General features: G+C 39.6%; 1 protein-coding gene and 73 non-coding genes across 76 annotated transcripts; 25 read left to right on the top strand and 49 right to left on the bottom strand.

The window, feature by feature from the left end:
* Window positions 1-3,725: 3,725 nt before the first annotated feature.
* On the bottom strand, window positions 3,726-3,797 carry TRNAP-CGG (transfer RNA proline (anticodon CGG)). Its single transcript has one exon. It is a non-coding gene; the product is annotated as a tRNA-Pro (tRNA).
* Window positions 3,798-54,160: 50,363 nt separating this feature from the next.
* Window positions 54,161-54,232, bottom strand: TRNAA-UGC (transfer RNA alanine (anticodon UGC)). Its single transcript has one exon. It is a non-coding gene; the product is annotated as a tRNA-Ala (tRNA).
* A 202-nt stretch (window positions 54,233-54,434) lies between these two features.
* On the top strand, window positions 54,435-54,507 carry TRNAK-CUU (transfer RNA lysine (anticodon CUU)). Its single transcript has one exon. It is a non-coding gene; the product is annotated as a tRNA-Lys (tRNA).
* A 10,528-nt stretch (window positions 54,508-65,035) lies between these two features.
* Window positions 65,036-65,108, top strand: TRNAK-CUU (transfer RNA lysine (anticodon CUU)). Its single transcript has one exon. It is a non-coding gene; the product is annotated as a tRNA-Lys (tRNA).
* A 1,977-nt stretch (window positions 65,109-67,085) lies between these two features.
* TRNAK-CUU (transfer RNA lysine (anticodon CUU)) lies at window positions 67,086-67,158 on the top strand. Its single transcript has one exon. It is a non-coding gene; the product is annotated as a tRNA-Lys (tRNA).
* A 15,365-nt stretch (window positions 67,159-82,523) lies between these two features.
* On the top strand, window positions 82,524-82,596 carry TRNAK-CUU (transfer RNA lysine (anticodon CUU)). The gene has a single exon. It is a non-coding gene; the product is annotated as a tRNA-Lys (tRNA).
* A 373-nt stretch (window positions 82,597-82,969) lies between these two features.
* On the bottom strand, window positions 82,970-83,041 carry TRNAA-UGC (transfer RNA alanine (anticodon UGC)). Its single transcript has one exon. It is a non-coding gene; the product is annotated as a tRNA-Ala (tRNA).
* Window positions 83,042-88,824: 5,783 nt separating this feature from the next.
* Window positions 88,825-88,897, top strand: TRNAK-CUU (transfer RNA lysine (anticodon CUU)). Its single transcript has one exon. It is a non-coding gene; the product is annotated as a tRNA-Lys (tRNA).
* A 373-nt stretch (window positions 88,898-89,270) lies between these two features.
* TRNAA-UGC (transfer RNA alanine (anticodon UGC)) lies at window positions 89,271-89,342 on the bottom strand. The gene has a single exon. It is a non-coding gene; the product is annotated as a tRNA-Ala (tRNA).
* Window positions 89,343-90,888: 1,546 nt separating this feature from the next.
* Window positions 90,889-90,961, top strand: TRNAK-CUU (transfer RNA lysine (anticodon CUU)). Its single transcript has one exon. It is a non-coding gene; the product is annotated as a tRNA-Lys (tRNA).
* Window positions 90,962-93,552: 2,591 nt separating this feature from the next.
* On the bottom strand, window positions 93,553-93,624 carry TRNAT-UGU (transfer RNA threonine (anticodon UGU)). Its single transcript has one exon. It is a non-coding gene; the product is annotated as a tRNA-Thr (tRNA).
* A 2,158-nt stretch (window positions 93,625-95,782) lies between these two features.
* TRNAT-UGU (transfer RNA threonine (anticodon UGU)) lies at window positions 95,783-95,854 on the bottom strand. Its single transcript has one exon. It is a non-coding gene; the product is annotated as a tRNA-Thr (tRNA).
* Window positions 95,855-97,400: 1,546 nt separating this feature from the next.
* On the top strand, window positions 97,401-97,473 carry TRNAK-CUU (transfer RNA lysine (anticodon CUU)). The gene has a single exon. It is a non-coding gene; the product is annotated as a tRNA-Lys (tRNA).
* Window positions 97,474-97,846: 373 nt separating this feature from the next.
* On the bottom strand, window positions 97,847-97,918 carry TRNAA-UGC (transfer RNA alanine (anticodon UGC)). Its single transcript has one exon. It is a non-coding gene; the product is annotated as a tRNA-Ala (tRNA).
* Window positions 97,919-99,463: 1,545 nt separating this feature from the next.
* Window positions 99,464-99,536, top strand: TRNAK-CUU (transfer RNA lysine (anticodon CUU)). The gene has a single exon. It is a non-coding gene; the product is annotated as a tRNA-Lys (tRNA).
* Window positions 99,537-99,909: 373 nt separating this feature from the next.
* Window positions 99,910-99,981, bottom strand: TRNAA-UGC (transfer RNA alanine (anticodon UGC)). The gene has a single exon. It is a non-coding gene; the product is annotated as a tRNA-Ala (tRNA).
* Window positions 99,982-101,526: 1,545 nt separating this feature from the next.
* On the top strand, window positions 101,527-101,599 carry TRNAK-CUU (transfer RNA lysine (anticodon CUU)). The gene has a single exon. It is a non-coding gene; the product is annotated as a tRNA-Lys (tRNA).
* Window positions 101,600-101,972: 373 nt separating this feature from the next.
* Window positions 101,973-102,044, bottom strand: TRNAA-UGC (transfer RNA alanine (anticodon UGC)). Its single transcript has one exon. It is a non-coding gene; the product is annotated as a tRNA-Ala (tRNA).
* Window positions 102,045-103,589: 1,545 nt separating this feature from the next.
* Window positions 103,590-103,662, top strand: TRNAK-CUU (transfer RNA lysine (anticodon CUU)). The gene has a single exon. It is a non-coding gene; the product is annotated as a tRNA-Lys (tRNA).
* Window positions 103,663-104,035: 373 nt separating this feature from the next.
* Window positions 104,036-104,107, bottom strand: TRNAA-UGC (transfer RNA alanine (anticodon UGC)). Its single transcript has one exon. It is a non-coding gene; the product is annotated as a tRNA-Ala (tRNA).
* Window positions 104,108-105,652: 1,545 nt separating this feature from the next.
* TRNAK-CUU (transfer RNA lysine (anticodon CUU)) lies at window positions 105,653-105,725 on the top strand. The gene has a single exon. It is a non-coding gene; the product is annotated as a tRNA-Lys (tRNA).
* A 373-nt stretch (window positions 105,726-106,098) lies between these two features.
* Window positions 106,099-106,170, bottom strand: TRNAA-UGC (transfer RNA alanine (anticodon UGC)). The gene has a single exon. It is a non-coding gene; the product is annotated as a tRNA-Ala (tRNA).
* Window positions 106,171-108,374: 2,204 nt separating this feature from the next.
* Window positions 108,375-108,446, bottom strand: TRNAA-UGC (transfer RNA alanine (anticodon UGC)). The gene has a single exon. It is a non-coding gene; the product is annotated as a tRNA-Ala (tRNA).
* Window positions 108,447-112,834: 4,388 nt separating this feature from the next.
* TRNAA-UGC (transfer RNA alanine (anticodon UGC)) lies at window positions 112,835-112,906 on the bottom strand. Its single transcript has one exon. It is a non-coding gene; the product is annotated as a tRNA-Ala (tRNA).
* Window positions 112,907-121,015: 8,109 nt separating this feature from the next.
* Window positions 121,016-121,087, bottom strand: TRNAA-UGC (transfer RNA alanine (anticodon UGC)). The gene has a single exon. It is a non-coding gene; the product is annotated as a tRNA-Ala (tRNA).
* A 1,544-nt stretch (window positions 121,088-122,631) lies between these two features.
* TRNAK-CUU (transfer RNA lysine (anticodon CUU)) lies at window positions 122,632-122,704 on the top strand. Its single transcript has one exon. It is a non-coding gene; the product is annotated as a tRNA-Lys (tRNA).
* Window positions 122,705-123,077: 373 nt separating this feature from the next.
* Window positions 123,078-123,149, bottom strand: TRNAA-UGC (transfer RNA alanine (anticodon UGC)). The gene has a single exon. It is a non-coding gene; the product is annotated as a tRNA-Ala (tRNA).
* A 1,544-nt stretch (window positions 123,150-124,693) lies between these two features.
* Window positions 124,694-124,766, top strand: TRNAK-CUU (transfer RNA lysine (anticodon CUU)). The gene has a single exon. It is a non-coding gene; the product is annotated as a tRNA-Lys (tRNA).
* A 373-nt stretch (window positions 124,767-125,139) lies between these two features.
* On the bottom strand, window positions 125,140-125,211 carry TRNAA-UGC (transfer RNA alanine (anticodon UGC)). The gene has a single exon. It is a non-coding gene; the product is annotated as a tRNA-Ala (tRNA).
* A 1,545-nt stretch (window positions 125,212-126,756) lies between these two features.
* TRNAK-CUU (transfer RNA lysine (anticodon CUU)) lies at window positions 126,757-126,829 on the top strand. Its single transcript has one exon. It is a non-coding gene; the product is annotated as a tRNA-Lys (tRNA).
* Window positions 126,830-127,202: 373 nt separating this feature from the next.
* Window positions 127,203-127,274, bottom strand: TRNAA-UGC (transfer RNA alanine (anticodon UGC)). The gene has a single exon. It is a non-coding gene; the product is annotated as a tRNA-Ala (tRNA).
* A 2,199-nt stretch (window positions 127,275-129,473) lies between these two features.
* Window positions 129,474-129,545, bottom strand: TRNAA-UGC (transfer RNA alanine (anticodon UGC)). Its single transcript has one exon. It is a non-coding gene; the product is annotated as a tRNA-Ala (tRNA).
* Window positions 129,546-131,751: 2,206 nt separating this feature from the next.
* TRNAA-UGC (transfer RNA alanine (anticodon UGC)) lies at window positions 131,752-131,823 on the bottom strand. The gene has a single exon. It is a non-coding gene; the product is annotated as a tRNA-Ala (tRNA).
* A 2,206-nt stretch (window positions 131,824-134,029) lies between these two features.
* Window positions 134,030-134,101, bottom strand: TRNAA-UGC (transfer RNA alanine (anticodon UGC)). The gene has a single exon. It is a non-coding gene; the product is annotated as a tRNA-Ala (tRNA).
* A 2,209-nt stretch (window positions 134,102-136,310) lies between these two features.
* TRNAA-UGC (transfer RNA alanine (anticodon UGC)) lies at window positions 136,311-136,382 on the bottom strand. Its single transcript has one exon. It is a non-coding gene; the product is annotated as a tRNA-Ala (tRNA).
* A 2,199-nt stretch (window positions 136,383-138,581) lies between these two features.
* TRNAA-UGC (transfer RNA alanine (anticodon UGC)) lies at window positions 138,582-138,653 on the bottom strand. The gene has a single exon. It is a non-coding gene; the product is annotated as a tRNA-Ala (tRNA).
* A 1,545-nt stretch (window positions 138,654-140,198) lies between these two features.
* Window positions 140,199-140,271, top strand: TRNAK-CUU (transfer RNA lysine (anticodon CUU)). The gene has a single exon. It is a non-coding gene; the product is annotated as a tRNA-Lys (tRNA).
* A 373-nt stretch (window positions 140,272-140,644) lies between these two features.
* TRNAA-UGC (transfer RNA alanine (anticodon UGC)) lies at window positions 140,645-140,716 on the bottom strand. Its single transcript has one exon. It is a non-coding gene; the product is annotated as a tRNA-Ala (tRNA).
* A 2,204-nt stretch (window positions 140,717-142,920) lies between these two features.
* On the bottom strand, window positions 142,921-142,992 carry TRNAA-UGC (transfer RNA alanine (anticodon UGC)). The gene has a single exon. It is a non-coding gene; the product is annotated as a tRNA-Ala (tRNA).
* A 2,205-nt stretch (window positions 142,993-145,197) lies between these two features.
* On the bottom strand, window positions 145,198-145,269 carry TRNAA-UGC (transfer RNA alanine (anticodon UGC)). Its single transcript has one exon. It is a non-coding gene; the product is annotated as a tRNA-Ala (tRNA).
* Window positions 145,270-147,481: 2,212 nt separating this feature from the next.
* On the bottom strand, window positions 147,482-147,553 carry TRNAA-UGC (transfer RNA alanine (anticodon UGC)). The gene has a single exon. It is a non-coding gene; the product is annotated as a tRNA-Ala (tRNA).
* A 2,203-nt stretch (window positions 147,554-149,756) lies between these two features.
* On the bottom strand, window positions 149,757-149,828 carry TRNAA-UGC (transfer RNA alanine (anticodon UGC)). The gene has a single exon. It is a non-coding gene; the product is annotated as a tRNA-Ala (tRNA).
* Window positions 149,829-152,034: 2,206 nt separating this feature from the next.
* On the bottom strand, window positions 152,035-152,106 carry TRNAA-UGC (transfer RNA alanine (anticodon UGC)). Its single transcript has one exon. It is a non-coding gene; the product is annotated as a tRNA-Ala (tRNA).
* Window positions 152,107-154,304: 2,198 nt separating this feature from the next.
* On the bottom strand, window positions 154,305-154,376 carry TRNAA-UGC (transfer RNA alanine (anticodon UGC)). The gene has a single exon. It is a non-coding gene; the product is annotated as a tRNA-Ala (tRNA).
* A 2,210-nt stretch (window positions 154,377-156,586) lies between these two features.
* Window positions 156,587-156,658, bottom strand: TRNAA-UGC (transfer RNA alanine (anticodon UGC)). The gene has a single exon. It is a non-coding gene; the product is annotated as a tRNA-Ala (tRNA).
* Window positions 156,659-158,203: 1,545 nt separating this feature from the next.
* Window positions 158,204-158,276, top strand: TRNAK-CUU (transfer RNA lysine (anticodon CUU)). The gene has a single exon. It is a non-coding gene; the product is annotated as a tRNA-Lys (tRNA).
* A 373-nt stretch (window positions 158,277-158,649) lies between these two features.
* Window positions 158,650-158,721, bottom strand: TRNAA-UGC (transfer RNA alanine (anticodon UGC)). The gene has a single exon. It is a non-coding gene; the product is annotated as a tRNA-Ala (tRNA).
* A 2,203-nt stretch (window positions 158,722-160,924) lies between these two features.
* TRNAA-UGC (transfer RNA alanine (anticodon UGC)) lies at window positions 160,925-160,996 on the bottom strand. The gene has a single exon. It is a non-coding gene; the product is annotated as a tRNA-Ala (tRNA).
* Window positions 160,997-163,191: 2,195 nt separating this feature from the next.
* Window positions 163,192-163,263, bottom strand: TRNAA-UGC (transfer RNA alanine (anticodon UGC)). The gene has a single exon. It is a non-coding gene; the product is annotated as a tRNA-Ala (tRNA).
* A 1,545-nt stretch (window positions 163,264-164,808) lies between these two features.
* On the top strand, window positions 164,809-164,881 carry TRNAK-CUU (transfer RNA lysine (anticodon CUU)). Its single transcript has one exon. It is a non-coding gene; the product is annotated as a tRNA-Lys (tRNA).
* Window positions 164,882-165,254: 373 nt separating this feature from the next.
* On the bottom strand, window positions 165,255-165,326 carry TRNAA-UGC (transfer RNA alanine (anticodon UGC)). The gene has a single exon. It is a non-coding gene; the product is annotated as a tRNA-Ala (tRNA).
* A 2,207-nt stretch (window positions 165,327-167,533) lies between these two features.
* Window positions 167,534-167,605, bottom strand: TRNAA-UGC (transfer RNA alanine (anticodon UGC)). The gene has a single exon. It is a non-coding gene; the product is annotated as a tRNA-Ala (tRNA).
* Window positions 167,606-171,431: 3,826 nt separating this feature from the next.
* On the top strand, window positions 171,432-171,504 carry TRNAK-CUU (transfer RNA lysine (anticodon CUU)). The gene has a single exon. It is a non-coding gene; the product is annotated as a tRNA-Lys (tRNA).
* A 373-nt stretch (window positions 171,505-171,877) lies between these two features.
* Window positions 171,878-171,949, bottom strand: TRNAA-UGC (transfer RNA alanine (anticodon UGC)). Its single transcript has one exon. It is a non-coding gene; the product is annotated as a tRNA-Ala (tRNA).
* A 4,051-nt stretch (window positions 171,950-176,000) lies between these two features.
* TRNAK-CUU (transfer RNA lysine (anticodon CUU)) lies at window positions 176,001-176,073 on the top strand. Its single transcript has one exon. It is a non-coding gene; the product is annotated as a tRNA-Lys (tRNA).
* A 373-nt stretch (window positions 176,074-176,446) lies between these two features.
* On the bottom strand, window positions 176,447-176,518 carry TRNAA-UGC (transfer RNA alanine (anticodon UGC)). Its single transcript has one exon. It is a non-coding gene; the product is annotated as a tRNA-Ala (tRNA).
* Window positions 176,519-178,725: 2,207 nt separating this feature from the next.
* Window positions 178,726-178,797, bottom strand: TRNAA-UGC (transfer RNA alanine (anticodon UGC)). Its single transcript has one exon. It is a non-coding gene; the product is annotated as a tRNA-Ala (tRNA).
* Window positions 178,798-180,342: 1,545 nt separating this feature from the next.
* Window positions 180,343-180,415, top strand: TRNAK-CUU (transfer RNA lysine (anticodon CUU)). The gene has a single exon. It is a non-coding gene; the product is annotated as a tRNA-Lys (tRNA).
* Window positions 180,416-180,788: 373 nt separating this feature from the next.
* On the bottom strand, window positions 180,789-180,860 carry TRNAA-UGC (transfer RNA alanine (anticodon UGC)). Its single transcript has one exon. It is a non-coding gene; the product is annotated as a tRNA-Ala (tRNA).
* Window positions 180,861-182,405: 1,545 nt separating this feature from the next.
* On the top strand, window positions 182,406-182,478 carry TRNAK-CUU (transfer RNA lysine (anticodon CUU)). The gene has a single exon. It is a non-coding gene; the product is annotated as a tRNA-Lys (tRNA).
* A 373-nt stretch (window positions 182,479-182,851) lies between these two features.
* On the bottom strand, window positions 182,852-182,923 carry TRNAA-UGC (transfer RNA alanine (anticodon UGC)). The gene has a single exon. It is a non-coding gene; the product is annotated as a tRNA-Ala (tRNA).
* Window positions 182,924-185,116: 2,193 nt separating this feature from the next.
* On the bottom strand, window positions 185,117-185,188 carry TRNAA-UGC (transfer RNA alanine (anticodon UGC)). Its single transcript has one exon. It is a non-coding gene; the product is annotated as a tRNA-Ala (tRNA).
* Window positions 185,189-186,733: 1,545 nt separating this feature from the next.
* TRNAK-CUU (transfer RNA lysine (anticodon CUU)) lies at window positions 186,734-186,806 on the top strand. Its single transcript has one exon. It is a non-coding gene; the product is annotated as a tRNA-Lys (tRNA).
* A 373-nt stretch (window positions 186,807-187,179) lies between these two features.
* On the bottom strand, window positions 187,180-187,251 carry TRNAA-UGC (transfer RNA alanine (anticodon UGC)). Its single transcript has one exon. It is a non-coding gene; the product is annotated as a tRNA-Ala (tRNA).
* A 1,545-nt stretch (window positions 187,252-188,796) lies between these two features.
* Window positions 188,797-188,869, top strand: TRNAK-CUU (transfer RNA lysine (anticodon CUU)). Its single transcript has one exon. It is a non-coding gene; the product is annotated as a tRNA-Lys (tRNA).
* A 373-nt stretch (window positions 188,870-189,242) lies between these two features.
* Window positions 189,243-189,314, bottom strand: TRNAA-UGC (transfer RNA alanine (anticodon UGC)). Its single transcript has one exon. It is a non-coding gene; the product is annotated as a tRNA-Ala (tRNA).
* A 2,203-nt stretch (window positions 189,315-191,517) lies between these two features.
* TRNAA-UGC (transfer RNA alanine (anticodon UGC)) lies at window positions 191,518-191,589 on the bottom strand. Its single transcript has one exon. It is a non-coding gene; the product is annotated as a tRNA-Ala (tRNA).
* Window positions 191,590-193,133: 1,544 nt separating this feature from the next.
* Window positions 193,134-193,206, top strand: TRNAK-CUU (transfer RNA lysine (anticodon CUU)). Its single transcript has one exon. It is a non-coding gene; the product is annotated as a tRNA-Lys (tRNA).
* Window positions 193,207-193,579: 373 nt separating this feature from the next.
* TRNAA-UGC (transfer RNA alanine (anticodon UGC)) lies at window positions 193,580-193,651 on the bottom strand. The gene has a single exon. It is a non-coding gene; the product is annotated as a tRNA-Ala (tRNA).
* Window positions 193,652-195,196: 1,545 nt separating this feature from the next.
* TRNAK-CUU (transfer RNA lysine (anticodon CUU)) lies at window positions 195,197-195,269 on the top strand. The gene has a single exon. It is a non-coding gene; the product is annotated as a tRNA-Lys (tRNA).
* Window positions 195,270-195,642: 373 nt separating this feature from the next.
* TRNAA-UGC (transfer RNA alanine (anticodon UGC)) lies at window positions 195,643-195,714 on the bottom strand. The gene has a single exon. It is a non-coding gene; the product is annotated as a tRNA-Ala (tRNA).
* A 2,193-nt stretch (window positions 195,715-197,907) lies between these two features.
* TRNAA-UGC (transfer RNA alanine (anticodon UGC)) lies at window positions 197,908-197,979 on the bottom strand. Its single transcript has one exon. It is a non-coding gene; the product is annotated as a tRNA-Ala (tRNA).
* A 2,214-nt stretch (window positions 197,980-200,193) lies between these two features.
* On the bottom strand, window positions 200,194-200,265 carry TRNAA-UGC (transfer RNA alanine (anticodon UGC)). The gene has a single exon. It is a non-coding gene; the product is annotated as a tRNA-Ala (tRNA).
* A 6,648-nt stretch (window positions 200,266-206,913) lies between these two features.
* Window positions 206,914-276,038, bottom strand: LOC145992614 (uncharacterized). Of its 3 annotated transcripts, none has more exons than XM_083128973.1 (9): window positions 275,873-276,038; window positions 267,575-267,763; window positions 260,647-260,788; window positions 259,932-260,140; window positions 252,172-252,318; window positions 231,725-231,960; window positions 216,504-216,695; window positions 215,126-215,288; window positions 206,914-207,104 (listed from the first exon to the last, which is right to left on the bottom strand). In XM_083128973.1, exons 2-9 carry the CDS (start codon window positions 267,749-267,751, stop codon window positions 207,042-207,044), a joined length of 1,329 nt encoding a protein of 442 aa, XP_082985099.1. In that variant the 5' UTR covers window positions 267,752-267,763; window positions 275,873-276,038; the 3' UTR covers window positions 206,914-207,041. The 3 variants fall into 3 exon arrangements, with proteins under 3 accessions (XP_082985099.1, XP_082985098.1, XP_082985100.1); XM_083128972.1 differs by having other exon boundaries at window positions 275,877-276,037; XM_083128974.1 differs by lacking the exon at window positions 206,914-207,104 and adding an exon at window positions 210,611-210,705 and having other exon boundaries at window positions 275,877-276,038.
* Window positions 276,039-288,358: the final 12,320 nt, after the last annotated feature.

The following is a 288,358-nucleotide window of genomic DNA, read 5'->3' as shown; positions in this document are numbered from 1 at the left end:
GAAACAGAATATAAAATATTTCTTGTAATAACTATTCTTCTCGATAAATGTGTGTGTATAAAATAGAGTACCATATTTACTAGCCATGAGGAAAAGTATGATATCACGTAAAGTAGGGAGTCAGTTATTAATAACAACTAGAAAAATAAAAGTACAGTCGCGTGGAATTTTTATGTATTCTTTACTAGATTCACAAGAATAAAGCACTTAAATTGTGAAAATTGCAAGTGACGTAAACAAGTGCTGTGCAAATTTTAAGGCTTTTTTGAGTTCCGATATCTTTTCTGTTGTTGACGATCGTCTTATTAAAATTCTTAGTTTCACAGCACTGATTACACTGATTAACAAAAAAAAAAATTCGGCAGATATCTTGGTATCCAACATGCGTTCTAAGACAATTGAAACATACTGATTCAAAATATGCAAACCATTTGTCTGTAACACCCACCATTCTTGAGATATACGACATCAACCATTTATATGTGTTTAACATTGTATCAAGGCAAACAACTCACAGACGTAGGTTTCACTAGAGCACTTATTGCTACATGGAGTACTAGTGAACATGGCTTTAGCTAAGAAAATAGTGCAAATGCATCACATGACACAAATTCTATATAGTAACATCTAGTTGTAGGTATAATACACATATAAAATACATAGATATAGAATATACTTCCTTAATTTGAGGTGTGTTTGGTTTGAATTTCTTGGCTGTAGAGTTGCGTTTGTGCTGAGCATTTGGCATGTCGCGCTGAAGCATCCAACAGTAATCCGCCAACATTGCTGCACTCCATCGACCCTGATAGCGTGACTCCATCACCAAGATGTCCTGATGAAAACGTTCACCATGTTTGTCGCTGACTGAACCTAGGTTCTCGGGGAAGAAGTCAAGATGTGAGTCAAGGAGATGTATTTTGAGGGACATGTTGCAAGCCAGCTGTCTGTACGCACTAGTGCACTTCTGCACAACATTCACATAGTCAGCAGATTTATAATTTCCAATGAAATTGGCTACGACTGACTTGAAGGCCACCCATGCGTCTCTTTCAGTGCCACTCAGTAAATCCTGGAAGTGGCTGTCAGCAATGATCTTCCTTATTTGTGGACCTATGAACACACCTTCTTTCACTTTCGCATAACTCAACTCCGGAAACTTGTTGCATAGGTACCGAAAAGCATTTGAGTCGTTGTCTAGTGCCTTCATAAAATTCTTCATGAGCCCCAGCTTCAAATGAAGCGGTGGCATGATAACTTTTCACGCTCAACCAACGGCACACGAAGGACGTTTTTACTTCATGACTGCATTCTATCTCTGATCGGCCAATTCTTGTTTATGTAGTGGTGCTTTCTATCTCTGCTATCCCACTTACAGATGAAGCAGCATCACTTCTTCGCCTTCCTTATCCAACCGCGCAAGTTGCATGCACATGCCAAACAGATGAACTGTGGTGACCACGACTTACCACTATCCACCTTCAAATCAAAGTATACGAGTTTCATATGCTTTCTTCAGAAACGGTGTAAAAAAACTTCCGATGGGATTTGTCTGTTAGATAGCCGCACACGTAGCAAAACAGATCTGGTGAATTTATGCAACCTTTGGATGCCATAATCCACTGTCACTCAAAATAAAAAAGAAACAAATGAAAGTATAGTAATGCGATCTTGTAAATATTTCGACGTATTACATTAAGTATAACTGTTTTCACAAACGACGAAAAAAAATTTCGGTGTTGCATGAAAAATAACGAAAAACGACGAAACATTTTTCGATGAACGGTATTCCATGAAAAATAAAATTTTGTCGATATCTCCAAAACCTGACGTGATAGAACAAAACAGTTTTTAGATTTGAAATCAGCATGAAAAACTGCATTAGAAAACATAAACATCATGTCAGATATCTACGGCTTGTTTATCAGTGTTATTTATCTATCATGTTCCGACATAATTTCTGAAGTTAAGATGAAATTAAACTTGCAATTTAATGTAATAGCAGCACGTTCAGCATCAAATTTCCCATGTATTTAAATGGGAGAACAATTGCCCATCAAAAGCGTAGGTACACAACAGGGGTGCTGCCAATAATTTACTTTACCAGGCCCTTAAAAAAGTTCCATTTGAAGGCCGGGGCTTGCACACGCAGCTTCAAAAGAAAAGGGAGCATTGGACAAGAAAGTTTCCCTTCGTAGTCTTTGAAGTCTTGAAACTGTTTTCAAATTCATCAAGCAGTATTTTTACTTTGGACGAGTATTGGCTTAAATTGGGTTCACAGACTGGTATTCCTGACAAACTGTGAAATTACTGATATTTTAACTTTAATTTATAAATTATATAGATTACCAAGTTGAATAAAGGAAGACCGTACCTTTGCAAAATGACCTCCATTTGCTTGGAAATTTCTTCTCCTGATGGGTGTCACGGAGAGGAATCATGTCAAGCAGTTTCTTTTGTCACACTGAGATATGAATCACATCCACGAATGAATACAGCCAACTGAGCAATCCCACAGTCCGTATTTTTATCAATTGCGAGCACAAATGCAACAACACCAGAAATTTTCAATTTCAGTTGTTCGATAATATGGCCTGCTAAGTTTTCAATCGTGTTCTCATCTGCATTTTTTGTTTTTGTCTTTGATTTTGTTTCGATTTTTTATATTTAGCATCGCTTTTCTTCCACTTCTGGCTAATGGCGACGATGAGGATGAATGATGTGCTAACCACTCCGTCACGGGCGCCTGTTAAAACACTGTTGGATATAATCAGTCTATTGAAATTAATTTATTTTCCCCAATATTATGATGAATTTATATGCTATTTATAAAAAGATATGAAAGCTATTATTTTTTTTGTCCATGCTTGCTAATCCAATAATATCAGACACAAGGCAAAGTCTTGCTATCACATATTTTCCCTCTCTAGGCATCCATACCTTACAAAAAATCATATGTGACTAATATTCCCGAGCCCGACCCTGTGGCCGAGTGGTTAGCACATCGCGCTGCGACGCCAAGGGTCCCGGGTTCGAATCCCGGTCGGGCTTGGTTGTTTGTGAATGTCCATTCATCAATTTCATCATTTCATCACTCATCCCCATCTTCGCAAATTAGCCAAGAGGCACAAAACGCGAAGTAAAATAAACTAAATCAAAAATCAATAATATTCCCGAGAGGTACAGATGACCTAAATTTGAGGTCCTGGCTTATGAGATACTCCCATTTCTTCACAGGCATACAATGCATTTTAAACAACCGGGGACAATGGGGAAACAACCTCTCTTGTTAAGCACTAATCATTGAAATGAAAAAATAATAATAATAATCCGTGGTGCAACAGCCCTTGAAGGGCCTTGCCCTATCTCCCGACTGCCAGTCTCCCTCCCACAATCCTACCTAGAGGTGTGGAGATCTTGGGGTGAAGTGGGGTCAGCATGTCGAACCCCCAGTCGTTATAGATTTTCGAGACCGGATTACGCTACTCACTCGTAGCTCCCCAATTTCCTCACGATGGTGGGTTGCCACCGGTCCTATACACAGGCCGAGAACCAAGAGACAGAACACAAGAGGACTCGAACCTATGACGTCCCGCAGTTGGAGCCCAGAGCACAACGCCTTAGATCGCACGGTTACGGAGGAGGACGAAATGAATAAATATACTATAAAAACGATGGATTTTCATTACGTTCTTGCCAAGTACACAGATGGAAAGATAAAAAGTGTTGGGCCTGTCCGGGATTTGAACCCGGGACTTCTCGCACCCGAAGCGAGAATCATACCCCTAGACCAACAGGCCACTAAACATGTCATAATTATGAAAGAAGCAGTATTACACGTAATAAGAAAACAATCTCTCTCTCTAAGTTTTCGTCAAGACTACTAGCAAAGTGAAATCATATAAATATTACACAATTAACATGTATGGTAACTAACTTTTACTTAGCAGCAAATCTGAATAGTTAAACATAGATGTCTGACCCTCTCAAATAATTCTAAATTCTATTCAGTCCTTAAATACGGGATCTGTCTCTTCGCCGCCGAAAGTCAGACTTGGGATTTCTTCTCAAAATCATGATTGATCAACTGTTCATTGATGAACTGACGTCTCCTTTTGTCCGGATGCCACGTACCAACAGCAGATGTCACAACGTGTTAAGATCTAAGACTGTCCTCAGAAAAGAGTTCATTTCTCTAGAATTAATTAAATGATCCTCTGGTTAACAACTTGTTATTACGATTGTGAAAAATTAGTTGCCTACATAATAAGTGATTTGATACAAGATTTTCAGCTGGTTTCAACATGAAAACGTGAACTTGTTGTTAAAGCTTGGACACGTGTAAGGAATAATTGTTTGAAATGATTTATGATTCCATGTATAATATGGCTGCATCAACTCTTTTTTGTTCTACTATTCATCAGCCATCACGGAAATGGGTTAAATAATTTGTGACCACCCTGTATTTTAAAGAAATTTTTTAAAAGGAAATAAGCATTGATATTATCCACCAGCTCCTTCGGTTCCGAGTTAGAGTAGGCAGTCTTTCGCCTTGCAAGAGCAGTCTTTGATAATACATTCTACACACAAGTGGAGAAGAGTTGTACTGATTGTAGCTATCTGTGCTCCTCCTATTTCTGAATGCCTGATTTCGCACGGCCTTATTTTTATTTCGGCAACAGAACGTGGCAAAGGAAACTCTTGAGGCACGTGGCAGCTATATGAGAGCTTTTAGAGGTTTGGAGCAGTGTTGCCAATCGTGAAAGAGGAATTTCCCTAGTGTGGAAATCCAATGTTATCACTTTCGATGCCTTCACTTATAACTAGACCCCGGATTCTTATGCAATATCAAAGTACAAAATATGTACTATCTGTCCAGAAAGAAAATGCTAGGTTGATGGTGGCGTTGAAAGCAAAACTTCAAATATGAAAAATATTAAGGTCAAATGTGTGACTGAACACACCATTCCCACTTCAAGTTTCTTGAAACTAACATATTCTCTCTTTTCTGGGAGTTACGTTTCAATAATGTATTCCATAAGGATCTCCGTGGGTGACAAAAGGTAAAAAAAAGTGAATCGGTCTGGAAAAACAACTACATCTGAAAGAAAATAAGCGAGAAGAAATTCGCGTCGCCAGTAGTGAAACAATTCGAAAACTTACACGATAAGTAAAAAAAAAAAACACGTATCAATAGAAAGTGTAGGTGACTGGTTAGTGTTACGGTTTTACGATCTGAAGGATGCGTGTTCGAGCCCGGTTACAGAATTGTTTTATTTTTTAGTTGCCAATGAGGCACCAAATTTTTCGAATCCGCAATTATACAGCGATTTTTTATTTATTTGTGTCCACAGAATCTCGAATACATGGGATAATGGGATGTGGGAAGTGCATACCACGTGCATTTTTAATCCATGATTTCACCTGCTAATTTCGAAAAACACCTTAGATTCTTCCTTCTTAAATAAATAAATAATAAATAACCCATAGCGCGAGATCCCTCGAAGGCCCTTGGCCTATCTCCCGACTGCCTGTCTCCCTCCCACAATCCTCCATAGAGGTGTGGAGAACTTCAACCGCTATTGGGGTGACATGGGGTCAGCACGTCGTACCCCCAGCCGTTGTAGAAGATTTTCGACACCTAGTTACGATAATCACTCGTAGCGCTGAAGTGGGCAAATGCAGGCAAATGCTGGACCCTGTGGCCGAGTGGTGGTCGAGCTCCGTGGCGGAGAGGTTAGCACAGCGCGCTACAACGCCAGGGGTTCCGGGTTCGAGTCCCGGGTAAGGCATGGGTATTTGTGTTTGTCCGAACGTGAAAAACTGAGAATACTGTAAAAATTGAAAAGTATAAAAGTTGAAAAAGTGTGAATGACGTGGAATATCACCGCGCAGGGGTATTCCTTTTAATTTTTTTTTAAAAAAAGAGAGAGGTTCGCAGAGCGCGCTACAACGCCAGGGGTTCCGGGTTCGAGTCCTGGGTAAGACATGGGTATTTATGTTTGTCCAGATGATAAGAAACTGAGAAACTGTAACAAAAGTGTAAAAGTGCGAATGGTGAGGGATACCTTTGTGTAGGGGGTATTTCCCTTATTTTTTTAAAAAATAAAAAGTGGTTAGCACAGCGCGCTGCAAAGCCAGGGGTTCCGGGTTCGAGTCGCGAATAAGGCATGGGTATTTATGTTTGTCCAAACGTGATAAACTGAGAATATTGTAAAAAGTTGAAAAGTGTGAATGACGGGGGATACCACCGCGTAGGGGTATTCCTTTTAAATAATTTAATAAGAATGTAATGGGTTTGAGAGTAACTACTCGATATTAAACATCTTACAGAATGTGTTCTTGCTTTGCAAATCACGCAAGATCAAGAACAAGTGGAACGTTAATGTGAAAATTCTTAGCAGCCACGTAAAAAATTCCAGCTTTTATTGAAAATATATATATATATATTCGTTGTATATGTTATTCAATATTAACCCCGTAACCTAGCGGGTTAAGGCGTTCACTCGTCTTGAGATCGTTCGCTGCGGGACGGCGTAGGTTCCAACCCGGCTCAGGTATATGTACGAATGTCTTCTTGTATACTGACTTGCACAAAAATACACATATTACAAATAAAAACCGCACTTAACAATATTCTATTCCAAAGCCGTTCGACTTTTTAAAATTCCTTGGGACGGGACGATATTAACACTCATTGTTATCAAGTTTGCATGTCTAGGAAAGCCTTAGCTATTTCCATATACGACGAACTTTGTAACATTCAACATTTCAACGATTATGATACTGTGGAAGAGTTTGTTCGGAATCACCTTGGGACGTGAACGAGCTTCTCGCAGCAACGACGCTGCTAATAGGTAAAGTGAAGAAAAATGAAGATCCCGGGGATCGAACCCGATCACATGCAAAGCGAACGCTCTACCACTGAGTTACATCCCCGATTACCATCAAACTACACCACACTCTTGACCTGATAGATCCGGTTGTGGAAGTAAAGTTGACAGGTTGTGATCTTCAAATCATACAATGATGTAACAAACTCATGTGACTGCCTTCAGGCAGCTATTGGGAAACTCTATTCCCATTGAAGAGAAAATGCTACTCGTGAAACAAAACATTCTATATGTGATGCTTTGAGAGGTTCTCTTTGTTTCCAATTGTACTCAGTAAGTATGGCGGGGCGTCAAGTTCTCGACTTTCTATATCACCACAAGCATTCTATTGCTAGGGTTCTCTGTGATTGCTTATTCATCCATTTCTTCCAACCACACACTTCACCGCGATTTAACAATTGTGGCAGGAAAAGCACGCTTCAAATCAAAATTACCATCATCTTCTTGCTTGTGAAGATGAATCCCCAATGACGAACTTGATATGCTAGAATTTGTGATTTCCAAACAAGGGTATGTATTGCTTAGAGCCATTTCCTCCAAAACCGTCTTCACCTATGTTCCCCTGAAAGATGTTAATCTTGAGTAGTGTGTGTCAAATAAAGCAATGCTCCTGTTACTGACGCTTGCTTTGATAACATCTTTTCATTTCAGTTCACGCAGGCTATGTAGAAGAAATAAGGCAGAATGACGTAAGCAGGCACACACAGATTACAGAGGCAAAATAAGTGCCTCTTTAGCGAACTGTGTCCTTCCATCTTCTTGTAATTGCCCACTCCACGACATGCTGTTGGAAGATATACTGGACGGATTCGATTGTGTGAAGAATGGTATACGCTTTCAGATTTTGTTACAAATGGAATGCAATGATATTCGTGACACTTCGAAAGTCGCAACGGAGCCCGGCTAGCTCAGTACAGGGGTCCCGGGTTCGATTCCCGGCTCGGCCATGGATGTTTGTGATTGTCTGTCCTGAAAAGTCTTGAAATTGAAATATGAATGAAATGATATGAGTGAATGAAGTGTGATGGGGGAAGCTTCCGCATAGGGGCTTTCCTTTTAAAAAAAAAAAAAAAAAATAAAAAAAAAAAAAAAAAAAAAAAAGTCGGTAGAGCATGAGACTCTTAATCTCAGGGTCGTGGGTTCGAGCCCCACGCTGGGCGTTACTTTTCAGCTTGAACACTTTCTACGTACGACAATTTCGTGTAAATACGAATGTCTTCTTCTATACTGGCTTGCACAAGAATACACATATTCAAAACAACAACAACCGCACTTAACAATGTTCTATTCGAAAGCCGTTCGACTTTTTAAAATTCCACGGGACGGGACGATATTAACACTCATTGCTATCAAGTTTGCATGTCTAGGAAAGCCTAGGCTATTTCCATCTACGACGAACTTTGTAACATTCAACATTTCAACGACTATGATGCAGCGTTGGTAACAATTTCTCAATGACCTCTTTCCAGTACAGTGGAAGAGTTTGTTCGGAATCACCTTGGGACCAGGGAGTCGTAACGTACCCAATTTGCGTTACACGGTACGTTCCATTTTGTAGGAGGAAGAGTATGGTTTCACTGCTGGTACCCATGTAACGTAACGAAATGCAATATGTTATAGATTGACGTTACAAGGAACGTAACAAAATGTATTGTGGTAGATATTAACGTTATAAAGGAACGGAACGAAATGAGCACATTGGAACATAACGTAATATGCAATATGGTATATACTACCGTTACAAGGAACGTAGTAACGAAATGCAATATGGTATATACTAGCGTTACAAAAAAACCTAACGAAATGCAACATGGTAGTAAATAACGGTACATAGGAACGTAATGAATGCAATCCTCCGTAACGGAACGAAGTGAAAGGCAATATGGTTAATTAACGTTACATAGGAATGTAACAAAATGTAAACCACTGTAGCGGAACGGAACAAAATGCAGTTGGGTACATACCATCTGCATAAGGAACGTAAATAAATTCAGTATGGTAGATGTTAACGTTACAAGGAAAGAACAATTCACAAATGTTAGCTGGTAACGTTATAGGCGCGTGACAAATATAATCTATTAAACATCAAGGAAGAAAAAGGAATAGCCCAAATCTCTTACCTTTCTTTTGAACATTGCGAAAAATAACTCAGTATATCGTATGGGATTAATGTGAAATAGCCGTTAAAAATATGGTTGTTTGTAAAAAAATGAATTTCAACCAGGGTTGTTAAAGGGTCAGGAATTTTAAATCAATTCAATTCCGGTTCAGCAGGGAATATTAGGAAGCATAAATGGATCTGGACCGTAAACAGCCTTTTTATGTTTAAAATATTTCAATTCGTTCCAGGAACATTTTCTCCGGATCAATTGAAATACGGCACAGGGACCTTCTTTCCTGATCAATTTAAAGACGGTATAAGTTCCATATTGAAATGAAAGAATACGCAACTTGGACCGAATTAAAACTGTGCGATAAAGAAGGTTCCGGTCTTGTTGCGGAACCCAATAGAACCCAATAGAATTTATGGGTTCGTGGACGTTTAACAACCCTGATTTGAAAATTACATTTTTGGCTCGAAATTGAATACAGCTTCCAACTAATGTAGAAATGAGTAGTCATAGACGTGCGCACGGGGTGCAAAGGGGAGGGGGGCACATGCCCCACCCCCTAATCATTGACGTCTGCCGATATTTTCGACGCAGGGACAAGCAAGGTATTTTTCCATGGGGCATATTAACCAGATAATAGTGTTGCCCCCTCAAGAAACACCACTTGAATTCGAAATTATTGCATTCCTGCATTCCCATTATAATAAATTAATGTACATTACTATGACTGGGATCAAATTATACGCGTGAAATATATACTTTTAGCTGACATTCGTTTTCTAAAGGGGAGATGTGGCCATCCTCGCCCCCTTTCAGATTTCCATACTCCTATATTATTATACTTTAATCCAGAAATTTAGGGTTGAGGAATCTTATCGCCGGTTATTAAACGATATTATGCTCTTGAAGAAAATGAAGTATTTCGAAGCCGATGAAAGTTCACAAAGCAACAACGGCGGAAGAAGGTGCAGTGGCACAACCACAGGGGGCAGGGGGCAGGGGAGATTAGCCCTCAAACTTGTACGGAAATCAATTCTAGGAGGTAAGGAATGCAAACATTGGACTATAGAAAGAAAGGTTGCAGAATCTAAGAGTAGCAAGACAAAGGGATACTGAAGATGGATTTAGTTTTCACGTCTGTCGTGCACTATTTCTTCCAGACGGTCAAGAGCACCTGGAATGAGGCACAGAGGGGCAATTGCCCCCTCTTGATTTCTATCTTTATACAAATATAAATAAAGTTATATAAACTTGGACAGTTGCTGCTGCTTACGGTGTACGTTTTGCCCGTGTAAGGTAATAAATAGATGTATTAGTAATTTTTGAAACCCCACCGTTCATTTATAAACACACTGTATATGAGTCATTGTGAATTCGAGTCAATTAAAACATTTTGCGTTGTTGGGAGATTATCTATTAGGATAAAATTTGGACATAATGAATCTAAGTAGAGAAAATGCAACTTGTATATCAAAATTGCCATGTCCAACTGATCTCCGAAAATAGTGTTTAGCACGTCACATTTCAAGTATATTGTAATAATCTTCAATTAAGCCAAACGTTAACGAACAAAACAACTTTTATTTAACTTATAACTTCATGTTATATAAACTACATGACATACATTTAACAAAGACAAAAGACAAAAGACAATCTCTCTCCAACTCGACTTGCTCACAGTATCTCTTCTAAAATTTTTATCTTTTATATTTTTCGTAACTTCTATCATATATGATTGATTAATTTGAGTCCACTTTATGCACAGTTAGGCTAATCGGGACTGGACCTACAGTTTAAATTGAAATCCCAATCACTTGTGTCTCCACCGGGTATCGAAGCCGGGACCCCTTCATTACAAGGCGACGACGCTACCACTGCGCCATCGGGGAGGCCATTTCAAGTATAGTCCATGATTGTATCTAGTAGTATATGAACGAGATGTGTCCCTCCATTCAAACAATACGTGGCTTGTCCCTACCGAACGAAGTGTGTCACTTATAAATTAAGTTTCCGAAAGCAGGCATTATGCATGAACAGAACAAAAAATACTCGTGAGAAATTACAAAAATTATAAGTAAGTTCGTGGCGGGAGTTATTGACGGTTTTCCCCACAACCTATCCGCTTTAGGTTCCGGGTTCGAGTCCTGGTCTGTAAATATCTTTTTTAGGTGTCTCTTAATTAATTTAATCTAATTATCATCCATCTTCATAGTTTCGATTAATTATAAAAGTGACATAAAAGCGAAGCAAAATAAGAACAAATAAAAATAATTGCAAAATGATTACAATGTCAGAACTACATTTGAAAAATAAAATGCGAACAGAAGATTCATTTTCAAACAGGTATTTGGGTAGAATTGTGTAGACAGACAGCATGCTCCCGAAAGTTGCCAATCCACGTGTAGCATGACCTTCGATACTGGGGTTGCGCTTTTTCAGGAAAGTTTGCTCGACGCTCCTCAAGCGTCTTATCAAGAATGCCTCGGTGTTTGCAGCATTACCAACTTATTTTCTGTCGGGAAAATCTTTTTTTTCCTATTTAATCTGCGGTTGACTCTACAATACATCATATTAATCAAGATACAACAACTGAATTACGGCGAAGTAGGTTAGAAACCCTGCGTGCTCAAGAGCAGCTTCGATAAGGCACCTGAATTGTTTCGAGCTGAACCAGGAAATGGGCGATGTTTATTCCCCAAGGCCATTCCGTAAAACTAATGCCACAAAAAGTTTTCTGTGTGGATTTGTGAGCATGAAATTGTAGGTTAATGATAGTGCTACAAGACGTCAAGTGGATTTATTTTTCTGTTTCGTTATTTTAGATAGCTTTCCTACCTATATAGTTTGAATAACTAATTAATCATTTGATGAGCAGACAAACACGAAAAACCGATCCCGTGGCAAATTGGTTAGCGTAATAAACTGCGAAGTCTAATGTCGGATTAGAGCCTGGACTAGAAAATATGTATGGGTTGGGTCATTGCCTTTATACCACTTCCATCACCTATCACATCCTTTATCATCGCGATTAACCGAAAGTGGTAGACGCGAAATAAAAATAGAACCTTTGCATGGAAGTCCGAAAGAGAGGCAAGGGAGGGGGGGGGGGGTGCACGACCCACCTGGAAAATGAAAGTCAACCAAAAACTATATATATATCACACAATTCCATTTCAGCTGCAATAATATATGTTAATTATTGCATGAACATAACTAGCTAACTAACTAACTCTCTAGCCTTCTTAAACCCGAAGGTTCATGGCTGCAGCAACACAGGCCTTCCATCTGTCCCTATCTTGAGCAAGTTCTATATACTCTTTTCCATCCCTACCGATTTCCTTTAGGTCTATCTCAACGTTGTCCCTCATCTTCGTCTTGGCCTTCCTAAAGTTCTCTTACCATCGGGTTTCCCAACAAGAATCCTGTAAACTCCTCTTTCCTCTCCCATTCGTGCCACATGGCCTGCCCACCTAAGTCTTCTTGATTTAATTATTCTAATTGTCTCCTCATCCCTTTTAGGTCCAAATATTTTCCTAAGGATCTTAACAGAAACAGAAGGCTTTCACGATTTGTCTGAATATTAAAGTGATCTCTTCTTTCACACCCAAACATAAATAACCATTTTCAGATTTGAAACCGTAACAGGGGTGTAAGAGGTGACCTTCCACGTAGTACACCCAATCGTCAACTTCATTCCACGTAGTACACCCTGAACTGCTCTTTGCAGACTAACGAGGCTCTGGCGACTGACCCTATAGCCAGTATAATTCTGTGTGTTCTGTTTTTTGTCATGTGTGCTGAGTGCCTCTTTACAGCCTCAGCTTTTAACCTAAGTCAGAATATTTTAATATTTCAGTTATTCGATATTACAGTTACGTTATTTGTTATGGTAAGGGGCTGGACCCCGTATAACGTGGCGGTTGCAAAATAGCCTAAGTGCTGACGCACCCAAAATTAAAAAAGAAAAATGTAACAGGGAATATAGCTTTAATAAATGCCTATAAATATTTCACTATCGTTTATATTTATGTACATGTTGTTAATTTTGAAATATTGTGAAGAAATGCAGCAAAATGCTACATATTCGATTACTAATGTGAGCCACTGTACATGTTATGTTTTTATTTCATGAACAATGCGACACCACAGGTCCCGAGTTCAGATCCCAGCCTGTGTATTGTTTTCATTATTTTCTTCGTGATGTCCTTTCATCAATTTTGTCATTGCATCACCCATCCTCGTCTTCGCGATTAGCCAAAAGTGGCAGAAAACCAAAGTTAAATATAACAAATCAAAATCAAACATTACTTTGCAAGACAAGAATGGATAGGTTATTTTGAAGCTGCTGTTATTAAAAGCAAATTGTATGTAGCTTTCCTAGACAGAAGTTTCAAACACAGAAACTGATTGATTGCATAAGGGCTGTGGATTCCTACTCGAGCAGAAAATATATATGTTTCAATTTATTACGTACAACAATAGCAGACTGATTTCCCGCTAAATCAAAGAAAACTTGCATTCACGGTTACAAATTGACGTGTTGAATGACCTTAACTACAGACTTCTCTCACTCCAATTCTGATTAATCGAACAGCACACCACAACGTGGGTCATTAAATATTTCCAACTTACTCTCGAGTTCCTCAACTAAAAATAAATTGACTGCGAGACAAAAACTCCTCTGCGATAACTATATACCACGTTATATGCAGAGTATATGTAAGTTGAAATTCCATCATAATAATTTGAATTCTTCAAGTAGTAGCTACAAATATAATTTTTCATGCATATTTTCTTAGCAAAATATGAAGTTTCTCACTTCACAAGGATAACATATATATAGTATTTCACAAGAGTTTTTAGTTCGAGCTAGTCGTAGGCCTAATATGAATATAAACGTCACTTCATTACTTAGTTTAAAAAAGTGCCAGGCAATCAAAATTCGAGGGTATGCCTGAAATTATTTGTAGTATCTCATGTATCAAGGGGGCTTTTTAAGTAGTAATAGTAGAAACGTAATTATACTGCATGTTGCAACTGAAACCCTAGCCTCGAAGACCGAAGTCGTTGGGTGGTCCACTCATACACTCGGTACCAAACATTTCAAGTTCGAGTAGACACCTGGGCATGGCTGTTTTTTTTTGTAAGCATCCCTTCATAGATTTAATATGATCATCATTCATCTTCATCGTCGCGATTATCTACAAGTGGGAGAAAAGCGATATAAAACAAGAATAATAGTATAACAAACAAAAGAGTTAATGATAGGAAGTTTTATAAAATTACTGTTTCTTGAAGAATCCTGTCCTTTGTTACGATTTTATTTCTCACTCACACGTTGCTCAATGTTCACGTCGACTGTCGTCCTTACGTACTTGAAAATTACTTTCATGTCTGCCTATGCTCTTCTTTCAAACGTGGTAGGTGGGCGCTCTGTCTGTTTCTACACCAAAAAGTTTAATGAACCTCCTGTCCAAGAAGACAAGAATTACTGAAAGTAATTTTCAAAATTGTAAGCGGATGAGGGCCCTTGTAAATGATAAAATATACTGTCCTTTTATTCGCTTAGTTTTGAGAATCACTTCCCATACAATTCTTGCCTTCTTGAGAGTCCAATGGCCCTGTCTAGCCACAAACCAGTTGCACAAACGCGGTTTCGTTTGTTTCGTACAACAATCCATCTAACGTTTCGTTTCTACGTAGTTTCTACTTGCTAAAAGTGCCTTTCATATCGCCCCAGGGCGTTCTCTACTCGGCTGCTTCGTGACCGAAGGTCACGTGTACAAAGTTTGAGGATTCACATTTTCCGATTTTGCGTGGTGCTGCTGCTACGAGCGAACACAAGGGAAAAAACCTTGGACGAAAAGTCCCAGCGCAGCTTCCCTTCTACTCTTCAGCTCGGCCCATAAGGAAGAACGGTCAACTCTCCCCCTCCCCTCCACGCGGTAGTACAGTGCACAGGAGTCGCGGGTCTGCACAGGTTTCTTTCCTTGTGATTCAGTTCGCCTTATCAAGGTCGTGCAGCAAGCAATTGTTTTTCGTCTTCCGATAGGAAAAAGCTTGCCTCTCGCTTACGTGGATGAACGCGTAGCACAGATGATTCTTTGGTTGGTCCTTTATGTTTCGTCCTTCAGCAACTTAATCTAAGCACGAATCATTCTCATCGCCAAACATACTGTATCTTTTTAATTGATGTAACACATGTAAACTGAAAAGAGAGAGAGAGAGAGAGAAAGAGAAAGATGTGACAGTCAGATTTACCGTCATTATTATTATCATTATTATTCATGTATGTAGCGGTAAAAAGACGTGTTGATTCAAAGTGTTGAGTGTTTTAATTTGTAAGATTACATACTTGATTTTTGCCAAGCCGACGGGAGGAACGAGACATTCGCTTGTGTTAAGGGTGAGCACCTGAAGGGTCACGCTATGCGTGTAAAGCTTAGGAAATTCGACCGTAATGACAAACATTTAAATATCTCGGTTTCCAACGGTCAGATTCGTGTGAAACTTATACCAGCGCAGCGGCATATGTGCAAGGACAGATGTGTGGAGTTTCGTCACGATCAAGCGACAATTACGGACGCCAGATCAAATCGGTTCTAATTGATCAGTTTGTGGACAGCGATTGCAATTGAGCTATGGGCGACAGCCAGGCGGAAGCTTAATCCGTCTGAGTAAACTTCGGACACGGTCTGTCCTAGTTTGGAGACAATAGAGCGTGGTGGAATAACCTCTGCGGAAGCGTCACTTCAACGAACGCCTAGCGTCTCTTTTCAAAATCTAAATAAAACGAAGGACATGGTTTTCCGATACACAGTCTTACCGCGATCCTTGTAGTGAGAGCAGCTCCGTGCTAACTCTCCATATACAGTTTTGCCGCGATTCTTGGAACGAGAGCACCTTCGCGCTACCTTTCGTGTACAGTGGACTTTGTTGTGTTGTGCGAACACCAGTGTGTGTGATAGGCAGTAAGTCTACACGAGTGCGCCTACCTCAACCGCTGGGGGAAGTTGAAGCGAAACCGTGTTTCCGTGATTACCTTACGCCATTTATAATTTTTGAGAAACGAGGAACACCGGAAACTATGGCGGGCTAGAAGAAGAGAGATGAGGGCGTTACGTCGATTCGCCAGATGTCAGAAGAAACTACGCCGATGATGCCTATCCGCCGCCATGGAGAGAGAGAGAACGTCGAACGCCGCCCTATTGATACGCCGATGACGCCTACCATCCGCCACGTTGACGCCCCGACGACGCCGACGACGCCTACCAGCCGCGACAGAGAGACGTAGAGAGAGATGTTGACGCCCCGACGACGCCTACCAGCCGCGACAGAGAGATGTTGACGCCCCGACGACGCCGACGACGCCTACAACGACCGCTCAGATGCGACGTCCGAACCGCGCCATACCACAGAGATCCACCGATCCCGAGAGGAAGAGCAGCCGGGGAACTAGGTGTTTGAACACGTTTCGCATCTCCATCGTCGCGACCAAGGAAACCTTCCGTGTGAATAATATGTGTTTTTCAATCGCCCATAACGACGCCAGGATGCACCTCGGAAGCTGAGAGTTGGTAATGTATTCATCTGTGTGATTGTCAGCACGTGACGGCCCGATTGATTTAGAGAACGCCCTTGAAATTCGTCGACATTTTGAAAACGCCCACTCAACTCGAAATTTTATATCAAACTCCCGTCGCGCTTGTCATTTGTAATCTATTCGTCTCAGGTCAATTTTTCTTATTCCTTGTGATATTTTTTTATGATCTTAAATTCATTGTTGTTTGTGCTCCTTTGTATTTGTTTAAAGTGCGTACTATTAGAGTAAAGCGCCGCCCGCTTAATTGCATAATCTACTTGAGGTTTGTTCATTTTTATGTGTCAATGCTAGCTATGTCAGGCCGCATGTGTGATCATTTAGTAAAAGTATTTGCCTGGTAATGTGAATTGCTCGTCGCGGCGAAGTGTTTAAGTCCCGCCTGCTAGAGAGTATATGTTTGCGTCGCTCAACGGAGGTTATTTGTTATGTATGGAACCACGTGAGGTCTTGTAAAAGGAAAGCGTCCGCCCACGTGAATGTAATTGCCGTTGAGACGCCTTTGTTTATACTGGTCAAGTAATGTATTGTCACCGCGCCGACTAGTTTCTTTTTAAAAACAAAAGGTGAACTTAAGTAAGGGCTGGCTAGGATTTAAGTAGCACTGGAGCAAAAAATCACAAATGACCTGATTAGACAAAAAGTAAGATAAAATTAATTGAGAATGCAATAATTAGGGCTTGTCGTGATAAAACCTGTACATGTCATGTATAATTTCTTGTGTCGATGACCCCATGAGGATTGAATCTGAGAGAGAATGTGAGAGTGCAAGTGTGGGGACCTGTAATGATTCCATTTTTGTTGGTTATGAATAGAATATACTTTTTATTTTCATGTTAATTTTGGGCTATATCATTTTCGTATGCATGTCGCTACCCGTGATTTTCAGGTATGCAGCTAGCCGCTTCCCGGCTACAGGTAAAGAGGTGGTTATTTGAAAGTACATATGTCTTTGTGTTTATTCGATATGGCTTATCACTATGCACTGTCGGTCACCGGTTCCTACACAGGAACTTCTCCTGGACCGTTACGCTATTTCGCTTGTCCGAGGGAGATTTTGCCGCCTCTATCTAGGTAGTGGTTGCATTTGTTTTCCCGGGCAAGGGAGGACGTAGCATACAAAGAGAGAGAGAGAGAAAGATATACATAAACGTTTTCTTACAACAAACGTTTGTTTTCCTATCGTATAAAGTGAACGCACATGTTAAAATTCATCTTGCATAGATAATCAAATTAGAACAAATCCACGTAAAGTGATTTAGTATGCAGAAAATAAATATATTTGTGATAAATACATAGTTAATCAGTAAATTCCAATAACCAGGACTTCTGTCACGCCGAATCTTGTTTACGGATGTTTTCAAACGTTTTGTTTTACAATTTCATTTTTTCACTGACATCCAAAACGAAAATACGTATTATAATTTAATGACTTTCAAAATGTCAAAATACTGTAATGTTACTATGCTGCCGATCACAATTATGAGGCTTCTTCGAACCAGGGTTTCGGAGCGGAGCGGATCAACGCTCCAGCTGTTGCCCACGCTCAGGAGCGAGGAGCGAGATTCTAAGAAATGGTTCGCTCCACTCCGGAGCGGAGCGATGTCTTAGCCCGCTCCGCTCCGGAGCGGAGCAGCGAGAATCGAAAAATTTCTCGCTCCGCTTCGGAGCGAGGAGCGAAATTTTAGAAAATGGTTCACTCCGCTCCGGAGCGGAGCGCTACCTTGACACGCTCCGCTCCGGATCGGAGCAGAGGAAGTTGGAAAATTTCTCGCTCCGCTCCGGAGCAAGGAGCGAAATTTTATAGAATGGTTCACTCCGCTCCGGAGCGATACCGTGTGACGCTTCGCTCCGGAGCGAGATTATAAGAACTTGCCCACTCCGCTCCGGAGCGCTCCAAGGTTGGATAATACGAGTGTATACAGAAAACTATCGATCAAGGGTTCCGAGTACATTAGTAATTTTGTTTGTGGAATTTGTACGGCATTTGAACATCGCCTGTTATTGTTGTTATAAAACTGATTATTACTAAAGCTAACGCCACGGAAACAGTCCAGTCAAGATCACGTCACTCACCTACAGTGTTGCCAATAAGCAAGGAATAATCCTTACACAATACACCAGGGAAGGCACAATCAACCGCATACGTACAACGCGCAATGTGTCAACTGTGAAGCGTAGAAGAAGTGTGGAAAACCTGGAGAACCAGGGGTGTGTAGGAGGCAAGGGGAAGCTTTGATCTTCACTGGACTGTTTTCGTGAAGAGAGCGATATTATTATTATTATTATTATTATTATTACTATTTTCATTATCACTTTTACTACTCTACTACTACTTCTGGGGACAATATATTTCAATAGCAGGTGTGCCACCTGTGGTTTTATAAGTTGAGAGAATGGAACTCTCATTTCCTGCCACCAGGGATCGCGACTAAAACTCATTTCCGTTCGACTTCTGGTTCGGGCTAAGCACTTCGGCATATCGGTCCGACGTTACAGTCCACACCGTGGGAGAAGTGAGTTATTCCGGAATATTGGTTCGAGTAACATTGGTCAAACTACTGCAGAGAATCCATTTGACCTTTCGAACGCCAGGAGCACGCAGAGGAAAGACGAAACAACGTGTACAGAGGAAGATGACAGGCAGACAGGTGTTCATGCAAAACAAAACACTCGCTGGTGCATGATTGCCATATCTAACTTTCTTTGCGCTGGTTATGATGATACTTTGAATGTAGCGAAAGATAAAAGTTTAAAGTAATTGGGAATTCAGGTTGCTAATTTTCACTGTATGTTTGTTCCGGCATAACTCTCGAACGCCTGGAACGATTTCAACCAAACTTGGAACACGTATCACTTGCAATCTCGAAAGAAATACTGTGTAAGACATCTCTGGCACCCCTAGGGGTGAGGGTGGGAAGGGTTGACATGTAAAACGACCGATATTAGTGTGGAATCCATAGTTTTCGGGGTCGCTAAGATGAATAGTGATACTCCCAATGCCGTTCAACTCCAAAACACCCCTGGCAACCCTAGGGGTGGGGTGAGAAGGGGGCGACATGTAAAAATAATAAAAAACGACCGATATTAGTGTGGAATCAATAGTTTTCGGGGTCGCTAAGATTAATAATGACACTCTCAATGCCGTTCAATTCCAAGACACTCCTGGCACCCCTGGGGTGGGAAGGGGGTGACATGTAAAACGAGCCCGACCCTGTGGCCGAGTGGTTAGCACATCGCGCTATGACGCCAGGGGTTCCGGGTTCGAATACCGGCTGGGCATGGATGTTTGTGAGTGTCCATTCATCAAGTTCATCATATCATCACTCATTCTCATCTTCGCAAATTAGCCAAAAGTGGCACAAGAAGCGAAGTAAAATAAAGCAAATCAATCAATTAATTAGTTAGTTCTACTATAGACCTTCAATGATTACCAAGGTTTCAGATGCATGGAACTAACGATTAAAGATTTTATTTGTCGTTGTTGTACATTGTTTGCAATAATTGTAGACAGCTTATAATTCCACTAACCGAGACTGTTTCGGAAGGATCCCTCCATCCGTGTTAAAAAAATATTTTAAATGCCCATAAATCAAAGTTCACAGGCACACATACTATGAACATACTTTTAGAAGAGAACACATATTTTAAAACGTCTCTTTAAGAAAGTAACAATACGCGTAAGCCAGAGTCGGTGTAGCACACTTTTAATACGATTGGCAACGCTGCATCTCCCTCGAAAAGGCAACGATCTGTCTGCCAAGTACGTACAACAGCAGAAGTCATGACGCAATGCACCTGCCAAGGAGCGAGCAAGACACTACGCGCCAGTTTCCTCCACCTTTCCTCTTGAAAGGGGAACAACAAGGCCAATCCGCTAGCCGGTAGCACTGACGTCAGTCACCTACACAAGAAGCGCAGAACACGAAAACAAACAGGGCTGTCGTGTGGGGGAGGTAGCATAAGCAAACGTACAATCCCGCAACACTGATTGCTTGAACGGGTTCATATCCAAATTAAGATAAGGATGAGATATGATGAAATTGAAGAAGGGTCAATCACAGAGAACTCCAATTCCCAGACTGGAGTCGTGAAGCGTTGAGATAACCATTGATGTGGGGGTAGGGCCCGACACATTCCCAATCTCGCTCGGCCATTTGGAGGTGATGTGATCAGCACCACGCTCCGGCCACCTTTACCCCCCCCCCCCCCCCGAGGGTTTCCCCTAGTTATCCATTTATTTGAGTCTGGGTTAGCCCAGGAGCCGCTATATGCTGGGACAAGGCCGGAATAATTTCGAAGTTAGATCATCCACCGCGGGATTCAAACCCTGGTCTCCAGCGTTGCAGTCAGACGCCCTACCGACTAGACCAGCAGTTGCGGTTACACCATTCATATATAAAAATAACTATCTCACCGGATATGAGCTTGCACTTCAAATGCTCCGATTGCGGATCAGAGCACTATTGTATCTCGCCCCGCTCCGGATCGGATCGTGCATGTAAAAATAAGTAACCACTCCGCTCCGGAGCGGAGTGCTGTAGTACCATGCTCCGCTCCGGAGCGAAGTGGTATCGCACCACGCTCCGCTCCGGATCGGAGCGTGCGTGTAAAAATTACTAACCACTCCGCTCCGGAGCGTGGAAGCAGAAACATCCAACCACTCCGCTCCGGAGCGGAGTGCTGTCGTCCTACGCTCCGCTCCGGAGCGAGGAGCGGAGTAGAACTGACGCTTCGAAATCGCTCCGGAGCGCTCCTTTAGTACGCTCCGCACTCCGCTTCGAAACCCTGCTTCGAACACGCCTTCGATAACGGTATTTGCTATTCGTAACGGATATGTGTATCACTTTTTCGAAACAGACTTTTGTGGAGGAAAAGAACTGTAACGTTACAAAAGTAACGAGCACAATTATACGAGAGACCTATGTTATTCTCTCCGGAACACGGCATCGGACACGGTATTGCACATCGGAACGTCTGTATGATACCAGCTATCAATAACGTTGTTGCTTTGAAGCAAGGAGTGTAACGTTTTTACAGTCGTGGCCTCAATTAAGTTACTGGTTAATTGTAACGTTACTACCACTTTCCATACACACTAAAGTTACTAGTCAATACGTGACAAACTTGTTTCTTACCCTGTAACGTTACTGGTTGCAATGGATGTAACGTTAAAGCGTCACCTAACGACCTACTGATTTACAGATCAGTTATGGTTCGGTACCGTTATGCACACCTGTAACATAATGTTCATATACCTGAGGTAACGTTTCTGTTCACGAAAAAAGTTATTCTGTTTCTGGTTGTAACGTAACGGAAACCATAATTGAAAATACCGTTCCATTTCGTTACGTTACGACTCCCTGGTAGAACCCCCCCCAGCCACATGGCAGCCAACGAGGAGACAGAATTTGGTCACGTTCTGCCGTTCTGCGTTCTGATTGCACGCCGCTTCTTATCGCGTCCGTACTAATAAACTATATAGAAATAACTAAACTGATTTTATCAAATAAATCATATTTGCCCTTGTACATAAAAAAATGATTAAATAAATATTTAGTTTATAAGGAAGACAAATTACTTCAATCTTGTACATTGTTGAACAAAAATCGATATTAAGAAGAAATGTATTTAACTTGTGCTTCAAAAACAATGAAAACGTTGCATATATTATTTGGGATCCTATAAATTTTGAACAAATGTTGCAAAAATACGCGAAAAAGAAAGTAAAAAAAAAAAAATACGTGAATAATATTATAAAATATAAAGAAACGTAATATATACATGAATTATAAAAACAATTAACTATAAATAATTTAATCCAAGTTCTAAACTTGAAAATATACGAATAAGATAAATGCCAATATACAACTGAAATCTGCCCGACATGGCGGTCGTTAGAAAGCATTGTTTCTTCAATGTATAGCGCGGCAATAGACCGCGACAGCCTCTTATTTGCCAGGAAATATCAACACGAGAACAGGGATAGGAATTCCTCTTATTTTAGATTTTCTCAAACTAATGGAGTGCATACATTGCTCTAAGCAGGATGCTCTCTACCTTATGATGGGAGCAATGTATGCGCTCGAAACATTGGACGCTAACGCCGATTTAAGCTGGCTCGCAAGCCGAGAACACTGTTCGAATCTCCACAGGAATATAATAAAAATGTATCATACCCAAATGACACATCTGGTGTAATACCTAACGTGCCAAATTTTGGAAAATAGGAGCTGGTAGCGCCACTTCCCCAGGATTATTATCCGTGGCCTGCAAGCAAGGTTCTTGTATGTGTGACTTTTCTGTTTCTCAGACTACGTGTGACTACCTACAAATTATGTGAAACAATAACAAACAACTTCCCGACCGATTTCCAAGGCTCGTTTCACCCTAGCTACAAACTACCACTTCGATCACTGCATCCACGAGTGAGTAGTGGTATTCGCGTGTCTTCCCTTTAATGCAAAACCACAATTTGCTCCACAGCATGCTAAGATTTTCGAAAGCAATACTTGTGTGTTAATTTAAATTTTGCCCTGTTCATTCATCTATACAGTATTTACTACTTCCAAATTTGTGTGCCTGTCTTGAGTTTGCATTCTCGTGGCTGCTGCCATATTGCGTAGATGAACGAAAAACACACTCAATATACCAAATTGCTTGTATGTAGACATCAGACGATAAAAGATGAAACAATTGCAGCCTACAATTTCCCTCAATCAACTACAATTGCCATCTGAGTATGAGAAACCACTTGCATTCTAACCGGGTTCGATTCCTGGTGGAGGCACAGTGGTTCATTTCCCACTTTAAACTGTAGGCCCACTCCCAATTAGCCTATCTGTGCATACAAGTGAACTTAAAACAAGACAAACTTTCATTCTAACCTCAGTCAATTGTGGGAGCTGCTTAGAAGTAGTAGTGTTGCTGGCATGGTGGACTTCGGTTCTTACTTTTGCTTTTAACAGATAGATACATTTTGAATAATAGTGAAATCAAAGTAATCGATTATTTTACCGAATGACAAAGTTATAATGGAATTGTGTTATCTCCATTACAGAACAACTACCTAATCTCATTCAATTCCAGTGTTCTATCTGGTAGATAGATATATCAACCTTTGCAATGATGTAAACTTTCAGTGCAATGGCGACAAAGGTCCAATAATTATAATGTAAAACTTTAAAGATTTCCTGACAAAATAAAAAATGGACAGATCATTTACATTCTCAATGGACATGTTGAAAAAAAGACATATTCATTTTTTTAAATTTCTTTTTTTAGCGTAGGTAAAAGGAAGTCACTTGAATAAAGTGGGAATATAATCAAAATGTCCATCAGGTATTCATTGATTTCAAAAAAGCATATGATTCGGTCAAAAGAGAAAAATTATATAATATATTAATCGAATTTGGAATACCTAAGAAGCTTGTTAATATGATAAAAGTATGCACCAGTGAAACAGAAAGTAAAATTCGTGTGGGTATTTATGTGTCTGACAAATTTACAATTCATGATGGGTTGAAACAAGGAGATGCATCATTATCTCCATTGCTCTTTCATTTTGCCTTAGAATATGCTGTTAGGAAGGTAACAGAAACTAACGAAGGACTAAAATTAAATGGTGTGACTCAGTTGTTAGCATATGCAGATGATGTAGACTTATTAGGGGATGATATAAATACAATTAAGAATATTGCTAAAATATTTTTCCAAACTGCTAAAGAGATAGGTTTGGAAGTGAACTAAGAGAAAACTAAATATATGCTTACAGGCCGAAACCAAGTGTTAGGTAATAATCAAAATCTAATTATTGATAACAACTCGTTTGAACCAGTTTCCAAATTCAAATACTTAGGAGTATATTAACCAATGAAAATTATATTAAAGAGGAAATAAAAAGTAGGCTTAATTCAGGAAATGCATGTTACTTCTCTCTTCATAAACTTTTGTCTTCTAGTTTAATAACTAAGAAACTAAAAGTTAAAATATACAAAACAGTAATTTTGTATGTAGTACTCGTATTATATGGGTGTGAAACTTGGTTCGTTACATTGAAAGAGGAACATAAATTGAGAGTATTTGAAAATAAGGTTCTTAGGAAAATATTTGGAGGGATGAGGAGACAGGTGAGTGGAGAAGGTTACGTAATTTAGAACTACATAATTTGTATTCATGGCCAAATGTTATTAGACTAATTAAATCAAGAAGACTTAGGTGGGCAGGCCATATGGCACGAATGGGAGAGGAAAGAGGAGTTTATAGGATTCTTGTTGGGAAACCTGATGGTAAGAGACCTATAGGAAGACCAAGACCAAGATGGAGGGACAACTTTGAGATGGGCCTAAAGGAAATCGGTAGGGATGGAAAAGAGTATATAGATCTTGCTCAATATAGGGACAGATGGAAGGCCTGTGTTGCTGCAGCCATGAACCTTCGGGTTTAAGAAAGCTAGGGAGTTAGTTAGTTAGTTAGTTTAAAAGGAAGTAGCTAAAAATGAGTAAATAAAAATATTACGTGGCAGAGTAGTTAGCACAGCGCACTACGACGCCAGGGGTCCCGGTTTCGAATCCCGACCTGCACATGAGTGTTCTCTGTGTGTGTCCCTTCATCAGTTTCAGCATTCGTCGCTCATGCTCATCTTCGCTTTCTGAACCGCCAGGTGTACAGCACGTGGCGTAGCGTTTCGCGTCCGAATTCCAGGACCAGGCAACTTACGGTTACCTGACCAAGTAGCGTTTCGTCCGAGGGCTACCATCCTAATTGTGTTTAATGAAGCAAACTCTTGCTAACACTCTTAAATGCTCCATCCAAGAAAATATATTTTTGTTGTTTTAATATTTCTTTCCCTCTGGAAATTGCAAATCTCACCTTCATAGTTGTCAGATAGTAAGAAAGTGTTGCCATCTGACATGACTAAAATTTCTAGATCCAAGTTCACTTCCTCGACGATTTGTTTTGATTTGATTTGTTGTTTTAAGTCCACTTTATGCACATTAAGGCTAATAGGGATTGGACCTACAGTTTAAAGTGGGATCCGAACCACTTGTGCGTCCACCGGGTATCGAACCCGGACCTCTCTCTCGACAATTTCTCTGGAGTCTGCACTCCGCTGTCTATGCAATGTAGTTTTAAAAGTTGTAAACCGAGGTATACTAGTCACCAATTCCATCGCTGCCAGTGGTTAGTCAAGGTGTGACTCATCATCAGCCAGGCTAGAACGAAACGCAACTCATTAAACCGTCGCAGACGAACTGTAGTATTTTTCCAGAAATTTCGCTTTCCGACGAAACGCTACTGAACCGTACAGCAGTCCCAATGCCTGCTCCAAGTTGCCCAGCTGCTTTCGGAGCTCTTGGTTTGGAAAGGGGGTGGGGATGAGGAAAGGGTCTTGATTTTTTTATACTGAAGCTCGTTCATTTCGTTCTCCTATTTCTCTTGGTTGAATTTTCTGAGATACGGAATCTACCTCATTTTGCTTTTCATTATGTTTTATTGCATCACCCACGGTACGCTTACATGTACTACTTAACATTTTCAATTTCCCTGTACCCTTTGGTTAGGTACGGTAAACATAAATAGCTGCCATTCGTCAAATGTTGTATTTTTGTTTTTGTTACCCATTTTTCTCGTACTTCAGTCAGGGAGCAATGCAGCTACTGGTAACAAATGTAGTCAGGAAGTAGCATCAATTGTTTCTTCCCCGCACTGTAGTTGACCAGTAAAAAAAAAAACTATGTCAAGGCTCGTTTCTATTACCACAAATTTGCCGTGCAACATGACGCGCGGCATGCGACGCTGCATGTGCCAAGCATTTGTTGAAATGGAAACTGTCTGCAACATGCCGCGGCGCAAGTGCCGGGGACAAAATTGCCCCAACAATTAAGACGCACAACATGCGCCGCGGACAATGGAAACAGCCTGCAGCAAGTTCCTGGGGCATGCGCACTAGAGTAGAAACAGACGACGCGACTACAATCTGTGGTCCAACAAGATTTAATAACAATGCAAAATCACTTACAGTCATTCTTACAAAGTTTTCGTATCCACTTTGAAGACGTAAGTCTCTCATCAACGAGTTATATGCTCCTTCCGAATTTCTTTTCGCTAGAAAACTTCTAATCCACCATCTAGGTCGTTTTCGCCTCTTATTTTTACAAGTTCATGGTACGCGCCTGCCATAACCACAAAACCCGCCATAGTTGTATTGTTCATCTTTACACAAGTTAAATCACTACCAAATTATTACAATACAAGAGAAGAAACACTGACTACTCTAAAGCACAATGGAACAACGCTACACTCAAGTCCTGCACTCCGGTGCTGTTGCGGGCGTATTTTGCAGAAGTAGTTTTGAATTGGAAACAGTGCACTGAATGACGCGCAACATGCGCCGGCACATGTTGCGCGTCATGGGTCTGGAACTTGTCAGAATGGTAACGTAGCTTAACAGAAACAGAAGGCTTTCACGATTTGTCTGAATATTAAAGTGATCTCTTTTTTCACACCCAAACATAAATAACTATTTTCAGATTTGAAAACGTAACAGGGGTGTAAGGGGTGACCTTCCACGTATTACAAGGGTCGTTCAAGATTGACCGGGATTTTCGTACGTAAAAAATCGATGAATAGCCGGATCATGATGAAACGTGCGGGTGACGTAATGTATTCCTTCGCGAGTAACTAGCGCCCGGCATGACTTATTTCGCGCATGCGCAGCAGTTACAGCGAACATGGCGGCAAGCAGTGTGTCTGTGGCTGTGGAGCAACGGTGTGTAATCAAATTTCTTGTGAAGGAGAAAGTGAAACCAGCTGAGATTTTCAGACGATTGCAAGCACAGTATGGTGAACAAACGATGTCGCGGACAAGAGTGTACGAATGGTGTGAGCAGTTTCGCGAAGGATGGGAACTGGTGACAAATGAAGCGCATGGACACCTTCGCCCGACATGGTGCAGTCACACCAGTGAATATCGCACGTGTTGAGCAAATGATTCTTGAGAACCGGCGAGTAACAGTGCGGGATATTGCTGCCGAGGTGAATATCAGTGTCGGGAGTGTTAAGACAATCATTCACGACCACTTACGCCTTCCGCAAAATCTGTGCAAGCTGGGTTCCCCGCCAGCTGACATTCGATCAGAAGTGGACATGCAGGACGGTCTGTGAACAGCTTCTGAATCGGTTTCGAGCAGAAGGTGATGAATTGTTGCAATCCATCATCACGTGTGATGAAACATGGTTGCACAATTCAACCCCAGAGACCAAAAGACGCAGCATGGAGTGGCGGCATAAAGGTTCCCCGCCCCCCAAGAAAAGCAAAACGCAGCCGTCCGCTGGAAAGATCATGGCAAGTGTCTTCTGGGACATGAAGGGCGTTATCCATGTGGATTTTCTGGACAAATGGAGCACGATTAATGCTCAGTATTACTCCACATTGTTGAGTGGTGCTGTACGAAAGTCCATTCGCAAGAAAAGACCTGGGATGTTGTCTGGAAATGTCATTCTTCTCCATGACAATGCCCGCCCTCACACGGCCAATGTGACAACAACAACTCTGGCCGACATTCGCTGGGAAGTTCTGCCCCATCCCCCCTAGAGTCCGGATTTAGCCCCCAGTGATTATCATTTGTTTGCACCCCTTAAAGACCATCTGGGAGGGAAGAAATTCACGACAGACGAAGTACTGCGGAGCGATGTCCGCCAGTGGCTACGACAACAACCAAGTTCTTTCTACGCCAAAGGAATTCGGGAGCTGCCAGAACGATGGCAACGGTGCCTCGGCGCGCACGGAGAATACTTTGAAAAACTGACATAGTTTGGTGTTTCTTCTGCTACCTATTTCCTCTGCAGAAATAAAAGTCCCGGTCAACCTTGAACGACCCTTGTACATCCAATCCTCAACTTCATTCCACGTAGTACACCCTGGACTGCTCTTTGCAGACTAACGAGAGACTGGCGACTGGCCCTATGGCCAGTATAATTCTGTGTGTTCTCCTGCTTTCTGTCATATGCGCTGAGTGCCTCTTTACAGCCTCAGCTTTTAACCTGTCAGAATATTTTAATATTTCAGTTATGCGACATTACAGTTATGTTATTTGTTATGGTAAGGGGCTGCACCCCGTATAACGTGGCGGGTGCAAAATAGCCTAAGTGCTGACGCACCCAAAATTTTAAAAAAAAGTTACATATAACTTTAAGAAATGAGTATAAATATTTCACCACCGTTTATATTTATGTACATGTTGTTAATTTTCAAATATTGTGAAGAAATGCAGCAAGATGCTACGTATTTGATTACTAATGTGAGCCACTGTATATGTTATGTTTTTATTTCATGAACAATGTATGGTCAAACATTACTTTGAGCTCCGTGGCGGAGTGGTTAGCACAGTGCAATACGACGCCACAGGTTCCGAGTTCGGATCACAGCCTGTGCATTATTTTCTTTGTGATGTACTTTCATCAATTTTGTCATTTCATCACCCATCCTCGTCTTCGCGATTAGCCAAAAGTGGCATAAAACCAAAGTTAAATATAACAAATCAAAATCAAACATTACTTGGCATGACAAGAATGGATAGGTTATTTTGAAGCTGCTGTTATTAAAAGCAAATTGTATGTAGCTTTCCTAGACAGAAGTTTCAAACACAGAAACTGATTGATTGGATAACGGCTGCGGATTCCTACTCGAGCAGAATATATATATATTTCCATTTATTACTTACAACAATAGCAGACTGATTTCCTGCTAAATCAAAGAAAACTTCCATTCACAGTTACAAATTGACGTGTTGAATGAAGTTAACTACAGATTTCTCTCACTCCAATTCTGATTAATCGAACAGCACACCACAACGTGGGTCATTATATATTTCCAACTTACTCTCGAGTTCCTCAACTAAAAATATATTGACTGCGAGACAAAAACTCCTCTCCGATAACACATTATATGCAGAGTATACGTAAGTTGAAATTCCATCATAATAATAATTTGAATTCTTTAAGTAGTAGCTAAAAATATAATTTTTCATACATATTTTGTTAGCAAAATATGAAGTTCCTCACTTCACAAGGATAACATATACACAGTATTTCACAAGAGTTTTTAGTTCGAGCTAGTCGTAGGCCTAATATCAATATAAACGTCACTTCATTACTTAGTTAAAAAAAAAGTACCAGGCAATCAGAATTCGAGGGTATGCCTGAAATTATTTGTAGTATCTCATGTATCAAGGGGGCTTTTTAAGTAAAATGAAGGATACATACCACATGCTTTGGTCAATTCAGAGTAGTAGAAACGTAATTATACTGCATGTTGCAACTGAAACCGTAGCCTCGAAGGCCGAAGTCGTTTAGTGATCCACTCATACACTCGGTACCAAACATTTCAAGTTCGAGTAGACATCTGGGCATGGCTGTTTTTTTTTTTTTTGTTTTTTTTGTAAGCATCCCTTCATAGATTTAATATGATCACCATTCATCTTCATCCTCGCGATTATCTACAAGTGGCAGAAAAGCGATATAAAACATGAATAATACAAAAGTATAACAAACAAAAGAGGATAAAAGGATGAACTGAGTTTGAGTTAATGATAGGAAGTTTTATAAAATTACTGTTTCTTGAATAATCTTGTCCTTTGTTCCGATTGTATTTCTCAGTCACACGTTGCTCAATGTCCATGTCGACTGCCGTTCTTGCGTTCTTGAAAATTACTTTCTTGTCTGTCTATGCCCTTCTTTCAAACGTGGTAGGTAGGCGGGCGTTCTGTCTGTTTCTACACCAAAAAGTTTAATGCACCTCCTGTCCAAGAAGACAAGAATTACTGAAAGTAATTTTCAAAATTGTAAGCGGATGAGGGCCCTTGTAAATGATAAATATACTGTCCTTTTATTCGCTTAGTTTTGAGAATCACTTTCCATACAATTCTTGCCTTCTTGAGAGTCCAATGGCCCTGTCTAGCTACAGACCAGTTGCACAAACGCGGTTTCGTTTGTTTCGTACAACAATTACATCTAACATTTCGTTTCTACGCATTTTCTACTTGCCAAAAGTGCCTTTCATATCGCCCCAAGGCGTTGTCTACTCGGATGCTTCGTGATCGAAGGTCACGTGTACAAAGTTTCAGGATTCAGATTTTCCGATTTTGCGTGGTGCTGCTGCTATCAGTTCTGTTCGCCTTCTCAAGGTCGCACAGCAAGCAATTATTTTTCGTCTTCCGATAGGAGAAAGCTTGCCTCTCGCTTAGGTGGACGAACGCGTGGCACGGTTGATTTTTTGGCTCGACCATGGTTGGTCCTTTATGTTTCGTCCTTCAGCAACTTAATCTAAGCACGAATCATTCTCATCGCCAAACAAATGTATTTTTTTTATAAAAAAAATATGTAATACATGTAAACAGAGAGAGAGAGAGAGAGATAGATAGATAGATAGATAGATAGATAGATAGATAGATAGATAGATATAAACTTTTTCCCTCAACAAACGTTTGCTTTGCTATCGTATAAAGTGAACGTACATGTTAAAATTCATCTAGCATAAATAATCAAATTAGAACAAATTCACATAAAGCGATTAAGTATGCAGAAAAGAAATATATTTGTGATAAATACATAGTTAATAAGTAAATTCCAATAACCAGAACTTTAGTCACGCCGAATCTTGTTTACTGATGTTTTCAAACGTTTTGTTTTACAATTTAATTTTTTCACTGACATCCAAAACGAAAATACGTATTATAACTTAGTGACTTTCAAGGGGTCAAAGTACTGTAATGTTAGTATGCTGCCGATCATAATTATGAAGCTTCTTCGAAAACGCCTTCGATAACGGTATTTGCTATTCGTAACGGATATGTGTATCACTTTTTCGAAACAGACTTTTGTGGAGGAAAAGAACTGTAACGTTACAAAAGTAACGAGCACAATTATACGAGAGACCTATGTTATTCTCTCCGGAACACGGCATCGGACACGGTATTGCACATCGGAACGTCTGTATCATACCAGCTATAAATAACGTTGTTGCTTTGAAAAAAGGAGTGTAACGTTTTTACAGCCGTGACCTCAATTAAGTTACTGGTTAATTGTAACGTTACTATCACTTTGCACACACACAAAAGTTACTAGTCAATACGTGACGAACCTCTTTCTTACCCTGTAACGTTACTGGTTGCCGGCAATGGATGTAACGTTAAAGTGTCACGTGAAGACCTACTCCTTTAGAGATCAGTTATGGTTCGGTACCGTTATGCACACCTGTAACGTAATGTTCATATACCTGAGGTAACGTTTCTGTTCACGAAAAAAGTTATTCTGTTTCTGGTTGTAACGTAACGGAAACCGTAATTGAAAATACCGTTCCATTTCGTTACGTTACGACTCCCTGATCGTAAGTGACAAAATTATTTCTGAAAGAAAAAAAATAGGTTTTCTAGTATGTCATCGCTGATGAGTCTACAGAAAGGAAAAGAAGAAAGAGGAAACCAAAGGCGACAAAGGAGAAGAGAGAAGGAGGAAGCGAAAGGAAAAGAGGAAACATTGAGGAGAGAATAATTAGAGGATATACGAGGAGAGGAGAAAGATAAAGCGAAAGGAAAAGAGGAAAAATAGAGGAGAGAATAGATAGAGGATAGACGAGGAGAGGGGAAAGAGAAAGCGAAAGGACAAGAGGAAAAGTAGAGGATAGGAAATAGAGGATAGACGAGGAGAGGAGAAAGAGAAAGCGAGAGGAGAAGAGGAAAAGGACAGGAGAAAATAATAGAGGATAGACGAGGAGAGGAGAAAGAGAAAGCGAAAGGAAAATAGGAAAAATAGAGGAGAATAAATAGAGGATAGACGAGGAGAGGGGAAAGATAAAGCGAAAGGACAAGAGGAAAAGTAAAGGATAAAAAATAGAGGATAGACGAGGAGAGGAGAAAGCGAAGGGAGAAGAGGAAAAGTAGAGAAGAAAAGAAAGGATAGACGATGAGAGGAGATAGATAAAGCGAAAGAAAAAGAGGAAAAGTACAGGAGAGAATAAATAGAGGATAGACGAGGAGAGGGGAAAGAGAAAGCGAAAGGACAAGAGGAAAAATAGAGGATAGGAAATAGAGGATAGACGAGGAGAGGAGAAAGCGAAAGGAGAAGAGGAAAAGTAGAGAAGAGAAGAAAGGATAGACGAGAAGAGGAGAAAGAGAAAGCGAAAGAAGAATAAAAATATAGAGAAGAGATGAAGGAGAGAATAGACGAGGAGAGGAGAAAGAGAAAGCGAAAGGAGAAGAGGGTACAGGAGAGAATAAATAGAGAATAGGCGAGGAGAAGAGAAAGAGAAAGCGAAAGGAAAAGAGGAAAAATAGAGAAGAGAATAAATAGAGGATAGACGAGGAGAGGGGAAAGAGAAAGCGAAAGGACAAGAGGAAAAGTAGAGGATAGGAAATAGAGGATAGACGAGGAGAGGAGAAAGAGAAAGGAGAAGAGGAAAAGTAGAGAAGAGAAGAAAGGATAGACGAGGAGAGGAGAAAGATAAAGCGAGAGGAGAAGAGGAAAAGTACAGGAGAGAATAATAGAGGATAGACGAGGAGAGGAGAAAGAGAAAGCGAAAGGAAAATAGGAAAAATAGAGGAGAATAAATAGAGGATAGACCACGTGAGTCTGAGTCTGAGTTGAACGGACGTGTTTTCGCGCAGCTCCTGAGTGCAGTGAAGTGTAACGGGATGGGAAACAGTGTTGTGCAGTGGCGCCTGGCTATAGGCGCGTGGAACGGGAGGTGGAGGCCCCAATCGGGGCAAGCGAGAGGGCAGCTCCCCGCTAAAGAAGTGCGTTTGCTTTTTGTGGCCATGATTACTCTGATGTTATTAGTGTTGAGTGGCTTGGAAGAGAATCCTGGCCCCTTCACCATAGAGGATGTCATGGCAAAACCTGACTCCATGGACGAAAAACTTAACTCAGTGACCAAAGACACGGCCATGTTGAAGGGTGAAATATCCAAACTCACAAAGGAACTGAATGACACGAGACAAGAAAATGACAGGCTTAAGCAACAAGTGCTAATGAACGAGGACGCTATAGATAGATTGGAAAGTCAATCAAGAAGAAATAACCTCGTTTTCTACAACATAAGGGAGGAACGTGAGGAGACTTGGTAAGGGAGTTTTTATCAACGGAAATGGGAATCGATACTGATGATTTCGACATTGACAGAGCGCATCGTCTCGGCAGGCCAAACGGACGGACCCGGCCAATAATTGTAAAATTGGCATTTTATAAAAGGAGGGAGGAAATTTTAATGAACAGTTATAGAGCGGAGAATACACCAGTCTATATCCAAAAAGACTACACGCGCCGAACGCGGATGGTACGTTCAGAACTCAAACCGTACCTTATAGAAGCAAAGGCTCGCGGTCAACCAGCGGCGTATACTCTGGGTCACCTAGGTAATCGGAGATGACCCGACTATAATTTTTTTTAAAAATTGTTTTTTATTTCTTCGCAATATTCTTCCGAACCAATCTTTGATTCGCATATTTCTTTACTTCCAGCGCGCGAATGTTTTTCAAACGTAGTCCGAGAGGCTTTCAGCCACTTTCTCCAGCTGGTGGAATCTGGTGACGTCAGGGTGAGATTCCACCGGCTCCCTTTAAATCCCTTGACGGGAGGGGAAGGAAACACTGCTTCTCAGGCGCGGTTATTCCGTGGCAAGGGTAAGCTGCTTCTGGAGAGAGTCCATCGGTCGCACTCTCCACCCCAGAGCCTTTGCCGTTCCCTCGGCTGGCACTTCCACGGTGGCCTTTGTATCGTAGGAGCTGTGTTGTTTACGACAGGGAAATTTCTCAGGAAACAGAATTCTGGGTTCGCAAATTACGTACTGAAAAGGAAAGTACAGAAAATACATCTGAAAGTGCTCGAGAAACAGGGAAATGTGAACAACATTTGCGAACGAATTCTATGTTAATTCTCATTTTACATTTGCTTCTGTCTTCCTGATATCTGCTATTTCAACAGATATTGTCATAGGAAAAAAAAGCTTTAATATTGAAGATGACGGTAATTAAATAAATTAAAATTTTAACTAGAAATTCAAGAAATTACACCGACCTCTGTGGCGGAGTGCTTGCCACAGCTCCCTACGACGTCAGAGCTCCAGGGTTCGAATACCGGGCTGGGCATGGATGCTCTTTGTAAATGTCCCTTCATCAATTTCATATCATCACTCGTAGTGATTAGCCTAAAGTGGCAGAAAAGCGACGTCAAATAACAATTTAATAAATCGATTAATGACGTAAGTAAACTATTTATATGCTTACTTTTATTCATTTTTGTATTTTAAAATGCGTGATTACTTTCTTTGTAGCCTTCAAAACCAGTGAGAGTATTTCTTTCACAGAAATGAATAATTTTTAAAAGGGAAAGCTATCAGAAATAAATTATATATATACGTACACATATATTAGGTAATTTAAGTTGCTTCTCCCCCCTCTCTAGATTAATAATGATCATAATGATAAAAGATGTTTGAATGTAAAATATATAAACAAAAAATGCAATGATTGCAACTTATAGAACCTCGCGCGTCGCAGGGAATATGAAGTCTGTGTCAAGCAGTAAGGAACCACAATAGAAGATTGGAGCAGGGAATTGAATGCGTGTTGTACCGATTCGAGAATTTAATATTTGTTTAGCTGTTAGTGGTTTAGTATTCGTGCTAGTGCTGTGTTTAAAGTTAAAGGCAATGGATATAATATAATATTTTCGTGTGAAAATATTTGGAACGGGATCTTTTCCGGAGAAATTGCAAATAGTTAATGTAGGTAGGCCAGTAGAATCTCTTGTACCACAGGTCTTGAACTCAAACTTCCGTGTATTAAAACAAAAATCAGGAATGCACGAGTAACTGGGCACTGGGGTAACTTGAATTTTACACTTCAATTAATATTGAGGGTTTTTATTTCACTACCGAATTCCTTTCATATTCTTTGTTACAGGTTTTTTCTTATAGATTTATTATATTATCTTGTTTTATTGTTTGAAATTCTAAACGTAGATTAACTGCAAGTGCAATCACAACAATTATTCGGCAGTGGTCGCAACAATAAGGTAACATTTTTCACACATACATTCGTAAATCCTGTATGAATGTTGAGGTAAATTTGCAGGGAGACTTCAGGAGTGGGTGGATGAATCAAGTGTCTGAGATTACCCACTAGTTAAAACCAGCATACGCCACTGCGGTCAACATGCTAAATTGCAATATAACAAGCTACTCATAAATGGAAAACCATTTACTTTGGAAGAATTGAAATCCAACAACGTTCCGTCAAAACCACTTCCAGCAAGTTCCAGAGACGCACAAGTAAATTTGGCAAGAACTTCGAACAAAGGATCCGGATCGTCTCCAGGAAAGAAGGAAGTCGTCGACCTCGGAGGAAACAGCAGGACTCCCCCCACGCCTTCACACGGTGGACAATCGCCAGCGTCTGGAACTGCATCTCATAGAACGTGGACGTCCAAAACCCCCAGGCCATGAGTTTCGGAAGGTGCGTGTAGCTTCTATGGAGGGATGAAGACGAAGGCCGAATCTCGGAAGCAAGTTGGAAATCCCCACCCCCTCCCAAATCCCACCCCTCCCCCAAGTGACGTGGTAGCAGTGACAGCAACGGAGGAAGAATGTCAGCCCGGGGGCAACTCCCACAAACATAAACACGTAAGTTCTCAGACTAAAATATTTAGCATAGTGTACCAAAATGTTCGCGGGTTGCGTACCAAAATGCAAGTGTTCTCTCAGAACATATTATCTAACAATTACAGCATCGTAGCAATTACAGAGACTTGGCTTAATGAAAACCATCTAAGCACGGAACTTTTTGATGATCGCTATAACGTGTTCCGATCTGACATGAACGCGACTGACTCTGGGAAAAATCTGGGCGGGGGTGCTCTTCTGGCAATTCATAACAAATACGCAGCGACGCTCGTAGGCAAATTTAACGACGACCCTAACGTCGACTCATTGGTTGTGAAAATTGTAATTCATGGACTGCCTACCTTATACATCTGTATTGTTTACTTTACTCCATGCTGTAACGACAAGTCTTACAACTTATTTTATAATTTCTTGAAAGGCATTGTAGACCCATACATAACATTCTCCTCATAGGGGATTTCAACATCCCTTGCATAACAAGCAACGAATACAACCTCGTTAACGCCACTCCTGTATGTCGCGATTTATACAATCATATGTGCTTTTTTCAATTACGCAGCGTAAATAATATTCAAAATAGTAACGGCAAAACTCTCGATCTTGTCCTAAGTAACGTTTTTGGCATGCAGTTGACACGAGAAACTCAGCCACTCGTGCCTGAGGATAAGCATCATCCTTGTCTCGTAATCGAAATAAAGCACAGAAAAAGGACACAGAGTAACAATCCACCGAACAACCTCTCGTACAATTTCAAAAAAGCTGACTTTAACAAACTATACAACAAACTATCGGTCGTTAACTGGGATACACTAAAACTCTGTGATAACGTAAACGAAATGACAGATATGTTTTACAACATAATATACGAAGCATTTGACGCGTGCATCCCCTTAAGACGCATAACCCCTCCTAAATATCCATGCTGGTTTACCGCCAATATAATTAAAAAAATAAAAGCAAAGGCTCACCACCACCAAAAATGGAAGCAAAACGTAGGTAACCCAGTTCACCATGCCAACAAATTTAAAAAACTCAGAAAAGCAATCAAAAAAGAAATATCAGCCGCCCATAATAATTACTTGTTCGACATCGAAAGCAATATTCAAAGTGACCCGTCACTTTTCTGGTCGTACATAAATCGCAACAGGCAAAACAAACAGTTTCCAGTTTCTTCAAACAATGAACCCATATTAAACCTGAATACCGTCGTTGATGAATTTGCGAAATACTTTCAATCTGTGTACGCAAACAATACGGCAAAGTATAACCTCGAGATCATGGCGGGGCACACAGAGTGCAAAACGCTAGATTCACTCAACATTCAGATGATCAGTATGTCTGAAATTGAAGCAGCTGTAAAAAAATTAAAGCCAAAGAAGTCGGCGGGGCCAGACAAAATCCCACCCTACATCTTCAAAGGATGTGTAGACATTTTTAAAATTCCACTCTTTGTTATCTACAATGCGATATTATCTTCCACGCAGTTTCCCGAACGGTGGAAAGTTACTGCTGTATGTCCAGTACCGAAATCCTCGGAGAACAGAAACATACAAAACCATCGTCCTATAGCTCTTTTATCTGCCCCTGCTAAAATATTTGAGCAAATCTTATATTGCCACATATATAACCATGACAAAGAAAATTTATCTGAATTCCAGCATGGCTTTCTGCCCAACTGCTCAATAGAAACAAACATTGGCGAGAAACTGCATTATATAAGCACCGTGTTAGATGATGGGGGGCAGGTGGATGTAATATACACTGATTTTTCCAAAGCCTTTGACACCGTAAATCATGATGTACTACTAAGTAAATTGGGCACTTTTAACTTTTCCCTTCCCCTCAGGAAACTTATGGCGTCATATTTAATGAATAGAAAACAATATGTCTCGTATAAAGGCCACGCATCCAGCGAATTTCTAGTACGTTCCGGAGTACCTCAAGGGTCCAACATAGGACCTCTTCTCTTTCTTCTATTAATCAACGACTTACCGGAACATTTGATTAATTCTAAAAAACTGTTTATTTGCAGACGACCTGAAATTCTTTCAAAGAATAAAAAATATTGAAGACTGTGTGTGTCTACAACAAGACATAAATAGGTTGAGTGCGTGGTGCTTGCGCGACGGTCTTTCTCTTAATGCAGCAAAATGCTATTCCGTTACTTATTCTAAACAAAGAACGATCTTAAATTTTCAATATAAACTTAATAATACCAATCTAAAAAAATCTGAAACAGCAAAGGACCTAGGAATATATTTTGACTCTAAGCTAACTTTCACTCACCATATTAACAAAGTAATAGGCAACGCTTACAAAATTTTCGGGTTCATTATTAGAATGGGCAGAGACTTTCGAGACACCCAAACACTTAAGGTATTATATTACTCATTAGTGTGTTCAAAACTTGAATTCGGGTCTGTTGTATGGAACACTGACAGTATAGTACAAACTACAAAAATAGAGCGAGTACAATCAAAGATGTTACGTGCGCGACCTGCTGCTGCTCTGGAAAATATATAATGGAAAACTTCGCTCTCCTCATTGGATCTCACAATTTAAATTACGCGTTCCTAACAATAAGACGCGACCCAATCATCAAACCTTTTTTGTGAATAGAGCGCGAACAAACATTGTCAAGAAATCCCCTATCTGGAGAATGAGTATTCTCTACAATGCCTTAGAAAAGCGTAACAAAAAAAATTGATTTGTTCTCCATGCCATATATACAATTTAAAAACTGTGTAATGAATACAATATCAAATAACAGTCACTGAAGCATGTATGAAAACCTGTATCTCTGAACTCTCTAACTGGGCGCCAGCCTGTTGAGTTCATTATTGAAAAATAAATAAATAAATAAAGGAGAGGGGAAAGATAAAGCGAAAGGAGAAGAGGAAAAGTAAAGGATAGGAAATAGAGGATAGACGAGGAGAGGAGAAAGCGAAAGGAGAAGAGGAAAAGTAGAGAAGAGAAGAAAGGATAGACGAGAAGAGAAGAAAGAGAAAACGAAAGGAGAATAAAAATATAGAGAAGAGATGAAAGAGAGAATAGACGAGGAGAGGACAAAGAGAAAGCGAAAGGAGGAGAGGGTACAGGAGAGAATAAATAGAGGATATACGAGGAGAGGAGAAAGAGAAAGCGAAAGGAAAAGAGGAAATATAGAGAAGAGATGAAAGAGAGTATAGACGAGGAGAGGAGAAAGAGAAAGCGAAAGGAGGAGAGGAAAAATAAAGGAGAGAAGAAAGAGAGGTTAGACGAGGAAAGGAGACAGAGAAAGGGAAAGGAGAAGAGAAAAAATAGAATAGAGAAGAAAGACAGGATAGACGAGGAGAGGGGAAAGAGAAAGCGAAAGGAAAAGAGGAAAAATAGAGGAGAGAAGAAAGTGAGGAATGACGAGGAGAGGAGAAAGAGAAAGTGAAAGGAGAAGAGGAAAAGTAGAGAAGAGAAGAAAGGATAGACGAGGAGAGGAGAAGTAGTGAGAAGAAAGGAAAGAGATTCGAGGAGAAATGAGGAATATGGAGCAAAGAAGAGAAGAGAGGAGGAAAACAAGATGACAGGACGGGAGGAGACGAGAAGGGGGAGTGGGAAATAGAGTAAGAGATAGATAAAGGGAATAATGAAGAGAAGAGTGCAGTGGTCGGAAATCAAAGACAGGAAAAGTGATGAGGACTGGAGAAGAGTGGTATGAAGACAAGGGGCGAGAATAGGAGGGTAGGCGATATGAGATGGAAGCAGAGGAGAAAGAGGAGTGAGAATGAGAAGGAGAGGAGGAGAAAAGAAGAGACTAGAGACGAGAGGAGAGAAGAGGTAGTTGCAGAAAATATGGTCTCAGTGTCAAGAATTGATGCATTGATCAAATTATCCACATTAAGATTTTCGATTTTACCTGCGATTATACCATTAAAAACATGAATGTAATTTTCGTATTTATAAGAATTATCCAATTTTTCTCTACTTCTCAGTTCGTTGGAACAGAGATTTAGATTTGTTCTTTAATGTTTCATCGTTAACTCCAAACACAATCATTCCGTTTCACACGGCGTGGACAATGAACACAATGGGATATGTCTAAAACTTACGAAAATTTTCTGCCACCGTAGGGGATTGAACCTACGACTATCAGGTTAACAATCCTGAACGCTAACCAATACCCTACAAGCTATCGGTTCTATCTGTCATGCTTAAAAGGCATAGAAGGAACTGACCAATGTGAAGTGTAGATGCAACTCACCTTCTGCATGCATTAAGTAAAGAACGCACACATACTTGATTATCAGGAAGGAAACAAAGGTACTTGTAGTACGAATCGACGTAAACATTTAATGTAAATTTGCACATGATGAAAACTAATCTTTGATATATGTGCAAGTAGTCTTGCAGTTCACTCGAGTATCATGATAATTTCTGTCACCATGCGAAAACGTTCCAACATTTTCACTTAACTGAAATGAATGTTTTATACAGAAGTTATACTTGAATTATGCGATGTTTCATTTTGGTCTCTCTCTTTGCATCAACATGTTGTTTGTTATTTTAAAAGGGCTACTTACTCTATATGGTCACGTACTCTCCAAGTAATGAACATATGTAGTAAATCATATTTCACATGACTGTGGTTCAATTATTTATACCGTTTTCACTGAGATCATTAGAAGTTGAAAATAATCTCAAAACACACATTTCATCTTACTTTTTCGTTTGTTGCTAAAAAATATGAAGAAATATGAACGCATTGAAAAAAGATTTTGTTGGATGAAATTTGTAAATAAGTGATTTACAATATTTCAAAAAATTATTTTCTTAAACTGAAGGAGCACCATATTACACTTTAGATCTGAATCTTGTGACCGTTCTAGTGCAACATAATTATTGTAATATCAGTTAATAATATTAGTCTGTTTTTCCGATCCACTTTGAAAGCTAGGTTATTACTTTTTTTCAAAAGTTCGTTCCGTAGCAATATAATTACAATCACATAATGGGACTACAAATACACGTATGTCTTCTGACAGCCAATAGACATGACTTAGAAATTCAAACGAAATACGTACTGCACGAAGGACTGATTTCTAATGAATTTCAGATCATTTCCTTGCAAGTGCGCATATATACAGTAAATGGACAAAATGAGTAAACAAAATGCGAAATCAAGATCCTTTCCAACATATTTTACAAATAGGTTGATTCATTTTCAAACCTAGAATTGAAAGCACAACCAGAATGGAAACACACATGCACGCAACGTATCTTGAATCCTACGCATATTACGCCAACGAAACCCGCAAGCATGTGATTTGACATTTAAAAAAATATATATATGTGCACGACGCAGGACTCGAACTCGCGCCCTTGATTTCGTTGGAAACAAATCCACCGCTCAACACTCACAGCCAGAAAGACCGCATGCACCCAAAAGCTCTATTATTCTGGTTTGAAACATTTTCATCGCCAGAAACCAAAAAAATCGCACTAAACTAATGTTGTAACTTTGAATGGGGAGGGGTGAAGGAAAGCAATAGTTTTCGTGAAAAGTATTGTGCATAATTTACAATGATGTTACCAGATTTTAAAAAAAGGAATGTAAACGGCAAGAAACGTGCATTCTGGTTGGGGGTGTTGAGGGAGACATTTAATACCAAGGTATGCTGTTCGTATGCATGAATGATCTATTTCAAGTACCGTTTTATATATAATTATTACATATAAATTGTGATAAGCCGTACCGTATAATGTTAAAAAATTATGTTATTTGGTATTTTGGCATAAATAGTACGTATGAGTGTGGATGTTTTACATGTGATCATGATCTGTTTTCAAGTTAAAAAAAGCTGTTTCTGTTATTATAGAATAAAAATGCAGACGCAGGTCTCATGCTAGAAGGCCAGTATTGAAACGTCCAGTTCTTATCAGAGAACCCGTGGCCACAAGCAGCAGCGTTTTCAAAAGAACAAGCTTATTGGCATGTAAAGAGATACGAATAGGAATATACCACAAAGAAATATCATACATTTCAAGAAAAAGCTCCGAATGAAATATTAATTCCGTAACTACCGAGTTAAGCGAGAATGTCCAACTTTTTCTCAGAATGAGGTAAGGTATGCTGTAACGAGTGGTGCGGAGAGCCGTGGAGTACTGGTTCAAGTTGTTGGATTGAATACAAGAGGTCTTGTGTTCGAGCCCCTTTATCGGTTGTTTTTTCCTTCTTTATTGCAAATTGTATTGTAATATTGAGGTGAAAAGGCTAACGTTAAAATTTGAATTTTCATATCAAATCCTAAGTTATGTGATTGATGAGATTATCACACTAATTACATCTAATTAAAATAAAATGTTTACTAATAAAATGTATAACAAATTCAATTCACTTTTCAGCGTGAAACTTGAGTTTCGATTACAATCAGTGCTATAACACTGAAAAATAATGTCATTGTTTCGCTTGATTGTGTTTAGTTAATACTAAAGATTACATGAAAATGTCACTACTTGGTTCTGAACCAAAATAAGACAAAGAACATTTAACCAACTCGTACGCGTCTCGCTGCCAAACATTCAGGAATCCTGTATTTCGACTCCTGTATTTCATCGTTTCTTTCATCTAAAAATCATTCATTCTCATTGTCGCGATTAGCCTGAGCAAGTAGAAAAGCGACATTAAATAATCAACTATGGAAGCCAAACAAACCAACCATTGTGCATTTTCTTTGCATTTCCATTTGGGAAATATTGTAGTTCGAAATACAAAATACAGGGTGGCTCAAAAAGTCACTTAACACTCTCGGTACAAGACCACTGCAGCGCGCAACATGGAAATTGTGATGACCAATCGTTATGAGGCCAAGGGGGAACCGCATTGACGCCACCCGTGCGGTCGGCGGCCATCTTGATGTCCGCCATCTTGAATTCAACTTCAGAATTTTAAATGGGAGGGGGTGATATGATATATCAAATCAGGCTAGAATTTTAAGAGAAATGCAATGGCGAAGGTTTTTTCGACATATCTTTAACCAGTAAAAAGTTATGACTGAATTATTGTACCAATTTGCTCCTTTTCGAGGTGTTAGAAAAATGCCTTAAAATTTGTTTAGCGCATCGGTAATGCATCGAGATCAAAGTGATGTCTAGGGAGAGAAGTTCGCATGCCATTGCACACGATTTTAATCGGATACATCCACGAAGAGCTGTGCATTATGAATGGTTGTCGCGAACAATTTACAGTGTGACGCTTCCATTGAATTAAAAGTCCTTCACAGTGACAAGGCTAATGTTTATGTTCATAAGGAAGTTCATAAACAGAATATTCAATCCTTTTTATCTGATAACCCATTTTCGACAGATCAAAGCTGAATGGTTAGTGCTGGTAAGTTAATGGTGTGGCGTGCTGTGTGGAAGACGATTGGTTAGTCAATTTTTCATCAACGGAATCTTAAATGCTTAGGGATACTTAGATTTGTTAAATAAACAGGTTTTTCCATCCTTGCTTATGGAAGAAGGTACTTTTTACAGAGTTTTTTTTTCAATAGGGAGGAACACCAGAACACTATGGGAACGTTGTGAAGCAGTTTCTGTCCAAAGTTAGTTATTAGATGACAAGGGTCGCATATTCTGTTTATGAACTTCCTTATGAACATAAACATTAGCCTTGTCACTGTGAAGGACTTTTAATTCAATAGAAGCGTCACACTGTAAATTGTTCGCGACAACCATTCATAATGCACAGCTCTTCGTGGATGTATCCGATTAAAATCGTGTGCAATGGCATGCGAATTTCTCTCCCTAGACATCACTTTGATATCGATGCATTACCGATGCGCTAAACAAATTATAAGGCATTTTTCTAATACCTCGAAAAGGAGCAAATTGGTACAATAATTCAGTCATACCTTTTAACTGGTTAAGAATATGTCGAAAAAACCTTCACCATTGCATTTCTCGTGAAATTCTAGCCTGATTTGATATATCATATTACCCCCTTCCCATTTAAAATTCTGAAGTTGAATTCAAGATGGTGGTCATCAAGATGGCCGCCGACCGTGCGGGTGGCATCAATGTGGTTCCCCCTTGGTCTGGCAACGATTGGTCATCACCATTGCCACGTTGCGCGCTGCACTGGCCTTGTGCCGAGGGTGTTAAGTGACTTTTTGAGCCATCCTGTATATTTTTTCCGTCGTACCTAGTCTTGGATCTCGCCAGTTCGAGGTAAAAGAGAATATGGCACAAAACCGGTTAAAGTAACTTGCCAGATCCACATTAACTGATAAGGTTCGCCTGACTTTGCTCAATTGTAATGCGTGCAACGTGGCATCACGTGTCACGACACCAGATGTTACGTATGTAAATATGAGGTGGAATTGTTCTACTGATTAACGACTATGCATCTGTTTACTCGTTATTATTATAAATATGAGAGGTGCTTTTATTAGTCTTACTACACATAAGATTTTCTAGGAGAAAGATTTTAGTGAGCTGAAAGTAAAGAGCCTACCTTTCTGTTACTTTGTTTTGAAGTCCACGTGATGCACAAATAGGTTAATCTGGATTGCACCTACAATTTGAAATGGATTCGAACCACTGTGTGTATGTGTGTGTGTGTATTTTTCAATGCAGAAATATTTTTTCCTTTCAATAAAAAGTAACGTTGGATGATGACGAAAGTGACATACCTATCCTCATCACCAATATACCTCACGATTTATGTCAGACTTTGCTTCATAGATTGTGGTAATGCTGTATCCTTCAATATATTTTCTTACTATTTCTTGCATACCCGATCTCGGACAGAGCGACATGCACAGTGGAATATCATGACACTCGAGTGAAATGCAAGACTACTTGCACATATATCAAAGATTAGTTTTCATCATGTGCAAATTTACATTAAATGTTTACGTCGATTCGTACTACAAGTACCTTTGTTTCCTTCCTGATAATCAAGTATGTGTGCGTTCTTTACTTAATGCATGCAGAAGATGAGTTGCATCTACACTTCACATTGGTCAGTTCCTTCTATGCCTTTTAAGCATGACAGATAGAACCGATAGCTTGTAGGGTATTGGTTAGCGTTCAGGATTGTTAACCTGATAGTCGTAGGTTCAATCCCCTACGGTGGCAGAAAATTTTCGTAAGTTTTAGACATATCCGATTGTGTTCATTGTCCACGCCGTGTGAAACGGAATGATTGTGTTTGGAGTTAACGATGAAACATTAAAGAACAAATCTAAATCTCTGTTCCAACGAACTGAGAAGTAGAGAAAAATTGGATAATTCTTATATAAATACGAAAATTACATTCATGTTTTTAATGGTATAATCGCAGGTAAAATCGAAAATCTTAATGTGGATAATTTGATCAATGCATCAATTCTTGACATTGAGACCATATTTTCTGCAACTACCTCTTCTCCCCTTGTCTTCATACCACTCTTCTCCAGTCCTCATCACTTTTCCTGTCTTTGATTTCCGACCACTGCACTCTTCTCTTCATTATTCCCTTTATCTCTCTCTTACTCATTTCAACGACTATGATGCAGCGTCGGTAACAATTTCTCAATGACCTCTTTCCAGTACAGTGGAAGAGTTTGTTCTGAATAACCTTGGGACGTGAACGAGTATCTCGCAACAACCACGCTGCTAATAGGTAAAATGAAGAAAAATGGAGATGCCGGGGATCGAACCCGGGGCCTTTCACATGCAAAGCAAACGCTCTACCACTTTTTTTTTTTACAGAATAAAAAGGAAAGCCCCTAAGCGGAAGCTTTCCCCATCACACTTCATTCACTCATATCATTTACATTTCTATTTCAGGACTTTTCAGGACAGACAATCACAAATACCCATGCCTTACCCGGGACTCGAACCCGGAACCCCTGGCGTTGTAGCGCGCTCTGCTAACCACTTTTTTTTTTTTTTTTTTTGAGGAAATACCCCCTACACGGAGGTATCCACCAGCATTCACTCTTTTTCTCACTTTTACACTTTTCAATTCTTACATTTTCTTTGTTTCTTATCAACTGGACGAACACAAATACCCATGCCTTACCCGGGACTCGAACCCAGAACCCCTGGCGTTGTAGCGCGCTCTGCTAACCACTTCGCCACGTAGGTCGACACCACTGAGCTACATCCCCGATTACTTTCAAACTACACCTACAATATCACACTAAGCTTTTCATTTCCCGACAATACAAGTCACGAAAGCAGATTAACATTTCGTTGTCAAAGAAACCTTTATGCAACATTTCGTTGTCAAACAACTCCTTCTGCACCAATAACACAACTGGTTTCAGACCGTGGATTTTCATTCGACAGCAGCTGCTGTCTTGTACATGAATGCTTCCATATTCACGCATTACCTTTGAAAGTATAACCGTTACATCAACGGCATTTCACGTTTCTATTTTTTACAAAACCACCTTCCCCATTTCTTCCTACGTATGCGAACGTAGTGCACTTTTTGGTAGAGAGAAAATTGCTTACTTAAGCCATAAGGCTTGTTCTTCGGGACTCTCTCACTTCTAATCGGTGCGAATATTAGACGTCATTCCAAGTGTGACATCAACATTTCGTTGTCAAACAACTCCTTCTGTACCAATAACACAACTGATTTCAGACCGTGGATTTTCATTCGACAGCAGCTGCTCTCTTGTACATGAATGCTTCCATATTCACGCGTTACCTTTGAAAGTATAACCGTTACATCAACGGCATTTCACGTTTCTATTTTTTACAAAACCACCTTCCCCATTTCTTCCTACGTATGCCAACGTAGTGCACTTTTTGGTAGAGAGAAAATTACTTACTTAAGCCATAAGGCTTGTTCTTCGGGACTCTCTCACTTCTAATCGGTGCGAATATTAGACGTCATTCCAAGTGTGACTTCAATCAGTCCATTCTTCAAACACATTATCTCCCGCAGATCATCCGGATCGTAAGGATGAGACAACAAAACAGTACTTCGGAAGCAAAAATCTCTCGGGCGCATACTAATGAGCACTGATCTTCTCGTTAGAAATTCAGCCAACCAACATGATCAAATTAAACAATATATTATAATGAGGTGTCATTTTAAGCAATTTCTTTTGGTGATGATCAATCGCGGTTAATACGTACCTACTGGAATCGCTTTACCCGACTCTTTAATTTCCTGCCCTTCTTTACCTATAGTTGAAATGGGTAATAATTTCACCACACTCTTCACCTGATAGATCCGGTTGTGGAAGTAAAGTTGACAGGTTGTGATCTTCAAATCATACAATGATGTAACAAACTCATGTGACTGCCTTCAGGCTGCTATTGGGAAACTCTATTCCCATTGAAGAGAAAATGCTACTCGTGAAACAAAACATTCTATATGTGATTCTTTGAAAGGTTCTCTTTGTTTCCAATTGTACTCAGTAAGTATGGCGGGGCGTCAAGTTCTCGACTTTCTATATCACCACAAGCATTCTATTGCTAGGGTTCTCTGTGATTGCTTATTCATCCATTTCTTCCAACCACACACTTCGCCGCGATTTAACAATTGTGGCAGGAAAAGCACGCTTCAAATCAAAATTACCATCATCTTCTTGCTTGTGAAGATGAATCCCCAATGACGAACTTGATATGCTAGAATTTGTGATTTCCAAACAAGGGTATGTATTGCTTAGAGCCATTTCCTCCAAAACCGTCTTCACCTATGTTCCCCTGAAAGATGTTAATCTTGAGTAGTGTGTGTCAAATAAAGCAATGCTCCTGTTACTGACGCTTGCTTTGATAACATTTTTATTTCAGTTCACGCAGGCCATGTAGAAGAAATAAGGCAGAAGTCGCAACGGAGCCCGGCTAGCTCAGTCGGTAGTCTCGCATGGAACGCGTGAGTGAGCAGACGTCGTGCGCGCTGCTCCTGCATAAGCGGTTACTTTCCATTCGCGTGGCAACTTTTGTGTCCTGTTGAATAGAACCAGTGAGTAGAATGGTGCTTCGGCGAATTAATACCCTGAAATTAAACTTTCGAAATGTTGCAACTAGACCCTCGACCTTAGACTTACATCGTTGGATTAACGACACGTTGCAGCTAACGCCAGAACAAGTAGTGAGTATAGAAATTGATTTATATCATAAGTGTGTGTTCCTGAAATTAACTTCGCGAGTGCTTGGTGAACGTTTGATACAGAACTCAAATGGCTGTGTTAAATATCACGACGATAACGATGAATATAGTGTTGACATGACGTGGGCAGATATGGATTATGTGACGGTCCGGATGCACGTTGTACCCGAGGAACTCAAAGATGACGAAATACGTTCAGTTTTGAGCCAATATGGCAAAATTATCGACAAAATTTTGGACGAAGTGTACACAGGAGAACATATTTATAAAGTTCGAACGGGACGAAAAATCTTGAAAATGTCATTACGTCACCCGATTCCCTCATATGTTACAATATGTGGACAACGGTTCTGGGTGACGTATCTTGGTCAGGAACGCACTTGTGCTATCTGCGATTTGGGGGGACACGTGGCAGGGAAGTGCCCCCAACGACGTCCTGTTGGGCCCGTGAAGAATCCTACCCTGTATGCTAATGTCGCCAGATTTGGGCCCAATCAGATCGATGCCACCGAACCAGTGATGTCGGCAACATTTACGAACCTATCTGCGCAGCATACCGAGACCGACACCAATAACTTGGATCGCGCTTCGACTTCGAACTCCCCCCCAAAACAGACAGAACAGCTACCAGTTGAGCCCCTGAGTGAGACCGTCGACGCCAGTGAAATGGAGGTGATAACGGAGCAGTCAACAGACCAGAACCAGAATGCAGAAGACACCCCCATACTGGAACCAGTGAACGTGGATCTCGAGCAGCATGCCGACACGTCGGTCGATTCGTCCGACGGCACGCCGGAGCCAGATCCGGGGATATCCACCCCTGAGATGATGGATGCTACAATGAAGATGGAAGGTGCGAACAGTGAGATGCCTATGTCCATAGATGCCGGAACTTTGAAGTCCTCGCAGGCTAAGGAAGCGGAATGGCAACTTCAGCGCCGTCGCCAAGACACCTTTGAGCATCGCCAGAAGAAACGCAGTACGTCGAGATCGCCGACCGCGTCGAAGCGACCTCACCCCAAACGAAATAAGGCAAGGAAACCGGCAGTAAATACGACAGTGGACACAGGTACCGGTGATAGTAAGGAGAATAATAAGTAACTTTGACAAAGTATATAGATAGTAGTAATGGTAGTAGTGTCTGTTCTATGGTGTCTATTTCTAATATTTCTAACCAATAACATAAGTTCTGACAACTTAAGCGAGTGTTATAAAACATTAATGCAAAGCAAGCATACGGAACAGGAAATAATTTACCATGTGGCTACAATAAATATCAACAAACTTTCATCTGAACTTAAACGAAAAGCTCTCATAGACTATATACGTTCTTATAATTTAGATATTGTGTGTTTTCAAGAACTAGGTATAGGAAATCTTGATATTGGGTTTGATTATGTAGTATATAATAATAGTAATCATAACTCAACGTGAACGGCAATTTTAGTTAGAAATAGTATTACAGTATCAAATGTACTATACCATCCATCAGGTAGAATAATTTGTGTAAATGTGGGTGACGTGTGGATATGCAATATTTATGCTCCGTCTGGTAGTGACGCACGAAAAGAGAGAGAGGAATTTTTCAATACTCAAGTAGCTACAGCCCTCGGTGGAAATAGACAACATATATTGTGCACGGGAGACTTTAACTGTACGTTAAGGCGAGAGGATCAAACCCCTGGGTTTAACACCACCAAGTTTAAACATTTTAGTGTCTGGGTTTGACCTAATAGATGTGTGGCAAAGAAAACATCCTAGCGAAAAAGGATATACATACATTAGAACAAATACTGCTAGTAGACTCGATAGGTTTTATGTAACAAAAGAACTGTTCTCGCATTCCACAAAAATAGAGGTACTTCCAAACTGTTTCAGTGATCATTTAGGTGTCCATTTAGATATAGCTTTAAATATCCCACACGTTCGGAAAGGAAGAGGTTATTGGCGATTAAACCTTCAACTACTTCAAGATGAAGCCTTTCGTAAGGAATTTGAGGAACAATGGGGAAAATGGGAAGCCATGAGTCATAGACAGACAGACTTCATAAAATGGTGGGACTCCTATCTAAAACCCTCAATTAAATACTTTTGCATGCAATACAGTAAAGGAAAAATGGCGGATTTTTATAAGAAGTATAACTTTTACCATGCAGTTTTGAGAGAATTAGCAAACAAACTCAAAACAGATCAAACGGTTCTGAGTGAATATAAGAAAATACAAGCGGTCGTTCTGAGAATGTACAACCAAAAAATGCAAGGATATAATTATCGAAGCAAATTAGTAATGTTCGATCCCAAAGAACAACCTTCGCTGGCACAAGTCCTAGGAGAAAGACGCAGAGAACAACGAAAGTTGATAACAGAGATCGACGATGAAGGAGGAGTAAAACTTACAAATACGAAAGACATTCAAAGACATTTAGTAGATTACTTTTCCAATAAATTCAGTGACACAAGTGCTGACAAGGAACAAGATTTTTCCGTTATTGGAAACTATATACCAAGAGTAACAGAGGAAGAAAAGGAGTTCCTCCAACAGCCCTTTACAAGAGAGGAAGTGGAACTAGCTGTAATGGCCGGCAAACGCAATCGCGCTGGAGGCATCGATGGCTTACCTATTGAATTATTCCAAACATTTTGGCCAGTGGTACAGACCATGCTGACGCGATGGGTAAATGAAGTTTTCCGACAACAGCGCATGGGACAAACGAGCCTGTTAGGAGTGATGGTACTCGTGCCGAAACCAGGACGACTCATCTCGGCAAAGAATTTTCGCCCGATAACACTCTTGCGTGTGGACTATAAAATATACACACGACTAATCACAAAACGACTGCAACAATTGGCAGAGAAATTAATAGGACCACAACAATTTATCTTTCGAGCGCATGGTGCAATTTTTGAACTGTTAAATACATTAAGAGACGTTGTGGCACTTCAACAACAGAAAGTTGGATCAAAAGCAGCAATCCTGGCCTTGGATTTTGCAAACGCGTTCGACACAATCAAGCACGATTATTTCTTTACGTTGTTAAGAAAAGTAGGATTAGGAGAAAAAACTGTATCAGCTATTCAGTTGCTTTACACAAATGCAAGAGTACGCCTTAATGTTAACGGGACACTGTCAACGTCTTTCCCACTGAAGCGATCATTAAGACAAGGGTGTCCATTATCACTCTTTGCATTTGGCTTAGCAATTGCACCCATTGTACGGTGGATGCAAGAACAGGTGCGGGGAGTGGAAGTCTACAGAAAATCGTTTAGAACATTCGCGTATGCAGATGACGTAACTGTTCTGATAAATGATGACAACGACTTGCAGAAGTTACAGGCTATCTTAAAAATAACGCAAGAATTAACAGGGTTAAAAGTAAACGATAAAAAATCCAAAATTTTGCAGCTAGGAAAAAACCCAATAAACTGCTATCAAGATGCACCTTATGATATTGCGAATGAAGTGACAATCTTGGGGGTAGTGTTTTGTTCAACGATACAAGAAATGAAAAGTAGAACATATAATGGGGTGATATCAAGATTACGACATGCAGTGTTTTGTGATAAGCGAAGGAATATATCCATAATCTCTAGAGTGACTTATAGTAACGTGTTTCTTCTCTCAAAAGTATGGTATGTTGCTCAAGTATTACCACTACCACCAGCAAGTGCAGCAGAAATACGACGGCTGGTCACACAGTTCATATGGCAGTCCCATGTACTTAGAGTGGCCTATACCACTTTGTGTTTACCATTAAGAACAGGTGGACTAAATCTAATGAATATTGAAATACAAGCACAGGCTCTCCTCAATCATAGAAATATTCAACTAGCGCTAAAAGATACGCCGAACTTGACCGGATATATACTCCATGCCTACTTACGAGACATCGAACTTACAGCACCTGGATTACTGCCAAAATTTGACAGTGATACAAGTTATTTCCGATCAACGGTATTAGAATTTGTGTATCTTTTGATAACTAGTCCACAATTACAGACTGAAGCAATTACAGTCCAATTATTGTATCGTCAACAGTGCGACAGGCTCAAGGTCAAACCCAGAATAGTGAACCAGCAACCTAGTATTAACTGGTCGAATGTATGGCGCAACTTAACAGCAAAACATATTCCAGCCTCCGTGCGCTCGATATGGTACTTGGTGATTCATGATACAATATTAACTAAAGAAAGAGCATATCGGATTAATCTAGAGGCAGAACCTAATTGCATAAGTTGTGATCAAGTAGATACCCTTAGACATAGATTAACAACTTGTACTAAAATGACAGACAATTGGAAATTCCTCTGCCGCTGTCTCGGCAGTATATGTAGGAAACCTCCTACATATTTTACAGTGGAACATCTCCTCTTCCCAGATTTTATGCTTTTCCCGTTAAGAAAATTACAAGCAATACAGTGGCTATTAGCACACTACATCTATTATGCCTGTACACCAAAAGGCATCATGTGTCAACAAACATTGTGCGAATACTTTCAATCAGTTTACTTACAAATTGAGGCCGAAGCCCGTACATATTTATATGCAAACTATTTAAGAAGTGTATTATTTATAGGAATGTAAAACATGGAAAGTTAGGTAAAAATGTAAGCAAAAAATAGGTATTTATGCAAGATTGTTGACTGTAAACAAAAAATAGATGTAACTCTGTAATTGTTTGTGAAAAAAAAAAGTGGTTAAAAAAAAAAAAAAAAAAAAAGTCGGTAAAGCATGAGACTCTTAATCTCAGGGTCGTGGGTTCGAGCCCTACGCTGGGCGTTACTTTTCTGCTTGAACACTTCCTACGTACGACAATTTCGTGTAAATACGAATGTCTTCTTGTATACTGGCTTGCACAAAAATACATATATTCAAAACAGCAACAACGTACTTAACAATGTTCTATTCGAAAGCCGTTCGACTTTTTAAAATTCCACGGGACGGGACGATATTAACACTCATTGTTATCAAGTTTGCATGTCTAAAAGCCTTAGCTATTTCCATCTACGACGAACTTTGTAACATTCAACATTTCAACGACTATGATGCAGCGTTGGTAACAATTTCTCAATGACCTCTTTCCAATACAGTGGAAGAGTTTGTTCGGAATCACCTTGGGACGTGAAGGAGCTTCTCGCAACAACGACGCTGCTAATAGGTAAAATGAAGAAAAATGGGGCGGCCCCTGTGGCGGAGTGGTTAGCACATCGCGCTACGACGCCAGGGGTCCCGGGTTCGATTCCCGGCTCAGCCATGGATGTTTGTGATTGTCTGTCCTGAAAAGTCCTGAAATTGAAATATGAATGTAATGATATGAGTGAATGAAGTGTGAGGGGGGAAGCTTCCGCATAGGGGCTTTCCTTTAAAAAAAAAAAATAATAAATAAAAAAAAAAAAAATAAAAAAAAAAGTCTGTAGAGCATGAGACTCTTAATCTCAGGGTCGTGGGTTCGAGCCCCACGCTGGGCGTTACTTTTCTGCTTGAACACTTCCTACGTACGACAATTTCGTGTAAATACGAATGTCTTCTTGTATACTGGCTTGCACAAAAATACATATATTCAAAACAGCAACAACCGCACTTAACAATGTTCTATTCGAAAGCCGTTCCACTTTTTAAAATTCCACTGGACGGAACGATATTAACACTCATTGTCAACGACTAAGATGCAGCGTTGGTAACAATTTATCAATGACCTCTTTCCAATACAGTGGAAGAGTTTGTTCGGAATCACCTTGGGACGTGAACGAGCTTCTCGCAACAACGACACTGCTAATAGGTAAAATGAAGAAAAATGGAGATGCCGGGGATCGAACCCGGGGCCTTTCACATGCAAAGCGAACGCTCTACCACTGAGCTGCATCCCCGACTACTTTCAAATTACAGAGGCAAAAAAAGTGCCTCTTTACCGAACTGTGTCCTTCCATCTTCTTGTAATTGCCAACTCCACGACATGCTGTTGGAAGATATACTGGACAGATTCGATTGTGTGACGAATGGTATACGCTTTCAGATTTTGTTCCAAATGGAATGCAATGATATTCGTGACACTTCGAATGTCGCAACGGAGCCCGGCTAGCTCAGTCGGTAGAGCATGAGACTCTTAATCTCAGGGTCGTGGGTTCGAGCCCCACGCTGGGCGTTACTTTTCAGATTCAACACTTCCCATGTACACTTCTCAACTTCTTATTTGACCGCCCCGAAAGAATTCTAAGTCGGAAAATCGTAAACTTAGCAACATTGCACTTCAGCGCCAGCTGAGAGTAGCCAACTTTGAGTTCGTCATTCAACTAGACGAAAAACGCTGCGGTGAAAGGATTCCAATTTCGCACATTCCATGAACTTATAAACTATCAATCGCTAATATAATACACACTGAAACTGAAATAGTAAATTAGAATAAGAATGAGAATCGTGCGAAATTGTAACAATTCTGCGTGCTCGACTTGATATCACATAGGTTTGAAACACTGAACAGGGGTTTTCTCCACCTGGAGTAAATCGCCATCAAGTTTGAGTAGAAAGAGGCAAATTTCTGAGGAGTTTATGCGACATTTTATTTACAATGCCCTGCACAATATCGAACAGATCTAAAAGAAATCATTTATTTCACGACTTGTGGAGAAAACATGCTGGAACACAGGAAGATCGATTTTATCATAAACATCTACGTGTTTGTAAGGGAATGTTGTCATTAAGTTAACGTAGAGCAGTTGGTTAGACGCTGGTATCCATATTTTTCAACATACTTGAAAGGTCGCGGGTTTTTTTTTTTTGTGTGTGTGTGTGTGTGTGTGTGTGTGTGTGTGTGTGTGCTAAACAGAGACAATTGATATTTCAACACTGTAAAATATCCGATGCACACTTCAAGGGATGTCTCTTCTGCACATTTTCTCCCTAAGAAGGTTAATGCTTATTCAGTTGCTTGCCAGGATTTAAGGTTAAAACTTTTTGTATTTTAGCTATTCGTCATAAGCTGAGTTAACACACATTATGACTAATTTACATATAATATATATGCATTCAGGATGCTGTAGGTAATGGTATTTAATCCTGGGTTCGAATCCTGGTCAGGCATGGGTGTTCTTTGTAAGTGTTCCTTCATCAATTTCATCATCCCATCACCCATTCTCATCTTCGCGATGAACCAAAAACGTCACAAAGGCGAAGTAAATTAAACCAAATCATCAATCAAGTAATGGAATTTAAGATAAGTATTGTGTACGCTCTTCACTCCACAAATAAAATATTAATTATTTAAAAATACTAACACACAAACACACACAATTATAATAGGAAATAATCCACTACATTGATGTATTGAATTTTTGTAACGAACGGGAGAGTTTAATGTATTCAATTCGCTAAGATTGGTTATGTGATGTCGTTTATTTAGTAATGACTGTTCTTGTTCCCCTCACTTCGATCTTCCAATGCATCTAAATCTAATAATAAATCCCCAATAAACGTAAGTAAATACCTTTTGCGACCGAGGCCGATGCGATAAAAATCTACTAATAACTATTTATATATTACGTGACATCTAATAAATGCAAAACTTGAGAATGATCATTAATTCGGCACTGCTTTATATCCAAAATACTTGTCTAATTTCAACAAAATAATACTGTTATTTCAACAGAAAGTATATCTAACGAACTTTCCACCAAATTCGCAATATTCAAAACAGCCACCCTCAGACTTGCTTATACGTTACTTGATTCTGCCATTCCACGTGGCACGTGATTCAGTAATATAATTGAAATGGTTTCCGAAAATTCTAAACGCTTCATCATTACTGCCACCTCCTGATACACACAGAGAGATCATCCAAGAACAGTATATATATATTTTACGTCCGATGCCATACTCCTTCCGAAAATAAAATTCGGCAGCATGAGGAATCGCAGTTACGACCACGCTTGCCAGTAACAAGCACGTTATCCGTCATCCCTTCAATCCCTGAAGATAAAAGAGCTCTCGAAACCTCGGAAGCCTATCCGGAAATAACCTCGTTGATATCCCGGTAAATCCTCTTCATCAAAGTTCGCATGAGTTTAGGCAAAATTTGAGCTAAAATACACTGCAAAATACCGGGCATTTGTGTAGAGAGGAACTTATCCACAATCTGTGGCAAAGAAATGTTTGGAGCACTGGCAGGTGGTTGTTGCCGCAACCATGTTAGGAAACTTTTTGTCTATTTCCTTGTAGAACAGTTGGTAAGACGTGTATTTTTTTTTATCTAAAATGAAAGATCACAGGTTCAAATCCTAGCCGCTCAATTTCTTTTCTGTTGAAGTGAACACAGAAGTACGATATTTACTGAATACAAAAAAATTGAAATAATTAACCTTGAATATAACAGATTACTCTATGAAAAACAAATCGCATGATTACAACTCTAGAGTTTCAAGAGTATTCCTTACGCATACTTTCATTCGACTTCTTGTGTATATTTCTATAATAACATGAGGTTTTATATAAAGCAATGTGTCCCCAAAACTGTTTATTGTTCAATTTCCAACATGAACATTGAAACTTGAATGTTTCGGTGATGTTGCATTAAGACCCGAAGGAATCAATTTTATGAGTGGAATAGATTTATTATGTGAATAAATATGATGTTGCAATTATTGTTTTGGGGAGAAGATCGTTTAATTATTGTTTTTATTGTTTTTTTTGTGGACGAAAAAATTGTGACAAAAACTTTACTAAGTATTACATAAAAAAAAACGTGAAAGCTGAGCCGGGTTTGAACCAATACCTCAAAGAGAAAAGATGAACGTAAGAAGATGTATGCTTGTCTGAAACGTTACAACTACGCTACAGATGTTCCGAACGTGTGTGCGTGTTTAGTAATACCAAATACTTTTACACATGGATGTAAAGAGCACTCGTTGTAGCACATTTGTCATAATTATTCTTTATTTATTTGTTAAATGAAAGTAATGTAATTGTAAATAATGGTTAAATTTATTTTATTATTCTTGACATCCTTTTCTGGTATGAATTCGTACGAAACTTTTCATGGCTGAATGTAATTGGAAGTCGTCTTTGAACCAACTGCAGCATCACGTGATTAACTATACCAATAGAAGACCTTATTTCCTTTGAACTACGCTCTAAACAGAGGCATGCAACATTTCTTTCTTCAACCTCGCGAAGAATGGAGCACTACAACAAATCCACAAGAGAAAGAGTGATCGGTTTGATCGAGGGAGCTGGATTGTCACCTGGTTTAGCTGGCGAGCAGTATGGCGTTCCAGCACGGACAGCAAGGAGGTGGTGGGCTCGATACGAAGAAACTGGTGAGGCATCACGGAAAAGACGCGAGAGCTGGGGCCGTGTTTCGACACCAGTGCAAGACGATCGGCTGATAGCGGAGTGTGAAGCCAATCCATTCCAGTCAGCCACTCAACTCAAGGCAAGGGCCGATTTTCCTGGTTGCCCACAGACAGTTCGGCGGAGGCTGGCTGCTTCTGGTTTACGGGCACGAAGGGCAGCAAAGAAGGAGGTCTTGACGGATGCACACAGAACTGATAGGCTAGCATTTGCTGAAGAAAATATTGATAGGATTTGGGATAGAGTAATCTTCTCAGACGAGAAAGTATTTTCTACTGCAAATGATGGTCCGGTTCTGGTCTACCGGCGTCAAGGACAACGATTTGATCCCCATTTTTTTGCTAACTCACGTCGGCGTGGACGCGTGAGCGTGCCTGTCTGGGGTTGGATATCTCTCGGTGGCGGAGGTGACCTACACCGCATAGAAGGACGTCTCAACGGGATACAGTATGTGCACATTTTGGAGCATGTTATGGTTCCTGGCGTGCGAGCTTTGTATCCCGAGGGAAATATTGACTTCCAACAAGACCACTCCTCCATCCATGATTCAGCCATCGTTCAGCGTTGGTTTTCTGAACGAAACGACATACATCTAATTGACTGGCCACCCATGGGATGCGACATCAACCCAATTGAAAATATGTGGGCCGAGGTCGTTCAATGTTTGAAAGAAAGCTGGCCCGATCCACCACCTCGCAGAAGTGATGAACTATTTGACCACGTCAACAATGCCTGGAATGAAGTGTGCACTTCGCACAGGTATATTCGACATCTTGTGCAATCCGTTCCTCGACGCCTGAGACATGTCATAGATGCAGGTGGCTACTGGACAAGATATTAAATAAATGTTCAATTTTCCCAAACAGTCCTTTTCAGGACTAACAAATTAAAAAAAAATACACTCGTGTAAGAAATAATTTGGAACCTTTCATATATTATTGTCTTACAGGCCTCAATATAAATAAAAATATCCAGATGAAGTGAGGCTCGAACCCTAATCAAAGACACAAGTGGAACTGGAAATGGGTGCCTTTACCGGATGTGCCACAAAGCTACAACAGAATGAACTCCACAGCTAATACAATATCTTAATTTTTGTTTTCTATTCATGCATACACCTATTCTATCTGGAAAACGGTTTTCTTTTAAAGATTTAGATCACCTATTTTTAACCCTAAAGATCGTAAAGCATAACCATTCATTAGTTATTTCCTTGCTTTGTTGGGGATTTTCCTGTAACGAAGGCACTGATTTGCAGCTAAAATCGAGCTTCCCTTACCTGCTGATCTTACCGAATTTAACACATGTTCGTTTATCGTTTGTGCAACAATGGCCTTCTTAAATTATGTTACATTGCACCTCTGAGTGAGAGAGAGAGAGAGAGGAAGAAGAAGTTGTGTAGCTTGTGGAAAGCAGGCTAGAATTATATTCAACACTTCATAGAAAAATATATTGAGAAACTGGAAACTATGGAACGATGTTTTCGCGAAAGGAAAACTTATGTAAGAGGAAAGTGAACATGCAGATAGAGTAATTTTAATCACAATGCCGAGCTGGACACAGTAACGACGTTACAAGAAAACAACCTCTAGTTACCTTCAGTACAGAAACGTCTTGTCAATTTCTTAACTTATTATTATTGACTCATAATGTGTGTTAACACAACTTATGACGCACAGCTGAATGAATTTGATTGAATTTCTGACGAGTATTGACGAGCATATAGGGCCTTGGCCTATCTCCCGACTGCCAGTCTCCTTCCCACAATTCTACCTAGAGGTGTGAGTTCTTCAACTGGTATGAGGTGACGTGGGGTCAGCACGTCGAGCCCTCAGCCGTTATAGAAGATTTTTATGACCGGGTTACGCTACTCACTCGTAACTTCCAAGCAAAGAACATTCTATTTGTATCAGTGGTGTATGCTGGTTCTAACGAGTGGGTAATCTCCGACCTTTTCATCCTCAAACTCCAAAAGTTTCCGTGCAATTTATGTCAAGCTCCATATTGGATTTAGGAATATTGTGTCGGAATATTTGTCTTATTGCTACGATCACAATCAATTAATTCTCGTTATTGCAGTTTACTATACGTGTAGAATTTCAAATAATAAAACAAGACAGTATTATAAAGCTATAAAAAACAGCCTGTGAAATATAAAATGAAAGACGTGCACTAGTGAAATAAAAACCCGCAATATTAATTTAAGTGCAAAATTCAACTTACTCCAGGACCCGATCACTTGTGCCGTACCACATCCAAAGCACGCTGTTTGTCCAGTTCACGTCAATACGTGTCTTTGCGAAAGATTGCAGCTTAACAAAGGAAGTTATGTGACTTTTGGATTTTTCATGTTTGACACAAGTGTTGCAAAGATTACAGTATCAGCCACGCGTCCATACATTCTTTTCAGCCCCGAAAAGTAAGCACGGCTAACAAAAATGCAAAGCTTATTAACACTTATACTTCCTGTCAACCATGGTGTTTTGTCATAATTTGCTTGCGAATATGCCTCACATATTCCCGATTTTTGTCTTTGTGTGTAGAAATAAGTTCAAGCGATGACACTGGCCTACCTGTATTAACAATTTGCAACTTCTCCTGAAAAGATCTTGTTCCAAAAGGTTTCACCAGCAAATCTTGTATCACATCCATTACCCTTTAACACAGCACTATCACGACAAACACTAACACCTTAATAAATAATAAACACGAAGCCAACGACTACACGCATTCAGTTTCACGCGCCAAACTTCTGTTGTTGTGCTCCTGGCTCAGAAAGAAATTCCCTATGAATGATAAAAAAAAATCCCTTTCCGAGCTCGAAATGACAGGTTTTTAAAAGTTCGAATCATTGCAGGTCAGAGCCAGAATTTTATTTCGGGATGGGGATCATCCCTTATTAGCAGCCGCCACATAAAGTTGAAACAGTGGGGTTAGAAGTCCTGAAGATGAATCTCAGATTATTACAACGTATTATGCAAAGTGTTTAATCCTGCTAATGAAGTAAAATTAATTATCACTATACACTTTTTAAATTAGATATTTGTAGGATTTCGGGGAGGGGGGGTTTCAGCCCCCCCCGAGTCCTCCACCTGGTTACGTGCCTGATGTGTTTTTTTCGTTTATGTTTAATTCGTTCATCTTCATCACTATTAATCTAAACAGGCGGAATATAGCAACTTAAATTAACTAATATATATAATTTATTTTTCATATCTTTCCCTTTAAAAAATATTCAGTTCCGTGAAAGAAGTATTCTCGCTGCTTTTGAAGATTAGAGAGGAGAAACAATCACTATTTTTGTAAATACAAGGATTGGGGGGAGTCAGCAAATAGGTGCTTTAATTTCTTAAGCTTTGAATTTTAATTCAGTTTGCTTCATCTTCAATATTTAAGTTTTTCCCTTTTGATAAATTTATGTTCAAGTAACAGAAATCAGCAAGACAGAAGCAAATGTAAAGTGAAAATTAGCGTAGAATTGGTTTGCCCATGTTATTCAGTTTTCCTGTTCTTCGCACTCTACCGGGTATGTTTTCCCTATTCAGCGGAGGGAATGGAGAGGCTCTGAAGGTTGAGAGTGCGACCGGTGGACAGTGTTGCCAATCTCCGAATGCAGAATTTCCCTTTTACCAGTGTAAAATTTCCCTTTTTCGACCTAAATTTCCCTCGATTTTCAAAACACATCTGAAGCTGTATCTTTGTATTTCTATACCTGTTAATCAGGACCGTATATAAGGCGGTTTAGTGGTTTCAAACCGCCTATTGAATAAAATACTAGAAACTGATCATAATTTCATAATATAATTATCCTAAAATAAACATTTGAATTTTAAAATAAAACACTAATGTACTGAAAAAATCCCCAAACCAAAAAAAAAATTCGTCTGCGGCGCAATGATTGTCGGACTTTGAAACCCACCCATTGTCAAAGCTTAGCTAGGGGCCTGCTGTAAATATTTTTCTTTTGACGCCTGTTTTGCCTGAGAAACAAACTTTATTATTATTATTATTAAATATTTATGAAAATCATAAAAGTGTGAAGTAATGGGCAGCCACTCAATACGATTTTTTTCGCATGTTTCCCAGATATATTTTCATCCGCAGATAAATCCCCACGACGTTTTCTAACCTTTTTGGGAGTTGCATGTAGCTTCCTATCAGTCACCTCTTTCATTCTCCTTGCAACAACACAGGACACACAAAGTCACACACACAGCCACTAAGACACGTTCTGAAATGATGGATGGAACAAGGAAGGAAATTGAAAATCGCATCCCAAATTCTTTCCAGGTGCAGCGCTGCTCGTGCATTGAGGCCTTTCTAGGAAACGCGACAAATATAAGACTGACTAGTCAAGGTCATCTATAACAGGGAGAAAGAAAGCTTACTGAAAAGTGTCACTGTTGGTAACTATTCATTTGGAAAAAGTTCATGCTGAAAAAAATATTTTCGAACTTTTTAAAAGAATGAAACGAAAATGTGAGTTTCAATTTCCCTGTTTTTTTAGCTATTTTTCATTAAATTTCCTTTTTCCCTTTTCACCCTCAAATTTCCCTGTGCCGAGGGAAATTTCCCTGCTTTTGGCATCACTGCCGGTGGACTCTCACAAGAAGGAGCTTACCCTGGGCACGGAATCACCGCGCCTGAAAAGCAATGTTTCCTCCCCCTCTTTCCTTTCTCCTCCCTCCTCGCCAAGGGTTGCAAGGGAAGCGGGAGGAATGACGTCAGGGTGAGATTCCCTGTAGACATTCCACCGGCTGGAGAAAGGTTCCCGGACATTCGGCGGCAAACGATTGGAAGTATTCGCGCGCTGGAAGCAAGGAAATGTATGCATCGAAATTGGTTTGGAAGAAAATTGGGAAGAAATGTGTATATATATACATTTTTTTTTTTTAAAAAAAAAGAAATACAGCCGGGTCATCTGTTATTACCTAGATGACCCAGAGTATACGCCGCTGATTTGTATATGTTTCTCTATTGTTGTTTTAAGTCTACTTGCTGCACAGACAGACTATTCGGTACTGGATCTATATTTTAAACTAGAATCCGAAGCAACGTGCCTCCACCGGGTGTTGAGCCCGGGACCCCTTGATTACAACATCCTGTTTAAGAACAGATATTAATGACATATAAGTTCTTAAATACGCGTATGTGTTAACATAACTTATGACAGCTGAATGAAAGGATAAGTTTTTCCTACATCCTGCCAATCACTGAAAGTTTAAGAACATTAGTAGAAATATTACTTGAGGCATGCACAGTGGCAACGATTAGACGGGGGGGGGGGGTAGAGGAACAGTTGCCCTCCCACTATGCTAAACCTTATCTCCCAAGGGAAACCCCCAGTTTTGACACCTTGCCCCATCAGTTTTGGAACTCAATCGCCGCCACTGAGTATGCATCGCATAAATATTTACAGTAATATCATATAATCTTATATTACGTTATTACAACACTTCGTATTCGGTAAATAAAAAAGAAAACATAATCAGGAAGGGGTGGGATTTGAACCTACGATGTTTCGATCTTGACGAAAACAGTAAAAAATGAAAAGTGTTGTCATCTAACCAACTACTCCAGGAGATTTGTAACGAAAACCTCAGTAAAGCACGTTGATCTCAGTTGAAGAAACCTTGTGCCGGAGTTTCGAACCATTTTTCGCCAATAACCAAGGAAAAGACACACTTTGCAGAATCGTTTGGTGTTGTGCAAGGTATCTTTCATAAAAATTTCGTATAAAATCATCATGAATTTGCCTCCTTGCATTCAAATGTGACGGCAATTCTTTCCAAGTGGATGAGAACTTGTTCAGTGTTTCAAAATGCACATAAATTTACCTCTTTTCAAATTCAGAGCGAGGAATCTTGAAATATTTTCAACATTCGTATTTCTACTTAACATTTTTTTGTCTACTCATGTATTTTATTAGTGCTTTAGGGTATCTTTACTTTATGGAATGTGAAAGAATGAAAAAAAAATTCACGAGCGTTTTCATTCAGGAAGAAGAAATGTTGCAAAGTTGGCTACTCTTAGTTGGCTCTGAAGCGCTATGCTGCCAAATTTACGAATTCCGGACTTTGAAATTTTTCAGGGCGGTCAAATAACATGTTGCGAAGTGTACGACAATTTCGTGTAAATACGTTCACAAAAATACACATATTCAAAATAACAACCGCAGTTAACAATATTCTATTCCAAAGCCGTTCGACTTTTTAAAATTCCACGGGACGGGACGTTCGCTCCCACAGATCACCCGGATCGTAAGGATGAGACAACAAAACAGTATGTTTAGAAATCTTCGGAAGTAAAAATCTCTCGGGCGCATACTAATGAGCACTGAGCTTCTCGTTGGAAATTCAGCCAAACAACATGATCAAATTAAACACAACAGAACAAAATATTATAATGAAGTGTCATTTTAAGCAATTTCTTTTGGTGATGATCAATCGCGGTTAATACGTACCTACTGGAATCGCTTTACCCGACTCTTTAATTTCCTGCCCTTCTTTCCTATACTTGAAATGGGTAATAATTTCACCACACCCTTGACCTGATAGATCCGGTTGTCGAAGTAAAGTTGACAGGTTGTGATCTTCAAATCATACAATGATGTAAGAAACTCATGTGACTACCTTCAGGCTGCTATTGGGAAACTCTATTCCCATTGAAGAGAAAATGCTACTCGTGAAACGAAACATTCTATATGTGATTCTTTGAAAGGTTCTCTTTGTTTCGAATTGTACTCAGTAAGTATGGCGGGGCGTCAAGTTCTCTGTGATTGCCTATTCATCCATTTCTTCCAACCACACACTTCGCCGCGATTTAACAATTGTGGCAGGAAAAGCACGCTTCAAATCAAAATTACCATCATCTTCTTGCTTGTGAAGATGAATCCCCAATGACGAACTTGATATGCTAGAATTTGTGATTTCCAAACAAGGGTATGTATTGCTTAGAGCCATTTCCTCCAAAACCGTCTTCACCTATGTTCCCCTGAAAGATGTTAATCTTGAGTAGTGTGTGTCAAATAAAGCAATGCTCCTGTTACTGACGCTTGCTTTGTAAACATCTTTTTATTTCAGTTCACGCAGGCCATGTAGAAGAAATAAGGCAGAATGACGTAAGCAGGCACACCCAGATTACACAGGCAAAAAAAGTGCCTCTTTACCGAACTGTGTCCTTCCATCTTCTTGTAATTGCCCACTCCACGACATGCTGTTGGAAGATATACTGGACGGATTCGATTGTGTGAAGAATGGTATACGCTTTCAGATTTTGTTACAAATGGAATGCAATGATATTCGTGACACTTCGAAAGTCGCAACGGAGCCCGGCTAGCTCAGTCGGTAGAGCATGAGACTCTTAATCTCAGGGTCGTGGGTTCGAGCCCCACGCTGGGCGTTACTTTTCAGCTTCAACACTTCCCATGTACGACAATTTCGTGTAAATACGTGCACAAAAATACACATATTCAAAATAACAACCGCACTTAACAATATTCTATTCCAAAGCCGTTCGACTTTTTAAAATTCCACGGGACGGGACGATATTAACACTCATTGTTATCAAGTTTGCATGTCTAGGAAAGCCTTAGATATTTGAATCTACGACGAACTTTGTAACATTCAACATTTCAACGACTATGATGCAGCGTTGGTAACAATTTCTCAATGACCTCTTTCCAGTACAGTGGAAGAGTTTGTTCGGAATCACCTTGGGACGTGAACGAGCTTCTCGCAGCAACGACACTGCTAATAGGTAAAATGAAGAAAAATGGAGATGCCGGGGATCGAACCCGGGGCCTTTCACATGCAAAGCGAACGCTACATCCCCGATTACTATCAAACTACACCTACAATATCACACTAAGCTTTTCATTTCCCGACAATACAAGTCACGAAAGCAGATTAACATTTCGTTGTCAAAGAAACCTTTATGCAACATTTCGTTGTCAAACAACTCCTTCTGCACCAATAACACAACTGATTTCAGACCGTGGATTTTCATTCGACACCAGCTGCTGTCTTGTACGTGAATGCTTCCATATTCACGCGTTATCTTTGAAAGTATAACCGTTACATCAACGGCATTTCACGTTTCTATTTTTTACAAAACTACCTTCCCCATTTCTTCCTACGTATGCCAACGTAGTGCACTTTTTGGTAGAGAGAAAATTGCTTACTTAAGCCATAAGGCTTGTTCTCCGGGACTCTCTCACTTCGAATCGGTGCGAGTATTAGACGTCATTCCAAGTGTGACTTCAATCAGTCCATTCTTCAAACACATTCGCTCCCACAGATCACCCGGATCGTAAGGATGAGACAACAAAACAGTATGTTTTGAACTCTTCGGAAGTAAAAATCTCTCGGGCGCATACTAATGAGCACTGAGCTTCTCGTTGGAAATTCAGCCAAACAACATGATCAAATTAAACACAACAGAACAAAATATTATAATGAAGTGTCATTTTAAGCAATTTCTTTTGGTGATGATCAATCGCGGTTAATACGTACCTACTGGAATCGCTTTACCCGACTCTTTAATTTCCTGCCCTTCTTTCCTATACTTGAAATGGGTAATAATTTCACCACACCCTTGACCTGATAGATCCGGTTGTCGAAGTAAAGTTGACAGGTTGTGATCTTCAAATCATACAATGATGTAAGAAACTCATGTGACTACCTTCAGGCTGCTATTGGGAAACTCTATTCCCATTGAAGAGAAAATGCTACTCGTGAAACGAAACATTCTATATGTGATTCTTTGAAAGGTTCTCTTTGTTTCGAATTGTACTCAGTAAGTATGGCGGGGCGTCAAGTTCTCTGTGATTGCCTATTCATCCATTTCTTCCAACCACACACTTCGCCGCGATTTAACAATTGTGGCAGGAAAAGCACGCTTCAAATCAAAATTACCATCATCTTCTTGCTTGTGAAGATGAATCCCCAATGACGAACTTGATATGCTAGAATTTGTGATTTCCAAACAAGGGTATGTATTGCTTAGAGCCATTTCCTCCAAAACCGTCTTCACCTATGTTCCCCTGAAAGATGTTAATCTTGAGTAGTGTGTGTCAAATAAAGCAATGCTCCTGTTACTGACGCTTGCTTTGTAAACATCTTTTTATTTCAGTTCACGCAGGCCATGTAGAAGAAATAAGGCAGAATGACGTAAGCAGGCACACCCAGATTACACAGGCAAAAAAAGTGCCTCTTTACCGAACTGTGTCCTTCCATCTTCTTGTAATTGCCCACTCCACGACATGCTGTTGGAAGATATACTGGACGGATTCGATTGTGTGAAGAATGGTATACGCTTTCAGATTTTGTTACAAATGGAATGCAATGATATTCGTGACACTTCGAAAGTCGCAGCGGAGCCCGGCTAGCTCAGTCGGTAGAGCGTGAGACTCTTAATCTCAGGGTCGTGGGTTCGAGCCCCACGCTGGGCGTTACTTTTCAGCTTCAACACTTCCCATGTACGACAATTTCGTGTAAATACGTGCACAAAAATACACATATTCAAAATAACAACCGCACTTAACAATATTCTATTCCAAAGCCGTTCGACTTTTTAAAATTCCACGGGACGGGACGATATTAACACTCATTGTTATCAAGTTTGCATGTCTAGGAAAGCCTTAGATATTTGAATCTACGACGAACTTTGTAACATTCAACATTTCAACGACTATGATGCAGCGTTGGTAACAATTTCTCAATGACCTCTTTCCAGTACAGTGGAAGAGTTTGTTCGGAATCACCTTGGGACGTGAACGAGCTTCTCGCAGCAACGACACTGCTAATAGGTAAAATGAAGAAAAATGGAGATGCCGGGGATCGAACCCGGGGCCTTTCACATGCAAAGCGAACGCTACATCCCCGATTACTATCAAACTACACCTACAATATCACACTAAGCTTTTCATTTCCCGACAATACAAGTCACGAAAGCAGATTAACATTTCGTTGTCAAAGAAACCTTTATGCAACATTTCGTTGTCAAACAACTCCTTCTGCACCAATAACACAACTGATTTCAGACCGTGGATTTTCATTCGACACCAGCTGCTGTCTTGTACGTGAATGCTTCCATATTCACGCGTTATCTTTGAAAGTATAACCGTTACATCAACGGCATTTCACGTTTCTATTTTTTACAAAACCACCTTCCCCATTTCTTCCTACGTATGCCAACGTAGTGCACTTTTTGGTAGAGAGAAAATTGCTTACTTAAGCCATAAGGCTTGTTCTCCGGGACTCTCTCACTTCGAATCGGTGCGAATATTAGACGTCATTCCAAGTGTGACTTCAATCAGTCCATTCTTCAAACACATTCGCTCCCACAGATCACCCGGATCGTAAGGATGAGACAACAAAACAGTATGTTTTGAACTCTTCGGAAGTAAAAATCTCTCGGGCGCATACTAATGAGCACTGAGCTTCTCGTTGGAAATTCAGCCAAACAACATGATCAAATTAAACACAACAGAAGTAGTTGTATTTGTGCTATTACCAGCTCAGGAAAGTATGAACCCCCCCAAGCAGATTTGGCTACACTTAAAACAAGCTCAACATGCCTATATGAGTTTTTTGCTCAAGTGTGGAACTCTGTCTAATCCAAGATTTTTGTAAAAAAGCCCTCATGGACTCCATGAGAAAGTATGACCCTCCTCAGATTGATGAGGCTACACTTACAAAAGGTACTTCTGTGAGATTGTTGTCCATAAACTTGTCAAAAATATGCCCCTCTTGATATTTTTTTTGCCCACACCTAAAATTATGCCACGACACACACACACACACACATACATACACACACATACACACCTACATACACACACATAGTTACTTCTGGTTTAAGTTCAATTGGATACCAGCTTCAGTTTGTTTATCCAATATTAAAACAATGCAATTCTTCTAGAATTGCTCCGTGACTCTCTCATTTCTTACATCATAAACATATGATTTTTCTCCTATGAGAATAACACTACATATGGTGTCATCAGGTAATGCCTCATGGAATTCACAGATAATTTTAATATTTGTCCTGTCATTCACCACAACTTGTTTTCTTCTTGAAGCATTGATTACAAACATGGGTCTCTGTGCTTTGAATTCATCTGGTGTGTAATACATGTCAGTATTGCCAGTAGTGACACGTTTGAAAGCCGAAAATGCCTCATATAATTTGAGGAAATCATCCTTGGACATGTCTAAATTGTAATTTTCTCTAGGAAATACCTCATTTCTGCCATTTTTAAGATATATGTTCTTGATGTTGCAGTTATCAAATTTACTTGAATTTTTTTCCTGATTGTTGTGTCTTCCAGTCTGAAACAGTACCACTACAAAATCAGGCATGTCAAATTGAATGCTGGAGAATGAATTTGTAGCATCAAACTCATAATAGGTACCAGATGCGGGCTTCTGTACACATTGATATGTATAAAATTGCAGAGGAATCTGTGGATTTTTTATTATATCAGCTTTGTATTTAAGAGCATAACCGGCCTCATATTCAACAACAGGGATTCTTAACTCCATAGTCTGAATAATACACTTGCCTGCATCTGGTAGGGTATTAGGCAGAGCTTCTCCTGTAGGGTTTATTGAACTGTACCTCATCAAAGCATTATTATCATTTGCAGCTCTTCTAAATGTAATTCTTAACCCACCCTTCCACATAATATCTTTGTAATCTGAGAAGAATCCTGGCAATAGGCGCATAGGGAACAGTACAGTGTGGTTTTTAGATAATATCTTATCACCAGCCTCGAATCCTCCTATTTTGTAGTATGAAGCCTCGGTTTTGGATAATTTTAATGTGGCCAAAGCTGTGGAGGTAATGCCGGGATAATCCACTCTGTTTATAACAACACCATGCTTTCTGATCTCAATTTCAGAGAATAGATGGGGCACAAAATTGTCTACAAGTCTTATATTTGAATTTGCCGGATAATCTGTTCCATCGAGCTTTACAACATCAAATTTGATGTATAAATCTGCTCTGTGAGGGTGTATAAATCCATCCCCTACATCAAGATCAACCTCAATTTCTGTGTTGGGTTGATTTAAATTTGCAAATGTCCTCCTGTTTGGAGGGAATGATTGTAGCTCATAACTCTCAATATTTTCCATTTTTTTCTTGTATGTATTTTTATTTAAATATTAATCTCTATGATAGCAGTTGTTGTGGCTCCAGCAAAATCAACTAATTCTTCTTTTTCATTAGTGACCATCAATTCAATATAATCTATTCTATTATGGCACACAGGAAAATATAATGTTGGGGATGGATTGTAGATGATTGGCTCCATAAATTCAGAATTAGGCTTGAATGTTGCAATAATACCTGTTTGTTTGTGAGAGCCTATGCCATTTGATTTGGTGATCATACCTTCTGCCACATTACAGTGAATATTCAGAGTCTCTATGGCTAAGAATTTAGGTATATTCATAGCAGTGTGTTTGATGCCTGGTTCAAGTTTTGTGTTGTTCTCAAATCCCAACAGCTCTCCTATCGTACCCAGATCCACTGTTTCTGTAGCAGATACAATTTCTACTCTGTGAGTGACAGAATTTTGACTTAACACTATACCTCTGGGTAATTGAGCATTTAGAGTGGATAGATTATATTGCCCTGGAGTGATGACAATTTTTTCATCCCCTACTGCAATTGTATTGTTGTGGTGTGTAATATTGGGGATTAGGTACATGCCATAAAATGCTCTGAGAGCTATTGTTTTGGGATACACTATGTCATCATGCAATTTGAGTTTCAATATTGAATTTTGGCTGGTGAGATGGAATACCCCCATGATGTTTCAGATACCACAAGGCTTTTTGAAAATCTTCAATTGATGGTTTATTTATTTGAGACATATATCTAAGAACTGATAAACACAAATGTCCGCAATTAACATCTTTGAAATTTTGAACACGGGCATTATTGTAAGAAAGATTAGTTGAATTTAGATATTTTACTAAATTTTCAGGTGGAACACCTCCAAATGAATCAAACACAAATGCCTCATTTTTTAAATATTTAAGATAACAGATCCAGTGAGTGCCCTGATTTTTGTACTCATCCAAATTAACAATGCCACACTCTTTGTTGAGTGGTTGTTCTGGCAAAGAATCAGACATGTACACACCTCTAAAATGTTTGATGCCCAGTGGCTTGATTAAAGCTTCAATATCTTGGTTTGTAAGCGGCTCTTGTTTTTTTTAAACTTATTCATGGCTCTCTTAACACCTTTGCCTTGTTTCTCCATTGCCAGGTTATGGCGCTTCTGCTCATCTAATTCTGCCCTATTTTTCTTGGCATCTATTACTGTTTTTGCTATGGCAGCTGATCCCCCAGCCAAGCTCCCAACAGCCCCGAGAGCAGCTAAGATGGCAGGGATGGTAAATATGAATCCCCCCACATGTGATTTTTTTCTTGATTGCTGTAATTTTTTTAATTGGGGGGTACTAAGTAACAATTTCATACCATGCCCCTTTGCAATACAAGAATTTTTTTTCTTGCGCTGTTTTTTGGTCAAAAGACTGTCAATAGTTTTAAGAGATTTGAGACCTGCATAAGGTATTTGATACATAACACCCTTGGCCTTCATTGTAGGTTTATTATATACATATTCACAACCCCCACCCCAGTTTTTGTTTGGTGCTCATAGCTATGGTGGTTCCCAATGCTGCTATTTTTTCACTTAAAGAAGCATCTTTGCTTACAAATCTGCCAAATGCAGCCTCTTCTAATTTCTTGTCTGCAACATGTCTCTTGTCAAGATCAGAATGTGTGTTGTATGCAATATCATGGTCTCTACAAGCAGCATCTAAGGGATTAACACCAGGATCCCCTCTGTTTAATCTATGCTCCAATTTTGTACCTGGACCACAATACTGATAGCCTGGAATATGTAGTTCAAATGGCAGCTTGTTTATAATGTCATTAACCAAGCCCCGACCCTCAGAAATATTCCAAAATTTGGGGGGTAGAGTATTAATAATTTTTATAAGATATCCAATCCCCTTAGTGTCATTCACTATAAAATTAGACAATTTGGTGCTTATCATGTCCATAATTCCAACCTTTTCATTGTAAAAATTGTGGTTCCCAGCATTTTCCTCCCCAGCTATCACCAATAACCTATCTACAAGTTTCCTGACATCATCAACCCACACAAATTCTTTAGGCAGGGTGTTGTATTGTTTGATTCCACTGCCAGTCTTGATTTGTGACCATATGGGCTTGATTAAATTGTTGTATTTTGCCCCACTGCTAGACTTGACTCTTTTTTGTGTGGGATCATTGTTCTGGTATAGAGCATCTGATTTTATTAATATTTCTTTGTAATCCTCATAATCTTGATCTGTATAGCTGCCAGGCCTTTTCCTAGTCATCAGTTCCCACAATCCAGGTGTTCCGAGATACTTAACAAAAGCACCTTTTTCTCCAAGTCGAGATTCTGAATATACAATTATATCATCTCCCATAAATGTTACTCTGAAATTGCCAATTCTATGTATGATGCTGCCATCAAGCTCTGTGTCAGCATATAAGCCAAACACCTCATCTTTATTGTCTTTAGGTGTGGTTAAATATTTTTGAGCAAGAAGACCCAATTCAATAGGATCCTGACTAGCCTCAATTCTTCGAGGAGCAATAGGACTAGGTGTATGAATACTTGAAAGTGGGGTGAATGGATAATCTAATATGTTCCTAGCAGCTACAGGTACAAGCTCTGTGAGCAAATTTTGATTTTGCTCTGTAACAGTTTTGATATTCTTACCTAAATTATTAATAGCATCAATTACAGGCTGTTCTGTTTGTTTGTGTTTTTCATAAATTCCTCGGTTCTCTGATTTCCATCCCTTAAATCTTTTTACAAGATAATCTCTTAATTTAAGATCATCAATGATTGGCCTTTTCATGTTTATTTATATATGTTTCAATGTCTAGAAAATTGTTGATTTTATTTCTGTATTTGCCACTACTGGGTGTTCTTGTCATATCAATTGTGACAAACCCATAACTGTCCTGGTTCCAGCACTTGCTGCAAAACTTGGAAAAATCATTGTAGCTCAAGTCCCCACCTACATATTCATCATGTATGTGTTTGAGGTTGGTATGGTCTTGATGAAACACACATATAAAATTGCTGTTGTCTCGGATCAGTTGCTTGGGTATTTTTGAAAAAGTCTGTGCCAGGTAGAAGCAATCAATGTTTTTGTGGCGGCCCTGTGTAAAGAAATTTCTAACCTTGTTTTGATTATCCAATATAATATCATCAAACACAACAACAGAATTATCGAGACATTCATCAAGTGGCTTAACATCTGGTTCAAAAGTGGCAATATCCAATCCATCATATAGCTTCATCAGCTGCTGATATTTTAATTGTTCCAAGCTCTTAGAGAAGATATACAAGTGCCTGTTTTTCCAGTCTAACCAGTTGGGTGCCAATAAAAAATTATTAACCATTAGTGTAGTTTTACCACAAGCAGATGGCCCAACAATAAGACACCTAATATTATCAGGTAGCAATTTGCCATTTCTCTTATTCTGTTGTTCAGGTTCTGGCAGCCTTTTTATAACATCCCAGGTGCTCATATTATTATTTTGTTTGCATCGATCCAGCTGTTTTCCGGATGACCCAGCCATTTGACAAATAACTTGTTGCCTTTTCTGCGGATGATTTTTTCTATGAGATATGTGTCAGGCTGTTTAGTTTTGCTGAGCTCTTGTTCATAGAACCTGCCTTTGAGAATTTCTCCTCGGTGATCCTTTATTATATATGTGTTAAGGGTCCCGGGTTTAACTTGAACCACTGTAAATAATTCTGTGCTCCAGTTTCTTGTAAAGCCTCTCTTGAATAAGTGCTGATTCTTACTTGATCACCCACCCTGTATTTGGCCTTTCTTGTTGTTGGCTGGTATCTAGGATAATAAACAGTGCTGATCAATTTTTGCTCATCAGATGAAGTTACTTCAGAGGGTTTCATGTTGATTGTGGAATGGACCGAGTTGTTATATTTATGTAGAAGTTCTGGAAGAATATTAACCCATTTATAATTACCCTGCAGTGTAAATTGTTTATACATAAGATTTTTTAAGGTTCTGTTGAATCTCTCTACAATTGAGGCCTTGAGGTCACTGTAACTCGAGTAATGTTTTATTGCCTGGCTTTTAATAAATTGTTGAAACACTGAATTATAAAATTCTTTGCCATTATCTGTTTGCAAATAGCGCGGGGATCTTCCACTCTGATTGATAATTGTTCTAAAAGCTTCTGTAACACATGCCCCAGTCTTGGATTTGAGTGGCACAGCCCAGGCAAATTTTGAAAATGTGTCTATTACAGTGAGTAAATACTTGTAGCTCTTGTTGATTTTGTCTAAGTTTTTCAACTGCCCACTTGCCATTTCAATCAAGTCGCTTTGCCATAAATCATCTATGCTTTTTGTGACTACTGGGAGTCTCTTAAAATTATGTCTGGCCTGTCTGTGTAATTCATCAACAATAATTTGTCTAGACATAATATGTAAACAAGAATATTGCAACTATGGGGTGTTCAGCAGCTGATACTGCAGGATTTTCTAAATATAATTTGTCCCCTATCTGTATTTTAAATTCCAGAGAGCCATCATCTTCTACATAGGCTGTTTCTAATGTATTGGGGTCTGTAAAATCCTCCAATTCTACACTGGTGATTTTTACTTTGTTATCAGCATTTGTTATTGATAAGGTGGGGTAGTGGTGTGCCTGTGGTTGAAGCCAATATTTGATCTTGATTGGTCTCAATGTGCCCCCAACAAAAAACTGGTAATAAAATTGTGCAGGGGATAGCATATATATTTTGCCACCTGGTGTAAATGGAGAATCATATTCTTTGTTGGGGATGCTGTACAATTCAAGAATTACTGTATGTTTTGGATTCTCGATTATGCCAGTTATTTCTTTTTCTGCTGTGAGCAATCTGCTTGTTACAGATTCAAGGTGCTCATTGATAGTTCTAACAACATCATCATGGCCTGGCTTTATTTTTATGTCCACAGCAAGTCTCTTGTATTGTTGCACAATTTCTTGTAGCTGGGTGGCAAAAACAGACAGGGCATTTGCTTGATTGGATTCCATGGTCCCTAGCTGCTGCTTGATATTAGCAACAATTTGTTGCAAATTTTCAACAACTGCCAATTTTGAATTTTGAGCTGTAAGATCATGGACCTGTCTTCTGATATCCTCAAACAGGGCATGCAATTCATTAATATGTTGATTGGTTGGAAGAGTGGCCACTGTTTGTGTGAGATGTTTGATCTCTACCTGGATATTCTTGATATCTTCTGATTTCAATATCCTATTCACTGCTCTCTTAATATTTTTAAGTTCCTGTGATGTAGGAAGATTTGACACAGTATTTTGTAAAAATTCAAGTGCCAATTTTACATCATTTAATTCAGAAGCATGAGCCACATTTTGCATAGCATTTTGGAGCAGGGCTATATCTGCCTGAGAGGGTGTGGATTGTTGTAAAATTTCAAGTTTTGTTTGGATATCATCTATCAAGTGATGAAAATGAGACAGTTCAGATTCAGTGTTGAGATTTTCAAGCTTTGTGATTTGTTGCTGGACACTGACAAGAGTATCTACAATCCCAGGCAATCTGGATTCTAGTACATTTGCCAAATCACTTTGTACTGCTGCTATTGTACCTTCAAGATGGGTTATGGAACTTTGAATTTTTCCAAAATCTTCATATGTTTCAAGTTGCAGCTTAATATTTGCAACACTCCGAGTTATTGCATTTAAAGCATCAGAAGATGGCAAATTGTTCATAAAATTTTCAAGTGTCTCAATTTTTTCTTTAACCTCGGCTATGGCATTGTTCAGAGGGTCCAGATTAGGTATTTGGAGTGACTGAATCTGTTCTTTTAGAGTGGAAATCACTAGATCAAAATCTTCTTGTGATTTTATGCTTTTGACAATTGTTTGGAGCTGTGCCTGGACATTATTTATCTGCTCTTCCAATTGTTGTTTCAATTGCTCAGAGTTGTTAGCCTGGGTCTTAAATTTGGCTTGAAGAGCTGCAACAGCTTCTTCTAAACTTTGAAAATTATCCAATGTAGCCAGGTCAGTATATTTCTGAAGCAGCAATTTGAGTTCAGAATCAATTTTAAGAAGAGGGTCCATGCATTGTGATTGCAAATTTGTAATTTCTAATTGAAGACTGGCATTGAGTGTGGTTTGTAAAGCTTGTAAATCACTTCTTAATTTCTTGACTCTGACATCAAGCATCAAAATCTCATCACTGTGATCTTCATGTCTTGTATGGCCAAAAATATCATTAGGCATTTTGTTTAGTAGTTATTTATTATAGAGTATCTGATTCTTAATTCTATAAAAAAGGGTATAAGCTTATCATAAGATCCAGGGACTTCAATATATAAGCAGTCACCAGCAGAAACAGTATATACAGTGCCAGAAATCATGTTTGAGTGCTTAATTCTGTAAATATTTCTCCCTACTGAAATTTTAACATCACCCTCAGGAGTTGTAATAAATTGCAATTGCCCACCTACAGGTAATTCGTAATGATTTAAATTATTGTTAAATATGTACAATATTTTGCCTGTTTCATCATCAACATCTGTAAATATGCTATTCAGATGAATAATTAAGAAACCACTCAGTTTAGACAGCATATCAGAAGAGGGTTGTGGTGTCGCCAGGTCCATAATACCTTGTTTTTTAAACCCAAATAAGTTCATAGGCATGTTTATTTATTTCAAATCATGCTCTGTGATTGGGCATTGATTCCCATTTTTCAAATCACAATGCCCCCATGGTAGAGTATGTATGCCACATGACAAAATGCATCTCTTATCATCATGTGGGTCCAGAGCCACTTTTCTTACAATATTGCTTGTCAATAAGTGATCCACACTCTGAATTCTGGATTCTGATGTTCTGATTAAACTCTGGGATTTGAGGCAATTTTTATAATCTTTAAATTGGAGCTCTTTTTCCACAGCTACTTTGCCAATACCCTTGGCCTTTTTAGCAGCAACACCACTACATGTTTTAAAACTGTACATCTTGGCACTTAACCCAGCAAATTCCACAATAACATCACCAAGTGTCTCATCTTTTAACTTGCCGGGCACTTTTTTGTTGTGGGGTTGAATATTCAAATGGCTTGGCAATTCACTGGTATCAAAATATTGAAACAATTCAGGCTGTGACATATCTTGATAAACATCTTCTGTTTTAATATCAAGAATAAAACTATCCGTGTCCATGTACATCAATTTTATATTATCACCATAAAAAGGTTTCAACACATCATAATACAATGTTAACATATGTAATTTGGCCAATTCCAATATTGCAGCCCCTACATAAATAGGTTTATCAAACTTAATCTTTGTTTTTTTCATGTTGAAAAGTGCCATATTTTCATCATAAATTCTTCTATAATTGAAATTAGGCTTTGCAACCAATTTTTTGCTCAGGCTGGGGTCAGTAATTATTTTAACATCGGTATGTTTTCTGACATTTTCAATTGTTTTGCCATATACTGAATTAACCATTAATTTAAACAAGGCCTTATCAAATTGGCTCTTTGCAGATGTTCGAAGCTCCGTGTTTGTATCAATGTATGATTTCAACCATTCTGAGTGCCTGAACCTCAAAACTTTTCCAACTTTGGTCACTTGGACACCATGTTTCATCAGGAACTGGAGGTTCTTGTAATATATGACATAGCCTTGTTTTGGCTCCAGTGTCATCATGAGCTTCTTCTGTTTAGAGCCAGGTGAGCACTGAACCTCAGGAATTGGGGGCAGATCAGAAAATTTGTTGTGTAAATTATATGGAATTGTCAGATCAACCTCTAAGAAGAGGCCATAGTTACTGTCATCAAAGTCCTGAAGATCCTCAATATTAAAATCTTCAACCCACTCAAGCCCTGCATATGGCAGTTTATCCATCATAGCGTGACCATAGAGGCTATTTGCATCCACATACAATATATAATTTGATGGCAGTGCTGGATCATGATCAGGCATATATTTGTTATTTGCTCTGGCATATCTCTGAGAACATTGCACCATCCCCCCTCTTATACTTTTCTCCATAAACAGATACATATCTGGATCTTGGATCAAATCCAATGGCATTTTGGTGTTTAAAAACATTGCATCCCATGCTAGGCCCGGGGCACTGAAAAAATACACTGGGTCCAGTCCATAATTTTGCATAGAAGATTTTCTGAATGTCTGCATTATATCTGCTAAGATGGTCACATCAAGTTTCAAATATGCCATGTGATAATCACCAAATGTCTTGCATTTTAAATTGTTCCACACCAATTGGGCATGGTGATAATCTTCATCTGTGATTCCAGAACCTCTGATTTTGCTGTAAAACTCATGTTGTGGAGGCAGGGAACATTCATCAAATTTAGAAAAATCTGTAACATAGTCATATGGATATACACCCTTCCGCCTAATTAATTTCAGGTCCTGATTTGGAAACAATGCACGTGTGATTTTGAATTGATTATCAGGTAATTGAGTGGCCAGTGTATCCAGGCTAGCAGATAAAAATCTGTAAGAATCAAGAAATCTTATGTGAATAGGAACACCATTAACTTTAATTGTTTTGCTAATAGATATATATTTTTCATCATTTTCAGCTAAAATATTTAAATTCTGCTTCTCAAACCCCTCGTACCTGATTAGATGATGGAAATCATAATTGGATGCTCCATGGCAAAATATGGGGACAAATCTTGGTCTCTTGATCTTAATATTACAGCTATTACACAAGGCCATTAAGAATTTACCATCTGTATGAGAATGGTGATGCACTTTGATATTTGTATCTGAAAATTCAGAATCACATACCGGGCATTTTTCTGCATTGTTGAAATCTTCAATCTGTTTCTCTGTTAAAGGCAACATGGGTTTTGATTTTAATAAGATGTTAGATGCTATGTCACGGCACTCAATTTCTATTCTATGTGCAAATATTTTGATGGCATCTGGCCCCATGTATGAATATTCTTTGGTAACAACACCATCCTGTACAACCACATAATAAAAGCTGGAAGGTTCATGTAGCTGGTATGGTGTAATTGAAGATTCTTCAGGATCTGGATTGCAGAATGCAAGAGATTTGAGATTTGATTCAAAATCACAGACAATATATACTGGGTGTTCCAACAAGGCTTCAAACTTTTTGAATTTGGCATTTTCATTTGGATTGGGCATCACCATATGAACAGGTTTATGGTTCCCACAGTATTTCAGATGCTCAATTAATTTGTTCTTTGCAATTTCTGCATTCACTTCAGGAATCCTCTTCACCGTTTTTCTACCATCAAATACAGTTAAACATCTTCTGCACAACTTAAATATTCTATTAGATTTGTCTAGTTGTGTTCTGACTAAAGCTTCAAGATTATGTATCAGAGTGTAATGATTTGTGCCATCTTCTTCAATTAAGAGCAAATCAATTTTAATAGCAAAATCATCATCAATTGTACTGATTCTGAGAGGTTCTATCGGGCAATTGCCAGTGGAACAAATAAATACATTAATAGATAATTGTTTGCCATTCATATCCCTGGCTCTTTTTTCAAATTTATCAATATTCTGAAGAGACATTGGATATTCCAAACCCTCCATTGCATCGTCAAAATCATGTTCATGTTGTTTGTAATAACTTATTCTCTGAGAATTTCTTGAAACTGGATACAAAGCAGCTAAAATACACCACAAAAAGCATTTCTCATCATTATTTTCAATATTAACCACGGCTTGTTTGTTTTTAATATTATCAGGTAATGGCAGATATGAAGATCCTTGTAATGGGCTGAATTCAGAAATATTAACATATAACTTGTGTGGAGAGCCGCATAGGCTCCATCCAGACTCTTTTGCTGCAAATTCAGTGTGTTTAATGTTTAATTGTTCTATCAAACTGCTTATTATTGTGTCTGAATTTGCATTTGAATATACCGGTACAGTTTCTGTTATGTGGGGCTGTGTAAATTTTGTGCCATTTGGTTTCTTATATTGAGTATACAATTTGAGGGAGAGCTTATAAGAGCCATTTTGTGCATTTAGAATTGCCTGTACATCAGGATTTATACTGTTCAAAAAATTCTCAATGCCACATCTTGGCTCTGATACAAACCGATAATCCCTAAGTTGGGCATTAAAACTGCTATGGATAGGTGCAAAGCATGGCTGCTTTGCTACTCTGGCATTAAGAGGTACTTCATGCTTTCTTTTCAGACCAGATGTGGATGGTTGTAGGGGCAATGTTGATGACTGTGCAGAACAAGTATTTTTATGTGTATATGTGAAGTATTGCATGCTGTATTTTCTATGGCATTTGGGGCATATTTTTGTAGGAGTTCTGCATTTGTCTGGGTCACAAATCTATTGGTGCTTGGCCCAATTGGGGCTGGATATATTCTTATTGCATTGATTGCAATATTTTTGACTTGGCATTTTTGTTGTTGTTTATTATATACAATTTCCTGGGATTCAATTCAAAACTCTATACTGGATCAGTTGGGTTCAGCACTGTATTTTGTATACCTAGTGTGTATACCTAGTATATGTGTGTGTGTATGGCTATGGAATTTTTGTTGTTGTTTATTATATACAATTTCCTGGGCTTCAATTCAAAATTCTATACTGGATCAGTTGGGTTCAGCACAGTGCTGTGTGTGTGTGTGTGTGTGTGTGTGTGTGTGTGTGTGTGTGTGTGTGTGTGTTAATATTTTTGGCTTTGGTATTTATATAAAATTTCTTGGGGTTCAAATCAAATCTCTATGCTGGATCAGTTGGGTTCAGCAGTGTGATTTGTAATTCAATTTATACAAATCTGCAATTAAAAAATATAAGCAGCACTAGAACAATACAACCTTACTCTTCAACAGCTCTTACAATACTGGCTGATATGCAATGCAAAATCTCTTTATATACCCTAAGCACGGACCGCATTGAAACAATAAGCCAATCAGAATATAACACATCATCAAATTACGTCATAAGCAACCAATCAGAAAACAACACATCTGAAACAATAGGCCAATCAGAATATAACACATAATCACATTACGTCATAAGCAACCAATCAGAAAACAACACGTATCTAATAATTTATTGGCTGTTGCACAGCATGATGCAATATAAATAAACCAGAAATAGGCCACAAGTAGACCAGAAGTAAATATGTGTGGGTGGGTGTGGGTGTGTGTGGGTGTGTATGTAGGTGGGTGTGGGTGTATATGAGGGTGGGTGTGGGTGTGTATGAGGGTGGGTATGGGTGTGTATGTGGGTGTGTATGTGGGTGGTTGTGGTCAAGGTCAAGGTCGGGGTCAAGGTCAAGGTCGGGGTCAAGGTCAAGGTCGGGGTCAAGGTCAAGGTCAAGGTCGGGGTCAAGGTCAAGGTCAATGCGGGTGGGTGTGGGTGTGTGTGTATGTGGGTGGGTGTGTGTGTGTATGTGGGTGGGTGTGGGTGTGTATGTGGGTGGGTGTGTATGTGTGTGGGTGTGTCGTGGCATAATTTTAGGTGTGGGCAAAAAAAATATCAAGAGGGGCATATTTTTGACAAGTTTATGGACAACAATCTCACAGAAGTACCTTTTGTAAGTGTAGCCTCATCAATCTGAGGAGGGTCATACTTTCTCATGGAGTCCATGAGGGCTTTTTTACAAAAATCTTGGATTAGACAGAGTTCCACACTTGAGCAAAAAACTCATATAGGCATGTTGAGCTTGTTTTAAGTGTAGCCAAATCTGCTTGGGGGGGGGTTCATACTTTCCTGAGCTGGTAATAGCACAAATACAACTACTAACAGAACAAAATATTATAATGAAGTGTCATTTTAAGCAATTTCTTTTGGTGATGATCAATCGCGGTTAATACGTACCTACTGGAATCGCTTTACCCGACTCTTTAATTTCCTGCCCTTCTTTACCTATACTTGAAATGGGTAATAATTTCACCACACTCTTGACCTGATAGATCCGGTTGTCGAAGTAAAGTTGACAGGTTGTGATCTTCAAATCATACAATGATGTAAGAAACTCATGTGACTACCTTCAGGCTGCTATTGGGAAACTCTATTCCCATTGAAGAGAAAATGCTACTCGTGAAACGAAACATTCTATATGTGATTCTTTGAAAGGTTCTCTTTGTTTCGAATTGTACTCAGTAAGTATGGCGGGGCGTCAAGTTCTCTGTGATTGCCTATTCATCCATTTCTTCCAACCACACACTTCGCCGCGATTTAACAATTGTGGCAGGAAAAACACGCTTCAAATCAAAATTACCATCATCTTCTTGCTTGTGAAGATTAATCCCCAATGACGAACTTGATATGCTAGAATTTGTGATTTCCAAACAAGGGTATGTATTGCTTAGAGCCATTTCCTCCAAAACCGTCTTCACCTATGTTCCCCTGAAAGATGTTAATCTTGAGTAGTGTGTGTCAAATAAAGCAATGCTCCTGTTACTGACGCTTGATTTCATAACATCTTTTTATTTCAGTTCACGCAGGCCATGTAGAAGAAATAAGGCAGAATGACGTAAGCAGGCACACCCAGATTACAGAGGCAAAAAAAGTGCCTCTTTACCGAACTGTGTCCTTCCATCTTCTTGTAATTGCCCACTCCACGACATGCTGTTGGAAGATATACTGGACGGATTCGATTGTGTGAAGAATGGTATACGCTTTCAGATTTTGTTACAAATGGAATGCAATGATATTCGTGACACTTCGAAAGTCGCAACGGAGCCCGGCTAGCTCAGTCGGTAGAGCATGAGACTCTTAATCTCAGGGTCGTGGGTTCGAGCCCCACGCTGGGCGTTACTTTTCAGCTTCAACACTTCCCATGTACGACAATTTCGTGTAAATACGTGCACAAAAATACACATATTCAAAATAACAACCGCACTTAACAATATTCTATTCCAAAGCCGTTCGACTTTTTAAAATTCCACGGGACGATACGATATTAACACTCATTGTTATCAAGTTTGCATGTCTAGGAAAGCCTTAGATATTTGACTCTACGACGAACTTTGTAACATTCAACATTTCAACGACTATGATGCAGCGTTGGTAACAATTTCTCAATGACCTCTTTCCAGTACAGTGGAAGAGTTTGTTCGGAATCACCTTGGGACGTGAACGAGCTTCTCGCAGCAACGACACTGCTAATAGGTAAAATGAAGAAAAATGGAGATGCCGGGGATCGAACCCGGGGCCTTTCACATGCAAAACGAACGTTCTACCACTGAGCTACATCCCCGATTACTATCAAACTACACCTACAATATCACACTGAGCTTTTCATTTCCCGACAATACAAGTCACGAAAGCAGATTAACATTTCGTTGTCAAAGAAACCTTTATGCAACATTTCGTTGTCAAACAGCTCCTTCTGCACCAATAACACAACTGATTTCAGACCGTGGATTTTCATTCGACACCAGCTGCTGTCTTGTACGTGAATGCTTCCATATTCACGCGTTATCTTTGAAAGTATAACCGTTACATCAACGGCATTTCACGTTTCTATTTTTTACAAAACCACCTTCCCCATTTCTTCCTACGTATGCCAACGTAGTGCACTTTTTGGTAGAGAGAAAATTGCTTACTTAAGCCATAAGGCTTGTTCTCCGGGACTCTCTCACTTCCAATCGGTGCGAATATTAGACGTCATTCCAAGTGTGACTTCAATCAGTCCATTCTTCAAACACATTCGCTCCCACAGATCACCTGGATCGTAAGGATGAGACAACAAAACAGTATGTTTTGAACTCTTCGGAAGTAAAAATCTCTCGGGCGCATACTAATGAGCACTGAGCTTCTCGTTGGAAATTCAGCCAAACAACATGATCAAATTAAACACAACAGAACAAAATATTATAATGAAGTGTCATTTTAAGCAATTTCTTTTGGTGATGATCAATCGCGGTTAATACGTACCTACTGGAATCGCTTTACCCGACTCTTTAATTTCCTGCCCTTCTTTACCTATACTTGAAATGGGTAATAATTTCACCACACTCTTGACCTGATAGATCCGGTTGTCGAAGTAAAGTTGACAGGTTGTGATCTTCAAATCATACAATGATGTAAGAAACTCATGTGACTACCTTCAGGCTGCTATTGGGAAACTCTATTCCCATTGAAGAGAAAATGCTACTCGTGAAACGAAACATTCTATATGTGATTCTTTGAAAGGTTCTCTTTGTTTCGAATTGTACTCAGTAAGTATGGCGGGGCGTCAAGTTCTCTGCGATTGCCTATATTCATCCATTTCTTCCAACCACACACTTCGCCGCGATTTAACAATTGTAGCAGGAAAAGCACGCTTCAAATCAAAATTACCATCATCTTCTTGCTTGTGAAGATGAATCCCCAATGACGAACTTGATATGCTAGAATTTGTGATTTCCAAACAAGGGTATGTATTGCTTAGAGCCATTTCCTCCAAAACCGTCTTCACCTATGTTCCCCTGAAAGATGTTAATCTTGAGTAGTGTGTGTCAAATAAAGCAATGCTCCTGTTACTGACGCTTGCTTTCATCAGTGGCGCAGGAACGGGTGGGTACAGGGGAACATTGTACCCCCGCAAATTTTTGAAGGGGGGTACTGTACCCCCCTAAATCCGTAAATCGAGTTGTACCCCCTGTACCCCCCTTTGGTAATTTGACAGCAGACGGAAGGTGCTACTGTTAAAATTACCTATTATCAATTCGCCCAATTAAAAAAATGTATTATTGTTTATAAATTTCAAGCATTATAGTCCTTACCACAGAAATTCAAAACATTTAATTGTAAACTTATTATACTACATTGTGCTTGCTACTAGTTAGTTCATTGACCTAAGTTCTTGGAAACCTCTTTAAGGAGATGAAAATTGATTAAAATGTGTGTGGAACGATGGAATCAGATTGACTCTCAGACAATTACGCTGCAGACGATTGCTGCTTTGCGTAAGGGGGTACACATTTCTAAAGCAGTGGTCGCGTCGATTCGAAGATATGATACAAATCTTCATCAGAAGAGTATATGACTGACCCCATTTTCTTTTGAATATTTATAATGGAATTTTCCGAAACGGAACACTTACACGAACGAGACGAGACACGACAGACCAACTTGGGGGGGGGGTACAATACATTCCTGTACCTCACCTATATTTTTCATGAATTTGTAAGAGGGTGTTGGGAAAACTATACTTAAACCTATATATTAAGATATATATTTTTTTAAAAATAGAGTGCCGATTAGCCTATCTGAGAATGAGGTGGATTTGGAATAAGTTTTCATAACTTCAGACTGGAAACCGAAAGAAAAATAAGCACAAACAAGAACGAGAAGGACCTCACCACACAGGAGACGAGATGAGGCTGTGACAATTCTAGACTCATCGCATCGCGATATTATTCCTAGGCGAAATGAAATCTTTCCTAGACATTTAAACAGGGTGCAATTTTCGATTTTATCAAAGGGGGACTATTTTTTACCTATGTATTAGGTATACTTATAATTTGGACATTAATTGCTTAAAATCTAATTGTGATATCCAATGCAACACAAACACAACGCCATTTTATGTTAAACTCTAAAGTCAAATTGTAAGAAAATTACATTAGTCAGATGAATGCACGAGATAAATGAGACTCACTGCATGTTCTATTGGTAGATTTTGGATTGGATTTACAAGGTCTCTGGGAGTAAGATGTGAAAATTTGATTGATTGATTTGGTTTATTTTACTTCGCCTTTCTGCCACTTTTGGCTAATCGCGAAGATGAGGATGAGTGATGATGATATGATGAAATTGATGGACACTCAAAAATAACACCCATGGACAGACCTCAGGCGTCATAGCGCGCTATGCTAACCCCTCCGCCACGGAGTCCGGCGAGGTGGAAATGTGTTTTGGATTTTCTTTGTAGATGCGAAAATCTTTAACTGTGACGTACACATGCTTCTGCTTACATCAAAGTTTACCTTTTCACATAAAAGATGACATGTCTTCCTAAAACACACGCATGTATCTGCATTTAATACTACTACATACGAAAATAAGCCTTGGCCGGCTCTTCACATTGTCCACCAAAAATTGAAAAGAAAGAATAAACTTTTGAGCGTATGGCTTTCCTTGCTACTTCTGAGAGCTGAAGGATTTCGGTTTTGTAAATGTACCGAATGATATTACTTTCAGTACTTGAAGAGCGTCATTAGGTACAGCTAATTATATTACAAATAAATGACTTGTCAAATTGCTCACAAATATTTCAAAGTTAGACTTCTTACGAATTGATTGGGAACCATCTGAACTCATTTTTTTCTTTTTTAATACAACAGCCTATAGATGTCTGAGAAAATACCAAATACATGGCTTCTAAAAGGCATTGGATGTGGTACACATCTGCCATAAATTGTTTAAAGACATTTTATGCGTAGCTAAAAACTGATTTTAAAATCTGTTGTTTTTTTTTGTTTAAAAAAAACTTAAATTCTAACAAAAACAATGAAAAATATTTATGCATATTTTGCATTAAATAACAGGACATGCGTGTGTGTTGTTCTAAAAGAGAATATTTCTCATGGCTTCACATTATAACTAGGTATCAAGGACGTTTTGTGGGGTCCAGGGAGTCCGGACCCCTTCCCCCCGAAAGACTTACCAAGTAGTGAAAGTAATTTATCAAAATATAATTGTTTAGCATTTGTTATACTCAATTTCCATCAATGCCAATACCATGCTTGAACAGCGTAACAATTAAAAGTTAGGGTGCGGCAGAAATATTTCCCGGATTTCATTTGTGAATAACAAAGCAACGATAGATGTTATGCAAAACTTTATTGCACAGTTGGAAGGAACAGGGTTTACCATTATATTGCACATTTGCAAAGAACAAAATGTTCCAATTACTTTTTGTCAAAATTGCCACAAGTCACCATTTTGTGTGACATAGTTGACTTTTTAAAATGATATCGTCCAAATGACGATCTGCACAGTGTACGCATTTCTGAAGTCTCGCCCTGAAGATCTGCATTACCCTCCTAGTCATGTCTGGTCGGTATTGCCGCTCTTTCCTGTCTGATACCATCTTTCAGATCATTGGCTGTCCTCGGCCTTCCTTGGTAAACTTTAGCCTTCAGGTACTCCCACAGAAAGAAGTCGCAGGGTGCGAGCTCGGGGGAACGAGTTGGCCATGGAAGGTGACTTCGTAGTGAGATTAGACGCCCTGGAAACATTTCACGTAGCACGTTCATCGATACGCGTGCTGTGGCACCACCCTGTTGGAACCACACAGTCAATTTGCCACGTTCGTTCGATTGCGGCTGCAGGAAGTTGCGTAACATCCATACATAACGGTCAGACGTTACATTAACTGCGTGCCGTCTTCCTCAAAAAAGTAGGGGCGTTCATATAGTTGTCTCGGCACATATGGGAAACAAAATGGTAATCCTAGTTTTTTTCCAACTGTGAAATAAAATTTTGCATAACATCGATCGTTGCTTTGTTATTCACGAATGAAATCTGCTGCACCCTGTATACTCGATGGTTTTCTCCGCTGAACTTATTGGAAGGCAAGGAATTTGCCGCATACGGCTTTGAAGGATTCCAAAGATTTATGCACACTACTAATGATAATATCCATAAAATATTAATGAGGAACTTTACTTTTCGTTAATTGAATGTAACTCCTTTTTTTGTTATTCGAATACTTGCTGTTATATTTCTATTCTTTTACTATCTTTTACCTATTCATGTAATAATAACAATAGAATATTAATTAATTTACATATTTAATTAAATAATATATTAATTTAATTAAATATAATTATCCTAATTATTATTATTGCTACACTTGATTGGACACACATATATATATATATATATATATATATATATATATATATATATATCTATACGTGCGTGTGTGTGTGTGTCTGTGTGTGTGTGTGAGATAGAGAGAGAGAGAGAGGCTGAATTTTGTACCGCCAAATGAAAAACGTTCCTGCGCCACTGGCTTTCATAACATCTTTTTATTTCAGTTCACGCAGGCCATGTAGAAGAAATAAGGCAGAATGACGTAAGCAGGCACACCCAGATTACAGAGGCAAAAAAAGTGCCTCTTTACCGAACTGTGCACCCAGCAATTTCTTTTGGTGATGATCAATCGCGGTTAATACGTACCTACTGGAATCGCTTTACCGGACTCTTTAATTTCCTGCCCTTCTTTACCTATACTTGAAATGAGTAATAATTTCACCACACTCTTGACCTGATAGATCCGGTTGTCGAAGTAAAGTTGACAGGTTGTGATCTTCAAATCATACAATGATGTAAGAAACTCATGTGACTACCTTCAGGCTGCTATTGGGAAACTCTATTCCCATTGAAGAGAAAATGCTACTCGTGAAACGAAACATTCTATATGTGATTCTTTGAAAGGTTCTCTTTGTTTCGAATTGTACTCAGTAAGTATGGCGGGGCGTCAAGTTCTCTGTGATTGCCTATTCATCCATTTCTTCCAACCACACACTTCGCCGCGATTTAACAATTGTGGCAGGAAAAGCACGCTTCAAATCAAAATTACCATCATCTTCTTGCTTGTGAAGATGAATCCCCAATGACGAACTTGATATGCTAGAATTTGTGATTTCCAAACAAGGGTATGTATTGCTTAGAGCCATTTCCTCCAAAACCGTCTTCACCTATGTTCCCCTGAAAGATGTTAATCTTGAGTAGTGTGTGTCAAATAAAGCAATGCTCCTGTTACTGACGCTTGCTTTCATAACATCTTTTTATTTCAGTTCACGCAGGCCATGTAGAAGAAATAAGGCAGAATGACGTAAGCAGGCACACCCAGATTACAGAGGCAAAAAAAAGTGCCTCTTTACCGAACTGTGTCCTTCCATCTTCTTGTAATTGCCCACTCCACGACATGCTGTTGGAAGATATACTGGACGGATTCGATTGTGTGAAGAATGGTATACGCTTTCAGATTTTGTTACAAATGGAATGCAATGATATTCGTGACACTTCGAAAGTCGCAACGGAGCCCGGCTAGCTCAGTCGGTAGAGCATGAGACTCTTAATCTCAGGGTCGTGGGTTCGAGCCCCACGCTGGGCGTTACTTTTCAGCTTCAACACTTCCCATGTACGACAATTTCGTGTAAATACGTGCACAAAAATACACATATTCAAAATAACAACCGCACTTAACAATATTCTATTCCAAAGCCGTTCGACTTTTTAAAATTCCACGGGACGGGACGATATTAACACTCATTGTTATCAAGTTTGCATGTCTAGGAAAGCCTTAGATATTTGAATCTACGACGAACTTTGTAACATTCAACATTTCAACGACTATGATGCAGCGTTGGTAACAATTTCTCAATGACCTCTTTCCAGCACAGTGGAAGAGTTTGTTCGGAATCACCTTGGGACGTGAACGAGCTTCTCGCAGCAACGACACTGCTAATAGGTCAAATGAAGAGAAATGGAGATGCCGGGGATCGAACCCGGGGCCTTTCACATGCAAAGCGAACGCTCTACCACTGAGCTACATCCCCGATTACTATCAAACTACACCTACAATATCACACTAAGCTTTTCATTTCCCGACAATACAAGTCACGAAAGCAGATTAACATTTCGTTGTCAAAGAAAACTTTATGCAACATTTCGTTGTCAAACAACTCCTTCTGCACCAATAACACAACTGATTTCAGACCGTGGATTTTCATTCGACACCAGCTGCTGTCTTGTACGTGAATGCTTCCATTTTCACGCGTTATCTTTGAAAGTATAACCGTTACATCAACGGCATTTCACGTTTCTATTTTTTACAAAACCACCTTCCCCATTTCTTCCTACGTATGCCAACGTAGTGCACTTTTTGGTAGAGAGAAAATTGCTTACTTAAGCCATAAGGCTTGTTCTCCGGGACTCTCTCACTTCGAATCGGTGCGAATATTAGACGTCATTCCAAGTGTGACTTCAATCAGTCCATTCTTCAAACACATTCGCTCCCACAGATCACCCGGATCGTAAGGATGAGACAACAAAACAGTATGTTTTGAACTCTTCGGAAGTAAAAATCTCTCGGGCGCATACTAATGAGCACTGAGCTTCTCGTTGGAAATTCAGCCAAACAACATGATCAAATTAAACACAACAGAACAAAATATTATAATGAAGTGTCATTTTAAGCAATTTCTTTTGGTGATGATCAATCGCGGTTAATACGTACCTACTGAAATCGCTTTACCGGACTCTTTAATTTCCTGCCCTTCTTTACCTATACTTGAAATGGGGAATAATTTCACCACACTCTTGACCTGATAGATCCGGTTGTCGAAGTAAAGTTGACAGGTTGTGATCTTCAAATCATACAATGATGTAAGAAACTCATCTGACTACCTTCAGGCTGCTATTGGGAAACTCTATTCCCATTGAATAGAAAATGCTACTCGTGAAACGAAACATTCTATATGTGATTCTTTGAAAGGTTCTCTTTGTTTCGAATTGTACTCAGTAAGTATGGCGGGGCGTCAAGTTCTCTGTGATTGCCTATTCATCCATTTCTTCCAACCACACACTTCGCCGCGATTTAACAATTGTGGCAGGAAAAGCACGCTTCAAATCAAAATTACCATCATCTTCTTGCTTGTGAAGATGAATCCCCAATGACGAACTTGATATGCTAGAATTTGTGATTTCCAAACAAGGGTATGTATTGCTTAGAGCCATTTCCTCCAAAACCGTCTTCACCTATGTTCCCCTGAAAGATGTTAATCTTGAGTAGTGTGTGTCAAATAAAGCAATGCTCCTGTTACTGACGCTTGCTTTCATAACATCTTTTTATTTCAGTTCACGCAGGCCATGTAGAAGAAATAAGGCAGAATGACGTAAGCAGGCACACCCAGATTACAGAGGCAAAAAAAGTGCCTCTTTACCGAACTGTGTCCTTCCATCTTCTTGTAATTGCCCACTCCACGACATGCTGTTGGAAGATATACTGGACGGATTCGATTGTGTGAAGAATGGTATACGCTTTCAGATTTTGTTACAAATGGAATGCAATGATATTCGTGACACTTCGAAAGTCGCAACGGAGCCCGGCTAGCTCAGTCGGTAGAGCATGAGACTCTTAATCTCAGGGTCGTGGGTTCGAGCCCCACGCTGGGCGTTACTTTTCAGCTTCAACACTTCCCATGTACGACAATTTCGTGTAAATACGTGCACAAAAATACACATATTCAAAATAACAACCGCACTTAACAATATTCTATTCCAAAGCCGTTCGACTTTTTAAAATTCCACGGGACGGGACGATATTAACACTCATTGTTATCAAGTTTGCATGTCTAGGAAAGCCTTAGATATTTGAATCTACGACGAACTTTGTAACATTCAACATTTCAACGACTATGATGCAGCGTTGGTAACAATTTCTCAATGACCTCTTTCCAGTACAGTGGAAGAGTTTGTTCGGAATCACCTTGGGACGTGAACGAGCTTCTCGCAGCAACGACACTGCTAATAGGTAAAATGAAGAAAAATGGAGATGCCGGGGATCGAACCCGGGGCCTTTCACATGCAAAGCGAACGCTACATCCCCGATTACTATCAAACTACACCTACAATATCACACTAAGCTTTTCATTTCCCGACAATACAAGTCACGAAAGCAGATTAACATTTCGTTGTCAAAGAAACCTTTATGCAACATTTCGTTGTCAAACAACTCCTTCTGCACCAATAACACAACTGATTTCAGACCGTGGATTTTCATTCGACACCAGCTGCTGTCTTGTACGTGAATGCTTCCATATTCACGCGTTATCTTTGAAAGTATAACCGTTACATCAACGGCATTTCACGTTTCTATTTTTTACAAAACCACCTTCCCCATTTCTTCCTACGTATGCCAACGTAGTGCACTTTTTGGTAGAGAGAAAATTGCTTACTTAAGCCATAAGGCTTGTTCTCCGGGACTCTCTCACTTCGAATCGGTGCGAATATTAGACGTCATTCCAAGTGTGACTTCAATCAGTCCATTCTTCAAACACATTCGCTCCCACAGATCACCCGGATCGTAAGGATGAGACAACAAAACAGTATGTTTTGAACTCTTCGGAAGTAAAAATCTCTCGGGCGCATACTAATGAGCACTGAGCTTCTCGTTGGAAATTCAGCCAAACAACATGATCAAATTAAACACAACAGAACAAAATATTATAATGAAGTGTCATTTTAAGCAATTTCTTTTGGTGATGATCAATCGCGGTTAATACGTACCTACTGGAATCGCTTTACCCGACTCTTTAATTTCCTGCCCTTCTTTCCTATACTTGAAATGGGTAATAATTTCACCACACTCTTGACCTGATAGATCCGGTTGTCGAAGTAAAGTTGACAGGTTGTGATCTTCAAATCATACAATGATGTAAGAAACTCATGTGACTACCTTCAGGCTGCTATTGGGAAACTCTATTCCCATTGAAGAGAAAATGCTACTCGTGAAACGATACATTCTATATGTGATTCTTTGAAAGGTTCTCTTTGTTTCGAATTGTACTCAGTAAGTATGGCGGGGCGTCAAGTTCTCTGTGATTGCCTATTCATCCATTTCTTCCAACCACACACTTCGCCGCGATTTAACAATTGTGGCAGGAAGAGCACGCTTCAAATCAAAATTACCATCATCTTCTTGCTTGTGGAGATGAATCCCCAATGACGAACTTGATATGCTAGAATTTGTGATTTCCAAACAAGGGTATGTATTGCTTAGAGCCATTTCCTCCAAAACCGTCTTCACCTATGTTCCCCTGAAAGATGTTAATCTTGAGTAGTGTGTGTTAAATAAAGCAATGCTCCTGTTACTGACGCTTGCTTTCATAACATCTTTTTATTTCAGTTCACGCAGGCCATGTAGAAGAAATAAGGCAGAATGACGTAAGCAGGCACACCCAGATTACAGAGGCAAAAAAAAGTGCCTCTTTACCGAACTGTGTCCTTCCATCTTCTTGTAATTGCCCACTCCACGACATGCTGTTGGAAGATATACTGGACGGATTCGATTGTGTGAAGAATGGTATACGCTTTCAGATTTTGTAACAAATGGAATGCAATGATATTCGTGACACTTCGAAAGTCGCAACGGAGCCCGGCTAGCTCAGTACAGGGGTCCCGGGTTCGATTCCCGGCTCGGCCATGGATGTTTGTGATTGTCTGTCCTGAAAAGTCTTGAAATTGAAATATGAATGAAATGATATGAGTGAATGAAGTGTGATGGGGGAAGCTTCCGCATAGGGGCTTTCCTTTAAGAAAAAAAAAAAAAAAAAAGTCGGTAGAGCATGAGACTCTTAATCTCAGGGTCGTGGGTTCGAGCCCCACGCTGGGCGTTACTTTTCAGCTTCAACACTTCCCATGTACGACAATTTCGTGTAAATACGTGCACAAAAATACACATATTCAAAATAACAACCGCACTTAACAATATTCTCTTCCAAAGCCGTTCGACTTTTTAAAATTCCACGGGACGGGACGATATTAACACTCATTGTTATCAAGTTTGCATGTCTAGGAAAGCCTTAGATATTTGAATCTACGACGAACTTTGTAACATTCAACATTTCAACGACTATGATGCAGCGTTGGTAACAATTTCTCAATGACCTCTTTCCAGCACAGTGGAAGAGTTTGTTCGGAATCACCTTGGGACGTGAACGAGCTTCTCGCAGCAACGACACTGCTAATAGGTCAAATGAAGAGAAATGGAGATGCCGGGGATCGAACCCGGGGCCTTTCACATACAAAGCGAACGCTCTACCACTGAGCTACATCCCCGATTACTATCAAACTACACCTACAATATCACACTAAGCTTTTCATTTCCCGACAATACAAGTCACGAAAGCAGATTAACATTTCGTTGTCAAAGAAACCTTTATGCAACATTTCGTTGTCAAACAACTCCTTCTGCACCAATAACACAACTGATTTCAGACCGTGGATTTTCATTCGACACCAGCTGCTGTCTTGTACGTGAATGCTTCCATATTCACGCGTTATCTTTGAAAGTATAACCGTTACATCAACGGCATTTCACGTTTCTATTTTTTACAAAACCACCTTCCCCATTTCTTCCTACGTATGCCAACGTAGTGCACTTTTTGGTAGAGAGAAAATTGCTTACTTAAGCCATAAGGCTTGTTCTCCGGGACTCTCTCACTTCGAATCGGTGCGAATATTAGACGTCATTCCAAGTGTGACTTCAATCAGTCCATTCTTCAAACACATTCGCTCCCACAGATCACCCGGATCGTAAGGATGAGACAACAAAACAGTATGTTTTGAACTCTTCGGAAGTAAAAATCTCTCGGGCGCATACTAATGAGCACTGAGCTTCTCGTTGGAAATTCAGCCAAACAACATGATCAAATTAAACACAACAGAACAAAATATTATAATGAAGTGTCATTTTAAGCAATTTCTTTTGGTGATGATCAATCGCGGTTAATACGTACCTACTGGAATCGCTTTACCCGACTCTTTAATTTCCTGCCCTTCTTTCCTATACTTGAAATGGGTAATAATTTCACCACACTCTTGACCTGATAGATCCGGTTGTCGAAGTAAAGTTGACAGGTTGTGATCTTCAAATCATACAATGATGTAAGAAACTCATGTGACTACCTTCAGGCTGCTATTGGGAAACTCTATTCCCATTGAAGAGAAAATGCTACTCGTGAAACGATACATTCTATATGTGATTCTTTGAAAGGTTCTCTTTGTTTCGAATTGTACTCAGTAAGTATGGCGGGGCGTCAAGTTCTCTGTGATTGCCTATTCATCCATTTCTTCCAACCACACACTTCGCCGCGATTTAACAATTGTGGCAGGAAGAGCACGCTTCAAATCAAAATTACCATCATCTTCTTGCTTGTGGAGATGAATCCCCAATGACGAACTTGATATGCTAGAATTTGTGATTTCCAAACAAGGGTATGTATTGCTTAGAGCCATTTCCTCCAAAACCGTCTTCACCTATGTTCCCCTGAAAGATGTTAATCTTGAGTAGTGTGTGTTAAATAAAGCAATGCTCCTGTTACTGACGCTTGCTTTCATAACATCTTTTTATTTCAGTTCACGCAGGCCATGTAGAAGAAATAAGGCAGAATGACGTAAGCAGGCACACCCAGATTACAGAGGCAAAAAAAAGTGCCTCTTTACCGAACTGTGTCCTTCCATCTTCTTGTAATTGCCCACTCCACGACATGCTGTTGGAAGATATACTGGACGGATTCGATTGTGTGAAGAATGGTATACGCTTTCAGATTTTGTTACAAATGGAATGCAATGATATTCGTGACACTTCGAAAGTCGCAACGGAGCCCGGCTAGCTCAGTACAGGGGTCCCGGGTTCGATTCCCGGCTCGGCCATGGATGTTTGTGATTGTCTGTCCTGAAAAGTCTTGAAATTGAAATATGAATGAAATGATATGAGTGAATGAAGTGTGATGGGGGAAGCTTCCGCATAGGGGCTTTCCTTTAAGAAAAAAAAAAAAAAAAAGTCGGTAGAGCATGAGACTCTTAATCTCAGGGTCGTGGGTTCGAGCCCCACGCTGGGCGTTACTTTTCAGCTTCAACACTTCCCATGTACGACAATTTCGTGTAAATACGTGCACAAAAATACACATATTCAAAATAACAACCGCACTTAACAATATTCTATTCCAAAGCCGTTCGACTTTTTAAAATTCCACGGGACGGGACGATATTAACACTCATTGTTATCAAGTTTGCATGTCTAGGAAAGCCTTAGATATTTGAATCTACGACGAACTTTGTAACATTCAACATTTCAACGACTATGATGCAGCGTTGGTAACAATTTCTCAATGACCTCTTTCCAGCACAGTGGAAGAGTTTGTTCGGAATCACCTTGGGACGTGAACGAGCTTCTCGCAGCAACGACACTGCTAATAGGTCAAATGAAGAGAAATGGAGATGCCGGGGATCGAACCCGGGGCCTTTCACATACAAAGCGAACGCTCTACCACTGAGCTACATCCCCGATTACTATCAAACTACACCTACAATTTCACACTAAGCTTTTCATTTCCCGACAATACAAGTCACGAAAGCAGATTAACATTTCGTTGTCAAAGAAACCTTTATGCAACATTTCGTTGTCAAACAACTCCTTCTGCACCAATAACACAACTGATTTCAGACCGTGGATTTTCATTCGACACCAGCTGCTGTCTTGTACGTGAATGCTTCCATATTCACGCGTTATCTTTGAAAGTATAACCGTTACATCAACGGCATTTCACGTTTCTATTTTTTACAAAACCACCTTCCCCATTTCTTCCTGCGTATGCCAACGTAGTGCACTTTTTGGTAGAGAGAAAATTGCTTACTTAAGCCATAAGGCTTGTTCTCCGGGACTCTCTCATTTCGAATCGGTGCGAATATTAGACGTCATTCCAAGTGTGACTTCAATCAGTCCATTCTTCAAACACATTCGCTCCCACAGATCACCCGGATCGTAAGGATGAGACAACAAAACAGTATGTTTTGAACTCTTCGGAAGTAAAAATCTCTCGGGCGCATACTAATGAGCACTGAGCTTCTCGTTGGAAATTCAGCCAAACAACATGATCAAATTAAACACAACAGAACAAAATATTATAATGAAGTGTCATTTTAAGCAATTTCTTTTGGTGATGATCAATCGCGGTTAATACGTACCTACTGGAATCGCTTTACCCGACTCTTTAATTTCCTGCCCTTCTTTCCTATACTTGAAATGGGTAATAATTTCACCACACTCTTGACCTGATAGATCCGGTTGTCGAAATAAAGTTGACAGGTTGTGATCTTCAAATCATACAATGATGTAAGAAACTCATGTGACTACCTTCAGGCTGCTATTGGGAAACTCTATTCCCATTGAAGAGAAAATGCTACTCGTGAAACGAAACATTCTATATGTGATTCTTTGAAAGGTTCTCTTTGTTTCGAATTGTACTCAGTAAGTATGGCGGGGCGTCAGGTTCTCTGTGATTGCCTATTCAACCATTTCTTCCAACCACACACTTCGCCGCGATTTAACAATTGTGGCAGGAAAAGCACGCTTCAAATCAAAATTTACCATCATCTTCTTGCTTGTGAAGATGAATCCCCAATGACGAACTTGATATGCTAGAATTTGTGATTTCCAAACAAGGGTATGTATTGCTTAGAGCCATTTCCTCCAAAACCGTCTTCACCTATGTTCCCCTGAAAGATGTTAATCTTGAGTAGTGTGTGTCAAATAAAGCAATGCTCCTGTTACTGACGCTTGCTTTGTTAACATCTTTTTATTTCAGTTCACGCAGGCCATGTAGAAGAAATAAGGCAGAATGACGTAAGCAGGCACACCCAGATTACAGAGGCAAAAAAAGTGCCTCTTTACCGAACTGTGTCCTTCCATCTTCTTGTAATTGCCCACTCCACGACATGCTGTTGGAAGATATACTGGACGGATTCGATTGTGTGAAGAATGGTATACGCTTTCAGATTTTGTTACAAATGGAATGCAATGATATTCGTGACACTTCGAAAGTCGCAACGGAGCCCGGCTAGCTCAGTCGGTAGAGCATGAGACTCTTAATCTCAGGGTCGTGGGTTCGAGCCCCACGCTGGGCGTTACTTTTCAGCTTCAACACTTCCCATGTACGACAATTTCGTGTAAATACGTGCACAAAAATACACATATTCAAAATAACAACCGCACTTAACAATATTCTATTCCAAAGCCGTTCGACTTTTTAAAATTCCACGGGACGGGACGATATTAACACTCATTGTTATCAAGTTTGCATGTCTAGGAAAGCCTTAGATATTTGAATCTACGACGAACTTTGTAACATTCAACATTTCAACGACTATGATGCAGCGTTGGTAACAATTTCTCAATGACCTCTTTCCAGTACAGTGGAAGAGTTTGTTCGGAATCACCTTGGGACGTGAACGAGCTTCTCGCAGCAACGACACTGCTAATAGGTAAAATGAAGAAAAATGGAGATGCCGGGGATCGAACCCGGGGCCTTTCACATGCAAAGCGAACGTTCTACCACTGAGCTACATCCCCGATTACTATCAAACTACACCTACAATATCACACTAAGCTTTTCATTTCCCGACAATACAAGTCACGAAAGCAGATTAACATTTCGTTGTCAAAGAAACCTTTATGCAACATTTCGTTGTCAAACAACTCCTTCTGCACCAATAACACAACTGATTTCAGACCGTGGATTTTCATTCGACACCAGCTGCTGTCTTGTACGTGAATGCTTCCATATTCACGCGTTATCTTTGAAAGTATAACCGTTACATCAACGGCATTTCACGTTTCTATTTTTTACAAAACCACCTTCCCCATTTCTTCCTACGTATGCCAACGTAGTGCACTTTTTGGTAGAGAGAAAATTGCTTACTTAAGCCATAAGGCTTGTTCTCCGGGACTCTCTCACTTCCAATCGGTGCGAATATTAGACGTCATTCCAAGTGTGACTTCAATCAGTCCATTCTTCAAACACATTCGCTCCCACAGATCACCCGGATCGTAAGGATGAGACAACAAAACAGTATGTTTTGAACTCTTCGGAAGTAAAAATCTCTCGGGCGCATACTAATGAGCACTGAGCTTCTCGTTGGAAATTCAGCCAAACAACATGATCAAATTAAACACAACAGAACAAAATATTATAATGAAGTGTCATTTTAAGCAATTTCTTTTGGTGATGATCAATCGCGGTTAATACGTACCTACTGGAATCGCTTTACCCGACTCTTTAATTTCCTGCCCTTCTTTCCTATACTTGAAATGGGTAATAATTTCACCACACCCTTGACCTGATAGATCCGGTTGTCGAAGTAAAGTTGACAGGTTGTGATCTTCAAATCATACAATGATGTAAGAAACTCATGTGACTACCTTCAGGCTGCTATTGGGAAACTCTATTCCCATTGAAGAGAAAATGCTACTCGTGAAACGAAACATTCTATATGTGATTCTTTGAAAGGTTCTCTTTGTTTCGAATTGTACTCAGTAAGTATGGCGGGGCGTCAAGTTCTCTGTGATTGCCTATTCATCCATTTCTTCCAACCATACACTTCGCCGCGATTTAACAATTGTGGCAGGAAAAGCACGCTTCAAATCAAAATTACCATCATCTTCTTGCTTGTGAAGATGAATCCCCAATGACGAACTTGATATGCTAGAATTTGTGATTTCCAAACAAGGGTATGTATTGCTTAGAGCCATTTCCTCCAAAACCGTCTTCACCTATGTTCCCCTGAAAGATGTTAATCTTGAGTAGTGTGTGTCAAATAAAGCAATGCTCCTGTTACTGACGCTTGCTTTGTTAACATCTTTTTATTTCAGTTCACGCAGGCCATGTAGAAGAAATAAGGCAGAATGACGTAAGCAGGCACACCCAGATTACAGAGGCAAAAAAAGTGCCTCTTTACCGAACTGTGTCCTTCCATCTTCTTGTAATTGCCCACTCCACGACATGCTGTTGGAAGATATACTGGACGGATTCGATTGTGTGAAGAATGGTATACGCTTTCAGATTTTGTTACAAATGGAATGCAATGATATTCGTGACACTTCGAAAGTCGCAACGGAGCCCGGCTAGCTCAGTCGGTAGAGCATGAGACTCTTAATCTCAGGGTCGTGGGTTCGAGCCCCACGCTGGGCGTTACTTTTCAGCTTCAACACTTCCCATGTACGACAATTTCGTGTAAATACGTGCACAAAAATACACATATTCAAAATAACAACCGCACTTAACAATATTCTATTCCAAAGCCGTTCGACTTTTTAAAATTCCACGGGACGGGACGATATTAACACTCATTGTTATCAAGTTTGCATGTCTAGGAAAGCCTTAGATATTTGAATCTACGACGAACTTTGTAACATTCAACATTTCAACGACTATGATGCAGCGTTGGTAACAATTTCTCAATGACCTCTTTCCAGTACAGTGGAAGAGTTTGTTCGGAATCACCTTGGGACGTGAACGAGCTTCTCGCAGCAACGACACTGCTAATAGGTCAAATGAAGAAAAATGGAGATGCCGGGGATCGAACCCGGGGCCTTTCACATGCAAAGCGAACGCTCTACCACTGAGCTACATCCCCGATTACTATCAAACTACACCTACAATATCACACTAAGCTTTTCATTTCCCGACAATACAAGTCACGAAAGCAGATTAACATTTCGTTGTCAAAGAAACCTTTATGCAACATTTCGTTGTCAAACAACTCCTTCTGCACCAATAACACAACTGATTTCAGACCGTGGATTTTCATTCGACACCAGCTGCTGTCTTGTACGTGAATGCTTCCATATTCACGCGTTATCTTTGAAAGTATAACCGTTACATCAACGGCATTTCACGTTTCTATTTTTTACAAAACCACCTTCCCCATTTCTTCCTACGTATGCCAACGTAGTGCACTTTTTGGTAGAGAGAAAATTGCTTACTTAAGCCATAAGGCTTGTTCTCCGGGACTCTCTCACTTCGAATCGGTGCGAATATTAGACGTCATTCCAAGTGTGACTTCAATCAGTCCATTCTTCAAACACATTCGCTCCCACAGATCACCCGGATCGTAAGGATGAGACAACAAAACAGTATGTTTTGAACTCTTCGGAAGTAAAAATCTCTCGGGCGCATACTAATGAGCACTGAGCTTCTCGTTGGAAATTCAGCCAAACAACATGATCAAATTAAACACAACAGAACAAAATATTATAATGAAGTGTCATTTTAAGCAATTTCTTTTGGTGATGATCAATCGCGGTTAATACGTACCTACTGGAATCGCTTTACCCGACTCTTTAATTTCCTGCCCTTCTTTCCTATACTTGAAATGGGTAATAATTTCACCACACTCTTGACCTGATAGATCCGGTTGTCGAAGTAAAGTTGACAGGTTGTGATCTTCAAATCATACAATGATGTAAGAAACTCATGTGACTACCTTCAGGCTGCTATTGGGAAACTCTATTCCCATTGAAGAGAAAATGCTACTCGTGAAACGAAACATTCTATATGTGATTCTTTGAAAGGTTCTCTTTGTTTCGAATTGTACTCAGTAAGTATGGCGGGGCGTCAAGTTCTCTGTGATTGCCTATTCATCCATTTCTTCCGACCACACACTTCGCCGCGATTTAACAATTGTGGCAGGAAAAGCACGCTTCAAATCAAAATTACCATCATCTTCTTGCTTGTGAAGATGAATCCCCAATGACGAACTTGATATGCTAGAATTTGTGATTTCCAAACAAAGGTATGTATTGCTTAGAGCCATTTCCTCCAAAACCGTCTTCACCTATGTTCCCCTGAAAGATGTTAATCTTGAGTAGTGTGTGTCAAATAAAGCAATGCTCCTGTTACTGACGCTTGCTTTGTTAACATCTTTTTATTTCAGTTCACGCAGGCCATGTAGAAGAAATAAGGCAGAATGACGTAAGGAGGCACACCCAGATTACAGAGGCAAAAAAAGTGCCTCTTTACCGAACTGTGTCCTTCCATCTTCTTGTAATTGCCCACTCCACGACATGCTGTTGGAAGATATACTGGACGGATTCGATTGTGTGAAGAATGGTATACGCTTTCAGATTTTGTTACAAATGGAATGCAATGATATTCGTGACACTTCGAAAGTCGCAACGGAGCCCGGCTAGCTCAGTCGGTAGAGCATGAGACTCTTAATCTCAGGGTCGTGGGTTCGAGCCCCACGCTGGGCGTTACTTTTCAGCTTCAACACTTCCCATGTACGACAATTTCGTGTAAATACGTGCACAAAAATACACATATTCAAAATAACAACCGCACTTAACAATATTCTATTCCAAAGCCGTTCGACTTTTTAAAATTCCACGGGACGGGACGATATTAACACTCATTGTTATCAAGTTTGCATGTCTAGGAAAGCCTTAGATATTTGAATCTACGACGAACTTTGTAACATTCAACATTTCAACGACTATGATGCAGCGTTGGTAACAATTTCTCAATGACCTCTTTCCAGTACAGTGGAAGAGTTTGTTCGGAATCACCTTGGGACGTGAACGAGCTTCTCGCAGCAACGACACTGCTAATAGGTCAAATGAAGAAAAATGGAGATGCCGGGGATCGAACCCGGGGCCTTTCACATGCAAAGCGAACGCTCTACCACTGAGCTACATCCCCGATTACTATCAAACTACACCTACAATATCACACTAAGCTTTTCATTTCCCGACAATACAAGTCACGAAAGCAGATTAACATTTCGTTGTCAAAGAAACCTTTATGCAACATTTCGTTGTGAAACAACTTCGTCTGCACCAATAACACAACTGATTTCAGACCGTGGATTTTCATTCGACACCAGCTGCTGTCTTGTACGTGAATGCTTCCATATTCACGCGTTATCTTTGAAAGTATAACCGTTACATCAACGGCATTTCACGTTTCTATTTTTTACAAAACCACCTTCCCCATTTCTTCCTACGTATGCCAACGTAGTGCACTTTTTGGTAGAGAGAAAATTGCTTACTTAAGCCATAAGGCTTGTTCTCCGGGACTCTCTCACTTCGAATCGGTGCGAATATTAGACGTCATTCCAAGTGTGACTTCAATCAGTCCATTCTTCAAACACATTCGCTCCCACAGATCACCCGGATCGTAAGGATGAGACAACAAAACAGTATGTTTTGAACTCTTCGGAAGTAAAAATCTCTCGGGCGCATACTAATGAGCACTGAGCTTCTCGTTGGAAATTCAGCCAAACAACATGATCAAATTAAACACAACAGAACAAAATATTATAATGAAGTGTCATTTTAAGCAATTTCTTTTGGTGATGATCAATCGCGGTTAATACGTACCTACTGGAATCGCTTTACCCGACTCTTTAATTTCCTACCCTTCTTTCCTATACTTGAAATGGGTAATAATTTCACCACACTCTTGACCTGATAGATCCGGTTGTCGAAGTAAAGTTGACAGGTTGTGATCTTCAAATCATACAATGATGTAAGAAACTCATGTGACTACCTTCAGGCTGCTATTGGGAAACTCTATTCCCATTGAAGAGAAAATGCTACTCGTGAAACGAAACATTCTATATGTGATTCTTTGAAAGGTTCTCTTTGTTTCGAATTGTACTCAGTAAATATGGCGGGGCGTCAAGTTCTCTGTGATTGCCTATTCATCCATTTCTTCCAACCACACACTTCGCCGCGATTTAACAATTGTGGCAGGAAAAGCACGCTTCAAATCAAAATTACCATCATCTTCTTGCTTGTGAAGATGAATCCCCAATGACGAACTTGATATGCTAGAATTTGTGATTTCCAAACAAAGGTATGTATTGCTTAGAGCCATTTCCTCCAAAACCGTCTTCACCTATGTTCCCCTGAAAGATGTTAATCTTGAGTAGTGTGTGTCAAATAAAGCAATGCTCCTGTTACTGACGCTTGCTTTGTTAACATCTTTTTATTTCAGTTCACGCAGGCCATGTAGAAGAAATAAGGCAGAATGACGTAAGGAGGCACACCCAGATTACAGAGGCAAAAAAAGTGCCTCTTTACCGAACTGTGTCCTTCCATCTTCTTGTAATTGCCCACTCCACGACATGCTGTTGGAAGATATACTGGACGGATTCGATTGTGTGAAGAATGGTATACGCTTTCAGATTTTGTTACAAATGGAATGCAATGATATTCGTGACACTTCGAAAGTCGCAACGGAGCCCGGCTAGCTCAGTCGGTAGAGCATGAGACTCTTAATCTCAGGGTCGTGGGTTCGAGCCCCACGCTGGGCGTTACTTTTCAGCTTCAACACTTCCCATGTACGACAATTTCGTGTAAATACGTGCACAAAAATACACATATTCAAAATAACAACCGCACTTAACAATATTCTATTCCAAAGCCGTTCGACTTTTTAAAATTCCACGGGACGGGACGATATTAACACTCATTGTTATCAAGTTTGCATGTCTAGGAAAGCCTTAGATATTTGAATCTACGACGAACTTTGTAACATTCAACATTTCAACGACTATGATGCAGCGTTGGTAACAATTTCTCAATGACCTCTTTCCAGTACAGTGGAAGAGTTTGTTCGGAATCACCTTGGGACGTGAACGAGCTTCTCGCAGCAACGACACTGCTAATAGGTCAAATGAAGAAAAATGGAGATGCCGGGGATCGAACCCGGGGCCTTTCACATGCAAAGCGAACGCTCTACCACTGAGCTACATCCCCGATTACTATCAAACTACACCTACAATATCACACTAAGCTTTTCATTTCCCGACAATACAAGTCACGAAAGCAGATTAACATTTCGTTGTCAAAGAAACCTTTATGCAACATTTCGTTGTGAAACAACTTCGTCTGCACCAATAACACAACTGATTTCAGACCGTGGATTTTCATTCGACACCAGCTGCTGTCTTGTACGTGAATGCTTCCATATTCACGCGTTATCTTTGAAAGTATAACCGTTACATCAACGGCATTTCACGTTTCTATTTTTTACAAAACCACCTTCCCCATTTCTTCCTACGTATGCCAACGTAGTGCACTTTTTGGTAGAGAGAAAATTGCTTACTTAAGCCATAAGGCTTGTTCTCCGGGACTCTCTCACTTCGAATCGGTGCGAATATTAGACGTCATTCCAAGTGTGACTTCAATCAGTCCATTCTTCAAACACATTCGCTCCCACAGATCACCCGGATCGTAAGGATGAGACAACAAAACAGTATGTTTTGAACTCTTCGGAAGTAAAAATCTCTCGGGCGCATACTAATGAGCACTGAGCTTCTCGTTGGAAATTCAGCCAAACAACATGATCAAATTAAACACAACAGAACAAAATATTATAATGAAGTGTCATTTTAAGCAATTTCTTTTGGTGATGATCAATCGCGGTTAATACGTACCTACTGGAATCGCTTTACCCGACTCTTTAATTTCCTGCCCTTCTTTCCTATACTTGAAATGGGTAATAATTTCACCACACTCTTGACCTGATAGATCCGGTTGTCGAAGTAAAGTTGACAGGTTGTGATCTTCAAATCATACAATGATGTAAGAAACTCATGTGACTACCTTCAGGCTGCTATTGGGAAACTCTATTCCCATTGAAGAGAAAATGCTACTCGTGAAACGAAACATTCTATATGTGATTCTTTGAAAGGTTCTCTTTGTTTCGAATTGTACTCAGTAAGTATGGCGGGGCGTCAAGTTCTCTGTGATTGCCTATTCATCCATTTCTTCCAACCACACACTTCGCCGCGATTTAACAATTGTGGCAGGAAAAGCACGCTTCAAATCAAAATTACCATCATCTTCTTGCTTGTGAAGATGAATCCCCAATGACGAACTTGATATGCTAGAATTTGTGATTTCCAAACAAAGGTATGTATTGCTTAGAGCCATTTCCTCCAAAACCGTCTTCACCTATGTTCCCCTGAAAGATGTTAATCTTGAGTAGTGTGTGTCAAATAAAGCAATGCTCCTGTTACTGACGCTTGCTTTGTTAACATCTTTTTATTTCAGTTCACGCAGGCCATGTAGAAGAAATAAGGCAGAATGACGTAAGGAGGCACACCCAGATTACAGAGGCAAAAAAAGTGCCTCTTTACCGAACTGTGTCCTTCCATCTTCTTGTAATTGCCCACTCCACGACATGCTGTTGGAAGATATACTGGACGGATTCGATTGTGTGAAGAATGGTATACGCTTTCAGATTTTGTTACAAATGGAATGCAATGATATTCGTGACACTTCGAAAGTCGCAACGGAGCCCGGCTAGCTCAGTCGGTAGAGCATGAGACTCTTAATCTCAGGGTCGTGGGTTCGAGCCCCACGCTGGGCGTTACTTTTCAGCTTCAACACTTCCCATGTACGACAATTTCGTGTAAATACGTGCACAAAAATACACATATTCAAAATAACAACCGGACTTAACAATATTCTATTCCAAAGCCGTTCGACTTTTTAAAATTCCACGGGACGGGACGATATTAACACTCATTGTTATCAAGTTTGCATGTCTAGGAAAGCCTTAGATATTTGAATCTACGACGAACTTTGTAACATTCAACATTTCAACGACTATGATGCAGCGTTGGTAACAATTTCTCAATGACCTCTTTCCAGTACAGTGGAAGAGTTTGTTCGGAATCACCTTGGGACGTGAACGAGCTTCTCGCAGCAACGACACTGCTAATAGGTCAAATGAAGAAAAATGGAGATGCCGGGGATCGAACCCGGGGCCTTTCACATGCAAAGCGAACGCTCTACCACTGAGCTACATCCCCGATTACTATCAAACTACACCTACAATATCACACTAAGCTTTTCATTTCCCGACAATACAAGTCACGAAAGCAGATTAACATTTCGTTGTCAAAGAAACCTTTATGCAACATTTCGTTGTCAAACAACTTCGTCTGCACCAATAACACAACTGATTTCAGACCGTGGATTTTCATTCGACACCAGCTGCTGTCTTGTACGTGAATGCTTCCATATTCACGCGTTATCTTTGAAAGTATAACCGTTACATCAACGGCATTTCACGTTTCTATTTTTTACAAAACCACCTTCCCCATTTCTTCCTACGTATGCCAACGTAGTGCACTTTTTGGTAGAGAGAAAATTGCTTACTTAAGCCATAAGGCTTGTTCTCCGGGACTCTCTCACTTCGAATCGGTGCGAATATTAGACGTCATTCCAAGTGTGACTTCAATCAGTCCATTCTTCAAACACATTCGCTCCCACAGATCACCCGGATCGTAAGGATGAGACAACAAAACAGTATGTTTTGAACTCTTCGGAAGTAAAAATCTCTCGGGCGCATACTAATGAGCACTGAGCTTCTCGTTGGAAATTCAGCCAAACAACATGATCAAATTAAACACAACAGAACAAAATATTATAATGAAGTGTCATTTTAAGCAATTTCTTTTGGTGATGATCAATCGCGGTTAATACGTACCTACTGGAATCGCTTTACCCGACTCTTTAATTTCCTGCCCTTCTTTCCTATACTTGAAATGGGTAATAATTTCACCACACCCTTGACCTGATAGATCCGGTTGTCGAAGTAAAGTTGACAGGTTGTGATCTTCAAATCATACAATGATGTAAGAAACTCATGTGACTACCTTCAGGCTGCTATTGGGAAACTCTATTCCCATTGAAGAGAAAATGCTACTCGTGAAACGAAACATTCTATATGTGATTCTTTGAAAGGTTCTCTTTGTTTCGAATTGTACTCAGTAAGTATGGCGGGGCGTCAAGTTCTCTGTGATTGCCTATTCATCCATTTCTTCCAACCACACACTTCGCCGCGATTTAACAATTGTGGCAGGAAAAGCACGCTTCAAATCAAAATTACCATCATCTTCTTGCTTGTGAAGATGAATCCCCAATGACGAACTTGATATGCTAGAATTTGTGATTTCCAAACAAGGGTATGTATTGCTTAGAGCCATTTCCTCCAAAACCGTCTTCACCTATGTTCCCCTGAAAGATGTTAATCTTGAGTAGTGTGTGTCAAATAAAGCAATGCTCCTGTTACTGACGCTTGCTTTGTTAACATCTTTTTATTTCAGTTCACGCAGGCCATGTAGAAGAAATAAGGCAGAATGACGTAAGCAGGCACACCCAGATTACAGAGGCAAAAAAAGTGCCTCTTTACCGAACTGTGTCCTTCCATCTTCTTGTAATTGCCCACTCCACGACATGCTGTTGGAAGATATACTGGACGGATTCGATTGTGTGAAGAATGGTATACGCTTTCAGATTTTGTTACAAATGGAATGCAATGATATTCGTGACACTTCGAAAGTCGAAACGGAGCCCGGCTAGCTCAGTGGGCGGCCCCTGTGGCGGAGTGGTTAGCACATCGCGCTACGACGCCAGGGGTCCCGGGTTCGATTCCCGGCTCGGCCATGGATGTTTATGATTGTCTGTCCTGAAAAGTCTTGAAATTGAAATATGAATGAAATGATAGGAGTGAATGAAGTGTGATGGGGGAAGCTTCCGCATAGGGGCTTTCCTTTAAAAAAAAAAAAAAAAAAAAAAAGTCGGTAGAGAATGAGACTCTTAATCTCAGGGTCGTGGGTTCGAGCCCCACGCTGGGCGTTACTTTTCAGCTTCAACACTTCCCATGTACGACAATTTCGTGTAAATACGTGCACAAAAATACACATATTCAAAATAACAACCGCACTTAACAATATTCTATTCCAAAGCCGTTCGACTTTTTAAAATTCCACGGGACGGGACGATATTAACACTCATTGTTATCAAGTTTGCATGTCTAGGAAAGCCTTAGATATTTGAATCTACGACGAACTTTGTAACATTCAACATTTCAACGACTATGATGCAGCGTTGGTAACAATTTCTCAATGACCTCTTTCCAGTACAGTGGAAGAGTTTGTTCGGAATCACCTTGGGACGTGAACGAGCTTCTCGCAGCAACGACACTGCTAATAGGTCAAATGAAGAAAAATGGAGATGCCGGGGATCGAACCCGGGGCCTTTCACATGCAAAGCGAACGCTCTACCACTGAGCTACATCCCCGATTACTATCAAACTACACCTACAATATCACACTAAGCTTTTCATTTCCCGACAATACAAGTCACGAAAGCAGATTAACATTTCGTTGTCAAACAACTCCTTCTGCACCAATAACACAACTGATTTCAGACCGTGGATTTTCATTCGACACCAGCTGCTGTCTTGTACGTGAATGCTTCCATATTCACGCGTTATCTTTGAAAGTATAACCGTTACATCAACGGCATTTCACGTTTCTATTTTTTACAAAACCACCTTCCCCATTTCTTCCTACGTATGCCAACGTAGTGCACTTTTTGGTAGAGAGAAAATTGCTTACTTAAGACATAAGGCTTGTTCTACGGGACTCTCTCACTTCCAATCGGTGCGAATATTAGACGTCATTCCAAGTGTGACTTCAATCAGTCCATTCTTCAAACACATTCGCTCCCACAGATCACCCGGATCGTAAGGATGAGACAACAAAACAGTATGTTTTGAACTCTTCGGAAGTAAAAATCTCTCGGGCGCATACTAATGAGCACTGAGCTTCTCGTTGGAAATTCAGCCAAACAACATGATCAAATTAAACACAACAGAACAAAATATTATAATGAAGTGTCATTTTAAGCAATTTCTTTTGGTGATGATCAATCGCGGTTAATACGTACCTACTGGAATCGCTTTACCCGACTCTTTAATTTCCTGCCCTTCTTTCCTATACTTGAAATGGGTAATAATTTCACCACACTCTTGACCTGATAGATCCGGTTGTCGAAGTAAAGTTGACAGGTTGTGATCTTCAAATCATACAATGATGTAAGAAACTCATGTGACTACCTTCAGGCTGCTATTGGGAAACTCTATTCCCATTGAAGAGAAAATTCTTCTCGTGAAACGAAACATTCTATATGTGATTCTTTGAAAGGTTCTCTTAGTTTCGAATTGTACTCAGTAAGTATGGCGGGGCGTCAAGTTCTCTGTGATTGCCTATTCATCCATTTCTTCCAACCATACACTTCGCCGCGATTTAAAAATTGTGGCAGGAAAAGCACGCTTCAAATCAAAATTACCATCATCTTCTTGCTTGTGAAGATGAATCCCCAATGACGAACTTGATATGCTAGAATTTGTGATTTCCAAACAAGGGTATGTATTGCTTAGAGCCATTTCCTCCAAAACCGTCTTCACCTATGTTCCCCTGAAAGATGTTAATCTTGAGTAGTGTGTGTCAAATAAAGCAATGCTCCTGTTACTGACGCTTGCTTTCATAACATCTTTTTATTTCAGTTCACGCAGGCCATGTAGAAGAAATAAGGCAGAATGACGTAAGCAGGCACACCCAGATTACAGAGGCAAAAAAAAGTGCCTCTTTACCGAACTGTGTCCTTCCATCTTCTTGTAATTGCCCACTCCACGACATGCTGTTGGAAGATATACTGGACGGATTCGATTGTGTGAAGAATGGTATACGCTTTCAGATTTTGTTACAAATGGAATGCAATGATATTCGTGACACTTCGAAAGTCGCAACGGAGCCCGGCTAGCTCAGTACAGGGGTCCCGGGTTCGATTCCCGGCTCGGCCATGGATGTTTGTGATTGTCTGTCCTGAAAAGTCTTGAAATTGAAATATGAATGAAATGATATGAGTGAATGAAGTGTGATGGGGGAAGCTTCCGCATAGGGGCTTTCCTTTAAGAAAAAAAAAAAAAAAGTCGGTAGAGCATGAGACTCTTAATCTCAGGGTCGTGGGTTCGAGCCCCACGCTGGGCGTTACTTTTCAGCTTCAACACTTCCCATGTACGACATTTTCGTGTAAATACGTGCACAAAAATACACATATTCAAAATAACAACCGCACTTAACAATATTCTATTCCAAAGCCGTTCGACTTTTTAAAATTCCACGGGACGGGACGATATTAACACTCATTGTTATCAAGTTTGCATGTCTAGGAAAGCCTTAGATATTTGAATCTACGACGAACTTTGTAACATTCAACATTTCAACGACTATGATGCAGCGTTGGTAACAATTTCTCAATGACCTCTTTCCAGTACAGTGGAAGAGTTTGTTCGGAATCACCTTGGGACGTGAACGAGCTTCTCGCAGCAACGACACTGCTAATAGGTAAAATGAAGAAAAATGGAGATGCCGGGGATCGAACCCGGGGCCTTTCACATGCAAAGCGAACGCTACATCCCCGATTACTATCAAACTACACCTACAATATCACACTAAGCTTTTCATTTCCCGACAATACAAGTCACGAAACCAGATTAACATTTCGTTGTCAAAGAAACCTTTATGCAACATTTCGTTGTCAAACAACTCCTTCTGCACCAATAACACAACTGATTTCAGACCGTGGATTTTCATTCGACACCAGCTGCTGTCTTGTACGTGAATGCTTCCATATTCACGCGTTATCTTTGAAAGTATAACCGTTACATCAACGGCATTTCACGTTTCTATTTTTTACAAAACCACCTTCCCCATTTCTTCCTTAGTATGCCAACGTAGTGCACTTTTTGGTAGAGAGAAAATTGCTTACTTAAGCGATAAGGCTTGTTCTCCGGGACTCTCTCACTTCGAATCGGTGCGAATATTAGACGTCATTCCAAGTGTGACTTCAATCAGTCCATTCTTCAAACACATTCGCTCCCACAGATCACCCGGATCGTAAGGATGAGACAACAAAACAGTATGTTTTGAACTCTTCGGAAGTAAAAATCTCTCGGGCGCATACTAATGAGCACTGAGCTTCTCGTTGGAAATTCAGCCAAACAACATGATCAAATTAAACACAACAGAACAAAATATTATAATGAAGTGTCATTTTAAGCAATTTCTTTTGGTGATGATCAATCGCGGTTAATACGTACCTACTGGAATCGCTTTACCGGACTCTTTAATTTCCTGCCCTTCTTTACCTATACTTGAAATGGGTAATAATTTCACCACACTCTTGACCTGATAGATCCGGTTGTCGAAGTAAAGTTGACAGGTTGTGATCTTCAAATCATACAATGATGTAAGAAACTCATGTGACTACCTTCAGGCTGCTATTGGGAAACTCTATTCCCATTGAAGAGAAAATGCTACTCGTGAAACGAAACATTCTATATGTGATTCTTTGAAAGGTTCTCTTTGTTTCGAATTGTACTCAGTAAGTATGGCGGGGCGTCAAGTTCTCTGTGATTGCCTATTCATCCATTTCTTCCAACCACACACTTCGCCGCGATTTAACAATTGTGGCAGGAAAAGCACGCTTCAAATCAAAATTACCATCATCTTCTTGCTTGTGAAGATGAATCCCCAATGACGAACTTGATATGCTAGAATTTGTGATTTCCAAACAAGGGTATGTATTGCTTAGAGCCATTTCCTCCAAAACCGTCTTCACCTATGTTCCCCTGAAAGATGTTAATCTTGAGTAGTGTGTGTCAAATAAAGCAATGCTCCTGTTACTGACGCTTGCTTTGTTAACATCTTTTTATTTCAGTTCACGCAGGCCATGTAGAAGAAATAAGGCAGAATGACGTAAGCAGGCACACCCAGATTACAGAGGCAAAAAAAGTGCCTCTTTACCGAACTGTGTCCTTCCATCTTCTTGTAATTGCCCACTCCACGACATGCTGTTGGAAGATATACTGGCACGATTCGATTGTGTGAAGAATGGTATACGCTTTCAGATTTTGTTACAAATGGAATGCAATGATATTCGTGACACTTCGAAAGTCGCAACGGAGCCCGGCTAGCTCAGTGGGCGGCCCCTGTGGCGGAGTGGTTAGCACATCGCGGTACGACGCCAGGGGTCCCGGGTTCGATTCCCGGCTCGGCCATGGATGTTTGTGATTGTCTGTCCTGAAAAGTCTTGAAATTGAAATATGAATGAAATGATATGAGTGAATGAAGTGTGATGGGGGAAGCTTCCGCATAGGGGCTTTCCTTTAAAAAAAAAAAAAAAAAAAAAGTCGGTAGAGCATGAGACTCTTAATCTCAGGGTCGTGGGTTCGAGCCCCACGCTGGGCGTTACTTTTCAGCTTCAACACTTCCCATGTACGACAATTTCGTGTAAATACGTGCACAAAAATACACATATTCAAAATAACAACCGCACTTAACAATATTCTATTCCAAAGCCGTTCGACTTTTTAAAATTCCACGGGACGGGACGATATTAACACTCATTGTTATCAAGTTTGCATGTGTAGGAAAGCCTTAGATATTTGAATCTACGACGAACTTTGTAACATTCAACATTTCAACGACTATGATGCAGCGTTGGTAACAATTTCTCAATGACCTCTTTCCAGTACAGTGGAAGAGTTTGTTCGGAATCACCTTGGGACGTGAACGAGCTTCTCGCAGCAATGACACTGCTAATAGGTCAAATGAAGAAAAATGGAGATGCCGGGGATCGAACCCGGGGCCTTTCACATGCAAAGCGAACGCTCTACCACTGAGCTACATCCCCGATTACTATCAAACTACACCTACAATATCACACTAAGCTTTTCATTTCCCGACAATACAAGTCACGAAAGCAGATTAACATTTCGTTGTCAAAGAAACCTTTATGCAACATTTCGTTGTCAAACAACTTCGTCTGCACCAATAACACAACTGATTTCAGACCGTGGATTTTCATTCGACACCAGCTGCTGTCTTGTACGTGAATGCTTCCATATTCACGCGTTATCTTTGAAAGTATAACCGTTACATCAACGGCATTTCACGTTTCTATTTTTTACAAAACCACCTTCCCCATTTCTTCCTACGTATGCCAACGTAGTGCACTTTTTGGTAGAGAGAAAATTGCTTACTTAAGCCATAAGGCTTGTTCTCCGGGACTCTCTCACTTCGAATCGGTGCGAATATTAGACGTCATTCCAAGTGTGACTTCAATCAGTCCATTCTTCAAACACATTCGCTCCCACAGATCACCCGGATCGTAAGGATGAGACAACAAAACAGTATGTTTTGAACTCTTCGGAAGTAAAAATCTCTCGGGCGCATACTAATGAGCACTGAGCTTCTCGTTGGAAATTCAGCCAAACAACATGATCAAATTAAACACAACAGAACAAAATATTATAATGAAGTGTCATTTTAAGCAATTTCTTTTGGTGATGATCAATCGCGGTTAATACGTACCTACTGGAATCGCTTTACCCGACTCTTTAATTTCCTGCCCTTCTTTCCTATACTTGAAATGGGTAATAATTTCACCACACCCTGTGACCGATTACTTTGGGTCACGTAAAATAACGCACACGTAGGACGAAAGGGTGATTACGAGGAACAGGAATAGTGCGTAGGAAGAGTGTTGGATTACAGTGAGCGGGTTTTGCATAGTGGCGCAATAGAAGCTGTCGCTAGGCGGTTAAGAGCTTGAATGCTATTGGCATAACATTGCATAGTGTGATTATGCAAAGACCAATCACAGACTTAGAGTTGCAATGGGGTGAGTGGTGCGAAATGAACGAGAACAGTGCGGTTGGGAACAGAAAAGGAGTAACATTAACTTTCTCGGGCGGAAAGATTTCCTCGGTTAGGAGTAGTGCCGTCGGACTTCGCGTTGCGAGTTTCCCGCGATTGTTAAAACTTGATACGAGCGTCGCTAAAATATTTTTTTTAATCCCTCATCACATTCTCTGGCACAAGAACAACATTTGAAGAAAAGTTGATATCACGGTTTTGTAAAATGTAGTGACTATTGGATTTTAAGGTGTATTTTTTCCAATACAAGGTAAAATTAGATATCAGTGGTTTATTTCTTGTTTCACAAATTAGCTAACTTAAGACTTACGAGTGACTGGTCGGTCTGGTACCATAAACCCAGAGCTCGCAAGCCGAAGCAGGGTACTATATTCAAAGCAGAAGTAAAAAAGAAAACAAGTAAGTAACAAAAAAAAAAAAAAAAGAAAACGGTTGAAATTGGTGCCTTTTGAACCCGGGATAGTTAGTTTTAATCTCACTAAATTTCTAAATTCTAAATTATCCCAAATTTACTTCTAAATTTTCTAAAATCATCGGGGAAGAGCCTTACATTTCCTAGTGAGTTGGATAAACTGCGTTGTGTTTGAGAGGAGGCAAATAGTTTATATCTGTGTTGACCTTGTTGTGCTCAATCACAGCTGGAAGAAACGTGACGTTGTGCATCGACCAGCTAGGAGAGCGATATGTTTTTGTCCTGCGTGTTGTGGTGCTGTGTTTAAATTAAAAAGAAATGGCTAGAAGAAAGTCTGTTGCCCCTAAATTAAGAGACGACGCCCCTGAAGTTAACTGGGACATTACTTTAGAGTGTTGTGGCAAGATGCTGAGCGAAGATGGAAGCATAGAATGTAGCGAGTGTAAACTTTGGAAGCACAAATCATGTGAAAGTATGACTGATGTTGAGTTCGAGTCTTTTGTGAAAGAGAAGGAAAAAGTGTTTAGATGTGCAAAGTGCAGTGGTTCAGAGAAAAATGAATCCGTGGGGGAGGATGTAGTGTCGGAAGATCAGAAAAGGGATGATATGACTAATGCAAATGTGATGGAAATGCTCCGACGGTTGTTAGTGAACTCCGAGAAAATGGATGCGAAATTTGAAAAACAAAACGAGAAGTTAGAATGTATGGTGAAACAAAGTGAAGAAGATAAGAGTGAAATGATCGAGCGTTTTCAAGTGTTAGAAAGTAAAATAGTTAGTGTGGAAAGTGTTAGGGAAGAGTTGCGGTTGCATCGTGAATGGTGTAACGAGGCGCATGAAGAGATGAAGAAAGAAATTGGAATTGCAGTGGGAAAGTCAGAAGGAAAATTAGAGATACAAGTGGAAGAATTGAGTAATGTTAAGAATAAGTGTAAAATAAATCGAGGTGACCTTGAATTGAAATGTGATAATCTGAGAAGTGAAAATGAATTGTTGAAAGTGCAACAAAGAGAGATAGAGAAAGAGGTTCAGGTTATTGCAAGAAGAATACTTTTGTTAGAAAGGAATAACGAAGAAAGTGTTGAAGTGTTTGAAAGGAAATTGGAAGAAAGTAAGAGACAAATACATAACAGAATCGATGCTCTTAAGGAGGAAGTGAAGCGTTTTAAAGGGTTAGTTTTTGAGAGAAATGAAGAAATGACGGGTGAAAGTGTAGAGAAAGGTTTGAAATTTGCCGATGAAAGTAGTGAAAGTAGGGGTCGTAGAGATAGACGTAGTGTAGAAAAGTCTAGCGGAAGTGTTGTTAAACTACCAGTACGAAGGGTGATTAAGAAAGAAAGAGTGAGTGATAGTGACGAAGAAAGCGAGTCGTCTCGTAGTGATGAAAGTGATGAAGAAAGTTTGAAGAAAGGTGATAGGAGTAAGATACGTATTTCCACGAGTGCCAGCTCAGAAGACTCCGATTCCTATAATAAAACGTATCGAAGGAAGAAACAAAGAAATAGAAGAAAGGAAAAGAGAAAGCAAGAGAAAGTAAAGGAAAGCCCTATCAAATATAGTGATATAACAAAGTTGAAAAAGTTCTCAGGTGAAATGGACGACTTGCTACCGTCTGAATTCTTGCAAGATCTCGAAGAAAGTTTAACTTTAATGGGAGTGAAGGAATATCAGTATTTACATGTACTTCCTTTTGTGTTAACTAAGACAGCAAAGTTATGGTTCTTAGAAACTAAGTCTAAGTACAGTGATTATGAGCACTTCAAAAAGAAGTTCTTAAGGAAGTTTGAATCTGAAGATGTGAAATCTACAAAATTGACAGAGATATTAACGCAGAAATTTATACCTGGACGCGGAAAAGCAATGGAAGAATTCTACTGGGATAATGTGAGACAGTTGAAATTGCTACAATCTTCACTTTCAGAAGACAAGTGTGTTAGTTTGGTCGCTAATCAGTTACCTTTTAGACTAAGAGAAATGTTGCTGGCAGCAAAATGCAAAACTTTGAATTCGGCCGCAGACGTTATAAGAAGGCATGAAATTTTGTGGGCTGGACAGAAAAACTCAGGACAAAGAATGACAGAAGAAAGAAGAGGGGAAGTGAGAGGAGCCAGGCAGAATGAAGGGAGATATGCTGTGAGGAATGTAGAAGTCAAAAGAAACGCTAGAAATTTTTATGGGCAAAATAGAATAACTCCACTGGGAAATAATGCAAGTGTAACTTCTAACGTTGGAACAGCGCCATTTCCTTACCAAGGGCGATTTCCACAGCAAGCTCGTTTCTCGCCGACACCTCGAAGAAATGAATACTTTGAGAGAAGACAGGAAGATCAAACTAGAAATAGTTTAGCAAATAGGGAAGGAAATGAAATTACCAGAAATGTACCGGTTAATGGCCAAGGTTTTAATAACTCTACCGCAAACCGTACTAGTTCAAAAAACGAGTAATGGAAGAGTCACGTGATTTTTCTCGGATAGTGACTGATAAAATGAGAACCGAAAATAGAACTGATAACGGACAGACGATAGTAAATCGAAAGTGTCTTTACAGTGATGTAGTGAAAAATGGTAAAAATAACCCCGAGAAAGAAATAAATGACATATTAGTTGTGAACGCTGAAGTTCATGAGCCTCCATTGAGGGAGAAGTTAGTAACTAAAATAGGCGAGTTGAAATCATTTTTGGAGGAAGTTAACAAAAAGGAATTGTCTCCTAGTGATTTGTGTAGTGAATGTGTTCCTAATTTTGAGAAAGTCGGGAATAGTCTTCGTATTTTACTAAATAAACTGGAAAATGAAAGTAAAAGAAAAAGTTGTACTTCACCAACTATAGTTGACCTCGAATCAAAGAAATCAGTGGAAGATGAAACGGTGAATAAGTTTAAGAAAGAAGATAATAAAGTGGGTTTTAGTGCTAATCAGTGCAAGAATAGTATACAAAGAACATCAGTGGAGAAAGTTGAGAACAAATGTGTACTTGAAGATTATGAATTGATGGGAGACAGTCAGTTAGTGCGATTTGCGAACGTTGTGTTAAACAGATCAGTGAAATTTAACGGAGAAGGAAGAAGATATGTCGGTTTGTGTGAGAGTGGGTGTAAAGTTGATGACTTGTTACAAAAAATAAGGAAAATAGAACATAGCATGAAGTTCGATAAAGTGTTAGTTTTAATAGGTACAAATGATGTCTTAAAAAGAGGAAAAAAGGAAGATTTTAAGAAATCCTACATAGAGTTAGTAGACTTATTGGAGAATAAGAGTGAAGAGATTGTTTTGTGTACGGTTACTCCTGTGCCTGCAGTGGCGAATGAAAGCAGTTATGATCATTGGAAAAAACTTACATTCTTTAACAGAGTGATTAAAGAGTTGGGTAAAAGAGAAAAAGTTCAAGTGCTCAGCCTAGATAGTTTGTTTTTGAAGGATAACGGAGAAATTAACTTAGATAAATATGAGAAGACGATGGGAAATGGTAATAATTATCGACAAGACTTGGTGCATTGGAATGAACTAGCAATGAGAGAATTTGTAATGCTTTTTGAAAAGAGTTTATTACAAGTGTGTGAAATTGACGTGAGGTGGTATGAAGATTTAGTGGATGAAGATAGTGCATTTAATGAAGAAATTTTGAATAGTTCGGCTAACAGAAGAAAGATTAAACATTCAGTCTGCGTGAAAGCTGAGGTCAATAAACTTCAAGTGACATGCTTAGTAGACACCGGAAGTATGATTTCGATAATGTCCGAGAAGACATGGAAAAAGGTCACATCTGAGGTGACAAGACCTTCATTAACAAAAGTAGATAATTTAATTTTGATTGACTACACAGGAAAAAAGAAATCTAGGGTGCTAGGAAAAACAGTGACTATACTTAACCTGGAAGGAGCTGAATTATTGATGGAGTTTGTAGTGGTTAAAGATCTTAATCTACCAGTGATATTAGGAAGCGATTTTTTGTTTACGATAGAAGGGGTGTTAGACTTTCAAGAAAAGAAGATGTTTTTTAATACAGAAGTTGGAAGAAACGTTATTAAGTTTTTACCCACACAATATGATGAGAAAGGATGTGAGAAATTGGATAAATGACTGTGTTATTTGTGGTAAAACTAAACCAGATAAACACCCTGTTAAAGCCAAATTGGGTATGCATGTCATTAATTCCGTAAGGGAGCAAGTATTTGTAGATTTGCAAGGCCAGTTGCCTACTGGGCCTCGTAGAGAGAAATTTTTGTTAACAGTTTTGGATGGGTTTTCTAGGTATTTAGTTGCTTACGCTATACCAAACGCTACTACAGAAAAAGTTCTGGATAAGCTGGTTAATTGTTACTTTGTTCATTTGGGCATACCGAAAAGATTGATTTGCGATAGAGGGTCTTGTTTTATTAGTAAACAGTTCAAACAGAAAATGAAAGAGTTTGGTGTTGAGATATATTACTGTAGCAGTTATCATCCTAAAACCAATTTAGTAGAACGTGCTCACCAGGAGATTAACCGACTCATGAGAATATATTGTGAAGACATGCATAAAGATTGGCCGTTGTATGTTAGTAAAATTGTTAACTTATTGAATTATTCCATAAATGAAACTTTAGGAGAAGCTCCTGTCTCAGTACATTTAAATGAACAGATTGATGGAAATTTGAAAGCTACATTTGGAATCGAAAATGAAATTAATGTCAACTGGAGTAATAAACTAAAAATGGTGAAAGTTAAAACTTGTGAAAAAAGACAGAAATTTGTAGATAAACATGCGGAAAAAGAAGTAGGTAGAACTGAAATTGTAGAAGGTGATTTAGTATTTTTAAAGACTCATAAACATAGTTCATTAATTGATAAAAAGATTGCTAAATATTTTGACTTGTTTAGAGGGCCTTATTATTGTATGAAACAAACTAGAAACGGAGTTTTTGATCTATTAGATTGTGATACTGAGGAGTTGGTAAGTGACCAACATGTAGAAAACCTTAAGTTATGGAGATGTTCAAGGGAAAAGAAAATTGAGTACTGTAAAAAATTGAATGTTACAATGTAATAGGCTAGGTTTTGAAAACCGAAAAATACTTTTCATTTGGAATTTAGAACGTACTAAGTTTTAGAGCTTTCAATGAGAATTTGAAGAATATTTAGTAATTAGTTAATTAAAAAAGAAAAGTGTAGTGTAGTTTCTTGTATAAATGTCAATATGTTTTAAGGCTAATTTTTTAGGATAAGAATATGAAATGTTTTTTTAAGTGTAATAAAAGGAAGGGTGTTGTCGAGTTATTGTAAAAAAAAAAAAAAAAAAGATAATTTTATATTTAGATAAAAATTGGAATATAGGTTCCTATGTATTTGTTATATTATTGGTGTATTTAGAGAAATGTGTTATAAGAACTTGATATGTTATTATGTATTAATTCTTATTAGGTAAACAATGTACTACTTCAAAGGATAAAGGATGGTGGAAAATAAGGGATTTACCTAACATTGTATAATCATTGTATAATCTCTTGTATTTTTATATTATCTCTTGTACTTTTATATATTGTGCTTTATAAAATAAATGTCAAATTTAAATATAAATTTTGCCAACACAATGTGGTGATAGGGAATGATGATGCGTGTGTAGTGATTATACGAGGAGTGTTCAAAAAGTGAATGACCAACCGAGGAAGTCAAGTGACCAAAGTAAATAGAGCTGATCATTTAGGACCAACCTACAGAAATAAAAATTGCTCATTTGACTCGAAATTTTTATTTTTGCCCAGGGAGGGGCAGATTGTGACCGATTACTTTGGGTCACGTAAAATAACGCACACGTAGGACGAAAGGGTGATTACGAGGAACAGGAATAGTGCGTAGGAAGAGTGTTGGATTACAGTGAGCGGGTTTTGCATAGTGGCGCAATAGAAGCTGTCGCTAGGCGGTTAAGAGCTTGAATGCTATTGGCATAACATTGCATAGTGTGATTATGCAAAGACCAATCACAGACTTAGAGTTGCAATGGGGTGAGTGGTGCGAAATGAACGAGAACAGTGCGGTTGGGAACAGAAAAGGAGTAACATTAACTTTCTCGGGCGGAAAGATTTCCTCGGTTAGGAGTAGTGCCGTCGGACTTCGCGTTGCGAGTTTCCCGCGATTGTTAAAACTTGATACGAGCGTCGCTAAAATATTTTTTTTTAATCCCTCATCACATTCTCTGGCACAAGAACAACATTTGAAGAAAAGTTGATATCACGGTTTTGTAAAATGTAGTGACTATTGGATTTTAAGGTGTATTTTTTCCAATACAAGGTAAAATTAGATATCAGTGGTTTATTTCTTGTTTCACAAATTAGCTAACTTAAGACTTACGAGTGACTGGTCGGTCTGGTACCATAAACCCAGAGCTCGCAAGCCGAAGCAGGGTACTATATTCAAAGCAGAAGTAAAAAAGAAAACAAGTAAGTAACAAAAAAAAAAAAAAAGAAAACGGTTGTAGATCCGGTTGTCGAAGTAAAGTTGACAGGTTGTGATCTTCAAATCATACAATGATGTAAGAAACTCATGTGACTACCTTCAGGCTGCTATTGGGAAACTCTATTCCCATTGAAGAGAAAATGCTACTCGTGAAACGAAACATTCTATAAGTGATTCTTTGAAAGGTTCTCTTTGTTTCGAATTGTACTCAGTAAGTATGGCGGGGTAAAATGAAGAAAAATGGAGATGCCGGGGATCGAACCCGGGGCCTTTCACATGCAAAGCGAACGCTCTACCACTGAGCTACATCCCCGATTACTATCAAACTACACCTACAATATCACACTAAGCTTTTCATTTCCCGACAATACAAGTCACGAAAGCAGATTAACATTTCGTTGTCAAAGAAACCTTTATGCAACATTTCGTTGTCAAACAACTCCTTCTGCACCAATAACACAACTGATTTCAGACCGTGGATTTTCATTCGACACCAGCTGCTGTCTTGTACGTGAATGCTTCCATATTCACGCGTTATCTTTGAAAGTATAACCGTTACATCAACGGCATTTCACGTTTCTATTTTTTACAAAACCACCTTCCCCATTTCTTCCTGCGTATGCCAACGTAGTGCACTTTTTGGTAGAGAGAAAATTGCTTACTTAAGCCATAAGGCTTGTTCTCCGGGACTCTCTCACTTCGAATCGGTGCGAATATTAGACGTCATTCCAAGTGTGACTTCAATCAGTCCATTCTTCAAACACATTCGCTCCCACAGATCACCCGGATCGTAAGGATGAGACAACAAAACAGTATGTTTTGAACTCTTCGGAAGTAAAAATCTCTCGGGCGCATACTAATGAGCACTGAGCTTCTCGTTGGAAATTCAGCCAAACAACATGATCAAATTAAACACAACAGAACAAAATATTATAATGAAGTGTCATTTTAAGCAATTTCTTTTGGTGATGATCAATCGCGGTTAATACGTACCTACTGGAATCGCTTTACCCGACTCTTTAATTTCCTGCCCTTCTTTCCTATACTTGAAATGGGTAATAATTTCACCACACCCTTGACCTGATAGATCCGGTTGTCGAAGTAAAGTTGACAGGTTGTGATCTTCAAATCATACAATGATGTAAGAAACTCATGTGACTACCTTCAGGCTGCTATTGGGAAACTCTATTCCCATTGAAGAGAAAATGCTACTCGTGAAACGAAACATTCTATATGTGATTCTTTGAAAGGTTCTCTTTGTTTCGAATTGTACTCAGTAAGTATGGCGGGGCGTCAAGTTCTCTGTGATTGCCTATTCATCCATTTCTTCCAACCACACACTTCGCCGCGATTTAACAATTGTGGCAGGAAAAGCACGCTTCAAATCAAAATTACCATCATCTTCTTGCTTGTGAAGATGAATCCCCAATGACGAACTTGATATGCTAGAATTTGTGATTTCCAAACAAGGGTATGTATTGCTTAGAGCCATTTCCTCCAAAACCGTCTTCACCTATGTTCCCCTGAAAGATGTTAATCTTGAGTAGTGTGTGTCAAATAAAGCAATGCTCCTGTTACTGACGCTTGCTTTGTTAACATCTTTTTATTTCAGTTCACGCAGGCCATGTAGAAGAAATAAGGCAGAATGACGTAAGCAGGCACACCCAGATTACAGAGGCAAAAAAAGTGCCTCTTTACCGAACTGTGTCCTTCCATCTTCTTGTAATTGCCCACTCCACGACATGCTGTTGGAAGATATACTGGACGGATTCGATTGTGTGAAGAATGGTATACGCTTTCAGATTTTGTTACAAATGGAATGCAATGATATTCGTGACACTTCGAAAGTCGCAACGAGCCCGGCTAGCTCAGTCGGTAGAGCATGAGACTCTTAATCTCAGGGTCGTGGGTTCGAGCCCCACGCTGGGCGTTACTTTTCAGCTTCAACACTTCCCATGTACGACAATTTCGTGTAAATACGTGCACAAAAATACACATATTCAAAATAACAACCGCACTTAACAATATTCTATTCCAAAGCCGTTCGACTTTTTAAAATTCCACGGGACGGGACGATATTAACACTCATTGTTATCAAGTTTGCATGTCTAGGAAAGCCTTAGATATTTGAATCTACGACGAACTTTGTAACATTCAACATTTCAACGACTATGATGCAGCGTTGGTAACAATTTCTCAATGACCTCTTTCCAGTACAGTGGAAGAGTTTGTTCGGAATCACCTTGGGACGTGAACGAGCTTCTCGCAGCAACGACACTGCTAATAGGTAAAATGAAGAAAAATGGAGATGCCGGGGATCGAACCCGGGGCCTTTCACATGCAAAGCGAACGCTCTACCACTGAGCTACATCCCCGATTACTATCAAACTACACCTACAATATCACACTAAGCTTTTCATTTCCCGACAATACAAGTCACGAAAGCAGATTAACATTTCGTTGTCAAAGAAACCTTTATGCAACATTTCGTTGTCAAACAACTCCTTCTGCACCAATAACACAACTGATTTCAGACCGTGCATTTTCATTCGACACCAGCTGCTGTCTTGTACGTGAATGCTTCCATATTCACGCGTTATCTTTGAAAGTATAACCGTTACATCAACGGCATTTCACGTTTCTATTTTTTACAAAACCACCTTCCCCATTTCTTCCTGCGTATGCCAACGTAGTGCACTTTTTGGTAGAGAGAAAATTGCTTACTTAAGCCATAAGGCTTGTTCTCCGGGACTCTCTCACTTCGAATCGGTGCGAATATTAGACGTCATTCCAAGTGTGACTTCAATCAGTCCATTCTTCAAACACATTCGCTCCCACAGATCACCCGGATCGTAAGGATGAGACAACAAAACAGTATGTTTTGAACTCTTCGGAAGTAAAAATCTCTCGGGCGCATACTAATGAGCACTGAGCTTCTCGTTGGAAATTCAGCCAAACAACATGATCAAATTAAACACAACAGAACAAAATATTATAATGAAGTGTCATTTTAAGCAATTTCTTTTGGTGATGATCAATCGCGGTTAATACGTACCTACTGGAATCGCTTTACCCGACTCTTTAATTTCCTGCCCTTCTTTCCTATACTTGAAATGGGTAATAATTTCACCACACCCTTGACCTGATAGATCCGGTTGTCGAAGTAAAGTTGACAGGTTGTGATCTTCAAATCATACAATGATGTAAGAAACTCATGTGACTACCTTCAGGCTGCTATTGGGAAACTCTATTCCCATTGAAGAGAAAATGCTACTCGTGAAACGAAACATTCTATATGTGATTCTTTGAAAGGTTCTCTTTGTTTCGAATTGTACTCAGTAAGTATGGCGGGGCGTCAAGTTCTCTGTGATTGCCTATTCATCCATTTCTTCCAACCACACACTTCGCCGCGATTTAACAATTGTGGCAGGAAAAGCACGCTTCAAATCAAAATTACCATCATCTTCTTGCTTGTGAAGATGAATCCCCAATGACGAACTTGATATGCTAGAATTTGTGATTTCCAAACAAGGGTATGTATTGCTTAGAGCCATTTCCTCCAAAACCGTCTTCACCTATGTTCCCCTGAAAGATGTTAATCTTGAGTAGTGTGTGTCAAATAAAGCAATGCTCCTGTTACTGACGCTTGCTTTGTTAACATCTTTTTATTTCAGTTCACGCAGGCCATGTAGAAGAAATAAGGCAGAATGACGTAAGCAGGCACACCCAGATTACAGAGGCAAAAAAAGTGCCTCTTTACCGAACTGTGTCCTTCCATCTTCTTGTAATTGCCCACTCCACGACATGCTGTTGGAAGATATACTGGACGGATTCGATTGTGTGAAGAATGGTATACGCTTTCAGATTTTGTTACAAATGGAATGCAATGATATTCGTGACACTTCGAAAGTCGCAACGAGCCCGGCTAGCTCAGTCGGTAGAGCATGAGACTCTTAATCTCAGGGTCGTGGGTTCGAGCCCCACGCTGGGCGTTACTTTTCAGCTTCAACACTTCCCATGTACGACAATTTCGTGTAAATACGTGCACAAAAATACACATATTCAAAATAACAACCGCACTTAACAATATTCTATTCCAAAGCCGTTCGACTTTTTAAAATTCCACGGGACGGGACGATATTAACACTCATTGTTATCAAGTTTGCATGTCTAGGAAAGCCTTAGATATTTGAATCTACGACGAACTTTGTAACATTCAACATTTCAACGACTATGATGCAGCGTTGGTAACAATTTCTCAATGACCTCTTTCCAGTACAGTGGAAGAGTTTGTTCGGAATCACCTTGGGACGTGAACGAGCTTCTCGCAGCAACGACACTGCTAATAGGTCAAATGAAGAAAAATGGAGATGCCGGGGATCGAACCCGGGGCCTTTCACATGCAAAGCGAACGCTCTACCACTGAGCTACATCCCCGATTACTATCAAACTACACCTACAATATCACACTAAGCTTTTCATTTCCCGACAATACAAGTCACGAAAGCAGATTAACATTTCGTTGTCAAAGAAACCTTTATGCAACATTTCGTTGTCAAACAACTCCTTCTGCACCAATAACACAACTGATTTCAGACCGTGGATTTTCATTCGACACCAGCTGCTGTCTTGTACGTGAATGCTTCCATATTCACGCGTTATCTTTGAAAGTATAACCGTTACATCAACGGCATTTCACGTTTCTATTTTTTACAAAACCACCTTCCCCATTTCTTCCTACGTATGCCAACGTAGTGCACTTTTTGGTAGAGAGAAAATTGCTTACTTAAGCCATAAGGCTTGTTCTCCGGGACTCTCTCACTTCCAATCGGTGCGAATATTAGACGTCATTCCAAGTGTGACTTCAATCAGTCCATTCTTCAAACACATTCGCTCCCACAGATCACCCGGATCGTAAGGATGAGACAACAAAACAGTATGTTTTGAACTCTTCGGAAGTAAAAATCTCTCGGGCGCATACTAATGAGCACTGAGCTTCTCGTTGGAAATTCAGCCAAACAACATGATCAAATTAAACACAACAGAACAAAATATTATAATGAAGTGTCATTTTAAGCAATTTCTTTTGGTGATGATCAATCGCGGTTAATACGTACCTACTGGAATCGCTTTACCCGACTCTTTAATTTCCTGCCCTTCTTTCCTATACTTGAAATGGGTAATAATTTCACCACACTCTTGACCTGATAGATCCGGTTGTCGAAGTAAAGTTGACAGGTTGTGATCTTCAAATCATACAATGATGTAAGAAACTCATGTGACTACCTTCAGGCTGCTATTGGGAAACTCTATTCCCATTGAAGAGAAAATGCTACTCGTGAAACGAAACATTCTATCTGTGATTCTTTGAAAGGTTCTCTTTGTTTCGAATTGTACTCAGTAAGTATGGCGGGGCGTCAAGTTCTCTGTGATTGCCTATTCATCCATTTCTTCCAACCACACACTTCGCCGCGATTTAACAATTGTGGCAGGAAAAGCACGCTTCAAATCAAAATTACCATCATCTTCTTGCTTGTGAAGATGAATCCCCAATGACGAACTTGATATGCTAGAATTTGTGATTTCCAAACAAGGGTATGTATTGCTTAGAGCCATTTCCTCCAAAACCGTCTTCACCTATGTTCCCCTGAAAGATGTTAATCTTGAGTAGTGTGTGTCAAATAAAGCAATGCTCCTGTTACTGACGCTTGCTTTGTTAACATCTTTTTATTTCAGTTCACGCAGGCCATGTAGAAGAAATAAGGCAGAATGACGTAAGCAGGCACACCCAGATTACAGAGGCAAAAAAAGTGCCTCTTTACCGAACTGTGTCCTTCCATCTTCTTGTAATTGCCCACTCCACGACATGCTGTTGGAAGATATACTGGACGGATTCGATTGTGTGAAGAATGGTATACGCTTTCAGATTTTGTTACAAATGGAATGCAATGATATTCGTGACACTTCGAAAGTCGCAACGGAGCCCGGCTAGCTCAGTCGGTAGAGCATGAGACTCTTAATCTCAGGGTCGTGGGTTCGAGCCCCACGCTGGGCGTTACTTTTCAGCTTCAACACTTCCCATGTACGACAATTTCGTGTAAATACGTGCACAAAAATACACATATTCAAAATAACAACCGCACTTAACAATATTCTATTCCAAAGCCGTTCGACTTTTTAAAATTCCACGGGACGGGACGATATTAACACTCATTGTTATCAAGTTTGCATGTCTAGGAAAGCCTTAGATATTTGAATCTACGACGAACTTTGTAACATTCAACATTTCAACGACTATGATGCAGCGTTGGTAACAATTTCTCAATGACCTCTTTCCAGTACAGTGGAAGAGTTTGTTCGGAATCACCTTGGGACGTGAACGAGCTTCTCGCAGCAACGACACTGCTAATAGGTCAAATGAAGAAAAATGGAGATGCCGGGGATCGAACCCGGGGCCTTTCAAATGCAAAGCGAACGCTCTACCACTGAGCTACATCCCCGATTACTATCAAACTACACCTACAATATCACACTAAGCTTTTCATTTCCCGACAATACAAGTCACGAAAGCAGATTAACATTTCGTTGTCAAAGAAACCTTTATGCAACATTTCGTTGTCAAACAACTCCTTCTGCACCAATAACACAACTGATTTCAGACCGTGGATTTTCATTCGACACCAGCTGCTGTCTTGTACGTGAATGCTTCCATATTCACGCGTTATCTTTGAAAGTATAACCGTTACATCAACGGCATTTCACGTTTCTATTTTTTACAAAACCAACTTCCCCATTTCTTCCTACGTATGCCAACGTAGTGCACTTTTTGGTAGAGAGAAAATTGCTTACTTAAGCCATAAGGCTTGTTCTCCGGGACTCTCTCACTTCGAATCGGTGCGAATATTAGACGTCATTCCAAGTGTGACTTCAATCAGTCCATTCTTCAAACACATTCGCTCCCACAGATCACCCGGATCGTAAGGATGAGACAACAAAACAGTATGTTTTGAACTCTTCGGAAGTAAAAATCTCTCGGGCGCATACTAATGAGCACTGAGCTTCTCGTTGGAAATTCAGCCAAACAACATGATCAAATTAAACACAACAGAACAAAATATTATAATGAAGTGTCATTTTAAGCAATTTCTTTTGGTGATGATCAATCGCGGTTAATACGTACCTACTGGAATCGCTTTACCCGACTCTTTAATTTCCTGCCCTTCTTTCCTATACTTGAAATGGGTAATAATTTCACCACACCCTTGACCTGATAGATCCGGTTGTCGATGTAAAGTTGACAGGTTGTGATCTTCAAATCATACAATGATGTAAGAAACTCATGTGACTACCTTCAGGCTGCTATTGGGAAACTCTATTCCCATTGAAGAGAAAATGCTACTCGTGAAACGAAACATTCTATCTGTGATTCTTTGAAAGGTTCTCTTTGTTTCGAATTGTACTCAGTAAGTATGGCGGGGCGTCAAGTTCTCTGTGATTGCCTATTCATCCATTTCTTCCAACCACACACTTCGCCGCGATTTAACAATTGTGGCAGGAAAAGCACGCTTCAAATCAAAATTACCATCATCTTCTTGCTTGTGAAGATGAATCCCCAATGACGAACTTGATATGCTAGAATTTGTGATTTCCAAACAAGGGTATGTATTGCTTAGAGCCATTTCCTCCAAAACCGTCTTCACCTATGTTCCCCTGAAAGATGTTAATCTTGAGTAGTGTGTGTCAAATAAAGCAATGCTCCTGTTACTGACGCTTGCTTTGTTAACACCTTTTTATTTCAGTTCACGCAGGCCATGTAGAAGAAATAAGGCAGAATGACGTAAGGAGGCACACCCAGATTACAGAGGCAAAAAAAGTGCCTCTTTACCGAACTGTGTCCTTCCATCTTCTTGTAATTGCCCACTCCACGACATGCTGTTGGAAGATATACTGGACGGATTCGATTGTGTGAAGAATGGTATACGCTTTCAGATTTTGTTACAAATGGAATGCAATGATATTCGTGACACTTCGAAAGTCGCAACGGAGCCCGGCTAGCTCAGTGGGCGGCCCCTGTGGCGGAGTGGTTAGCACATCGCGGTACGACGCCAGGGGTCCCGGGTTCGATTCCCGGCTCGGCCATGGATGTTTGTGATTGTCTGTCCTGAAAAGTCTTGAAATTGAAATATGAATGAAATGATATGAGTGAATGAAGTGTGATGGGGGAAGCTTCCGCATAGGGGCTTTCCTTTAAAAAAAAAAAAAAAAAAGTCGGTAGAGCATGAGACTCTTAATCTCAGGGTCGTGGGTTCGAGCCCCACGCTGGGCGTTACTTTTCAGCTTCAACACTTCCCATGTACGACAATTTCGTGTAAATACGTGCACAAAAATACACATATTCAAAATAACAACCGCACTTAACAATATTCTATTCCAAAGCCGTTCGCCTTTTTAAAATTCCACGGGACGGGACGATATTAACACTCATTGTTATCAAGTTTGCATGTCTAGGAAAGCCTTAGATATTTGAATCTACGACGAACTTTGTAACATTCAACATTTCAACGACTATGATGCAGCGTTGGCAACAATTTCTCAATGACCTCTTTCCAGTACAGTGGAAGAGTTTGTTCGGAATCACCTTGGGACGTGAACGAGCTTCTCGCAGCAACGACACTGCTAATAGGTCAAATGAAGAAAAATGGAGATGCCGGGGATCGAACCCGGGGCCTTTCACATGCAAAGCGAACGCTCTACCACTGAGCTACATCCCCGATTACTATCAAACTACACCTACAATATCACACTAAGCTTTTCATTTCCCGACAATACAAGTCACGAAAGCAGATTAACATCTCGTTGTCAAAGAAACCTTTATGCAACATTTCGTTGTCAAACAACTCCTTCTGCACCAATAACACAACTGATTTCAGACCGTGGATTTTCATTCGACACCAGCTGCTGTCTTGTACGTGAATGCTTCCATATTCACGCGTTATCTTTGAAAGTATAACCGTTACATCAACGGCATTTCACGTTTCTATTTCTTACAAAACCACATTCCCCATTTCTTCCTGCGTATGCCAACGTAGTGCACTTTTTGGTAGAGAGAAAATTGCTTACTTAAGCCATAAGGCTTGTTCTCCGGGACTCTCTCACTTCGAATCGGTGCGAATATTAGACGTCATTCCAAGTGTGACTTCAATCAGTCCATTCTTCAAACACATTCGCTCCCACAGATCACCCGGATCGTAAGGATGAGACAACAAAACAGTATGTTTTGAACTCTTCGGAAGTAAAAATCTCTCGGGCGCATACTAATGAGCACTGAGCTTCTCGTTGGAAATTCAGCCAAACAACATGATCAAATTAAACACAACAGAACAAAATATTATAATGAAGTGTCATTTTAAGCAATTTCTTTTGGTGATGATCAATCGCGGTTAATACGTACCTACTGGAATCGCTTTACCCGACTCTTTAATTTCCTGCCCTTCTTTCCTATACTTGAAATGGGTAATAATTTCACCACACCCTTGACCTGATAGATCCGGTTGTCGAAGTAAAGTTTACAGGTTGTGATCTTCAAATCATACAATGATGTAAGAAACTCATGTGACTACCTTCAGGCTGCTATTGGGAAACTCTATTCCCATTGAAGAGAAAATGCTACTCGTGAAACGAAACATTCTATATGTGATTCTTTGAAAGGTTCTCTTTGTTTCGAATTGTACTCAGTAAGTATGGCGGGGCGTCAAGTTCTCTGTGATTGCCTATTCATCCATTTCTTCCAACCACACACTTCGCCGCGATTTAACAATTGTGGCAGGAAAAGCACGCTTCAAATCAAAATTACCATCATCTTCTTGCTTGTGAAGATGAATCCCCAATGACGAACTTGATATGCTAGAATTTGTGATTTCCAAACAAGGGTATGTATTGCTTAGAGCCATTTCCTCCAAAACCGTCTTCACCTATGTTCCCCTGAAAGATGTTAATCTTGAGTAGTGTGTGTCAAATAAAGCAATGCTCCTGTTACTGACGCTTGCTTTGTTAACATCTTTTTATTTCAGTTCACGCAGGCCATGTAGAAGAAATAAGGCAGAATGACGTAAGCAGGCACACCCAGATTACAGAGGCAAAAAAAGTGCCTCTTTACCGAACTGTGTCCTTCCATCTTCTTGTAATTGCCCACTCCACGACATGCTGTTGGAAGATATACTGGACGGATTCGATTGTGTGAAGAATGGTATACGCTTTCAGATTTTGTTACAAATGGAATGCAATGATATTCGTGACACTTCGAAAGTCGCAACGGAGCCCGGCTAGCTCAGTGGGCGGCCCCTGTGGCGGAGTGGTTAGCACATCGCGGTACGACGCCAGGGGTCCCGGGTTCGATTCCCGGCTCGGCCATGGATGTTTGTGATTGTCTGTCCTGAAAAGTCTTGAAATTGAAATATGAATGAAATGATATGAGTGAATGAAGTGTGATGGGGGAAGCTTCCGCATAGGGGCTTTCCTTTAAAAAAAAAAAAAAAAAAAAAAAAAGTAGGTAGAGCATGAGACTCTTAATCTCAGGGTCGTGGGTTCGAGCCCCACGCTGGGCGTTACTTTTCAGCTTCAACACTTCCCATGTACGACAATTTCGTGTAAATACGTGCACAAAAATACACATATTCAAAATAACAACCGCACTTAACAATATTCTATTCCAAAGCCGTTCGACTTTTTAAAATTCCACGGGACGGGACGATATTAACACTCATTGTTATCAAGTTTGCATGTCTAGGAAAGCCTTAGATATTTGAATCTACGACGAACTTTGTAACATTCAACATTTCAACGACTATGATGCAGCGTTGGCAACAATTTCTCAATGACCTCTTTCCAGTACAGTGGAAGAGTTTGTTCGGAATCACCTTGGGACGTGAACGAGCTTCTCGCAGCAACGACACTGCTAATAGGTCAAATGAAGAAAAATGGAGATGCCGGGGATCGAACCCGGGGCCTTTCACATGCAAAGCGAACGCTCTACCACTGAGCTACATCCCCGATTACTATCAAACTACACCTACAATATCACACTAAGCTTTTCATTTCCCGACAATACAAGTCACGAAAGCAGATTAACATTTCGTTGTCAAAGAAACCTTTATGCAACATTTCGTTGTCAAACAACTCCTTCTGCACCAATAACACAACTGATTTCAGACCGTGGATTTTCATTCGACACCAGCTGCTGTCTTGTACGTGAATGCTTCCATATTCACGCGTTATCTTTGAAAGTATAACCGTTACATCAACGGCATTTCACGTTTCTATTTCTTACAAAACCACATTCCCCATTTCTTCCTGCGTATGCCAACGTAGTGCACTTTTTGGTAGAGAGAAAATTGCTTACTTAAGCCATAAGGCTTGTTCTCCGGGACTCTCTCACTTCGAATCGGTGCGAATATTAGACGTCATTCCAAGTGTGACTTCAATCAGTCCATTCTTCAAACACATTCGCTCCCACAGATCACCCGGATCGTAAGGATGAGACAACAAAACAGTATGTTTTGAACTCTTCGGAAGTAAAAATCTCTCGGGCGCATACTAATGAGCACTGAGCTTCTCGTTGGAAATTCAGCCAAACAACATGATCAAATTAAACACAACAGAACAAAATATTATAATGAAGTGTCATTTTAAGCAATTTCTTTTGGTGATGATCAATCGCGGTTAATACGTACCTACTGGAATCGCTTTACCCGACTCTTTAATTTCCTGCCCTTCTTTCCTATACTTGAAATGGGTAATAATTTCACCACACCCTTGACCTGATAGATCCGGTTGTCGATGTAAAGTTGACAGGTTGTGATCTTCAAATCATACAATGATGTAAGAAACTCATGTGACTACCTTCAGGCTGCTATTGGGAAACTCTATTCCCATTGAAGAGAAAATGCTACTCGTGAAACGAAACATTCTATCTGTGATTCTTTGAAAGGTTCTCTTTGTTTCGAATTGTACTCAGTAAGTATGGCGGGGCGTCAAGTTCTCTGTGATTGCCTATTCATCCATTTCTTCCAACCACACACTTCGCCGCGATTTAACAATTGTGGCAGGAAAAGCACGCTTCAAATCAAAATTACCATCATCTTCTTGCTTGTGAAGATGAATCCCCAATGACGAACTTGATATGCTAGAATTTGTGATTTCCAAACAAGGGTATGTATTGCTTAGAGCCATTTCCTCCAAAACCGTCTTCACCTATGTTCCCCTGAAAGATGTTAATCTTGAGTAGTGTGTGTCAAATAAAGCAATGCTCCTGTTACTGACGCTTGCTTTGTTAACATCTTTTTATTTCAGTTCACGCAGGCCATGTAGAAGAAATAAGGCAGAATGACGTAAGGAGGCACACCCAGATTACAGAGGCAAAAAAAGTGCCTCTTTACCGAACTGTGTCCTTCCATCTTCTTGTAATTGCCCACTCCACGACATGCTGTTGGAAGATATACTGGACGGATTCGATTGTGTGAAGAATGGTATACGCTTTCAGATTTTGTTACAAATGGAATGCAATGATATTCGTGACACTTCGAAAGTCGCAACGGAGCCCGGCTAGCTCAGTGGGCGGCCCCTGTGGCGGAGTGGTTAGCACATCGCGGTACGACGCCAGGGGTCCCGGGTTCGATTCCCGGCTCGGCCATGGATGTTTGTGATTGTCTGTCCTGAAAAGTCTTGAAATTGAAATATGAATGAAATGATATGAGTGAATGAAGTGTGATGGGGGAAGCTTCCGCATAGGGGCTTTCCTTTAAAAAAAAAAAAAAAAAAAAAAAAAGTAGGTAGAGCATGAGACTCTTAATCTCAGGGTCGTGGGTTCGAGCCCCACGCTGGGCGTTACTTTTCAGCTTCAACACTTCCCATGTACGACAATTTCGTGTAAATACGTGCACAAAAATACACATATTCAAAATAACAACCGCACTTAACAATATTCTATTCCAAAGCCGTTCGACTTTTTAAAATTCCACGGGACGGGACGATATTAACACTCATTGTTATCAAGTTTGCATGTCTAGGAAAGCCTTAGATATTTGAATCTACGACGAACTTTGTAACATTCAACATTTCAACGACTATGATGCAGCGTTGGCAACAATTTCTCAATGACCTCTTTCCAGTACAGTGGAAGAGTTTGTTCGGAATCACCTTGGGACGTGAACGAGCTTCTCGCAGCAACGACACTGCTAATAGGTCAAATGAAGAAAAATGGAGATGCCGGGGATCGAACCCGGGGCCTTTCACATGCAAAGCGAACGCTCTACCACTGAGCTACATCCCCGATTACTATCAAACTACACCTACAATATCACACTAAGCTTTTCATTTCCCGACAATACAAGTCACGAAAGCAGATTAACATTTCGTTGTCAAAGAAACCTTTATGCAACATTTCGTTGTCAAACAACTCCTTCTGCACCAATAACACAACTGATTTCAGACCGTGGATTTTCATTCGACACCAGCTGCTGTCTTGTACGTGAATGCTTCCATATTCACGCGTTATCTTTGAAAGTATAACCGTTACATCAACGGCATTTCACGTTTCTATTTCTTACAAAACCACCTTCCCCATTTCTTCCTGCGTATGCCAACGTAGTGCACTTTTTGGTAGAGAGAAAATTGCTTACTTAAGCCATAAGGCTTGTTCTCCGGGACTCTCTCACTTCGAATCGGTGCGAATATTAGACGTCATTCCAAGTGTGACTTCAATCAGTCCATTCTTCAAACACATTCGCTCCCACAGATCACCCGGATCGTAAGGATGAGACAACAAAACAGTATGTTTTGAACTCTTCGGAAGTAAAAATCTCTCGGGCGCATACTAATGAGCACTGAGCTTCTCGTTGGAAATTCAGCCAAACAACATGATCAAATTAAACACAACAGAACAAAATATTATAATGAAGTGTCATTTTAAGCAATTTCTTTTGGTGATGATCAATCGCGGTTAATACGTACCTACTGGAATCGCTTTACCCGACTCTTTAATTTCCTGCCCTTCTTTCCTATACTTGAAATGGGTAATAATTTCACCACACCCTTGACCTGATAGATCCGGTTGTCGATGTAAAGTTGACAGGTTGTGATCTTCAAATCATACAATGATGTAAGAAACTCATGTGACTACCTTCAGGCTGCTATTGGGAAACTCTATTCCCATTGAAGAGAAAATGCTACTCGTGAAACGAAACATTCTATCTGTGATTCTTTGAAAGGTTCTCTTTGTTTCGAATTGTACTCAGTAAGTATGGCGGGGCGTCAAGTTCTCTGTGATTGCCTATTCATCCATTTCTTCCAACCACACACTTCGCCGCGATTTAACAATTGTGGCAGGAAAAGCACGCTTCAAATCAAAATTACCATCATCTTCTTGCTTGTGAAGATGAATCCCCAATGACGAACTTGATATGCTAGAATTTGTGATTTCCAAACAAGGGTATGTATTGCTTAGAGCCATTTCCTCCAAAACCGTCTTCACCTATGTTCCCCTGAAAGATGTTAATCTTGAGTAGTGTGTGTCAAATAAAGCAATGCTCCTGTTACTGACGCTTGCTTTGTTAACATCTTTTTATTTCATTTCACGCAGGCCATGTAGAAGAAATAAGGCAGAATGACGTAAGGAGGCACACCCAGATTACAGAGGCAAAAAAAGTGCCTCTTTACCGAACTGTGTCCTTCCATCTTCTTGTAATTGCCCACTCCACGACATGCTGTTGGAAGATATACTGGACGGATTCGATTGTGTGAAGAATGGTATACGCTTTCAGATTTTGTTACAAATGGAATGCAATGATATTCGTGACACTTCGAAAGTCGCAACGGAGCCCGGCTAGCTCAGTGGGCGGCCCCTGTGGCGGAGTGGTTAGCACATCGCGGTACGACGCCAGGGGTCCCGGGTTCGATTCCCGGCTCGGCCATGGATGTTTGTGATTGTCTGTCCTGAAAAGTCTTGAAATTGAAATATGAATGAAATGATATGAGTGAATGAAGTGTGATGGGGGAAGCTTCCGCATAGGGGCTTTCCTTTAAAAAAAAAAAAAAAAAAAAAAAAAAAAGTCGGTAGAGCATGAGACTCTTAATCTCAGGGTCGTGGGTTCGAGCCCCACGCTGGGCGTTACTTTTCAGCTTCAACACTTCCCATGTACGACAATTTCGTGTAAATACGTGCACAAAAATACACATATTCAAAATAACAACCGCACTTAACAATATTCTATTCCAAAGCCGTTCGACTTTTTAAAATTCCACGGGACGGGACGATATTAACACTCATTGTTATCAAGTTTGCATGTCTAGGAAAGCCTTAGATATTTGAATCTACGACGAACTTTGTAACATTCAACATTTCAACGACTATGATGCAGCGTTGGTAACAATTTCTCAATGACCTCTTTCCAGTACAGTGGAAGAGTTTGTTCGGAATCACCTTGGGACGTGAACGAGCTTCTCGCAGCAACGACACTGCTAATAGGTAAAATGAAGAAAAATGGAGATGCCGGGGATCGAACCCGGGGCCTTTCAAATGCAAAGCGAACGCTCTACCACTGAGCTACATCCCCGATTACTATCAAACTACACCTACAATATCACACTAAGCTTTTCATTTCCCGACAATACAAGTCACGAAAGCAGATTAACATTTCGTTGTCAAAGAAACCTTTATGCAACATTTCGTTGTCAAACAACTCCTTCTGCACCAATAACACAACTGATTTCAGACCGTGGATTTTCATTCGACACCAGCTGCTGTCTTGTACGTGAATGCTTCCATATTCACGCGTTATCTTTGAAAGTATAACCGTTACATCAACGGCATTTCACGTTTCTATTTTTTACAAAACCAACTTCCCCATTTCTTCCTACGTATGCCAACGTAGTGCACTTTTTGGTAGAGAGAAAATTGCTTACTTAAGCCATAAGGCTTGTTCTCCGGGACTCTCTCACTTCGAATCGGTGCGAATATTAGACGTCATTCCAAGTGTGACTTCAATCAGTCCATTCTTCAAACACATTCGCTCCCACAGATCACCCGGATCGTAAGGATGAGACAACAAAACAGTATGTTTTGAACTCTTCGGAAGTAAAAATCTCTCGGGCGCATACTAATGAGCACTGAGCTTCTCGTTGGAAATTCAGCCAAACAACATGATCAAATTAAACACAACAGAACAAAATATTATAATGAAGTGTCATTTTAAGCAATTTCTTTTGGTGATGATCAATCGCGGTTAATACGTACCTACTGGAATCGCTTTACCCGACTCTTTAATTTCCTGCCCTTCTTTCCTATACTTGAAATGGGTAATAATTTCACCACACCCTTGACCTGATAGATCCGGTTGTCGATGTAAAGTTGACAGGTTGTGATCTTCAAATCATACAATGATGTAAGAAACTCATGTGACTACCTTCAGGCTGCTATTGGGAAACTCTATTCCCATTGAAGAGAAAATGCTACTCGTGAAACGAAACATTCTATCTGTGATTCTTTGAAAGGTTCTCTTTGTTTCGAATTGTACTCAGTAAGTATGGCGGGGCGTCAAGTTCTCTGTGATTGCCTATTCATCCATTTCTTCCAACCACACACTTCGCCGCGATTTAACAATTGTGGCAGGAAAAGCACGCTTCAAATCAAAATTACCATCATCTTCTTGCTTGTGAAGATGAATCCCCAATGACGAACTTGATATGCTAGAATTTGTGATTTCCAAACAAGGGTATGTATTGCTTAGAGCCATTTCCTCCAAAACCGTCTTCACCTATGTTCCCCTGAAAGATGTTAATCTTGAGTAGTGTGTGTCAAATAAAGCAATGCTCCTGTTACTGACGCTTGCTTTGTTAACACCTTTTTATTTCAGTTCACGCAGGCCATGTAGAAGAAATAAGGCAGAATGACGTAAGGAGGCACACCCAGATTACAGAGGCAAAAAAAGTGCCTCTTTACCGAACTGTGTCCTTCCATCTTCTTGTAATTGCCCACTCCACGACATGCTGTTGGAAGATATACTGGACGGATTCGATTGTGTGAAGAATGGTATACGCTTTCAGATTTTGTTACAAATGGAATGCAATGATATTCGTGACACTTCGAAAGTCGCAACGGAGCCCGGCTAGCTCAGTGGGCGGCCCCTGTGGCGGAGTGGTTAGCACATCGCGGTACGACGCCAGGGGTCCCGGGTTCGATTCCCGGCTCGGCCATGGATGTTTGTGATTGTCTGTCCTGAAAAGTCTTGAAATTGAAATATGAATGAAATGATATGAGTGAATGAAGTGTGATGGGGGAAGCTTCCGCATAGGGGCTTTCCTTTAAAAAAAAAAAAAAAAAAGTCGGTAGAGCATGAGACTCTTAATCTCAGGGTCGTGGGTTCGAGCCCCACGCTGGGCGTTACTTTTCAGCTTCAACACTTCCCATGTACGACAATTTCGTGTAAATACGTGCACAAAAATACACATATTCAAAATAACAACCGCACTTAACAATATTCTATTCCAAAGCCGTTCGCCTTTTTAAAATTCCACGGGACGGGACGATATTAACACTCATTGTTATCAAGTTTGCATGTCTAGGAAAGCCTTAGATATTTGAATCTACGACGAACTTTGTAACATTCAACATTTCAACGACTATGATGCAGCGTTGGCAACAATTTCTCAATGACCTCTTTCCAGTACAGTGGAAGAGTTTGTTCGGAATCACCTTGGGACGTGAACGAGCTTCTCGCAGCAACGACACTGCTAATAGGTCAAATGAAGAAAAATGGAGATGCCGGGGATCGAACCCGGGGCCTTTCACATGCAAAGCGAACGCTCTACCACTGAGCTACATCCCCGATTACTATCAAACTACACCTACAATATCACACTAAGCTTTTCATTTCCCGACAATGCAAGTCACGAAAGCAGATTAACATCTCGTTGTCAAAGAAACCTTTATGCAACATTTCGTTGTCAAACAACTCCTTCTGCACCAATAACACAACTGATTTCAGACCGTGGATTTTCATTCGACACCAGCTGCTGTCTTGTACGTGAATGCTTCCATATTCACGCGTTATCTTTGAAAGTATAACCGTTACATCAACGGCATTTCACGTTTCTATTTCTTACAAAACCACATTCCCCATTTCTTCCTGCGTATGCCAACGTAGTGCACTTTTTGGTAGAGAGAAAATTGCTTACTTAAGCCATAAGGCTTGTTCTCCGGGACTCTCTCACTTCGAATCGGTGCGAATATTAGACGTCATTCCAAGTGTGACTTCAATCAGTCCATTCTTCAAACACATTCGCTCCCACAGATCACCCGGATCGTAAGGATGAGACAACAAAACAGTATGTTTTGAACTCTTCGGAAGTAAAAATCTCTCGGGCGCATACTAATGAGCACTGAGCTTCTCGTTGGAAATTCAGCCAAACAACATGATCAAATTAAACACAACAGAACAAAATATTATAATGAAGTGTCATTTTAAGCAATTTCTTTTGGTGATGATCAATCGCGGTTAATACGTACCTACTGGAATCGCTTTACCCGACTCTTTAATTTCCTGCCCTTCTTTCCTATACTTGAAATGGGTAATAATTTCACCACACCCTTGACCTGATAGATCCGGTTGTCGAAGTAAAGTTTACAGGTTGTGATCTTCAAATCATACAATGATGTAAGAAACTCATGTGACTACCTTCAGGCTGCTATTGGGAAACTCTATTCCCATTGAAGAGAAAATGCTACTCGTGAAACGAAACATTCTATATGTGATTCTTTGAAAGGTTCTCTTTGTTTCGAATTGTACTCAGTAAGTATGGCGGGGCGTCAAGTTCTCTGTGATTGCCTATTCATCCATTTCTTCCAACCACACACTTCGCCGCGATTTAACAATTGTGGCAGGAAAAGCACGCTTCAAATCAAAATTACCATCATCTTCTTGCTTGTGAAGATGAATCCCCAATGACGAACTTGATATGCTAGAATTTGTGATTTCCAAACAAGGGTATGTATTGCTTAGAGCCATTTCCTCCAAAACCGTCTTCACCTATGTTCCCCTGAAAGATGTTAATCTTGAGTAGTGTGTGTCAAATAAAGCAATGCTCCTGTTACTGACGCTTGCTTTGTTAACATCTTTTTATTTCAGTTCACGCAGGCCATGTAGAAGAAATAAGGCAGAATGACGTAAGCAGGCACACCCAGATTACAGAGGCAAAAAAAGTGCCTCTTTACCGAACTGTGTCCTTCCATCTTCTTGTAATTGCCCACTCCACGACATGCTGTTGGAAGATATACTGGACGGATTCGATTGTGTGAAGAATGGTATACGCTTTCAGATTTTGTTACAAATGGAATGCAATGATATTCGTGACACTTCGAAAGTCGCAACGGAGCCCGGCTAGCTCAGTCGGTAGAGCATGAGACTCTTAATCTCAGGGTCGTGGGTTCGAGCCCCACGCTGGGCGTTACTTTTCAGCTTCAACACTTCCCATGTACGACAATTTCGTGTAAATACGTGCACAAAAATACACATATTCAAAATAACAACCGCACTTAACAACATTCTATTCCAAAGCCGTTCGACTTTTTAAAATTCCACGGGACGGGACGATATTAACACTCATTGTTATCAAGTTTGCATGTCTAGGAAAGCCTTAGATATTTGAATCTACGACGAACTTTGTAACATTCAACATTTCAACGACTATGATGCAGCGTTGGTAACAATTTCTCAATGACCTCTTTCCAGTACAGTGGAAGAGTTTGTTCGGAATCACCTTGGGACGTGAACGAGCTTCTCGCAGCAACGACACTGCTAATAGGTCAAATGAAGAAAAATGGAGATGCCGGGGATCGAACCCGGGGCCTTTCACATGCAAAGCGAACGCTCTACCACTGAGCTACATCCCCGATTACTATCAAACTACACCTACAATATCACACTAAGCTTTTCATTTCCCGACAATACAAGTCACGAAAGCAGATTAACATTTCGTTGTCAAAGAAACCTTTATGCAACATTTCGTTGTCAAACAACTCCTTCTGCACCAATAACACAACTGATTTCAGACCGTGGATTTTCATTCGACACCAGCTGCTGTCTTGTACGTGAATGCTTCCATATTCACGCGTTATCTTTGAAAGTATAACCGTTACATCAACGGCATTTCACGTTTCTATTTTTTACAAAACCAACTTCCCCATTTCTTCCTGCGTATGCCAACGTAGTGCACTTTTTGGTAGAGAGAAAATTGCTTACTTAAGCCATAAGGCTTGTTCTCCGGGACTCTCTCACTTCGAATCGGTGCGAATATTAGACGTCATTCCAAGTGTGACTTCAATCAGTCCATTCTTCAAATACATTCGCTCCCACAGATCACCCGGATCGTAAGGATGAGACAACAAAACAGTATGTTTTGAACTCTTCGGAAGTAAAAATCTCTCGGGCGCATACTAATGAGCACTGAGCTTCTCGTTGGAAATTCAGCCAAACAACATGATCAAATTAAACACAACAGAACAAAATATTATAATGAAGTGTCATTTTAAGCAATTTCTTTTGGTGATGATCAATCGCGGTTAATACGTACCTACTGGAATCGCTTTACCCGACTCTTTAATTTCCTGCCCTTCTTTCCTATACTTGAAATGGGTAATAATTTCACCACACCCTTGACCTGATAGATCCGGTTGTCGAAGTAAAGTTGACAGGTTGTGATCTTCAAATCATACAATGATGTAAGAAACTCATGTGACTACCTTCAGGCTGCTATTGGGAAACTCTATTCCCATTGAAGAGAAAATGCTACTCGTGAAACGAAACATTCTATCTGTGATTCTTTGAAAGGTTCTCTTTGTTTCGAATTGTACTCAGTAAGTATGGCGGGGCGTCAAGTTCTCTGTGATTGCCTATTCATCCATTTCTTCCAACCACACACTTCGCCGCGATTTAACAATTGTGGCAGGAAAAGCACGCTTCAAATCAAAATTACCATCATCTTCTTGCTTGTGAAGATGAATCCCCAATGACGAACTTGATATGCTAGAATTTGTGATTTCCAAACAAGGGTATGTATTGCTTAGAGCCATTTCCTCCAAAACCGTCTTCACCTATGTTCCCCTGAAAGATGTTAATCTTGAGTAGTGTGTGTCAAATAAAGCAATGCTCCTGTTACTGACGCTTGCTTTGTTAACATCTTTTTATTTCAGTTCACGCAGGCCATGTAGAAGAAATAAGGCAGAATGACGTAAGGAGGCACACCCAGATTACAGAGGCAAAAAAAGTGCCTCTTTACCGAACTGTGTCCTTCCATCTTCTTGTAATTGCCCACTCCACGACATGCTGTTGGAAGATATACTGGACGGATTCGATTGTGTGAAGAATGGTATACGCTTTCAGATTTTGTTACAAATGGAATGCAATGATATTCGTGACACTTCGAAAGTCGCAACGGAGCCCGGCTAGCTCAGTGGGCGGCCCCTGTGGCGGAGTGGTTAGCACATCGCGGTACGACGCCAGGGGTCCCGGGTTCGATTCCCGGCTCGGCCATGGATGTTTGTGATTGTCTGTCCTGAAAAGTCTTGAAATTGAAATATGAATGAAATGATATGAGTGAATGAAGTGTGATGGGGGAAGCTTCCGCATAGGGGCTTTCCTTTAAAAAAAAAAAAAAAAAAAAAAAGTAGGTAGAGCATGAGACTCTTAATCTCAGGGTCGTGGGTTCGAGCCCCACGCTGGGCGTTACTTTTCAGCTTCAACACTTCCCATGTACGACAATTTCGTGTAAATACGTGCACAAAAATACACATATTCAAAATAACAACCGCACTTAACAATATTCTATTCCAAAGCCGTTCGACTTTTTAAAATTCCACGGGACGGGACGATATTAACACTCATTGTTATCAAGTTTGCATGTCTAGGAAAGCCTTAGATATTTGAATCTACGACGAACTTTGTAACATTCAACATTTCAACGACTATGATGCAGCGTTGGCAACAATTTCTCAATGACCTCTTTCCAGTACAGTGGAAGAGTTTGTTCGGAATCACCTTGGGACGTGAACGAGCTTCTCGCAGCAACGACACTGCTAATAGGTCAAATGAAGAAAAATGGAGATGCCGGGGATCGAACCCGGGGCCTTTCACATGCAAAGCGAACGCTCTACCACTGAGCTACATCCCCGATTACTATCAAACTACACCTACAATATCACACTAAGCTTTTCATTTCCCGACAATACAAGTCACGAAAGCAGATTAACATTTCGTTGTCAAAGAAACCTTTATGCAACATTTCGTTGTCAAACAACTCCTTCTGCACCAATAACACAACTGATTTCAGACCGTGGATTTTCATTCGACACCAGCTGCTGTCTTGTACGTGAATGCTTCCATATTCACGCGTTATCTTTGAAAGTATAACCGTTACATCAACGGCATTTCACGTTTCTATTTCTTACAAAACCACCTTCCCCATTTCTTCCTGCGTATGCCAACGTAGTGCACTTTTTGGTAGAGAGAAAATTGCTTACTTAAGCCATAAGGCTTGTTCTCCGGGACTCTCTCACTTCGAATCGGTGCGAATATTAGACGTCATTCCAAGTGTGACTTCAATCAGTCCATTCTTCAAACACATTCGCTCCCACAGATCACCCGGATCGTAAGGATGAGACAACAAAACAGTATGTTTTGAACTCTTCGGAAGTAAAAATCTCTCGGGCGCATACTAATGAGCACTGAGCTTCTCGTTGGAAATTCAGCCAAACAACATGATCAAATTAAACACAACAGAACAAAATATTATAATGAAGTGTCATTTTAAGCAATTTCTTTTGGTGATGATCAATCGCGGTTAATACGTACCTACTGGAATCGCTTTACCCGACTCTTTAATTTCCTGCCCTTCTTTCCTATACTTGAAATGGGTAATAATTTCACCACACCCTTGACCTGATAGATCCGGTTGTCGATGTAAAGTTGACAGGTTGTGATCTTCAAATCATACAATGATGTAAGAAACTCATGTGACTACCTTCAGGCTGCTATTGGGAAACTCTATTCCCATTGAAGAGAAAATGCTACTCGTGAAACGAAACATTCTATCTGTGATTCTTTGAAAGGTTCTCTTTGTTTCGAATTGTACTCAGTAAGTATGGCGGGGCGTCAAGTTCTCTGTGATTGCCTATTCATCCATTTCTTCCAACCACACACTTCGCCGCGATTTAACAATTGTGGCAGGAAAAGCACGCTTCAAATCAAAATTACCATCATCTTCTTGCTTGTGAAGATGAATCCCCAATGACGAACTTGATATGCTAGAATTTGTGATTTCCAAACAAGGGTATGTATTGCTTAGAGCCATTTCCTCCAAAACCGTCTTCACCTATGTTCCCCTGAAAGATGTTAATCTTGAGTAGTGTGTGTCAAATAAAGCAATGCTCCTGTTACTGACGCTTGCTTTGTTAACATCTTTTTATTTCAGTTCACGCAGGCCATGTAGAAGAAATAAGGCAGAATGACGTAAGGAGGCACACCCAGATTACAGAGGCAAAAAAAGTGCCTCTTTACCGAACTGTGTCCTTCCATCTTCTTGTAATTGCCCACTCCACGACATGCTGTTGGAAGATATACTGGACGGATTCGATTGTGTGAAGAATGGTATACGCTTTCAGATTTTGTTACAAATGGAATGCAATGATATTCGTGACACTTCGAAAGTCGCAACGGAGCCCGGCTAGCTCAGTGGGCGGCCCCTGTGGCGGAGTGGTTAGCACATCGCGGTACGACGCCAGGGGTCCCGGGTTCGATTCCCGGCTCGGCCATGGATGTTTGTGATTGTCTGTCCTGAAAAGTCTTGAAATTGAAATATGAATGAAATGATATGAGTGAATGAAGTGTGATGGGGGAAGCTTCCGCATAGGGGCTTTCCTTTAAAAAAAAAAAAAAAAAAAAAAAAGTAGGTAGAGCATGAGACTCTTAATCTCAGGGTCGTGGGTTCGAGCCCCACGCTGGGCGTTACTTTTCAGCTTCAACACTTCCCATGTACGACAATTTCGTGTAAATACGTGCACAAAAATACACATATTCAAAATAACAACCGCACTTAACAATATTCTATTCCAAAGCCGTTCGACTTTTTAAAATTCCACGGGACGGGACGATATTAACACTCATTGTTATCAAGTTTGCATGTCTAGGAAAGCCTTAGATATTTGAATCTACGACGAACTTTGTAACATTCAACATTTCAACGACTATGATGCAGCGTTGGCAACAATTTCTCAATGACCTCTTTCCAGTACAGTGGAAGAGTTTGTTCGGAATCACCTTGGGACGTGAACGAGCTTCTCGCAGCAACGACACTGCTAATAGGTCAAATGAAGAAAAATGGAGATGCCGGGGATCGAACCCGGGGCCTTTCACATGCAAAGCGAACGCTCTACCACTGAGCTACATCCCCGATTACTATCAAACTACACCTACAATATCACACTAAGCTTTTCATTTCCCGACAATACAAGTCACGAAAGCAGATTAACATTTCGTTGTCAAAGAAACCTTTATGCAACATTTCGTTGTCAAACAACTCCTTCTGCACCAATAACACAACTGATTTCAGACCGTGGATTTTCATTCGACACCAGCTGCTGTCTTGTACGTGAATGCTTCCATATTCACGCGTTATCTTTGAAAGTATAACCGTTACATCAACGGCATTTCACGTTTCTATTTCTTACAAAACCACCTTCCCCATTTCTTCCTGCGTATGCCAACGTAGTGCACTTTTTGGTAGAGAGAAAATTGCTTACTTAAGCCATAAGGCTTGTTCTCCGGGACTCTCTCACTTCGAATCGGTGCGAATATTAGACGTCATTCCAAGTGTGACTTCAATCAGTCCATTCTTCAAACACATTCGCTCCCACAGATCACCCGGATCGTAAGGATGAGACAACAAAACAGTATGTTTTGAACTCTTCGGAAGTAAAAATCTCTCGGGCGCATACTAATGAGCACTGAGCTTCTCGTTGGAAATTCAGCCAAACAACATGATCAAATTAAACACAACAGAACAAAATATTATAATGAAGTGTCATTTTAAGCAATTTCTTTTGGTGATGATCAATCGCGGTTAATACGTACCTACTGGAATCGCTTTACCCGACTCTTTAATTTCCTGCCCTTCTTTCCTATACTTGAAATGGGTAATAATTTCACCACACCCTTGACCTGATAGATCCGGTTGTCGATGTAAAGTTGACAGGTTGTGATCTTCAAATCATACAATGATGTAAGAAACTCATGTGACTACCTTCAGGCTGCTATTGGGAAACTCTATTCCCATTGAAGAGAAAATGCTACTCGTGAAACGAAACATTCTATCTGTGATTCTTTGAAAGGTTCTCTTTGTTTCGAATTGTACTCAGTAAGTATGGCGGGGCGTCAAGTTCTCTGTGATTGCCTATTCATCCATTTCTTCCAACCACACACTTCGCCGCGATTTAACAATTGTGGCAGGAAAAGCACGCTTCAAATCAAAATTACCATCATCTTCTTGCTTGTGAAGATGAATCCCCAATGACGAACTTGATATGCTAGAATTTGTGATTTCCAAACAAGGGTATGTATTGCTTAGAGCCATTTCCTCCAAAACCGTCTTCACCTATGTTCCCCTGAAAGATGTTAATCTTGAGTAGTGTGTGTCAAATAAAGCAATGCTCCTGTTACTGACGCTTGCTTTGTTAACATCTTTTTATTTCAGTTCACGCAGGCCATGTAGAAGAAATAAGGCAGAATGACGTAAGGAGGCACACCCAGATTACAGAGGCAAAAAAAGTGCCTCTTTACCGAACTGTGTCCTTCCATCTTCTTGTAATTGCCCACTCCACGACATGCTGTTGGAAGATATACTGGACGGATTCGATTGTGTGAAGAATGGTATACGCTTTCAGATTTTGTTACAAATGGAATGCAATGATATTCGTGACACTTCGAAAGTCGCAACGGAGCCCGGCTAGCTCAGTGGGCGGCCCCTGTGGCGGAGTGGTTAGCACATCGCGGTACGACGCCAGGGGTCCCGGGTTCGATTCCCGGCTCGGCCATGGATGTTTGTGATTGTCTGTCCTGAAAAGTCTTGAAATTGAAATATGAATGAAATGATATGAGTGAATGAAGTGTGATGGGGGAAGCTTCCGCATAGGGGCTTTCCTTTAAAAAAAAAAAAAAAAAAAAAAAAAAAAAAAGTCGGTAGAGCATGAGACTCTTAATCTCAGGGTCGTGGGTTCGAGCCCCACGCTGGGCGTTACTTTTCAGCTTCAACACTTCCCATGTACGACAATTTCGTGTAAATACGTGCACAAAAATACACATATTCAAAATAACAACCGCACTTAACAATATTCTATTCCAAAGCCGTTCGCCTTTTTAAAATTCCACGGGACGGGACGATATTAACACTCATTGTTATCAAGTTTGCATGTCTAGGAAAGCCTTAGATATTTGAATCTACGACGAACTTTGTAACATTCAACATTTCAACGACTATGATGCAGCGTTGGCAACAATTTCTCAATGACCTCTTTCCAGTACAGTGGAAGAGTTTGTTCGGAATCACCTTGGGACGTGAACGAGCTTCTCGCAGCAACGACACTGCTAATAGGTAAAATGAAGAAAAATGGAGATGCCGGGGATCGAACCCGGGGCCTTTCACATGCAAAGCGAACGCTCTACCACTGAGCTACATCCCCGATTACTATCAAACTACACCTACAATATCACACTAAGCTTTTCATTTCCCGACAATACAAGTCACGAAAGCAGATTAACATCTCGTTGTCAAAGAAACCTTTATGCAACATTTCGTTGTCAAACAACTCCTTCTGCACCAATAACACAACTGATTTCAGACCGTGGATTTTCATTCGACACCAGCTGCTGTCTTGTACGTGAATGCTTCCATATTCACGCGTTATCTTTGAAAGTATAACCGTTACATCAACGGCATTTCACGTTTCTATTTCTTACAAAACCACCTTCCCCATTTCTTCCTGCGTATGCCAACGTAGTGCACTTTTTGGTAGAGAGAAAATTGCTTACTTAAGCCATAAGGCTTGTTCTCCGGGACTCTCTCACTTCGAATCGGTGCGAATATTAGACGTCATTCCAAGTGTGACTTCAATCAGTCCATTCTTCAAACACATTCGCTCCCACAGATCACCCGGATCGTAAGGATGAGACAACAAAACAGTATGTTTTGAACTCTTCGGAAGTAAAAATCTCTCGGGCGCATACTAATGAGCACTGAGCTTCTCGTTGGAAATTCAGCCAAACAACATGATCAAATTAAACACAACAGAACAAAATATTATAATGAAGTGTCATTTTAAGCAATTTCTTTTGGTGATGATCAATCGCGGTTAATACGTACCTACTGGAATCGCTTTACCCGACTCTTTAATTTCCTGCCCTTCTTTCCTATACTTGAAATGGGTAATAATTTCACCACACCCTTGACCTGATAGATCCGGTTGTCGAAGTAAAGTTGACAGGTTGTGATCTTCAAATCATACAATGATGTAAGAAACTCATGTGACTACCTTCAGGCTGCTATTGGGAAACTCTATTCCCATTGAAGAGAAAATGCTACTCGTGAAACGAAACATTCTATCTGTGATTCTTTGAAAGGTTCTCTTTGTTTCGAATTGTACTCAGTAAGTATGGCGGGGCGTCAAGTTCTCTGTGATTGCCTATTCATCCATTTCTTCCAACCACACACTTCGCCGCGATTTAACAATTGTGGCAGGAAAATCACGCTTCAAATCAAAATTACCATCATCTTCTTGCTTGTGAAGATGAATCCCCAATGACGAACTTGATATGCTAGAATTTGTGATTTCCAAACAAGGGTATGTATTGCTTAGAGCCATTTCCTCCAAAACCGTCTTCACCTATGTTCCCCTGAAAGATGTTAATCTTGAGTAGTGTGTGTCAAATAAAGCAATGCTCCTGTTACTGACGCTTGCTTTGTTAACATCTTTTTATTTCAGTTCACGCAGGCCATGTAGAAGAAATAAGGCAGAATGACGTAAGGAGGCACACCCAGATTACAGAGGCAAAAAAAGTGCCTCTTTACCGAACTGTGTCCTTCCATCTTCTTGTAATTGCCCACTCCACGACATGCTGTTGGAAGATATACTGGACGGATTCGATTGTGTGAAGAATGGTATACGCTTTCAGATTTTGTTACAAATGGAATGCAATGATATTCGTGACACTTCGAAAGTCGCAACGGAGCCCGGCTAGCTCAGTGGGCGGCCCCTGTGGCGGAGTGGTTAGCACATCGCGGTACGACGCCAGGGGTCCCGGGTTCGATTCCCGGCTCGGCCATGGATGTTTGTGATTGTCTGTCCTGAAAAGTCTTGAAATTGAAATATGAATGAAATGATATGAGTGAATGAAGTGTGATGGGGGAAGCTTCCGCATAGGGGCTTTCCTTTAAAAAAAAAAAAAAAAAAAAAAAGTAGGTAGAGCATGAGACTCTTAATCTCAGGTCGTGGGTTCGAGCCCCACGCTGGGCGTTACTTTTCAGCTTCAACACTTCCCATGTACGACAATTTCGTGTAAATACGTGCACAAAAATACACATATTCAAAATAACAACCGCACTTAACAATATTCTATTCCAAAGCCGTTCGACTTTTTAAAATTCCACGGGACGGGACGATATTAACACTCATTGTTATCAAGTTTGCATGTCTAGGAAAGCCTTAGATATTTGAATCTACGACGAACTTTGTAACATTCAACATTTCAACGACTATGATGCAGCGTTGGCAACAATTTCTCAATGACCTCTTTCCAGTACAGTGGAAGAGTTTGTTCGGAATCACCTTGGGACGTGAACGAGCTTCTCGCAGCAACGACACTGCTAATAGGTCAAATGAAGAAAAATGGAGATGCCGGGGATCGAACCCGGGGCCTTTCACATGCAAAGCGAACGCTCTACCACTGAGCTACATCCCCGATTACTATCAAACTACACCTACAATATCACACTAAGCTTTTCATTTCCCGACAATACAAGTCACGAAAGCAGATTAACATTTCGTTGTCAAAGAAACCTTTATGCAACATTTCGTTGTCAAACAACTCCTTCTGCACCAATAACACAACTGATTTCAGACCGTGGATTTTCATTCGACACCAGCTGCTGTCTTGTACGTGAATGCTTCCATATTCACGCGTTATCTTTGAAAGTATAACCGTTACATCAACGGCATTTCACGTTTCTATTTCTTACAAAACCACCTTCCCCATTTCTTCCTGCGTATGCCAACGTAGTGCACTTTTTGGTAGAGAGAAAATTGCTTACTTAAGCCATAAGGCTTGTTCTCCGGGACTCTCTCACTTCGAATCGGTGCGAATATTAGACGTCATTCCAAGTGTGACTTCAATCAGTCCATTCTTCAAACACATTCGCTCCCACAGATCACCCGGATCGTAAGGATGAGACAACAAAACAGTATGTTTTGAACTCTTCGGAAGTAAAAATCTCTCGGGCGCATACTAATGAGCACTGAGCTTCTCGTTGGAAATTCAGCCAAACAACATGATCAAATTAAACACAACAGAACAAAATATTATAATGAAGTGTCATTTTAAGCAATTTCTTTTGGTGATGATCAATCGCGGTTAATACGTACCTACTGGAATCGCTTTACCCGACTCTTTAATTTCCTGCCCTTCTTTCCTATACTTGAAATGGGTAATAATTTCACCACACCCTTGACCTGATAGATCCGGTTGTCGAAGTAAAGTTGACAGGTTGTGATCTTCAAATCATACAATGATGTAAGAAACTCATGTGACTACCTTCAGGCTGCTATTGGGAAACTCTATTCCCATTGAAGAGAAAATGCTACTCGTGAAACGAAACATTCTATATGTGATTCTTTGAAAGGTTCTCTTTGTTTCGAATTGTACTCAGTAAGTATGGCGGGGCGTCAAGTTCTCTGTGATTGCCTATTCATCCATTTCTTCCAACCACACACTTCGCCGCGATTTAACAATTGTGGCAGGAAAAGCACGCTTCAAATCAAAATTACCATCATCTTCTTGCTTGTGAAGATGAATCCCCAATGACGAACTTGATATGCTAGAATTTGTGATTTCCAAACAAGGGTATGTATTGCTTAGAGCCATTTCCTCCAAAACCGTCTTCACCTATGTTCCCCTGAAAGATGTTAATCTTGAGTAGTGTGTGTCAAATAAAGCAATGCTCCTGTTACTGACGCTTGCTTTGTTAACATCTTTTTATTTCAGTTCACGCAGGCCATGTAGAAGAAATAAGGCAGAATGACGTAAGCAGGCACACCCAGATTACAGAGGCAAAAAAAGTGCCTCTTTACCGAACTGTGTCCTTCCATCTTCTTGTAATTGCCCACTCCACGACATGCTGTTGGAAGATATACTGGACGGATTCGATTGTGTGAAGAATGGTATACGCTTTCAGATTTTGTTACAAATGGAATGCAATGATATTCGTGACATTTCGAAAGTCGCAACGGAGCCCGGCTAGCTCAGTGGGCGGCCCCTGTGGCGGAGTGGTTGGCACATCGCGCTACGACGCCAGGGGTCCCGGGTTCGATTCCCGGCTCGGCCATGGATGTTTGTGATTGTCTGTCCTGAAAAGTCTTGAAATTGAAATATGAATGAAATGATATGAGTGAATGAAGTGTGATGGGGGAAGCTTCCGCATAGGGGCTTTCCTTTAAAAAAAAAAAAAAAAGAAAAAAAAGTCGGTTGAGAATGAGACTCTTAATCTCAGGGTCGTGGGTTCGAGCCCCACGCTGGGCGTTACTTTTCAGCTTCAACACTTCCCATGTACGACAATTTCGTGTAAATACGTGCACAAAAATACACATATTCAAAATAACAACCGCACTTAACAATATTCTATTCCAAAGCCGTTCGACTTTTTAAAATTCCACGGGACGGGACGATATTAACACTCATTGTTATCAAGTTTGCATGTCTAGGAAAGCCTTAGATATTTGAATCTACGACGAACTTTGTAACATTCAACATTTCAACGACTATGATGCAGCGTTGGTAACAATTTCTCAATGACCTCTTTCCAGTACAGTGGAAGAGTTTGTTCGGAATCACCTTGGGACGTGAACGAGCTTCTCGCAGCAACGACACTGCTAATAGGTCAAATGAAGAAAAATGGAGATGCCGGGGATCGAACCCGGGGCCTTTCACATGCAAAGCGAACGCTCTACCACTGAGCTACATCCCCGATTACTATCAAACTACACCTACAATATCACACTAAGCTTTTCATTTCCCGACAATACAAGTCACGAAAGCAGATTAACATTTCGTTGTCAAAGAAACCTTTATGCAACATTTCGTTGTCAAACAACTCCTTCTGCACCAATAACACAACTGATTTCAGACCGTGGATTTTCATTCGACACCAGCTGCTGTCTTGTACGTGAATGCTTCCATATTCACGCGTTATCTTTGAAAGTATAACCGTTACATCAACGGCATTTCACGTTTCTATTTTTTACAAAACCACCTTCCCCATTTCTTCCTACGTATGCCAACGTAGTGCACTTTTTGGTAGAGAGAAAATTGCTTACTTAAGCCATAAGGCTTGTTCTCCGGGACTCTCTCACTTCCAATCGGTGCGAATATTAGACGTCATTCCAAGTGTGACTTCAATCAGTCCATTCTTCAAACACATTCGCTCCCACAGATCACCCGGATCGTAAGGATGAGACAACAAAACAGTATGTTTTGAACTCTTCGGAAGTAAAAATCTCTCGGGCGCATACTAATGAGCACTGAGCTTCTCGTTGGAAATTCAGCCAAACAACATGATCAAATTAAACACAACAGAACAAAATATTATAATGAAGTGTCATTTTAAGCAATTTCTTTTGGTGATGATCAATCGCGGTTAATACGTACCTACTGGAATCGCTTTACCCGACTCTTTAATTTCCTGCCCTTCTTTCCTATACTTGAAATGGGTAATAATTTCACCACACCCTTGACCTGATAGATCCGGTTGTCGAAGTAAAGTTTACAGGTTGTGATCTTCAAATCATACAATGATGTAAGAAACTCATGTGACTACCTTCAGGCTGCTATTGGGAAACTCTATTCCCATTGAAGAGAAAATGCTACTCGTGAAACGAAACATTCTATATGTGATTCTTTGAAAGGTTCTCTTTGTTTCGAATTGTACTCAGTAAGTATGGCGGGGCGTCAAGTTCTCTGTGATTGCCTATTCATCCATTTCTTCCAACCACACACTTCGCCGCGATTTAACAATTGTGGCAGGAAAAGCACGCTTCAAATCAAAATTACCATCATCTTCTTGCTTGTGAAGATGAATCCCCAATGACGAACTTGATATGCTAGAATTTGTGATTTCCAAACAAGGGTATGTATTGCTTAGAGCCATTTCCTCCAAAACCGTCTTCACCTATGTTCCCCTGAAAGATGTTAATCTTGAGTAGTGTGTGTCAAATAAAGCAATGCTCCTGTTACTGACGCTTGCTTTGTTAACATCTTTTTATTTCAGTTCACGCAGGCCATGTAGAAGAAATAAGGCAGAATGACGTAAGCAGGCACACCCAGATTACAGAGGCAAAAAAAGTGCCTCTTTACCGAACTGTGTCCTTCCATCTTCTTGTAATTGCCCACTCCACGACATGCTGTTGGAAGATATACTGGACGGATTCGATTGTGTGAAGAATGGTATACGCTTTCAGATTTTGTTACAAATGGAATGCAATGATATTCGTGACACTTCGAAAGTCGCAACGGAGCCCGGCTAGCTCAGTGGGCGGCCCCTGTGGCGGAGTGGTTGGCACATCGCGCTACGACGCCAGGGGTCCCGGGTTCGATTCCCGGCTCGGCCATGGATGTTTGTGATTGTCTGTCCTGAAAAGTCTTGAAATTGAAATATGAATGAAATGATATGAGTGAATGAAGTGTGATGGGGGAAGCTTCCGCATAGGGGCTTTCCTTTAAGAAAAAAAAAAAAATGTCGGTAGAGCATGAGACTCTTAATCTCAGGGTCGTGGGTTCGAGCCCCACGCTGGGCGTTACTTTTCAGCTTCAACACTTCCCATGTACGACAATTTCGTGTAAATACGTGCACAAAAATACACATATTCAAAATAACAACCGCACTTAACAATATTCTATTCCAAAGCCGTTCGACTTTTTAAAATTCCACGGGACGGGACGATATTAACACTCATTGTTATCAAGTTTGCATGTCTAGGAAAGCCTTAGATATTTGAATCTACGACGAACTTTGTAACATTCAACATTTCAACGACTATGATGCAGCGTTGGTAACAATTTCTCAATGACCTCTTTCCAGTACAGTGGAAGAGTTTGTTCGGAATCACCTTGGGACGTGAACGAGATTCTCGCAGCAACGACACTGCTAATAGGTCAAATGAAGAAAAATGGAGATGCCGGGGATCGAACCCGGGGCCTTTCACATGCAAAGCGAACGCTCTACCACTGAGCTACATCCCCGATTACTATCAAACTACACCTACAATATCACACTAAGCTTTTCATTTCCCGACAATACAAGTCACGAAAGCAGATTAACATTTCGTTGTCAAAGAAATCTTTATGCAACATTTCGTTGTCAAACAACTCCTTCTGCACCAATAACACAACTGATTTCAGACCGTGGATTTTCATTCGACACCAGCTGCTGTCTTGTACGTGAATGCTTCCATATTCACGCGTTATCTTTGAAAGTATAACCGTTACATCAACGGCATTTCACGTTTCTATTTTTTACAAAACCACCTTCCCCATTTCTTCCTACGTATGCCAACGTAGTGCACTTTTTGGTAGAGAGAAAATTGCTTACTTAAGCCATAAGGCTTGTTCTCCGGGACTCTCTCACTTCGAATCGGTGCGAATATTATACGTCATTCCAAGTGTGACTTCAATCAGTCCATTCTTCAAACACATTCGCTCCCACAGATCACCCGGATCGTAAGGATGAGACAACAAAACAGTATGTTTTGAACTCTTCGGAAGTAAAAATCTCTCGGGCGCATACTAATGAGCACTGAGCTTCTCGTTGGAAATTCAGCCAAACAACATGATCAAATTAAACACAACAGAACAAAATATTATAATGAAGTGTCATTTTAAGCAATTTCTTTTGGTGATGATCAATCGCGGTTAATACGTACCTACTGGAATCGCTTTACCCGACTCTTTAATTTCCTGCCCTTCTTTCCTATACTTGAAATGGGTAATAATTTCACCACACCCTTGACCTGATAGATCCGGTTGTCGATGTAAAGTTGACAGGTTGTGATCTTCAAATCATACAATGATGTAAGAAACTCATGTGACTACCTTCAGGCTGCTATTGGGAAACTCTATTCCCATTGAAGAGAAAATGCTACTCGTGAAACGAAACATTCTATCTGTGATTCTTTGAAAGGTTCTCTTTGTTTCGAATTGTACTCAGTAAGTATGGCGGGGCGTCAAGTTCTCTGTGATTGCCTATTCATCCATTTCTTCCAACCACACACTTCGCCGCGATTTAACAATTGTGGCAGGAAAAGCACGCTTCAAATCAAAATTACCATCATCTTCTTGCTTGTGAAGATGAATCCCCAATGACGAACTTGATATGCTAGAATTTGTGATTTCCAAACAAGGGTATGTATTGCTTAGAGCCATTTCCTCCAAAACCGTCTTCACCTATGTTCCCCTGAAAGATGTTAATCTTGAGTAGTGTGTGTCAAATAAAGCAATGCTCCTGTTACTGACGCTTGCTTTGTTAACATCTTTTTATTTCAGTTCACGCAGGCCATGTAGAAGAAATAAGGCAGAATGACGTAAGGAGGCACACCCAGATTACAGAGGCAAAAAAAGTGCCTCTTTACCGAACTGTGTCCTTCCATCTTCTTGTAATTGCCCACTCCACGACATGCTGTTGGAAGATATACTGGACGGATTCGATTGTGTGAAGAATGGTATACGCTTTCAGATTTTGTTACAAATGGAATGCAATGATATTCGTGACACTTCGAAAGTCGCAACGGAGCCCGGCTAGCTCAGTGGGCGGCCCCTGTGGCGGAGTGGTTAGCACATCGCGGTACGACGCCAGGGGTCCCGGGTTCGATTCCCGGCTCGGCCATGGATGTTTGTGATTGTCTGTCCTGAAAAGTCTTGAAATTGAAATATGAATGAAATGATATGAGTGAATGAAGTGTGATGGGGGAAGCTTCCGCATAGGGGCTTTCCTTTAAAAAAAAAAAAAAAAAAAAAAAAAAAAAGTCGGTAGAGCATGAGACTCTTAATCTCAGGGTCGTGGGTTCGAGCCCCACGCTGGGCGTTACTTTTCAGCTTCAACACTTCCCATGTACGACAATTTCGTGTAAATACGTGCACAAAAATACACATATTCAAAATAACAACCGCACTTAACAATATTCTATTCCAAAGCCGTTCGCCTTTTTAAAATTCCACGGGACGGGACGATATTAACACTCATTGTTATCAAGTTTGCATGTCTAGGAAAGCCTTAGATATTTGAATCTACGACAATTTTTGTAACATTCAACATTTCAACGACTATGATGCAGCGTTGGCAACAATTTCTCAATGACCTCTTTCCAGTACAGTGGAAGAGTTTGTTCGGAATCACCTTGGGACGTGAACGAGCTTCTCGCAGCAACGACACTGCTAATAGGTCAAATGAAGAAAAATGGAGATGCCGGGGATCGAACCCGGGGCCTTTCACATGCAAAGCGAACGCTCTACCACTGAGCTACATCCCCGATTACTATCAAACTACACCTACAATATCACACTAAGCTTTTCATTTCCCGACAATACAAGTCACGAAAGCAGATTAACATTTCGTTGTCAAAGAAACCTTTATGCAACATTTCGTTGTCAAACAACTCCTTCTGCACCAATAACACAACTGATTTCAGACCGTGGATTTTCATTCGACACCAGCTGCTGTCTTGTACGTGAATGCTTCCATATTCACGCGTTATCTTTGAAAGTATAACCGTTACATCAACGGCATTTCACGTTTCTATTTCTTACAAAACCACCTTCCCCATTTCTTCCTGCGTATGCCAACGTAGTGCACTTTTTGGTAGAGAGAAAATTGCTTACTTAAGCCATAAGGCTTGTTCTCCGGGACTCTCTCACTTCGAATCGGTGCGAATATTAGACGTCATTCCAAGTGTGACTTCAATCAGTCCATTCTTCAAACACATTCGCTCCCACAGATCACCCGGATCGTAAGGATGAGACAACAAAACAGTATGTTTTGAACTCTTCGGAAGTAAAAATCTCTCGGGCGCATACTAATGAGCACTGAGCTTCTCGTTGGAAATTCAGCCAAACAACATGATCAAATTAAACACAACAGAACAAAATATTATAATGAAGTGTCATTTTAAGCAATTTCTTTTGGTGATGATCAATCGCGGTTAATACGTACCTACTGGAATCGCTTTACCCGACTCTTTAATTTCCTGCCCTTCTTTCCTATACTTGAAATGGGTAATAATTTCACCACACCCTTGACCTGATAGATCCGGTTGTCGAAGTAAAGTTGACAGGTTGTGTTCTTCAAATCATACAATGATGTAAGAAACTCATGTGACTACCTTCAGGCTGCTATTGGGAAACTCTATTCCCATTGAAGAGAAAATGCTACTCGTGAAACGAAACATTCTATATGTGATTCTTTGAAAGGTTCTCTTTGTTTCGAATTGTACTCAGTAAGTATGGCGGGGCGTCAAGTTCTCTGTGATTGCCTATTCATCCATTTCTTCCAACCACACACTTCGCCGCGATTTAACAATTGTGGCAGGAAAAGCACGCTTCAAATCAAAATTACCATCATCTTCTTGCTTGTGAAGATGAATCCCCAATGACGAACTTGATATGCTAGAATTTGTGATTTCCAAACAAGGGTATGTATTGCTTAGAGCCATTTCCTCCAAAACCGTCTTCACCTATGTTCCCCTGAAAGATGTTAATCTTGAGTAGTGTGTGTCAAATAAAGCAATGCTCCTGTTACTGACGCTTGCTTTGTTAACATCTTTTTATTTCAGTTCACGCAGGCCATGTAGAAGAAATAAGGCAGAATGACGTAAGCAGGCACACCCAGATTACAGAGGCAAAAAAAGTGCCTCTTTACCGAACTGTGTCCTTCCATCTTCTTGTAATTGCCCACTCCACGACATGCTGTTGGAAGATATACTGGACGGATTCGATTGTGTGAAGAATGGTATACGCTTTCAGATTTTGTTACAAATGGAATGCAATGATATTCGTGACACTTCGAAAGTCGCAACGGAGCCCGGCTAGCTCAGTCGGTAGAGCATGTGACTCTTAATCTCAGGGTCGTGGGTTCGAGCCCCACGCTGGGCGTTACTTTTCAGCTTCAACACTTCCCATGTACGACAATTTCGTGTAAATACGTGCACAAAAATACACATATTCAAAATAACAACCGCACTTAACAATATTCTATTCCAAAGCCGTTCGACTTTTTAAAATTCCACGGGACGGGACGATATTAACACTCATTGTTATCAAGTTTGCATGTCTAGGAAAGCCTTAGATATTTGAATCTACGACGAACTTTGTAACATTCAACATTTCAACGACTATGATGCAGCGTTGGTAACAATTTCTCAATGACCTCTTTCCAGTACAGTGGAAGAGTTTGTTCGGAATCACCTTGGGACGTGAACGAGCTTCTCGCAGCAACGACACTGCTAATAGGTAAAATGAAGAAAAAAGGAGATGTCGGGGATCGAACCCGGGGCCTTTCACATGCAAAGCGAACGCTCTACCACTGAGCTACATCCCCGATTACTATCAAACTACACCTACAATATCACACTAAGCTTTTCATTTCCCGACAATACAAGTCACGAAAGCAGATTAACATTTCGTTGTCAAAGAAACCTTTATGCAACATTTCGTTGTCAAACAACTCCTTCTGCACCAATAACACAACTGATTTCAGACCGTGGATTTTCATTCGACACCAGCTGCTGTCTTGTACGTGAATGCTTCCATATTCACGCGTTATCTTTGAAAGTATAACCGTTACATCAACGGCATTTCACGTTTCTATTTTTTACAAAACCAACTTCCCCATTTCTTCCTGCGTATGCCAACGTAGTGCACTTTTTGGTAGAGAGAAAATTGCTTACTTAAGCCATAAGGCTTGTTCTCCGGGACTCTCTCACTTCGAATCGGTGCGAATATTATACGTCATTCCAAGTGTGACTTCAATCAGTCCATTCTTCAAACACATTCGCTCCCACAGATCACCCGGATCGTAAGGATGAGACAACAAAACAGTATGTTTTGAACTCTTCGGAAGTAAAAATCTCTCGGGCGCATACTAATGAGCACTGAGCTTCTCGTTGGAAATTCAGCCAAACAACATGATCAAATTAAACACAACAGAACAAAATATTATAATGAAGTGTCATTTTAAGCAATTTCTTTTGGTGATGATCAATCGCGGTTAATACGTACCTACTGGAATCGCTTTACCCGACTCTTTAATTTCCTGCCCTTCTTTCCTATACTTGAAATGGGTAATAATTTCACCACACCCTTGACCTGATAGATCCGGTTGTCGATGTAAAGTTGACAGGTTGTGATCTTCAAATCATACAATGATGTAAGAAACTCATGTGACTACCTTCAGGCTGCTATTGGGAAACTCTATTCCCATTGAAGAGAAAATGCTACTCGTGAAACGAAACATTCTATCTGTGATTCTTTGAAAGGTTCTCTTTGTTTCGAATTGTACTCAGTAAGTATGGCGGGGCGTCAAGTTCTCTGTGATTGCCTATTCATCCATTTCTTCCAACCACACACTTCGCCGCGATTTAACAATTGTGGCAGGAAAAGCAAGCTTCAAATCAAAATTACCATCATCTTCTTGCTTGTGAAGATGAATCCCCAATGACGAACTTGATATGCTAGAATTTGTGATTTCCAAACAAGGGTATGTATTGCTTAGAGCCATTTCCTCCAAAACCGTCTTCACCTATGTTCCCCTGAAAGATGTTAATCTTGAGTAGTGTGTGTCAAATAAAGCAATGCTCCTGTTACTGACGCTTGCTTTGTTAACATCTTTTTATTTCAGTTCACGCAGGCCATGTAGAAGAAATAAGGCAGAATGACGTAAGCAGGCACACCCAGATTACAGAGGCAAAAAAAAAGTGCCTCTTTACCGAACTGTGTCCTTCCATCTTCTTGTAATTGCCCACTCCACGACATGCTGTTGGAAGATATACTGGACGGATTCGATCGTGTGAAGAATGGTATACGCTTTCAGATTTTGTTACAAATGGAATGCAATGATATTCGTGACACTTCGAAAGTCGCAACGGAGCCCGGCTAGCTCAGTGGGCGGCCCCTGTGGCGGAGTGGTTAGCACATCGCGGTACGACGCCAGGGGTCCCGGGTTCGATTCCCGGCTCGGCCATGGATGTTTGTGATTGTCTGTCCTGAAAAGTCTTGAAATTGAAATATGAATGAAATGATATGAGTGAATGAAGTGTGATGGGGGAAGCTTCCGCATAGGGGCTTTCCTTTAAGAAAAAAAAAAAAAAAAAGTCGGTAGAGCATGAGACTCTTAATCTCAGGGTCGTGGGTTCGAGCCCCACGCTGGGCGTTACTTTTCAGCTTCAACACTTCCCATGTACGACAATTTCGTGTAAATACGTGCACAAAAATACACATATTCAAAATAACAACCGCACTTAACAATATTCTATTCCAAAGCCGTTCGACTTTTTAAAATTCCACGGGACGGGACGATATTAACACTCATTGTTATCAAGTTTGCATGTCTAGGAAAGCCTTAGATATTTGAATCTACGACGAACTTTGTAACATTCAACATTTCAACGACTATGATGCAGCGTTGGTAACAATTTCTCAATGACCTCTTTCCAGTACAGTGGAAGAGTTTGTTCGGAATCACCTTGGGACGTGAACGAGCTTCTCGCAGCAACGACACTGCTAATAGGTCAAATGAAGAAAAATGGAGATGCCGGGGATCGAACCCGGGGCCTTTCACATGCAAAGCGAACACTCTACCACTGAGCTACATCCCCGATTACTATCAAACTACACCTACAATATCACACTAAGCTTTTCATTTCCCGACAATACAAGTCACGAAAGCAGATTAACATTTCGTTGTCAAAGAAACCTTTATGCAACATTTCGTTGTCAAACAACTCCTTCTGCACCAATAACACAACTGATTTCAGACCGTGGATTTTCATTCGACACCAGCTGCTGTCTTGTACGTGAATGCTTCCATATTCACGCGTTATCTTTGAAAGTATAACCGTTACATCAACGGCATTTCACGTTTCTATTTTTTACAAAACCACCTTCCCCATTTCTTCCTACGTATGCCAACGTAGTGCACTTTTTGGTAGAGAGAAAATTGCTTACTTAAGCCATAAGGCTTGTTCTCCGGGACTCTCTCACTTCCAATCGGTGCGAATATTAGACGTCATTCCAAGTGTGACTTCAATCAGTCCATTCTTCAAACACATTCGCTCCCACAGATCACCCGGATCGTAAGGATGAGACAACAAAACAGTATGTTTTGAACTCTTCGGAAGTAAAAATCTCTCGGGCGCATACTAATGAGCACTGAGCTTCTCGTTGGAAATTCAGCCAAACAACATCATCAAATTAAACACAACAGAACAAAATATTATAATGAAGTGTCATTTTAAGCAATTTCTTTTGGTGATGATCAATCGCGGTTAATACGTACCTACTGGAATCGCTTTACCCGACTCTTTAATTTCCTGCCCTTCTTTCCTATACTTCAAATGGGTAATAATTTCACCACACTCTTGACCTGATAGATCCGGTTGTCGAAGTAAAGTTGACAGGTTGTGATCTTCAAATCATACAATGATGTAAGAAACTCATGTGACTACCTTCAGGCTGCTATTGGGAAACTCTATTCCCATTGAAGAGAAAATGCTACTCGTGAAACGAAACATTCTATATGTGATTCTTTGAAAGGTTCTCTTTGTTTCGAGATGTACTCAGTAAGTATGGCGGGGCGTCAAGTTCTCTGTGATTGCCTATTCATCCATTTCTTCCAACCACACACTTCGCCGCGATTTAACAATTGTGGCAGGAAAAGCACGTTTCAAATCAAAATTACCATCATCTTCTTGCTTGTGAAGATGAATCCCCAATGACGAACTTGATATGCTAGAATTTGTGATTTCCAAACAAGGGTATGTATTGCTTAGAGCCATTTCCTCCAAAACCGTCTTCACCTATGTACCCCTGAAAGATGTTAATCTTGAGTAGTGTGTGTCAAGTAAAGCAATGCTCCTGTTACTGACGCTTGCTTTCATAACATCTTTTTATTTCAGTTCACGCAGGCCATGTAGAAGAAATAAGGCAGAATGACGTAAGCAGGCACACCCAGATTACAGAGGCAAAAAAAAGTGCCTCTTTACCGAACTGTGTCCTTCCATCTTCTTGTAATTGCCCACTCCACGATATGCTGTTGGAAGATATACTGGACGGATTCGATTGTGTGAAGAATGGTATACGCTTTCAGATTTTGTTACAAATGGAATGCAATGATATTCGTGACACTTCGAAAGTCGCAACGGAGCCCGGCTAGCTCAGTGGGCGGCCCCTGTGGCGGAGTGGTTAGCACATCGCGGTACGACGCCAAGGGTTCCGGGTTCGATTCCCGGCTCGGCCATGGATGTTTGTGATTGTCTGTCCTGAAAAGTCTTGAAATTGAAATATGAATGAAATGATATGAGTGAATGAAGTGTGATGGGGGAAGCTTCCGCATAGGGGCTTTCCTTTTAAAAAAAAAAAAGTCGGTAGAGCATGAGACTCTTAATCTCAGGGTCGTGGGTTCGAGCCCCACGCTGGGCGTTACTTTTCAGCTTCAACACTTCCCATGTACAACAATTTCGTGTACATACGTGCACAAAAATACACATATTCAAAATAACAACCGCACTTAACAATATTCTATTCCAAAGCCGTTCGACTTTTTAAAATTCCACGGGACGGGACGATATTAACACTCATTGTTATCAAGTTTGCATGTCTAGGAAAGCCTTAGATATTTGAATCTACGACGAACTTTGTAACATTCAACATTTCAACGACTATGATGCAGCGTTGGTAACAATTTCTCAATGACCTCTTTCCAGTACAGTGGAAGAGTTTGTTCGGAATCACCTTGGGACGTGAACGAGCTTCTCGCAGCAACGACACTGCTAATAGGTCAAATGAAGAAAAATGGAGATGCCGGGGATCGAACCCGGGGCCTTTCACATGCAAAGCGAACGCTCTACCACTGAGCTACATCCCCGATTACTATCAAACTACACCTACAATATCACACTAAGCTTTTCATTTCCCGACAATACAAGTCACGAAAGCAGATTAACATTTCGTTGTCAAAGAAACCTTTATGCAACATTTCGTTGTCAAACAACTCCTTCTGCACCAATAACACAACTGATTTCAGACCGTGGATTTTCATTCGACACCAGCTGCTGTCTTGTACGTGAATGCTTCCATATTCACGCGTTATCTTTGAAAGTATAACCGTTACATCAACGGCATTTCACGTTTCTATTTTTTACAAAACCAACTTCCCCATTTCTTCAGACGTATGCCAACGTAGTGCACTTTTTGGTAGAGAGAAAATTGCTTACTTAAGCCATAAGGCTTGTTCTCCGGGACTCTCTCACTTGGAATCGGTGCGAATATTAGACGTCATTCCAAGTGTGACTTCAATCAGTCCATTCTTCAAACACATTCGCTCCCACAGATCACCCGGATCGTAAGGATGAGACAACAAAACAGTATGTTTTGAACTCTTCGGAAGTAAAAATCTCTCGGGCGCATACTAATGAGCACTGAGCTTCTCGTTGGAAATTCAGCCAAACAACATGATCAAATTAAACACAACAGAACAAAATATTATAATGAAGTGTCATTTTAAGCAATTTCTTTTGGTGATGATCAATCGCGGTTAATACGTACCTACTGGAATCGCTTTACCCGACTCTTTAATTTCCTGCCCTTCTTTCCTATACTTGAAATGGGTAATAATTTCACCACACTCTTGACCTGATAGATCCGGTTGTCGAAGTAAAGTTGACAGGTTGTGATCTTCAAATCATACAATGATGTAAGAAACTCATGTGACTACCTTCAGGCTGCTATTGGGAAACTCTATTCCCATTGAAGAGAAAATGCTACTCGTGAAACGAAACATTCTATATGTGATTCTTTGAAAGGTTCTCTTTGTTTCGAATTGTACTCAGTAAGTATGGCGGGGCGTCAAGTTCTCTGTGATTGCCTATTCATCCATTTCTTCCAACCACACACTTCGCCGCGATTTAACAATTGTGGCAGGAAAAGCACGCTTCAAATCAAAATTACCATCATCTTCTTGCTTGTGAAGATGAATCCCCAATGACGAACTTGATATGCTAGAATTTGTGATTTCCAAACAAGGGTATGTATTGCTTAGAGCCATTTCCTCCAAAACCGTCTTCACCTATGTTCCCCTGAAAGATGTTAATCTTGAGTAGTGTGTGTCAAATAAAGCAATGCTCCTGTTACTGACGCTTGCTTTGTTAACATCTTTTTATTTCAGTTCACGCAGGCCATGTAGAAGAAATAAGGCAGAATGACGTAAGCAGGCACACCCAGATTACAGAGGCAAAAAAAGTGCCTCTTTACCGAACTGTGTCCTTCCATCTTCTTGTAATTGCCCACTCCACGACATGCTGTTGGAAGATATACTGGACGGATTCGATTGTGTGAAGAATGGTATACGCTTTCAGATTCTGTTACAAATGGAATGCAATGATATTCGTGACACTTCCAAAGTCGCAACGGAGCCCGGCTAGCTCAGTCGGTAGAGCATGAGACTCTTAATCTCAGGGTCGTGGGTTCGAGCCCCACGCTGGGCGTTACTTTTCAGCTTCAACACTTCCCATGTACGACAATTTCGTGTAAATACGTGCACAAAAATACACATATTCAAAATAACAACCGCACTTAACAATCTTCTATTCCAAAGCCGTTCGACTTTTTAAAATTCCACGGGACGGGACGATATTAACACTCATTGTTATCAAGTTTGCATGTCTAGGAAAGCCTTAGATATTTGAATCTACGACGAACTTTGTAACATTCAACATTTCAACGACTATGATGCAGCGTTGGTAACAATTTCTCAATGACCTCTTTCCAGTACAGTGGAAGAGTTTGTTCGGAATCACCTTGGGACGTGAACGAGCTTCTCGCAGCAACGACACTGCTAATAGGTCAAATGAAGAAAAATGGAGATGCCGGGGATCGAACCCGGGGCCTTTCACATGCAAAGCGAACGCTCTACCACTGAGCTACATCCCCGATTACTATCAAACTACACCTACAATATCACACTAAGCTTTTCATTTCCCGACAATACAAGTCACGAAAGCAGATTAACATTTCGTTGTCAAAGAAACCTTTATGCAACATTTCGTTGTCAAACAACTCCTTCTGCACCAATAACACAACTGATTTCAGACCGTGGATTTTCATTCGACACCAGCTGCTGTCTTGTACGTGAATGCTTCCATATTCACGCGTTATCTTTGAAAGTATAACCGTTACATCAACGGCATTTCACGTTTCTATTTTTTACAAAACCACCTTCCCCATTTCTTCCTACGTATGCCAACGTAGTGCACTTTTTGGTAGAGAGAAAATTGCTTACTTAAGCCATAAGGCTTGTTCTCCGGGACTCTCTCACTTCGAATCGGTGCGAATATTAGACGTCATTCCAAGTGTGACTTCAATCAGTCCATTCTTCAAACACATTCGCTCCCACAGATCACCCGGATCGTAAGGATGAGACAACAAAACAGTATGTTTTGAACTCTTCGGAAGTAAAAATCTCTCGGGCGCATACTAATGAGCACTGAGCTTCTCGTTGGAAATTCAGCCAAACAACATGATCAAATTAAACACAACAGAACAAAATATTATAATGAAGTGTCATTTTAAGCAATTTCTTTTGGTGATGATCAATCACGGTTAATACGTACCTACTGGAATCGCTTTACCCGACTCTTTAATTTCCTGCCCTTCTTTCCTATACTTGAAATGGGTAATAATTTCACCACACCCTTGACCTGATAGATCCGGTTGTCGAAGTAAAGTTGACAGGTTGTGATCTTCAAATCATACAATGATGTAAGAAACTCATGTGACTACCTTCAGGCTGCTATTGGGAAACTCTATTCCCATTGAAGAGAAAATGCTACTCGTGAAACGAAACATTCTATATGTGATTCTTTGAAAGGTTCTCTTTGTTTCGAATTGTACTCAGTAAGTATGGCGGGGCGTCAAGTTCTCTGTGATTGCCTATTCATCCATTTCTTCCAACCACACACTTCGCCGCGATTTAACAATTGTGGCAGGAAAAGCACGCTTCAAATCAAAATTACCATCATCTTCTTGCTTGTGAAGATGAATCCCCAATGACGAACTTGATATGTTAGAATTTGTGATTTCCAAACAAGGGTATGTATTGCTTAGAGCCATTTCTCCAAAACCGTCTTCACCTATGTTCCCCTGAAAGATGTTAATCTTGAGTAGTGTGTGTCAAATAAAGCAATGCTCCTGTTACTGACGCTTGCTTTGTTAACATCTTTTTATTTCAGTTCACGCAGGCCATGTAGAAGAAATAAGGCAGAATGACGTAAGCAGGCACACCCAGATTACAGAGGCAAAAAAAGTGCCTCTTTACCGAACTGTGTCCTTCCATCTTCTTGTAATTGCCCACTCCACGACATGCTGTTGGAAGATATACTGGACGGATTCGATTGTGTGAAGAATGGTATACGCTTTCAGATTTTGTTACAAATGGAATGCAATGATATTCGTGACACTTCGAAAGTCGCAACGGAGCCCGGCTAGCTCAGTGGGCGGCCCCTGTGGCGGAGTGGTTAGCACATCGCGCTACGAAGCCAGGGGTCCCGGGTTCGATTCCCGGCTCGGCCATGGATGTTTGTGATTGTCTGTCCTGAAAAGTCTTGAAATTGAAATATGAATGAAATGATATGAGTGAATGAAGTGTGATGGGGGAAGCTTCCGCATAGGGGCTTTCCTTTAAAAAAAAAAAAAAAAAAAAAAAAAAAGTCGGTAGAGAATGAGACTCTTAATCTCAGGGTCGTGGGTTCGAGCCCCACGCTGGGCGTTACTTTTCAGCTTCAACACTTCCCATGTACGACAATTTCGTGTAAATACGTGCACAAAAATACACATATTCAAAATAACAACCGCACTTAACAATATTCTATTCCAAAGCCGTTCGACTTTTTAAAATTCCACGGGACGGGACGATATTAACACTCATTGTTATCAAGTTTGCATGTCTAGGAAAGCCTTAGATATTTGAATCTACGACGAACTTTGTAACATTCAACATTTCAACGACTATGATGCAGCGTTGGTAACAATTTCTCAATGACCTCTTTCCAGTACAGTGGAAGAGTTTGTTCGGAATCACCTTGGGACGTGAACGAGCTTCTCGCAGCAACGACACTGCTAATAGGTCAAATGAAGAAAAATGGAGATGCCGGGGATCGAACCCGGGGCCTTTCACATGCAAAGCGAACGCTCTACCACTGAGCTACATCCCCGATTACTATCAAACTACACCTACAATATCACACTAAGCTTTTCATTTCCCGACAATACAAGTCACGAAAGCAGATTAACATTTCGTTGTCAAAGAAACCTTTATGCAACATTTCGTTGTCAAACAACTCCTTCTGCACCAATAACACAACTGATTTCAGACCGTGGATTTTCATTCGACACCAGCTGCTGTCTTGTACGTGAATGCTTCCATATTCACGCGTTATCTTTGAAAGTATAACCGTTACATCAACGGCATTTCACGTTTCTATTTTTTACAAAACCACCTTCCCCATTTCTTCCTACGTATGCCAACGTAGTGCACTTTTTGGTAGAGAGAAAATTGCTTACTTAAGCCATAAGGCTTGTTCTCCGGGACTCTCTCACTTCGAATCGGTGCGAATATTAGACGTCATTCCAAGTGTGACTTCAATCAGTCCATTCTTCAAACACATTCGCTCCCACAGATCACCCGGATCGTAAGGATGAGACAACAAAACAGTATGTTTTGAACTCTTCGGAAGTAAAAATCTCTCGGGCGCATACTAATGAGCACTGAGCTTCTCGTTGGAAATTCAGCCAAACAACATGATCAAATTAAACACAACAGAACAAAATATTATAATGAAGTGTCATTTTAAGCAATTTCTTTTGGTGATGATCAATCGCGGTTAATACGTACCTACTGGAATCGCTTTACCCGACTCTTTAATTTCCTGCCCTTCTTTCCTATACTTGAAATGGGTAATAATTTCACCACACCCTTGACCTGATAGATCCGGTTGTCGAAGTAAAGTTTACAGGTTGTGATCTTCAAATCATACAATGATGTAAGAAACTCATGTGACTACCTTCAGGCTGCTATTGGGAAACTCTATTCCCATTGAAGAGAAAATGCTACTCGTGAAACGAAACATTCTATATGTGATTCTTTGAAAGGTTCTCTTTGTTTCGAATTGTACTCAGTAAGTATGGCGGGGCGTCAAGTTCTCTGTGATTGCCTATTCATCCATTTCTTCCAACCACACACTTCGCCGCGATTTAACAATTGTGGCAGGAAAAGCACGCTTCAAATCAAAATTACCATCATCTTCTTGCTTGTGAAGATGAATCCCCAATGACGAACTTGATATGCTAGAATTTGTGATTTCCAAACAAGGGTATGTATTGCTTAGAGCCATTTCCTCCAAAACCGTCTTCACCTATGTTCCCCTGAAAGATGTTAATCTTGAGTAGTGTGTGTCAAATAAAGCAATGCTCCTGTTACTGACGCTTGCTTTGTTAACATCTTTTTATTTCAGTTCACGCAGGCCATGTAGAAGAAATAAGGCAGAATGACGTAAGCAGGCACACCCAGATTACAGAGGCAAAAAAAGTGCCTCTTTACCGAACTGTGTCCTTCCATCTTCTTGTAATTGCCCACTCCACGACATGCTGTTGGAAGATATACTGGACGGATTCGATTGTGTGAAGAATGGTATACGCTTTCAGATTTTGTTACAAATGGAATGCAATGATATTCGTGACACTTCGAAAGTCGCAACGGAGCCCGGCTAGCTCAGTGGGCGGCCCCTGTGGCGGAGTGGTTGGCACATGGCGCTACGACGCCAGGGGTCCCGGGTTCGATTCCCGGCTCGGCCATGGATGTTTGTGATTGTCTGTCCTGAAAAGTCTTGAAATTGAAATATGAATGAAATGATATGAGTGAATGAAGTGTGATGGGGGAAGCTTCCGCATAGGGGCTTTCCTTTAAAAAAAAAAAAAAAAAAAAAAGAAGTCGGTAGAGAATGAGACTCTTAATCTCAGGGTCGTGGGTTCGAGCCCCACGCTGGGCGTTACTTTTCAGCTTCAACACTTCCCATGTACGACAATTTCGTGTAAATACGTGCACAAAAATACACATATTCAAAATAACAACCGCACTTAACAATATTCTATTCCAAAGCCGTTCGACTTTTTAAAATTCCACGGGACGGGACGATATTAACACTCATTGTTATCAAGTTTGCATGTCTAGGAAAGCCTTAGATATTTGAATCTACGACGAACTTTGTAACATTCAACATTTCAACGACTATGATGCAGCGTTGGTAACAATTTCTCAATGACCTCTTTCCAGTACAGTGGAAGAGTTTGTTCGGAATCACCTTGGGACGTGAACGAGCTTCTCGCAGCAACGACACTGCTAATAGGTCAAATGGAGAAAAATGGAGATGCCGGGGATCGAACCCTGGGCCTTTCACATGCAAAGCGAACGCTCTACCACTGAGCTACATCCCAGATTACTATCAAACTACACCTACAATATCACACTAAGCTTTTCATTTCCCGACAATACAAGTCACGAAAGCAGATTAACATTTCGTTGTCAAAGAAACCTTTATGCAACATTTCGTTGTCAAACAACTCCTTCTGCACCAATAACACAACTGATTTCAGACCGTGGATTTTCATTCGACACCAGCTGCTGTCTTGTACGTGAATGCTTCCATATTCACGCGTTATCTTTGAAAGTATAACCGTTACATCAACGGCATTTCACGTTTCTATTTTTTACAAAACCACCTTCCCCATTTCTTCCTACGTATGCCAACGTAGTGCACTTTTTGGTAGAGAGAAAATTGCTTACTTAAGCCATAAGGCTTGTTCTCCGGGACTCTCTCACTTCGAATCGGTGCGAATATTATACGTCATTCCAAGTGTGACTTCAATCAGTCCATTCTTCAAACACATTCGCTCCCACAGATCACCCGGATCGTAAGGATGAGACAACAAAACAGTATGTTTTGAACTCTTCGGAAGTAAAAATCTCTCGGGCGCATACTAATGAGCACTGAGCTTCTCGTTGGAAATTCAGCCAAACAACATGATCAAATTAAACACAACAGAACAAAATATTATAATGAAGTGTCATTTTAAGCAATTTCTTTTGGTGATGATCAATCGCGGTTAATACGTACCTACTGGAATCGCTTTACCCGACTCTTTAATTTCCTGCCCTTCTTTACCTATACTTCAAATGGGTAATAATTTCACCACACTCTTGACCTGATAGATCCGGTTGTCGAAGTAAAGTTGACAGGTTGTGATCTTCAAATCATACAATGATGTAAGAAACTCATGTGACTACCTTCAGGCTGCTATTGGGAAACTCTATTCCCATTGAAGAGAAAATGCTACTCGTGAAACGAAACATTCTATATGTGATTCTTTGAAAGGTTCTCTTTGTTTCGAATTGTACTCAGTAAGTATGGCGGGGCGTCAAGTTCTCTGTGATTGCCTATTCATCCATTTCTTCCAACCACACACTTCGCCGCGATTTAACAATTGTGGCAGGAAAAGCACGCTTCAAATCAAAATTACCATCATCTTCTTGCTTGTGAAGATGAATCCCCAATGACGAACTTGATATGCTAGAATTTGTGATTTCCAAACAAGGGTAAGTATTGCTTAGAGCCATTTCCTCCAAAACCGTCTTCACCTATGTACCCCTGAAAGATGTTAATCTTGAGTAGTGTGTGTCAAGTAAAGCAATGCTCCTGTTACTGACGCTTGCTTTGTTAACATCTTTTTATTTCAGTTCACGCAGGCCATGTAGAAGAAATAAGGCAGAATGACGTAAGCAGGCACACCCAGATTACAGAGGCAAAAAAAAAGTGCCTCTTTACCGAACTGTGTCCTTCCATCTTCTTGTAATTGCCCACTCCACGACATGCTGTTGGAAGATATACTGGACGGATTCGATTGTGTGAAGAATGGTATACGCTTTCAGATTTTGTTACAAATGGAATGCAATGATATTCGTGACACTTCGAAAGTCGCAACGGAGCCCGGCTAGCTCAGTCGGTAGAGCATGAGACTCTTAATCTCAGGGTCGTGGGTTCGAGCCCCACGCTGGGCGTTACTTTTCAGCTTCAACACTTCCCATGTACGACAATTTCGTGTAAATACGTGCACAAAAATACACATATTCAAAATAACAACCGCACTTAACAATATTCTATTCCAAAGCCGTTCGACTTTTTAAAATTCCACGGGACGGGACGATATTAACACTCATTGTTATCAAGTTTGCATGTCTAGGAAAGCCTTAGATATTTGAATCTACGACGAACTTTGTAACATTCAACATTTCAACGACTATGATGCAGCGTTGGTAACAATTTCTCAATGACCTCTTTCCAGTACAGTGGAAGAGTTTGTTCGGAATCACCTTGGGACGTGAACGAGCTTCTCGCAGCAACGACACTGCTAATAGGTAAAATGAAGAAAAATGGAGATGCCGGGGATCGAACCCGGGGCCTTTCACATGCAAAGCGAACGCTCTACCACTGAGCTACATCCCCGATTACTATCAAACTACACCTACAATATCACACTAAGCTTTTCATTTCCCGACAATACAAGTCACGAAAGCAGATTAACATTTCGTTGTCAAAGAAACCTTTATGCAACATTTCGTTGTCAAACAACTCCTTCTGCACCAATAACACAACTGATTTCAGACCGTGGATTTTCATTCGACACCAGCTGCTGTCTTGTACGTGAATGCTTCCATATTCACGCGTTATCTTTGAAAGTATAACCGTTACATCAACGGCATTTCACGTTTCTATTTTTTACAAAACCACCTTCCCCATTTCTTCCTACGTATGCCAACGTAGTGCACTTTTTGGTAGAGAGAAAATTGCTTACTTAAGCCATAAGGCTTGTTCTCCGGGACTCTCTCACTTCGAATCGGTGCGAATATTAGACGTCATTCCAAGTGTGACTTCAATCAGTCCATTCTTCAAACACATTCGCTCCCACAGATCACCCGGATCGTAAGGATGAGACAACAAAACAGTATGTTTTGAACTCTTCGGAAGTAAAAATCTCTCGGGCGCATACTAATGAGCACTGAGCTTCTCGTTGGAAATTCAGCCAAACAACATGATCAAATTAAACACAACAGAACAAAATATTATAATGAAGTGTCATTTTAAGCAATTTCTTTTGGTGATGATCAATCGCGGTTAATACGTACCTACTGGAATCGCTTTACCCGACTCTTTAATTTCCTGCCCTTCTTTCCTATACTTGAAATGGGTAATAATTTCACCACACCCTTGACCTGATAGATCCGGTTGTCGAAGTAAAGTTGACAGGTTGTGATCTTCAAATCATACAATGATGTAAGAAACTCATGTGACTACCTTCAGGCTGCTATTGGGAAACTCTATTCCCATTGAAGAGAAAATGCTACTCGTGAAACGAAACATTCTATCTGTGATTCTTTGAAAGGTTCTCTTTGTTTCGAATTGTACTCAGTAAGTATGGCGGGGCGTCAAGTTCTCTGTGATTGCCTATTCATCCATTTCTTCCAACCACACACTTCGCCGCGATTTAACAATTGTGGCAGGAAAAGCACGCTTCAAATCAAAATTACCATCATCTTCTTGCTTGTGAAGATGAATCCCCAATGACGAACTTGATATGCTAGAATTTGTGATTTCCAAACAAGGGTATGTATTGCTTAGAGCCATTTCCTCCAAAACCGTCTTCACCTATGTTCCCCTGAAAGATGTTAATCTTGAGTAGTGTGTGTCAAATAAAGCAATGCTCCTGTTACTGACGCTTGCTTTCTTAACATCTTTTTATTTCAGTTCAAGCAGGCCATGTAGAAGAAATAAGGCAGAATGACGTAAGCAGGCACACCCAGATTACAGAGGCAAAAAAAGTGCCTCTTTACCGAACTGTGTCCTTCCATCTTCTTGTAATTGCCCACTCCACGACATGCTGTTGGAAGATATACTGGACGGATTCGATTGTGTGAAGAATGGTATACGCTTTCAGATTTTGTTACAAATGGAATGCAATGATATTCGTGACACTTCGAAAGTCGCAACGGAGCCCGGCTAGCTCAGTGGGCGGCCCCTGTGGCGGAGTGGTTGGCACATCGCGCTACGACGCCAGGGGTCCCGGGTTCGATTCCCGGCTCGGCCATGGATGTTTGTGATTGTCTGTCCTGAAAAGTCTTGAAATTGAAATATGAATGAAATGATATGAGTGAATGAAGTGTGATGGGGGAAGCTTCCGCATAGGGGCTTTCCTTTAAAAAAAAAAAAAAAAAAAAAAAAAAGAAGTCGGTAGAGAATGAGACTCTTAATCTCAGGGTCGTGGGTTCGAGCCCCACGCTGGGCGTTACTTTTCAGCTTCAACACTTCCCATGTACGACAATTTCGTGTAAATACGTGCACAAAAATACACATATTCAAAATAACAACCGCACTTAACAATATTCTATTCCAAAGCCGTTCGACTTTTTAAAATTCCACGGGACGGGACGATATTAACACTCATTGTTATCAAGTTTGCATGTCTAGGAAAGCCTTAGATATTTGAATCTACGACGAACTTTGTAACATTCAACATTTCAACGACTATGATGCAGCGTTGGTAACAATTTCTCAATGACCTCTTTCCAGTACAGTGGAAGAGTTTGTTCGGAATCAGCTTGGGACGTGAACGAGCTTCTCGCAGCAACGACACTGCTAATAGGTAAAATGAAGAAAAATGGAGATGCCGGGGATCGAACCCGGGGCCTTTCACATGCAAAGCGAACGCTCTACCACTTTTTTTTTTTTTTATTAAAAGGAAAGCCCCTATGCGGAAGCTTCCCCCATCACACTTCATTCACTCATATCATTTCATTCATATTTCAATTTCAAGACTTTTCAGGACAGACAATCACAAACATCCATGGCCGAGCCGGGAATCGAACCCGGGACCCCTGGCGTCGTAGCGCGATGTGCTAACCACTCCGCCACAGGGGCCGCCTCCACTGAGCTACATCCCCGATTACTATCAAACTACACCTACAATATCACACTAAGCTTTTCATTTCCCGACAATACAAGTCACGAAAGCAGATTAACATTTCGTTGTCAAAGAAACCTTTATGCAACATTTCGTTGTCAAACAACTCCTTCTGCACCAATAACACAACTGATTTCAGACCGTGGATTTTCATTCGACACCAGCTGCTGTCTTGTACGTGAATGCTTCCATATTCACGCGTTATCTTTGAAAGTATAACCGTTACATCAACGGCATTTCACGTTTCTATTTTTTACAAAACCACCTTCCCCATTTCTTCCTACGTATGCCAACGTAGTGCACTTTTTGGTAGAGAGAAAATTGCTTACTTAAGCCATAAGGCTTGTTCTCCGGGACTCTCTCACTTCGAATCGGTGCGAATATTATACGTCATTCCAAGTGTGACTTCAATCAGTCCATTCTTCAAACACATTCGCTCCCACAGATCACCCGGATCGTAAGGATGAGACAACAAAACAGTATGTTTTGAACTCTTCGGAAGTAAAAATCTCTCGGGCGCATACTAATGAGCACTGAGCTTCTCGTTGGAAATTCAGCCAAACAACATGATCAAATTAAACACAACAGAACAAAATATTATAATGAAGTGTCATTTTAAGCAATTTCTTTTGGTGATGATCAATCGCGGTTAATACGTACCTACTGGAATCGCTTTACCCGACTCTTTAATTTCCTGCCCTTCTTTCCTATACTTGAAATGGGTAATAATTTCACCACACTCTTGACCTGATAGATCCGGTTGTCGAAGTAAAGTTGACAGTAAAGTAAAGTAAAGTTGTGATCTTCAAATCATACAATGATGTAAGAAACTCATGTGACTACCTTCAGGCTGCTATTGGGAAACTCTATTCCCATTGAAGAGAAAATGCTACTCGTGAAACGAAACATTCTATATGTGATTCTTTGAAAGGTTCTCTTTGTTTCGAATTGTACTCAGTAAGTATGGCGGGGCGTCAAGTTCTCTGTGATTGCCTATTCATCCATTTCTTCCAACCACACACTTCGCCGCGATTTAACAATTGTGGCAGGAAAAGCACGCTTCAAATCAAAATTACCATCATCTTCTTGCTTGTGAAGATGAATCCCCAATGACGAACTTGATATGCTAGAATTTGTGATTTCCAAACAAGGGTATGTATTGCTTAGAGCCATTTCCTCCAAAACCGTCTTCACCTATGTTCCCCTGAAAGATGTTAATCTTGAGTAGTGTGTGTCAAATAAAGCAATGCTCCTGTTACTGACGCTTGCTTTGTTAACATCTTTTTATTTCAGTTCACGCAGGCCATGTAGAAGAAATAAGGCAGAATGACGTAAGCAGGCACACCCAGATTACAGAGGCAAAAAAAGTGCCTCTTTACCGAACTGTGTCCTTCCATCTTCTTGTAATTGCCCACTCCACGACATGCTGTTGGAAGATATACTGGACGGATTCGATTGTGTGAAGAATGGTATACGCTTTCAGATTCTGTTACAAATGGAATGCAATGATATTCGTGACACTTCCAAAGTCGCAACGGAGCCCGGCTAGCTCAGTCGGTAGAGCATGAGACTCTTAATCTCAGGGTCGTGGGTTCGAGCCCCACGCTGGGCGTTACTTTTCAGCTTCAACACTTCCCATGTACGACAATTTCGTGTAAACACGTGCACAAAAATACACATATTCAAAATAACAACCGCACTTAACAATATTCTATTCCAAAGCCGTTCGACTTTTTAAAATTCCACGGGACGGGACGATATTAACACTCATTGTTATCAAGTTTGCATGTCTAGGAAAGCCTTAGATATTTGAATCTACGACGAACTTTGTAACATTCAACATTTCAACGACTATGATGCAGCGTTGGTAACAATTTCTCAATGACCTCTTTCCAGTACAGTGGAAGAGTTTGTTCGGAATCACCTTGGGACGTGAACGAGCTTCTCGCAGCAACGACACTGCTAATAGGTCAAATGAAGAAAAATGGAGATGCCGGGGATCGAACCCGGGGCCTTTCACATGCAAAGCGAACGCTCTACCACTGAGCTACATCCCCGATTACTATCAAACTACACCTACAATATCACACTAAGCTTTTCATTTCCCGACAATACAAGTCACGAAAGCAGATTAACATCTCGTTGTCAAAGAAACCTTTATGCAACATTTCGTTGTCAAACAACTCCTTCTGCACCAATAACACAACTGATTTCAGACCGTGGATTTTCATTCGACACCAGCTGCTGTCTTGTACGTGAATGCTTCCATATTCACGCGTTATCTTTGAAAGTATAACCGTTACATCAACGGCATTTCACGTTTCTATTTTTTACAAAACCACCTTCCCCATTTCTTCCTACGTATGCCAACGTAGTGCACTTTTTGGTAGAGAGAAAATTGCTTACTTAAGCCATAAGGCTTGTTCTCCGGGACTCTCTCACTTCGAATCGGTGCGAATATTAGACGTCATTCCAAGTGTGACTTCAATCAGTCCATTCTTCAAACACATTCGCTCCCACAGATCACCCGGATCGTAAGGATGAGACAACAAAACAGTATGTTTTGAACTCTTCGGAAGTAAAAATCTCTCGGGCGCATACTAATGAGCACTGAGCTTCTCGTTGGAAATTCAGCCAAACAACATGATCAAATTAAACACAACAGAACAAAATATTATAATGAAGTGTCATTTTAAGCAATTTCTTTTGGTGATGATCAATCGCGGTTAATACGTACCTACTGGAATCGCTTTACCCGACTCTTTAATTTCCTGCCCTTCTTTCCTATACTTGAAATGGGTAATAATTTCACCACACTCTTGACCTGATAGATCCGGTTGTCGAAGTAAAGTTGACAGGTTGTGATCTTCAAATCATACAATGATGTAAGAAACTCATGTGACTACCTTCAGGCTGCTATTGGGAAACTCTATTCCCATTGAAGAGAAAATGCTACTCGTGAAACGAAACATTCTATATGTGATTCTTTGAAAGGTTCTCTTTGTTTCGAATTGTACTCAGTAAGTATGGCGGGGCGTCAAGTTCTCTGTGATTGCCTATTCATCCATTTCTTCCAACCACACACTTCGCCGCGATTTAACAATTGTGGCAGGAAAAGCACGCTTCAAATCAAAATTACCATCATCTTCTTGCTTGTGAAGATGAATCCCCAATGACGAACTTGATATGCTAGAATTTGTGATTTCCAAACAAGGGTATGTATTGCTTAGAGCCATTTCCTCCAAAACCGTCTTCACCTATGTTCCCCTGAAAGATGTTAATCTTGAGTAGTGTGTGTCAAATAAAGCAATGCTCCTGTTACTGACGCTTGCTTTGTTAACATCTTTTTATTTCAGTTCACGCAGGCCATGTAGAAGAAATAAGGCAGAATGACGTAAGCAGGCACACCCAGATTACAGAGGCAAAAAAAGTGCCTCTTTACCGAACTGTGTCCTTCCATCTTCTTGTAATTGCCCACTCCACGACATGCTGTTGGAAGATATACTGGACGGATTCGATTGTGTGAAGAATGGTATACGCTTTCAGATTTTGTTACAAATGGAATGCAATGATATTCGTGACACTTCGAAAGTCGCAACGGAGCCCGGCTAGCTCAGTCGGTGGGCGGCCCCTGTGGCGGAGTGGTTAGCACATCGCGCTACGACGCCAGGTGTCCCGGGTTCGATTCCCGGCTCGGCCATGGATGTTTGTGATTGTCTGTCCTGAAAAGTCTTGAAATTGAAATATGAATGAAATGATATGAGTGAATGAAGTGTGATGGGGGAAGCTTCCGCATAGGGGCTTTCCTTTTTTTTAAAAAAAAAAAAAAAAAGTCGGTAGAGCATGAGACTCTTAATCTCAGGGTCGTGGGTTCGAGCCCCACGCTGGGCGTTACTTTTCAGCTTCAACACTTCCCATGTACGACAATTTCGTGTAAATACGTGCACAAAAATACACATATTCAAAATAACAACCGCACTTAACAATATTCTATTCCAAAGCCGTTCGACTTTTTAAAATTCCACGGGACGGGACGATATTAACACTCATTGTTATCAAGTTTGCATGTCTAGGAAAGCCTTAGATATTTGAATCTACGACGAACTTTGTAACATTCAACATTTCAACGACTATGATGCAGCGTTGGTAACAATTTCTCAATGACCTCTTTCCAGTACAGTGGAAGAGTTTGTTCGGAATCACCTTGGGACGTGAACGAGCTTCTCGCAGCAACGACACTGCTAATAGGTCAAATGAAGAAAAATGGAGATGCCGGGGATCGAACCCGGGGCCTTTCACATGCAAAGCGAACGCTCTACCACTGAGCTACATCCCCGATTACTATCAAACTACACCTACAATATCACACTAAGCTTTTCATTTCCCGACAATACAAGTCACGAAAGCAGATTAACATCTCGTTGTCAAAGAAACCTTTATGCAACATTTCGTTGTCAAACAACTCCTTCTGCACCAATAACACAACTGATTTCAGACCGTGGATTTTCATTCGACACCAGCTGCTGTCTTGTACGTGAATGCTTCCATATTCACGCGTTATCTTTGAAAGTATAACCGTTACATCAACGGCATTTCACGTTTCTATTTTTTACAAAACCACCTTCCCCATTTCTTCCTACGTATGCCAACGTAGTGCACTTTTTGGTAGAGAGAAAATTGCTTACTTAAGCCATAAGGCTTGTTCTCCGGGACTCTCTCACTTCGAATCGGTGCGAATATTAGACGTCATTCCAAGTGTGACTTCAATCAGTCCATTCTTCAAACACATTCGCTCCCACAGATCACCCGGATCGTAAGGATGAGACAACAAAACAGTATGTTTTGAACTCTTCGGAAGTAAAAATCTCTCGGGCGCATACTAATGAGCACTGAGCTTCTCGTTGGAAATTCAGCCAAACAACATGATCAAATTAAACACAACAGAACAAAATATTATAATGAAGTGTCATTTTAAGCAATTTCTTTTGGTGATGATCAATCGCGGTTAATACGTACCTACTGGAATCGCTTTACCCGACTCTTTAATTTCCTGCCCTTCTTTCCTATACTTGAAATGGGTAATAATTTCACCACACTCTTGACCTGATAGATCCGGTTGTCGAAGTAAAGTTGACAGGTTGTGATCTTCAAATCATACAATGATGTAAGAAACTCATGTGACTACCTTCAGGCTGCTATTGGGAAACTCTATTCCCATTGAAGAGAAAATGCTACTCGTGAAACGAAACATTCTATATGTGATTCTTTGAAAGGTTCTCTTTGTTTCGAATTGTACTCAGTAAGTATGGCGGGGCGTCAAGTTCTCTGTGATTGCCTATTCATCCATTTCTTCCAACCACACACTTCGCCGCGATTTAACAATTGTGGCAGGAAAAGCACTCTTCAAATCAAAATTACCATCATCTTCTTGCTTGTGAAGATGAATCCCCAATGACGAACTTGATATGCTAGAATTTGTGATTTCCAAACAAGGGTATGTATTGCTTAGAGCCATTTCCTCCAAAACCGTCTTCACCTATGTTCCCCTGAAAGATGTTAATCTTGAGTAGTGTGTGTCAAATAAAGCAATGCTCCTGTTACTGACGCTTGCTTTGTTAACATCTTTTTATTTCAGTTCACGCAGGCCATGTAGAAGAAATAAGGCAGAATGACGTAAGCAGGCACACCCAGATTACAGAGGCAAAAAAAGTGCCTCTTTACCGAACTGTGTCCTTCCATCTTCTTGTAATTGCCCACTCCACGACATGCTGTTGGAAGATATACTGGACGGATTCGATTGTGTGAAGAATGGTATACGCTTTCAGATTCTGTTACAAATGGAATGCAATGATATTCGTGACACTTCCAAAGTCGCAACGGAGCCCGGCTAGCTCAGTCGGTAGAGCATGAGACTCTTAATCTCAGGGTCGTGGGTTCGAGCCCCACGCTGGGCGTTACTTTTCAGCTTCAACACTTCCCATGTACGACAATTTCGTGTAAATACGTGCACAAAAATACACATATTCAAAATAACAACCGCACTTAACAATATTCTATTCCAAAGCCGTTCGACTTTTTAAAATTCCACGGGACGGGACGATATTAACACTCATTGTTATCAAGTTTGCATGTCTAGGAAAGCCTTAGATATTTGAATCTACGACGAACTTTGTAACATTCAACATTTCAACGACTATGATGCAGCGTTGGTAACAATTTCTCAATGACCTCTTTCCAGTACAGTGGAAGAGTTTGTTCGGAATCACCTTGGGACGTGAACGAGCTTCTCGCAGCAACGACACTGCTAATAGGTCAAATGAAGAAAAATGGAGATGCCGGGGATCGAACCCGGGGCCTTTCACATGCAAAGCGAACGCTCTACCACTGAGCTACATCCCCGATTACTATCAAACTACACCTACAATATCACACTAAGCTTTTCATTTCCCGACAATACAAGTCACGAAAGCAGATTAACATCTCGTTGTCAAAGAAACCTTTATGCAACATTTCGTTGTCAAACAACTCCTTCTGCACCAATAACACAACTGATTTCAGACCGTGGATTTTCATTCGACACCAGCTGCTGTCTTGTACGTGAATGCTTCCATATTCACGCGTTATCTTTGAAAGTATAACCGTTACATCAACGGCATTTCACGTTTCTATTTTTTACAAAACCACCTTCCCCATTTCTTCCTACGTATGCCAACGTAGTGCACTTTTTGGTAGAGAGAAAATTGCTTACTTAAGCCATAAGGCTTGTTCTCCGGGACTCTCTCACTTCGAATCGGTGCGAATATTAGACGTCATTCCAAGTGTGACTTCAATCAGTCCATTCTTCAAACACATTCGCTCCCACAGATCACCCGGATCGTAAGGATGAGACAACAAAACAGTATGTTTTGAACTCTTCGGAAGTAAAAATCTCTCGGGCGCATACTAATGAGCACTGAGCTTCTCGTTGGAAATTCAGCCAAACAACATGATCAAATTAAACACAACAGAACAAAATATTATAATGAAGTGTCATTTTAAGCAATTTCTTTTGGTGATGATCAATCGCGGTTAATACGTACCTACTGGAATCGCTTTACCCGACTCTTTAATTTCCTGCCCTTCTTTCCTATACTTGAAATGGGTAATAATTTCACCACACTCTTGACCTGATAGATCCGGTTGTCGAAGTAAAGTTGACAGGTTGTGATCTTCAAATCATACAATGATGTAAGAAACTCATGTGACTACCTTCAGGCTGCTATTGGGAAACTCTATTCCCATTGAAGAGAAAATGCTACTCGTGAAACGAAACATTCTATATGTGATTCTTTGAAAGGTTCTCTTTGTTTCGAATTGTACTCAGTAAGTATGGCGGGGCGTCAAGTTCTCTGTGATTGCCTATTCATCCATTTCTTCCAACCACACACTTCGCCGCGATTTAACAATTGTGGCAGGAAAAGCACGCTTCAAATCAAAATTACCATCATCTTCTTGCTTGTGAAGATGAATCCCCAATGACGAACTTGATATGCTAGAATTTGTGATTTCCAAACAAGGGTATGTATTGCTTAGAGCCATTTCCTCCAAAACCGTCTTCACCTATGTTCCCCTGAAAGATGTTAATCTTGAGTAGTGTGTGTCAAATAAAGCAATGCTCCTGTTACTGACGCTTGCTTTGTTAACATCTTTTTATTTCAGTTCACGCAGGCCATGTAGAAGAAATAAGGCAGAATGACGTAAGCAGGCACACCCAGATTACACAGGCAAAAAAAGTGCCTCTTTACCGAACTGTGTCCTTCCATCTTCTTGTAATTGCCCACTCCACGACATGCTGTTGGAAGATATACTGGACGGATTCGATTGTGTGAAGAATGGTATACGCTTTCAGATTCTGTTACAAATGGAATGCAATGATATTCGTGACACTTCCAAAGTCGCAACGGAGCCCGGCTAGCTCAGTCGGTAGAGCATGAGACTCTTAATCTCAGGGTCGTGGGTTCGAGCCCCACGCTGGGCGTTACTTTTCAGCTTCAACACTTCCCATGTACGACAATTTCGTGTAAATACGTGCACAAAAATACACATATTCAAAATAACAACCGCACTTAACAATATTCTATTCCAAAGCCGTTCGACTTTTTAAAATTCCACGGGACGGGACGATATTAACACTCATTGTTATCAAGTTTGCATGTCTAGGAAAGCCTTAGATATTTGAATCTACGACGAACTTTGTAACATTCAACATTTCAACGACTATGATGCAGCGTTGGTAACAATTTCTCAATGACCTCTTTCCAGTACAGTGGAAGAGTTTGTTCGGAATCACCTTGGGACGTGAACGAGCTTCTCGCAGCAACGACACTGCTAATAGGTCAAATGAAGAAAAATGGAGATGCCGGGGATCGAACCCGGGGCCTTTCACATGCAAAGCGAACGCTCTACCACTGAGCTACATCCCCGATTACTATCAAACTACACCTACAATATCACACTAAGCTTTTCATTTCCCGACAATACAAGTCACGAAAGCAGATTAACATTTCGTTGTCAAAGAAACCTTTATGCAACATTTCGTTGTCAAACAACTCCTTCTGCACCAATAACACAACTGATTTCAGACCGTGGATTTTCATTCGACACCAGCTGCTGTCTTGTACGTGAATGCTTCCATATTCACGCGTTATCTTTGAAAGTATAACCGTTACATCAACGGCATTTCACGTTTCTATTTTTTACAAAACCACCTTCCCCATTTCTTCCTACGTATGCCAACGTAGTGCACTTTTTGGTAGAGAGAAAATTGCTTACTTAAGCCATAAGGCTTGTTCTCCGGGACTCTCTCACTTCGAATCGGTGCGAATATTAGACGTCATTCCAAGTGTGACTTCAATCAGTCCATTCTTCAAACACATTCGCTCCCACAGATCACCCGGATCGTAAGGATGAGACAACAAAACAGTATGTTTTGAACTCTTCGGAAGTAAAAATCTCTCGGGCGCATACTAATGAGCACTGAGCTTCTCGTTGGAAATTCAGCCAAACAACATGATCAAATTAAACACAACAGAACAAAATATTATAATGAAGTGTCATTTTAAGCAATTTCTTTTGGTGATGATCAATCACGGTTAATACGTACCTACCGGAATCGCTTTACCCGACTCTTTAATTTCCTGCCCTTCTTTCCTATACTTGAAATGGGTAATAATTTCACCACACCCTTGACCTGATAGATCCGGTTGTCGAAGTAAAGTTGACAGGTTGTGATCTTCAAATCATACAATGATGTAAGAAACTCATGTGACTACCTTCAGGCTGCTATTGGGAAACTCTATTCCCATTGAAGAGAAAATGCTACTCGTGAAACGAAACATTCTATATGTGATTCTTTGAAAGGTTCTCTTTGTTTCGAATTGTACTCAGTAAGTATGGCGGGGCGTCAAGTTCTCTGTGATTGCCTATTCATCCATTTCTTCCAACCACACACTTCGCCGCGATTTAACAATTGTGGCAGGAAAAGCACGCTTCAAATCAAAATTACCATCATCTTCTTGCTTGTGAAGATGAATCCCCAATGACGAACTTGATATGCTAGAATTTGTGATTTCCAAACAAGGGTATGTATTGCTTAGAGCCATTTCTCCAAAACCGTCTTCACCTATGTTCCCCTGAAAGATGTTAATCTTGAGTAGTGTGTGTCAAATAAAGCAATGCTCCTGTTACTGACGCTTGCTTTGTTAACATCTTTTTATTTCAGTTCACGCAGGCCATGTAGAAGAAATAAGGCAGAATGACGTAAGCAGGCACACCCAGATTACAGAGGCAAAAAAAGTGCCTCTTTACCGAACTGTGTCCTTCCATCTTCTTGTAATTGCCCACTCCACGACATGCTGTTGGAAGATATACTGGACGGATTCGATTGTGTGAAGAATGGTATACGCTTTCAGATTTTGTTACAAATGGAATGCAATGATATTCGTGACACTTCGAAAGTCGCAACGGAGCCCGGCTAGCTCAGTGGGCGGCCCCTGTGGCGGAGTGGTTAGCACATCGCGCTACGAAGCCAGGGGTCCCGGGTTCGATTCCCGGCTCGGCCATGGATGTTTGTGATTGTCTGTCCTGAAAAGTCTTGAAATTGAAATATGAATGAAATGATATGAGTGAATGAAGTGTGATGGGGGAAGCTTCCGCATAGGGGCTTTCCTTTTAAAAAAAAAAAAGTCGGTAGAGCATGAGACTCTTAATCTCAGGGTCGTGGGTTCGAGCCCCACGCTGGGCGTTACTTTTCAGCTTCAACACTTCCCATGTACGACAATTTCGTGTAAATACGTGCACAAAAATACACATATTCAAAATAACAACCGCACTTAACAATATTCTATTCCAAAGCCGTTCGACTTTTTAAAATTCCACGGGACGGGACGATATTAACACTCATTGTTATCAAGTTTGCATGTCTAGGAAAGCCTTAGATATTTGAATCTACGACGAACTTTGTAACATTCAACATTTCAACGACTATGATGCAGCGTTGGTAACAATTTCTCAATGACCTCTTTCCAGTACAGTGGAAGAGTTTGTTCGGAATCACCTTGGGACGTGAACGAGCTTCTCGCAGCAACGACACTGCTAATAGGTCAAATGAAGAAAAATGGAGATGCCGGGGATCGAACCCGGGGCCTTTCACATGCAAAGCGAACGCTCTACCACTGAGCTACATCCCCGATTACTATCAAACTACACCTACAATATCACACTAAGCTTTTCATTTCCCGACAATACAAGTCACGAAAGCAGATTAACATTTCGTTGTCAAAGAAACCTTTATGCAACATTTCGTTGTCAAACAACTCCTTCTGCACCAATAACACAACTGATTTCAGACCGTGGATTTTCATTCGACACCAGCTGCTGTCTTGTACGTGAATGCTTCCATATTCACGCGTTATCTTTGAAAGTATAACCGTTACATCAACGGCATTTCACGTTTCTATTTTTTACAAAACCACCTTCCCCATTTCTTCCTACGTATGCCAACGTAGTGCACTTTTTGGTAGAGAGAAAATTGCTTACTTAAGCCATAAGGCTTGTTCTCCGGGACTCTCTCACTTCGAATCGGTGCGAATATTAGACGTCATTCCAAGTGTGACTTCAATCAGTCCATTCTTCAAACACATTCGCTCCCACAGATCACCCGGATCGTAAGGATGAGACAACAAAACAGTATGTTTTGAACTCTTCGGAAGTAAAAATCTCTCGGGCGCATACTAATGAGCACTGAGCTTCTCGTTGGAAATTCAGCCAAACAACATGATCAAATTAAACACAACAGAACAAAATATTATAATGAAGTGTCATTTTAAGCAATTTCTTTTGGTGATGATCAATCGCGGTTAATACGTACCTACTGGAATCGCTTTACCCGACTCTTTAATTTCCTGCCCTTCTTTCCTATACTTGAAATGGGTAATAATTTCACCACACTCTTGACCTGATAGATCCGGTTGTCGAAGTAAAGTTGACAGGTTGTGATCTTCAAATCATACAATGATGTAAGAAACTCATGTGACTACCTTCAGGCTGCTATTGGGAAACTCTATTCCCATTGAAGAGAAAATGCTACTCGTGAAACGAAACATTCTATATGTGATTCTTTGAAAGGTTCTCTTTGTTTCGAATTGTACTCAGTAAGTATGGCGGGGCGTCAAGTTCTCTGTGATTGCCTATTCATCCATTTCTTCCAACCACACACTTCGCCGCGATTTAACAATTGTGGCAGGAAAAGCACGCTTCAAATCAAAATTACCATCATCTTCTTGCTTGTGAAGATGAATCCCCAATGACGAACTTGATATGCTAGAATTTGTGATTTCCAAACAAGGGTATGTATTGCTTAGAGCCATTTCCTCCAAAACCGTCTTCACCTATGTTCCCCTGAAAGATGTTAATCTTGAGTAGTGTGTGTCAAATAAAGCAATGCTCCTGTTACTGACGCTTGCTTTGTTAACATCTTTTTATTTCAGTTCACGCAGGCCATGTAGAAGAAATAAGGCAGAATGACGTAAGCAGGCACACCCAGATTACACAGGCAAAAAAAGTGCCTCTTTACCGAACTGTGTCCTTCCATCTTCTTGTAATTGCCCACTCCACGACATGCTGTTGGAAGATATACTGGACGGATTCGATTGTGTGAAGAATGGTATACGCTTTCAGATTCTGTTACAAATGGAATGCAATGATATTCGTGACACTTCCAAAGTCGCAACGGAGCCCGGCTAGCTCAGTCGGTAGAGCATGAGACTCTTAATCTCAGGGTCGTGGGTTCGAGCCCCACGCTGGGCGTTACTTTTCAGCTTCAACACTTCCCATGTACGACAATTTCGTGTAAATACGTGCACAAAAATACACATATTCAAAATAACAACCGCACTTAACAATATTCTATTCCAAAGCCGTTCGACTTTTTAAAATTCCACGGGACGGGACGATATTAACACTCATTGTTATCAAGTTTGCATGTCTAGGAAAGCCTTAGATATTTGAATCTACGACGAACTTTGTAACATTCAACATTTCAACGACTATGATGCAGCGTTGGTAACAATTTCTCAATGACCTCTTTCCAGTACAGTGGAAGAGTTTGTTCGGAATCACCTTGGGACGTGAACGAGCTTCTCGCAGCAACGACACTGCTAATAGGTCAAATGAAGAAAAATGGAGATGCCGGGGATCGAACCCGGGGCCTTTCACATGCAAAGCGAACGCTCTACCACTGAGCTACATCCCCGATTACTATCAAACTACACCTACAATATCACACTAAGCTTTTCATTTCCCGACAATACAAGTCACGAAAGCAGATTAACATTTCGTTGTCAAAGAAACCTTTATGCAACATTTCGTTGTCAAACAACTCCTTCTGCACCAATAACACAACTGATTTCAGACCGTGGATTTTCATTCGACACCAGCTGCTGTCTTGTACGTGAATGCTTCCATATTCACGCGTTATCTTTGAAAGTATAACCGTTACATCAACGGCATTTCACGTTTCTATTTTTTACAAAACCACCTTCCCCATTTCTTCCTACGTATGCCAACGTAGTGCACTTTTTGGTAGAGAGAAAATTGCTTACTTAAGCCATAAGGCTTGTTCTCCGGGACTCTCTCACTTCGAATCGGTGCGAATATTAGACGTCATTCCAAGTGTGACTTCAATCAGTCCATTCTTCAAACACATTCGCTCCCACAGATCACCCGGATCGTAAGGATGAGACAACAAAACAGTATGTTTTGAACTCTTCGGAAGTAAAAATCTCTCGGGCGCATACTAATGAGCACTGAGCTTCTCGTTGGAAATTCAGCCAAACAACATGATCAAATTAAACACAACAGAACAAAATATTATAATGAAGTGTCATTTTAAGCAATTTCTTTTGGTGATGATCAATCGCGGTTAATACGTACCTACTGGAATCGCTTTACCCGACTCTTTAATTTCCTGCCCTTCTTTCCTATACTTGAAATGGGTAATAATTTCACCACACTCTTGACCTGATAGATCCGGTTGTCGAAGTAAAGTTGACAGGTTGTGATCTTCAAATCATACAATGATGTAAGAAACTCATGTGACTACCTTCAGGCTGCTATTGGGAAACTCTATTCCCATTGAAGAGAAAATGCTACTCGTGAAACGAAACATTCTATATGTGATTCTTTGAAAGGTTCTCTTTGTTTCGAATTGTACTCAGTAAGTATGGCGGGGCGTCAAGTTCTCTGTGATTGCCTATTCATCCATTTCTTCCAACCACACACTTCGCCGCGATTTAACAATTGTGGCAGGAAAAGCACGCTTCAAATCAAAATTACCATCATCTTCTTGCTTGTGAAGATGAATCCCCAATGACGAACTTGATATGCTAGAATTTGTGATTTCCAAACAAGGGTATGTATTGCTTAGAGCCATTTCCTCCAAAACCGTCTTCACCTATGTTCCCCTGAAAGATGTTAATCTTGAGTAGTGTGTGTCAAATAAAGCAATGCTCCTGTTACTGACGCTTGCTTTGTTAACATCTTTTTATTTCAGTTCACGCAGGCCATGTAGAAGAAATAAGGCAGAATGACGTAAGCAGGCACACCCAGATTACAGAGGCAAAAAAAGTGCCTCTTTACCGAACTGTGTCCTTCCATCTTCTTGTAATTGCCCACTCCACGACATGCTGTTGGAAGATATACTGGACGGATTCGATTGTGTGAAGAATGGTATACGCTTTCAGATTCTGTTACAAATGGAATGCAATGATATTCGTGACACTTCCAAAGTCGCAACGGAGCCCGGCTAGCTCAGTCGGTAGAGCATGAGACTCTTAATCTCAGGGTCGTGGGTTCGAGCCCCACGCTGGGCGTTACTTTTCAGCTTCAACACTTCCCATGTACGACAATTTCGTGTAAATACGTGCACAAAAATACACATATTCAAAATAACAACCGCACTTAACAATATTCTATTCCAAAGCCGTTCGACTTTTTAAAATTCCACGGGACGGGACGATATTAACACTCATTGTTATCAAGTTTGCATGTCTAGGAAAGCCTTAGATATTTGAATCTACGACGAACTTTGTAACATTCAACATTTCAACGACTATGATGCAGCGTTGGTAACAATTTCTCAATGACCTCTTTCCAGTACAGTGGAAGAGTTTGTTCGGAATCACCTTGGGACGTGAACGAGCTTCTCGCAGCAACGACACTGCTAATAGGTCAAATGAAGAAAAATGGAGATGCCGGGGATCGAACCCGGGGCCTTTCACATGCAAAGCGAACGCTCTACCACTGAGCTACATCCCCGATTACTATCAAACTACACCTACAATATCACACTAAGCTTTTCATTTCCCGACAATACAAGTCACGAAAGCAGATTAACATCTCGTTGTCAAAGAAACCTTTATGCAACATTTCGTTGTCAAACAACTCCTTCTGCACCAATAACACAACTGATTTCAGACCGTGGATTTTCATTCGACACCAGCTGCTGTCTTGTACGTGAATGCTTCCATATTCACGCGTTATCTTTGAAAGTATAACCGTTACATCAACGGCATTTCACGTTTCTATTTTTTACAAAACCACCTTCCCCATTTCTTCCTACGTATGCCAACGTAGTGCACTTTTTGGTAGAGAGAAAATTGCTTACTTAAGCCATAAGGCTTGTTCTCCGGGACTCTCTCACTTCGAATCGGTGCGAATATTAGACGTCATTCCAAGTGTGACTTCAATCAGTCCATTCTTCAAACACATTCGCTCCCACAGATCACCCGGATCGTAAGGATGAGACAACAAAACAGTATGTTTTGAACTCTTCGGAAGTAAAAATCTCTCGGGCGCATACTAATGAGCACTGAGCTTCTCGTTGGAAATTCAGCCAAACAACATGATCAAATTAAACACAACAGAACAAAATATTATAATGAAGTGTCATTTTAAGCAATTTCTTTTGGTGATGATCAATCACGGTTAATACGTACCTACCGGAATCGCTTTACCCGACTCTTTAATTTCCTGCCCTTCTTTCCTATACTTGAAATGGGTAATAATTTCACCACACCCTTGACCTGATAGATCCGGTTGTCGAAGTAAAGTTGACAGGTTGTGATCTTCAAATCATACAATGATGTAAGAAACTCATGTGACTACCTTCAGGCTGCTATTGGGAAACTCTATTCCCATTGAAGAGAAAATGCTACTCGTGAAACGAAACATTCTATATGTGATTCTTTGAAAGGTTCTCTTTGTTTCGAATTGTACTCAGTAAGTATGGCGGGGCGTCAAGTTCTCTGTGATTGCCTATTCATCCATTTCTTCCAACCACACACTTCGCCGCGATTTAACAATTGTGGCAGGAAAAGCACGCTTCAAATCAAAATTACCATCATCTTCTTGCTTGTGAAGATGAATCCCCAATGACGAACTTGATATGCTAGAATTTGTGATTTCCAAACAAGGGTATGTATTGCTTAGAGCCATTTCTCCAAAACCGTCTTCACCTATGTTCCCCTGAAAGATGTTAATCTTGAGTAGTGTGTGTCAAATAAAGCAATGCTCCTGTTACTGACGCTTGCTTTGTTAACATCTTTTTATTTCAGTTCACGCAGGCCATGTAGAAGAAATAAGGCAGAATGACGTAAGCAGGCACACCCAGATTACAGAGGCAAAAAAAGTGCCTCTTTACCGAACTGTGTCCTTCCATCTTCTTGTAATTGCCCACTCCACGACATGCTGTTGGAAGATATACTGGACGGATTCGATTGTGTGAAGAATGGTATACGCTTTCAGATTTTGTTACAAATGGAATGCAATGATATTCGTGACACTTCGAAAGTCGCAACGGAGCCCGGCTAGCTCAGTGGGCGGCCCCTGTGGCGGAGTGGTTAGCACATCGCGCTACGAAGCCAGGGGTCCCGGGTTCGATTCCCGGCTCGGCCATGGATGTTTGTGATTGTCTGTCCTGAAAAGTCTTGAAATTGAAATATGAATGAAATGATATGAGTGAATGAAGTGTGATGGGGGAAGCTTCCGCATAGGGGCTTTCCTTTTAAAAAAAAAAAAAAAAAAAAAAGTCGGTAGAGCATGAGACTCTTAATCTCAGGGTCGTGGGTTCGAGCCCCACGCTGGGCGTTACTTTTCAGCTTCAACACTTCCCATGTACGACAATTTCGTGTAAATACGTGCACAAAAATACACATATTCAAAATAACAACCGCACTTAACAATATTCTATTCCAAAGCCGTTCGACTTTTTAAAATTCCACGGGACGGGACGATATTAACACTCATTGTTATCAAGTTTGCATGTCTAGGAAAGCCTTAGATATTTGAATCTACGACGAACTTTGTAACATTCAACATTTCAACGACTATGATGCAGCGTTGGTAACAATTTCTCAATGACCTCTTTCCAGTACAGTGGAAGAGTTTGTTCGGAATCACCTTGGGACGTGAACGAGCTTCTCGCAGCAACGACACTGCTAATAGGTCAAATGAAGAAAAATGGAGATGCCGGGGATCGAACCCGGGGCCTTTCACATGCAAAGCGAACGCTCTACCACTGAGCTACATCCTCGATTACTATCAAACTACACCTACAATATCACACTAAGCTTTTCATTTCCCGACAATACAAGTCACGAAAGCAGATTAACATTTCGTTGTCAAAGAAACCTTTATGCAACATTTCGTTGTCAAACAACTCCTTCTGCACCAATAACACAACTGATTTCAGACCGTGGATTTTCATTCGACACCAGCTGCTGTCTTGTACGTGAATGCTTCCATATTCACGCGTTATCTTTGAAAGTATAACCGTTACATCAACGGCATTTCACGTTTCTATTTTTTACAAATCAACTTCCCCATTTCTTCCTACGTATGCCAACGTAGTGCACTTTTTGGTAGAGAGAAAATTGCTTACTTAAGCCATAAGGCTTGTTCTCCGGGACTCTCTCACTTCCAATCGGTGCGAATATTAGACGTCATTCCAAGTGTGACTTCAATCAGTCCATTCTTCAAACACATTCGCTCCCACAGATCACCCGGATCGTAAGGATGAGACAACAAAACAGTATGTTTTGAACTCTTCGGAAGTAAAAATCTCTCGGGCGCATACTAATGAGCACTGAGCTTCTCGTTGGAAATTCAGCCAAACAACATGATCAAATTAAACACAACAGAACAAAATATTATAATGAAGTGTCATTTTAAGCAATTTCTTTTGGTGATGATCAATCGCGGTTAATACGTACCTACTGGAATCGCTTTACCCGACTCTTTAATTTCCTGCCCTTCTTTCCTATACTTGAAATGGGTAATAATTTCACCACACTCTTGACCTGATAGATCCGGTTGTCGAAGTAAAGTTGACAGGTTGTGATCTTCAAATCATACAATGATGTAAGAAACTCATGTGACTACCTTCAGGCTGCTATTGGGAAACTCTATTCCCATTGAAGAGAAAATGCTACTCGTGAAACGAAACATTCTATATGTGATTCTTTGAAAGGTTCTCTTTGTTTCGAATTGTACTCAGTAAGTATGGCGGGGCGTCAAGTTCTCTGTGATTGCCTATTCATCCATTTCTTCCAACCACACACTTCGCCGCGATTTAACAATTGTGGCAGGAAAAGCACGCTTCAAATCAAAATTACCATCATCTTCTTGCTTGTGAAGATGAATCCCCAATGACGAACTTGATATGCTAGAATTTGTGATTTCCAAACAAGGGTATGTATTGCTTAGAGCCATTTCCTCCAAAACCGTCTTCACCTATGTTCCCCTGAAAGATGTTAATCTTGAGTAGTGTGTGTCAAATAAAGCAATGCTCCTGTTACTGACGCTTGCTTTGTTAACATCTTTTTATTTCAGTTCACGCAGGCCATGTAGAAGAAATAAGGCAGAATGACGTAAGCAGGCACACCCAGATTACACAGGCAAAAAAAGTGCCTCTTTACCGAACTGTGTCCTTCCATCTTCTTGTAATTGCCCACTCCACGACATGCTGTTGGAAGATATACTGGACGGATTCGATTGTGTGAAGAATGGTATACGCTTTCAGATTTTGTTACAAATGGAATGCAATGATATTCGTGACACTTCGAAAGTCGCAACGGGGCCCGGCTAGCTCAGTCGGTAGAGCATGAGACTCTTAATCTCAGGGTCGTGGGTTCGAGCCCCACGCTGGGCGTTACTTTTCAGCTTCAACACTTCCCATGTACGACAATTTCGTGTAAATACGTGCACAAAAATACACATATTCAAAATAACAACCGCACTTAACAATATTCTATTCCAAAGCCGTTCGACTTTTTAAAATTCCACGGGACGGGACGATATTAACACTCATTGTTATCAAGTTTGCATGTCTAGGAAAGCCTTAGATATTTGAATCTACGACGAACTTTGTAACATTCAACATTTCAACGACTATGATGCAGCGTTGGTAACAATTTCTCAATGACCTCTTTCCAGTACAGTGGAAGAGTTTGTTCGGAATCACCTTGGGACGTGAACGAGCTTCTCGCAGCAACGACACTGCTAATAGGTCAAATGAAGAAAAATGGAGATGCCGGGGATCGAACCCGGGGCCTTTCACATGCAAAGCGAACGCTCTACCACTGAGCTACATCCCCGATTACTATCAAACTACACCTACAATATCACACTAAGCTTTTCATTTCCCGACAATACAAGTCACGAAAGCAGATTAACATTTCGTTGTCAAAGAAACCTTTATGCAACATTTCGTTGTCAAACAACTCCTTCTGCACCAATAACACAACTGATTTCAGACCGTGGATTTTCATTCGACACCAGCTGCTGTCTTGTACGTGAATGCTTCCATATTCACGCGTTATCTTTGAAAGTATAACCGTTACATCAACGGCATTTCACGTTTCTATTTTTTACAAAACCAACTTCCCCATTTCTTCCTACGTATGCCAACGTAGTGCACTTTTTGGTAGAGAGAAAATTGCTTACTTAAGCCATAAGGCTTGTTCTCCGGGACTCTCTCACTTCCAATCGGTGCGAATATTAGACGTCATTCCAAGTGTGACTTCAATCAGTCCATTCTTCAAACACATTCGCTCCCACAGATCACCCGGATCGTAAGGATGAGACAACAAAACAGTATGTTTTGAACTCTTCGGAAGTAAAAATCTCTCGGGCGCATACTAATGAGCACTGAGCTTCTCGTTGGAAATTCAGCCAAACAACATGATCAAATTAAACACAACAGAACAAAATATTATAATGAAGTGTCATTTTAAGCAATTTCTTTTGGTGATGATCAATCGCGGTTAATACGTACCTACTGGAATCGCTTTACCCGACTCTTTAATTTCCTGCCCTTCTTTCCTATACTTGAAATGGGTAATAATTTCACCACACTCTTGACCTGATAGATCCGGTTGTCGAAGTAAAGTTGACAGGTTGTGATCTTCAAATCATACAATGATGTAAGAAACTCATGTGACTACCTTCAGGCTGCTATTGGGAAACTCTATTCCCATTGAAGAGAAAATGCTACTCGTGAAACGAAACATTCTATATGTGATTCTTTGAAAGGTTCTCTTTGTTTCGAATTGTACTCAGTAAGTATGGCGGGGCGTCAAGTTCTCTGTGATTGCCTATTCATCCATTTCTTCCAACCACACACTTCGCCGCGATTTAACAATTGTGGCAGGAAAAGCACGCTTCAAATCAAAATTACCATCATCTTCTTGCTTGTGAAGATGAATCCCCAATGACGAACTTGATATGCTAGAATTTGTGATTTCCAAACAAGGGTATGTATTGCTTAGAGCCATTTCCTCCAAAACCGTCTTCACCTATGTTCCCCTGAAAGATGTTAATCTTGAGTAGTGTGTGTCAAATAAAGCAATGCTCCTGTTACTGACGCTTGCTTTGTTAACATCTTTTTATTTCAGTTCACGCAGGCCATGTAGAAGAAATAAGGCAGAATGACGTAAGCAGGCACACCCAGATTACACAGGCAAAAAAAGTGCCTCTTTACCGAACTGTGTCCTTCCATCTTCTTGTAATTGCCCACTCCACGACATGCTGTTGGAAGATATACTGGACGGATTCGATTGTGTGAAGAATGGTATACGCTTTCAGATTCTGTTACAAATGGAATGCAATGATATTCGTGACACTTCCAAAGTCGCAACGGAGCCCGGCTAGCTCAGTCGGTAGAGCATGAGACTCTTAATCTCAGGGTCGTGGGTTCGAGCCCCACGCTGGGCGTTACTTTTCAGCTTCAACACTTCCCATGTACGACAATTTCGTGTAAATACGTGCACAAAAATACACATATTCAAAATAACAACCGCACTTAACAATCTTCTATTCCAAAGCCGTTCGACTTTTTAAAATTCCACGGGACGGGACGATATTAACACTCATTGTTATCAAGTGTGCATGTCTAGGAAAGCCTTAGATATTTGAATCTACGACGAACTTTGTAACATTCAACATTTCAACGACTATGATGCAGCGTTGGTAACAATTTCTCAATGACCTCTTTCCAGTACAGTGGAAGAGTTTGTTCGGAATCACCTTGGGACGTGAACGAGCTTCTCGCAGCAACGACACTGCTAATAGGTCAAATGAAGAAAAATGGAGATGCCGGGGATCGAACCCGGGGCCTTTCACATGCAAAGCGAACGCTCTACCACTGAGCTACATCCCCGATTACTATCAAACTACACCTACAATATCACACTAAGCTTTTCATTTCCCGACAATACAAGTCACGAAAGCAGATTAACATCTCGTTGTCAAAGAAACCTTTATGCAACATTTCGTTGTCAAACAACTCCTTCTGCACCAATAACACAACTGATTTCAGACCGTGGATTTTCATTCGACACCAGCTGCTGTCTTGTACGTGAATGCTTCCATATTCACGCGTTATCTTTGAAAGTATAACCGTTACATCAACGGCATTTCACGTTTCTATTTTTTACAAAACCACCTTCCCCATTTCTTCCTACGTATGCCAACGTAGTGCACTTTTTGGTAGAGAGAAAATTGCTTACTTAAGCCATAAGGCTTGTTCTCCGGGACTCTCTCACTTCGAATCGGTGCGAATATTAGACGTCATTCCAAGTGTGACTTCAATCAGTCCATTCTTCAAACACATTCGCTCCCACAGATCACCCGGATCGTAAGGATGAGACAACAAAACAGTATGTTTTGAACTCTTCGGAAGTAAAAATCTCTCGGGCGCATACTAATGAGCACTGAGCTTCTCGTTGGAAATTCAGCCAAACAACATGATCAAATTAAACACAACAGAACAAAATATTATAATGAAGTGTCATTTTAAGCAATTTCTTTTGGTGATGATCAATCACGGTTAATACGTACCTACCGGAATCGCTTTACCCGACTCTTTAATTTCCTGCCCTTCTTTCCTATACTTGAAATGGGTAATAATTTCACCACACCCTTGACCTGATAGATCCGGTTGTCGAAGTAAAGTTGACAGGTTGTGATCTTCAAATCATACAATGATGTAAGAAACTCATGTGACTACCTTCAGGCTGCTATTGGGAAACTCTATTCCCATTGAAGAGAAAATGCTACTCGTGAAACGAAACATTCTATATGTGATTCTTTGAAAGGTTCTCTTTGTTTCGAATTGTACTCAGTAAGTATGGCGGGGCGTCAAGTTCTCTGTGATTGCCTATTCATCCATTTCTTCCAACCACACACTTCGCCGCGATTTAACAATTGTGGCAGGAAAAGCACGCTTCAAATCAAAATTACCATCATCTTCTTGCTTGTGAAGATGAATCCCCAATGACGAACTTGATATGCTAGAATTTGTGATTTCCAAACAAGGGTATGTATTGCTTAGAGCCATTTCTCCAAAACCGTCTTCACCTATGTTCCCCTGAAAGATGTTAATCTTGAGTAGTGTGTGTCAAATAAAGCAATGCTCCTGTTACTGACGCTTGCTTTGTTAACATCTTTTTATTTCAGTTCACGCAGGCCATGTAGAAGAAATAAGGCAGAATGACGTAAGCAGGCACACCCAGATTACAGAGGCAAAAAAAGTGCCTCTTTACCGAACTGTGTCCTTCCATCTTCTTGTAATTGCCCACTCCACGACATGCTGTTGGAAGATATACTGGACGGATTCGATTGTGTGAAGAATGGTATACGCTTTCAGATTTTGTTACAAATGGAATGCAATGATATTCGTGACACTTCGAAAGTCGCAACGGAGCCCGGCTAGCTCAGTGGGCGGCCCCTGTGGCGGAGTGGTTAGCACATCGCGCTACGAAGCCAGGGGTCCCGGGTTCGATTCCCGGCTCGGCCATGGATGTTTGTGATTGTCTGTCCTGAAAAGTCTTGAAATTGAAATATGAATGAAATGATATGAGTGAATGAAGTGTGATGGGGGAAGCTTCCGCATAGGGGCTTTCCTTTTAAAAAAAAAAAAGTCGGTAGAGCATGAGACTCTTAATCTCAGGGTCGTGGGTTCGAGCCACACGCTGGGCGTTACTTTTCAGCTTCAACACTTCCCATGTACGACAATTTCGTGTAAATACGTGCACAAAAATACACATATTCAAAATAACAACCGCACTTAACAATATTCTATTCCAAAGCCGTTCGACTTTTTAAAATTCCACGGGACGGGACGATATTAACACTCATTGTTATCAAGTTTGCATGTCTAGGAAAGCCTTAGATATTTGAATCTACGACGAACTTTGTAACATTCAACATTTCAACGACTATGATGCAGCGTTGGTAACAATTTCTCAATGACCTCTTTCCAGTACAGTGGAAGAGTTTGTTCGGAATCACCTTGGGACGTGAACGAGCTTCTCGCAGCAACGACACTGCTAATAGGTCAAATGAAGAAAAATGGAGATGCCGGGGATCGAACCCGGGGCCTTTCACATGCAAAGCGAACGCTCTACCACTGAGCTACATCCTCGATTACTATCAAACTACACCTACAATATCACACTAAGCTTTTCATTTCCCGACAATACAAGTCACGAAAGCAGATTAACATTTCGTTGTCAAAGAAACCTTTATGCAACATTTCGTTGTCAAACAACTCCTTCTGCACCAATAACACAACTGATTTCAGACCGTGGATTTTCATTCGACACCAGCTGCTGTCTTGTACGTGAATGCTTCCATATTCACGCGTTATCTTTGAAAGTATAACCGTTACATCAACGGCATTTCACGTTTCTATTTTTTACAAAACCAACTTCCCCATTTCTTCCTACGTATGCCAACGTAGTGCACTTTTTGGTAGAGAGAAAATTGCTTACTTAAGCCATAAGGCTTGTTCTCCGGGACTCTCTCACTTCCAATCGGTGCGAATATTAGACGTCATTCCAAGTGTGACTTCAATCAGTCCATTCTTCAAACACATTCGCTCCCACAGATCACCCGGATCGTAAGGATGAGACAACAAAACAGTATGTTTTGAACTCTTCGGAAGTAAAAATCTCTCGGGCGCATACTAATGAGCACTGAGCTTCTCGTTGGAAATTCAGCCAAACAACATGATCAAATTAAACACAACAGAACAAAATATTATAATGAAGTGTCATTTTAAGCAATTTCTTTTGGTGATGATCAATCGCGGTTAATACGTACCTACTGGAATCGCTTTACCCGACTCTTTAATTTCCTGCCCTTCTTTCCTATACTTGAAATGGGTAATAATTTCACCACACTCTTGACCTGATAGATCCGGTTGTCGAAGTAAAGTTGACAGGTTGTGATCTTCAAATCATACAATGATGTAAGAAACTCATGTGACTACCTTCAGGCTGCTATTGGGAAACTCTATTCCCATTGAAGAGAAAATGCTACTCGTGAAACGAAACATTCTATATGTGATTCTTTGAAAGGTTCTCTTTGTTTCGAATTGTACTCAGTAAGTATGGCGGGGCGTCAAGTTCTCTGTGATTGCCTATTCATCCATTTCTTCCAACCACACACTTCGCCGCGATTTAACAATTGTGGCAGGAAAAGCACGCTTCAAATCAAAATTACCATCATCTTCTTGCTTGTGAAGATGAATCCCCAATGACGAACTTGATATGCTAGAATTTGTGATTTCCAAACAAGGGTATGTATTGCTTAGAGCCATTTCCTCCAAAACCGTCTTCACCTATGTTCCCCTGAAAGATGTTAATCTTGAGTAGTGTGTGTCAAATAAAGCAATGCTCCTGTTACTGACGCTTGCTTTGTTAACATCTTTTTATTTCAGTTCACGCAGGCCATGTAGAAGAAATAAGGCAGAATGACGTAAGCAGGCACACCCAGATTACAGAGGCAAAAAAAGTGCCTCTTTACCGAACTGTGTCCTTCCATCTTCTTGTAATTGCCCACTCCACGACATGCTGTTGGAAGATATACTGGACGGATTCGATTGTGTGAAGAATGGTATACGCTTACAGATTTTGTTACAAATGGAATGCAATGATATTCGTGACACTTCGAAAGTCGCAACGGAGCCCGGCTAGCTCAGTCGGTGGGCGGCCCCTGTGGCGGAGTGGTTAGCACATCGCGCTACGACGCCAGGGGTCCCAGGTTCGATTCCCGGCTCGGCCATGGATGTTTGTGATTGTCTGTCCTGAAAAGTCTTGAAATTGAAATATGAATGAAATGATATGAGTGAATGAAGTGTGATGGGGGAAGCTTCCGCATAGGGGCTTTCCTTTTAAAAAAAAAAAAAAAAAAAAAAAAAAAAGTCGGTAGAGCATGAGACTCTTAATCTCAGGGTCGTGGGTTCGAGCCCCACGCTGGGCGTTACTTTTCAGCTTCAACACTTCCCATGTACGACAATTTCGTGTAAACACGTGCACAAAAATACACATATTCAAAATAACAACCGCACTTAACAATATTCTATTCCAAAGCCGTTCGACTTTTTAAAATTCCACGGGACGGGACGATATTAACACTCATTGTTATCAAGTTTGCATGTCTAGGAAAGCCTTAGATATTTGAATCTACGACGAACTTTGTAACATTCAACATTTCAACGACTATGATGCAGCGTTGGTAACAATTTCTCAATGACCTCTTTCCAGTACAGTGGAAGAATTTGTTCGGAATCACCTTGGGACGTGAACGAGCTTCTCGCAGCAACGACACTGCTAATAGGTCAAATGAAGAAAAATGGAGATGCCGGGGATCGAACCCGGGGCCTTTCACATGCAAAGCGAACGCTCTACCACTGAGCTACATCCCCGATTACTATCAAACTACACCTACAATATCACACTAAGCTTTTCATTTCCCGACAATACAAGTCACGAAAGCAGATTAACATTTCGTTGTCAAAGAAACCTTTATGCAACATTTCGTTGTCAAACAACTCCTTCTGCACCAATAACACAACTGATTTCAGACCGTGGATTTTCATTCGACACCAGCTGCTGTCTTGTACGTGAATGCTTCCATATTCACGCGTTATCTTTGAAAGTATAACCGTTACATCAACGGCATTTCACGTTTCTATTTTTTACAAAACCACCTTCCCCATTTCTTCCTACGTATGCCAACGTAGTGCACTTTTTGGTAGAGAGAAAATTGCTTACTTAAGCCATAAGGCTTGTTCTCCGGGACTCTCTCACTTCGAAAATTAGACGTCATTCCAAGTTTGACTTCAATCAGTCCATTCTTCAAACATATTCGCTCCCACAGATCATCTGGATCGTAAGGATGAGACAAACAAAACAGTATGTTTTGAACTCTTCTGAAATAAAAATCTCTCGGGCGCATACTAATAAGCACTGATCTTCTCGTTGGAAATTCAGCCAACCAACATGATCAAATTAAACACAACAGAACAAAATATTATAATGAAGTGTCATTTTAAGAAATTTCTTTTGGTGATGATCAATCGCGGTTAATACGTACCTACTGGAATCGCTTTACCCGACTCTTTAATTTCCTGCCCTTCTTTACCTATGCTTGAAATGGGTAATAATATCACCACACTCTTGACCAGATAGATCCGGTTGTGGAAGTAAAGTTGACAGGTTGTGATCTTCAAATCATACAATGATGTAAGAAACTCATGTGACTGCCTTCAGGCTGCTATTGGGAAACTCTATTCCCATTGAAGAGAAAATGCTACTCGTGAAACGAAACATTCTATATGTGATTCTTTGAAAGGTTCTCTTTGTTTCGAATTGTGCTCAGTAAGTATGGAGCGGCGTCAAGTGCTCGACTTTCTACATCACCACAAGCATTCTATTGCTAGGGTTCTCTGATTGCCTATTCACCCATTTCTTCCAACCACTCACTTCGCCGCGATTTAAAAATTGTGGCAGGAAAAGCACGCTTCAAATCAAAATTACCATCATCTTCTTGCTTGTGAAGATGAATCCCCAATGACGAACTTGATATGCTAGAATTTGTGATTTCCAAACAAGGGTATGTATTGCTTAGAGCCATTTCCTCCAAAACCGTTTTCACCTATGTTCCCCTGAAAAATGTTAATCTTGAGTAGCGTGTGTCAAATAAAGCAATGCTCCTGTTACTGACGCTTGCTTTGATAACATCTTTTTATTTCAGTTCACGCAGGCCATGTAGAAGAAATAAGGCAGAATGACGTAAGCAGGCACACCCAGATTACAGAGGCAAAAATATGCCTCTTTGCCGAACTGTGTCCTTCCATCTTCTTGTAATTGCCCACTCCACGACATGCTGTTGGAAGATATACTGGACGGATTCGATTGTGTGAAGAATGGTATACGCTTTCAGATTCTGTTTTAAATGCAATGCAATGGAATTCGTGTCATTTCAAGTCGAAAAGGAGCACGGCTAGCTGTGTGCCTTCCCGATGGCACAGTGGTAGCGTAGTCACCTTGTAATCAAGAGGTCCCAGGTTCGATACCTGTTGGAGGCACATGGTGGTTCTGATCCCAATTTAAAGTGTAGGTCGAGTCCCAATTAGCCTTACTGTGCATAAACTGGACTTAAAATACCAAATAAATCAAATCAAATCGAGAAGACATCCAAGACAAGTAATTTAAAAAAGTCGTGGCAGAGTAGTTAGCACATCGCAGTTACTAAAGGGTTCGTGGTTTGTTGGCATACACCTGTTATTTCACAAACCCTCATAAGAAGAAATCACAGGGTGTAAGATCATACTCCACCTGCCAAAGCCCACTCCACACATTCATTCTCAGTGGATGGATGTATTTCACGCTCCTGGATTACAGATGCCAAAATTGGTAAGAACAGGTCTGCCAACCTCGAAACAAAACAATAGCACTTGATTCAAATTTGGCGTCGTATACGGAACACCCTTTACAATCAATTATAATTCCTCGTCGATGCCACTTAGGATGTGCTTTTCATGTAGTTTCTCCAATACTAAATTACTTCTTACAGGAGGCATTAGGGTGGACAGATATATTGGAGTAAATCTTAACCCTCTAATTGTGGCCCACCCTGCGAGGTAAAATATGAGTCGATTGTTTTAAAAAAATATATAAAAATAAAAGCAGCCATGACAACCCATATACCCAGTGACATAGCAACATATCGCGAGGCCTGGGCGTGATTCGAATGAGAGGCCACCATCCATTTTTAAATTAGAAATCTCAGTGTGAATTCATACAAAATCTTCAGGCATACTTCAGCAAATTATCACATTTAAATAATAATAAATTACAGAAGAAAATCATATTTAATAATTTCACTCGCCCTAAAAATGTCTTTCTTTGTGCTTTATTGTTAACATATTAAAATCGGGAGTGCAAAGTCGAGAGAAAGAAGAAAAGACAAGACAAATTACTTTCTATTTGACAACAGAATGAATGAGTAAAAATATCCACACAAGTTATCATGAATTTTTGCGATCGATTGATTGATTTGGTGTTTTAAGTCTACTTTATGCACAGTAAGGCTAATCAGGACTAGACCTACAGCTTAAAGTGGGATCCGAACCACTAAGTGCCTCCACCGGGTATCGAACCAGAGACCCCTTGATTACAAGGTGACAACGCTACCACTGCACCATCGGGGAGGCCCACGAGTTTTTGCGAAAATGTTGCACATGAAAAAAATAACAATAATTTTTACTTTTTCCAGGTTCCCTTACACTTAGAGCCCGCTCGCCTGTGTGTTACGCCCCTGATCTGACGTATTATAACGTTTAACTAGAATTCAAAGCCAGGTAAAAACAGACTGCTTTAATTTTATTGCCTACAAAAATTGGCCTCAACCAACTTCCCCACCCCCTCACTTCTATTTAAGACATTTTTGTATGAACCCCAAGAGACACGAGGCCCTGGGAGGTCACCTACTTCATCCACCCCTTGATATGCCACTGCACATACCTCCTTTACAAATTCTTGGGCACCCCGCTGCAAAACAACGAAGGATGACATCATACTGCTGAGAAAACCTTCGTGTTCACAGTGTGAATTGTGGGATCGGACAGAGATCACGAAGCTTGCCAAACATAGAACTGCGGATGCTCAGCTCTCCTTAGGTAGACTGTTGAATTATACATGACAGGAGCCATTCTATCTGTGACCTAATTTTAAAGGTCCTCGTTTATAATATGTTGAGAGTTAACAAGAAAACATTATGTTTCGTAGTTTTCAGGAACACTAATTTAATTGTATTATACTTTTTATGAATAGCAGATAGAATAGTGCAATATGGTTTCAGCACATCGGTAGGAGCATTTAAGGTCCAGGAATTTTAAATATATTCAATTCTGGTCCAAGGGAGAAAATCAGCAAGCGCAAATGGGTTCTGAACTGTAAAGAACCTTTTTATTTGTAAAGTATTTCAATTCGGTCCAGGAACCTTTTTCCCCAGATCAATTTAAATACAATCCAGGAATATTTTTTCCAGGTCAATTTAAATACAATATGCAACTTGTTTCATTTCAATACGGAACCTAATAGAATGTAAGGGTTCATGGACCTTTAACAATCCCTGGGTTGTTAAATGTCCAGGAATTGTAAATAAATTCAATTCCTGTCCAGGAGAAAAAATCAGCAAGTGTAAATGGGTGCTACCTCCATTTGTGCAAAGGTACATAAATCTTAATTTTAAACCTCAGCTAGAATATCTACAGGGTAGGGTTCTTCGTAGACAACGAAACCAGACAGGGTGCCTTCCAATGGAGACGTTTAAACGTATATATTATTCGAACACAGGATATATGGAATCAGAATATTTACATGATAAGCTACATTCTTCTGTAATTTTCATTTCAATATGCTTTTTATTATTTCTTTTCTCGATTTGAATATTCTTCTCTCTGGACTTCTTTCATAAGGTACGATCTGGATCTGGACTTCCTTCTTAATGGACTTTCTGGACTTCCTTCTTAATGGATGGTCTGGGTCTGGACTTCCTTCTCAATGGACAGTCTGGATCTGAACTTCCTTCTCAATGGACAGTCTGGATCTGAACTTCCTTCTCAATGAACAGTCTGGATCTGAACTTCCTTCTCAATGGACAGTCTGGATCTGAACTTCCTTCTCAATGGACAGTCTGGATCTGAACTTCCTTCTCAATGGACAGTCTGGATCTGAACTTCCTTCTCAATGGACAGTCTGGATCTGAACTTCCTTCTCAATGGACAGTCTGGATCTGAACTTCCTTCTCAATGGACAGTCTGGATCTGAACTTCCTTCTCAATAAGGAGAATCTGGATCTGGACTTCTTTCTTAATGGATGTTCTGGATCTGGACTTCCTTCTTAATGGATGAGTTGGATCTGGACTTCCTTCTTAATGGAATATCTGGATCTGAACTTCCTTCTATTTCCACTTTTCTATGATTTGGGAATTCCTTTATCCTTCTTCCAGCTTTTTCCTTTAGGCTTTGGGAACTATACTCATTTCCTCCCTTGAGGCTGCGATTGAAACGTGCCAACATGAAATATGTCCAACATAGTGCGTACTTGGTGACAAATGACTTACACGTGCATCCAAGTAGGTGCCACGGCTGAAACGCGCAACCAGAAGTGCTGTGGGGCTTCGACTGGAACGCACCGCCACTGGTGTAAACAAAATTTCCGCTATTGGAAAGGTAAATCAAATTAGACAGATTCAAGATCTGTTCAAAGACAAAAATTTGTATCATTGCTTTTACTTCTTAAATTTTCGTATTAACTTACATATGATCTCTGATTTGATATATCGAATATATACATGAATTTATTTCTTTTATATTTATTCTTTATCTTCTTATAGTACATTCTATTGTTATTCATCTTTCCAATGTGCTTTCTTCTTATTTATAAAGTTATTCACATATATCATCTTAATTCTTAAGGCGAGGAGATACAATTACACACCAATTGTGCATTTATTTCAGTATCGCCCGAATGGGCACTGCTACTAAAAAAAACCTTGGGTGTATTCAAGAGTATGAATTTCTCTCCATGTTGCAAGTGCAAACATTTTGTTATGTTGATTATTAAGCTGGACACGATGTTTGAAAAATATGATGAATAAGAGTTGTTGGAATCCCATGTATTCCTTATGGGGAATCAACTTCAACATCAAGTTACGGCTAATCAAATGGAAGTTTCGACTTTTCCGCTGGTGAAATTCATCTTCAAACTGCCCTCTTCCCGTTGACATCTCTTTCTATTCCACCGGAAGATTTATATCCACAAGAGAATGAATCAAATCATACTCCCATATGATCAATGCTTTTTTCCTTGCCTCCTGGCAGTGTTGCCAAACCTGATGGGCATAAAATAACTAAATTTCACCTTAAATGGAGTTAAAACTTGACTCTCATGGAGCTAGATTTACGATGGCTGGATGAAGTGCCTTCTAGGGTAATGTTAGTTGTCAAAGGGGTGGGGCACTGCTATTATCGTTAACTCTAGTTTTCAACATCTAGATCCGGCGGCATCGCCCATCTCAATAATCCACTGATGGTGGTATGAAATCGAAAGTGAAGAATTCCCTGACGACAATATTATGTCAATTTCACGTCTAACATTGCGCTAAAAGAAGTAGCTGGGGAGATAAGAGAGAGTGGGGCGACACAGCCAATATAACAATATCACGTCACATGCAAAATGTATAATTATGACGAAAGGTGGTCTTTGTGGGTCGGAACCAGAGATGGCATCATAGTTGGGCACGGGGGGTGGGCGTCCCAGTTCACAGCTGAACAAGTGCACGAAAGATTGATTGATTTAGTTCATTTTACTTCGCGTTTTGTGCCTCTTGGCTAATTTGTGAAGATGGGGATGAGTGATGAAATTGATGAATGGACATTCGCAAACAACCAAGCCCGAGCGGGATTCGAACCCGGGACCCTTGGCGTCGCAGCGTGATGTGCTAACTACTCGCCACAGGGTCTGGCTAGAATGCACGAAAGAGCCAGATCTGGCTCCAAGAGAGCTAAGTTGGCACACTGCCATGGACGGAAGGGCTTGGGAAGACTCCCGTGGAAATTGTATCGCATGCCCTTAATCTTGCACTCCTAGTGCTGCCATCTCTATTCCTCCTTGGCAAACCGTTTACATGAGTTGGTCCCATTGGGTACGTAACATGGGTTCTAGACTGTAAAGAACCTTTTAATGCTTAATGTATTTTCATTCATTCCCAATAGAACCTTTAACAACCCTGGTTGTTAGTTTACAATTTTCTTTTAAATTGGTTGTTGCAGTTAGTTTTCTTTGGTCTGTATTTACAGTCTGGTTTCTGCAAAAGATTTCACAGGCTTATTAGTAACACACTGGTTATCTTTGTTACACCTGTGAAAAAACTGAACTTAAATCGTAGCTCTTTTCATTTTATGTTGATTGTGCACACTGCTGTAATCAATGAATGAATTCTATTACAAGCACTGCTTCAAAACTCATTAAGATGAATGTGAGAAGAAAACAACAGTTTTACTTTCAAAATATGAACTTTAATCTAAGACAATAATAAGGCAACTGTGAAACTTTTTTGACAGGTTATCATAATCAGTCTATGAACAATCATTATGATTGATAAAGTACAAAATCTTAAACTGAAATCAACTACTTTTCTCTCTCTCTCATCTCCTTCAAAGACTTCCGAGCTTCCTTGTTGGCATTCCTAACCTGAAAGTATAAAAATATCGTTAAGTATGTATGAATATTCACATTTGTTTTCTTGCTTTTTAAATTTAAAATGGGTATCAGCATTTGAGGTTATTTACACTCTCTTTACGAGATACGGAAAATCTCCTTACTTAAAAATTTTCTTGGTAAGGGACAAATATTAAACTCTGATTTTAATTATTGTAAAGCCTAGGCATAGTCTTGAAAGCTTTAAAATATCCTTAAGGAAATAAAACTATGGGCTGAAAAGCATACACAAGAAAATATTCAATGCATTTAAATGTACAGATGGATACATTCTGACATATTAATCATGAAAGGTGTTTCAATAAAACAGTAATTTTTGTCTGGTGTGGGAAATTTTCCCTCACAGCTTTGACAACACTTATCGATTTCATTAATTTAACAAAAGTATACACCATTTGCTGAAACTTGGATTGCAACATGCAGTTGCTGTTCCAGTATTTTACCAAAATAGTGATTCATTGGTGACTCTTAAGTCATGTGATTACTGACTGTTAGGCACTTGAAAAGCAAGGTATTTCCAAGTCAGCTGTACCCTACCCTGTAACACTACTGTGGTAAAGTAGGGCTGTCCAGTGTTTTGGACGATGACCCAGTGTTCCAAAAAGGTAAGAATAAATAAGGACCATCACCACAAACGGACAAAAGTGGGGTATGTGGTCAACTGGTTTTGAGGTGTATTCTGTATCAAAATTAGAATTAGCATGCACTTAACCGAGAGACCGCTCAAGTTGCACGGGGTTCCCAATACCACTCCCCACTTGTATGTTAGTCAATTCTAAAGGCAACTCTTTTGAGTGGGGACCTGAAGCTATACGATACGTTAAACTTCTGGCTCCTTTTTACTAAGGCTAAGGTTATTCATCTCCCAAACCAGAAACAATAATACTATGCAGTGGATCAAATTGTAACAATGGCATTAATGGCAAGAAAGTATGTGCATTTGAATACCGTAAGTGAAAACCATTGTGCAAATCCTCGGGTAACATCAAAACCTCTCCCCTTCATTACACAACATGAAATATACAAGGCATATATGTACCACACAACTCCAACACTCTGTACAAACAATTTAGGTTCTCTCAACTATCACATATTCTGTTTGAGTAATTGAACTTCTCCCCTGAACTTGCACGAAATGTACATTTATAGCACAAATCTTGAACCAAAAGGGGAGCCTGCCCCTGAATCATTAAGCATTAAGACGATTCTGTATTTCAATTATTCACACATTATTTGACTGGAAGGATCTTCATAGTTTTAAAGAATTATCCAATTTAAATACCGACACTTCTTGTTTGACAAATCCCCATTTACTCGTTGACAATGTCAGTTCCAAACTTTAAGTATTTTGCTCCCACATGGTTGTATGAGTGTACCACTGCTCCATGCCACATTTTTCATTCACTTTGGGGTCAAATCAACGATGTCCTCAACCTTACATATTTTGATTCATTTGAAATTTGGCATACTGAAGGGGCCAACTGGGGTAGGAAAATATGCAAAGATGCAGATTCATATCTCTTTTATTTCCAGAATTATAGGGATGCAAAATGTGTGATTTTGCATATTTTTCCAAACTCTTGTTAACTTTATAAATTGCAATATTTCAGGGCACCTTGCATTTTGTAGTTATTACGAAATAGTGTATGACATAATTTTTTAAAAAAATCAAAAGACCCATTTTTGAGAAAATGGCTACCAATACTTTCTATACACCATTTTCAATTATTTTCTTTACCATGACACAGCTGTGTAATATCTCACCTGAAAGAGCCCTTCAAGACCTTTCCAACGTGATCTGAATCACTTCTATAGGTGCCCTGATTTCAGAAATACTGTGATTTAAAGTTTACAAGATGAAAAGAATGGTCAACATCGCACATTCTGCTCCCCTGTGATTTGGGAAATGCAAAAGATATGGATCTGCAACTTTGCATATTGTTCTACCTCAGTTGGCCCTTTCAGTATGCCAAATTTCAAATTAATCAATAAATGTAAGGTTGAAAACTGCCTCTCCATTGGTTGATTTCAAATGGAATCATAGCCCTTTGGTCTATTGTGCATATGGCATGATTTTTTTTAAATTTTGATTTTCTTCTTCTTGCTTTAACTTCCATTATTGGGAGGTACAATTTATAAATTTCAACTCTGCTAAAAGCCCCGTCATTAAAAAAAATCATCCATTTGCGACACTTAGGTCTTGCTTTTGCTGCACATCAGGGTTATGGTGCTGTAGGCATCGGTTCTCGGTCTCGTCGTCTGCTTTCGTGGAATGGTATTTGTTCGTATGCTCAGGTTGGCTTTTTTGAGAACTCTTAAGGCCCATGCTTGATTTCTTGTCATGCAGGGAGGAGCAGGTTGGGTGGGTGTGCATATTGCAGATAGCGGGAAAGCCAGGTTTTATTGAGGGCCCCGGGGTTAGTGTTGAGGTCGACGGGAGTGGTCACTATTGCATAGGTATCTTTTGAGAACCTTTCCAAGGTGGATTTCGCTTGCAAGACTATTTTGGCAGAGTCTATGTTATGGTTTTCATCTATGAGATGGCAGGAAAGGCCTGTTCTCCTCCTCTCAAGTCGAAGGTCAGCATCATGCTCCTTGAGCCTATCATCAAGTCGGCGCTTTGTCATACCTACATACTTGTTTACACATGTGTAGGTAACCATGTAGAGGGTGGCATTCTAATGCTTCTTAGTCGCAGAATGCAAACACATTGTGCACCCACCATCTGTTTGCACATGCTGCGTAATGGTTTAACACCAGAACGTTTTGACCGTCCTAGGTCCATCATTACAAAAGCACATACAGAACTCCGCATAAACACACTACACACACACACACACAAACAAACAAACAAACTTCACGTCTTTCCACGTTTTGTTGCAAACACGCCGCCTCACGGCCAGAGCACTTCCAACATCTTAGTGTCAATATTATCCGGTTGGCAACATTGCTCTCTTTCCACACATGACACACACGCTTCAGAGAAGCAGCTCCCACAATTTACGACTGGACTCTGCTACTTTGGTGATGAGTAGACAACTCAAGAGCTCTCGGATCGCAGGTTAAACAGTATGTGCCTCCACCGGGTATCGAACCCGGGACCCCTTGATTACAAGGCATCGATGCTACCACTGCATGCACCATAGGGGAGGCCTCCTCTTCTGTGAATAGGGGGGATGAATCAATAGCTGTTTGCACATATGATCAAAAGCCATTCCATGAAAGTAGATGAGACCGAAAACCAATGCCTACAGCACCTACAACATGCGGCAAAAAAAGGATGCACTGCACCCACACCAGAAAGGCAGAAAGTGAAAGGAACATGTCAACTAGCGCTGCCACGAGCACAAGCAGAAGGAGGAACTACATCACCCGCAGCAAGAGAGTACACACCTGACGAAGCCACCAGATGGGTGGTGAAATCGATTGCGAAAAAAATTTGTGCAGAAAAATGAAAAGTAAGCTTATCAGAGTAAATTACCTATCTCCGCGTAACCACCAAACAGATATCTTTAGATACAATGTTTAACATCAGTTTCCTGGGTTTCAATTACCCTGTAACGTATGGAAAATCCTGAAACATTGATTAATTCTGTATGAATATCTATCAAATGGAAATTTTTACTTTGTACAGTAACTGGAAAATTTCAAAATTTCAGATTTTTGTCAGAATAATAGCATATATTATTTTACATACAGAATTTGAAACTGAAATTCAGTCCATTTCTATATCAGAATTCTGATGTCTGTCCCTAAGAGTAAGGTAGTGATTATTGTCCCACTACTATAATAGGCAAAAGGTAAAGTTCCCCATGCATATAACACCATGCCATGAAGACACATTCTTGATCTCGTCCATTTTGGAGGTGATCAGCACCATGCTCTGGCTGCCTTTACCACCCAGGTACCCATTGATTTGAGCCTGGGTGAGCCCCGGAGCCACTTTATGCGGGAACAAGCCTGGAAAAATTCTGACCTCAGATCACCCAACCGGTTCTCCCACATGGCAGACAGATGCCCTACCGAGTAGACCACCACGGCTCCCACATTACTACAGTGGAATTGCAATTATATGTTTCACGATAGTACGTTTTTTTCTGGCGGTCCCAGCCAATTCCCATAAAGCTGCGTACTATTATATTTCAGTTATACAATTTTCAGATATACGATTTTTAAAGTTATACGTTCAACGAGTTCAGTCCCAACGTTTTTAACTAGACTTGCTCGAAAGAATGCTGATCTTTGAGTTCAAGATTTCCATGATGATAACATCTGTCACCCATTCTCATACAAGTTTTCTTATCAGCTGCAACCATTGAACCAGACTCTCGACTTGGAATTCTATTTTTGTCGCTTGCATCCGAGAGAAAGGGGGCTATGCACCCTTGAACAAGATTGGCCTGTGCTAAATAATCCTAGTTTTGTTCTTTGCATTGCCTTTGGCAAGTCATATCTGGCTGAGATATCAGATTGGAGATTGATATATTTCCAGCTGTCAGACAAGTCATTGGCGCCACACTTCCCAGCCTGTCCTAAACATTATAAACAACCTGAAGAAAGGGAGGTGGAGTCAGTCAACAGCAGCCTGCAGGAAGGATGAGTTCCGTTGGGTCTTATTACCATCATATTTAAAGATAATACGGTTGTTGAAGACGGAGACATTGCAGTACTTTTTATTATGCAAAACGAAATCGCAGATAAATGAATTATTGAACACCGTGACTTATTTTTAATGTGTGAATGTTTTTGAAGTAAATCAGCAATCATACACTGTGTGCCTTTTTATTTCGCAAGCGTCATTTGAAATAAGCACTTTTTTCCTTTTGTTACTATGGGATAAATTGAAGATAAAAGGCTATAACTGCTCAACCACTGCATCTTTTTTAAAAAATTAAATTCTAAATGTAAGAATGAACAAGAAGCAACTTTTAAAGTAACTTCCAACAAGAGTCCAGGGGGGAAGCGGGCACAAAATACCCAAGTTCAAATTTTTCTGTAATTATGCAAAATTTCTGAACGCCATAATTTGCATCTTTTTTCAAAGTTGCAGCGGGGGGATTATATATGCACATAGAGTGGTTTTTTGTTGTCCTTCTCTCAAAATTTGGTCCATCCAGCGTCCATAGGGCTGACGCTAGAAGCGAAATTCTGTAATTACGTAAAATTTCCGAATACTGTGATTTCAGTTTGTTTTTAAAAAAAGTTGCGGCACGAGCATTACATATCCTGATAGAGTGGTTTTTTGTCGTGCTTCCCTCAAAATGTGGTCCATCCAACATCCATAGGGCTGACGCTAGAAGCGAAATTCCGTAATTACGTAAAATTTCCGAATACTGTGATTTCAGTTTGTTTTTAAAATAAAGTTGCGGCACGAGCATTACATATCCTGATAGAGTGGTTTTTTGTTGTGCTTCCCTCAAAATGTGGTCCATCCAACATCCATAGGGCTGACGCTAGAAGCGAAATTCCGTAATTAAGCAAAATTTCCGAACACAGTAATTTTTTTTTTACTCTTTTTTTCAAAGTTGCAGCATGAGCATTACATATCCTCATAGAGTGGTCTTTTGTCGTGCTTCCCTCGAAATTTGGTTAACCCAAATTATTGGGAGGCACAATGTATAAATTTTACCTCCGCTAAAAGTCATGTGTTTAAGAAGAAAACAAACCAATTTCCTTCTCTCTACGACAATTAGTTCTCGAGCTATGATTTTTTGTACTAGCGGCAAGTTTGAAAAGTCCATGCTTGCAAAGGTGCAGACTTCAATGGGAATACAGGCACGCGAGGATGTAACCCCCCCGAAAATCCTCGGCACGCCACTGACTCTAGTGTTCAAAAGTATTAATCTCGTGTTATCCACAAGATAAGAGTAACGGTTTTGTTTATCAGAAGGCAAGACAAGAACGAAAAATTGCATCCTTTATGTTCGATGAGTCATTGCTGTCAGAAGATTTATAGGCAAATGACTGCTTTGGAAGAGCTAGACATAACACTGGCGCCAGTCGTAGCCTCCCTCCAGACAGACTGGCACCAATGCATAGGTGGCGGAATAAAATGTTCTGCACGTTTTAAAAATAAATCAGTTGCTGAAGACAAGAAAAGCTGAATGATGTTTTTCTTTTAGTCAGCAGCTTGCTTATTCCTGAATCAAGTTACAGAAAGAAAGGGGGAAGGATTATTGTATTGTAAGGGCCACACGAGTAATGTTTCGTATGCAGAGCTGCATTAAACAGAAGGCTACTTCGTGAAATTATTGCATAGACCTGCACAGTGGTGTGCACAAAGGAGGGTTGGTGGGGATCATACCCCCTCCCCCTTGGCCCAGTAATCCTACAAAAAAGAACGTTGTAGGCAGGAAAAGATGGCAAAATTAGGGCTGACTACTTAAAAAAGTATACTCAAACAACTCCCTTTTAAAAATCCTGGGCATGCCACTTGCCCTGCACAGCAGTTGCAGATTAATTATCTCTTGTGAGAGGAGATTAGAGACTTTTTTCACTTGTTCCTACACCAATATTGGATAACCGGGATTGGCAAATTATTCTTACTCTTCTCTCGGCAAACAAGAAAGGAAGTTTTCCAAGCAAGTCCCCCCCACCTCTCCTTTCCCATTTTACTAGGAACGATTACGTAAATAAAGAAATGGGAATAGTGATTGAGCCATGTTATCAATTGTCCACATACATCTTTGTAGGGGGAGGCACAACAAAGACACCCGAGTCACACTTTTAGAATGTGTTAAAATGCTAGAGAAAGCAGAATTTAATGACTATCGTTTTAGCAATAGTTCGCTTGTTCCCCGATCATAAGAAAAGAGTTCAAGGTCGCTTGGTGAATGAATAGCCTGTACAAAAGTAAGGTAGAGGGGAGGGAGAGGTCCACTGGCATACGGGACAGGCTTTTGCCAAATTTTGTCATCGGTGGGGTTTGGAAAACGTATAAAGCTGGAAACTAGAGTTACAGTAAACATAAGATCAAGATAAACGTCCTAATGTTCAGCATGGATTTTTGCAGGGAATTGGCTGAATGGATTAACCAGGTAAACCTTACTTGTAACTGTTTCAACCCCCGGTGCCTTAAATGTCTCTTTCTTGCGAATTTATAACAATGATTTAGAACAGATTAGTGCAATACAGCAAGCTTTGGTGTATAAGTACAGGGTGGCTCAATAAGTTTCTTAAAACCCCCAGTACAAGGCCACTGCAGTGTGCAATGACCAATAGTTGCCAGAGCAAGGGGAAATCACACTGATGCCACCCGCGGGGTCAGCGGTTCAGAATTTTAAATGGAAAGGGAGTGATATGAGATATCAAATCAGGCTAGAATTTCACGAGAAATTAAATGATGAAGGTTTTTTCGACGTATCTTCAACCAGTAAAAAGTTATGACTGAATTCTTGTACTAATTTGCTCCTTTTCGAGGTGTCAGAAATTAACATTAAAATGTCTTTAGCGTGTTAGTAACGCATCGACATCAAAGTGACGTCTAGGGAGAGAAGTTCGCATGCCATTGCGAAGATATGTCGAAAAAACGTTCACCATTGAATTTCTTGTGAAATTCTAGCCTAATTTGATATATCATATCACCCCCTTCTCATTTAAAATTCAATATGTTGAATTCAAGATGGCCGCAGACCAGGGACTTATTGAGCCTTTTCCTTCTTTGTGTACGTAATTTTACCATTTTAATTATATTTCAATAATACGTTTTTCTCCTTCTGTCCCCCATAAAACGTATAACTGAGATTTCACTGTATTATAATTGTATTATTTATCAAAGTTTATTTTCCAAATCAACTTTATGCTAAGATAGGCTAATTGGGACTGGACATACAGTTTAAAATGTGATTGGAAGCACTATCTGCCCCAGCAGGCATTGAACTATGGAATCCTTGATTGCAAGGTGACAACATTACCAGCATACCATCGAGAAAAGCCTGTATTATTTATATCTACTTCAACAATAATATTGATGATAACCAATATTTTATACTTACTCGTTCAATAATTTTTGCATACAAATCCTGCATACCAATACAGTAATTTTCACGAAACTCCTTCTTTTCTGTTGTTTTCTTCTCATATTCATCTCCCATCTTCTTTTTCTCCTTGTACAGTCTCTCTGCCTCCTCTACTTTCATTGAAACTTTCTTGTAGTCACTAGATCGGAAGAAAAAAAAACTTTACTACCTTATTTGTTAAATTTAACTCATACGTATGCATTCATTTTTTTTTGGGTCCACTGTGAGCGAATAAGTGAGTTAAATTTTATGAGTTGGTCAGGGCTTAAGGCTATTTGCACCCTTCACATTACTGGGGGAAACCCTCTTAACTAGAACCCAGGCAAAAGGTTTAAAAAAGTGTGTTGTAAAAGGATGCCAATTGAAGCTTCCAGCAGGGACTGGGGAAGGTTAAAACACTTAACCAAAAATGTGCCATACTCTTAACTATCAGCTACTCATGTTCCTAACAACATCCAGAGAGGGGAAACATTAACCCCCCTTCCTCCACTTTTGAAAATGAATGTCAGTTTTAAAGAATATGTTTCACATACAGAATTTAATTTCAGTTACAGTATTTTTTGTTAATTATTAAAAGGATTTCTAATTACAAGCAAGGCTAGTTTAGATTGTTACAGAAACATGGTAACTTCAGAATCAAACAGCAATTTTTTGGGGGGAAGGAGGGATGACTTTCTTACCATTCTTCCTTCCTGGAAGAAAATTTCGTTGTTGCACCCCCTAGAAAAATCCTGTGTTCACCCTTGCCTCTAGTCCACCACTAGTTTGTTTTCTCTATTCACATAAAATATTCATATTTTCCCGTAAGTCATTTGTAAATGTTTACACAATTTTTTGCTAAAGGAGACAAACATTCCTCATTTCTGTAATTTTAATGACACAAAAACTGAAGAAGTGTTTTCATTAATTCTGCCATCTTGGAGGTGATGTGATCAGCACCATGCTCCAGCCAACATCAAACCTATGATATCCACTTGTGATTTACCTGCACTGTTATAGTTCGATCTCACCACCAGCTAAAAGAATTGTTTCAATCAACATAACCCTGGTGGATTGATATGGTCTAATTAATCTGTTCCACCTCTAATGTCATTATAACTACTGTAAACAACTTTAAATTGCAGCAATGTACAAGTATTCACATATGTTGGTGTCGTCGGCAATCAATTAAAAATAATTTTCAAGTAGTAGGAGCTGAGTTTCAATTTACTTCTGTTGTTAATGATCAAATTAATGGTTTCACAACTGTTGAGAGACTCTGTAAAATGGTAATTCAATATAAAGGGAAAAAATGAAGACACAGTAATATATAAAAAAAATACATACATACCAATATTCCATAAAATTTACTCACATTTCAAGCATCTCAAAATTTTCTGCAATAGTTCCAATTTTCTTTTCCCATTTGACCTTCAGAGCTGTCTTCTGCTCCATCGCTGCAGCATTCTTAATTTTCAGCCCCCGTACGTATTCCTCAGCCTCTTCTATCTTTTCATCCACAGACAACTTCTGCTTCTTTGTCAGCTCCACATCAGATTTTTCTTTTCTGGAAGAGAAAAGAAAGCTCTTTCATTGAATGGCACATTAATTATTGTGCAATTTTAAAAATTCAAAATTTACTTAGTAAATTAATTACATTGGACTTCAATATAAAAGATTAAAAAATATAAAAAAAATTATCTCAGCCAGAACTTGAACCAGAGTCACTGGCATTCAAAGCTAGTGTTCAGCTAGCAAACAGCTGAAAAAGCATAAGGATGATCCTGGCTCAAGTTTACAGATGTTTTTTTCACAGAAAAATGCTAGGTTAGTATCTTAGGAAGGCACATAGGTGGTTCTATGCATGTTTCTTTCCATTCTTCATGCCATATTTCCCTTCTCAAGTCAACCTTGCAATTATCTTCAGATGGTAAGTTGATTCAAAATTGTCCATCACAATATTTTTTTTACTTTGCTTTATACAGTGTGCCTGGCTTAAAAGTATAATTAAAGAAAAATTAATAACTTGTAACTTTATTAAGATATTTGCATACAGTTTTCTTCTATCTATAGAGTAACTCAAACAGTTTTTTTTACATACTTAATACACTTCGTTATGTGCACAATTTGTTGCGTGACAAGATGTCAAACCTATATTCAAGCTCCATGCATGTGTTGTAGAGCATTACTGGCGTCAAATTCCGGATTGCAGCATAAATGCAACGTCATACATCAGGAAGGCCGCACACTTTATGTTTGATATACTTAAGACTTTACAAAACCTCACAAAAAAATCAAGCAAAGTAATGTCCAGGGATCTAGAGGGCTAAACAATAGGAGCACCGTGCCATTACGAGCAAGAAGTGGGGGATTTCCTGGATGCTGGATTGGGAGAGGTGCTCCTATTGCTTAGCCTTTAGATCCCCAGACATTACTTTGCTTGCTTTTTTTGTGAGGTTTTGTAAAGACTTATATCAAACAAAAAGTTTGTGGCCTTCCTGATGTACGTCGCATTTATGCTGCAATCCAGAATGTGACGTCAGTAATGCTCTACAACACATGCACAGAGCTTGAATATAGGTTGGACATCTGTCACGCAACTAATTGTGCACACATCAAAGTGTATTAAGTATGTAAAAAACTGTTTGAGTTACTCTATAGGTAGAAGAAAACTAACTTTTCTTTCATTATACTTTTAAGCCGGACACACTATATTATACATCACTACAAAAATATATGCATTTTTGTCAAAAATATAGTGTGTAAAAGAAATAGCAGTTCTTACATTGCTAATGCAAAAAGGCAACATTCGAGAATCTGCCATGGGGAGTAATTCCTTGAAGTCTGAAGATGATGTGTTGAATGAAAATGTTGAAGGCAAAGAGTCAGGAGGAATGCAACAAAAGCAAGCACCAAATTGGTGGTTGTATTGATAGACTTCATTTCAAATAGTGGAAGGAGAATCAAGCTAAAAGCACAGGTGGTTATTTGTCTTCTTTGCACTGAAGTCTAGAAATCTGATGTTTTCAAAGACAAATAAGCTCATACTAAAACAGCATTCATTGCTGGCCTTGTGTCAAAAAGTTAAATGATGCAATATCAGATCACAGCAAGAGTATATTTCACATAATTTTGTACAAATTATTTTGGAAAGGGAGAAGGCAACAATTAAGTGTTCTCTAGCTAGGACTGTCTCTTTATGGGAAGAGAAAAATAAAGTAGATGTTGAAGATAAAGAGTTTTTATCAGAATGTCAACCAGGTAATTTCTGTATAGGTTTTCTAGCTTTTGAGACGTAACATCACTCTCATCTTCAGTGAATGAAATGTAGAGGTGTGTCAGATGTGAGATTATGTGTATTTGATGCGGGAGGTGTCAGGTGTAGGTGGCGGGCCAATCTGGTGCATTTCCAGTAAATGTTGATTTGACTGCTTAAAATTTCAGAACAGACTACTTGTTGTGTAAAAGAAACGAGCTTTTTACCTTATTCAAATGAATGGCTTATTGCAGAAAGGGACCTGAGTCACATTTTTGAGATATCGGAGTTAATGGTATTTTTGATTTTCCTAGTTACAGACACATCTTTTAGTGCAGAAAGGACGTCAGTCACACGAGGCTATAGCCAAGAAAATGCACAGTAAAAAGTGTACTTTAATGCAGAAAGGTACCTGAGTTACTGACTCGCGTCCTTTTCTGCAATAAACTTAGCCATATTTATACGTTGTAAGAACTGTGTACGCTAATCCGTAATGCAGCTCGGGGCGGTAAAAATACAGTCAAACTTATTGACACCAGTAACAGTATTGGTTTCACAACGTGATGGCCTCATGTATACAAAAAAATGTGGCATCTGTGGAAACTACCATGTGTTCCTACAAGAATAGGCAGTATTTTTCATATTTCCAAGTATCATTACTTTGAATACTGTGTTGAACATAAGGGTACTGTCAAAGTTTCCGAATTCATCAAAGGTTTGACGTCTCACACCTTCTATCTGTCCAAAGGTGCAAGAATTGTAATTCCTACGCCACGTACGTACGTTCCCAGTTGCACGTATGCTGATCAAGCTTACTAAATTGAAGGACATATGATCTGCCTTCTCGTATGTACCAGACGACGTTAAATGATTATGAAGATACTCTTCAGTGGCCAACTACACACGGCAATGAAACAGACTCAGATGTAGAATAGCACATGCATGTATGAGCTCGTACATTATTGTACTTCAAACACCGACAATAAAGTCCAGAAAGTGCACTACACTGTCATTCATTGATGAATCTATAATTTTCTGTGACATATATAACATAATCTAACCTAACCTAGCGTATGTGGCAACGACAAACGGGCGTTTGTAGGACATTTCTCGTCATTTCACACAGTCTCCACTTTTATTGCAGAAAGGTACCGGAGTCACAACTTTTTCATCTCCTCTGTCTCTAGCAGCATACTGCAGGAGGGCGCATTGAGGGTTGCAAAATTAACTATTCATTATGCTAAAAATTTGAGCCAACAACAGCACATTTCTTTCTTACACTCTCAATATTATACGATTTTTCTTGTTTTTCTCAGAATTGTGCAAAAGTGACTCAGGTCCCTTTCTGCAATAAGCCATTCAAATGTAATTTACAGAGGAGTAATGGTACTGTAATCGCATGTGATAATGGACCTCCATTTTTAGAAAGAAAGCTTAAAGAATTTTCCACTAAGTTAGGAATACGAATTATTCATTCACCACCATATCATCCACCTAGCAATGCTTGAGCCGAAAAGTGAGCCCAAAACGTAAAAAGTACTCTGAAGAAGAGATGGTTAGAAGATTGCCATCTAGGAAAAAGTTTCGATTTCAGAGAAGCGGTGGAAGGTGCGTTAAGAGTAGCCAGGTTTACACCTTGCCATACTACGGGGAAGACTCCTACAGAGTTGTTGTTGTCATATGAACCTCGTAATATCTATAATTGGTCCTGGTCGAAAATAATGGAGAAGGAAGTGGTGAGAAGTGAGATCAATAAGAACGAAGAATTACCATCAATTGGAAGTATAGTGTGGACAAGAAATTATACATCCAGATTTCCAAAATACGTACGAGCTACAGTTACGGGTCATTTAGGAAGATGCTTGTTATTGGTCAATGTCGGTGGAACAACGAGAAGGGTACACCTGCATCAAGTGAAGTTTAAATCAAACATGTCGGATGTGGACAGAGCAGAAGATAATTTTTGGATCTTCCATGCCATCACAAGACAGGGCTGGTGAGGATAGACCGCAGACTGAGCGAGAGGAAGCTGTTACCGCCTCAGCAGTGAACAGTCCATGACGATCTTTTAGAAGGAGGAAACCACCTGAAGGCTGCAGCTGTCATTTGGAAGAAGAGGAAAGTTGCAGTAGCTAGATTGTGAAACATCTATGATGTTGTTATATCTTTGAATATAGATGTTCAATTGTTTTGTTGATTTGGATTGTCAAACATGGAGTTAGCCATGTTGTATATTCTTACTTATGGATTAAATTATTATTTTGTATAAAATCGAACCCACATGTTTTATTATATCATATTACCGTGGTTGGTAATACAACCCACAGTAAGGCTAACCAGGACTAGACCTACAGTTTAAAGTGGGATCCGAACCACTATGTGAATCCAACAGGTATCGAACCTGGGACCCCTTGATTACAAGGCGACAACACTACCACAGCACATCGGGGAGGCCCCCCCCAAAGTTACTTATAAATGCACGTACTGTTGTTGGAAAATGGCTAGATTTTTGATTGAATGTTATACATGAAATTAATACATTAACATAATTTATTGGTCTATTCATAATGCATAAATTAATTAATACTGTATTCTTATTATGTGAATAGGTAAAAACAAGGTATAAGAAGAGAGATATAACTACATATTCATTATCTAGCTTATGTGTAGTTAAGACTACCAAAATTTGTATGAAACAACAGTACAGTTAAGAAATTTAATGTCAAGTAGACATAGAATTCAATATTTATTGAATAACAAAAAGGAATGTTAGGATCTAGTTGATGAAAAGCAAAGTTTCTCATTAATATTTTGTGTATAAATAGTAGCGTCCATAAATCTGATACTGTCCTTCAAAGCCATGTGATCTCAATATAATCATTGCCTTGCAATAAATTCAACAGAAGTGAATAACAAACTATACAACAAATGCTAAACAAGTATATTTTCATAAATACGGAGAAACTAGTACTCACTTTTATCCACAAAGCCACTTTTTCTTCTTTTTCAATTAATTTCAGTGGCCACTGCCACCATCCTCGTTGGAGGATAAAAGTGAGTACTAGTTTCTCCTTATTTATATACTACCACATCTCTCTTTTCCCAATTATGAAGTATATTTTCAATATTTCACTTTCGAATTTGGTAAGTCTTTCGGGGGTTGGTGGAGTCCATAGGTCCGAATTACGTCCTTGGAGGAGGGTGGAGATCCGAAAATGTGGAACAAAGAGAAGATCTAAAATTCTGTAGGGTTGATTGAATTAGGTTATTTTACATCATTTTCCTGCCAAGTCTAATCGTGATGATGAGGATGAGTGATGATATGATGAAATTGATGAAGAAACATACTAACAAACAACACCCAGGCCAGAATTCAAACCCGGGACCCCTCTGGTGTCGTAGCATACTTTGTTAACCACTCTGCCACAGCGGTCGGCAAAATGCTGTTGGAGTAGGTACTAGAGCTAAACATAAAATTGTATATTTGCAGTATTATGGTCCAAAGAAACGGAAAAAATATATACCCCCCACCCACCAATCTGCAACATATACTAGTCGCTTACTGGCAAAGGCTGTCACACGGTGTACAGCGTGGTGTTTATTATTTACATTCAATTCTCGGAAGTTTTCAGGTAGTACTGTGTTCCACAAATTAACAATGGTTTTAGGTTTCCTAAATTTTTTTATACCACTATCATTGAACAGCCATGATAATTCTTTGTTTAGAAAATAATACATATAAAAATTAAATTATACGTGTTAGCAGTTATTATTATTATAAAAAACATGTTTAAATGTGAGATAACCAAAAAATAAAGATATATTTTCTCATGACGACTGCTTTGAAAAAGCCAGAAAAGGGAAGAAAATGAATGGGCTGTCCCAACTAATAATATAATAACTTATAATAAAGTATAATCAGTATATTATACTTTATAATTCATATGTAATGTGTTCAAGATTTTACTTTGATTGGTTGATTTGGTGTTTTTAAGTCCACCTTATGCACATTAAGGCTAATCGGGACTGGACCTACAGTTTAAAGTGGGATCCGAACCACTATATGCCTCCACCGGGTATCGAACATGGGACCCCTTGATTACAAGGTGACGATGCTACCACTGCGTCATTGCGGAGGCACCAATATTTTACTTTGACTACTATATTTTATCTGTATGTCTTGTTATGTGTGGAGACTTAGTTTAGTTTTAGGATAGACAGGTACACTTCATGCCTAGTGATACATTTGAGACGAGTCGAAGGCTCATGCTATTTTTGTTTAGGTGAAGGATAGGTTGGAAATACTTTCATGCTAGGACTTAAAGAAAAGTTTGGAGTTTGATGCCGCAGACATGGCTACCAGACAAAACTAATGTTATATGAAACAATATAGGAAATACCTCAAGCTCCAATGCCAAGATGGCGAAATGGGAAGACATCTTCATTTCATTCAATGCTTGATCCTATGTCTTCTTGTATTTGAAGACGAGGGTAGGAAAATGTGATCAATGGTTGTGTCCAATTTATGAAGATGGTGTGGGTTCTTTGAAAAGTTAATAGATGATAAGATTGATAGATAAAATTATATATACAGGAAAACCTCATTAATACGAAGTTCAAGAGACTAAAAAATGTCAACTTCGTATTAAACGACTTCGAGTTATCCAAACTTTTCAAGATGGTGCCTGTTTTCAGGTGTAAATAAAGTAGAGTATAAATTACCACCACAAAGGATGTTTTATACTTGGTGGTAGCTCAGAAAATGAGCTTTATATGTACTATATAATAATATTGAACGTTTTAAAGAAAGTGTAAAAAATTTTACATAAAATGAGAACACTGAGCTTACGCGGACACAAAGATTCCAAGGAGACTGTTAACACCATTTACCCTGCCTAGTTAGACAACCGGTTATGCACGGGATGCATGTTGTGGCAAAAAGTATTTTAAAAAACTGTATTTTCTTTTAATTGTGCAAAGTCGGTGCTCTTCCACGAAATTCTTACAATTTTAGTTCATAAGAAACCCGTTTGCACGGAGACCTACGGAAAGGAAAACAATCTCGTTCATTGCAAGAAGTGAAACTCTGAAGAATCTTGACAGTAGTCACACTGGCGCGAGCAAGAGATGGGAGATAATCGGACAGAATGAATATTGGATTTTATGTGCGTTCACTAGAACATTGTCTGTTACAGGATTAACTGGTAAGAGAAGATTCTCTTGGGAGAGAACACAACCTTTCCCTGGCACAAAACAAAACATAAAAATCGTGGCTGTAAATTTTGTACCTGGTTCGGCTGTCTAAAACACACCGTAAAAAAAGTCACGTATTCCTTGCTTCAGTTAACTTCATATCCGCCCCCCCCCCCCTCCTCCTTTGCAGGGATCAGTTCAAACTCTTCCTCATCTTGCATTGTAATCCACTCTGAAAAAGTAAATACACAACTTGCAATCTGTTTGCACTGAATGTGTATCCTAGGACACATTAAACAGTGCCGCACTCGATAATCACTCTGGTTTGGATCCTACTTTAAACTGTATATTTAGTCCCGCTTTGCTCATCAGCATAAAATGAACTAAAAACAAGCTTTACGAAACTTGCGTATTTTCAGATTAATCGACAATTTATTGTAGGTTTCAGGAGTATTCTGGAGGTCAAACACTCGCTCCGCCAAAACTTTTCCTCTCGTACTTCTACATTGAGCATTGCGTTGTTTTTTTTTTGTTGTTGTTGTTTTTTAACAGCAGCACGCTAATGGTTCTGAAGAAAAGCGGGGATTATATGGCTTTGCAAGATTCAAAACAATGAGGCTTATTCCTTCCCACTAAATGAGTCATTGCAGTTATCGGCAAGCGAGAGCTTTCCAGACGTTAGACTAAACACTGGCGTCAGCTGCAGCGTAAACACAATGAGACCGGCTGGAAGTTAGAGCAGCAGGTGGCAGAAGGGAAATCATCGGCATTTTAAACATAACACAGTTGTCGAAGACTGAACTTTTACTAGCAGTGTGAAAAAAAAATGATCCTTGCATTTCGTTTTACCATGCAACAGACAATAATACGGGCAATATTTCCTATCCAGACAGCTGCATTCAAACAAGAAAGAGGGACCTGAATTCTGCGATTATCACATTACCATGCACACTAGTGGCGGATAATGAGCTGTTGTTGTAGGAGAAGGAAGGGGGTCACTTTTCTTTTACTTATCATGCAGTTTTTGTTCGTTTTGAAGAAGGTATTCAGAACTGTTTGCTTTTTCTTAGACGCCAAAGGAAAGGAGCCCATGTGCGCACACGAGCAAGAAAATCGTGGCCGAAACAATTAGCAATGGACAACCCCCCACCCCCCCCCACCCCCCATTTGCTGATAGATAAAGGGGAGAAGTCACTCAGACAACAAAACACTGTTTTGGCAAATTTTATAACCGGCACAGTTGGGAAACGTATGAAGTGGAAAACTGGAGTTGCAACATACATAAGATCGACGTCAACTTTTGCGGGAAACCTAGATGACAACGCATTAAGCAGGTTGACGATCTTTAGTTGGCCTATGCGGCTTTGATTATCTGTAATAGTTTCCCATTTTTTTTATAAAGTTCTACAGGGCACAAAGAACATGCTTTTAATGAAAGTGGTTACCGGAAGTTGTCGGCTACCAGGCCAAAAGTTCCTCGCTCACGGAAAATTGCTCTATCTCGAGCTCAGAGCTAGACAGATGGGTGAGACTTCCAGGCGCCACGTATCTTGTATTTTGGAACATTCATGCGATCTTATCTCGCATTTCTCATCTAGCACTGGTGAATATTTCCAAGGTGCCGCATTCAGCGGTTGACAAAGAATGTCAATGTCTAGCAGGAACTTCGGGCTGCTTCCCTCGAGTTGTCAGCAGCTCTTAGGACAAGGAAACATGTCAAGGTCAAGTTAAAATAACTTCCAAGCTCTCTCCACATTCGATCTTCTCTTGTCAACTTACACAGGTGTCTACTTCGAATTAAGCGAAACCAGTTTTGCGGAAGGGTCTTGTAAACAACTTCGTATTAAAAATTATCCGTATTTCGATTTATCCATACTGAAATACATTATAAATCCTATCTTATCGGCTTGGGAATGGGAAGAACTTCGGATTAAAGGGTACTTCGTATTAACCAATATCGTATTAACGAGGTTTTCCTGTACAGAGCTGTCCTGTCATGGCTCTATGAGCATCCCACAATCGGCAGAAGTGGGGTATGGTTGGTGGACTACTATATGATCCTCCCAGCTAGATCCGAGGGATCCGCTGACCAACGACACATGCGGTCCTCCATTCATATTGGGGGTTAGGCGTAGAGCTGACAACTCTGCACTGTAAAAAGACATGTCAAGAAACAGCAGTATGAGGCCATGGATATTCCCAAGGTAAAATATTCCGGAGGTAAAATATTCCCCCATTCGGATCTCCGGGTGGGGACTACTTTGGGAGGTCCCTGGACTAAGGATAAGATCTACGTTAGGAATAAGGATATTAAATTAGGCACCTGGAATGTTCTGAGCCTTTACCGGCCTGGGGCATTTCAGTGTACAGTTAATGAGATAGTTAAGTATAAATTAGATGTAGTTGCTGTCCAGGAAGTTAGGTGGCCAGGAGAAGGGAACTGTAAAACTAAAAATTATACTTTTTTCTATGGTGGTACTGAAAATCATAATTTTGGAACAGGCTTTTTCATAAATAATAGAATTATCTCGGCTCTTAAAATAGTAGAATTTATTAATGATAGGATATCATATGCAGTTTTACAGGGTAGGTGGTGTAAAATTATTTTAATAAACATACATGCACCAACGGAAGATAAAGATGATAATACTAAAGATGATTTTTATGCAGTGTTAGAACAGGTCTTTGATAAATTTTCTCAGTATGATATGTTAGGTGACTGTAATGCACAGATTGGCAAAGAAGAGACATTGAAACCCACGATTGGTAAAGAAAGTCTTCATGAATTAAGTAATGATAATGGTATAAGATTGATTACTTTTGCAACCTCAAAGAATTTAATTGTGAAAAGTACCACTTTTAAACATAAAGTTCTCCATAAATATACCTGGTCTTCTCCAGATGGTAAAACTCATAATCAGATAGATCATATTCTCATTGATAAGAGAAGGCATACTAGTATAATTGACGTTCGTACACATAGAGGTGCTGACTGTGCCAGTGACCATTATTTAGTAATTGCTAAATTAAGAGAAAGACTCTCAGTGATAAATCATAAGCAACAAAATCTAAAAGTTCTAAAATTTAATACAGGAAAATTTGCTGATGAAAGAATTAAGAAAGATTACCAAATTAAACTGTCAAATAGATTTGATGTTTTGCAGGATTTAAATGATGATGAAAATATAAATGAAACAGATGTAAATAAGAATTGGGAGCACATACGTAATGCAATAGAATCAGCAGCTATAGAAAGTATAGGATACCATAAACCAAGAAAAAAGTAAGCCAAGGTTTAAAATTAAATGTCATAATCTAATAAAAATAAGAAAACAGGCTAGAGTTAGGTAGTTAAATAACTCTGATGATACAAATCTAAGCAATTATAATAGAATAAAGCAAGAAGTTAACAGCACATTTAGAAGTAAAAAAAAAAAGATTACTTGAAAAGCAAAATTAACGAAATTGAAACAAACAGCAAAAACAAAAATATCAGAGATTTATATAAAGGTGTAAATGAATTTAGAAAGAGGTGGCAACCTAAAGTAAACTTGATAAAAGATAAAGAAGGTGATTTTCTAGCTGACCCAAGTGATATTCTAAATAGATGGAAGAACTACTTTAATGACCTTTTAAATGTTCATGTAGGAGATAAATCAGAAGTAAATGAAGTACACACAGCAGAACCTTTAGTTCCAGAACCTAACTTGACTGAAGTTAAAGATGCTATTAAAAGGCTAAAGAATAACAAAGCACCTGGCATTGATTTAATACCAGCTGAGTTAATTAAATATGATGGAAATTCATTAATATGTCAAATTCGTAAATTAATTTGTTTAATATGGAATAAAGAAGAAATCCCTCAACAGTGGAAAGACTCCATAATTGTTCCTGTGTTTAAAAAAGGTGATAAAATGAACTGCAATAATTACCGTGGAATTTCTCTACTCTCAACAACATATAAAATATTATCTAACATTCTTTTAACAAGACTTACCCCATATGCTAATGAAATTATAGGTGATTATCAATGTGGATTTAAACGTAACAGATCAACTACAGATCAAATTTTTCACATCAGACAGACACTTGAAAAAAAAGTGGGAATATAATCAAAATGTCCATCAGCTATTCATTGATTTCAAAAAAGCATATGATTCGGTCAAAAGAGAGAAATTATATAATATATTAGTAGAGTTTGGAATACCTAAGAAGCTTGTTAGTATGATAAAAATATGCACCAGTGAAACAGAAAGTAAAATTCGTGTGGGTATTAATATGTCTGACAAATTTACAATTCATGATGGGTTAAAACAAGGAGATGCATTATCTCCATTGCTCTTTAATTTTGCCTTAGAATATGCTGTTAGGAAGGTAAAAGAAACTAACCAAGGACTAAAATTAAATGGTATGACTCAGTTGTTAGCATATGCAGATGATGTAGACTTATTAGGGGATGATATAAATACAATTAAGAATAATGCTAAAATATTTTTCAAACCTGCTAAAGAGATAGGTTTGGAAGTTAACAAAGAAAAACCTAAATATATGCTTACAGACCGAAACCAAGTGTTAGGTAATAATCAAAATCTAATTATTGATAACAACTCGTTTGAACCAGTTTCCAAATTCAAATACTTAGGAGTAATATTAACAAATGAAAATTATATTAAAGAGGAAATAAAAAGTAGGCTTAATTCAGGAAACATGTTACTTCTCTCTTCATAAACTTTTGTCTTCTCGTTTAATATCTAAGAAACTAAAAGTTAAAATATACAAAACAGTAATTTTGCCTGTAGTATTATATGGGTGTGAAACTTGGTCCCTTACATTGAAAGTGGAACATAAATTGAGAGTATTTGAAAATAAGATCCTTAGGAAAATATTTGGACCTAAAATGGATGAGGAGACAGGTGAGTGGAGAAGGTTACATAATTTAGTACTACATAATTTGTATTCATGTCCAGATATTATTAGAATAATTAAATCAAGAAGACTTAGGTGGGCAGGCCATGTGGCACGAATGGGAGAGGAAAGAGGAGTTTACAGGATTCAGAGACCTGTAGGAAGGCCAAGACGAAGATGGAGGGACAACGTTGAGATGGATTTAAAGGAAATCGGTAGGGATGGAAAAGAGTATATAGATCTTGCTCAAGATAGGGACAGATGGAAGGCCTGTGTTGCTGCAGCCATGAACCTTCGGGTTTAAGAAGGCTAGAGAGTTAGTTAGTTAGTTAGTTAGTTAGTCCCAACTAATTTGGGACATCTGGTAGCCTTGCATATTAATAATAATAATAAATTCTTTATTTCTGTTGACCCATTTCCATGGGCATGGAAAACGTCAATCGATGGTTATAAAACTAAAACTACCAAAATTCCAGACTGCAGACTTCTAGAATGTGCCTCTTTACACAAGAAAACTAATCATGACAAAATTGAATTTTTTTACAAATGTGAAAAATCGTCGAAGTTATTTTTCTGGCTTTCTATAGGCTCATATTTAAATATTTCATAGATCGAGGAGGGGCATGGCCCCATGGTCCTTTCAGTAGATACAGGCTTGCTGGTGGCATAAAGTAATGTTATCACCTTGTATTCAAGGGTTTCCAGGTTCAATCCCCAATAAAGGCACAGTGATTCAGGTCCCATTTTAAGCTGTAGGTCCAATCCCAATTAACTTGTCTGAGCATAAAGTGGGATTAATTAAAGAAACAAAAAATTTTACTGGCAGAAAGCGAGATTATCTTTTTAAATTGCCATTTGTGGCCAATCTATTTCAGTTTCTGCCTCATTTTGGTACCACCATGCACTATTGCAATGCCTCTCAAGTACCAGGCTGTGGCCCTGTACTGGGGCCTGGCATATATACCAGGTCACAAGAGTTCATTAGATCAAATGATTGCCAACTGTTTTACACCCAATTTTATATTTGTCAACAAGCCTATGCACATACCATATTCCATTATTAACACTTAATTTCAAGGGTGCATATTAATGTATAAAGCTTAAAAATAATAGAAATTTGAATTTTTTGAGCAGGGCATTGGCTTTTATAAACTGAATTTACCATGCTGTGGTCTCAACAGTTGAGAATCTCTACACTAGGTGACCAAAATACACCATGACCTAGTTTAGTGGCCATTAAGCCAAATTATACGTTACACTCAAATGTCAGGTTACAAATATTTTATGCGAATACAAATGTCAAGGAGTTTGATATTAGATATTCATTCATAGTCAAAGTTCAAGAAGAAACTGTATCATCAAGGTAGCATTTGATTGTGTTAAAAGATGTAGCAAGATTTCTTCGTTTTCTTGTTTTGTATGTAAATTCAAACATTAAAAAGTGCCTAACCCATGGTGTAGTGATAATGTAGTGGCCTTGTAATTAAATAATTCAGAGTTCGATAACCGGTGGAGGCACATTGCACAGTGGTTTGGATCCCACTTTAAACTGTATGTCCAGTCCCAATGATCCTAACTATGCATAAAGTGGACTAAAAACAATTCAAACAAAAGAACCAAACATTGAAAATTGTACTATACTATTACATTCTATTTACAAAATATACGTGCAGCACTACTCAAGTTATGTGAGTTTGTGTATATACTACGTAGACATATTTTCAGACCCACTGAAATTTGAAGATTACATTTGGGAAGAACTATCCATTCAAAAAAGCCATCATTTTTGCAAACTGCTTTATCTAGCTATAAATTCCATATCAAAAGGTGGACTTTAAATTTAGATGTGGGCATCCTTTACAGTAGAGATATAAATGAAAGCTGTGAAACAAGAGAAATGCAGCCAAGTAAAGTATTTTCATTGATTTGAAACACATTGGGGAAAAAAGCCGAAAAAGCCACGAAAGAAAAACTGTTATCCCCCAAAAAAGCAGTTGTTTTTTTTCTCCGACCACTTCCAACTCTACATTCATATAATATCATATTAACTTTTTCATTACGGAAAGAATAAATTATGATGATCACCTCTTTTTCGTGATCTACGTGGGTTGGAGATTTAATAATGGCAACACTGTTGTATATTGGACATGTAACGGAACTGGTACTCTTGCTTATACCACATGTTAGTTTGACACCTAACCTACGTCCCAGTAAATAGACTCTTTCTTCAAACACTAGGTGCATGCACAGTGACAAGAGAAATAAGAGTATCATTGGAGTTGATGGTTTAAAGTTGCATAGTCACAACAATGTTTTTGAAGCAGGAACAGCAGAGTTGGATAAAGATTGAATGTGACCGCAGCCGTAGAGCACGATAGTGTCATCAAGGTATTCGTGACACATGTGGGGAATCTGCGTTACCTTCAACCTGCATTGCGAAAGAAGAGGCAACACTTTTTGCTGTATCCTCCCATCATTTTGCAGGATAATGCCCAGGCTCATGTAGCACACTGTGGCTGATTTGTTAGCTCGATGGCACTGGCAGGTGCTCTACCATCCCCTGTGACTTTGATTTGATCCCTAAGATGAAGCTTCCGAACTGTTCCAGAGATTCTTCAAGCAATAGACCATTCCATTCAAAGCATCAACATAAACAGGCGCTGCTACGGGTATACTACGACTTCCGCATCGCTGGCAACAGTTGTACACAATGCTAGTGACTACATCAAAGGGCTGTAAAAGATTCACAGAGGTATCTCTTTTGTATCATTTGTAAATAAATAAATAAATCTCCAACCCACGTATAAAGGGACCATCCAACATCTAGGTGACATCTCAATATAATAACATAAATCTTCAATGAAGTTAAAGGGTGACAGCCAAAATAAAAGACTACCCTCTCCTAAAAATGTATTGTGGCCATTGTTCATGTCTGCAAAGAAAATTCACCCAGAAAGCAATAATATTTTTTTGGGAATTCAAGGAATTCCTGGTTGAGATTTCTCCTAACGAAGCTAAAATTGTTAACTCTCCAACTTTATATGACATATTAAATCAGATCTTGCAATAACCGAAGATTGGCTTATTTTATATGAATGTTAATATGATGAAATTGATGCAAGGACATTCACAGAGGACAGCCATGTACAGGCTGGGATTTGAATGCAGGAACCCCTTGCATCGTATCATGCTGCAACATGGGAAGACAAATTAATAGACATAAAATATAACAGAGCACTTACTTCATTTCTTTGAGGAGTGCAATCACCTCCCTCTGGAGCTGCTTTGCCTCTTTAACTACTGGAATTATTTTACTCAATTTGTCCACAACCTGCTTCACATATTTAAGTCTCGCTGCACTTTCATTTCGCTCAACATCAACTTCTTTCTGCCGCACTTGGCTCTCCAAAAGATCTGCTTTGACTTTCTCCGGATCATCCACTATGTTCAGGCGTAACTTGTTTATTTCCACATCCAGCTGGAAGAAATAGTGTCATGTTTTCACCTCACAAAATTCCAACTCTATTCAACAGAAATTTTTTCCCACCCACTGCCTTTTTTAAGGTTCACACACTTTATACAGTGCGTTCATTTGGATCCTCAGCCGAGAGATCGGGAGAAGCGTGGCGGGCGGCGCTGGCGGAGATGCCGACATTTGCGGCCTGTAATGCCCGCTTATTTTTAGACATATGCAGACATTTATATAAATATTGCAAAACGAGCACTAACCTGGGTTATATCACGCAAAAGTTCTTCTGTAATTCATCCAAGTTCTGCTCTTATATACACAAATAAATACGCTATAGAAACGATGTTAAGAGCCACAGATAATAAAGGATTTTAATCATAGTTTTGACCAGTAACGTCCTGCTTAAGTTTATATCCTTGAAAGAGTTTTGTGGCCATGGGAATCGTTTGGAGGTTTCGAATGTGCAACACTGTATCAAGATTACGCTGCAGACAAAACCGTTAAAAGTGAATGGTTTTCGTGAGCTTCCTTGCAATCCGAAATATCCGAGCTCGAGTTTTTTTGTTCCTTCGCGACTAGATGAAGACAGAGTTGTGAATATAGTGGCGAGCAATGTAAACCAAGAGCGTGTTAATTTCGTACTGTGGGCAAGAGTGTTATTCTTGGTTACTTGCAGTTACTTGTTTGTGTTATAGCAGTGTGTATGTGTGTTGTGTCAGTGAGACGATTGGAATGCCAGCCGCAAGGTTCACGTTAGAACAAAGATTTTTTATGTATGACACGTACGTGAAAACAGACTCGTGTCGAGACGTGTGTAGGCAATTTGTACAGAAATTCCCAGGCGTTTCAACTCCACACAGAGATACGGTTAGACATCTTGTCCTTAAATTACGAGAAACTGGATCGTTAAATTTTAAAACACCTAAGCAAAAACGACTGATTCTAACCGAAGCAAAACTCGATGATATTGGTGCAGCGTTAGAACGTTCTCCAAACAAACCTCTACGCCATTTTTCACAAGAGGTGGGCATGTCAAAATCATCAGCACATACAGCCACTAAGCTACTAAAATTAAAACCGTACTCTTATAACACAGGTTAGTGCTCGATTTGCAATATTTATATAAATGTCTCCATATGTCCATAAAAATAAGCGGGCATTACAGGCTGCAAATGTCTGCATCTCCGTCAGCGCCGCCTGCCAAGCTTCTCTCGATCTCTCGGCTGAAGATCGAAATGGACGCACGATATTATTATATTTCAGGAGAACACAGATTACAGTTATAACAAGTAGAGAGATTTAAAAATTTAATACATCTTGAATGTTTGCAAAACCACTGTTTCACAAGAAGAAAATTTAAAAAATACTTTTTGTTCTGTTTCCGATGCACAATGGCCTCCCCCATGGCGCAGTGGTAGCGTCATTGCCTTGTAATCAAGGGGTCCCGGGTTCGATACCAGGTGGGGGCACAAGTGGTTCGGATTCCACTGTAAACTGTAGGTCCAGTCCCGATTAGCCTTACTGTGCATAAAGTGGACTTAAAACAGCAACTAAAACCAAAACCGATGCACAATGTCCCGATGCCCAGTCCCATTTCCTAAGCCATCGTCAGTCTTCTCAAGAAGTTTAAAACATTAAAAAAGGGGGAAAGGGGCTTAAAATATATAAAATAGAAAGGTGGAAGGCTAGCAGAAAACTGAGGGGGGGGGCAAGTGCTGGATGTTTATTTTACTACTTCATTTAATAGCAAAGCTACTATTTTTAATGATTCTCACCAATACCGAAACAGATGCTTAAAAATTGCTCAAAATATGCACTGATATTAATATGTAAGTATTTCACTGCAATTACATGCATCAACATACCAGAGATTCATTTTAAAAAATTCAAGAATTACAAGATTGCGGCAGCTGCCATGTAAAATCCAATATGAATGTTTTAAATGAAAAATTTCTATTTTGCATAATTCCCAGGATTTTTGTGGATTCCAAAAAAATCATTTATCTTGTATGTATGCATTGCTTGCATTGTAGAATTATTCCTCTTGTAGTCTACGGTTATTACAAGCATAAAAACACAGTTTTTCGTTGTGACGTGTGAAGGGAGCATGTGTTCTCCTGAAAACGTCACAACGAAAACTGTGTTTTTATGTTTGTAATAACCGTAGACTACAATAGAAATAAATAAAGAAATAGCCAAACTCCAGAAAAGTATCCACTAGTATTGGTGAATAAATTGCCACTTATACTTACCACTGGCATTGGTTCTGGCTGAACCCCACCTTTATTAAATAGGGTGGTACAGATTAATCAGTACTTTAATGTACAGGCCGATATTGGCTTAGTGGTAAAATTGCTAATAATCTTTCTGATATGATATTTATATAAGCAGTCTGTAATTGCAAAGTTCTGCTATTTTAGCATCATATGAATATAAAGGTATAATGCACATGTATACAATGTAAATGGGTCGTTCCACATAAGTTCAACTATTCTCCATGCAGCTTTAGAATGAAGTAGGCATGGCCTGTAAGTTACCGAAATTTGTATTAATGCGCGAGTTGGCCTCAATGTCAGATTTTTTTACAACGCGTCAATAAGAGAATGTGTTTGAATAAGAAATACGTATATAACATGACTTTTTAAACGTAACTATTTGTTTTAAAATAAATAATGTTGTAAATACGAAAAATAAAATAAAATAAAAGCAACAACTTACCAACGACGTCAGTTGTCTTCAATGGGTAATATACCATCTAAGGAGTCATCTTCCTCATCATACACATAATCAGATTTCGGAATCGTCGTCAAGGTTGATGATAAATCGTTCGACAGCTGCTTCTTGCAACCCGTCCATTTGCCACAGTGCTTTTTCTTCGTTTTCCACATGACGAATACAATCCTGTCATTTCTTGTGGGTGACATTCTCAAGTCCTTCCAACAACAAGAGCTTTACATCTAGAAGTTTGAAACTTGTATTGTGTGTTGCAACGCGTCCTCCTACTTGGCTCCAAATTAACTCTATTGGGTTCAGATTAGAGTGGTAAGGTGGTAAATGCAAAACAGTATATCCATGGTCCCTAGCAATTTCGTCGATTTCAAATTTGTCATAATTTGTTTTGACGGAAGTTATTTTTGCAAGCAGTTCAGCCTTTAACTGATTGAATTCATGTGGAACGTTTTTGTTTCTCAGTCACTCACAAATGTCATCCTTTCTCCATGCTGTTGTCGGAATCCTTTCACATTTTACACTATGGGAAGGAGCATTGTCCATTACAATAACAGACTGTGGTTCCAATTGCAGAACAATGTTTTGAAACAAATCCTTGAACACTTTGCCATCCATTTCTTCGTGGTAGTCTTTGGAGGACCGAGATACAAAAAACAGCAGTCCATTCTGTAGGAATCCATCATTGCTTCCAATATGAAGAATGGTGATTCTCTTTCCATTTCCGGTGGGATTCTTTAAGCCAACACTAAGACCGGATGAGAATGCATACTCCTAGTATGACCCTCATTAACCCAAGTTTTGTCCAGATAGTATATTTTCCTACCGCTCGATACGAAATTGACATATTGCACGAAGATAGAGTCTTCTCCAAAGTTCGTCGTCACGGTCAATAAGAGCGCTGTGATTCTTTTGGTGCACAAATTCAAAATTTAAATCACGTAGCATTTTGTGCAGCATCAAACAACTAATCTTGCACACGTCTGGATCATTATTAATTTCAAATAATAATTTATCTAAAGTAGGCAACTTTTTATCCAAGATATCCTTCTGATAGCGGCAAGTGCAAAATCGTCTAAAATGTGTGATCCGCATTTTTGTTTGGCTCTCATTCCTTTCGGAGTAACCACCTTACCACTCGCTTCGATTTCCTTGCGCGCCGCGTAAATACTTGTTTTCGAAACACCTGTGCATTCAGAAGTCAGCGATACCACTTGGTCCACACAACACTCTGGATTCTTCAGTGTAAGGTAATTGAACACGTTCAGCACAATTTTCTTCTCACCACTTGTCAAAGGTTTCCCACGAGGATGCTTGATAACACTTCCGGCTGCAGCAATTATATTAACAAACAATGACACAACTGATACAACATGACGTAAAATCTCGAGAACCACCACACGACAACCGAAACTATTCCTCCAAACTTTACTATTGAGTCATTGACTGCTATCGAACAGGTTTGCGAGGGTTTACAGCTCAGGAAGCTATAAATAACCGTTTGCTTGAAGGTGGAAGCAGCCTTTTCCAGGAAAGTAGTGTTTCCAAATATGATAGTTTTACTGTGTACCTTAGAAACAAGAAATTGCAAGAAATAGTATGGTCTTGTTACGCAAAGATGCATTGGAACATATTCAACTTTGTAGTCGCAAAGTTGGCTGTTCAGAAATTGGATAGGATATCAGCTTTGTGACAATACTGAACAGGAATGGTGCGTTCTCTTTTAAAGATCGGGTAGCAACACTGCAGTTGCCAAGTTCGCCCATTTGCAAGTGAAAAGCCTGTGACCCCTCCCTCTATGGATTCCTTCTTCGAAGCATTTGCCAGTGTATACAACTGGCACATTTCTTTTACATAATTTGGGAATGCAGATTTATGAATTTAGGCATGTTATGCGTGGGATTTAAGGAAAGGATAAATAGGCAAAACATTAAAAATACACATGTGTAATATTGGGATTCGCTTGGCAAATGCCAGTCACTGGCAGCCGAAATGGTGTTTTCTCTTCTGTCAAGTACAGAGTTTCAAGACTAAAGACAACTTAATTCTGACAATTAGCAACACTGCCCAATGCAGTGTGATGGACAAGTGGCTAAAACGTCCTTCATTCCAATGTGTAAATAACAACGTAAGTGCTATACTAATGGATGATTATGAATCCATAAGCAAGGATAAGGCTAGTAACTGCTTGGAAGAGCATACAACGCTATATATTTCTAGTTTTTTAGACTTTTCTAGATGCACTATCTATGAGGGTTCAAAATGTCCGAGGAGGAGCTGTTGCCAGAATCCACCAATAGGGCTGCACTGGTTTTCTCCAGAACACATGCTTTTGTTTATATCCACTTCGTAGTAAAAAAAATGGACTTTAGATCATTGTACCCATAATCACAGATTTTGATGTAACCTAGCACATTTAACCTTCCACACTGGTGAGAAACCACATTTTTTTGCGCATGGGCATGCGGGTATGTGTGCGTGGATGTGCACATGTGTGTGTGTTTGTGTGTGTGTGTCTCACTTCCTAGTTTCATCTTTATAGCCCCTCAAATATTAAGCAATTCCTCTTTTCTACCATTCGCAAAACCTCCAGCCTTGTAGAAAAAAATTCTATCTACGTTACACATAATTCACTTCTTTTTAAAATTTCACAACAATGTTAACCAAACAACAAGGATTTCAAAAAAATACAACCTTGGTGACAATGAAGTTCGACCAGAAAGGAATACGTGATTAAATGCACAGAGGCATAGGCGGTGGAATGGGTGACCCGCAGAAGTGACGCATGTGTGTAAGAGGAGGCGTGTGAGCAGGCAAGAATCGTGATCCCAGCATGTTGCACCCAAGGTCACGTAAAGAACGAAAACGGGGAACTATATGCGTGACATTGAACTTCGACCAGGCACCAGACCCATACGGAAAATTACAGATAGTGGCGCATTCGACGGAAGCATGACGTCACGGACACGATAAGGGAGTCCGCCGTATATAAGCACGTGCTGTGCACCGAGGAACCGCAGTGCATCATCACCATGGCCAGGGGCAAACCTATTGACAACACCGTGAGGAGAAGAGTGGTGGAGTTGCAACGGGATGGGCCCAGTGAACGGGAAATAGGGCGCCAACTGAACTTACCCAAGTCAACCGTCCACTGCATCATCAAACACCACCAAAATACGGGTACTACACAGCCAGGTAAGGCCCCCGGTCGAAAACGCCTGCTGAGAGTCCGTGACCTACGGATATTTAGGTGCTATATCCAGACCAACAATCATGTTTCTGTGGCCGAATTACGACTGTGGACTCGAGAACGCTTTCACATTGAAGTGTCAACCAGAACCATTCGCCGTTACCTACAGCGATGCGGTTACCGAGTGTACAAGGCGAAACGTAAACCCTTCCTTTCCATCTTGAACAAAGGCAATCGACTACGGTGGGCACGAATGTACCAGGGATGGACATTTCGGCAGTGGAACAGGGTTTTGTGGACGGATGAATCAATTTTCAATGTTGTGTACGGGAAAATACGGAAAACAGTCATTTGTCGGAAGGAGGAACAGAATGAAGCAAAATGTTATGCACGTCGGGTACAAAAACCTGCGTCAGTGATGGTATGGGGATGCATGACGGCATCTGGGGTTGGCCCACTACACGTCTGTGAGGGCATTGTGAATGCACACGCCTATACACGCATACTGGAGCGGCATCTTCCCACAGTGCGAAGGCACCTGTTCCACAGGCGGCGTCTCATCTTTCAACACGACAATGCCAGGCCTCATACAGCACGGCTGACAAGAGAATGGTTGACTCGCCATCACGTGCGAACTCTGCCATGGCCACCATCGAGTCCCGACCTCTCGCCCATTGAGAATGTGTGGCGTGTTCTTAAGCGACGTGTGCAACAGAGGGGACCCACGACAGTGGCTGCTCTTATCGCCTGCCTGCAGGAGGAATGCCACTGCATCGATGTGGAATACCTTGAACGACTCATCCGCAGCATGCCCCGATGCATTGCCACAGTTATTCGCCGACGGGGCGGCGTCACACCATGGTAAACAGGATCCCCTCTAACAGTGGTCGAACTTCAATGTCACGTGTAGATGGACGAAAATGTTTTATTTTGTGTGGACACCATACATTGCTGCGTTGCAGCGGAAATTTATGTTTTTCTTTGTTCCATGTAGCCTGCTGAATAAAATATGTTCAGCATATGCATGTGTTCTCCTTCTTTCACAACGCACTCCTATATTTGTGACTGGTCGAACTTCATTGTCACTAAGGTTGTAACATAACATTTCACATTCATATTTTAGTACACAAATAACTTAATAAAATATTATCTGATTTTTTTTTGTGTGTGTGTGAAAACATGGTTTACTGAAGTTTGAATTATCATTGAGGGAAAGGTGCACCACCAACACAAGCACTTTAAAAATGAACATGGCTACATGATCTAACTTATGCTGCAGATAAACTGTTTTCTTTTTATTCCTTCTGAAAATATGACAAACTACTTTCCAAATTTTCCATAAATGGCTTCTGGATTTTACATTTTTCAAATTAACTTAAAATCTAAGAACCTATTTTCAAAATATCATTGAAGCAAATTTTAGATTTTTATTTATATATCTGTGTGTGTGTGTTGCTGACCCCAGTTAAACACCATCCCAAAATAGACTCCTTCTGGTACACCGCCCATTCCATCGCCAGTGACCTTAACACTAAACACCTCCAAAAACTCTCCAATCTCTGCCGTCAAGCTTTTCAGACTGGCTGCACTCTCCCCCTTCCACTTCTGCCCAATTTCAGTCCCAAACCTAGATGTCCGCTAATACCTGACCCCCCTTTACCATTGCCCACCCCTCCCACACTACCACAGACCCCCCTGAAAACCAAATCTGCACCCCCACACATCGCACCTTGGGAAACAACCAGTCCAAGGACAAACCAACCCCCACCAGATCTACGACCACCAATGATCCTAACCCACTACAAAACAACCAGACTGTACTCAATTTATACAGCCATAAACTTAGCACTGATGAAATAGCTGTTTTATCCAAAGGCCTCACCTTCTTGCCCACAACTGCCCCCAACCAATTCTGCCTGCTTTTTGACATACACGCCTTTGCTCGTAACCTCTGATGGGAACATTTCAGGGCTAAAAACCCCCCACTCCAAACTACTAACAATGAAACCCACCCAAGCCTCCTTCAATTTAGCCCCCCTCCCCCCAAGATCCCTTACTAACCACCCCTTGGAAAGGCATATTACTGCCATCATTTCCACCCCCTCTGACAGCTCATTCTTAAATGACCTCCTGAACCAACCTAACCTAACCTGAACCCCTCCCAACAGGAAGCTCTCAGAGATCTCCGCAACAAACATAACATCAAAATCCTCCCAGCTGACAAGGGGTCCACCACGGTGGTCTTGAACTCTCAAGATTACCTGGCAGAAGCCACCCGCCAGCTGGCTGACCCCTCCACCTACAAATCCACCACAGCTGACCTATCCTCCGAACACCTCAACAAAATCCAGGACTTCATTCACACCCACGGCACCCCTGAAGGCCTGAGAGCCCCTACCACGGCCATATTAATTCCTGATAATCCCTGCACCCCCACCTTCTATCTACTGCCCAAAATACACAAACCTGGCAACCCTGGTAGACCCATTGTGTCCAGCTATAAGTCACCCACAGAAAGAATCTCAGCCTTTGTTGACTACCATCTCCAGCCTCTTGTGAAAGCTCTGCCCTCCTACCTCTGCGACACCAATCACTTCCACCATTGCCCCCAAACACCATCGACATCACTTCCCTCTACACCAACATACCCCACTCCCATGGCCTCTGCTCCATAGACTTCTAGCTCAATAGCAGACCCAAACCTTACAACGCAAGCACTAACTTCCTGACCCACCTAGCCGACCTTTTCCTCACATGTAACAATTTCACCTTTGAAAACAAACATTTCCTACAGATCCGAGGTACAGCCATGGGTACCAGAATGGCCCCATCCTATGCAAACCTCTTCATGGGCAAACTTGAGCAAGAGTTCTTGGATACCCAACCCCTCCTCTGGCTCCGCTTCATCGACGACATCTTCATGCTCTGGTCACATGGAGAACCATCCTTATCAGCTTTCCTGGACCAACTTAATCACTTCCGTTCTATAAAATTCACCTGGACGCACTCCCCTAACCAGATCACCTTCCTGGATGTGGACATGCACATCGAGGGAGGACACCTGACTATCTCTATCCACATAAAACGAACCAACCACATGCAATACCTACACTTCTCCAGCTCCAACCCATTCCACACCAAAAAAAACATTCCATTCTCAATGGCCCTCAGGGGACAGTGCCTGAACACTTCACCCACCTCCTGCCAGAATTATAACCTCTGCCTACACCAAGCCCTGGTCAACCGTGTATAACCCTCCATTCTGGTCACCAAACAAATAAGGGGAGCTGACTCACACACCACTATCACCAAGAAACCTGCTGCCACCAACCCACCTGCACTCATCACTAAAGCCCGGATTTCTATGTAATTACATATTTTTTCCTTTATATGTACAAGCGTGGAATTAAAATATATTGACGAATTACGTCAGTAGAGATGTCACAGTGAAGTTTTATATTACATATTTTACTAAATGTTACATATTCCTAAGATATGAAATATTTTTTACATAAAACAGTCCTTAAGAGGAAAATCCAATGAACTTTTGGCTTACTAGTTAAAAAAGTATCTTCTCACTTCCCTTCCCCATTTCCAGGTCTAAAAAATATAGTAACTTAAAAGTGCGATTTGCCTTCGTTGTACGTACATAGCAGTTCGTTGATTCGCCGCATCGTAACAATTACATCAAGATTCGACAGTTTCAGTTTCCAGTTTGTAACATGGAGCGGCAAGCAACACACAGCGAACGAAGAGAACCAACAATGGAAGGTGGCAAGTACAACGCTGAGAGGCACTTACCTTTCATCCGTACATTGTTGTGATCGTTTTGATTTTTGCAGCCGGCGGCGACAAATCTTGAATGAAGTATTGTTAACTCAACCGTAGAATTTCGTATATATATTTCGTCGCCTTTTCATTTTAACCATTGGAGTTTTAAGAAGAGCTTGCCTCAGTATTTAAACAGTGTTTTAGCTGTAGAAAGCTGGAATGGCTCCGCCTACCTCCTCGTTATCTCAAAAGTTGCGATCTTGGATAGCAGTCGATGATGCATTTACTACGGATGGTAAAGTTATTTTTTGTCGAGTTTGCGATAAAAAAGTTGGGTGCACTATGAAATCTCAATTAGATCAACATGTTCGAACTTCACTTAATGTGAAAAACAAACAACTACGGAGTGAAAAGAAGCAAGTTTTACTAACCCAGATGCAAGAGGATTCTTCATTCAGTGTGTTTTACAAGGAAATGTGCGAAGCAATGATTGCAGCAAACATCCCTTGGTATAAAATTCAAGTACCGAAGTTCCGGGATTTTCTGGATTTTCTGACGAGTCAACCCTTCGAAAGCGATATCTTCCACATTCCTACAAAGAAACTTTAGAATCAATTAGGGCAGAAGTAGGCAGTTCCTATGTGTGGACTTCCATCGACGAAACAACTGATGCTTTGGGACGGTATGTAAGTAATTTCATTGTTGGAACGCTAATTGCTGATTCTCCATCTACACCACATCTCATTGCATGCAAAGTTCTAGAGCGTACTAATCATTCCACCATAGCACGATTTGTGAATGACAGTCTTAAATTGTTGTATCCGGATGGCATACAAGAAGAGAGGGTTCTTCTCATGTTCACAGACAGTGCGTCATACATGTTAAAAGCTGCTACGGCACTTAAAGTGTTTTATCCTAACTTGATCCACTTTACTTGCTTGGCACATGCTCTCCAACGCATTGCTGAGGAGGTGAGAGGCAATTTCCCGGAAGTCAACCAACTTATTTCTTCCACGAAAAAGGTGTTTCTGAAGGCACCACAACGTGTGCAAGTTTACAAGGAACAATTGCCAGGTGTACCACTTCCTCCGGAACCTATTCTTACTAGATGGGGCACTTGGATCCGGGCAAGTAAGTTTTACAACGAACATTTTGAAGAAGTGAAATCTGTGCTTGACTCATTTTCGGCGGACTCAGCTGTATCGGTACGCACTGCTCAAAATCTCTTCAAGGACACCAAACTTGCTTGTGATATGGCATACATAAACAGCAATTTTGGTTGGATTGATACAAGCATAAAAAAACTTGAAACTGTTGGGCTTCCTCTCCTGGAAGCCATGGATATATATGAGGATGCAAGAAAGAACCTGTCTGCTGTTGGAGGAGATGTGGGAGAGAAAGCTCGAAGAAAATTTGACGCAGTGACTGAAAGAAACCCAGGTTACGTCAGCTTATTTACAGTGAGCCGCATTCTCAATGGTGAAACAGTTAACCTTCCCAATTATATTTCTCCCGACCACATTCACCTCCTGAAGTACGCTCCGGTTACTTCTTGTGACGTGGAGAGAACTTTCTCTGCGTACAAGAACATATTATCTGATCGGCGACAAACATTTACTTCTGAACATTTGGAAATGTACCTGGTAACATATTGTAAGTTAAATAATTAAATACAGTGCCTGCCCCAAGATCAAAGATAACCTGAATTTTTGTAAGTGCTTTTTGAGCGAAAAATTTGGGCAACGAAAATTTACTACTGAACATTTTGAATGGTACCTGGTGACATTGTATATTAAATATTGAATATATTCAAATTGTGGTTAATATTTTTGCTCTATAAGAACATAAAAAATACTTAATGTAAGCATTGTAATATTGTAACTTCAATTTTTGTAAGTCTTTTTGAAATAAACATATCCCGTTGTGAGGAAAAAATGTAACAAAAACAGGAAGTAACGTTTGGAATAAATATTTATAGTACATATTTCATTATGAATTTACATATTTCAGACATTTTTATTACATATTTATGTACATATTTTAGGGGTTGATATTACATAAAAATCCGGGCTTTAGGAGCAAATATCATCCCCACCTCAACAAAATCAGGCACAGACTACTCTCTCTTTTCCCAATTCTCCACAGTGATCCTGAAACCAAAAACATATATTCCGACAAGCCCAGAGTGGTTTTCAAATGCCCCCCCCCCCTTACAACCTCCAAAACATCCTGGCCCACAACACTCCTTCACCACACAACCAACACCCCCCCCCCCCCGCCCATAAATGCAACCACCCTAGATGCAAAACCTGCTCCATCCTCATCACCTGTCACACCCTCCAGGTGAAAATTTACCCTCCATCCCAAAGGGACCTGCCATGCCTCAAACCTGATCTACATCCTCACCTTCAACATCTGTGGTGATTTTTACCTGGGGGAAACATCAACTGCCCTCAACCTCCGCATCAATAACCAGAGCTCCTCCACCCACAACCTGGACTTCACTGTCGCCATCCACACCAACCACCACATCAGTTTCAACGACTGCTTCTGGGTAGCGATCATCCATCTCATACCCCAACCAGCCAACACCTCTGTTCACAAAAGATGGGAGAGGGGCTATATATATCAGCCATGAGTGCGACCATTCCACCTGGCCTGAACAAGGCCACCCAGTAACGTCCCCACCTCATCCCATCCCTCCCTCCCTCCCAACCCAACCCATCCACTCACAGTTTTCGACAAGCTTGGTGATGAAATAGTTTTTTTCGTTCTACGCACGGCTTCTTCTTTGATGGGGACCTGGCAACTCTGCAGGGCCCCAACTTCCAGTTCCGTCTCTTTCTTCTCACACCAAGGATACTACGACAAAGTTAGCGAAAATTTTGAATTTTTCCACTGTCCAGTGAGTGCTTTCTTTCTCCTTTGATTTTTATTTAGCCCTTTTGGCCCTCCTTGCTTTTATCCATTATATATATACACACAAATGAAGAAAGAGGCAGTAAACACTTACAACACAAAAAGAAAAGGTTTGATATTTCGTGACCCAGGTCGCATTTTCAACGAAGAAGAAACAGATCATGGTTACAAAGAGTAGAGGCACAGAATACTGATGGCAGCATTACTACTGTCAGTGTTGCCAGAAACAGTAGATAGAAAACAAAGTTAGTTTCACCAGTGTTTACTGCATGGTGGGTGGGTAGTTTCGGGAAGAGGGGAAAGGGTTATTAGTTGGCTAGGTTGATTCCGGGGGGTATAGTGGCATGCATGCCTGATATATAGGCAGGCCCTTTCCCATCACCTTCGAAAAGACATATCTGTGTGTGTGTGGGGGGGGGGGGGATAAAAGATGGATAATGGCAACACGGAAACAAATGTTGAAGGTGGTATTATGGCTGTTGGTGTGGATGGCAACTGTGAAATCAGAGTTTTGGGTGGATGAACAGTCACAGTCTTCATTAGAGTGTTATGTAAAATTTGATGCTCTAAAAATTTTCTTCCATGACATTTTGAATCAGATTCTTAGATTTTGAGTTAATTTGAAAAATACAAAATCAGGTAGGCATTTCATAAATAAGTTGTCATATTTTCAGAAGGAATGAAAAAAAACGTCAATTTTATTGCTGGATAAGATAGACCATTTATATAAGCTCATTTTAAAAGTACTTGTGTTGGTTTTTTGATCGATTGATTGAGTTGGTGTTTTAAGTCCACTTTGTGTACAGTAAGGCTAATCGGGACTGGACCTACAGTTTAAAGTGGACTCCGAACCACTATGTGCCTCCACCGGGTATCAAACCCGGGTACTTTGTGTTGGTGTTTTACTTTTCCCTCAAAATGATAATTCTTTGGTCAAAAAAATCAGATAATAATATCTTATTAATTTATTGTTGTACTAAAATATGAATGACAAATGTTGTCATATTATTTTCTGAAATCCTTGTTGTTTGGTTAACATTGATGAAATTTCAAAAATATTGGATAATTTGTAAGGGAAATTTATTTTTTTCTACAAGGCAGTACACCTCACACTGGAGGCTTTGTGAATGGAAGAAAAGAGGAATTACTGAATGTTTGAGTTGCTATGAAAAATCTAGAGGTGGCAAACAAAATGATGTGGTTTTTTGCCACAGCGGAAGGATTACCGTATTTACGCGTGTATAATGCACGTGCGTATATAATATGCACCCTCGTTTTTGATGGGGAAACGCAACAAAAAATATATCTCGTACATAATGCGCAGTACAATTCAGGTCCCAGAAATGGCTTTCTTGGTGTCGAATTAACATTTACGTATTTCATTTAAAATTAATCAGTAGATCATAAAAACGAGCTTTTCCTTGCTTTCGTAGCTGCTGCATTCACCACGCGACCTTGAACTTCCAGATGTTAGGCTTTTCATAGGAGAAGAGGGATCAAAGTTAACAACCGCCAGTTCAAGGTCGCAGGGTGTGATGTTTACAATAGATGGACAACATCAAGGCAGCATGAACTCTCACCAAGCGGGAGGGTGAAACGTGTGTCACTGCCGATTGTTTGTGAATGGGTTCGTGAGGCATGTAACTCCATCACCCTGGAAATGGTGATCGAAAGTTTTAAGGTAATGGGAATATCGAACAAGATGGATGGAAGTGAGGACATTTCAGACAGCTTGTATTAGTAACTAGGAGTGAATGACGAAATTAAGTGTAAACATTATTTATTTATTTATGTGAGTCAAGCTACAATAGTGCAGTAAACATACAGTAGTTATTTCTATTTGTTAAGTGTTGACGAAATTATTTTACCTTCATATTTGTTACAGTCAACTCTCGATACAACGACCTTTCACAGTTCCCCGGAAAAAGGTAGTTATTTTGAAGGGGTCGTTATTGGAATTTGCACCAATAATGATTATCGGGAGATAATCAGGCAGAATGAATGTTGAATTTAATACGGGTCTACTAGAGCATTGTCTGTTACAAGATGAACTGGTAAGATAAGATTTCTCGGAAGATCTTACCTTTCTAGGCACAAAAAAAAAAAAAAAATTGTGCTATAAATTTCATTCTGGTTCGGCTGTGTAAAATACATCGTAAAAAAGCCACGTTTTCCTTCCTTCAACCAACTTCTATTTCACCCCCTCCCCCATTCCAGGGAGCAGTCCATACTGTATGCCAGCCTGAAAAAGGAAACACGCAACTTGCGATCTGTTTGCACCCAATGCGTATTCTAAGACACATTGAACAGTGTCGCACTCGCATTTTGGTTTGGAATTGGATTTCACTACAGTGAAACTGTATATTTAGTCTCGATTAGCCCAAAAGCATAAAATGAACTCAAAACAAGCTTTATGAAACCTGCACATTTTCAGATATCAAAATGGGAGATCGTTATTTACTCGCACGTTAATCGAGGATAATTGTTGTCAGTTTATACATTGAGCACTTTTTTTAAAATCGTTCTCAGCTTACACATTGAGCATTGGTTCTGAAGATAAGCGGCGATTATATTGTGTGCATTTCCTTGCTCTGAGTGTTCAGGAAGTTTATCCTTGTGTCAGATGCAAAATAAAATGTACACTTTTATTTATCAGAAGGTGCAGAACATGAAGTTGTTTTAACTCTTGTTTTTCTTTCTGAAGATCAAATTTCTTTATCGTCAAATCAAAACAGCTTTGCGAGATTCAAAAAAATGACTTTTGCCTTCGCACTGGATGAGTCATTGCTGTTATCGGCAAGCAACAACTTCGCAGACGCTAGACGAAACACTGGCACCAGTTGCAGCATAAAAACAAGGCAACCGGCTGGAAGTTCGAGCAACAAGTGGTCGAAGGGAAAATCCTCCGTATTTCAAAGATAAGGCAAATGTCGAAGGTGGAACTTTTTTATAAGCTATGCGAAGAAGAAAGAAATGACCCTTTCTTTACATTTTACCTTGCAACAGACAATAATACGGGCAATATTTCAATAGCATTAAAAAAAGAAAAAAAAATAGGACCTGAATTCTGCAATTATTACATTGCCGTGCAGACCAGTGGTGGAGAATGAGCTGGGAAGTGGGGGCACTTCTTTCTTTTACTTGTCCTATGGTTTTTGTTCGTTTTCAAGAATACATCCAGAACTGGTTGCCCATTTTAGAAGTCAAAGGAAAGGAAAGCGGTCCACTTCCACCCTCGCTTGTAATCAGCCTGTGTGCACACACGAGCAAGAAAACAATCGGCATTCCTCCTCCCCTCCCTTAAACGTTTGCTGAGAAGAAAAGAGGGAGAAGTCACTCGGCCAACGGAATACTTTTGGCAAATATTAGGACATGGGCACAGTTATGAAAATGTATGAAGAGGTAAACGGGAGTTATGATACACGTAAGATCGAAGAGAACTTTCGCAGAAACCTGGATGAAAATGCATTAAGAGGGTTGATAATTTTTAGTTGGCCTATGTGACTGATTCTCTCTAACAGTTTCGCTTCTTTATGAAGTGTTACAGGGAACAAAGAACACGTTTTGAATGAAAGGGGTTACCGGAAGTTGTCTGATACAAGGTCAATTTAAAATAACATCCAAGCATATTCAATCTCTTCTCGCGTACCCAAGAGCAAACGAAATCACAATGGCAAAACAAGCCTGGCATGTTGGCTAGCGGCCGTCGGCTGCGGGGTAACATTGGTGCGCTTGGGGAAGGGGAGGGCAGAGGTCAAGTACTATTGGATATCACTGAAGCGTGGTGGTATTTATTTTTAGATCAGACCCACTTGCGAGCGGTAGAGTGCTTGTGAAGGGAATGAGTGCGAATAGAATGAGTGCAAAAAACGTGTATTTTTCGCCCAATCTCTGTTCACAACAGTTTCTAAGGGGAAAAAAAAAATTGTGGAAGTTATTTCTCCCGCGAAAAATACCGCTTGATACGCCTCCCGTGTGACGGGAGGCGCATGCTTCAATGCCGCCAGAACGGTGCTGCTTTTCTCGATGTCGCAAAACTTTTCAATACTAAGTGAAAACTCATGGAAAACGGCCATTTCGCTTTTAAAAGTTATTTTTTAAAATTATTATTGGTAAGGAAAGACAATCTGTAGATATATACATGTTATACGCAGTGACATAGTGAAAAAAAATGCGTGATTTCATTTTGGCTGTCTGAATTATTCCGTGCATAATACGCACCACAGTTTTGGGGGGCAAAAATTTTGGAAAAAAGTGCACATTATACATGCGTAAATACGGTAAACGTGCCAGGTTTAACATTTATGGGTCAGAACCTTGAGCGTGCTGTATTCTAGTGGATTCAGGAGCCTTTTCAAGCACTTGCTTTTCAAACTTGATGTGAAGTACAAAAAAAATGTAACAAGAACTAATTGTTGTAGAGATATCAAATTGGTTTTGTTTTCTTTCTCAAAGACAGGGCTTTTAGCGGTGGTAAAATTTATACATTGAGCCTCCCAATAATTATTGTTAAAGAAAGAAGAAGAAAATTGATTTGAAAAAAAAATGGCCTCTGTGCCCTCCTCAATACACTGAAGTGAACGAAAAAAAATGTATGTACCGGTGGTCCATTGCTACAACTGTGCAAAGTTTGATTGAAACCAGACTGATACTTCTTGAGTAAAAAAATAACAACATTATATAAAGTGGCAGTGTTGCCCAACTTCGGAACAATGTCTGGAATTTTGCTTCTAGCATCGACCCTATGGATGCTGGGTAGACCTAATTTGGAGGGAAGCACGGTAAAAAGCCACTCTATAAGGATATGTAATGCACGTGCAGCAAATTTGGAAAATGTATATATATATTGGAAATTTGCATAATTAGGGAAAATTTCCAACTTTGGGCCTTTGACACCACTTCCCCCCCCCCACATCCTTAATTGTCGGATGTTACTTAAAATGTTGCTTTTTACTCATTCTTACATTTAGAATTGAAATGTTTCAAAAAGATGCAGTGGTTGAGAAGTTACAGCCCCCTATCTTCAATTTATCCCATGGCAACAAATGGGAAACAAAGTGCCTTTTCAAATGGTGGTTGTTAGTAATAGTAACAATATATATACTTTTGTTTTCACATTAGAGTGTATAATACCTTTCAGACATATATTAATGAACAAAGAAGACTGAACTGAAATATAATGTATAGTTTTCAAGAAATGGCACAGTAATTGCTGCCGTGAAAATCAGGCCTCTACGTTCACATCCCCCCCAGAATCCTTAATTGTCGGACGTTGCTTAAAATGTTGCTCTTTACACATTCTTGCTTGTAGAATTTAAATTTTTCAAAATATGCAGTAGTTTAGAAGTAATAGCCATTTTCATAAATCTGCCCCATAATACAATGGCAACAAAGGGAAACAAAGGGAAAATAAGGACTTTGCTTGTTAATAATAGTAACAATGGATATATTTTCTTGTAATTCGAGAATGTCATACTTTCATATGTATACTAAAGACAAACAAAGACAACTAAAATATTGTTCATGATTGGGAAAAGAGAGACGCGGTAGTATATAAATACGGAGAAACTAGTACTCACTTTTATCCGCGAAGCTGTTTTTTCTTCTTTTTCGATTAATTTCAGTGGCCACTGCCACCATCCTCGTTGGAACTTGCTGCGCTGTTGCTTGGCGTGCGTCTTTTGTTCGTAGTTCTCTGGCTGCCGTTAGGTGCGCTGTGCATCTTGGTGCGTCGTCTACTATTTCCGGGCGATAACTGCTGCAGTAGTGGAATCCAAGTATGGTGCGCTTGCCCGCTATCGATGTTTAGTTCGTGCGGGAAGTGCATTATGGCGTGCGTTTCCTTGATTTTGGTGTCTATGAGCGTGTGGGCAGTGTGTTTGACTCGAACCTTTTGAATTTTATGGCTATTGTATTTGATATGTCTAGCAAGCCACTGCCCACACGCTCATAGACACCAAAATCAAGGAAACGCACGCCATAATGCACTTCCCGCACGAACTAAACATCGATAGCGGGCAAGCGCACCATACTTGGATTCCACTACTGCAGCAGTTATCGCCCGGAAATAGCAGACGACGCACCAAGATGCACAGCACACCTAGCAGCGCACCTAACGGCAGCCAGAGAACTACGAACAAAAGACGCACGCCAAGCAACAGCGCAGCAAGTTCCAACGAGGATGGTGGCAGTGGCCACTGAAATTAATCGAAAAAGAAGAAAAAACAGCTTCGCGGATAAAAGTGAGTACTAGTTTCTCCGTATTTAAAATATTGTGTGTAGTTTTCAAGAAATGGCGGGTTGTAAGGGGTGATTTTCCACGTAGTACACCCAACTGTCAACCTCACTTCCACATTAGTACACCCTGGACTGCGTTTTGCAGACGAACGAGGCTCTGGCGACTGGCACTCTGGCCAGTATAATTTTGTGTGTGTTGTCCTGTTTTTTGTCCTTGTGTGTGCTGAGTGCCCCTTTACAGCCTCAGCTTTTAACGAAAGTCAGAACATTTTAAGCTTTTAAGATTTTACTTATGCAACGTTAGAGTTGTTCTTTGTAAAGATAAGGGGCTGGACCCCATATAATGTGACGGGTGCAAAATAGCCTAAGTGCTGACGCACCCAAAATTTTAAAATCAAATCAAATCATGAAATGGCACGTAAATTGCTGGCGTGCGCTGCTGGTCCAAATATCGACCATCTGGCGACTAAAGTTTAAACAAAATCTGAGATCATGAGTTCCAGCCTTGCCATTTTTGATTGAGCGGAAATGTACTGACTCAAATATCAACAAGTGATGTTTGTTTACTCATGCAAAACATGGCATACATTAAGGAAGTGAATGAACCATACTTGTTCTACACATAACATTTGAAATTTTACACTGGAACATAGATTACAAATTTTATATCCGTACTTTATTGGTGTCGACAAAACTTTTGCAAGTCTTTCCTTATTAGACCTTTCCGGACAAGCTTGAAAATACTGAGATTTTCCCAGGTGATAGTTTTTTTTTTGCTGTTTTTCAGAATATCATAGAAGATATGTTGCTAAGTGTGCTATTAACTTTTTTTCTGAAATCTACAACACATCCTCTTTCTACAAATATATAATATAAATAATAATAATATTGCATATTATATAAATTTTCCAACATTTATGATTATTTTTCTGTAACAATTTTTTGAAAGTAAAAGAATATTGAACATTGAAGTAAAAGTTACTGAAAATGTCTATTCAATACAATTAATGCAAAAAAAAATTCTTTAACTGAAAACGTCACTAAAAATGTGAAATCTAAAGTGGGATCATCTCTAAAAATTTCCACAATGTGCATACAAATTATTCAATGCTATCTCAAGAATATAAACAAAAGTTCAACGTAATACCACATGAGTACAAGTAAAATCCAGCAACAAAGAAAATGTGGCATCTAGCAGTTGGAATTTGAAAGAGCAGTTACAACACACATGCAGAAGAGACATGGTGTGATTATAGCCCATCCTTCATTCACAATATAATTTTATAGTGAACGACAGGCTATAGCCGTTGCTCATCCGAAAAGGGTTAAATAACATTACAAAAAAAAAAAATGGAATTTTGAAAGAGAAAACTTACTTCTGTAATCCTTGTTTCCAATATATTGCTTTCAGTTTGTAAACTTGAGCATTCTTCTTTCAATGCATCCATTTCTTGCTTTATCGTAGTTCTGGTATCCTGGAGAGTTCCCAGTGTTTCCTGCTTCTCATTAAGTTTAGCATTGAGCTACAAGATACAATAAGAAAACTTCCAACAATATATTGAATTCAAACTTATACTTGTCAATATTAGTGACAATGATTATTTATTGTTCTTAATATGTCATTATTAGGGAAGGGATTTTAAGGTGCAGCACCTTTCCAAAAATATAGCTGTTTTCATATCGATCATTTGAGATATGTATTTTAGGACATGAAATCAAGTACCAGGTATCCTGGAACGAAAAGTGAAAGTCAAACGGCATGTGTCGGCAACCCTGTCTGGATGACGTCAGAAGTTTACATTCCCGGCAACCATCAGTCAGTGCAGAGTTGGGAGGCGTGTCGGTTGCATAGACAGCAGGTCTGTAGGAACTACAATCCTGAAGGGAACATGTCCGTGTCAAAGGACGTTTCACGGCCGTCTTTACTGTATGAGTTCAAATTGGGCAGCAATGCTGCAGCCACTGCTCGAAAGATATGCTCCGCGTTTGGAGAGGCATCAGTGAGTGAGCGCACAGTGCGAAAGTGGTTCAGTCGATTTGCATCGGGCGAGGAGAACCTCCAGGACAAGCCTCAAACTGGACGCCCCGCCACTATCAACGAAACCCTGCTGAAGGAGACCATTGAGCATGATCCACAGCAAACGTGCAAAGAACTTGCACAAGGGTTTGGAGTGTCAGAGGAAACCATTCGATTGCATCTGCACAACCTTGGGAAGACTTGGAAGCTCAGTAAGTGGGTTCCTCACGTTTTGTCCGAGGAAAACAAATGCCAGCAGCTCACCATTTGCGCATCATTGCTGTCACGCCACAAGGAAGCTCCATTCCTGGACCAGATATTGACATGTGATGAGAAATGGGTGTTATACAGTAACCGCAAAAGAAAACATCATTGGTCGTCCCCTGGTTCTGTTGCATTGACCCCCAAAGAAAACATTCATGAACAGAAGGTACTGCTCTGTGTTTGGTGGACCAGCGCTGGTGTTGTGCACTTTGAATTACTAGAGCATGGCAAAACCACCACATCAGAGGTGTACTCGTCCCAGTTGCAAAGGATTGCAGCTGCACTGCGTCCGAAGCAGCCAGAACTAGTCAACAGGAAAGGAGTGATCCTTCTTCAAGACAATGCTAGACCTCATACGGCGAAAACGACCAAGGACGTAATCAACACACTTGGTTGGGAAATTTTACCTCACCCTCTTTACTCCCCGGACATTGCCCCATCCGACTTTCACTTGTTTTTGGCCATGGATAACCATTTGCGTGAGCAACAGTTCCGAAACCAAGATGATGTCACGCACGTCATAGAACAATTTTTTGCTTCTAGGGACCAACACTTTTACAAATGCGGGATTTATAAGCTTGTATCTCGTTGGGAACATGTAATTGAAGCTGAAGGAGCTTATTTTGCTGAATAAAACACATTTGCCAGAAATTACAGTCTTTATTTCTCACTGCAAAATACGGCATGAACTTTTTTGGATACCTAGTAAAATGAACACACTTTGTTGAACCTTTTCGTGAGATTAGCACATCTAACCCCTTTCTACCCCTCTTTGATGCTTCAGCATCTTTTCTTTCATGTTTTGTTAATAAATTGGACATAAAAATAAATATTTTTTATTCTTCTTGAGCAGCTACATAAAAATCTATATTCTCATTTTGTAGAGCAGAATCAGAACTAAAAAATGGTATAATATAATCATAGCAACCCCAATAGTTCCCAATATAATGTAGCAAAGCCAACAAGAGAAAGCAAAAACTTCAACAAAACCTATTCGGCAGAACCACAGCTCTCTATGTGGTCAGCGTGCATTATATACAGAAGGTGCAGAAAAAAAAGAGCATTGAATAAAGACTTTTTTAAAACATTTCAAGAACCTTTCTGTCAGTTTCCTGACCAAAATTTTGCACCTTAAAATACTTTCCCTAGTCATTATACATTTGTCTAGTTTTATCATATCTATTCTAGAATTAGTTTTCAAAAAAAATATTTCTTCTCTCATCTTCAATGAGGGCCTCCCAATGACATACAGGGAGGTTATTTCAGTCGTTCACCGCCAGCGTGACGGCCGTTCCGCGGACTCTTCATGCAACAGGTCCCGGCAAATTGCGTTCAGGAAGTCCGTAACAGAAACCGCTTGTTTTGTAATGTTTCCACTTTTCACAATTACAGTTACAATTACAATTGAAATAAGCACGTACCTTGTCGCACGGATGCAGGAAAAGGTGTCCTCCCAAATACAAATATTTCCGGCACCTTATTTCTGACATCTAATCTTAGATTAGACATCGCTACTTTATCCTCAGTTGACAGAAAGGGAAGACAGCATCCCGGCGCATAAAGCAAACCGAAAGCGTAAAATGATATTTAAAAGTAATAATAATGATGATCACTAACCTCCTGTGTTATAAGAGATGTTGAAAATGACTTCCTTCAACAGCAATACAACACGTTTCTTAGGTTCAAGAGATCCTGTCTATCGTAATCCCTGACCACTTTTCTGCAAGAATTCGTTTTCACGTAATTATCGTACATAAAAACTCTATGTTCAAGACTATATTTGTTTAACGACATAAGTAATGAATGAATAACAATTAACACACAATAAAGCACTGGCCACGAGTAAGCACATTACAATAACACAGTACAAGCAACACGCGTACTGTTGAACGCAAACAGAATTGAACATGAACGAACACTGACGTCTGGTAGCCGACAGTGTTGCTAACCATTTTTCGGCAATGTCCCTACAGACGTAGTCAAAATGTCCCTACAACTGACCAAATGTCCCTACGCCAAGTAAAGTGACTAAAAAAAAAACACCTCATGAGCATGCAAACAGAAGATAAAATATACACATTTTCTTACCTAATCTTTCTGCTCGGTGCTTCCACAATTAATGAAGGAGCGAATTTACAATACAGGACCTCCCCCCGATTTTTTGTAATATTTCGCATACTCACTAATTGAGGCCTCCTAATCACGAATTTGAAGTTAAAATTTGGGGGGTCACGTGTAGAAATTGCAAAATAAGTGACATTGAGTGGTCCGCGATCAGCACGATTGCTTATTATTTACCGGAAGATTTTGTGTTTCCAATACTTAAAAAACGAAATATACATTCCTGATATTACTACGACCCCAAATTTTAACGATGTTTGCCTATCCTAACCTAACCTAACCGTACCTGAATGGTTCGTGGGGCTATCCGTCAATGGTTTGTTGGGCTACCCGTGCATGTTTTTTTCGAGCCCAAATTTTAACTATGTTTGCCTAACCTAACTTAACCTAAACTTACCGAGAATGGTCAGTGGGGCTATTCCTGAATGGTTTTGCGGTAATTGTGATTACGAACCGATAAAAAATATTATTTTCGTAGCACTTTAACGGCAAACGTTCATCATCGAAGACGCTATTTTCGTATCCTGCAATTTTATGATTGATGTACTGTTGCCAAATTTACCTGTAATCAAATCAGTTCTTCTACATCGTGATTGTCGCTGTCACATGTAAGCACGTTCTTTGGGCAATATACTGAAATCCATAAGTTTATTAATTAGCCCACAGCCATCCTCCTGCACACTCCACCTAACAATCTGTACAACATTAACAACTTTTTTACTGTTCTCTTCCGCCATTCTTACACGATCCATGCTCTCCAAGTATGAAATCAACAGTGTGGCAACGCTGTAGACAGCGTAACTAATTTTAATTTGTTCATATCAACAAATATGGCTACCATACTTGTATACGGAGAATCATTGCGAGAATTGAAAAGCTTATTTTACAACTTCTGCACGTTAATGAACATTTTTTCCCCCTCACCCCAACATGTTAACTTGAGATAAATAATCATGAATAATTATTTCGTGAGTATAAGACGTAGCATAGAAATTACAGAAGGGTCCGGTATTGTAAATTCTTGCCTTAATGAATAATAGGGGTGTGCTGGACAGAATTTTTTGGGTCGGGACGGGATCGGGACGGTAATTTTTTTAAATCCCGACATTCGGGACTGAAAAATTTGCAATTTCCCGACCAAGTCGGAAAATTTTCTGGACGGGAAATGTTCGAAATTTCCCGAAGCACTGGAAATCTCGAATTTTACAAGTCATTTTCACTTTAAGTGATCGTTTTTGCATTTCTAGAATAAAAACTTACAACTTTCGATAAGTTCCAGAAACTTACAAGGCAGAAAACGTCGAGAATTAACGACTTTTTAAAGTAAAGAATCCAGCACACCCCTAATGAATAACGTTGAGTCGTTTACTGTTGATTATGTTATTTGAAGTCATACATGCTGCTGCTGTGAAGAGATGGATGTTGGTTGGTGATGCTGTATTTCCTGCATTCTTTAACAATTTTGGTCCCATTTTATTTCCCTTTTTTGTTTTTGTATCACTTAACATTGAAAATATTCTTTCCGTTTCCGCGTTAGAATGCGGCAATGTTAGCACTATTTTCGCGAGAGTGGAAATGTTTTCAAAAAGGAACTTGCCTTGAAAGTTTTTGGTAACCGATAACATGTTCCAAAATTCTGATGGAGATTTGTTAGTTAGTTCGTTTTTCTCCTCCTCGCTAAAGTATCCAGATAAACTAATTCATAAAATGTAATTTACCAAGATTGAAAAAAGTACCTACGTTTTCCCTCATTTGGCAAAATCTGTCCCTACGTTCCTACGCGGGCGAAATTTAGTGAAAAGTCCCTACGGTTGGCATCACTGCCGACACGTGCAGTATGAAGCGCCCTCTCGCGGCTGACAACTCACCCAACCCCCGATAAGCTGCAGGCGCTGTCGCGACAACTGAGAATAAAGTAGCGATGACTAATCTAAGATTAGATGTCAGAAATAAGGTGCCAGAAATATTTGTATTTGGGAGGACACCTTTTCCTGCATCCGTGCGACAAGGTACGTGCTTATTTCAATTGTAATTGTAACTGTAATTGTGAAAAGTGGAAACATTACAAAACAAGCGGTTTCTGTTACGGACTTCCTGAACGCAATTTGCCGGGACCTGTTGCATGAAGAGTCCGCGGAACGGCCGTCACTCTGGCGGTGAACGACTGAAATAACCTCCCTGTAGTAGTAACATTATTATTTTGTAATCAAGGGAACCCAGGTTCAATACCTGGCGGAGTCCAATCTTGATTGGCTAATTGTTCATAAAGGTAATTCTAAAGTTCCCCACGAATATAGAACTGTGCCATGAAGATAGGGCCCCACACATTCTTGATCTCTGCCATTTTGGAGGTGATGTGATCAACAACATGCTCCAGCCACCTTTACCCTCCAGGTAGCCATTGATTTTAGGCTGGGTGAGCCTTAGAGCTGCTTTACGCAGGGAGAAGGCTGGAAAAATTCACACCTTAGATCACCCGTCCCGGGTGCAAAGAAGAAATGTTTCTGTGGGCCAAAGTCACAGAGCAAGTGCATAAATAAAGGGGTGCAGTGTGTGGTAAATAAGCTGTATATAAATGGATTAAGCATTTCAACAATCAGGGTGGCCACTCATGATAAAATTCAAGTACTATTCCCGGTTTTCAAGGCAAACTTTCTAACAATTCAAGGGTACAAGCAGATGTTTTTTTTTCTATTTCAACCTTATGTATTAACGCCTCTCATCACCCAAACAGATACACACACAAATACGAAATATATATTAACAATATAAAGGGTCTGTGTGATTCTAATGTATCCAAAAATTTTAATTCAATTAAATGGTACATGTGTATTTCAATAGTTAATTTAAGATGCGGAGTTTACATTTGCTATTTCGCAAACTCAGACTCAAAATACATCTACAAACATGTCACAAATATTACAGGATATACTAATCTAAGAAAAATTGGCAATTGTATAAGAATTTCAAACTCAAATTTATATAATCAACTTCAAGATATCTTATCTTGCAACAATCTTCCGCCTGTCAGATAGAATGTTCTGCAAAAGACAGTAACAAATCAAACAGATTGAGAGAATTCTGTCTTATTTTCCATGCAGCTTTTTTGTCCTTCCTTGATATAAATAATAGCTAAACTGTAAAACACTTGCCTCAGAGCATTTATAAATATGTATAAATTCAATAGGATTTGGATTAATAAAAGTTGCAATTTTTCACGTCTACAGAGAAAAATTCAAGCAGAATCCACGCATAACTCCTGGAGCCAATAACTCGCACAGAAGTCCCGGAACTCAAGGAATTCCTGATGAGTAGCCACCCTGACAATGGATATATGAGTATTGTTAACAAGGAGCATGGAGGTCCTCCCGTGAAAGCTGCAACTGAGGTCACAGCCTGGTGTGTGGAGGAGCTGATCCACTTATCACTGAGGCAACGCATGTAGTATCATGCTCAGGAAGAGGACTTCATCAATGAAATATAGGGAATGAATTGTGAGTCCACCACTTTCAAGCAGAGTAGAAACTATCTTCTCCCCAGCCACCTGAAAGTTCAAGGTGGCAAGATTCTGATAACTATGTGTTAGTACTCGCATGGTATCATACTGGCAAACTTTAGGACTTGCTGACACCACCATAAATTATGCTATCTTGTAGAAACTTTAAAGAGATAGGGCGTCTGACTACCAAGCGAGAGACCCGGGTTCAATCCCTGGCAGGGGAGAACCAGGATTTTTCCACCTGTTCAAGCGGCTCCGGCACCCACCCAGCATCATATAAAGTGGGTACCTTGAGGAAACTCTGGGGTGGGGGGGTAAAGGCAGCTAGGAGCATGGTGCTGATCACATCACCCCCACCTTCGGCCATGATCAAGGAAGTGTGGGGCCCTAACTTCATGGCATCATGTAAAGAACAGGGGAGCACTTTACTTTTACTTTTTTGTACTGTTCACTGGAGTGGATTTCACTGTTTTCCATGTGTGTCGTAAAATGCTTCAATGTTAACTTTATTTTATGTAAATCATTTACTAAATTTCTGATTAAATAAAATAAATGAGGACCTAGCAGTTCAGCCCTATGTCACTCCCAATATCCCTTGGAGAGGTAAGTCACCTCCGTCTAGACCTCTTCAATCCACTCTTGGAGCAAGATAAAATAAAGGGGAAACCCCCTAAAGAAGCCTGCCTCCACCCACATACATTCAGGGTTATGTGTTTATGTCCTGGTGCCTTTAAACAATAAACCAGGACATCATTTCCTCAGAATTTCGGTTTCCCCGTTTATTATGTACTAATTTAATTCATTTTTTTTTGTTTTGTAGAAACTGCAGCAGTCCATTCACCGCAAACCTCCTGGTATCCTCAGCGAAGGAGTCATTCTTCTCAATAAAATTGCAATTTCGATTAAGACACCCAGAGAAATGCAGGAATGCTTGAACATCCACTTAATATCCCAGACTTAGCACCCAACCCAGTGATTTCAATCTCTTTGGGCCCTATCACCTGCCTGGTCACTGTTTCAATGATAAATGAAGCTGTTGCCAATGAGGTTAAACATTTCTGTCAGTTTTCAAAGACTGGTCACATGATAGGATAAGTGTGTGAAAGTGCAGGGGAATTATGTGGAAAAATAAATAAAAATCAGGCAAGTACTCATAATCCATTTTTTTCTATCACATTTTGTGACTCATATACTGACTTATCCTCATGTAAAAAACAAATGTAACCATTTCTTACCTCCTCTATCAGTTTCTCATTTTCCACGTGAGCTACCATTTTCTCATTGAGAGATTCCTTTAAAGTATTGATGAATTGCAACAACTTATTCCGACGAATAACATCACCCCTCATAGCCTCACATACAGGCTTCATATCTTCTTCCATTTTATCACAAAATAATAAAAAGTTCAACAGTGCTGAAAATAACTTTCTCGTTCTTTTAGGAGCTGAAAGATGAAAGATACAATTGACAACTTAAACTTCAAGATATACCCAAAACACTGGTTTAGCAAAATTATATAGCATAACTTCACCCAGAACTGATTAGATATAACTTTAATGAAACTAAATAGGAAACATATATGTCCTTATGCAGCTGTGGTGCCCAATAATAAGTGTAAGTTGTAGACATTTGAAAAAAGCAATTGAAGCTGTGACAATATTTGTTGGCTTCAAAGACTTACCATATGTTAGCTAAATGCATATCAAAAACTTTAATCTGCCCACCTGTGAAAGACAACAATCAAGCTTATGTGATGTGTTAATAAATTTGAATCTTGCAAATCTGCAATATAAAATGTTATAAAGCTGAGAGTGGCAAATACTAGCTCCAAAACAAATACATAAATGTCCATGTAAGAAACAAAGATCTAATCAGTATAATAATAATAATACAATCTTCCAAACAGCCACTCTATTTTTCACAAATTTTGAAGGCTATAGAAATTCTTACTTGGATTGGTAAGGTCACTCATTTGGAAATCTGGCACATAGATTTCCTTGAAGATCTTTTTCATCACACCAAAGAAACGTATATGAGGCAGATGATCTGCCATATCTGGAAGCAGCAACCTTTGTCTATCCTCAGGGGTCACCTGCAATAACAAAATAAAAATACTAATCAAATTCAACATCATAATTTCAAATTCACATAGACAGCTTTCAAAACCATGTGTGTGATTGTCTTACTTGGATGCAGGCAGGAATGTACAGATAGAATTAAAACATAAGTGTCAAAAATAAAGCCTAAAAAAAACAGTTCAGAGAAGGAAGTCGAGCAGGAGTAAACTGGATGTCTTTTATTTATTTCTTAATACCAATATCACATGCTCCTTCATGTTGCCGAACTTTAAATGTGTAAGATATTAATGTATACATGAAATGTGCTTACCTGCGTATTTTATTTCATTAATTTCAGTGACCACTGTTAATATTCACATCAGGTGTCCGGTGTATGCTGTTATGCTGATAGGTGTAATGCTGTTGCTGGATTGGCCATTGCTCAAGTTGTAGCGGAAGTCAAATGTGGTGGGATTGCACATTCTTGATATTTAGTTCATGGGGAAGGTACATAATGGTGTGTGTGTGTCCGTGATTTTTGTGTCAATTAGGGTGTGGGTAGTTGATCCATCTGTTGTTCTTTTGTTTGGCTTCAGTTAAGTGCTGTTGAATTCTTTCGTTTATGGATCTGATAGATCTGCCAGGTAACTCGAGGGTGAGGGGTGGTAGGAAAAAGACATTCACTCTTCTTCTTGGAGATGTTCCTCCATGGAGCTGTAGGAGAAAGCTTTTTCAAGATGAGCCTCCTTTGTTTGGCGGATAGTTAGATAGAGCATGGGTGTACTGGTTTCCTATATCCGTTTTCCTGTATACTATGCTGACAAATATGTTATGTGTGCAGCTCTTGATCTTTGAGTCCCCATTGTATTCCTCTTTTCCTGCAACCCATCGTTTTCTTCATGACTGCATCTAGTACTAGCAGAAATTTTGTCGGAGATAGAATGTAGCCCTGTCTGACTCCATTTGTAACAAAGATAGACTAGAAGATTTAGATTTTGAGGATGACATCTGCTTATTAGCACAAAGACTTAGCGACATTAAGGAGAAGCTGAAAAGACTACAGGAGGAAGCAAAGAAAGCAGGATTTGCTATTAATGTGTACAAGACTAAAGAAATGAGAGTCAATGCAAGAGGAAAAGAAAAATTGAATGTTTGTCGTGAACTGGTTGAACAAGTAGTCATATTTACATACTTAGGAAGTGTCATAACAAAAGAAGGAGGTTCAAATGAAGACACAAAATAGAATCAAAAAAGCCAATGTGGCATTTATACAACTGTATCCCATTTGGAAAGCCTGCAATATTTCTAGAAAGTAAAAAATAAGGCTTTTCAATACAAATGTAAAATCAGTTTTACTGTATGCTTGCGAAACATGGAAAACCATACAAGCTAACACAAAAAGGATACAAACCTTTATTAATTGCCGCCTCACCCATATCCTCAATATAAAATGGCCAGAAATAATATCAAATGAAGAACTATGGAGAGAAACTAAACAACAGCCAATTGCAACCCAAATAAAAAGAAGAAAATGTAGTTGGTTAGGACACACCTTACGAAAACCAACTGGAGCAATAGAGAAAGCAGCCTTAGACTGGAATCCCCAAGGAGCTCGCAAAATAGGACATTCGAAGAAGACATGGAAGAGAACAGTAGAAGAAAAAGCAGCCGAGAAAGAAAAAAACATGGAGAGAGGTCAAGGAGTTGGCACGTCACAGAGCCAAATGGAGGCGTTTCACTGAAACCCCACGCTCCTGATGGAGCAAAAGGAATTAAGTCATGTAAGTCAAGTCACCTCTTGATGGTGAGGTCTAAGATGTTTATGGTACCAATCTCTTCCTTTTCCAGAGTAAACTTCAGCTTGGGGAGGATGTTGCAGAGTTCTCAGCAGATTATCCACAATCTCTACCATTTAAGAAAATACAGAGTTGGTAAAGTTTATGCCTAAAATTCTCCATCACATTCTACCACCTTTCCTTAAAGAAATCGTACTGTATCTTTATGTACTTGCAGCTTGTTAAGTTACTGTCATGCCATGTAAAATATTAAATTAGAATAAGAACTTGGGAGCAAGTACGCTAAATATTCTCCTACAAGCAGTGACTGTTCCTTATGGCATATTGCTGAATTCTGGTGAAAACAGGAAATGCTTATTTTATAGAATTGTTCTTTTACTCCACTGCTTAAGTCGGAACTGGACCTACAGTTTAAAGTGGAATCTGAACCACTGTGCATGTCCATCCATCGGGTATCAAAACCAGGACCACCTGATTATAAAGAGACGATATTACCACTATGCCTTCAGCGAGGCCAAAATGCTTATTTATATGGAAGGTAATTCAGTTACTTTTGAAGGGAAATAAGTACATATTATTATTATTAGTAGTAGCAGTAATACAAAACACTAAAATAATAAAAGCCTAACCAGAAATATGCATCTTTCCATTACTTTTTAAAAATAACGAGTACAGTACGCTTTTTTAATGTTTGTGTGTTTTCTGTATCATTAAATAGGAATAATAAACATGCCATTATAATTCTTTTCACTGTTGCTAGCCGAATTTTAAAATTGCAGTGATATGGTAGAGTCAACCATATATTAAAATGTATTTCATAGTTATTCATGCTGTTAATGGTTTGGCCTCTTTAGGAAGCTCACTTTGGTACAAGAATGAATTACTTTTAATCCAATCTTTTATTAATAAATTAAGTGTTTTAAGGTCGCATTGCAAAACCAGTACACCCATGCTCCTTATCTTTTTAGTTGGATTCAAGGCTTTCTTAGCACATATTTGGAAAAAAAAATTGCTGGTTTCTGAGGAAAAAGAGCTGGCACCTGAATTATTTTTAGTTTGAATTTTGTCAAGCCCCTCGTAGGCAATGCTAGGACATGAGGGTACAAAATAGTAGCTCCATATTGCCTGATATATGTTCCAATTTCATGGGAAATAATTACGCACTTGCTGGTGATATTTTCAGAGAAAAAAAATACTCTAACGTAAAAGCTTGTTATCAGTGGGGAAAATTTCAAATTCTCACAAGGTTAAAAAAAACTAAATCTCTGGAATTATGTTTGCTAGTTACAAATTATATCTTTCTCTTTAGTTCTGTTCAAGCTACAAGCGTATGGTTGAAAAAACTCATTTTCATTTATCAAGTAGATGATGAAAATAAAAAAAAATGTTACTTCTTATAAAATTTGACCTTCGTGAGGGCCCCAAGATGGCAATGATGTGACATGAGGATTCAAAAAATTACCTGCATATTGCCTGATATATGTCTCATTATCATATCAAGAACTGCACACTTACGCCTGATATTTTCAGAGAAAACAATAATTTCTAACCTTAAACACGTGATTTTTTTCTTTAAAAAAACTTTACTGATTTCTAATAGGATGCCACAAGCTCATGTAGCTTGCAAAACAAATATCTCCGAAGATTATGTGAATCACAGTATACTCCAAAAGTCGAAAAAAACAAATGTGACATACATCAGGGTTCCCACGTGAACTTGAAATGTATTTTCCCTGAGTTTTCCAGAATCTTCAATTCTTTTCCAGAGTAGTCAATACACAGTGCAGTATTGTTTATTTTTTTAGACCCTAACTAACTCTCTAGCCTTCTTAAACCCTAAGGTTCATGGCTGCAGGAACACAGGTCTTCCATCTGTCCCTATCCTGAGCAAGATCTATATACTCTTTTCCATCCCTACCAATTTCCTTTAGGCCCATCTCAACGTTATCCCTTCATCTTCGCCTTGGCATCAGGTTTCCCAACAAGAATCCTGTAAACTCCTCTTTCCTCTCCCATTCGTGCCACATGGCCTGTCCACCTAAGTCTTCTTGATTTAATTATGCTAATAATACCTGGACATGAATACAAATTATGTAGTTCTAAATTATGTAACCTTCTCCACTCACCTGTCCCCTCATCTTTTTTTGGTCCAAATATTTCCCTAAGGATCTTATTTTCAAATACTCTTAGTTTATGTCCCTCTTTCAATGTAAGGGACCAAGTTTCGCATCCATATAATAATACAGGCAAAATTACTGTTTTGTATATTTTAGCTTTTAGTTTCTTAGATATTAAATGAGAAGAAGAGAAAAGTAACATGCATTTCCTGAATTAAGCCTGCTTTTTATTTCCTCTTTAATATCATTTTCATTTGTTAGTATTACTCCCAAGTACTTGAATTTGGAAACTGGTTCAAACGAGTTATTATCGATAATTAGATTTGATTATTACCTAACACTTGGTTTCCGCCTGTAAGCATATATTTACTTTTCTCTTTGTTAACTTCCAAACCTATCTCTTTAGCTGCTTTGAAAAATATTTTAGCATTATTCTTAATTGTATTTATATCATCCCCTAATAAGTCTAAATCATATGCATATGTTAACAACTGAGTCACACTGTTTAATTTTTACACCCTCATAGCCATAACATCACCACCTTATTATTGTTATTGTTATTAGAGATGAGATGGACTAGCTGATTGATTGATTTAAAAATTTTGGGTGCTTCAGCCTTTGTGCTATTTTGCACCCTTCTAAGTATACAAGGAAAATCCCCTTATCTAAAAAAAAATACCTTAAAATTAAAAAAGGGGTGTAATTCCTTTAGGGAAAATTGAAATGCAAGTTGTAAAGGGACTTCTACAGGACAAACACGAAATTTAAAAAAGTGATAGTCTAAAAACTTCCTCAGAAACAGTGTAAAAGGCCCACTCTTCTCAAAAAAGTTAAACACATATGGTAAAACACTGTCATAATCTCTCAACATGGATGGATGATAAATCGTTTGGAAGGATAAAACTGTCCGAGGAAATTAAAATCAGCACATACGAGAAGAATGCATGGAACACTTAATACAATGTCACAGGTACAGCACAGCGGAGGGTCCAACCCTTGCAGCAAAATGGCAATGTGTGAGGTGGCTGAGTCAGATTCGAAGCAGAGTTAAGATGATTTATGCTCAGCGACAGAGAAAACGAGAAGGTTGCCATCTGCATCAGTAGACTTGGCGGTAGAATCAGTTTGTTTCCCTACATGACTGGGCACCCAGCAGAAGCAAACTAATTGTTACTCTATTGGTATGGGCATATCTGTGTATCAGTAATATTACTGATAATTTTAGCCACTTTTTTATTACTTTTATGAATAAAAAAATGAATTTGTATGTCATGATTTTGTGAAGTAAATGTCTAAATAAGCAGTTCATTGTTAAAGTAAATCATCTGTATTGCACTACAAACATATATTCCAAACATAGCACATATAGAACAAATATTTTCACACTTTTGAGAAACAGAAATTTACAAATGAACACAATATCAATTAATCTGTAATGAAAAATAAACATATGTTACAAGTGTTCAAAGCAGCCTGTGTGAAGAAAATCAACAGGTAGGAGCATATTCTAGCCCTTCAGATGTACTTCAATGTGACTCATTGGTCAATTAGGCGATTTTCCCTGAGAATTTTACTTTTTTCAAATTCCATGAGATTTCGAGGTTTGTGGGAACCCTGATACATGCCGAGTGCGAGTATATCAGGGTTAAAATATGCCAGGTTTCATGGTGAAGTTTGTTGAAATTAGCCGACAGGATCATCCACTTGCCAATAACTGGTCTTGGAAGCATTTTAGACACTAAAAATCGTGACATTCACGTTACAAGAACACCACGTTGTCATCCATTTATTTTCTCCAGCCAGGAATGCATATTTTTAATACACATGATGCCTTCTCAGCATGTTTCGGACAACTGATGATGAATGCCAATGAATATTATCCCACTCACGTGGAGAAAATGGATGATTACATGCTGTTTCTAGAACATGAATATCACCATCTTTAGTCCCTCAAATGCTTCTAACAAGCCTTCTAGGAGTTAGACAATGATGTGAACTGCCTTGCACAAACTTCAACTTCAAAATAACTCATGTTTCCAGCTGCTCCCATTCCAGGAAAAAAAAAATAGAACTCAGAACCTGAATAAACTTTTGTTTCTAACTTAGTACATTTTTTAATCTCCAAGTGAATGTGAGGAGATGCATAACATTGAACAATTTAGGTAATATGTAGAGGCATACATATATAGTGAAATAACACATTGTAATGTTAATTTTTCATGTTTCTGAAAGATACGAGGTGCATTTTCCTACCCTGTTTTGTCACGAAATGTGAAATGAACTGCAAAATGCGAAATAGACTCTTAAACACGAAATTTAGAGTTCATTTACAGACGCGACACTTCCTGAAGTCAGAATTATCCTGAGAGTTATGCAATTCACATAAAATTGATTCACTCTGCTGTAAATATTTGAGAAGTAAAAATGGACTCTGTTATACAGGAATAAACTTAATATTCTGGTAATGATGTAAATGTGCTACTAGAAGAGATATGTTTATTTTGTGTAATAAGTGCAGTTTTTAAATCAAATTTGAGATTATATTTACATTTTTAAAACCAAAATGTAATTTTATATCCTGCTTTTTCACTGCTATAACAGCGAAATTTCATTTTATTTTATTTTATTGAACCTGAAATTGACTGTTTTTGTACTGAAATCTTGCTTTTTTATTTACCAAAAATATGTGCCTCTAGTAATAAGTGTTTGAAATCATTGTCTGGATAAAAATTAGAAATAAACACTACAGCAAAGAGCAATACATAACAATATAGATAAATTGCATATTAGAAGATAATATAATTTATTATGTTATAAAATATTCTAGTATAAATGCATAGGCTGTGTTCACAGGACAGGAAAAAGTTACATATAAAAGCAATATTCAAATTGCAGACAAAACTCTTACCTCAAACAATTTGTCCACATTTCCAAGAAGGGCTGAAAGAACCTGGATAAAGAAACTTTTGATAAAATCCTGCGATGGATTCTTGAAATTATTTTCAGAGATGGAAAATTCTGGTAGAATTTCTTTTATATTTTCTACCAAGTAGGCATCAGACATTGTATGAACTTGAATATCCATTTTTGTTTGTACCTGAAATTTAAAATATTGAATATTATGGTATTGTGCACTGTCATCATCTTCATGAGCATTAAAATGTATCTTAAAAAGAATGATTGATTGATTTGCTTTATTTTCTTCACTTTTTATGCCACGTTTGGCTAATTTGCGAAGATGGGGATGATATGATGAAATTGATGAATGGACACCCACAAACATCCATGCCCAGGCCAGGATTCGAACCCGGGACCCCTGATTAAAAGAATGAAATTCACATTTTCTACAATATATCATGGTTGGGAAAATATGCCTCTGAAATAAAAACTTATGAAATATGTTAAATATGTCTGAATATTGAATCATGTACAGCAAAATATAAATAGCTGGAGTCATAAAACAAAATAACATAACATTTCTTCATTTCTTGCAGGATAAGAGGATGGCTACTCTTAAGAGTGAAATAACATTCAACCATAGTTCCAGACTTTCAAGGAGAATTTTCACAAAATTCAAGGCTAAATATAACAATTTTATCATATAAAATTAATTGGAACTAACACTTATTCCTACACATATGTGAATAGTTCATTAAAATTTGCATATGGAAAAATTACCCAAATGAATGTGACAGTACATTCAAGAAATCAATATTTCTCCTTATTTCTTTATTTCAAGAGTAAAAAAGTACTTTTATATTACAAAGGTTTAACCTGCAGCTGTACAGGTCTTGAGGATGGCTGAGATTAGACCTGTCCCAATACCACCTGATGGTTATTAACACGTTATTTCTTGAAAACCAGAGATGATACTCCAGTTCATTTATTTTTCGTGTGGGACCTCCCCGATGGTGTAATGGTAATGTTGTCACCTTGTGATCAAGGGGTCCTGGGTTTGATACCTGGTGGAGGCACATGGCACAGTGGTTCGGATCCCACTTTCAACTGTAGGTTCAGCCCCGATTTGCCTTTCTGTACATAAAGTGGACTCAAAATCGTAATTCAATCAATCATTTTTTGTGTGTTTTGTCTGTTCATTTTTATATGTACAGAGGCATGACTTACTCCAATTTCAACGCAATCTAAGTATTGAAAGTTTGTCAAAAGTTGTTCTCATATTATCACTTAAGTTTAACGCATGGACTTTTGAAATGCACAGATTTGTTTTTTCTCACAGAATTGGATTTGTCAGAGATGAGGTTTGTTTTATTTCAGATGGAATGGATTGTTTGTAAGAATGGCCCATGAGGCTGAAACTAGGGATGGACAAATTCAGATAATTTTCTATCAGGATTTCAAATATCTGGATATTGTAAATCTGAATTATCCAGATATCCAAATTATCCAGGCATTTGGATTATCCAAAATATCCTGATATCCAAATGTGTGCATTACTCAGACAATTTTATCGTTTATCTGTTTTACGGGCTATCCACATATTCTTTATTCATCATTTTCATATTTTCCACAAATTCTTCATCAAATATTTTCTATCCAGATATCTGGATTATTCACTGCATCCGAAACGAATATCAGAAGAAGATAATCAAATTCTGTGAAATAATAAGATGCAGTTATAACATTCAATCAAACATCATTTTAATGTGACAATAATATATATATATATATATATATATATATATATATATATACACACACACATATATATATATATATAATAAAATGTAAAAAAAATATGTATCACTGTGTATTGGTAAGATAGACAAAACTACATTTCAAGATGGAGATGATAACTATGTTCACTTAAGTTTCAATTTCACTGTTTTTTACTTTATGATCCATATTTGAGGACCCACTACCTCAGACAAAATGATGGTTATACGTCGGGCTTTGTGTGTATGCTGCTAATTCGAGCGTTATTCGCTTGACCCAAAGGGGTATCAATCTAATATCGCCCATGTGAACCATCGGGTGCTCGAGCAAAATTCTCTTCATGCAGCAGTCTAATTTGAATATTTCAGATATCCAAACAATTTGAATAACCAAATATTTGGGTTAAGTTGCGCATTAATAGATAAAGCAGGTCTAATTCTCTGGTTAAATACGACTTCAGTTTTGAACTTAACTGAACTTTTGGTAAGGTTTTTCATTAAATAGATATCTATTTTCTTAAATGCTAATTTCCAACTTTACCTAAGTAGGGGTCGAATAAATGAAGGTTAAGAAAAACTGGAAAAAAAAAGCCCTGAAAAAGTCAAGAATTTTGGATTTGTTATTTTGGAAGAAACCCTGTTATTGAACTAAAAACTACCCAAGATGAAACTTCTGGAATCATTTCAAATTACGGTAATTACTGAATATTTGTTTCCCATTAAAGGACTCACGAAAGAAATATTTTTTTTTTCAAAAACGTTTGGTACTGGTCCATATAATTTAAAAGAGTTTCACTGTCCAGTCTCTCATAAATATATTTTGACTAAAACCTGAAATTTTGAGAAAAATTGGCTCCTCTGAGAATTACCAGTTAAAACATCTAGTAAGAGGTTCATTGTTTAGTGTGATTACAAGTTTGGAAATTTTGCATTAAAAATTCATTAAGAAATATTTTTTAAAATAACTGGAAAGTGTCAATTTTAAATTACTCTCTAACGTGTTCTATAGAAATATGTATTATTTATTGCGAATGTTTTGTGTCCTACATTTTGACTCAATGTCCTACATTTTCCTTATAGCAATCTGGCAACCCTACCCAGGTTCGAATCCTGACTCAGACATGGCTTTGTATGCAAGTGCCCCTCATCAATTTCATATCATCACTCATCCTCATCTTTGCTATTAGCCAAAAATGGCAGAAATGTGAAGTAAAATAGACCAAATCAATCAAGCCAGACAATAGTAAACGAATGTCGGCCCAAGTTCCTTTTGTTCTATTGCGATTTCATCATGCTGCGAATGCAATTTTTACATGGCTCAATTTTGATGTACGTCTGTTAACAGTATACTGCAGAGTTTTAGCGATTACTTCAGATTTTGTTCAATATATGCTATTGTGGTTAGGTTAGGCTTGGTTCTCTTAGCATTAAAAATAAAGTCCCTAAATGCTTTCTACTAAGGTCCCGATTTACTTCTACATTCATTCCCACGCTTCTATGATATTCACTGTCGCTTGTCAACGGAAAATATCTTGTCCATGGGAAGTGCACATGCTTGCGTAAGGTAATTTTTAAGTTGTTTCTTTCAACATAAATAACTCTTTTTTCGAGTCCAAACAGTGCTCATTACTTTAAGGAAGGTTCAAATTTCATGTGACAATGATTTCCAAAATTCTACGATAATTAGTATTTGTTCTAGAGAAATCATCAAACAATCGGAACCATTACCTGAATGGCTGCTTGCAAAAAAACAAAATGATATTGAGGTATGTGGAATGGAAAACCGTTCTCCAGAATATACACAGTAAGTAATCGCAAAGCCTCCAGAGTATTTGTTAACAGATATAAATAGAAATCGAACCATGTAAAAAAAATGCATTGTACCATGAATATTACGGAATTAAACAATTGGAACCTGCCGCAGCCTTGCCTTCAATCGAATTACATTATACAAGATAATGTCAGTAGCAGTGGCGCAACCATAGGGGGGTATTGCTTCCCCCAACCTTCGACGAAAGTCATTTCTAGGGGGGGGGGGCAGATGGCAAAGGGCACCTGCAGGGGGGCACAGGAGAATTGCCCCCTTCGATTTCAAATTTTATGCAAACAAAAGTAAATTTTGTAAAATTTTCTTCCTCGCCTTGGTGCCCCATTATATTATTTGCAGCCTACTATAGTAGGGCAAATGGGGGGGGGGCAAACATTTACGGCCAAGGAAACCTGCAGGGAGTGCACAGAGGAGAAATTGCCCCCTTCGATTTCAAATCTTATGCATGTTAAAATACATTTTGCAAAATTTTCTTGCTCTCTACACTCGCAAATCTTGCTTATCTCAGTATCATCAGGTTCAGAGCCAGCCGTAGCTGGTGGCGGCGGGAGTCGGCCATGGATGCCTAGAGATCTAAATGAAAGAAGTTGTAAAAGAGAGAATGCAGTGGCGTCCAGTAAAATTATTTGTGCCCTATTACATCAATATTGTTTTCAATTGCAAAAATTTGATTTATAAACTTTCTTGCTCGCTTCACCCGCAGTGTAATTCTTTTCTGTAATGTAATGTATTTAAATCATATGTGTTGTATACAAGGTGGGCCATAAGTCAGTTGTCACTAGCAATCGTTATACTTTGTTTTGCCTAGCATAGTGGAAGTCAACTGTGAACTTGACTAGTGCATATTCCCCAGCATTTTTATATTGGGTAATACACACTGGTCAAGTTCACAACTGACTTCCACTACGCTAGGCAAAACAAAGTCTAACAATTGCTAGTGACAACTGACTTATGGCCCATCCGGTATATGTATTGAATAAACTTTGAATATGTACACAATTAATGTTAGGGTAAAAATTTACTATCCTTCGGACACCTCTAATTTTTTGGTTTTGTCAATTTTTGACATTCGTACTTACGTATCTGCTTCGCAGAACATTCCTGAAGGAGTATCAACGTTGTTTTGATGAAATTTGAACTATGTTTCCACGCCAATGGTTCGTGGGGCTAGCGCCAATGGTTCGCAATTATTTCCAATTTCTAGATCCTGATACTAACACAACACCAAATTTTAAGTTTCCTAACCTAACAGAACTAACCTATCCACATGCCAATGGTTCGTGGGGCTAGCTATTCTCCGTCGGAAACTTAATTTTCAACGAACAACATGAATTTCAGCTATGAAACAATCCCACATCACACAAAACACCTTCCCGATGTTCGACAATGCTACAGGAACTTACTACGTTAAGCAGTTTCTTCTGTAAAAATAAATAAATGTGTCCGAAGGATAGTAAACAAGTACCGAAAGTTAAACATGTTATATGTACAAAAATAATTATCTTCGGAATGCATTCATCATTCAATTTCTGCCATTCAAAAATACACTTTGTGTCCTTGTTTTCCATTATTAGCTAATGAATTGACGGTGTTTGAAAAAATATTTCAAATAGTTTGTTCCAAACAAATGCTTTAGTACCATCTTCTACCCCCTCTTTGTGTAATTTACGAGTATAATAACATTTTTGATACTACTACTACCACCACTAGTAATAATAATAATAATGCCATTATTGTTGTTATTATTATTATTATTGGTATAAATTTACAGTACCAGAAGTATCTCCGATTGCTTTGAAATTACGCATACTCACTAATTTCGGCCTCGTAATCAAGAATCGGCAGTTAAAAATTGGCGGTCACTTCCAGAAATTGCAAAATTACATGCACATATTAACGGTATGATTGTCGATACACTATTATGGTAGCCATGTTTGATGATGTGAACAAGTTAAGTTCGCTATTTGTTATGCATTTGTATTTGAGAAAATGGCGTCTTGCATAAGGTGGAAGGTAACATTATAGTATAAGGGAAACAGATTTCTTCAAATTTACAGGAGAAAGTACTTACGGAAATCATTTTCTGTAGCGTTGTGGAAGTTTGTGAATATAGTTTTTATCCATTTTATTGCAAAAACATGTAGTTTTCTGCGAAAATCTCTGTCCAACATGCTGTTTCTGCTGCCGGCATTTGCTTTCTGCACGAGAGTACAATGTTCCATGTGTTAAGATGACGCAACCCCATAGTCAGTGTTTCAGCCTCGCCATGTTTTCACTAGAACATGACTTGTCGAGTATTTTTAATTTTTTTTAAACTATGCTTGCCTAACCTAACCTTACGGAAAATGGTTCGTGGGGCTATGCGAGAATGGTGTGGGGCTACGCATATTTTTTTCGAAACCAATTTTTAACTATTGTAACCTATAGTGACCCTACCTAACCTAACCTTACCGGAAATGGTTCGTGGGGCTATGCGTCAATGGTTTGTGGGGCTATGTAGGTATTTTTGGGTGCAGTGGGGTGGAAACACTCCATGCCGAGTATGGTAGTGAAACTGTAACCGCCATTTTGCGTGTTACCGAACGCCAAAAGAAACGAAGAAAACTTACTCGATATGTCGCAAATAGAGCTTATTTCCGTGAAATAAGCGAAATGCCACATTCAGCAATGTTTCTCAATGCAGAATACGTAAGTACGAATATTCAATTTCAATGAACTAGCAAATTTCAGCCGTTTGTCTCATATGAGAAATTTACCGTTTCCCTTATACTATAATAGTACAAGCTGGAAAAAATGTTTGGGTCGGGTACCCTATTCTACACCCTCGATTTTTGAATTTTTTTCTTTTTCATTATGAACATTATTTGATCCTATTTGTGAATAAAAAAAATTGGAGCGCGGAAAGAAGTATTTACGACTGTACAGCCGTTTAAAGTTGAAATTTTGTTTGAAATGGTTCGCAATTATTTCCAATTTCGAGATCGTGATACTAACACGACACCAAATTTTAACTATCGATCTCAACCTAACTGAACTAACCTATCCACGCGCCAATAGTTCGTGGGGCTAGCGTCAATGGTTCGTGGGGCTAGCGCCAACGGTTCGTGCGGCTAGCGCCAATGGTTCGTGGGGCTAGCGTCAATGGTTCGTGGGGCTAGCGCCAATGGTTCGTGGGGCTAGCGCCAATGGTTCGTGGGGCTAGCGCCAATGGTTCGTGGGGCTAGCGCCAATGGTTCGTGAGGCTAGCGCCAATGGTTCGTGGGCCTAGCGCCAATGGTTCGTGGGGCTAGCGCCAATGGTTCGTGGGGCTAGCGTCAATGGTTCGTGAGGCTAGCGCCAATGGTTCGTGGGGCTAGCGTCAATGGTTCGTGGGGCTAGCGCCAATGGTTCGTGGGGCTAGCGCCAATGGTTCGTGGGGCTAGCGCCAATGGTTCGTGGGGCTAGCGCCAATGGTTCGTGAGGCTAGCGCCAATGGTTCATGGGGCTAGCGTCAATGGTTCGTGGGGCTAGCGCCAATGGTTCGTGGGCCTAGCGCCAATGGTTCGTGGGGCTAGGTTCCCTGTAAGTCAATTACAATGTCCCGTATGTCTCGTTGAACAAAGTCCTCTATGTCCTTCATCCATTGAACGTGTGTCAATCTCATATTTAGTCCTTTTGTCCTAATTCAATGTCACACAAATCAATTCCCATGTCTAAAGTCGCACAAAACAATTGCAATGTCTCAAATATCCAATCCGCCAATAAATTACATAAATAATATATTGAAATCGCAAATTATCCCATTGCACAAGTCAAAGATAAGAAGAAAAAGAAAATGTTCAGACGTGCGCCTGTGACATGAATCCAAGATGCGCCATGATCAAATCCCTGCAAAACCGTTTCGACGTTACATAAGGAATCTAAATATTGAAAAACGTAAGTTTCCTAGCACGTAGATCTAAAAAAATTACTTTCCGCGTTATTTAAAAACATCGTTTCTTATGAAGAACTAATTTTCGTAACGAGAACATTTGAAATGTGCGAAAAATCGAGGGTGTAGAAAAGGGTACCCGAGCCAAATGTTTGCCCCACAAACCATTCACGGTAAGGTTAAGTTAGGCAAGCATAGTAAAATTCAAGGGTCATCATAAACATAGTTTTGAAACGCTAATCATTGCAAAAAATAGTTGTCTTCTTCATAAATCAAGGGTGTTTACTCCGTTCACGGACCCACTTTAGTCTTAATTTGCAATTTCTAGAGGTGACCGCCAATTTTCAACTGCAGATTCGTGATTAGGAGGCCAAAATTAGTGAGTATGCCGAATTTCAAACAAATTGGAGATACTTCCGGTATTGTAAATTCGCTCCTTATTATTGTTTGTTCGTTTTTCCTGTACTTGCGTCCCCCTACCCCCCCCCCCCCCGACAAAAATTCGTGGTTGCGCCTCTGGTCGGTAGTTTTATATTTTCTATGTAAACTCTAAGGTAGTTTACATTTTCTATGTAGACTATTTAAATTATGTCAAATTAATGTGCGCATAGGTTGCGTAATAGTTTACGACACTAAATCTGAACGAAAAATTGAAATAACAGAAGGTATCTGCCAGAAATAGCAAAACAGGGCAATAGTGAAGCGGGTAGGATTTGTTGTTTTGAATTTAATGTTTTATTATTAATATTTCATGGTGTACAAAATGCTAAATTAAAAAAAAATAAAAGGACATACTTACTATTATCCTTTTCTCTTCCCTTTATGAATTCTCAATAGTAAATTTTTTGAAGCTCATTCATTATAAGTTTACTCTCTTGCAGCAGAAAATTGTGTACCATTCCACTTGTTTTGCAGTTTCCCTCAATTTCTCAAATCTCGAGTTCCGCTTCCGACATAGTTGCCAAATAATCTGTGGTTGCCAACCGTTCAGGCCAGCCGTTCTTCACTTCATATCATTCAAGAACAAAAACAAGGGGGCAAAACGGTTAAACAAGTTCCGCGAATGCTTCATTTTGTTATCAAAAGACGTGTATTGTTACCCTTTATGGCAAGCATAATATAGAGAAAACTAGGAACTGGGTACTTGCCGAAAGTCTTAACGAAACGAACGCATTCAACGAAAATAACTGGGCTCGTGAATCTGGTGAAACCAGTTATTTTACAGACTTATGGGACACTCTAGGCGAAAGCGCAGGCGCAGCGTTTTGTTTAGAGAAAGTTTCCGCATGGCGTTAGCGGAAGGAATGTCCTTATGGCAAAAATAAACTCTATTCGCGATTAAAATTATCCGATGTGACATCTGGTGGGATTTTCCGGAACTGCTCTAAGTAGGATACTGTTGTGTGTTGAAGTAGCCGAAAACATGGAAAGGGTACGAAAGAGTAACGTGTACTGTTCAGTTTTTGGCTGTAAATCCTTTTATGGAACAGAACGTGTGAGAAGTTTTCACTATTTTCCACCCCGAGGAATCAACAAAGTAGAATTTTTAAATAAATCGGGGAAAACCGAATTTATTGATCGAAGATTGGCATGGGAGATAAAACTGAAATGTGGCAAGAAAGTTGCAAAGAATGCACGAGTCTGCTCACTTCATTTTTCGAAAGAAGATTATATATTACCTGGTAAGTAAAGTTTTAAATTGTACTTCATAAATAAAACTTCTTTTGGTTTTTGCATCGAAATGTCATAAAGTGTCTCGCCAAATGCATTCACATGAATATTGTATTAGAACAAACGCAAGTCGTTGAAGTTCAAAGATGTAAATAGTTTGAGAATGAATTAATGTCTTAAATGTAGTCGGAATGAAAAAGAGCCATATTAATGTTTGTTTTTCATTTAGTATGATGTTATTTTTCAGTGTAGATAACCTTGTCATGGAAGTATACTGTATTATTAATAAACCAACCTACCTACCTGTTTGGAGGAGTGGTGAACCCAGACTCGAATGAAAGTCAAGGCATAATTGTGTGTTTATCGTAACTAACCAACACATAGAAAAGCCACTAAAACAACAACATTTAAAAAAAATATTTAATGTACATTCATTACAGCCCTTTTAAAAAAATATATTTCATAATAGAATGCAGCACTTCTTATCATTGGATATTGCTCGAAATATGAGTATGAAATATATATTATTTTGTAACTTTTAACAATAATTTTATCTTTCAGATATCCCAGCTAGTAGATGCGGGCTTAAAAAAAATGCTGTTCCAAGCCAGAATCTTCCAAAATCACCAGGTCATGGAATGATTAGTAAAAGGCAAGGACGAAGTAAAGCTGTGAGGAGACTTGACATGGACAGCAAACAAAACTGTACACATTCACAAGCACAGGAAGCAGAAGTATCAGAAGCTGACAGAGAGGCAGCAGATGGTTTGATGTTATTAATGCAATGTGAGCCTGCAAATGAACATCCACAATCGGAAACCGATGATCTACTTAACCCCGTGACAGTTCTGAAAGAAGATAAAAGTGTTCAAGTTAAGAGTGGTGAGATTATACAGCCATTTGTCACTTTAATCAACAATGACAAAAAACTAAACACCATGACAGGGATTCCAACGTTTGTGTTGTTACATCAGTTAGTATCTATGGTGGATGCAATTTGCAAAGATAAGAGAGTACATAAATTGAGTGTAAAAGAAAGAGTAATTTTAACTATGATGAAACTGAAACAAAACTGTACATTTTCTGTATTAAGTGTTTTGTTTGGTGTTGTGACCAGTGCAAGTGTAAAAAGAATATTTGTAGATACATTATTGCTTCTTTCCGAGTGCCTCGAAGCAGCAATACCATGGCCTTCAGCAGACATAATTGGCCGGTTAAGGCCATTGTGCTTCAGCCAGTTTGCAAAAGTGAGGATTGTGCTTGACTGTACAGAACTTGTGGTGCAGAAACCAAAGTGTCTCCAGTGTAGAATTAAATTATACTCTCAGTATAAATCTAATTTTACTATCAAGTTCATGACTGGTGTGTCGCCAGATGGATTAATTACATTTGTAAGTAAGCCATATGGGGGTAGAGTATCCGACAAGTTTATATTTGAAGATTCAAAATTGCTTGAAAAGTTGGAAGCTCATAAGGATGAAGTGATGGTGGACAAGGGATTTTTAATTGAAAATGTGTGTTCTGCACATGGCATTTCAATTGTGAGGCCACCTTTTCTTAGAAATAAAAAACAATTAACAAAAGAGGAGGCCGTCCTAAGCAGGAATATTGCACGAGCAAGAGTACATGTTGAGAGGGCAAATCAAAGGATAAAAATATTTAAGATGTTGTCAACTAAATTGGATTGGTCATTAGTGAATGTCATCAGAGAAGCATTCATAGTTGCCTGTGCTATTGTGAACTTAAGTCCACCCATACTTTCCGATGAAAGATTCTGAAAAACAAAACAGTTGCCTGATATTACTATGACCCCAAATTTTAACTATGCTTGCCGAACCTAACCTAACCTTAACGTGAATGGTTCGTGGGGCTATCCGTCAATGGTTTGTGGGCTGCCTGTGCATGGTTCTATGACCCCAAATTTTATGTATGTTTGCCTAACCTAACCTTACCGAGAATGGTTCGTGGGGCTTATCCGTGACTAGTTTGTGGGCCAATAGTTAAAATTTGAAGTGGTCGTAACATCAGGAATATATTAATTTTGTTCTAGAATTTAAAATATTGCAATAAACATTGTTATCATGGATAAATCCAGTGTTTCTGTTCCGATCACGGAACACACAATTTCGCTTATTTTGCAATTTCTACACGTGACCCCCAAATTTTAACTTCAAATTCGTGATTAGGAAGCTTCAATTAGTGAGCATGCAAAAAATTACAAAAATCGGGGAGGGGTCTGGTATTGTAAATTCTTACCAAGTGTTTGCCCCCACTGCCTTGTGGACCTGGATGGATCCGGAAAGGCAGAGGTAGTTGGAACCCCGACAGAAAAACAAGGATGTACCTTCATTCTTCATTTCCAATTTTTATCCAAAAAACATCAGTTTATTAAATTTGTTTACATGGAAACTCACGATAAATGTCGTGTATATTATTTGGTAGTTGTCAAGACTGGTGTCAGGACCATAGCCAGAATTTTTTTTGGGAGGGGCTCATCCCTTATCAGTAGCCACCATTTACAGAAGTAAAACTAAGTACCTTTATACACTATTAAAATTAGATATTTGGTGGGGGCTACAGCCCTCTACCTGGCTACGTACCTGACTGGCATTGCAATTGAAGATGAGTGAGGTGGACAACAGCCAGCTGTTCTGGAATTCTGGAAACTCCCAGCGCTTAACCCCTTAACATCAACATTATTGACACGTTTTACAAACCGGTAAACTTAAAGTAATGCTATGATGTTTGTCTACATGGAATTTGGGATAGTTATAATAATTTATTTAAATAATTCTGTGTTTTTAATTAAATAAATGTTCATCTTCGAGATCGTGTTAACACTCATATGCTAGTAGCGTGTCTTCTTTTGGTTGTGCTCAGCAGAAACCGAAAAGCTGCATAAAAACAGAATCTTGACAGGTTGGGGACTGTACCTTCTCCAGCATTCACCATTTGCCATATTAACATTTACAAGATTTTTTTTTCTTTCTTTCTTGTGTTGGCATCTGCAAGCAGGGTATCTGGTGCTTGCAAACGGCTTGCGGAGTGATTTTGTGGCCGTAAAATTTTGTGAAATTGAGTGCGATTGAAATTAAATAAGGCAATTAACATTAAGTGCATTAAGATATTTTAATATAGTGTAAGCTGTGCTTGCATTATATCTTCACTACTGATGATCAGTTAATATAATAAGTTGTTATATGCATAAAACATGACAAGGGACAACTGGGTATCAATTTTATTGAAATGTTGTGAAAGTAGAATAAAGTTAATTGTGGTATTTTTAAATTGGAACCCCTTAATATTTTTCTCAAAATATAGTATATGTGCAAATGTTTTTCATGTTCTGCTTTATTTCCAAACTGATGTATTATGATGGTGCCGCCCTACCTGCATTCTGTTTCCACGGAAGCTTCAGTGTATTGATCGAATGTAACGAGTTGCTTGCCTATATAAACCTGCAATGGTATTACATGTGCTCGAAATTGGACAATGTATTTCAAGATGTTAGCTGAAAAACAATTTTCCCCACACCATGCTCTTAATTTTTCCCCCAAAATTGTGTTGAATACAATTTCTGAGTATGAGGAACTAAATAAACTCAAGTCATTATAGACATTGCAATTTTGCATTACACTTTTATTAAAAAATGTATTTCATAATTTAGGAAAGGAGCAGTGGTAAAATTACAAATTTATGATAAACGAAAGCTTTTGAGTGCAATTTTTACTGTTGCAAGGTAACTTGAGGTGGTCTCTAATTGTATTTGAGAAAAAAATGGTCATAATGTTTGAAGGTGACGCATACCCATTTTAACATGTCTTGAAATAGATTTAAATTTTGTTCACATATGACTAGGTTATATTTTCATATATTAAGAAAAACAAGTCTCAGCAGTGTGAGAACATCACTTAAGCTTTAAGTTTTTAATAAGCACTGCGTACTAATCTGATATTCCCCGGACAGATTTCTTCATTTTTACAGAAGAAACTACTTACGGTAATAAGTTCCTATAGCATTGTCTAACATCTGGAAGGTGTTTTGTGTGATGTAACGGATTTCTTCAAATTTAAAAGTTTGGGACTCATTTGGGGGCAGGTGAGTCCAACCAATTTCTAACATGCTTTAACAGGGAGTCTATAGAGAAAGCCGGAGCGGAGGTGGGGCCGCGTTAGGTCAATTACCCCAGGGGTGGAGCCCGGAATCGGTGGGAAATTAGGACTCAAAAATTTCAAACGAAAATAATTTGTTTCTTTAAATTTCCCACAGATTCCGGGACGAAAAACATGAATACACCTTAAAGAATGTTCCGCGAAGCAGATAGGCAAGTACAAATGTCAAAAATTGACAAAACTAAGAAGTTATAGGTGTCCGGGGAATATCACATTTTTACCAAAAACTGTTAATATAGTGTGTGGTTTAGGAAAGGTGGGGGTAAGTAAGACCACGATAACTACAGCAAATTGAGAGAGGTTTAGCTGAAATTCATATCTCTCTAGAAAATGCCCAATGAATTATTTTGTATTGCATTTATTCCAAGAAGGTTGAAAAATGTTTTTTCATGTAGCTCCAAATTCTGGTGTCACTTTCACTTTTAGAGATAAATTTTTTCAAAGTTTTTTAAAACATATTTGGTACACTCCTGTTCACATAAAGTAGCACAGATTATATGGTTGGACAGTTGAAGCATGTAGTACTTCATCTGACCAGGAGTGTACCAAATTTGGGGTTGCCTATGTTTTGACCATGCGGACTGCCATTTTCATCATAGCACCCAGGATAGTTTGGAGGACTTCTACTGTATACAATGTGGATAAAACCAACCAAGAAGATTAAATATGGCAGACTTAAAATTTGACGAGAAAATATGATTAGGGGGACTGATTTTAAGGTGCATCACCTTTTCAAAAATATAGACTAACCTAACCTTTTCGTGAAATTAGCACGTTCATCCCATTTTTATCCCTCTTTCATGCTTCAGCAAAGTTTTCCTTTCTTTTTGTCTTTTGTTAAAAAAATTGACAGAAAAATCAAAGATTTTCACTATTCTTGAGCAACTACAAAAATCTTATAGTCCCATATTGTAGAGCAGAATGAGAGTAATAGAATTTTATAATATACTCATTACAGCCTCAGTAGTTTCCTGATTAATGTAGCAAAACCTGCAAGAGAAAACAGGCTTTAACAAAACCGTCTCAAAACAGTTCTCTGCAGTCTGCATTATGTACATGTACAGAAGGTGTATCATGTTGAATGTTAATGCAACTGGTTTAGACCTGAATGAATGCATTTCTATCAGCACCTTTTTGAAAAGAAAAAAAATCAAAACCTTTTTTCCAAAACACAATTTTGCACCTTAAAATACTTTCCCTATTATGATCAATAGAAAACCATGCTAAAATATGATTGAGTTTTTTTAAGTCTATGTTATGCACAGTAAGGCTAATCGGGACTGGACCTACAGTTTAAGGTGGGATCTGAACCACTATGTGCCTTCACCGGATATCAAACCCAGGATCCCTTACTTACAATATTTTTTTAAAAAAAAGTTATATTAGTGCTCTTTTTCTGAGAAGAAAGGTTCCAGTACTGTTGAAGTATGTCAAAATTTTATTTTCACAAATAATCATGCATCCAAATGCGTGCACACACACCTATCTTTTGTTAAAATGCTGTAAGTTTTATTCTCGCCAGTTGAGTACCATTGTGTAATGCCAATAAAAAAGTGCATCCCCCGTAGTCTGCTTGTTAGCTTAGCTGGGTTCGAATCCTGGGTAGATGTATGTGTCTCATGATGTACTTCATCGGATGAATGTTAAGCTCTCCCTCTTGCCAACTTTTTGTGTGCATATTCATTGTTCAATAGGGTTACCAGATCGCTATCAGGAAAAAGTAGGACAATGTTCCAAAATGGACACTAAACATTCACAATAAATAATACACATTTCCATAACATCTTAGAAAGTAATTTAAAATTTGAACTTTGAAAAGGAATACAAATATTAATCAATTAACGTAACTGAAAGTTGTTACAGAAGTTTCACCTAGGGTAGTTTTCTGTAACCCCTGCTTCACAATCAAAATATTGAATGAGAATAGTAAACACTTTGAATGTGGCCCAAAAACTTTGTTCATCATTTGCTTCCATTTTTGTTCCAGAAGAAACATTTACGGCAATGACAATCAAAATAAATTTCACTATTGAGTTTGGGAGTTCGGTCCGTAGATGTGTAATTTGCCTTATGTCTTTTTGTTAAACTGAAACAAGTTTTTCTCCTAATTAATACTATGTGACACTCAAAATGTGGGGCATTTATATTTTATAAATTCCTTCTCGGATGCAAGACTAAAATGTAGGTCATGTCCAGGGAAAACTATCCAAGAAGTCCCCATACCCTGATATGACTTGTTTAATTTTTGTTTTTTTACATTACAACATACTTTCAAACACTACGCTACGGTAAATTATTTGCCTCTTGCGTTCTCATCCTCAGCACTATAACTATATCCACTCACATCAACTATGTCACCAGAACTCACATTTGAATTTCAGTGAACGTTTCAGGTGACCTTTAGAGTACAGATGGCGCACAAACAAAATCATCCCCAAGCAACTGAATGCCGGCCTATAATCAGTCCCAACAGGATACATGCAAGCAAAGCAGGGGCAAATCCCCTAGCTTTGAAATATTCTCAACCTAGGACACTCGACGTCACCTCTGTGGTCTTGAGAATGGGAAAATGGACGTATTTATTTTACTTCACCACCTTGATCCTTTAAAACTGGTTGTTTCCTGAATCCAAGAGGAAGAGCCACACAATGTGGTGTCAGAAGTGGTCCTAACATAGCTAGGCTGTTTGGGGGAAAAAGCACTTATGTAATGCAACTATACAGGAGGTAGTTATTATATGCTTATTATATTAATAACAAACAGAGGCATGGCACACATGTTGGATCATCACTGTTTAGAATCTTTACTTATGGCCAATATAAAATTATATTTTATTTAGCGAGACTTAAATAAAAGCAACACAAAAGCATAGTGTGTGACATACGTGCTTTTTCCCAGCCTCTTGAGTTCCAAACCATCTTATTACCACATTCGATGCAGGTATTTTTTTCAAAATTTTATATTTTACAAATAAATATGTGGGAAGTTATGAAAGAAAATATATATATAAATCATCAGAGGAATAAAATACTTCACATATATATATTTACACAATGTTTGAGATACATCTGATAAAATTCAAACTGAAAATATTCAAAATGATTTACTTAATACCCTCTACTCCAAACAAACCACTTACAGAATTTCTGCTACAGATCAAGCAATGCACTTATGTGATATTTTTAAATATTGCAAATGTGATGTGAAATTGAGGAACTATAATGAAGGCGAAGCTGTGCTGGGAGCAAAGCATTTAATTATGATTGGAAAAAAGAACTCTGAAAAAGAAGACTGAACTAATATTTACACACTCGTCCTTGAGAACAGTGCTGCAGCATCTGCACCTCAGGTTTGATACCAGCCATGACTAAATGCTACTACTAATTGAACGGCTGCCATACGTCTATTACAAAAGGCTGCCTTGCCAAAGGTATTACATTATATTACATATAAAAAGTCATTACATGTGATTATACAAATTCTTTGTGCACACTCATTTTAAAGCTTATTTACAGAAATGATGGGTACATCCTTCTACACACAGAAGCACACACACTTTACATTCTTATCCTACTGATACATAAAATATTTACATTCATGATCCTCATGTGAGACGTGATCCGCAAAGAACGTGGATCATTTTCTCAAAGAAGCACTTTTTCAAAGTGCATAGCAAATCCCATCCAAATTCCATGTCCAAAGTTATCGTTTCTAAGAACATTGAGTTATCATGAGGACTATAAATAACAAAATCACATTCGGTGACATTTAACATAATCATTCCTAGTGTTATTTGGGCATAGTATTGATGTTTTTTCTTAAGATTATACTTAACACCATCTTTCTTCAAGAACTTACACTGGGACAATACATTTTCAATACACTGGTTCACTCCACTGAATGGACACTTTATTTCAACTAGTTTCACTGGTTTACCATCCTTCATCACCACACAATCCGGAGAAAAGGCCAGCCATGGATTTTCAGTACTCACCACCAAACCACATTTGGTAATTACTGGGAAAGTAGAATGTTTTTCGTAGAGTACCTTAGCATGAATTTCCGCTGCCAGCCCATGTTTTATATACTTATTTTCAAATTGTTTTGGCCAGAAATACTTTCTTGCTTTACTCTCCCAATCTACTTTCCCATTCACGTACCCGGTGTATAATCCGTAACACCTACTGCCTGTTACACGGTACTGCCTTTCTTTGTGCCAGCGTGCACTATTTTGCGGAACTGAAAACAAATCATTCCCAGAATCCAACAGTATCAGAGTGCTGTATGTATTGCGGCAACACTCTGGCAGATCCTTAACAAAAACTTTTGTCAGTTCCTGCATCAGTCCACCATCCTGACAAAGGTTCACTGGGATGCTGACATCACTGGAGTTTCCCTCCTGACCTGTTCTCCTAGACATCTCAAAAAACCTGGAAAATGCAGAACCTGGGCATGCATTTGCAAAGGAGCTCTGCAAGTTTTGCAGGGTTTCTCCATTTTTCTGCAGTTCATCTGATTCATACTTTGGTTTCTTAATGCAGCAAAAATTATCTACAGAAGCTGGGGCATATATTTCACCTGCTTCCACTTTCTTCTGTGACCATATGCATTTGACATCAGTTGAGGAAACAACGTCCAATGAATTCACATCATTTCTGAAAAAAGAAAACAAAAGAGCTTTGATTTACTTACAGGTTCCACATAACACAAACTAATTTCAAAGGCTATGACTGTTTTCACCAGGTGGTGAGAATATAGTGTAACAAGCAAAAAAAAAAAAGCCTGCGCAAACCAGCGATTCCTGTACACCCTACTCCCACATGGAGGGGAGGGGCAGAGTAGAGCATGCTTAATTGTAGCCAGAGTTGAAAGGAAGAAGGGGAAGATGCACAGAGACTTTTTGCCGAAAGTTATTTTTCTTCTGGTCGCTCTATAGCATATAGGCTATTTTTGCAAGGTGGTTAAAATAGCAGGTAGGGCTATTTTCACCAGCAAAAGTAATTACCTAAATGATACCATACCATTGTATCTTTTCTTATTACATTTATTAGCAGTGTTGCTGAACTTGCTGCTAAGAAGTTATTTAAAATTCTCACCAGGTAGAGAGAATAGCAGAAAGTGCTGAAGACCAGATATTACATGGTCAGGTGTTAGCATTAAAATGGCTTCGATAAATACTTCCTAATAGCCCTAAAATTGACCTACCTAACCCTTTCATACTTGTCATATGACATTACAAGCACCAGTCCACATAAGCTTCATACACATCAACTAAAGAATACATACATCCGTGAAGCAGGCCAGGTTGTAGATCATGTACACGCAGTTTAAAATCTGGTAAAATAGCTCAAAACCTAGCTTAACCACTTGGTGAAAATAGTCACACTGAATTTTAAAACTGAGGTCTAAATTAATGAAATTGAAATTAAAACACAAATTGAAAGTATTGTGACTCATAAAAATAGTTTCTTTCATGTTATTACTAATTATACATAATAAAGATGTTTTAATTTTAGAATGCTTTGATTTATTAGTTTAGTAATTTTATGTGCCAGTTCTGGAAATGATCTGTCATGGTTACATTTTATGTTTCACAGATTGTACTTATTGTTTGATTATTTCCATTTTAGAAATTGTGTGTTTCTGTTAGGTTCATTAAGTTTGGTTTGATGGTATATTTTGGTTATGTACAGTCACGGACACTGCCGGCTTGTAATAAATACATTGCCTTTCAATGGAATCGTTACAAGCTGGCAGTGTCTGTGACTGTACATGTGTCGTAATTGCATTTCAAGAAAATAAATTGTGAACCTCCTCTGGGATACAAATTATTTTTTTGGTAACAGTATAGTGAAAACACATTTCTTCAAATTTACAGGAGAAACTACTTACGGAACTGAGTTTCTGTAGACTTTAGGAAGCTTGTGGAACTGTTCTCCCTTCGTTCAACTTATTCGGCCGGTAAATCATGTATTAATAATAATAATAAAAATAATACAATTTTTTCGACATTAATGTATCTCCGATGCACGATAGCTCTTGCCACCATTACCGTCGACTACGTGAATCAAATGTTCCATGCTTTCGATTATGTAACCCCATGTTAGTGTAGCAACCACGCGGTAGTTTTACAAGATGACGTGCGAGCGTTTTTTGTTTTTAAATTTAATTTTCTGTTTGCCTAACCTAACCTTCCGTGAATGGTTTGTGGATCAATTTTCGCTTAAAAACCTTCTGTGAATAGTTTGTGTTTTTTTTTTCCTATTTAATTTTCTATGTTTGCCTAACCTAACTGAACCTAACCTTCCGTGAATGGTCTGTGGATTAATTTTCGCTTAAAAATCTTCTGTGAATAGTTTGTGCGGCATTTTTCGGTTTGGAAACACTGCAGATCAGCTGACGATAGACAACATGTGTCACGATTTGCCCACCATATTGTGTGCAACGAAAGCGAATTAGCAACGAACAATAAATACTTCTGTGTAACGAAAGCGAATTAGCAACGAACAATAAATACTTGTAATGTGAAAAAAGCAAAATCCCACGTTCAAAAATGTTCCGCTATGCATAACAGGTAAGTACAAGTGTAAATAATTAGGAAATAAACGAGTGAAATGTGTTTTCACTATACCCTACTGCCATCATTTTTTCTTATGTTGGACACATTTCAGTAACAAATTTCTCGGATGTTTATGGTTTTCAAAGGTATTTGAAAGTGGAAAAGTGAGCTCCGAGGGAATACACTCTCTCGCCATCACTACCACGCAGACCCTACGAAAAAAGGAGACCTTTACTTTTCGAGAGGTTTCTCAACCTGTGTGCTGAAGTATAATGATCTCGCCCATCATTTTATACAGAAATTACAGACAATATTTTTCACATGTTCATTTGACCCTCCAAAATGACAAACGAATAATAATGCAAGATTATCAAAAATGCAAGTAAAATATAGAAGGAATCTCAATCACCATAGCCAGCATGTTTGTTATTTCTTAAATTCTGCTCTATTTGTTCAGCGTACAGTACACACGTCTCAACACCTTACTAGAATATGAGCATTACAGCTATGAATAACCTAAACAAAATAATATAAAGTAAAAAATCACAACACCTAACAGTTGCATGATATAGAAGTGTTTGTCTCCGAAGTTACGCTAGTCACCACTTACCTATTTAAATGTAGAAGAACAGCAACGATATGTTTGCATTTTTCTCCTGCCCCAGCTTTACAAGTACACGTGAATTGCTTTATTTGCAAATCATCTCCGAGAGTTCCAGTTACAACATGAGGTGGAGATGATACAGCACTGCTTTGAAGAACTAGTGCATAAACATTAGTTTCGTCTTCGTTTTCTGTGGTCTTTTTTCCAATCATAATTAAATGCTTCGCTCTCAGCACAGCTTCGCCTTCATTATAGTTCCTGGAATGCACGTCGCA

This window comes from Lepisma saccharinum, chromosome 9 (assembly GCF_977018435.1).
Source record: "Lepisma saccharinum chromosome 9, izLepSacc3.1, whole genome shotgun sequence".
NCBI lineage: Eukaryota > Metazoa > Arthropoda > Insecta > Zygentoma > Lepismatidae > Lepisma > Lepisma saccharinum.
This window is presented reverse-complemented; position numbering and strand designations above follow the sequence as displayed.

What these genes read in the sequence shown, in the direction of transcription:
- LOC145992614 (XM_083128973.1), bottom strand. Translation starts at nt 267,751, where the DNA reads ATGGATATTCAAGTTCATACAATGTCTGATGCCTACTTGGTAGAAAAT. An exon ending in GCACTCCTCAAAGAAATGAA is followed by an intron (nt 216,696 to 231,724) that starts GTAAGTGCTCTG and finishes TTTCTCTTCCAG; the next exon opens with AAAAGAAAAATCTGATGTGG. An exon ending in AATTTTGAGATGCTTGAAAT is followed by an intron (nt 215,289 to 216,503) that starts GTGAGTAAATTT and finishes CTTCCGATCTAG; the next exon opens with TGACTACAAGAAAGTTTCAA.